The 287,144-nt window shown below is 43.3% G+C and overlaps 18 protein-coding genes and 1 long non-coding RNA gene across 30 annotated transcripts in view; 8 read left to right on the forward strand and 11 right to left on the reverse strand.

The window, feature by feature from the left end:
* Nucleotides 1-2,223, reverse strand: part of LOC121541845 (syntaxin-5) — a 5,373-nt gene extending 3,150 nt beyond the window's left edge. Inside the window, exons 1-5 of one of the 2 annotated variants that reach the window (XM_041851174.1) lie at nt 2,136-2,223; nt 661-898; nt 296-366; nt 111-166; nt 1-22 (exon numbers count right to left, since the gene is read on the reverse strand). The exon at nt 1-22 is cut by the window's left edge and continues 49 nt beyond it. In XM_041851174.1, the coding sequence (XP_041707108.1) occupies nt 1-22; nt 111-166; nt 296-366; nt 661-876 (365 nt within the window). In that variant the 5' untranslated portion in view covers nt 877-898; nt 2,136-2,223. The remainder of the gene's footprint in view (nt 23-110; nt 167-295; nt 367-660; nt 899-2,135) is intronic. The other variant, XM_041851175.1, reaches the window with a different exon arrangement.
* A 796-nt stretch (nt 2,224-3,019) lies between these two features.
* On the reverse strand, nt 3,020-9,416 carry LOC121541846 (adenylosuccinate synthetase isozyme 2). Its single transcript, XM_041851176.2, has 13 exons — nt 9,138-9,416; nt 8,240-8,342; nt 8,080-8,148; nt 7,916-7,966; nt 7,753-7,819; nt 7,387-7,494; nt 7,176-7,257; nt 5,244-5,370; nt 4,979-5,133; nt 4,691-4,815; nt 4,436-4,533; nt 4,160-4,309; nt 3,020-4,061 (listed from the first exon to the last, which is right to left on the reverse strand). The coding sequence occupies exons 1-13, from the start codon at nt 9,360-9,362 to the stop codon at nt 4,009-4,011; spliced, it is 1,413 nt and encodes a 470-aa protein (XP_041707110.1). The 5' UTR covers nt 9,363-9,416; the 3' UTR covers nt 3,020-4,008.
* A 56,030-nt stretch (nt 9,417-65,446) lies between these two features.
* LOC121541848 (EH domain-containing protein 1) lies at nt 65,447-106,905 on the reverse strand. Its single transcript, XM_041851177.2, has 5 exons — nt 105,995-106,905; nt 91,267-91,364; nt 68,068-68,480; nt 67,739-67,903; nt 65,447-67,576 (listed from the first exon to the last, which is right to left on the reverse strand). Exons 1-5 carry the CDS (start codon nt 106,381-106,383, stop codon nt 67,055-67,057), a joined length of 1,587 nt encoding a protein of 528 aa, XP_041707111.2. The 5' UTR covers nt 106,384-106,905; the 3' UTR covers nt 65,447-67,054.
* A 4,621-nt stretch (nt 106,906-111,526) lies between these two features.
* LOC121541211 lies at nt 111,527-114,889 on the reverse strand. The gene is made up of 2 exons (XR_005995727.2): nt 114,650-114,889; nt 111,527-112,309 (listed from the first exon to the last, which is right to left on the reverse strand). It is a non-coding gene; the product is annotated as an uncharacterized LOC121541211 (long non-coding RNA).
* Nucleotides 114,890-118,355: 3,466 nt separating this feature from the next.
* LOC121541849 (WD repeat-containing protein 74-like) lies at nt 118,356-124,691 on the reverse strand. 2 transcript variants are annotated; one of them, XM_041851179.2, is made up of 10 exons: nt 124,614-124,691; nt 121,775-121,881; nt 121,521-121,645; nt 121,053-121,116; nt 120,760-120,903; nt 120,559-120,660; nt 120,070-120,226; nt 119,581-119,723; nt 119,376-119,429; nt 118,356-118,966 (listed from the first exon to the last, which is right to left on the reverse strand). In XM_041851179.2, the coding sequence occupies exons 2-10, from the start codon at nt 121,838-121,840 to the stop codon at nt 118,793-118,795; spliced, it is 1,029 nt and encodes a 342-aa protein (XP_041707113.1). In that variant the 5' UTR covers nt 121,841-121,881; nt 124,614-124,691; the 3' UTR covers nt 118,356-118,792. The 2 variants fall into 2 exon arrangements, with proteins under 2 accessions (XP_041707113.1, XP_041707112.1); XM_041851178.2 differs by lacking the exon at nt 124,614-124,691 and adding an exon at nt 122,079-122,226.
* On the forward strand, nt 123,247-130,958 carry LOC121541850 (protein cornichon homolog 2). 4 transcript variants are annotated; one of them, XM_041851181.2, is made up of 7 exons: nt 123,247-123,969; nt 127,285-127,353; nt 127,902-127,949; nt 128,354-128,466; nt 128,814-128,957; nt 129,190-129,205; nt 129,343-130,958. In XM_041851181.2, exons 1-7 carry the CDS (start codon nt 123,883-123,885, stop codon nt 129,400-129,402), a joined length of 537 nt encoding a protein of 178 aa, XP_041707115.1. In that variant the 5' UTR covers nt 123,247-123,882; the 3' UTR covers nt 129,403-130,958. The 4 variants fall into 4 exon arrangements, with proteins under 4 accessions (XP_041707115.1, XP_041707118.1, XP_041707117.1 ...); XM_041851182.1 differs by lacking the exon at nt 123,247-123,969 and adding an exon at nt 125,220-125,305; XM_041851184.2 differs by having other exon boundaries at nt 128,814-128,974; nt 129,190-130,958.
* Nucleotides 130,959-137,135: 6,177 nt separating this feature from the next.
* On the forward strand, nt 137,136-139,304 carry LOC121541212 (ubiquinol-cytochrome-c reductase complex assembly factor 3). Of its 2 annotated transcripts, none has more exons than XM_041850183.2 (2): nt 137,136-137,399; nt 138,617-139,304. In XM_041850183.2, the coding sequence occupies exons 1-2, from the start codon at nt 137,283-137,285 to the stop codon at nt 138,752-138,754; spliced, it is 255 nt and encodes an 84-aa protein (XP_041706117.1). In that variant the 5' UTR covers nt 137,136-137,282; the 3' UTR covers nt 138,755-139,304. The 2 variants fall into 2 exon arrangements, 1 of the variants encoding a protein (XP_041706117.1); XR_005995728.1 differs by lacking the exon at nt 138,617-139,304 and adding an exon at nt 138,461-138,610 and having other exon boundaries at nt 137,310-137,399.
* Nucleotides 139,305-140,698: 1,394 nt separating this feature from the next.
* On the reverse strand, nt 140,699-142,169 carry faub (FAU ubiquitin like and ribosomal protein S30 fusion b). The gene is made up of 5 exons (XM_041851185.1): nt 142,068-142,169; nt 141,588-141,669; nt 141,331-141,472; nt 141,123-141,178; nt 140,699-140,970 (listed from the first exon to the last, which is right to left on the reverse strand). The coding sequence occupies exons 2-5, from the start codon at nt 141,660-141,662 to the stop codon at nt 140,845-140,847; spliced, it is 399 nt and encodes a 132-aa protein (XP_041707119.1). The 5' UTR covers nt 141,663-141,669; nt 142,068-142,169; the 3' UTR covers nt 140,699-140,844.
* Nucleotides 142,170-147,331: 5,162 nt separating this feature from the next.
* On the forward strand, nt 147,332-149,765 carry LOC121541852 (zinc finger HIT domain-containing protein 2). The gene is made up of 2 exons (XM_041851186.1): nt 147,332-147,511; nt 147,602-149,765. Exon 2 carries the CDS (start codon nt 147,686-147,688, stop codon nt 149,573-149,575), a length of 1,890 nt encoding a protein of 629 aa, XP_041707120.1. The 5' UTR covers nt 147,332-147,511; nt 147,602-147,685; the 3' UTR covers nt 149,576-149,765.
* Nucleotides 149,699-158,235, reverse strand: LOC121541853 (delta(14)-sterol reductase TM7SF2). Its single transcript, XM_041851187.2, has 11 exons — nt 158,159-158,235; nt 157,709-157,776; nt 157,359-157,555; nt 155,650-155,704; nt 153,860-154,054; nt 153,640-153,743; nt 153,419-153,538; nt 153,035-153,203; nt 152,808-152,888; nt 150,746-150,868; nt 149,699-150,578 (listed from the first exon to the last, which is right to left on the reverse strand). The coding sequence occupies exons 2-11, from the start codon at nt 157,764-157,766 to the stop codon at nt 150,418-150,420; spliced, it is 1,263 nt and encodes a 420-aa protein (XP_041707121.1). The 5' UTR covers nt 157,767-157,776; nt 158,159-158,235; the 3' UTR covers nt 149,699-150,417.
* Nucleotides 158,236-158,600: 365 nt separating this feature from the next.
* On the reverse strand, nt 158,601-170,919 carry LOC121541854 (vacuolar protein sorting-associated protein 51 homolog). The gene is made up of 11 exons (XM_041851188.2): nt 170,569-170,919; nt 169,820-169,949; nt 169,541-169,687; nt 166,142-166,361; nt 162,713-163,634; nt 162,196-162,411; nt 161,986-162,069; nt 161,742-161,876; nt 159,924-160,045; nt 159,664-159,751; nt 158,601-159,581 (listed from the first exon to the last, which is right to left on the reverse strand). Exons 1-11 carry the CDS (start codon nt 170,764-170,766, stop codon nt 159,321-159,323), a joined length of 2,523 nt encoding a protein of 840 aa, XP_041707122.1. The 5' UTR covers nt 170,767-170,919; the 3' UTR covers nt 158,601-159,320.
* Nucleotides 170,920-171,386: 467 nt separating this feature from the next.
* On the reverse strand, nt 171,387-179,141 carry LOC121541855 (FERM domain-containing protein 8). Its single transcript, XM_041851190.1, has 11 exons — nt 178,981-179,141; nt 178,542-178,629; nt 178,242-178,409; nt 177,629-177,730; nt 177,285-177,343; nt 175,547-175,713; nt 175,192-175,407; nt 174,943-175,066; nt 174,590-174,739; nt 174,244-174,457; nt 171,387-172,938 (listed from the first exon to the last, which is right to left on the reverse strand). The coding sequence occupies exons 2-11, from the start codon at nt 178,627-178,629 to the stop codon at nt 172,826-172,828; spliced, it is 1,401 nt and encodes a 466-aa protein (XP_041707124.1). The 5' UTR covers nt 178,981-179,141; the 3' UTR covers nt 171,387-172,825.
* Nucleotides 179,142-186,914: 7,773 nt separating this feature from the next.
* On the forward strand, nt 186,915-195,737 carry LOC121541856 (solute carrier family 25 member 45). 4 transcript variants are annotated; one of them, XM_041851191.1, is made up of 7 exons: nt 186,915-187,072; nt 189,680-189,745; nt 189,844-189,887; nt 189,998-190,069; nt 193,732-193,920; nt 193,998-194,250; nt 194,681-195,737. In XM_041851191.1, the coding sequence occupies exons 2-7, from the start codon at nt 189,709-189,711 to the stop codon at nt 194,962-194,964; spliced, it is 879 nt and encodes a 292-aa protein (XP_041707125.1). In that variant the 5' UTR covers nt 186,915-187,072; nt 189,680-189,708; the 3' UTR covers nt 194,965-195,737. The 4 variants fall into 4 exon arrangements, with proteins under 4 accessions (XP_041707125.1, XP_041707126.1, XP_041707128.1 ...); XM_041851192.1 differs by lacking the exon at nt 189,844-189,887; XM_041851194.1 differs by lacking the exons at nt 189,844-189,887; nt 189,998-190,069.
* Nucleotides 195,738-196,385: 648 nt separating this feature from the next.
* LOC121541857 (neutral alpha-glucosidase AB) lies at nt 196,386-207,608 on the reverse strand. Of its 3 annotated transcripts, XM_041851197.2 has the most exons (25): nt 207,389-207,607; nt 207,027-207,128; nt 206,657-206,765; nt 206,349-206,476; nt 206,016-206,195; nt 205,629-205,694; nt 204,821-204,887; nt 204,434-204,530; nt 204,184-204,280; nt 203,893-204,064; nt 203,664-203,784; nt 203,255-203,490; nt 202,998-203,124; nt 202,503-202,582; nt 202,148-202,288; nt 201,896-201,992; nt 201,670-201,771; nt 201,330-201,573; nt 198,194-198,258; nt 197,950-198,026; nt 197,748-197,822; nt 197,526-197,639; nt 197,311-197,423; nt 197,113-197,213; nt 196,386-196,888 (listed from the first exon to the last, which is right to left on the reverse strand). In XM_041851197.2, exons 1-25 carry the CDS (start codon nt 207,406-207,408, stop codon nt 196,779-196,781), a joined length of 2,841 nt encoding a protein of 946 aa, XP_041707131.1. In that variant the 5' UTR covers nt 207,409-207,607; the 3' UTR covers nt 196,386-196,778. The 3 variants fall into 3 exon arrangements, with proteins under 3 accessions (XP_041707131.1, XP_041707129.1, XP_041707130.1); XM_041851195.2 differs by having other exon boundaries at nt 203,664-204,064; nt 207,389-207,608; XM_041851196.2 differs by lacking the exon at nt 205,629-205,694 and having other exon boundaries at nt 203,664-204,064; nt 207,389-207,608.
* A 290-nt stretch (nt 207,609-207,898) lies between these two features.
* Nucleotides 207,899-211,096, forward strand: LOC121542226 (phospholipase A and acyltransferase 3-like). Its single transcript, XM_045207936.1, has 4 exons — nt 207,899-207,907; nt 209,798-209,939; nt 210,268-210,536; nt 210,983-211,096. Exons 1-4 carry the CDS (start codon nt 207,899-207,901, stop codon nt 211,094-211,096), a joined length of 534 nt encoding a protein of 177 aa, XP_045063871.1.
* A 4,356-nt stretch (nt 211,097-215,452) lies between these two features.
* On the reverse strand, nt 215,453-219,020 carry LOC121541859 (zinc finger protein-like 1). Its single transcript, XM_041851198.2, has 8 exons — nt 218,754-219,020; nt 218,370-218,486; nt 218,140-218,251; nt 217,814-218,007; nt 217,483-217,549; nt 217,039-217,263; nt 216,660-216,807; nt 215,453-216,445 (listed from the first exon to the last, which is right to left on the reverse strand). The coding sequence occupies exons 2-8, from the start codon at nt 218,469-218,471 to the stop codon at nt 216,259-216,261; spliced, it is 1,035 nt and encodes a 344-aa protein (XP_041707132.1). The 5' UTR covers nt 218,472-218,486; nt 218,754-219,020; the 3' UTR covers nt 215,453-216,258.
* Nucleotides 219,021-219,407: 387 nt separating this feature from the next.
* cdca5 (cell division cycle associated 5) lies at nt 219,408-222,630 on the forward strand. The gene is made up of 5 exons (XM_041851199.2): nt 219,408-219,745; nt 220,241-220,308; nt 220,465-220,533; nt 220,650-221,168; nt 221,556-222,630. Exons 1-5 carry the CDS (start codon nt 219,712-219,714, stop codon nt 221,634-221,636), a joined length of 771 nt encoding a protein of 256 aa, XP_041707133.1. The 5' UTR covers nt 219,408-219,711; the 3' UTR covers nt 221,637-222,630.
* A 15,203-nt stretch (nt 222,631-237,833) lies between these two features.
* On the forward strand, nt 237,834-241,153 carry rom1a (retinal outer segment membrane protein 1a). The gene is made up of 4 exons (XM_041850185.2): nt 237,834-238,551; nt 239,674-240,104; nt 240,286-240,532; nt 240,724-241,153. Exons 1-4 carry the CDS (start codon nt 238,402-238,404, stop codon nt 240,913-240,915), a joined length of 1,020 nt encoding a protein of 339 aa, XP_041706119.1. The 5' UTR covers nt 237,834-238,401; the 3' UTR covers nt 240,916-241,153.
* A 1,510-nt stretch (nt 241,154-242,663) lies between these two features.
* LOC121541862 (ribosomal protein S6 kinase alpha-4) lies at nt 242,664-256,628 on the forward strand. Its single transcript, XM_041851202.2, has 18 exons — nt 242,664-243,833; nt 244,428-244,499; nt 244,692-244,759; nt 244,872-245,022; nt 245,206-245,321; nt 245,531-245,638; nt 245,907-245,987; nt 246,119-246,222; nt 246,583-246,733; nt 246,857-247,018; nt 247,137-247,262; nt 248,134-248,267; nt 248,556-248,649; nt 250,316-250,486; nt 251,048-251,239; nt 251,334-251,502; nt 251,967-252,130; nt 254,464-256,628. Exons 1-18 carry the CDS (start codon nt 243,740-243,742, stop codon nt 254,686-254,688), a joined length of 2,382 nt encoding a protein of 793 aa, XP_041707136.1. The 5' UTR covers nt 242,664-243,739; the 3' UTR covers nt 254,689-256,628.
* Nucleotides 256,629-287,144: the final 30,516 nt, after the last annotated feature.

Here is a 287,144-nt window from a genome sequence, read left to right on the forward strand (position 1 = left end):
AAGAGGGATTTCCTTTTGGCAACTAGACAAGATAATAGTCAGTGAGTTCCATATCCACCAACACATTGTGGACACATAAAAACTAAAACTTTAAAAAGTTGCTTCCTTACGTATTGTGAGTTTTTCCAGTTTAGCGAAAGTGTTACTCAAGTCCTTCCCAATCCTCCTGTTAAATAGAAAGAAACATAACAAACAGTTCAGTATATGGATACCAATACAGGGCTATACATAAAATGTATCTGTTCTCATAATCATCTATTATTCTCATTCAATAACACAGTGTAATGCTACTAACTTTGCCATGAGGGTAAAGTCACTGTGCTGTCTGATTGCACTGAGGGCTGGCTTGCTGGACTGGACCCCATTCTGCAGAAAACAAAAAGAACAAGGAACATCAATCAACATTGATCAGTGTGCAACTGACAAGCACAACTATTTTGGTGAAGATAGAGAATGTTATGATTCGACAGTTGATGCTAGTTCAGAACATACATAATAATAATAATAATAATAATAAAAAAAATCAGAAATAATCATCTCTCCATGGTGCTAATCTGTCACATCTATTTTGGTGAAGCTAGTTGATACTAATTCAGAAATACATACATATTATTAAAAGACATATGGTCTCTCCATGTTGCTCATTTGTCTCTGACTCACCTGTCTCCCCTGTAGTGACCTGCAGACTGACTGGAACTCATTGGTGCGGTCCCTGCCCGACATGTTGCTTATGTCCACCAGTGGGGCAGGTGGCGGTGGACTGGGGCCTGTGAGTTGTGGGTCCTGCAGCTGGATCAGCGGTGACTGGGTCTGGGCAGGCCCTAGGTACACGCCTTCCTGGCTGCTCCTAGGACCGTGGCGACGACGCGTGTTCATGGATGCTCAGGAACATCACCTGCTGGAGGAAACACAGTCCCATTTCAGCCGTCTTTGCTTGACTCCAGTAAGAATACTGTTAAAGATCCATTAAAAATACTTGTAGAGCCAAGATGACAAGCTCCTCAAAAACTGTCCCGGGAAGCCCTAGGTCTGAAATGAGACAGTAGCTGTCAACAAGGAGGTCGTTTCACTTGAGTTCTTGAGGATAGGACAAAAGGATAGGATAGAGCCCCCAGACCAACTGGTGCAAATATATACAGACACTCTGCAAAGAAAGCAAAAGAGACACTTCCTCTTTAACAACTTTCTGGGTTTGAGTGTTGCAATCAATACACTGATAGACTAGTCTACTAGACTCTTCTCGAAGACTGACTTGTTTTCTCTTGTTTACCAAAGGATAAAAGAACAGAGTAGTCAATAAAAAATGTGATAACCAATGTGTGAGGTAAGTAACTGTTAGGTAAAACCGTTTTTCCTTAGCCACCACCAAATCCTGATTCCCAGAAAAAGCATAATGTACTGTGCCCAATTGTAAACATGCTAATAGCTAGAATGACCCATAGCTAAATTCAATCATTACAGTCAGTGGGTTTAATCACAAGTCAACCAAAAAAAGTGTGCTTGCTTAAAAAGATCTACAAAGCCCAGGTCTGCAAAATAGAATAATCCAACAAATCCAGATTACAATGTATTGATAGATTTTTGCTGGTTGAGGTAATTTACTAGCCGTTTATCCACTGAAGGCTGTGAACATGTTTGATTGTTAGTTCATCTGATTGGCCAAACAGTCCAAAACAGTTCAGGCTACTCTCAGAATCCAGTAAAGTATATTATCTAGGACAAGCGGCATCAATGTTTATAAATAATGTTAGACATATGTAGGTGAGTCTAGGTAACTAACTAGCACTAAAATAAGAAGGAATGGTTGTGTGGATTGTGAGTAAACGGCAAATGGCCCAGTTCGTTTCACATGGCCCGGTGCCCCGGGTGGGTGGAAGTTTCACTTAATAACCAATGGAATGGTCTAAAATGTTCCAACCTGCACACCCGGGGCAATCGGGCCATGCAAAACGAACTCGCCCAATATTGTCACAACAAGCCTGATGCTATTAGTAGCTAGCATTCTGGCTTCCAAAGCCTAACGTTTGTTGTAAAACATTGGCACGACAAAAACAGAGTGGATACATGACTAAGCAAGTGTTATCAGGATATATTTTCGAGACATAATCAAGTTTCAAATACCAACAATCTCTTACCGGTAAATAAATACTTTTTTATCTTTCTTATTTGATCACTCCACTGCTTACGAAGGATCCGGGTCCTTCCGCTAAACGCTGACGTCAGCGCCACGTATACGTCCACTTTAGCGCATTACGTTGTAAGGGTGCCCTGTTGGACCAGTCATTCATCATGCATGGTTTATCTGTAGATCCCAAACACATTTGCAGAGAATAGCCCTTATGAGAATTCAGCCTAAACTCATACATGTGAACATCTGCTAACCATGTGTATGTGACCAATACATTTGATTTCAATAATTCTGTACTGGCTTGGATATTTTATTTTCACATTATCAAATGGTGGATGTAACCAGGACCTTTGCTTTGTAGGTTGAATGGCTCAGATCAGTAGTGTGAAATGTCAGTGTGATGATGTTGTCAGTGTATGGACTGGTCACAGGTCATAGAGGTGATTAACACCAGAGAAAAAGGTGGAGAAATAGGGCTTGATCGACATTGCAGCCGACAGCCAATTGACTGGTCTACAAACCACCTTGCATCATAAATAACTACTTACTTTAATTTGTAGATCAGTCTGTCACAATTTACCCACAATGCATCATGTATTTGATGCTCTCGAACACAGCTAGTCTTGAAAATTGACTTGTTCGACATTGCAGACAACTGCCGACAGACTGATCTACAAAGAACCTTGTGTCATAAATAACTACTCATAATTTGATCAGTAAGTCAGTCACAATTTACCCATGAATCATTATACATTACAGTTTTGATCCTCTAGAACAGGGCCATTGACAAAGAAAGAGGGACAGGGAATGGACAGCAGACCAATTACTCCACATATTGAAAAGTAAGAATTTACACATGATACTATCAACAACAAAAAAACAGAACAGCAATGACATTTAGTATTTTATTGATAATTGTAGGGTTGTTGTAACAGGTGAGAAGAAGCATATTGTTTACTTTCTTCATTACACTAAATGAAATATTATGGAAAACATTTGTGTAGTTTGTATATACACTACCAGTCAAAAGTTTGGACACACCTACTCATTCAAGGGTTGTTTTTTTATTTTTTGTATATACTTTTTTTGGTTACTACATGATTCCATGTGTTATTTCATAGTTTTGATGTCTTCACTAGTATTCTACAATGTAGAAAATAGCAAAAATAAAGAAAAACCCTTGAATGAGTAGGTGTCCAAACTTGACTGTTACTGTACATTAACATGGAGTTCCACCCAGGTTCTAAACATCAGCCAGTGTGTTCGTGTGCAGTCACAGGTTCTTGATCTTAATGATCAATATGAAATTGAGGCTTTCAGACAGCATCCCTTTTGAATCTGAAATCCTGCCTATAATTCCTTCATACAACAGGCCAGCTCATCCAAAGACCTAATTATGAGGCTTCCTTAAACATTAGCCTAGTATCGCGACCTTTAAGCAAAAGATTGTGTAAAAAATAACTACAAGGTGAGGTCATTTTAAAATCTAGCTTTAAAAGAAACCAAACAAAAAAACAAACAGTTGTAAAAACTTGTATTACTAGTTCAACTAAATGAAAAAAGGTTGATGAAAGCCTGGGATGGCTACCACAGGTGTTAAAGGTTTAATCCCTGTCCATTACATACTGAGGATGAACATCATATTGGTCAATATATTGTGTTGTCATATCAAAAGAAAAGAAAGCTATGGAATGCAGGTTATACATTTCACTAATAACATTGCTGGTGATGTTTTTCCTTTTCTGCAGAACAGACTTTGGGACTTTAACCCAAAGTTTATAGTCATCTAAGTATTCATCAACAAAACATAATTGTTGTCCCAAGCAGCTGTTGTGATGGCGAGAAACCCAAAAGATATCAGTTCCCAAACCTCAAACTGATCAGAACAGCTTGATCATGCTTTCTCTGGATTTTCCAACTCCAATCCATTTCACTGCAAGTAAAACCAAATTCACAGTGAATATATGATCATCAATTATTAAAACAAGGTTGGTTTTAGTAATCACCATAAATACTTGTTTCTTGACTAACCTGGCACTTGCAAGAAGTCCTCGATGAAGCGGATGTAGCTCTGTGCCTGAGAAGGCAGCTCCTCAAAGCACCGCACATCCTCAGTGCTGCAGCACCATCCAGGTAGCGTCTCATACTTCACTGACACCCGCGTCAGCACGTCCATATTGGCTACAGCGGGAGACACAGGGAATAAGATGCGAGCCAGCGTGCAGGGCAAGCCAAATCAAGTGTGTAATGGTAAAGTTAAAGGAGGAACTGTATAAGATAATTCCTCCTAGACAGGGAGAAACTTACCAGGAAAACTGGGAAGGGGCTCGTCATCAACAGTGTAGGCCACACCCACTTTGATTTCTGGCAGCGTGTCGAGGATGTCAAGCTTGGTCAGAGCGATGCTGTCGGAGAGGAACAGTGGTGTCAAACACTTATGGAATAGGTGGACAGCCACTGAACATAGTGGAGGCACACACAAGTACAAGAGACTGTACACTGTGATCCAATAATTACAATGCATACAGTATGGAACACATCCAGAAAGGAGGAAAGACTTACGCTGTGAAGCCGTTGACCATGTGGGCGTATCTGACAAGGATCAGGTCCAGCCAGCCACAGCGGCGCCGCCGGCCCGTTGTCACACCAAACTCCCTCCCTCTGGACTGCAACAAGTTGCCAACCTCCTGTACCACAACCAACACAGCAGTCAGATCTAGGATTCACTATAAACAATGTAAATACGAAGTACTGGAAGAGACAGTTCCTAGACAGTAGGTTTACACCGCTACAAATTCATACTGTATGACGTAAGAACAATTATGCAAAACACAAACCCTATCCACTCACATTGTCCTGCTCAGTGGGGAAAGCGCCAACACCCACCCGGGTGGTGTAAGCCTTGACCACACCATACACCCTCCCCACATGGGACGGGGGCACACCCAGGCCAGTGCACACCCCCCCAGCAGTACAGTTAGAGGACGTCACAAACGGGTAGGTGCCTGAAAAGGACAAATTATTATTTGATTTCCTTCTAATTATATTCCAATGGCCATCACTAAATAGCAGAGTAGCATAATAATGTACCCCCCTCAACCCCTTCTGTTCTCACCAAAGTCAATATCCAGGAGGGCTGCATTGGCTCCCTCCACCAGAATCTTCTTGCTGGGCCCAGTGAGGGCCTTGTGCATGAAGTACACCCCATCGGTCACAAGGGGGCGCAACCTCTCAGCATACAGCTTGAAAAGAGCGAGAAAAAGAATCAGTGACCACCCACAGTACAGAGAAACATCTCAGCATCTTAGGTTTTCCAGCTCCCCCTGAAAGACTAACAAGAAATGTTCTGCATGGAATCAGCTCAATTGAGACAGTAATTACCCGTATAGAGAACAGGATCACATTCATTGGGCACAAACAAGAGATAACTGGACTAGCATCCCTGACTGCAATGTGGGCAAGTGATTATGGCTCAGAACAAAGATTTAAACAAATGAAGCAATTTATATATACACACACACACACATTTGATATACACTACCAGTCACACCTACTCATTCAAGGGTTAAGCTTTATTTTTTACTATTTTGTACATTGTAGAATAATAGTCTAGACATCAAAACAATTTTTCAAATTGCCTTGACAGCTTTGCACACCCTTGGCATTCTCTCAACCAGCTTCATGAGGTTGTCACCAGGAATGCATTTCAAGTAACAGGTGTGCCTTAAGTTAATTTGTTGATTGTATTTCCTTCTTAATGCATTTGAGCCAATCAGTTGTGTTGTGACAAGGTAGGGAGGGTATACAGAAGATAGCCCTATTTGGTAAAAGACCAAGTCCATATTATGGCAAGAACAGCTCAAATAAGCAAAGAGAAACGACAGTCCATCATTACTTTAAGACATGAAGGTCAGTCAATACGGAACATTTAAAGAACTTTGAAAGTTTCTTCAAGTGCAGTCGCAAAAACCATCAAGCGCTATGATGAAACTGGCTCTCATGAGGACCGCCACAGGAATGGAAGACCCAGAGTTACCTCTGCTGCAGAGGATAAGTTCATTAGAGTTACCAGCCTCAGAAATTGCAGCCCAAATAAATGCTTCAGAGTTCAAGTCACAGACACATCTCAACATCAACTGTTCAGAGGGGACTGTGTGAATCAGGCCTTCATGGTCGAATTGCTGCAAAGAAACCACTACTAAAGGTCACCAATAAGAAGAAGAGACCTGCTTGGGCTAAGAAACACAAGCAATGGACATTAGACCAGTGGAAATGTGTCCTTTGGTCTGGATTCCAAATTGGAGATTTTTGGTTCCAACTGCCATGTTTTTGTGAGACGCGGTGTGGGTGAACGGATTATCTCTGCATGTGTGGTTCCCACCGTAAAGCATGGAGGAGGAAGTGTTATGGTGTGGGGGTACTTTGCTGGTGACACTGTCTGATTTATTTAGAATTCAAGGCACACTGAACCAGCATGGCTACCACAGCATTCTGCAGCGATACGCCATCCCATCTGGTTTGGGCTTAGTGGGACTATCATTTGTTTTTCAACAGGACAATGACCCAACACACCTCCAGGCTGTGCAAGGGCTATTTTACCAAGAAGGAGAGTGATGAGTGCTGCATCAGATGACCTGGCCTCCACAAACCCCACGACCTCAACCCAATTGAGATGGTTTGGGATGAGTCAGATGGCAGAGTGAAGGAAAAGCAGCCAACAAGTGCTCAGCATATGTGGGAACTCCTTCAAGACAGTTGGAAAAGCATTCCAGGTGAAGCTGGTTGAGAGAATGCCAAGAGTGTGCAAAGCTGTCATCAAGTCAAAGGGTGGCTATTTGAAGAATCTCATAAAATATGTTTTGATCTGTTTAACACTTTTTTGGTTCCTACATGATTCCATGTGTTATTTCATAGTTTTGATGTCTTCACTATTATTCTACAATGTAGAAAATAGTTAAAAAATAAAGAAAAACCCTGGAATGAGTAGGTGTGTCCAAACTTTTGACTGGTACTGTATATTAGGACTTTAAAGCAGTATTATTTTCACCTTAAGTTGTTGCAGCTCACTGTCAATGTCAACATTGAGGTTGGGGTACATAGTAAGGAAATGCTCTGCCAACACACGGAACCTGTGGATGAAGAAAAGGACATCAGCTATCAATCAACATCAATGACTTTAATGATCAATAATAAAGTTAAGGATCGAAAGCATATTTCAGTTAACATGCATTCTTAAAAAACACAATTTTGGTACCAACTTCTCCTCAAAGACAGTAAAATCAGACACAAGGTCACAGACTCTCAGTCCATTGCGAGCAGCTTTGGAAGAATAGGCAGGTCCAATGCCCTTTTTGGTGGTTCCCAAACTGGAAAACAAAAAACAGAGAGTGGACATTCAGGAATGCCACAGCTAAAATTAAACACTGCCTTGGCAGTAGCCCTAAAAAGGCTACCATGACTTCAATTTTTGTTGTTGTTGCTGCATTCAACTTCACCATATTGTGAAATGAGGAACAGGGTGTTGTCTTCATAAAGATTCTCATAGATAAGCACTCCTACTCAGACGCTTCATGAACACGGACCCAGAGTCACCATCACTTCCTCATACAATAAAACCTACGCACTTCTTTCCCGCCTGTTGCTGTCTCTGTTGTTCCTGGATCCCATCAACAGCTTGGTGGAAGTTGAACACTAAGAGCAGATATGGCAAAAAAATTGAAAAACATAAATTCATAGAATTGCAAGACACTAAACCATAGATTTGTAAAACATACAACCGAGTCTTACCAATGTGTGCACGGTCAGATATCTTTAACCGCTTCTCCCATCCTTGCAGTCCTGGACAAAGACAAATAGCAGGTCAAGTGTTATCAGTAGAATCCACTTCATCGTCCTTTACCCTTTTATCGCCATCATATTTCCTGCAAGCCTCTTCTATTGCCAATAATCACCTTTGCCTTTCTGCAGGTTCTTTTCAGCCTCCTCGAAGAGGCCAGGCAGGTGTATCACAACCCCGTTCCCTGTGGATGAGCAGTTCAGTTATGGATGATTTGAATAGGAAACCAAACCAGTGAAAGCAGCATTGAGGCTGGAGTGAGAGGGTCAACCCACCAATAAATGAGACAGCCTTCTTGTTGAGCACTCCACTGGGCAGCAAGTGGAAGTCATACTCCACAGAGTCCACCACCACTGTGTGGCCTGCGTTGTTGCCTCCCTGAAAGAGACATTTACATAAACACCAAGAGAAGGAGCAGCAAGGGAGCCCAGCCTGCAGTGGTGTAGTGGAGGGTAAAAAAAATTTTTGCACCACCTTTTGAGGAAAAATGCATTTAAAGTACAGGGAGCATTCATTTGTTTTACTGCGACCAGTGATCAGAGTTGATTAACTTTTTTTTTTTACTACATCACTGAACACAGGCAAATTATTTTAATAAGTAACTACCAGTTAACTGGTAGAGCTTTGTTTCAACAATTATAAAACTCCAGTTTAGTACAAAATACGGACACGTGTTTGTGTAGTTCACAGGAGACAAAGGTTTATCACTCACCAGCAACGTTCTAATGCCTTGGGCTTCTCTGTGCTGCACTGAACTGAACTGCAAGCAGCCACTGACATTATCCAACTTGACTGCACATAGGGCATTGATCACAAGTTCAAAACTAGTCGAAAGAAACCAATGTAGGCAGTATTTTACCAGGGAGGCCGACAAAGGAAATCTAGCTAACTGCAATTGTTAGCTAGCTACATAACTCATTTGTTGTTGGTGGTCGTTACCAGCTACCACTAGATAGCATGCTTAACTAGCTTGCCATACTAACGTTAGCTAGTCTGTAGGCTCGCATGATAAGTTACTAAATAGCTAGCTAGTAAGCCAATTCCCGAAATATTTTATACACTAGTTAGTATTGGTTTTGCTTAGGCCTAGCCAACGCAGCCGAACAGCTGGCGTACTTTTGTTAAGTTCAAAATGCCTTGTTGGTTTGCTAGCTATTTAGCGTAGCTACGTACCTGACACCTGCATACTATGTCCGCGTCCATGGCTAGCAGGTCAACCACTTTCCCCTTTCCCTCGTCTCCCCATTGCGCACCGAGGACCACGGTTACTTTATTCCGAGGTTCCTTCGGAATCCGCAGGGACTCGACCTGTCCACTCTCCCGAGGTCGCTTGAAAGCTGGCTCTCCGTTCAAGGAGGCCGTTTCTTGGCCATTACACATTGTGCTATCTGCTGCCATGCTGCTGTGTGCTTTTCTTAAATTCCGGAAGTACAAATAGCGGGAAACGAGGTTGCCAGGGGGTGCTGACATTTCTTGCCTAACCCGCCCACAAGCCCTGGAAACTAGCCCTTTTTCTCGCAGCAAGAGAGGAGTTGACACATTAAACCCAATAAACCCTTTTCCCATAACATAATACAGATAATTAAGAATGAATATCTACTTAACGACGTAATGATCCAAATTCGTTTTTCCATCAAAATAATAATTATTGCGAGCTAGCGTGACGTAATACATTAATTTGAATATGTTGCAAGAGAAAATATTATTCACCCTTATTAAACTCACCAGATAATTTTCCATCAATGGAAGTCGATTTAACTCGTTTGAATGCTATGATTATAAATAGATCCCTTTTGGCATGTACGTAACTAAATCCGATTTAGAGGTACAATTGCTTTTGTTGTCCAATAGCCTGCAGGAATAGGCTACTGAGGATGGGGCCTTAATTTCAATCACTGAACAAATATTAATAATATGGATATGAACTGAATATTCTTGAAAACATAAGCCATTTTTTTTTTTTTACCTGTAGCCTAATCTTACTGATTTTTACCGTAAATCTAATGCGTTCTAACAACAGCTGGCAATTGCGATATAGCTGTGACCATGATCACAATTGATAACTTCCAATTGTATTAACTAAACAAACATGACCATTAATAATTGCATAATAGCACAAGGCTACAACAACATTATACTGAAGTTATAGGCTATTTATTGAATCCGTTTGCCAGCTCCACAAGTGGCACAAATTGATTTGCAATGACTCCAGAGATATCATAATTTCAACATATGTATTATATCAAATGGTAGGCTACAGTAGCCTACAATGGCATAGAAATGAATAGTCTACTTGTAGGCCAACATATGCACATGTACCATTCTCCACATTTAATGTCAGTTTCATTGTGGACTTTTCCCCATAACAGAAGCATGCGAGGGAGTTCAATAGATTCCATTTCAAATGTCCATTTGCGCAGCGCTCGAACAGAGCATGCGTAAAACCACTGCAGCACCCGCTGCTCGTTGAGAAGAGTTAGAACGATACGTGCTTTCACGTCAGAATCTCAAAAAGTCTCCAATAACACCAGGAAAAGTCGCTTGTAGCACCCGCTGCTCGTTGAGAAGAGTTAGAACGATACGTGCTTTCACGTCAGAATCTCAAAAAGTCTCCAATAACACCAGGAAAAGTCGCTAGATTTGTCGCTAGTCGCTTTTTTGAAAATGTGTCGCTAGAGGGGTCTGAAAACTTGCTAAATATAATGACAAAGTCGCTAAGTTGGCAACACCGTGAGCGTGCTTCTCTGTCTCCTCTCATTCACGTGACTCAGCAGCGCTCTCTTAACACCACACCCCTCCGGACCTCTCCCAACTCACTCACTCAGAAACAGCCTGTCAGCAGCAGATCACATTGAAATATATTTTTTTAAATGCCATGGTGGCCTCGGTGCAACATAGAAGTAGCCCAAAAACCCGCAACCAAAACATTTAAACCTGTGACATCGCTTCCAAATTAGCACAATTTTCTGGAATCCCGCATATCAGTTGAAGCAGGCACCAAACTAGTGGTGCGCGGGTCAGCTGTTTGTTCACCCGCACCCCCCTACAATTGGTAATAATAACCCATCCCCAACCGCCCGACTAGGCCTATATGTGATAAAGTGAACATTTGAGGCCCGACCCTACCCTGCAAATAGCCTATAGAAAATAGGCTGTAGGCTACACAGGTGTGTCATGCACCCCAAAAATCTGATGAGGCTCAAAGTATGTGAGTATGGCTGGGGGTGCATTTTTCAAACACCTGAAACAGCTTTTTACTGCAATCTAGAACCATCATCAGAATTTATTTTTCTGCATATCTAAGTACAGGCTCTTGAGCTGTATGTATCCTCCTGATTGGTGGTCATTTTTTAAAGAAACAAAATATGCTTCTCTGCATCTCTGCTAAAATCTTTGTAAACAATTGAAAGGAATGTGAGTGAGTCTTATTCAGTACATTTAGTAATTACTTGCTTTTCTAAAGTCTATCAAACTTGCCAGCAGGCAGGACAGCTAAGATAGCTAGACAAGTTAGCTACTCTAACTTGATTGATAGCCTGAAATGGTTTCTTGGTTGCAAGTTGAGGTTGGGAGATTGGGAACCTATCTGGGCTAGCTAAAGCCTACTTCATAAAATTGTAGCTGGCTAGTAGTACTACAGAGAAACAACAAAAAATGTAACAAAAAATATATATATATATATATATATATATATATATATATATATATATATATATATATATATATACACAGTGGGGAGAACAAGTATTTGATACACTGTCGATTTTGTAGGTTTTCCTACTTACAAAGCATGTAGAGGTCTGTAAATGTTATCATAGGTACACTTCAACTGTGAGAGATGAAAAAATCCAGAAAATCACATTGTATGATTTTTAAGTAATTAATTAGCATTTTATTGCATGACATAAGTATTTGATCACCTACCAACCAGTAAGAATTCCGGCTCTCACAGACCTGTTAGTTTTTCTTTAAGAAGCCCTCCTGTTCTCCACTCATTACCTGTATTAACTGCACCTGTTTGAACTCGTTACCTGTATAAAAGACACCTGTCCACACACTCAATCAAACAGACTCCAACCTCTCCACAATGGCCAAGACCAGAGAGCTGTGTAAGGACATCAGGGATAAAATTGTAGACCTGCACAAGGCTGGGATGGGCTACAGGACAATAGGCAAGCAGCTTGGTGAGAAGGCAACAACTGTTGGCGCAATTATTAGAAAATGGAAGAAGTTCAAGATGACGGTCAATCACCCTCGGTCTGGGGCTCCATGCAAGATCTCACCTCGTGGGGCATCAATGATCATGAGGAAGGTGAGGGATCAGCCCAGAACTACACGGCAGGACCTGGTCAATGACCTGAAGAGAGCTGGGACCACAGTCTCAAAGAAAACCATTAGTAACACACTACGCCGTCATGGATTAAAATCCTGCAGCACACGCAAGGTTCCCCTGCTCAAGCCAGCGCATGTCCAGGCCCGTCTGAAGTTTGCCAATGACCATCTGGATGATCCAGAGGAGGAATGGGAGAAGGTCATGTGGTCTGATGAGACAAAAATAGAGCTTTTTGGTCTAAACTTCACTCGCCGTGTTTGGAGGAAGAAGAAGGATGAGTACAACCCCAAGAACACCATCCCAACTGTGAAGCATGGAGGTGGAAACATCATTCTTCTGGGATGCTTTTCTGCAAAGGGGACAGGACGACTGCACCGTATTGAGGGGAGGATGGATGGGGCCATGTATCGCGAGATCTTGGCCAACAACCTCCTTCCCTCAGTAAGAGCATTGAAGATGGGTCGTGGTTGGGTCTTCCAGCATGACAACAACCCGAAACACACAGCCAGGGCAACTAAGGAGTGGCTCCGTAAGAAGCATCTCAAGGTCCTGGAGTGGCCTAGCCAGTCTCCAGACCTGAACCCAATAGAAAATCTTTGGAGGGAGCTGAAAATCCGTATTGCCCAGCGACAGCCCCGAAACCTGAAGGATCTGGAGAAGGTCTGTATGGAGGTGTGGGTCAAAATCCCTGCTGCAGTGTGTGCAAACATGTTCAAGACCTACAGGAAACGTATGACCTCTGTAATTGCAAACAAAGGTTTCTGTACCAAATATTAAGTTCTGCTTTTCTGATGTATCAAATACTTATGTCATGCAATAAAATGCAAATTAATTACTTAATCATACAATGTGATTTTTTGGATTTTTAGATTCCATCTCTCACAGTTGAAGTGTACCTATGATAAAAATTACAGACCTCTACATGCTTTGTAAGTAGGAAAACCTGCAAAATCGGCAGTGTATCAAATACTTGTTCTCCCCACTGTATATACGGTGCCTTTAGAAAGTGTTCATACCCATTGACTTATTCCACATTTTGTTGTGTTACAGCCTGAATTCAAAATTGATTAAATATACTTTTTTTCTTACCCATCTACACACAATACCCCATCATGTCAAAGTGAAAATATGTTTTTAGAAATGTTTGCAAATTTATTGAAAATGAAATACAGAAAAATCGAATTTACATAAGAAGCACCTTTGGCAGTGATTACAACCAAGTCTTTCTGAGTAAGTCTCTAAGAGCTTTCCACACCTGGATTGTGCAACATTTGTCCATTATTCTTTTCAAAATTCTTCAAACACTGTCAAATTGGTCGTTGATCATTGCTAGACAACCATTTTCAGGTCTTGCCATAGATTTTCAAGTAGATTTAAGTCAAAACTGTAACTCGGCCACTCAGGAACATTCACTGTCTTCTTGGTAAGAAACTCCAGTGTAGATTTGGCCTTGTGTTTTAGGTTATTGTCCTGCTGAAAGGTGAATTAATCTCCCAGTGTCTGGTGGAAAGCAGACTGAACCAGGTTTTCCGCTAGGATTTTGCCTGTGCTTAGCTCCAGTCTTTAACGATTACAAGCATACCCATAACATGATGCAGCCACCACTATGCTAGAAAATATGGCGAGTGGTACTCAGTAATGTGTTATATTGGATTTGCCCCAAACATAACACTGTATTCAGGACAAAAAGTGAATTGCTTTGCCACATTTTTTGCAGTATTACTTTAGTGCCTTGTTGCAAACAGGATGCATATTTTAGAATATTTTTATTCTGTACAGGCGTCTTTCTTTTCACTCTGTCAATTAGGTTAGTATTGTGGAGTAACAACAATGTTGTTGATCCATCCTCAGTTTTCTCCTATCACAGCTATTAAACTCTAACGGTTTTAATGTCACCATTCGCCTCATGGTGAAATTTCTGACCATTTTCCTTCTTCTCCGGCAACTGAGTTAGGAAGGACGCCTGTACCTTTGTAGTGACTGGGTGTATTGATCAGTGGTGATTTTAGCATGTAAATCTTGGTGGGGAAAACAGATATATATATTAGTTTTATGCATACCAGCAAAGCCACTACACAACACTAAACAATACATTAATTGCACTATAACGGTGACAAACGGTGTCCACAAACTGTTAGGGCCTACATAAAGCTGTCCCAACAGCAGAGCTTTCTTTTCAGCACCATGGAGTGAATCCTTACTACTTCTACACCTGGCTATCAGCGGAGCCTTGTCTGGCAGCGAAACAGTTTATTCAGCCTAATTTACTGCCTTTAAAAAAAACACAGCTGATATGGCTGACTTGCTTAAACTAATGTGGTATCTACAGACAATTGAGATGTACAAACTATGGCATAACGGGATGACGAGCGGATAAGAGGCAATCCGTAATTTTGATTAAGATATTAATGAGCGAGCTAGGACGGACGTAGTCAATATAACTATTTGTTCAGCACTTTTGAAATGTACAGCAACAGAATTCAGAACATGGGCCGTTCTTACAGTATTCTCCCTGTACACCAAGTCAGAACAGTAGGATAAATAAAGGGGGCATATAAGCAGACAATGAAAGCTCTTACAATATTCAGTGATTACATGCACCACCAACTCAGAACAGTAGGCTAAGTTATGAGGGGAAAGGGACCAAATTATTAGGGTGAGGCACATGGGCTACTAACAGATTACTACACAACATACACTTAGTATTACTTTCTTAGCTACAGTATACATATCCCCCTGGCATACTACATCCTTTATGCAGCAGCATACAATACATTTTTGGATTCACCTTGTTGTGCTGTGCTCACTTCGTGGGCAAATTCTGTCATCAAACTTTGTCATCAAAGTCTGGCATTCTCTGGATTTATGGTGCTTTCAAGACAACTGGGAACTCGGAAAAAAAACGAGGTCGAATCATGACGTCAGTGATCTTCAGGTCGGAGAGAGGCCAGAGTTCCCGACTTGGAATTCCGAGTTGGATGACCGTTCAAAACGTATTTTCCTGGTCAGAGCTCGTTTTTTTCCAGAGTTCCCAGTTGTCTTGATCTCAGTGAAGTCTGATTTCCCAGTTCCGCATTTCCAGTGGTTTTGAACGCGGCAGATGTCATGCTGGATTGACAGCATGGCCAATGTATTCAACCTTTTCTGGCCCATGGCATGTGCATGTTTATCCTTTTTAAGCTTGGAAAAGAGACCCTTAAACCCAGGCTTGGACCACACACCCACTCCACTGAATAGCAGGCTAGTGATTGCTTTGCAACGCTTGCAGTTAGCCTCTGATTCCTTCCAAACTACTCATTGTTGAATTTGCGATTTCCAACTTGTTGTATAATGTTTATGTCCAATGGCCGATGAACACCGATACGTTTATCTATAATTTCTCTTCATCATTTCTCTTCATATGACAAGGATTGAAAAGGATTTGCCAGCTGATTGTTGTCTTGATTCATGTTGATGACTGCTAGCTTGCTAGCTAAGATTTTGAAAGTATGATGTTGACATGATCAGTCCAATCAAAGCTACAGTAGATATAACATGATTTGACGTCATTTTATCTGCGCCCAATGACCTTGAGCCTTCTTGGATGGGCGCTTCTAATGTAACTCTATGGCAGCACCCAACAGGCTTGGATTTTTGACCCCTACGCTCCGTATTTTCCGCTGGCTGCTCCACCACCACAGACAGTGTTGCAAACTTAGCGACTTTGTCGCTATATTTAGCGAGTATTCAGACCCCTCTAGCGACACATTTTCAAAAAATTGACTAGCGACAAATCTAGCAACTTTTTCTGATGTTATTGGATACTTTTGGAGACTCTGACGTGAAAGCACATATCGTTCTTACTCTTCTCAACGAGCAGCGGGTGCTGCCATGGGCCCCACCCCCGTCCCAAAGCACTCACAGGTGGCCCGGTCCTCGCACAGCAGTCCCTCCCAGCTGCAGTCAGAGCAGGAGATGTTCACCCCTCCGCGTCCAGACTGCAAATGAATCGCGCATGCGGGAAGCCGGCACTGGCTGGAGTGTGTTAAGTTGCATCAATTCAAATCTGGTATTAGGAACAAAAGAGGTCAATACACGTCTTCTAAAATAGACTAGTATTTATCAAAGTCGCGTCAATTCAAATCTGGTATTAGGAACAAAAGAGGTCAACACGACTTCTAAGATATACTAGTTATTTTAATTAATGCAAAAACCTTCAATATGATGTTTCGTATATACGGGCTCTCTGAAATACCTCACAGGGCACTTCAGAGAACTAACAACATTGTTTTAGAAACAATACCCAAATACTCTGACAGAGAAAGTTTCCCACTTCTCTGCTGGCCAATTAAAGTAGAGGACTGAGTGTGGTTTAAACTTACTCAGCCAATCCATTGATTCAGGGGTTGGTCTCATCTCCTCGGCGCCATTTGTTGCACACTTCAGCCAGGCACAAGATTATCATAACAACCTATCATAGTGAGAAGAGCCAGCTCCCTTAGACATCATTCCTACGTCCAAGGAAGGATCACAGATCACAAAGAACCAGTATAGTCTAGCATTTGAAGACACATCCTTATCTCATTTTACCCCCTAAAACAGCTCTTCACATCAATCACAGCCTTGCCAGGTGTCACAGCCTACATTAGCCCAGTCAAGAATGCATTCTTTCTAAATTAGTCATCCCATCAATTTAGGAGAATGATAAATCCCCAATAATCCCCCTTTTCACACCTAATAAGGTGTGATTCAAAAAATAAGAAAACACAGATTGTCATTCATTATAATACAATACAAACAAAAAATCACACTTTTATTAATAGGCCATAATGATACTAAAAAATTCAAACCCTCAGTTCATCTACACCCCACTTGCAAATTGTTACCAGTCATCAAAGAACTTCAAACCATCACTTATAAGGAAAGACAAACATTCACATGATTAACTTGATTAATAAAGCATAAAACACAGGATTAATAGAACACAAAACATAAGACTATTAAAACATAAAACACAAACAGAGAAGTATATTTTGGCCCCCTTTAGACACCCTCTAGTGTCACTCCACCAAGCCTGGTAGGAAATATCCTCCATTCCTAGGTTGGAGTCCAGGATTGGGCCGTATCTCACCATCTGTTGGGAAGTCACCTTCCCCATCTCCTTTCTCACCAAACCTCAGACACAGGAAATAAGACAACATCCACAAAGAACAAGTATACCCATAGAGGCTATAACTTCACCCAGAATAGTTACAACAATAGTTTTCCATTTACCAAATATGTTATCAAACCAACCGTTTATGGAGCTATCAATACCAGAGTTCTCAGCCAGTTTGTTCGTCAGTGTAGTTACTCCCCTGAAGCTCTTTTGTCACTGACCCGTCCGGTGCTATATTGTTTGAGGATGAAAATACAGCACATAGATCCAAACAGAACACAAACTCCGCCCCACTCAGCCAAAAGCATATCTAAAGCTATTCTATTCTGCCTTGTCATTAAGATAGTTGCCGCTGTCTGCTCATCTAATCCCTTTATTGCATCACAAGTGTGGTTTATAAATCTTTGCTGGTTATAGTAAATATAATTTATCCAATCTACGTTTTTATTAATTGTTGACCACCAAATAATACTTAATTCAAACTCAGCTGCGATCTGATTCCTAGCTTTGAGTTTTTCTGGAACCTCTCGAGGTACTCCTATCCCATCAAAGGATCCTTTCATCAAAGGATCCCGGGAGGAGGTCCTACTTTCTACGTGACAACTCACCAGTCTCTGACACGTTTGATTGTTTGCGTATGTAGGTGAGTTCACAATCAGTTATCACCACACAACCATCAGATGTCAGCACGGGCCTGATTTTAGTTCCTAAAATCCTCTGGCTGCAACAAAGAGGAGAGATTAGTCATGGTCTCTTTCAGTTGTGATATTCTCTGTGTAGGAGCAGAGCTAAGATGCCCTACTCTGTATCCTATCTTACTAGTCCTAGAAAAACAATTAGAATCCCCTGAGACTTCAAACGTAGGCAACCTAGGTCGGAATGACTTTGTTATCGGGGGATACAGATAGTTCAAGTTACTACAAGACTCTTTCACCACATTCCCAGGTGGCTTGCATGGAGGATAAATCTGTTTTTGCGTACTTCAGACTTTCAGACAGTACCTACCCTTCTATGGGTCGCACTGCCATTTCTGGTAATTTCCTACCCTCACAACACTACACCTGTCCCCAAACTGTGCACGGAGACCTACACATCCCCCACGCTCTCGACATGAGCAACTACATTGTCCCAGGATGTACACGGCGACACACATACAGTGATGTCCTCCCTAAAGTCCCTAATCTTCCCCTTTCCCTACGTCTAGCTGTCTCCTATGCCTTCGTAGACTGTGCTCAGGTATTATTTTATCAACTTGTTTTAGGTTAACTACTACTTTCGGCTGATCAGAAGGGTTTGAGTGTGTTAGGAATATGGCCCCCACAATCAGACAGCTACCTACCGTCAGGAGACCTGTGAATCCCCACCCTCGCCCTGAGAACATGTCAGACGCCAACCCATTGCTTCACCTTCTACCAAACTCACACAGGGATGATCAGACAGGGTAAGGGAATCTTCGTTAAGGAGCCAACCCCCGAGCCCTAATGGTGATCGGATCTTTCTCCTAACTCTGTGTTTGTTCATCAGGTGTAACTGGGTTTACCTTTTTGCAGTGTGTGACATGCACCCAGATGGATCTAATAGGACTTGATAGGGCCCTTCCCAACAGGCCTGCTTCCAGTTTTTCTTCTTTTAGGGACTGGATCCACACCCAGTCTCCTGGTGAGATAGAGTGGGTCACCTTCTCCTTTAGTTCACCTGTGGGGCACAAAACCTCTGACATACGGGTGTGGTTAATAAACTATCTTCACACATACATGTTGAGCTCTCAATTTCTATTGTTGTTTTTTTATTTTTTATTTAATCCTATCATTATTATTTAATCCTATCACTATTATTTAATCCTATCACTATTATTTAATCCTATCACTCCCCCTTTTTTGACACATGATTTGCCCATGTGTCAATATTACCACCTTTCTAAACCATTCCTTATGCAATTTATCATCCAATTGCCATGCCTTTCATTTTTGGGATTATCTTTTGCTTCTTTATTGCTCCTCCCACTTCCTTTGTCTTTTATGGCAGCTAAATTCAACTTTCATCCAGTTCAGAATCAATTAGTAATCCAATCAATCAATCTCTTATCTTGTAAAAACACTTATGTTTAGTTCAAACTCTGTTCTACCCAGGCTCTCCCGGGCTTGACCTGAAGACTAATTGTTGGACATGACAAGTCTATTTTTTAGGTCACCTAAGTCTTCTGTCTAGCAACAAAGAATAAAAATATCTATGTTCATGATTAACCCAGTTATATCTAATTGCCAACCAAAAAACTTCATCATCTTTAACTCACTACCAATGTCATATCCCTCGTTACTCTCTATCATTTGGATAACATCCCTGATGTATGTATGCCTCCTTAGAGTTCCAAATGATTTTACCATGGGCTGCCATTGCCTTCCCATAGATAAGATCACTTAATTTACCCGTATGCAGTACATAATGGAGTATCCAAACTTTACAGCACTTTATCATTACCAAAAAGCTCATCATTTGTTTTTTGTTTTAACGGTTTTGGCGCTTCAAATATAGCAGTTTTCCTGGATGAGTTTACCATTCGCCCCTCCTGTGTTATAGTGTATCCTAGGTAAATGACCTCGCTCTGCCAAGGAAGGTTAACAATTGGATTGTATCCCTCTTACATCCCTCCTGAGTGGGATTAGCCAATAGAATAACATCTACATAAACTAACATTTGCTTCCTTCCCTATGTTCAAACTTTCCCAAATTCTTAGTTATAGCCTGGGCTAAGATTGTAAGACTTTCCGAGTAGCCTTGAGGCATCCTAGCCTAGTCCATTTCCTTCCCTGAAAAGTAAAGCCAAACCACCCCTGACTATCCGGATGAACTTGGATACTAAAGAAAGCATTAGCTAAATCTATCACTGTAAAATAGGAGTTCTCTGGTTTCAATTGGTTCAGCAATGTATGTGGATCTGGTACACATGGAACTCTGGGAATGATATTTCCATTAAACTAACTGTAAGTCCATGACCATCCTCCAGTCGGCGCTAGGTGTCTCCTTTCTAACAGGAAATACTGGAGAGTTGCAGTTTACCTCATCTCCAGGAATTATCACCCCTCCCTTAAGTAAATGCTCAAATGTAGGTGTTATCCCTTTTATTGCTTCTGGTTTCATAAGGTATTGCTTTTGTTATGGTCTATTATCGAATCGAGGAATCACTTGTACTGGAGCTACCCCCTTAATTAGTCCTACATCTGCTGTCCTTGTGACCATAATTTGAACGGAATTGCTTCTAACTCAGCCTCCTGTTCCTGAGTTAAGAAAATCTCTTCCTGTCATCCGTTAAAACTTATCTCCAGATGGACACTGGGCTGGGTTTTTTGCTCTCCAATTTAACTTTCTTCTATATCTCCCAGTGGAGTGGCCATACTGATCCCCATTTGGTGTATTCTGCCAGTCAGTAATGTTTTTCCCCTGTTTTATCCATTTACCTAGTGATAACCATTCCTCTGAATGTTCTTTCACTAGGGCAACATGGGGGCTCCACCTTTCTCTGTACAGCCTCTGGCTCTGCGAACCCATTTTAACCCAATTTGAAAAAACAACAATCACAAATAGCCAGGCCTCACTCAATTTGATAGCTCACTTTTATGACCTAAATATTGCCTAACTGAGATGAGCTAATCTCTTTCTCCTAGTTATAATCTAAAGATGGTAGTATACACAAAACATGATAGATATTCCCAGTCTTAACCCGTCAATAATTGTTTGTATCATTCTAATTCCTCATATCTAATTAATTAAACCACTCAAAATTCCTCAAGTATACAATGATTATTTAATTGATTACCCTAACTCTGCTACATGTGATCTCATCTCAAATTATCCATTTAGCAATTATTTGTTCAACGCCCTAGGAAAATCTGTCTCCCCTTCTATTGTTCCTGTCTCCCCTGTAAATGTCATATTTGAGTTATTAGCCAATACAATCACGGTTACATCAAATGTTCCCTCATTTAATGGTATTTTCTTCCTAATATAACTTCCCTAAATGAGATTAAATCCCCTGCCTTCCTCTACTATCCTTATATCATTACTGGATCAATGACAATAACTGTAATAACTATCAATAATAATTGTAATAACTATTTCACATTAAATTGTGTCTTTTTTCTGATAATGTTATAATTGTAGCCTATTCCATCACTTTAATTTAAAATATAAGTTTATGTAACAAATCCATAACCCACCACAGGCTGGCGCTATTCCCCAGCACAACAGCCAATGCATACTTGCATCCTAACCAAAATATATTATAGTTTTAAAATGGTCCATCTATCTTGTATTTCCCCGCTAACCCATTTCAGTTCGCTATTCAATTTATTTAACTGTTCTCTCTGATTAGGCCCTAATTAATAAAACAAATACTTGCTATCGTTGGTCAGCATACGCTTAATGACATTCCTACCATCTGAACTATACTGTCTCTCACCCTCCCCTTGCTCCTTCGGGGAGAGCGCATGGTAACCTTATAACATATTTTCATAGACTTTTCTAGAATACTTCTATTTAAGCTATCTAATTCAACCTTTCACATTTCTCAATCCACATAGTAATCTAGGTATATAGCCCCACTGCGAAAGCTTTGTCTACTGTCCCTACCTGTGTTCGAACCAGGGACATCGCCAGTCACTCCACACCATCTGCGATGCTCTCAAAGTAACTACTCCCAGTTCATAGAGCAAGTGACGTCACCAAATGAAAATCGCAGTAGCTTTCACCTCAGCAAAAAACTCTCTCTCCCTTTGATTCCCTATTGAATAGGTTAGTTTTTCTATTTAACCCCTATACACACTACAAATAGTCCATTCAACATTACCAAACCAAATACTCATCGTACCCATTCAATCAACACATCAGCCGTGGAATTTACACTCATAAATGCAGATTGTTACTCCATGCCTTGAAATGATAAATAGATTTCCACCAATAGTACCATTAATGATCTCATCTTACCCTCTGACACAAAATGAAGTTCCCTCACTGTACTACGTTAGCTCTACCATGATAATTAGTTCAATTTAACCCTCTATTTGTTTTGTACTATATTATACATTACGTCTAAAACAACATTTACTTAGTTTATTCCACCATCACATTATCCAACAACGCCACAATCTTAAACTCATATGGGGCGGCTGGCAGTTTAGTGACCAATAGCGCCGCGCCAACAACCGAGAGGTCGCCGGTTCCAATCCCCGAGCCGACCAGGCGAAAAATCTGCCGATGTGCCCTCGAGCAAGGCACTCAACCCCAATTGCTCCCATAAATCGCTCTGGACAAGAGCGTCTGCCAAATTACCAAAAATGCAAATGTAAATATTCTCTACTTTCTCACCCATGACGCACGTCTGCGTTCGGTGAGCAAGTTTAGAACATTCTCTCGTCAGATACCCACATGCGTTCCCAGCCAAATGCCAGTCTTTTCTGGCTCCAAAAGCCACACTTTCGCTCTCTCCAGCCCCTCCCCTCGCAACTCTACTTCTTTTTTGTCCAGGGGGAACAGGCTTTTTGAGGAGCTGTGAGGAGCTGTTTTCTCGTTTTAGCGCGTTTCTAATATTCTGCCATTATTCAAAGTACTTTAGTCTATTTATTTAAATCAAATAATTCCCACCTAATTAGTTAAAGTTGGTGCACATTTATAAACCGAATTATTTCGGTCTAATTGTTTAACCAGTATTTTGCACGGTCAAACATCAAACGTTAAATCAAATAATAAACCAAATAGCCCAAACCAAGCACCTAAAACCAGTATTATGCTATGTCAAACATCAAACCTCAAATCAAATACTAAACCGAATTGCTTCGACACAACTATTCAAAAGCAGTATTATGCTATGTCAAACACCAAATGTTATATTTCAAATATATCAGTTCAAACGTTTTAGTTCAGTCACACTCATTCATCACTTTTCATTTCATGTTTTCGATTGTCACTGACGGGTTATATGGTTTGAGTAACCACAAATCCAACATTTATTCCCAAATTATACCGTTTGAACAGCCACAAACGTCTTTTGATTCCCAATTTGTTTTCTATCAAGGTATACAGGTTTATCATTCACACTTTCATGCATACGACAACACTCGCACTGTCTAACTTTTTATAGTACCTCCTATGGGTGTCTTTTGTTAACGTTTGCACAATTTAAACCTTATTTCCTATTTGTAATTCTCATTATTTACTGTTTTAAAATATTTTTTGTATTCACAGCCAAAAATGGTACACAGTTAAGCGTAGTATACAGTTATCACACAGCAAAAATAGTACACAGTTATCGCCCTCACTCACAATACACAGTCATAATCCTATCATACAGTCAAATATGTCACACAGTCATCAATGACACCCATGTCACACAGTCATAAATGACACACTTATATTCCACACACAATCTATTTGGGCACACAGCCTCTTCTACTATCTTTAAAAAATACTTCGCTGAACCTAGCCATATCCTCGAAGTTATGGACCTTGCCAGTCGCTAGTATTTATCTAAAATTTCCCGAACCTAGCCGTATCTCAGTTACGGACCTTGCCGGTGTAATTCCTCGAACCTTAGTCGTACTGTCGTAGTTACGAACCTTGCCGATAGCAATTACTTAAACCAATTATTCCCTATATCTTCCGAACCTTAGCCGTATTATCGCAATTACGGACCTTGCCAGTAGATGTCAGTATTGTCTCCTGAACCTAGCCGTATCTTAACGGACCTTGCCGGTAAAACCAACACTCTCTGGTACCATGGTTTTAAACATCACATTTAGCAAAGGTCTGCATGTCACAATATTGTGCTTATCTACTCATAATAGTTTCATAATTTAGTTCACTTACATCAGACAGTTGTTTCACAAAATTAATTTGGATAAAGCCAATGTGCAGATCTTTGGTTATTTAACAATAGGTATCTGCTTACCTTTTTAGAAGCCCGGGCAGTTTGTGAAACATACGGTTCGATGAAAGAGGTGACCAAATGTGCCGGACATTACCCAGCAAAGTCCCTTCTACCAGATCACGTCGGGGTCACCAATTGTCAAAGTCGCGTCAATTCAAATCTGGTATTAGGAACAAAAGAGGTCAACACGACTTCTAAGATATACTAGTTATTTTAATTAATGCAAAAACCTTCAATGGTAAATATGATGTTTCGTATATACGGGCTCTCTGAAATACCTCACAGGGCGCTTCAGAGAACATAACAACATTGTTTTAGAAACAATACCCAAATACTCTGACAGAGAAAGTTTCCCACTTCTCTGCTGGCCAATTAGAGTAGAGGACTGAGTGTGGTTTAAACTTACTCAGCCAATCCATTGATTCAGGGGTTGGTCTCATCTCCTCGGCGCCATTTGTTGCACACTTCAGCCAGGCACAAGATTATCATAACAACCTATCATAGTGAGAAGAGCCAGCTCCCTTAGACATCATTCCTACGTCCAAGGAAGGCTCACAGATCACAAAGAACCAGTATAGTCTAGCATTTGAAGACACATCCTTATCTCATTTTACCCCCTAAAACAGCTCTTCACATCAATCACAGCCTTGCCAGGTGTCACAGCCTACATTAGCCCATTCAATAATGCATTCTTTCTAAGTTAGTCATCCCATCAATTTAGGAGAATGATAAATCCCCAATATATTTTAATTAATGCAAAACACTTCAATGGTAAATATGATGTTCGTATATACGGGTCCACTGAAATACCACGCAGGGCACTCAGAGAACTAAGCCATTGTTATGAGTTCTTCTTCAAATACTCTGACAGAGATAGTTCCCGCTCCCTGCTGGCCAATCAGAGTAGAGACTGAGCGTGGTTTAGACTTACTCAGCCTATCCGTTGGCGCACAGGCTGGTCCCAGCCCCTTGGCGCTCCACCGTTGCACACTGTTGCCAGGCATAAGTTTGTTATCATCACAACCTGTCCAGAGAGTCAGCACCTTTTTGCAGTACACGTCCTTGGATGGTTCACAGATCACAAAGAGGCAGTGTTCGTGTCTGTGAGAAATACAAGTCTTATCTCATCCTACCCCCTAACGTTCCTCACATGAATCACAGCTTGTTATGTGAAACAATTTATATCAGTACAGTACAAACCTTTTATGTTTAATCATTAATGCATTCTTTCTAAGCTAGTCATCACATCTAGATCCCCACAATCCCCCTTTTCACACCCACTGGGTGTGAACCCAAAATAAGAAAACACAGGGTGTCACTCATTAAAATACAATAAAAACTAAAAGAATCACACTTTTATTAATAGGCAATAATGATAATAAAAAGGCCTTCAGTCCTTCCATCTACACCCAACTGGTACTAGGTTGGCTACCAGCCACCCAGGAACTTCAAACCTTCACATAAGGAAAGACAAACATTCACAATGGTTAACTTGATTAATAAAGCATAAAACACAGGATTAATAGAACACAAAACACAAGATTATTAAAACATAAAACACAAACAGGGAAGTACATTTTGGCCCCCTCCACCAAGCCTGGTAGGTCATATCCTTCATTCCTTAGGTCGGAGTCCGGGATTGGGCCGTATCTCACCATCTGTTGGGAAACCGCCCTCTCCATCTCCTTTCTCACCAACCCAGAGAATAAGAGAATAAGACAACATCTACAAAGAACAAGTATACCCATAGAAGCTATAACTTCACCCAGAATAGTTACAACAATAGTTTTCCATTTACCAAATATGTTATCAAACCAACCGTTTAGGGAGCTATCAATACCAGAGTCTCAGCCAGTTCGTTCGCCAGCGTGGTGAGTCCCTGAAGCGCTTTGGTCACGGACCCGTCCGGTGCTGTATTGTTGGAGATGAAAGTACAGCACATAGATCCAAACAGAACACAAACTCCGCCCCGCTCAGCCAAAAGCATATCTAAAGCTATTCTATTCTGCCATGCCATTAAGCTAGTTGCCGCTGTCTGCTCAGCCAATCCCTTTATTGCATCACGAGTGTGGTTTATAAATCTTTGCTGGTTATAGTAAATATAATTTATCCAATCTACGTTTTTATTAATTGTTGACCACCAGAAAAGACTTGATTCAAACCCAGCTGCGATCTGATTCCTAGCTTTTAATTCTTCTGGAACCCCTCGAGGTACTCCTATCCCATCAATATATATCCTTTCATCAAAGGATCCCGGGAGCAGGTCCCACTTTCTATGTGACAACTCACCAGTCTCTGACACGTTTGATTGTTTGCGTATGTAGGTGAGTTCACAATCTGTTATCACCACACAACCATCAGATGTCAGCACGGGCCTGGTTTTGGTTCCTAAAATCCTCTGGCTGCAACAAAGAGGAGAGATTAGTCATGGTCTCTTTAGTTGTGACATTCTCTGTGTGGGAGCAGGAGCTAAGATGCCCTACCCTGTATCCTATCTTATTAGTCCTAGAAAAACAATAATAAGAATCCGCTGAGACTTCAAACGGAGGCAACCTAGGTCGGGGTGACTATGTTATCGGGGGATACAGATAGTGCAAGTTACTACAAGACTCCTTCACCACATTCCCAGGTGGCTTGAACAATTTAATCATGGAGGATAAACCTGACGGAGAGTTAAAGCCTGTCAAGGGGAACGGAGTAGTTGTTAACCTTGGTTTGGCTGTCCCACAGGCATAACAGTCCTCTTTAGACATAGTTCTTGCCGTATACTGAATCCATTCCAACCACAGGATAGGATCTCTATACCCCGTCTCCACCTGTACTACTTCCTTCAGGTCTATAGTTTGCACTATCTTCACCACAGCCCCGGTCTCACTACCTCCCTCAGAGAGGTTTACTCTATAGGGTGCCCCAGTTGAAGAGGATATCTCACTTGTCAGGTCTGTGTAACCCATTTCAGACAGTACCTACCCTTATATGGGTCGCACTGCCATTTCTGGTAATTCCCTACTTTCACAATACTACACCTGTCCTTAAACTGTGTATGGAGATTGACATATCCCCCCCCCCCCCCCGCTTGGTATGAGCAACTACATAGTCCCAGGATGTACATGGTGACATACATATATATCTCCCATCCTTTACGATACTACCAGCCAGTAGTCCCCAACTGGTCCGCAAAGACCTCAAAAGGTGATGTCCTTCCCTAAAGTCCCTAGTACTTCCCCTTTCCCTACGTCTAGCTGTCTCCTATGCCTTCGTAGACTGTGCTCAGGTATTATTTTATCAACTTGTGTTAGGTTAACTACTACTTCTGGTGGATCAGGAGGGTTTGAGTGTGTTAGGAATATGGCCCCCACAATCAGACAGCTACCTACCGTCAGGAGACCTGTGAATCCCCACCCTCGCCCTGAGAACATGTCAGACGCCGGAGGCCAACCCATTGCTTTACCTTCTATCGAACTCACACAGGGATGATCAGACAGGGTAAGGGAATCTTCGTTAAGGAGCCAACCCCCGAGCCCTAGTGGTGATCGGTTCTTTCTCCTAACTCTGTGTTTGTTCGTCAGGTTTAGCTGGGTTTACCATTTTGCAGTGTGTGACATGCACCCAGGTGGATCTCTCAGCTATTCTACTGGCAAAGGCATTGACCAATATAACCTGATAGGGCCCTTCCCAACAGGCCTGCTTCCAGTTTTTCTTCTTTAGGGACTGGATGCTCACCAGTCACCTGGTCAGATAGAGTGGGTCACCTTCTCCTTTAGTTCACCTGTGGGGCACAAAACCTCTGACATACGGGTGTGGTTAATAAACTATCTTCACACATACATGTTCAGCTCTCAATTTCTATTCTTGTTGGGTTTTTTAAAAAGTATTTTGTCCTCTCCTTCGTATATATTTATTATTTAATCCTACCATCCCCCTTTTGACACATGATTTGCCCATGTGTCAATATTACCACCTACCTAAACAATCACTTAGATTGTAAGTCGCTCTGGATAAGAGCGTCTGCTAAATGACGTAAATGTAAATGTAAAAATTGTGCCTTCCTCTGATTACTGCAGCTCATTGCATTAATTTAGTTTCAAATACCAACTTGTTGTTTATTAAAGCATACTAAAAAATGAAATTTAAATGACAACATTTGATAATACCTCAATTTACTTCTATCCCGTAAAAGTAATCCAAGATTAGTACAATTGACTAGCAACAGATATCCCTCATTCAGAGAAAGCTCTCTCTCTTCTGTTATTTTATGGTTCAAATCATATATATTATTACTAAATTATAATCTGCTTCACACTTTTCACAGTATTATAAATTACCCTCAACTTAGTAAAATAAACTATCGTAAAGTCCTCCTCTCATGCCTTTAGAATTTACTAGAGTGGATGATTAATTAACACCAGAAGGTTAAAACAGAGTTCAGAGGCAATTGAAATTATTCAACGAACTGTTCCATCCCATAGTATACCAAACATTACCATTATTCTAAATATTTCATAAATGTTACTTATCCCAAGTGTTCATTAAGTCCTCATGACATTCATTCTCATAAGAAATCATATATACCCCAAACTCAGCCAAAACCGAAAAACTCCATAAAATTCACTGTGTGTTCTCCTCTAAGACCTATCACCCTTGACCTGCTGAAAACCCCCCAAAATTGAAACAACAAGGCTTTATAAACATCATACTAGGTATGTTGTTTTTTGTTTGAAAAACCCAATTTGAAAAACAACAACCACAAATAGCCAGGCCTCACTTAATTTGGTAGCTCACTTTTATTACCTAAATACTGCCTAACTTCACTACTGCTCCCCCTAGCCCTGGGCAACATTCCAATGAGATAAGCTAATTCTCTTTCTCCTGGTTATAATCTAAAGATGGTAGTACACACAAAACATGATACAGATATCCCCAGTCTTAACCCATCAATAATTGTTTGTATCAATCTAATTCCTCATAACTAATCCATAAAACCACTCAAAATTCCTCGAGTATACAATGATTATTTAATTGATTACCCTAACTCTGCTACATGTGATCTCATCTCAAATGATCCATTATCAATTATTTGATCAACCCCCTAGGGAAATCTGTCTCTGTCATATTTCAGTTTTTAGCCAATACAATCACGGTTACATCAAAAGTAACACCACTGGCGTCAAGCAACCCATCGAATAAAGTAATAACAATTAGAATGTATCAAAGCACTTCCTTCCAGTCAAGCATTCAGACCTCCACTTGAAATCCCACAGCTCAACCCAACTCGCTTGACTGTCTCTATTATTATATTTTTTCTCCCGCTAACCAGAGCCATAAATTACTCTCCTTTGTCCTCAACTAAATTTTCACAGCTCTATCGCCATTTCAGTTTGCTATTCAATTTCTTTAACTGTTCTCTCTGATTAGGCCCTAATTAATAAAACAAATACTTGTTATCGTTGATAAGCATACATTTAATGATATTCCTAACATTTGAACTACGGGGAAGGCGCGGGGACCTTGTAACATATTTTCATAGACCTTTCTAGAATACTTCTACTTAAGCTATCTAATTCAACCTTTCACATTTCCCAATCCACATAGTAATATAGGTCTATAGCCCCAATGCGAAAGCTTTACCCACTGTCCCTACCTGTGTTCGAACCAGGGACCCTCTACATACATCGGCAGTCACTCCACACATTCCGCGATGCTTTCAAAGTAAATACTTCCAGTTCATAGAGCAAGTGACATCACCAAATGAAAACTGCACTAGCTTTCACCTCATTCATCAACACAAAGTAATGCTATCTCTCCCTTCACCCATTCTCTATTGAATAAGTGAGTCTTTCTATTTAACCCCAAAACACGCTACAAGTTGTCCATTCAACATCACCAAACCAAATACTTAGTAGCATCCGGTCACCACCTACACCAGCCGTTGAATTCACTCATACACACAGACTTCACCTCATGCCACCGAAATACCCAACAAAACATAATAGTTCAATGGAGCCCCCTATTGGCTCTCCACTGTTTATACATTACTTCCATACTCACATTAGTTATGGTCCGATTACCCATTAAACCTTATCACATGATCAAACAACGGCACAACCTTAAACTCATATGGGGCGGCAGGCAGCTTAGTGACCAATAGCGCCGCGCCAACAACCGAGGTGTCGCCTGTTCCAATCCCCGAGCCCACCAGGCGAAAAATCTGCCGATGTGCCCTTGAGCAAGGCACCCAACCACAATTGCTCCTGCAAGTCGCTCTGGAAAAGAGCGTCTGCTAAATTACCAAAAATGCAAATATAAATATTCTCTACTTTCTCACCCATGATGTACGTCTACGTTCGGGTGAGCAAGTTCATACGTATATATCGTCAGAAACCCACAGCTACCTCTCAAACAATCGCCCCGTGGTGTTCCCAGCCAACTCCCAGTCTTTCCTGACTCCAACAGCCACACTCTTGCTGTCTCCAGCCCCTCCCCTCGCGGCTCTCCCTTCTGTGTCCAGTGGGAACAGGCTTTGTCTGTTTTTCGTTTTAGCGTTTCCAATATTCTGCCGTTATTTAAAGTACGTTAGTCTATTTATTTAAATCAAATTATTCCCACCTAATTAGTTAAAGTCGGTGCATATTTATATTTCAACGATAAACCAAATTATTTCAGTCTAATTATTTAACCAATATTTTGCAGGGTCAAACATCAAACATTAAATCAAATAATAAACCAAATTGCCTCAACATAATTATTTAAAACCAGTATTATGCTATGTTAAACATCAAACGTTAAATCAAATACTAAACCAAATTGCTTCAACATAATTATTTAAAACCAGTATTATGCTATGTCAAACATCAAACATTACAGTTCAGTTATATCAGTTCAAACGTTTCAGTTTAGTCATACTAGTTATTCATTACTTTACCTTTATGTTTCCAATTGTTATTAACGGGTTATACGGTTTAAGCAACCACAAACCCAACAGTTATTCACAAATTATACAGTTTGGACAGCCACAGACGTCTTTAATTCCTAATTAGTTTTCTATCAAGGTATACAGGTTTATTAATTTTAGTAACCCGCATTCCCTCTTTTATTTCGTCTGCAAACACTATTACACTGGGATCATTCACACGCTCATGCATACGACACCCTATACTTTAAAGTGCTCCTCCGATCTGGGCGGTACCCCCAAGTACAGCTCCCTGCCGAAGCGCAACACTATAGTGTACTTTAAAGTGCTCCTATGATCATAGCTGTACTAGTTACGGACCTTGCCATAGCGCAACACTATCTAAAATTTCCCGAACCTAGCCGTACCCTCGAAGTTACGGACCTTGCCGGTGTAATTCTTCGAACCTAGCCGTACTCACGTAGTTACGAACCTTGCCGATAGCAATTACTTAAGTCAATTTTTCCCTGTATCTTCGAACCTAGCCGTACCCTCGCAGTTACGGACCTTGCCGATATATGTCAGTATTTTCTCCGAACCTAGCCATACCCCGCAGTTACGGACCTTGCCGGTAGAACAAATACTCTTTGGTACCATGGTTTAACATCACATTCACCAAAGGTTTGCATGTCACAATATTGTGCTTATCTACTCATAATAGTTTCATAATTTAGTTCACTTACATCAGACAGGTGTTTCACAAAATTTATTTGGATAAAGCCAATGTGCAGAACTTTAGTTATATAACAATAGGTGTCTGCTTACCTGTTTTTAGTAGTCCGGACTCTTTGTGAAATGACAGAGATGTCCAATGGGCCGGACAATACCCAGCGAAGTCCCTTCTACCAGATCACGTCGGGGTCACCAATTGTTAAGTTGCGTCAATTCAAATCTGGTATTAGGAACAAAAGAGGTCAATACACGTCTTCTAAAATAGACTAGTATTTTAATTAATGCAAAACACTTCAATGGTAAATATGATGTTCGTATATACGGGTCCACTGAAATACCACGCAGGGCACTCAGAGAACTAAGCCATTGCTATGAGTTCTTCTTCAAATACTCTGACAGAGATAGTTCCCGCTCCCTGCTGGCCAATCAGAGTAGAGACTGAGCGTGGTTTAGACTTACTCAGCCTATCCGTTGGCGCACAGGCTGGTCCCAGCCCCTTGGCGCTCCACCGTTGCACACTGTTGCCAGGCATAAGTTTGTTATCATCACAACCTGTCCAGAGAGTCAGCACCTTTTTGCAGTACACGTCCTAGGACGGTTCACAGATCACAAAGAGGCAGTGTTCGTGTCTGTGAGAAATACAAGTCTTATCTCATCCTACCCCCTAACGTTCCTCACATGAATCACAGCTTGTTATGTGAAACAATTTATATCAGTACAGTACAAACCTTTTATGTTTAATCATTAATGCATTCTTTCTAAGCTAGTCATCACATCTAGTTCCCCACAAGTGGGATGTAAATGTAAAATGTTCTTTGTCTAAAATAAATCACTGCACAAAAATAAATCACTGCATTTGACTCACACAGCCTCAGTCACTTACTCACCTCGTCCACTGTGTGTGTGCCTCTCTGTGACATAAGCTAAACATCTAGCTGGCTAGCTCGTCATGTCTCAGTCTAGACTGTACACTCAAAAATACAGAAAGGAGTGGGAATCAAACCCTAAATTCAAAGGCTGGTTGAAGCCGTTTATTGGAGATGATACACGGGCATACTGCCTGTATTGTAAAGCTGATTTCTACGCCAAACTTAGTGATGTAAAAAAACACATGACAACTTAAAACATACTCAAAAGGCAAAGCCTTATAACAGTTCCACCCAAAACAAGCTGCCATTTATGGTATAAAAAAATAACTCTGCAAAAAAGGCTGAGGCCACCATGGCATTAGCTATCATTGAACACTGTTCCATGCTGGCATGTGATCACATTGGAGAAGCATGTAGAGCTGCATTCTCAGACTCCACTGCTGCTACCCACTTCAAAATGCACAGGACAAAGTGCACAGAAATGATTAATGGTGTTCTAGCACCATACTTTCTGAAAAAGTTGGTCGCAGATGTGGGTGACCAGCGTTTCAGCCTCCTCCTCGATGAGTCCACGGATGTAAGTGTTTCTAAGTACCTGGGGGTTGTGATAAGGTACTTTAGTGACACCAAGCAGACAATTTTATCAACATTTCTGGGGCTTGTTGAGTTGGAGGGAGGAGATGCCAAATCTATAGCCCGTGCTGTTGTGGCTTTCCTTGAAGTGAGAAACTCCTGGGATAGGGACTAACAATGCCTCTGTTATGACGGGGATTAACAATGGGGTCCATAAAGTGCTGAAGGAGGAGTATGGCCTCAAAGATCTGGTTCTTATTCGCTGTGTGTGAAACTCTCTGCAGCTTGCTGTAAGTCATGCTTCCAATGACACCATCCCCCGTAGACGAAGATGGTGGACTTGCGACTAGCTCTTAGGAAACTTTGCAGTATTTTGTATTTTTATGTATGATTTTTTACATTATTAGCTCAGAAAGTGTTTTGCATCATTACATACAGCCAAGAAAAACGATTGGATATCAGAGCGGTGGAAACTCACCAGCATTACTACCAGGAATACGACTTTCTCGAAGCAGATCCTTTGTTTGCTCTCCCCAGGGCAACTGAACTGATTCCAGCAGCTGACCCAAAACGTTGCCGGCGGAGGAGAGGCAGTCGGAGCGGCCTGCTGGTCCGACGTAGGAGGCGCGCACACCACCCACCGCTTCCAAGTATTCTACTCGCTAATGTTAAATCTTTGGTTAACAAAGTCGACGAACTACGGGCAAGGATTTCTTTCCAGAGAGACATCAAGGCCTGTAACATACTCTGTTTCACGGAAACATGGCTCTCTTGGGATATTCTGTCGGAATCGGTCCAGCCAGATGGGTTCTCAGTTCATCGCGCAGACAGGAATAAATATCTCTCCGGGAAGCAGAAGGGCGGAGGTGTGTGTTTCATGATTAACGACTCGTGGTGTAATTGTAGTAACATAGAGGAACTCTGTTCACCCGACCTAGAATATCTCACAATCAAATGTATTATCTCCTAAGAACATTTTATTTGGTTATAGTCACGGCCGTGTATATCCCCCCTCAAGCCGATACCACGACGGCCCTCAAAGAACTTCACTGGACCTTATGCAAACTGGAAACCACATATCCTGAGGCTGCATTTATTGTAGCCGGGGATTTTAACAAAGCAAATTTGAGGACTAGGCTGCTGAAGTTCTATCAACATATCGACTGTTGTACTCGCGCTGTTAAAATCCTCGACCATTGCTATTCAAACTTCCGGGATGGTTATAAGGCCCTCCCCCGCCCTCCTTTTGGCAAATCTGACCACGACTCCATTTTGCTTCTCCCTTCCTATAGGCAGAAACTCAAACAGAAAGTACCCGTGCTAAGGACTATTCAACGCTGGTCTGACCAATCGGAATCCACGCTTCAAGATTGTTTTGATCACGCGGACTGGGATATGTTCCGGGTAGCTTCTGAAAATAATTTAGACATATACACTGAAACAGTGACTGAGTTTATCAGGAAGTGTAGAGTTGATGTTGTGCCCACTGTGACTATTAAAACCTACCCTAACCAGAAACCGTGGATAGACGGCAGCATTCACCCAAATCTGAAAGCGCGAACCACCGCATTCAACCATGGCAAGGTGACTGGGAATTTGGCAGAATACAAACAGTGTAGCTACTCACTCCGCAAGGCAATTAAACTGGCAAAACATCAGTATAGATACAAAGTGGAGTCGCAATTCAACGGCTCAGACACGAGACGTATCTGGCAGTGTCTACAGACAATCACAGACTACAAAAAGAAAACCAGCCACGTCGCCGACACCGACGTCTCGCTTCCAGACAAGCTAAACACCTTCTTCGCCCGCTTTGAGGATAACACAGTGCCACTGACGAGGCCCACTACCAAGGACTGTGGCCTCACCTTCTCCATGGCCGATGTGATTAAGACATTTAAGCATGTTAACCCCCGCAAGGCTCCTGGCCCAGACGGCATCCCTAGCCGCGTCCTCAGAGCATGCGCAGACCAGCTGGCTGGTGTGTTCATGGACATATTCAATCTCCCCCTTTCCCAGTCTGCTGTTCCCACATGCTTCAAGAGGGCCACCATTGTTCCTGTACCCAAGAAAGCAAAGGTAACTGAACTAAATGACTATCGCCCTGTAGCACTCACCTCTGTCATCATGAAGTGCTTTGAGAGACTAGTCAAGGATCATATCACCTCTAACTTACCTGTCACCCTAGACCCACTTCAATTTGCTTACCGCCCCAATAGATCCACAGACTATGCAATTGCCATCACACTGCCCTATCCCATCTGGACAAGAGGAATACCTATTTAAGAATGCTGTTCATTGACTATAGCACAACATTCAACACCATAGTACCCTCCAAGGTCATCATTAAGCTCGAGGCCCTGGGTCTGAACCCCGCCCTGTGCAACTGGGTCCTGGACTTCCTGACGGGCCGCCCCCAGGTGGTGAAGGTAGGAAACAACATCTACACTTTGCTGATCCTTAACACTGGGGCCCCACAAGGGTGCGTGCTCAGCCCCCTCCTGTACTCCCTGTTCACCCATGACTGCGTGGCCAAGCACGCTGTTAAGTTGCGTCAATTCAAATCTGGTATTAGGAACAAAAGAGGTCAATACACATCTTCTAAAATAGACTAGTATTTTAATTAATGCAAACCACTTCAATGGTAAATATGATGTTCGTATATACGGGTCCACTGAAATACCACGCAGGGCACTCAGAGAACTGATCCATTGTTACAGGCTGTTCTTTAAATACCCTGACAGTTTTAGTTCCCGCCCTCTGCTGGGCCTATCAGGGTAGAGGTTGGGCGTGGTTTAGACTTGCCCAACCTATCGCTGGCGCTCAGGCTGGTCCCAGCTCCTTGGCGCTCCACTGTTGCACACTGTTGCCAGGCATCTAGTTGTTTTGCAACTTATCCAGAAAGTCAGCACTTTTGCAGTACACGTCCTTGGACGGTTCATAGACAACAAAGAGGCAGTGTAGTCTAATATTTTGAGACACAAGTTCTTATCTCATCCTACCCCCTAACGTTCCTCACATGAATCACAGCTTGTTATGTGAAACAATTTATATCAGTACAGTACAAACCTTCTACGTTTAATCACCAATGCATTCCTTCCAAGGTAGTCATCACATCCAGCTATGAGAAAACAAATCCCCACAATGCCTCCAACTCAATCATCAAGTTTGCAGACGACACAACAGTAGTAGGCTTGATTACCAACAATGACGAGACCACCTACAGGGAGGAGGTGAGGGCTCTGGGAGTGTGGTGCCAGGAAAATAACCTCTCACTCAACATCAACAAAACAAAGGAGATGATGGTGGACTTCAGGAAACAGCAGAGGGTGCACCCCCACTATCCACATTGACGGGACCGCAGTGGAGAAGGTGGAAAGCTTCAAGTTCCTTGGCGTACACATCACCGACAAACTGAAATGGTCCACCCACGCAGACAGTTTGGTGAAGAAGGCGCAACAGAGCCTCTTCAACCTCAGGAGGCTGAAGAAATTTGGCTTATCACCTAAAACCCTCACAAACCTTTACAGATGCACAATTGAGAGCATCCTGTCGGGCTGTATCACTGCCTGGTACGGCAACTGCACCGCCCACAACCGCAGGGCTCTCCAGAGGGTGGTGCGGTCTGCCGAACGCATTACCGGGGGCAAACTACCCGCCCTCCAAGACACACACAGCACCTGATGTCACAGGAAGCCCAAAAAGATAATCAAGGACATCAACCACCCGAGCCACTGCCTGTTCTCCCCGCTATCATCCAGAAGGCGAGGTCAGTACAGGTGCTGTTGTGGAAAATAATCACTATACTTTATTAAAAATCAAAGTTCTTACAGAGTTTTTATAGAATCAAGATTTGACTTTATTTACAATTCAACAAAGCCAGGCTAGTCTGCAGAGTAGCTTCCCTCTCCCTCTCTGCTCCCCATCTATATAGTCCCATTCTCATCCCTTCTAGCTCAAAACCCCTCCCTCTTCAGTTTCCCGCTCTCTATCGCTCCGCCCACTTCCTTTCTCTATGATGGTGGCTAATTTAAACTTTTATTCAGTTCAGAATCAATAGTAATACAATCAATCAATCAATCCCTTATCTTGCAAAAACACTCATGTTTAGTTTAAACTCTGTTCAACTCCAGCTCTCCCGAGCTTGACCTGAAGATTGATTGTTGGACATGACAGGTTCACTGAGGAGAGATGCATTAGGCAACAGTCTGGTTTCAGTCTCTGATAAGGTAGGACAGCCATGGATTTTTTTTTTTTGAGAACTCTGTTTATTAAGTTTTACACACACACAGACAAGACAAAGCAATATAAATAATATACTCAACTAGACAAAAGTACAAATAATACATATATAAAAAAAAAATAAATAAAAAAATAAAATAATAATAATAATAATAATAATAATAATAACTTTAAAGATACCATACTTTAGACAAGTTAAACACACCAGGCAGAAGGCTACAAAAGGTTAAAGGGCAATCTATAGTATAGGGACAGAGCAAACACCTCACCATTGTTCCTGTAAACAGTTAAGGGATGGGGTGGAGAAATGCAACCACTCACAGACAGTCAAGGCCACAGACCAATCATCCACTGGACCAAAAATAAAAAGTTACAATGCTTTAAAATAAAAAATGAATATTGATAATTTTATGTAGGTGTGAACAGAATTAAAAAATAAAAATAACTGGGAAAAACAAGCTCACACCTTAGTCTCTGCCCGGGCGAGATGAACAAGGCATCCGCGAGGTCACAATCAATAAGCACATCAACCTTAATGCCCCCCACCCCCACCCCAGAAAAAAACACAGAGAAATGCTCATCCAACCCCTAAGTCACAGGGGGGTCAAATACAGACTTATTTTGGTTTTAATAGGAATGTTATCCGAGGATGGACTGTTTAAAGTAAGACCGGAATGGAGCCCAAGCCTCATTAAACAGTTTGGGGTTCCCACGTGAATTGAATTTAATTTTTTTCTAGTTTCAGAGAGCACAACACGTCTCTCACCCAATATTTATAAGATGGGGGAGCTGCCATCTTCCAGTTCTGTAGTATTAGCCGTCTAGCTAAAAGAGTTGTATAAGCAACAGTGTCCGACTGGATTCTTGACAGGGGGGTGCTTATGGGCAGTACTCCAAAAAGGGCTGTAAGGGGAGAGGGATCTATAACAGTGTTATATATATCAGAGAAACATTTAAATATTAATTCCCAGAAACCTGACAGTTTATGACAGCCCCAGAACATATGCAACAGTGTGGCCGGTTCAATTTTACATCTGACACAGGTAGGATCAAAATCAGAGAATATTCTTCCAAGTCTGGCCCCAGACCAGTGGATACGGTGAACCACCTTGAATTGAATGAGGCTGTGTCTAGTGCTAAAAGAGGACGAATGCACCCTGCGCAGCACAGATTCCCAGGTGTCTTCCCCAAGTTCCTCCCCCAAATCCTTTTCCCATCGAGTCTTTAAAGGCACCAAAGAAGGGTTCTGTAAGTCATGAATGATTGTATATACATCTGAAATTGCGCCCCTAGGAAGCTTGTTCAGCTCCAGGATGCTCTCTATAGCTGTATTCACAGGCCTATGGGGAAATTCAGGTGTGTTAGCTCTGACAAAGTTCCTAGTCTGGAGATAGCGGAAAAAGTGGGATTGGGGGAGGTTGAACCTTTCCTGTAGCTGAGCAAAAGAGGCAAATGTATCATCAAAGAATAATTGGGCTAGTGAGGAGAGGCCTAGTGAGTGCCAGATGTCAAAAGCCCCATCATTCAAAGATGGAGGAAATAAAATGTTCTGATTGATTGGGCCTGATAGAGAAAAGCCTCGGAGGCCAAAGGCTAAGCGGAACTGATTCCAAATTTTAAGAGACTGCTTTACAATTGGGTTGACACACCTTTTGCCTAGGGACACTGGGAGAGACGAGCACAACACAGAAGAAAGTGCAGCAGGTTTACACGATTCAGACTCCATCTGGACCCAGATTGGTCTAGGGCCAGTAGGATCAGTCTGCAGCCAGTACAGAAGGGCTCTGAAATTTGCAGCCCAATAGTATGTCTGAAAATTTGGTAGAGCTAAACCCCCAATGACTTAGGCTTCTGTAAATGTTTTCTACCAATCCGTGGTACCTTGCCATCCCAAATAAAATGCATGAATGTTTGATCCAGTGAAATAAAAAAAGATTTTGGAATAAAAATGGGTAGACATTGAAATAAATATAGAAATTTGGGCAACACACTCATTTTAATGACATTAATCCTTCCGATAAGAGAAAGAGGTAGCGCATTCCAAAAAGCAAAAGATTGTTTCAAACTGTCTGCTAGAGCAACCAAGTTTTCCTGAAACAGATTTGAATATTTCCTTGTCACTTTAACTCCCAAGTAGGTGAATTGATCCCGGACAATCCTAAACTGAGAGCTTGTAAAAGAGCACTTTAAAGCAGCCTTGTTTACAGGAAAAAGCTCACTCTTGCCTAGATTCAGCTTGTACCCTGAGATTGATCCAAACCTTTTAAGAACAGATAAGGCGCGTGGCAATGAGGTATCAGGGTTAGAGATAAACAAAAGGAGGTCATCCGCATATAGCGAGACTTTCTGCTCTGAGCCCGTCCGGATTATTCCTTGAATGGCATCATTAGAGCGTAATGCAATGGCGAGAGGTTCGATTGCCAAAGCAAACAACAAGGGGGAGAGTGGACAGCCCTGTCTGGATCCCGCGGTGCAAGGGAAAATAGTCAGAGGACAAGTTGTTAGTCCGTACCGAAGCCATGGGGGAAAAATAAAGAATCTTTATCCACGCAATGAATTTGGGGCCAAAGCCAAATCTATAAAGGGTGGCTGTTAGGTAATCCCACTCAACGCGGTCAAACGCTTTTTTCTGCATCAAGTGAGACCACCACCTCTGGGTCCTCCGACGCAGGGGAGTACAGTATATTCATAAGGCGCCTAATATTGAAAAATAAATGCCTATTTCTCACAAAGCCAGTCTGGTCAGAGTGTATTACTTGATGCAGCGAGCCTTCCATACGGATGGCTAAAAGCTTGGCTAGGATTTTGTAATCACAGTTTAAAAGCGAGATTGGGCGAAAGGATCCACATTCCAGAGGGTCTTTGTTTTTCTTTAATAGTAATGAAATTGAAGCTTGATAAAGACTAGGCGGTAGCTTTGAGGTATTAAGGCACTCTGCAAATAGTCGAGACAAGAACGGGCAAAGCAGACCAGAAAACGTCCCTGTAAAATTCGGTTGGAAAACCATCCGGACCCGGTGATTTACCTCTTTTCATTGCGGACACTGCTGTTGCAATCTCCTCAGGTGTAAATTCTTCTTCTAGATAGTCATGGGTGTCTGTATCAATTGAAGGCATATTCAGGCCATTAAAGAAGGAATCAATCAGCAAAGGGTCTTGAGGGGATTCAGAGGTGTATAGCGCAGAATAAAATTGTTTGAATTGATCATTGATCTCTTTATGTATAACTGTGGTGGCACCAGACGGGGTCCTTATTTGTGGGATTAAACGTGAGGCCTCAGATTTACGGATCTGATGTGCAAGGAGTTTACTGGCCTTGTCGCCTTGTTCATACACTCTGTACCGAGCTCGCAAGAGTAGCTGTTCAGCTTGCCTGGTAGAAAGCTCATCAAATTCAGATTGGAGTAGTTGGCGCTCTTTATGCAGATCAGAGGAAGGAACCGTGGCATACTTCTCATCCAATGTGGCTATGGATTCGCTCAGGTCCCGAAGTCGCTGAGAGCGAACTCTGTTTTGGTTGGCTGTATAAGAAATAATTTGGCCACGTAGGTATGCTTTGAGAGACTCCCATATGGTAGAGCAGGACATACCTGGTGTTGAATTAGTTTCTAGGAATAAGGTGATTTCAGAAGAAATGAAATTGACAAACTCCTTATCTGAGAGTAAAATGGGGTTAAGACGCCATTGATAACACATAGGAGGTCGCTGGGGAAACTCTAGTTCAAGCACTAATGGTGAATGGTCCGAAATAACAATACTCTTGTAAGTACACTGCCGAAGGTTAGGCAAAAGTTTTTTGTCCAAAAAGAAGTAATCAATCCGGGAGTATGTTTGATGAACATGAGAATAAAAGGAATACTGTCTATCTGTAGGATGTAGGAAACGCCAGGCCTCAAACATGGCATATTTCTGAAGAAAGGCTTGAATAAGTAGGGCACATTTAGATGGGCCTGTAGTTGTTCGTGAGGACTTGTCAAGAACTGGGGACATTTTGCAATTGAAATCCCCCCCTAAAATCAATAAATGAGAATCTAAATTGGGTATAGCAGACAAAAAGGAAGAAATGAAACTTGTGTCATCCCAATTGGGAGCATAAACACTAGCCAACACAAGAGGGGTAGAAAACAGTTTACCGGTTACTATGACGTATCGTCCCTTAGGATCAGCGATAACCTCAGAAGCTACAAAGGGAGTGACTTTATCAACCAAAATGGCAGCCCCTCTTGATTTACTATGAAAGTTAGAGTGGAACACTTGACCAACCCAGTCCCTACGCATCCTAAAGTGCTCACCAGTCCTCAAGTGAGTCTCTTGTAGAAATGCAACATTTGCATTCAAACCCTTTAAGTGTGTCAACACCCTCTTACGTTTCACTGGGTTATTAACCCCTTTGGTGTTCCACGAAATGTATTTGATCGCATTGTTTCGGCCCCTCTGGGCATTCCCGTTATACAACCCCGTCATTAGAGCATAGAATGGAAAAGCAATGAGCGCCCAGAAACCCCAGAATAACTTGTCTCAGAGTAATAATGTACGGTGGTAGATGTTGAGAAAAAGTACCGAAAAAAACCCAAAAAAGACAGAATGACAACATTAGAACTGAACAATTCAACCCCTCCCCCCACCCCCTCCCCCCATCCCAGACAGTACCTCCCCAAACGAGGTACAAGCCTAAATAGAGCATGTTCTCTTCGCACAGTATGTCTGTGAGAGTGCGGTCTTAAACCTAAACCCACAGTCCCGCTCTTTAAAGTCGTGTTTTGTTAGTGGATCAAACAGCAAAAAGAGATAATCATTTTTTAAATAAAAGAAATTAAGGTGAATCCCTTGTGCAGACGAAATTACAAAAGCACCACTTGTAGATGTATATAATTATAATTATATTCCCAGTCTTATAACAGGCATTTGAGAGAGAAAATAAAGAAAATAAATAGAATGTGTAACGGCTCTCAGCCGAAAACCTAATTTGAAGTAAGGAAATCGTAGTAAGACAATCAAAAAGATAATAATTATTATTATTATAATAGTTGTCTAGTTGAATGCTGAGACAACTTACAACCAAGACCAAAAAAACTACGTGTGCGCAACGTTTAACGCTTGCTGGGCATAAATGACGCTCTGAGCCTTAAAATTTAAGTGAAGACCCCAAAAAAACGTGTCGCCTCGGGAAGCATTTACTGTTTACTGGGTCAATGCAAACGGATGCAGTAAGCAAATAACCAAGAATATTTTGAGTCACTGAGACACTATGTAAACAAACTGAATAGGTGAGCAAGACAGCCTAGAAAACACAGGAGTATAGTAAAACCGCAATACAATGAGATTAAAATGACTGAATGCTTGTAAGGCAGGCACACTAGATGATCAAAACATTAGATCACATCAAATAAGCCTGAATGGGTACGCCAACCCCCCAACTATACAAAATTAGCATGTTGTAGCTAAACATAGTTGTACCACAGGTGGGTTACTTACTATCCACAGTTCGCTAGCAATGCTGAACTATGAGCAAGTTCAAGACTTCTTGATGTGACGTTGAATGTGAGAGAGAGCCTCATCCGGAGATTCAAATGTGTAGTCTTTACCATCATGAGATAGCCATAAACGGGCCGGGAATCGCAGTCCATACTTCACACCTGGATGGTCCCGAAGTAGTCGTTTGGCCTGTCCAAAGCTGCGCGCTGCCTGGAAACAGTGGGGGGAGTAGTCCTGGTAGATGGAGAAGCTCTGTCCTTGAAAGCTCAGAGTGGTATTGCGGGCTCGTCGGAGAATCTCCATCTTCTCATGGAAAAAGTGCACTCGAAGAATTATGTCACGGGGCCTCTCCCCATCCCGGGGCTTTGGGCGCAGCGACCGGTGGGCACGATCAATCAGGGGCTTTTCATCCAAGGCTAGAACATCCTTCAGCAGCCCAGAAACGAAATCCGTGGCGCGAGGCATTTCCGCTGACTCTGGGACTGATACCAGTCTCAGGTTATTGCGGCGAGAGAATCCCTCCAAACTTACACAGCTCTCCTTCACCTTTTTCAAGTCCGCAGCTAGGCGTTTCACGTCAGCCTCCAGGGATGTAGTTAAGTCGGAGACATTTGTAGCGAAGGTCTCCAGTGCTGCAATCGTTGTAGTGTGCGACTCCATTGTTGTTTTGAGTGATGCGATTGCCGGCACCGTCTCGTTCCGCAGGATGGTTAGATCTGCTTTTAAAGTATCAGAAACCTCCTTTATTCGGGCCTCAATCATAGCAACCACCTCCGTTTTCATTTCAACTATCTCAGAGCGTAGTAGTTTGATGGCCTCGAGAATGTTCACTTCAGCGCCGCCAGGCTAGCCGCCCCTCCGGGTAGAGTATCAGTCCCCGGGTCGTCAGGCTCAGGGGAGGGCGGTGATGAGAGTGTGTCTTGTAGGCCGGGTTTTCTCAAAGTCATGTTTTTGGCCTTATGTTTCGTCGACATGCTGATATTTGGAAGTAAAGTAGTCTTGGTTTTTACGGGAAGGGATCACCAAAATAATATATGAAAATAAATACGGTTTTGCTGCAAAATTCACATAAACTTTAAAAATACCACGGGAGCAAACGGAAAACACGTCAGTCGCACATGGCGTCCCTCCAATTCCCCCCTGACAGCCATGGATTTAAGTAAGAGCGAGCATTTCGACCCTAGGTCAGATTCCCACTTCACCCACACACACACACAGTGAAATGACCTAATTAAGTTATTGCCTAGCAACAGAGAATTCTAACTATATGTTCGTGATTAACTCAGTTTTATCTCAAAGTCCACTAAAAAATCTCCCTCATATCCCCCCATATGGGACTACTAGTTCCATAACCTTACAAAAGTATATTATTTTTATGCTATCAATCACAATCTTTGCATTCAAGGTTATACTCACAATGAACAATATCAATATTTCTACTCAAAACAATTTCAATATATGTGTTAGTATCCTAACACATCATACATTACATTTACATTTTAGTCATTTAGCAGACGCTCTTATCCAGAGCGACTTACATTATTATATATATTTTTTTCTTCCCCATACTGGCCCCCCGTGGGAATCGAACCCACAACCCTGGCGTTGCAAACGCCATGCTCTACCAACTGAGCTACATCCCTCATACCTAAAATAAATGCAACTTTGTTTCAACCATAATATCTAGGACATGTTGCGAATAGTGTCAACATCTTTAAATCACATAACTTCATTCAGATCAATCAGTCAGCTTACAATTCATAATCATAGTCAAATTAACTACCCAAAACAAATTTAGAATGACAATTCTTAGTTAGTCACCTTGGTTCCATCACTCAAAGTTAAAACGCTCACCTTGGCGCATATTGACACTGGCAGAATGTATATTTATATTAAAATACAGTATAATTATTAGCTTCCTCATAAGGAGAATAACTACAGATCAGTATCTCAATGCATTCTTAGTCTAAATTACTATAACATTTAGCAGTGTGTAATACCTCCTTAATCAACCTAATACCTTAAATAACAATCCCTTCCTCCCCCGGCACTCAATCTTCTGGCGTGTTTTCATTATGTTCTTCAGATAGCTTCATAGTTCAACTTGGATTGCCCATGACAATGTCCCAATTCCAATGTCACACCTGAGCTGCCCCACCTCTACCTCCATTATGTTTTGTCCATTTTGCCAACCAGTATACCCAAACTATGAGAAATGTTGTATTTGAATAGATCTCTCTTCCTTCCCACTCCACATGGACTCCTGTCACATTCTTGAGAGAAAAGGCATAAGAGAAAAGGCAGTTGATTGCTTCGATTGGATGCTGGTTCTGATTCAGGTCTCCTGGTAGAGGTGGCGCTGGACAGGAACGTCTTCAACGCCTTTGTTGCTCCTCTTCAGCCGGGTAGAGGGGTTTTTTGTTTTAATTGAGGTTCACACCGTTCTGGACCGAATTATCTCTGCTATGCATCAAGACACCATCCGCAGTAACCTCAAGAAAGGATAGATCATAACAGTTTAGTTGAGTTCATTTCCAATCCAAAACATCTCTATAAGCATTGACTATATGACAAATTATTATGTTTCACCACTCATTCTTAATACCAATTTCTAATACTTGATCCTGCTGCCTGATAGATTTTTATTTGAGGGGTCCCTGCATTCCAAAGGCTATCTGTATAAATGCCACATAGTTTCACATTCTCCCTTGAATTCTTCCAAATTCTATAACCCAATTGTTTTATTGTAACACTCCTATATTTGTTCATAGTCTATTTGATATTACTCTGGCGTTTCCCTTTTCCTTGTTCCGATTCTAACATCTAATTGCTTACACTTCTCTCCCCATCCTTGTTGATTATAACATTGTTTATATTTAGGATTTCGTAAATATGACAAACATTCTGCTGGGCAATATGGTCTTTCCGAATTCCTTAGATTACAGAAGTTGTGGTTGAATCATAGCACAGTCCTGGTAACTGTGGGGATTTGGAACTACTGTTAATTATTTTAACGGAGATGTGGTGCATATTAGACTATTTTCTTTATTTAATTTGAATGTAATATATTGTACTCATCTATACTAGTCATTGTTTAACGTCTCCTTCCATTCTCTTTCTCCTGCATTTGGTATGGCTCTAACATGTACATGGTTTAGTGCACTCTCCCAAGGAATAACTACTTCAACAACCTTGCCCCCTGGAAATGTAGCACTTATAAGTACTGCATTGAATTGTTTATCTAAGTATTGGGCTGTTATCCTTATGTCTATTATCCATCTGTCTTTTTCTTTTATTATCTTAAGGTCACACTACCCCATGTGATTTCCCCATTATCCTTGTGCTGGTTCCTCCCACACCAATAACCATTTAACCCTCTTACTTTAATAGCGATCCCTTTCTGTATTCTAGTTATGGTTCCTGCTTGTGCAGGAATATACATTTTAATCCTGTCTGTTTCTCTTCTCTGTTTTGTTATTTTTGCTCTTTACTATTGTCAGTATACCATTCCCCCTATTCTCAGGGGGACTAGTCAAGGGCAGAGAAATCAATGATGGGGATATCTGGTGCGTCTTGGATGTCTGAAATATCTTGAAGGTCTCGAAAGTCTCGAAGGTCTGCCCCTCCGCTGAGGGAATCAGCAAGAACACGTAGCTCATCAGTAATTGCCATCCTCCCCCATCTCCTGATTCTCGCCAGCTCCAGCATCCTCAGCTCCCTCATCTTTAAGTCATCGGTTCCCTCATGGTACTCTGGTACAATGGTTTAGATGATACCAAGTCGCGCTCCCCTCTATCCGTACAGCCGTTGGTGTAACCTGGATGACGATGTATGGTCACTTTAGCTGTTAACCTTCTTCCGTCACTAGGGTCTCCGGATCAGCCAGACTCCCTCTCAATCCATTGACATCGGTCTGCGAAGAGTGTCCTTCTACCAGCCTACCCATAGGGAAGCTCAGAGTTACTGCTGCAAAGACACACAAACACAGACAAACACAAAAGACAACAATGCTACCTTCCTCTCCTGGGGTTGGAACACTCCTATAGTGGGACACATGGATCTAAGTATCTGTCTCTGCCACTTTTACTGTCATTGAGGTAGCCAACAACACCTGGTACAGGCCCCCACCTAGGGTCTTTCCAGCTCTTTCTTCTGTAGTCTTTTACCGCCACATAGTCTCCAGGGCGCAGAAAATGCTAAAATTCTCCTGCTCAATTGGGCAGAGTTACCTTCACCCATGGGAAGAAAGTCTTAATAACATTGTTAGGTTAGGTGAGACACAGTATGCTACTTATGCTACTGTACCATGTCTTCTCATCAGTCAGGAGAAGCCTTGAGATTAGGAAGCGCACCTTCTTGCAGCTTGTTGCGGTCCACTCGTTTCATAGACATGCTTCCTCTACACCCTGTCTCCTATCACAAAAACATTTAACCTAACCCATTATTACTACTGCTCATATACTTACATTTTTACATTTACATTTTAGTCATTTAGCAGACGCTCTTATCCAGAGCGACTTACAGTTAGTGAGTGCATACATTATTTTTTAAATTTTTCATACCCCCTGTGGGAATCGAATCCACAACCCTGGCGTTGCAAACACAATGCTCTACCAACTGAGCTACAGCCAGCCATTCCTTCCCCTACCCTGGACGACGCTGGGCCAATTGTGCGCCACCCCATGGGTCTCCCGGTCGCGGCCGGCTACGACAGAGCCTGGATTCGAACCAGGATCTCTAGTAGCACAGCTAGCTCTGCAATGCAGTGCCTTAGACCACTGCGCCACTCGGTAGGCACTTAATACAACTTGCATATTTACCAAAAAAAAAACATGCGACCAGTACTTCCGACCAGTACTACTCCCCCCTTTGGACACATGATTTACATTGTGATTCATGTGTTCAAAAAAAAAAACATTGCCGGTTAAACCAAAATAATAAATGAAATTAAAATGACAACCTTTGAGAATATCTTAACTTAATTGTATCCCATAACATTATTCAAGGAATGTCCCTCATTCAGGACTAACTCTCTCACTTCATCCTTGTCCTGTTTGGAATGATATATAGGATTATTGCCGAATTATAAACTTCTTCATAATTATCAGTATTATAAATGACCCTTAACTTGGTATAATAAATTACCTTAAATTCATCATCCTATGTCACTCGGTTTTCCAGTGTGGGTGATCAAATCACACTAGAAAGTCAGGACAAAGGCAAGAGGTCATTCAAACCGTTCAAAGAAGTGTTTCATTCTATAGTAGACTAATCATTAACAACCGTCAAAACATTTCATAATTTTTGTATCCCAAGTGTACAGTAAGTCCTTAGTACAGCTCTTTTCAAAAGAAATCACATGTATTTACTTTAAACTCACTCAGTACATAAAACCTCAAATTACATGTGTTTGCCCCTTTAAGATATATCACTTCTATCCCGTGAAAATAACCCTAAAATATAAAAAAATCCTATACAGCTAACATTTCATACTTAGTGGGTTGTTTGTGGTTAGTTGAAAACCATATAGTAAAACAACAAACAAAAATGGCCAAGCCTTATTTATATTCTCTGAAAATATTTCAAAGAAAAGAGAAAATCACTCCCCCCCTTTTTCCTGGAAGAAAAAGTACACATTTAGTTAGTTTTCATTTTGATACCTCTTAACCAGTCCAAACAATTTAAATTCGAAATTCTCACTCTCTATTGCCACATTTCCTGATCCCCCCACTCAGAAAATCCTCAAGAACATCACTCGTGACTGCTCCCTTCCCCGGTGAATTCCACAATCAATAAAACAAAATAAAGTCTCATGAGATTTAAGCCCCTAGGCTTTTCCCTAGTCGCACTGCTCCCACTCGATCACGCTTTGTGACTTCGAAAACTCGAATGCCCAAATATGCTATCTCTTGCCTCGTTGGTTGCACCTTCCCACATGCCCTGTGGCCCCTCTTCTACCAAACCAGTTCACTAATGTGATGATGGTCTGGTCCATCATCTTCTGTGGACATACCCCTTCCTGAACTATTATTAGTCCCTCTGATATGCATTTAATTTGGACCCCCATTCTACACAGTGCATCTCTTCCTAATATATTAACTGGAGTTTATTCTGATACTAATATAGGTATACATGTAGCTTTTTCCTGCTTCTTATTTTACTGGAACTGTCATATGTATTAACTGCGTTTGTCATGAAAATTCTACTGTTTGTGCATCTTTGCCTGACATGGGGAGGTGAGAGGCATAATTTGGACTTACACATGAGTAAGTTGCTCCAGTATCTATCATCATTGGTGTGCCTCTATTATTCCCCTGAACCTGCAGCATAGGTTCTTCATCAGCCTGCATAGTTACTGCCACTAGCTGACCCTCCCCTTTAGGATTCCCTGGGCATCCCTAGTATCCCTGATTTGGTCCTCCCCACGGGTTCACTGGGCCCTGTGGAGCCTGTGTCTGAGACTGCTGCCATTCAGCTAAGCTGGGCCCATTTCCTTGCCAATTACCCTGTTGTGGTTCCCTATGCCACCACGGCTTGGTAGGACAATTCTTTCTTGTATGTCCTGATTACACCTCCAGCAGACACCTGGTCTTCTTGGTCCACCATTCTGGTGTGTCTGCTGCTGTGGTCGGTACCATTGATTCCTTGGTCTGTTTCCATTTCCTCTGTTTTGCCACTGCCCATGGGATTGTTGTGTGTACACGTTCACTACTGGTAAGGCAGGAGCTCTTTGGCCTTGCTGCTGAGGCGGTATTGGTTGACCCCCTTAGAGAACAGGTGCCATGGTGCCCTCCTCCGGCGATGCTGGAGTGATCACTGGGGATTGTGTTTTCTTTTTGTCCTTTCTTGTCAGCTCTTCCAACTGCAACTGTGCCAGTTTTCTTTGAATGTCTTTCCCTTGCTCTGTCAGTTTCTGCTCGTCCTTCCTGTATTTCTCCACTGCGTGGATAACATGGTCGCAGAACTCTTTGTGTGATTTTGACGTTAGTCCCACCACATCTTCTAGTCTGCTTCTGACAGTGCTGAACAGTGTTGTCACCAGTGGATCCCCCTCTGGATCTCTTTCTGTTTCTTGTCGCCACCTCTTGAGCTGGTCCTCCAGGTAACCTGACGGGTTTTCTTTATCCCCCAATGGCTCCCCTCTTAGTGCTTTAGGGTCTATTTTGGCTGGATACTCTATTCTCAGAGTGTCCCATAGTCCTGGCCTATAATTGTCAAAGGCCACTCCATCCAGTACCGTCCTCCGCACCGCCTGTATGAGGCCACCCTCCTGCAACAGGTCCTCCATTTTGGCCACTCCCACCACCCTGGCCAGCAATGCCTTCAAGTCTCCCACCGCCAGTAGCTTCCCCATCGTTTGTTCTTCAAATGTTCTAATCCATTTCCCTGCTCATTCATGCAGGTTAGGCAGTCTAGTCACCAGGCCTTCCAGGTCCTGCGATCGCCAGGGCACATAGTGAACCTGTGTCCCCTTTACCAAAATGGGATATTGGGCTCCATACTTTTCTGGCTTTCTTATTGTCCTTGTTTCTTAAATGTTATCCTTCTAGCTTTGGCTATGCTGTCCCTCCAACTCTTTCCTTCCTCCCAGAATATTTTCAAGATTTCTCTCTCTTTCTCTCTCTTCTTTATTTTCTCCTCTTTCTCTCCTGTTTTATAGTTCTTTATTAGGGTATCCATTTCCTCACACACTGTTACATCACACATTCCCTCCTTTGGCCATTTTGTTGCTATTGTCCTGGTTCTTTTTCCCCATTTATCAGAGATTTGACAAATCTCTTCACTATTTCCTGGGAACCTTCTCTTCATGATTACTACTGCTGTTCCTGCCATCCCTATGTTTGGTTCAGTGTCTAGGTTAGGATGCAAGGTCAATTATTTATGTTAGCTTCCTCAGTTAATGGTATTATTCTTCCTAATACATACTCTTCTTCTTTCCAAAAAATGAGATTTTATCCCTTGTCTTTCTTTTAATATTCTTCTTATCCTTTGTTCCCTTGTCTCATCTCCCATTAAGATAAGACACTCGCTGCCCTAACCTTTCGTATTATACTCTTATTTTCCTTTGTTCCCTTATCTTAACCCAAACCTATAAAATAGCCTCCTCACTTTACTGTCCCTAGGTATCTTCCCAGTAGTCTATTCATTGTAGGTCGCTAGACCACCCCTTATTCACCCCTAATCATATTCACATTTCTATTTTCTTTAATCTAGGTTTTTCGTATCTAACTTCCTATACAGTGGGGGAAAAAAGTATTTAGTCAGCCACCAATTGTGCAAGTTCTCCCAGTTCTCAAAAGATGAGAGAGGCCTGTAATTTTCATCATAGGTACACGTCAACTATGACAGACAAAAAGAGGAAAAAAAATCCAGAAAATCACATTGTAGGATTTTTAATGAATTTATTTGCAAATTATGGTGGAAAATAAGTATTTGGTCAATAACAAAAGTTTCTCAATACTTTGTTATATACCCTTTGTTGGCAATGACACAGGTCAAAAGTTTTCTGTAAGTCTTCACAAGGTTTTCACACACTGTTGCTGGTATTTTGGCCCATTCCTCCATGCAGATCTCCTCTAGAGCAGTGATGTTTTGGGGCTGTCGCTGGGCAACACAGACTTTCAACTCCCTCCAAAGATTTTTATGGGGTTGAGATCTGGAGACTGGCTAGGCCACTCCAGGACCTTGAAATGCTTCTTACGAAGCCACTCCTTCGTTGCCCGGGCGGTGTGTTTGGGATCATTGTCATGCTGAAAGACCCAGCCAAAATCTCACGATACATGGCCCCATTCATTCTTTCCTTTACACGGATCAGTCGTCCTGGTCCCTTTGCAGAAAAACAGCCCCAAAGCATGATGTTTCCACCCCCATGCTTCACAGTAGGTATGGTGTTATTTGGATGCAACTCAGCATTCTTTGTCCTCCAAACACGACGAGTTGAGTTTTTACCAAAAAGTTCTATTTTGGTTTCATCTGACCATATGACATTCTCTCAATCCTCTTCTGGATCATCCAAATGCACTCTAGCAAACTTCAGACGGGCCTGGACATGTACTGGCTTAAGCAGGGAGACACGTCTGGCACTGCAGGATTTTAGTCCCTGGCGGCGTAGTGTGTTACTGATGGTAGGCTTTGTTACTTTGGTCCCAAAAATAATAACGTATGATATAGATATACTGAAAGACAGTAAAAGAAGGTACAGTGGGGAAAAAAAGTATTTAGTCAGCCACCAATTGTGCAAGTTCTCCCACTTAAAAAGATGAGAGAGGCCTGTAATTTTCATCATAGGTACACGTCAACTATGACAGACAAATTGAGGAAAAGAAATCCAGAAAATCACATTGTAGGATTTTTTATGAATTTATTTGCAAATTATGGTGGAAAATAAGTATTTGGTCACCTACAAACAAGCAAGATTTCTGGCTCTCACAGACCTGTAACTTCTTCTTTAAGAGGCTCCTCTGTCCTCCACTCGTTACCTGTATTAATGGCACCTGTTTGAACTTGTTATCAGTATAAAAGACACCTGTCCACAACCTCAAACAGTCACACTCCAAACTCCACTATGGCCAAGACCAAAGAGCTGTCAAAGGACACCAGAAACAAAATTGTAGACCTGCACCAGGCTGGGAAGACTGAATCTGCAATAGGTAAGCAGCTTGACCTGTTCCTCCAACAAGATTTATCATACCCCTTCTGATTTTCTTCTAATCAAGACACACTTCTTTTCTACTAGCCTGCGTGTACGCTAACCTGCTCGTCCACTAGCCTGCTAAAACTTATTTACACTTACAGTGAGGGAAAAAAGTATTTGATCCCCTGCTGATTTTGTACGTTTGCCCACTGACAAAGACATGATCAGTCTATAATTTTATTGGTAGGTTTATTTGAACAGTGAGAGACAGATTAACAACAAAAAATTCTAGAAAAACACATGTCAAAAATGTTACAAATTGATTTGCATTTTCATGAGGGAAATAAGTATTTGACCCCTCTGCAAAACATGATTTAGTACTTGGTGGCAAAACCCTTGTTGGCAATCACAGAGGTCAGACGTTTCTTGTAGTTGGCCACAAGGTTTGCACACATCTCAGGAGGGATTTTGTCCCACTCCTCTTTTCAGATCTTCTCCAAGTCATTAAGGTTTCGGGGCTGAAGTTTGGCAACTCGAACCTTCAGCTCCCTCCACAGATATTATATGGGATTAAGGTCTGGACACTGGCTAGGCCACTCCAGGACCTTAATGTGCTTCTTCTGGAGCCACTCCTTTGTTGCCTTGGCCGTGTGTTTTGGGTCATTGTCATGCTGGAATACCCATCCACGACCCATTTTCAATGCCCTGGCTGACGGAAGGTTGTTCTCACCCAAGATTTAACGGTACGTGGCCCCGTCCATCGTCCCTTTGATGCGGTGAAGTTGTCCTGTCCCCTTAGCAGAAAAACACCCTCAAAGCATAATGTTTCCACCTCCACGTTTGATGGTGGGGATTGTATTCTTGGGGTCATAGGCAGCATTCCTCCTCCTCCAAACACGGCGAGTTGAGTTGATGCCAAAGAGCTCCATTTTGGTCTCATCTGACCACAACACTTTCACCCAGTTCTCCTCTGAATCATTCAGATGTTCACTGGCAAACTTCAGACGGCCCTGTATATGTGCTTTCTTGAGCAGGAGGACCTTGCGGGCGCTGCAGGATTTCAGTCCTTCACGGCGTAGTGTGTTACCAATTGTTTTGTTGGTGACTATGGTCCCAGCTGCCTTGAGATCATTGACAAGATCCTCCCGTATAGTTCTAGGCTGATTTCTCACCGTTCTCATGATCATTACAACTCCACGAGGTGAGATCTTACATGGAGCCCCAGGCCGAGGGAGATTGACAGTTATTTTGTGTTTCTTCCATTTGCGAATAATCTCACCAACTGTTGTCACCGTCTCATCAAGATGCTTGGCGATGGTCTTGTGGCCCATTCCAGCCTTGTGTAGGTCTACAATCTTGTCCCTGACATCCTTGGAGAGCTCTTTGGTCTTGGCCATGGTGGAGAGTTTGGAATCTGATTAATTGATTGCTTCTGTGGACAGGTGTCTTTTATACAGGTAACAAACTGAGATTAGGAGCACTCCCTTTAAGAGTGTGCTCCTAATCTCAGCTCGTTACTTCTATAAAAGACACCTGGGAGCTAGAAATCTTTCTGATTGAGAGGGGGTCAAATACTTATTTCCCTCATTAAAATGCAAATCAATTTATAACATTTTTGACATGCGTTTTTCTGGATTTTTTTGTTGTTATTCTGTCTCTCACTGTTCAAATAAACCTACCATTAAAATTATAGACTGATCATTTCTTTGTCAGTGGGCAAACGTACAAAATCAGCAGGGGATAAAATATTTTTTTCCCTCACTGTATAAACAATAACATTGCATGCATGCTTATTTCTTATTTCAACAAAAACTCTGTACTTTCCTAAATTTAGTCCTTAATGCTGGAGAGACCCCTTCCATACCCCACCATCGGATTCAGCTTGATCGAATCACACAGTTCCTATGCTAGAAGTGAGAACGTCCCTTACCTGTATTTAACAATGGCCATTGTATATGTGTGATTCGCTCAAACTTTCTCCGATGGTGAAGCACTCAAAGATCTCTTTCCAATCACGTCAGGGTCACCAATATGTTGTGGAAAATAATCACTATACTTTATTAAAAATCTAAGTTCTTCCAGAGTTTTTGTAGAATCAAGATTTGACTTTATTTACAATTCAACAAAGCCAGGCTAGTCTGCAGAGTAGCCTCCCTCTCTCTCTCTGCTCCCCATCTATATAGTCCCATTCTCATCCCTTCTAGCTCAAAATCCCTCCCTCTTCAGTTTCCCACTCTTTATCGCTCCGCCCACTTCCTTTGTCTATGATGGCGGCTAAATTAAACTTTTATTCAGTTCAGAATCAATAGTAATACAATCAATCAATCCCTTATCTTGCAAAAACACGTTTGGTTTAAACTCTGTTCAACCCCAGCTCTCCCGAGCTTGACCTGAAGATTGATTGTTGGACATGACAGGTTCACTGAGGAGAGATGCATTAGGCAACAGTCTGGTTTCAGTCTCTGATAAGGTAGGACAGCCATGGATTTAAGTAAGAGCGAGCAATTCGACCCTAGGTCAGATTCCCACTTCACCCACACACACACAGTGAAATGACCCAATTAAGTTATTGTCTAGCAACAGAGAATTTAAACTAAATGTTTGTGATTAACTCAGTTTTATCTCATAGTCCACTAACAAATCTCCCTCAGTGCATCAAAGCTGGGAACGAGAGAATGAAAAACAGCTTCTATCTCAAGGCCATCAGACTGTTAAATAGCCATCACTAGCACATTAGAGGCTGCTGCTACCTATTGAAATCACTGGCCACTTTAAGAAATGGAACACTAGTCACTTTAATAATGTTTACATACAGTGGGGGGAAAAAGTATTTAGTCAGCCACCAATTGTGCAAGTTCTCCCACTTAAAAAGATGAGAGAGGCCTGTAATTTTCATCATAGGTACACGTCAACTATGACAGACAAATTGAGAAAAAATTTTCCAGAAAATCACATTGTAGGATTTTTAGTGAATTTATTTGCAAATTATGGTGGAAAATAAGTATTTGGTCACCTACAAACAAGCAAGATTTCTGGCTCTCACAGACCTGTTGTCACGATCGTCTAATGAGGAGGACCAAGGCGCAGCGTTGAAAGTGAACATAGTATTTATTAGACTGATCACACGATCAAAATAACTGACGAAAACGTGATGTCTCTGGTTACATAAACAAACCAAAATGAGAACAAGAAACCACAACACAAAGTGGAAAGACCGATAGTTAAATATGGCTCCCAATCAGAGACAACCAGCTGACACTCGTTGCCTCTGATTGGGAGTCACTCAGGCCAACATAGATATACAAACATAGAATACACACCCTGGCTCAACATAACATAGTCCCCAGAGCCAGGGCGTGACAGTACCCCCCCCCAAAGGCGCGGACTCCGACCGCGCCAAACAACCACAACAGGGGAGGGACCGGGTGGGCACTCCGCCTCGGCGGCGGATCCGGCTCCGGACATGACCCAGGCACGGGTTGTGCTGGACTGATGACGCGCACCCCTGGCTTGGTGCATGGAGGAGGAACGGGCCTTACCAGGCTGACGACGCACACCGTAGTCTTGGTGCGTGGAGCAGGGACAGGCCGGACTGGGCTGGCGACGCGCACCACCGACTTGGTGCGGAGAGCAGGAACGGGCCGGACAGGGCTGACGAAACGCACCACAGACTTGGTGCGGGGAGCAGGAACGGGCCGGACAGGGCTGACGAAACGCACCACAGACTTCGGGAGCAGAAGCGGCAGGGCTGACGAAACGCACCACAGACTTGGTGCGGGGAGCAGGAATGGGCCGGACTGGGCTGGCGACGCGCACCACTGACTTGGTGCGGGGAGCTTGGATGGGCCGGACTGGGCTGGTGACGCGCACCACCGACTTGGTGCGGGGAGCAGGAATGAGCCGGACCGGGCTGACGACGCGCACCACTGACTTGGTGCGGGGAGCTTGGATGGGCCGGACTGGGCTGACGACGCGCACCACTGACTTGGTGCGGGGAGCTTGGATGGGCCGGACTGGGCTGACGACGCGCACCACTGACTTGGTGCGGGGAGCTTGGATGGGCCGGACTGGGCTGGCGACGCGCACCACAGACTTGGTGGGAGTGGCAGGAACAGGCCGGCCCGTACTGGGAACACACACCACTGGCCCTACGTGGGGATCAGGAACAGGCCGGACCGGACTGGCAACACACGCCAGTACCTCTCGCCGTGCCTCTACAACCTCCCTCCCCCTGGTGACCAGTGACTCCCGTAACCTGGCGGCCTCCTCTGCCAACCCGCTGGACCGCTCTATCGCGGCCTCCTGCTGCCCCGACGTCGTGAGCCCCCCCCTAAAAAATTTCTGGGGGTCTCTCCTCCCCGTGGGCCAGGCCTCCATTGTTCTCGCCAGACTCTCACCCCACTGCTCCAAAGTCCAACCTCTCTCCTCTTCTCTTGGCTTGGCCCAGTCGAGACTCCTACTCCACTGCTCCCAAGTCCACCCTCTCTGCTCCTCACTAGGCTGCTTGGTCCAGTTCTGGTGGTTTCTTCTGTCACGATCGTCTAATGAGGAGGACCAAGGCGCAGCGTTGAAAGTGAACATAGTATTTATTAGACTGATCACACGATCAAAATAACTGACGAAAACGTGATGTCTCTGGTTACATAAACAAACCAAAATGAGAACAAGAAACCACAACACAAAGTGGAAAGACCGATAGTTAAATATGGCTCCCAATCAGAGACAACCAGCTGACACTCGTTGCCTCTGATTGGGAGTCACTCAGGCCAACATAGATATACAAACATAGAATACACACCCTGGCTCAACATAACATAGTCCCCAGAGCCAGGGCGTGACACCTGTAACTTCTTCTTTAAGAGGCTCCTCTGTCCTCCACTCATTACCTGTATTAATGGCACCTGTTTGAACTTGTTATCAGTATAAAAGACACCTGTCCACAACCTCAAACAGTCACACTCCAAACTCCACTATGGCCAAGACCAAAGAGCTGTCAAAGGACACCAGAAACGAAATTGTAGACCTGCACCAGGCTGGGAAGACTGAATCTGCAATAGGTAAGCAGCTTGGTTTGAAGAAATCAACTGTGGGAGCAATTATTAGGAAATGGAAGACATACAAGACCACTGATAATCTCCCTCGATCTGGGGCTCCACGCAAGATCTCACCCCGTGGGGTCAAAATGATCACAAGAACGGTGAGCAAAAATCCCAGAACCACACGGGGGGACCTAGTGAATGACCTGCAGAGAGCTGGGACCAAAGTAACAAAGCCTACCATCAGTAACACACTACGCCACCAGGGACTCAAATCCTGCAGTGCCAGACGTGTCCCCCTGCTTAAGCCAGTACATGTCCAGGCCCGTCTGAAGTTTGCTAGAGTGCATTTGGATGATCCAGAAGAGGATTGGGAGAATGTCATATGGTCAGATGAAACCAAAATATAACTTTTTGGTAAAAACTCAACTCGTCGTGTTTGGAGGACAAAGAATGCTGAGTTGCATCCAAAGAACACCATACCTACTGTGAAGCATGGGGGTGGAAACATCATGCTTTGGGGCTGTTTTTCTGCAAAGGGACCTGGACGACTGATCCGTGTAAAGGAAAGAATGAATGGGGCCATGTATCGTGAGATTTTGAGTGAAAACCTCCTTCCATCAGCAAGGGCATTGAAGATGAAACGTGGCTGGGTCTTTCAGCATAACAATGATCCCAAACACACTGCCCGGGCAACAAAGGAGTGGCTTCGTAAGAAGCATTTCAAGGTCCTGGAGTGGCCTAGCCAGTCTCCAGATCTCAACCCCATAGAAAATCTTTGGAGGGAGTTGAAAGTCTGTGTTGCCCAGCGACAGCCCCAAAACATCGCTGCTCTAGAGGAGATCTGCATGGAGGAATGGGCCAAAATACCAGCAACAGTGTGTGAAAACCTTGTGAAGACTTACAGAAAACGTTTGACTTGTGTCATTGCCAACAAAGGGTATATAACAAAGTATTGAGAAACTTTTGTTATTGACCAAATACTTATTTTCCACCATAATTTGCAAATAAATTCATTAAAAATCCTACAATGTGATTTTCTGGATTTTTTTTCCTCATTTTGTCTGTCATAGTTGACGTGTACCTATGATGAAAATTACAGGCCTCTCTCATCTTTTTAAGTGGGAGAACTTGCACAATTGGTGGCTGACTAAATACTTTTTTTCCCCACTGTATCTTGCACTACTCATCTCATATGTATATACTGCATTCTATTCTATAATATTCTTCTGTATCTTAGTCCATGCCGCTCTTAGTCCATTCCTTACTTTTTTGTGTGTATTGGGTATATGTTGTGAAATTGTTAGATATTACTGCACTGTCGGAGCTAGAAGCACAAGCATTTCGCTACACCCGCTATAACATCTGCTGAACATGTGTATGTGACAAATAAAAATTGATTTGACTTGGTACGAGAGACTTATAACTCGTTTTCAGTGTCTCCAAAGCGCAGGGAGGCCTACAAGGCCATATATGAGACCATCAACTGTGGGGAGAAACCTTTACAGATAACCAAGGTGTGTGCCACACGTTGGCTCTCCATTGAACCCGCGGTTTCACGCATTTTGGACCAGTGGGAGGAGGCTACATTTCACAGTCACCAAGTCCAGTGAACACTGCTACATGGCTGAGGTTTTATACTCCATGTACAGTGATCCTCAAAACATATTGTATCTGACTTTTTTGTCAGTGCTGGGTGAGGTACAGTTGGCCATCAAGGCTTTTGAGGGAGAGCAAGTAGATCCTCTTAAGCTACTTGACAGCTTGGTTAGCCTGATCAAGTATGTGAGCAGCAGGGTGCTGAATCCACTGGCAAATGTTGATGTACTCAAAGGGCCAATAGATGGATACATCAGTCCCAAACCGTACCTTGGTTACCTTTTTGAGTCAAAGGCAGCTGGGCTCCACCTTGCGCCTGAGGATGAAAACAATGTCCAAAAGCGGTGTGTAGCCTTCACCATCTCCCTCACTAATGAGTTGAGGGTGAGACTGCCGGACAACATCAAAGCATTGCAGTACATGTCAGTTTTCAATGTGGAGGAAACTCTAAAGCACAATAAGAGCCCTGGAGAAATAGAAAAAATAGCCAAGCTCCTTGGCTACTCCCCTGCAGAGATAGACAAGATTGTCCAGCAATGGCGTGCCATCCATCTTAGTAAATGGAATGAGACAAAAAACACACTGGGCTTCTGGAGTGAGATTTGGAAGTTCAGGGATGCAGCTGATATCAACCTGTTTCAAGAACTTTCCACACTCGAATGCTGAAGTCGAGAGAGTATTCAGCCAGATGAGTGTACTAAAAAGCAAACTTTGAAATTGGATGTCCTTGCAGACTCTTAACTCCATCCTGTACATTCGATATGGACTGAAGCTGTCTGGTGAGGCTTACTATGAGCACCAGCTGCCTGATAATGTTTTGCAGCTTTTGGCACATCAGCTGCTTACTCATTTAAGTCAGCTCCCTCAGTTGCTGAACCTGCCATAGAGAGCCTTGACCAAAATGACGATGACCCACTCTTTCTGTGAGCCAGCACAGCCTGTGTGGCTCCTAAGTGGACCATAAGGTTAAAAACCAAACCAAACTTAAGAAAACTAAACGAAACATTTGTAAAAAATAAAATAAAAAAGTAACTCCGCCAGTGTCTCTTTTGGGTCACTTTTGCCGGTCCCAAGCCCGGATAAAGGAGGAGGGTTGGAATTGTGACATAAAAAAATACAAGAATCGACAGAAGAAAGTTCATTTGTAGTTCTAAACATATTTAGGGTGCTTTTTCCTCACTTATTGTCTCTCCCACGACGTTATTCCTCTCTCCTACAGCATCCGCCACAATTACATGCACATAGCCAATTATGCAAATTAGGTGATGACTTCATTTAGCGACTTTTAGGACAGCCAATAGCTACTTTCCTTACTGAGGAGTTGGCAACACTGCAAGTTGCCACAGAAAGCATTGAGCTAGGCTGAAACACCTGCATTTTGGAGCTGCCTTACTCAAGAAAGCAAAAAAAATACCATGTTTGTATGCGGCTTTATTAACTCCAAAACAAATTAAACATTGTTTGCAAACTGATATGTGACACATATTAATGCCAAAATACCATGCAAAACAGGCAACAAAAAATAAAGTTTTTTAGCTAAATAGGTGGGGCTCAAAACAGGTGGGGCTCTGTACGTTGCCTGATCCTTATGGTAAATGGACGAAAGGAGAAAATCCTATCGATACTATTGTTTGAGGAGACTACCTGAACGGAGAGCATTTGTGTCCAAACCACTACAGTGTGGGAATTGTAAAAGATATGGTCATGCATCAAATGTTTGCAGACGGCAGAAGTATGGTATTGAAGAATCTGTGAATGGAAAATGTTGCAACTGTGGTGGGGATCATACTCAGGACTTCCTTGAGTGCCCTGTTAGGGTGAAAGAGGTTGAGGTGTCAAGGATCAGGGCTATACAGCAGATCTCCTATGTGGAGGCGGTGAAGAGAGTTGGAGGGGCAAGAGGCCACAGTGTCGAAGAAGATATGGCGGTGGATGCATTGCAACCAGTTGCTAATGTTTTAAATCAATCAAGTGATCTCGATATACTCATTGTGAAGAAGTTGGATTTTGTAGCATTTATAGCCACAGTGATTAATTGTACAGCACAAGTGTCTAAGAAGTCCAAGAAGCTGGACATCATTATATCTGCAGCCGATACGTTTTTAGGTCTCCAAGACTTCACGGCAGAAGCACTGCAATGTCAGGTGCTGATGTGGATGTGGTGTAGGAGTCAGGCGCAGGACACAGAGGCTTAGTCCAACAGACTTTACTTGTCATAAAGTGACAAAATACAAAATACGGGCCTCGAACAAACAGAGGCGAGCGATTACGCAAACTGTGCGTAAAAACACCAAAACAAATAAACAGAGCAGAAACTCGCAGCTCCTACGGACAGGCGGACAATAACACACAACACAAGACTAACCAAACGAGAAACTTATAGGAGACATAATCAACCAAACAGGAAACAGGTGTACACAATCAGACAAAACCAAACAGATATCGAAAACATCAAACGGTGATAGCTAGTACTCCGGGGACGACGACCGCCGAAGCCTGCCCGAACAAGGAGGAGGAGCAGCCTCGGCCGAAACCGTGACAGTACGCCGACCCTGGCCTCGGGGACGACCAGGAGGACGCGGAGCAGGGCGCGTAGGATGTCCACGGTGGAACTCCATCAGGAGAGACGGGTCTAGGATGTCTCTCCTCGGCACCCAGCACCGTTCCTCCGGACCGTACCCCTCCCACTCCACGAGATATTGGAGACCCCCCATCCGACATCTCGAATCCAAGATGGACCGAACTGTGTACGCCGGAGCCCCCTCGAAGTCCAGTGGGGGCGGAGGAGTCTCTCTTATCTCATCGTCCTGGAGTGGACCAGCTACCACCGGCCTGAGAAGAGACACATGGAACGAGGGGTTAATATTCTTATAATCAATAGGCAGTTGTAACCTGTACACACCTCGTTCAATCTTCTCAGGACTTTAAAAGGCCCCACAAACCGCCAACCCAGTTTCCGGCAGGGCAGGCGGAGGGGTAGGTTTCTGGTAGAGAGCCAGACTCGATCACCAGGGGCGTACACCGGCCCCTCACTGCGGTGGAGATCGGCGCTCGCTTTCTGACGACGGATGGCCCGCTGCAAGTGGACGTGTGCAGCGTTCCACGTCTCCTCCGAGTGCCGCACCCACTCATCCACCGCAGGAGCCTCGATCGGGTTCTGCTGCCACGGTGCCAGAACCGGCTGGTAACCTAACACACATTGGAAAGGGGTTAGATTGGTTGAGGAGTGGCGGAGAGAGTTCTGGGCCATCTCTGCCCAGGGGACATACCTCGCCCACTCCTCCGGCCGGCCCTGGCAATACGATCTAAGAAACCTACCCACATCCTGGTTCACACGTTCCACCTGCCCATTACTCTCCGGGTGGTAACCCGAGGTCAGGCTCACCGAGACCCCCAAACGCTCCATAAACGCCCTCCAGACTCTGGAGGTAAACTGGGGACCTCGATCAGACACTATATCCTCGGGTACCCCGTAGTGCCGGAACACGTGGGTGAATAGTGCTTCGGCGGTCTGTAGGGCAGTAGGAAGACCCGGCATTGGGAGCAGACGACAGGCCTTAGAGAACCGATCCACAACGACCAGTATAGTAGTACTCCCCTGTGAGGGGGGAAGGTCTGTGACGAAATCCACTGAGAGGTGAGACCATGGTCGTTGTGGAACGGGCAGGGGTTGTAACTTTCCCCTGGGCAGGTGTCTAGGCGCCTTACACTGGGCGCACACCGAGCAGGAGGAGACATAAACCCTCACATCCCTGGCTAACGTTGGCCACCAGTACTTAGCGCTAAGGCAGTGCACAGTCCGGCCAATACCAGGATGTCCAGAGGAGGGTGACGTGTGAGCCCAATATATCAGTCGATCCCGAACCTCGAGCGGAGCGTACGTCCGACCCACCGGGCACTGTGGAGGACTAGGGTCGGTGCACAACGCCCGCTCGATTTCAGCATCGACCTCCCACACTACCGGTGCCACCAGACAAGACTCCGGCAGTATGGGAGTGGGCTCAACGGACCTCTCCTCCGTGTCATACCGCCGAGACAGTGCGTCTGCCTTACCGTTCTGGGACCCAGGGATGTACGTGATCTTAAATACGAACCGGGCTAAAAACATGTTCCACTGCGCCTGGCGAGGGTTCAATCTCCTAGCTGCCCGGATGTACTCCAGGTTACGGTGGTCAGTCAAAATGAGAAAAGGGTGTTGAGCCCCCTCAAGCCAATGCCTCCACACCTTTAGGGCCTGTACCACGGCTAACAGCTCCCTGTCCCCTACGTCATAATTTCGCTCCGCCGGGCTGAGCTTTTTGGAGTAAAAAGCACAGGGGCGGAGTTTAGGTGGCGTGCCGGACCGTTGCGAAAGTATGGCCCCAATACCGGCCTCTGACGTGTCAAATGGTAAAGTGGGATTCGGATGTGCCAGCACCGTAGCCGAAGTAAACAGGTCCTTCAGTCTCCCAAAAGCCCTGTCTGCCTCGGCTGACCACTGCAAACGCACCGGACCTCCCTTCAACAGAGACGTTATGGGAGCTGCCACCTGTCCAAAACCCCGGATAAACCTCCGGTAGTAATTTGCAAACCCCAAAAACCGCTGCACCTCTTTAACAGTGGTTGGAGTTTGCCAATTACGCACGGCTGACACTCGGTCAACCTCCATCTTCACCCCTGACGCAGACAACTGATAACCCAAAAAGGAGATCGACTCCTGGAAAAACAGACATTTCTCTGCCTTGACATACAGGTCGTGCTCCAACAGCCTCCTCAACACTCGGCGCACCAGGGCTACATGCTCGGCTCGGGTAGAAGAGTACACAAGAATGTCATCAATGTACACGACCACACCCTGCCCCTGCATGTCCCTGAAGATCTCATCTACGAAGGATTGGAAGACTGAAGGAGCGTTCATCAACCCGTATGGCATGACGAGATACTCGTAATGACCTGAGGTGGTACTAAATGCTGTCTTCCATTCATCGCCCCCTCTAATGCGCACCAAGTTGTATGCGCTCCTGAGATCTAGTTTTGTGAAGAAACGCGCCCCGTGCAATGACTCCGTCATAGTCGCAATCAGCGGGAGTGGATAACTGTATTTCACCGTGATCTGATTGAGACTACGGTAATCAATGCACGGGCGCAAACCTCCATCCTTCTTCACAAAAAAGAAGCTTGAGGACGCAGGGGAAGTGGATGGCCGTATGTATCCTTGTCTCAGAGATTATATCATGCAAGGACTATTGTTGCTAGGAAATGTCTCGCCCTCACAGGAGACTGTGTGGGACCTGATTAGAAATGTATTTGTTTGTTTACAGAAAAGCAGGTTGATTTTGTTTGGTAAAAATTTATTTTTTGATAGTTTGTATGATATATATTTTTTTCCCCCACATTATTTCCTTTTTGGGATCCTTATTATCCACCCGCACAGTAGGTTGCGGAATGCACATCCAATTGTTGCGAATGCCATTATACCATAGAAGAGGAAGAGACGACAGGTCTTCATGCAAATTTTTTCATTGAAAAATACGGCACCAAACATTTCCTTTAGATGTAAAATTGCACAACTAAGATCTCTTAGGCAAAAACGTCCAAATTAATGACAGATTTCTTGAGTTCTTAGATTCATTCTGACTATTTTGAGGAAGTGTATACTGGCGACGGCGTATCAAAATGGACAAACTGTACCATTGCCGTTTTGTTTTGTTTTTTAAGCGGCCTTAAGGGAGTATGCGAGCACATGTTTGTTTCGGCTAGCCGAGTTCGGCTTGGCACCAGCCGAACTGAAGCAGGCTGACGCTGTCAACCCCGCGCATCACTACAGCAAGCTAACAACATTGGTTGCATGAGCTAACATTTTCCCACTGTGAACATGTGGCAAAGGGTTAACATAGAATAATGCATATTTGTACTAATATAGAGTATTTTACTAATGCATTTGAACAGATAGTACATGTTCATATAGTTCATTATAAGGACTACTGCACTGGAATGAACAAGGACAATTATGGCAGTGTTATCCAGTCATATCAAAACAGACAAAAAGTCTATGAAAAACAAATGTATTATAATACAATTTTATTTCAAAATAGAGACTAAAAACAATGTACATATGAACATTTAAGAGGGCTGTAAAGTTGAGGCACTTCTACATAAACTTCTACAGCGACTGTCATTGAAGGCTAACCAAAGATGTGACTGCCAGGGATCAAACTGGGATTTTGAAGCTGGTACTCTCCCCTAAAATCAGTTAATTGGTTTTCCATAAATATATTTGATCAGACATCTTGCCAATGCATACTGTATGCCCAACTAAATCTGGACGATATTTAAAAAAAAATCATATCATGATAAATTGACTGAAAAAAACGGCATAAAATGTAGCTTAAATTTCACAAATTTAATAATTTTGGACAAAATATATGGTTTACAGGAGACTTATCAGACAGATGTTACAAAAGACACCAGGTAGCTAGGCAACGTTGTCCAAGACAAAAGTTTGTCTGTGAGCTAATAAATCTACAAGTCAGTGACAATATGAGGGACAACAATCTGAACTTATCATTCTCCCTTCATCCCCAATGTTACAATAACGTAAGGTTGATGATCCGTCTGCATGTCAGTTGAGTCTACACAAGAGAACAAAGCAGAAGTATTTGGCATGCTGGGAAGAATACACTGTAATACATTGTCTATTGTTATTATTCATTGTGGGGTGACCTATCTTTGCCCTGCCACCAGGTAGCCCTATATTTGTGCTTCTGCAACTCTTGTTTCAAGACTAAAAAGCCACATTTCCTTTGAGGATTCACCCCAGTGTTTTACCCAAAAGGCTCAGACTTTTCTCTTGCTTCTGCAACTCTTTCTCTTGCTTCTGCAACTCTTTCTCTGTGCTTCTGCAACTCTTGTTTTCAGACTCTAAGAACACTTTGCTTTATAATGGCTTTAGAAAAACATACACATTGTTTTGATTAGAAATTATATCATATTATGGTTAAACGTTTGTAAGTAGAATAAACAATTGACTAAACTCGGACACAAATCACATCGAATTTAATGGAAGACAAGGATTAAATAACATTTTCCCCAGCATATATTTGTTATGAGTTCCCCTTATTTCTTTGTAATCGTTTATTGATTTGTTGAGTGACCTGTATAAGTATACAAACCCTCTTATATGAGAAAAAAATAATGAAAAGGGATGGCCCTACAATACATTTAATTCACTTTTGAACATGGCCCAATGTGGAAATTGAAATGTGATTGTATTGAAGGAGTGTGCACAAATGACCTCAAACGTCTTATGATAAAGATGAGAACTATAAGTAATAATAAAGACAGGGATTCACAGGTGATTAATAAGTTAAATGTTTTTCTCTTTCTTTTCTATTTTTGAATGGACTATGCTAATTGTCATATAGATACAGTCTCTAACATTAATTTCACCCCAACACCACAATTTATGTCACATTCCCATACCCCACACCTCCAGAACACCTTATCTAGACGGTTTCCACTCAAACACCCACTAACGGTCATATTTACCTTGGCCAAAAATACTAACCCTTTCCCTTTTAACTCATCCCACCCACCCCTCTCTCCCAAAAACCTCTAAGCCCCATTCTACTTGTTCAGGCCTATCCCAATGCCATATATGACAGATTTCCAACTCTACAGTCCCCTTTTAGAGGGGGGGATAAGGTGTTCTGGCAGGTCAGTGGGAAGCTCGTGCCCCTCAAGCTTCACCTTGATCAAGTGATTGGCAAGGGCAAACTCTTCGTCGTCCAGGAAACCGTCCTTATCAACGTCAGCCAGCTTCCAGATCTTCCCCAGCACTGTGTTGGGCAGCTTGGACTTCACCATTTCCTTCTTGGCCATGGCGCCCGACACTTTGCCGTTGACAGGAGACAGGGTGTAGAAGATCTCGTCGTAGGTGGGTTTGTCTCGTGCCACCACCCACTCCAGCTCATCAATGCCCTCGCCTGCACCCTCGCCGTAGCCATGGCCGAAGGGCCCATTCATGGTGCCCTCGAAGGCGCCACCTTGGACTGACTGGCTGGGCATGGCTGCCTCCTCCTGGCGGACGAGGGTCATGAGTTTGGCGATGTCGTTGGATAGCATGTCCTCAACGGCCTCCAGCAGCTTGGGCTTCACCACCTGGAACTTACTGAAGTCCTGGTTTGCCAAGATCTCCTGTGTGTTCATAAAAGTGAAAGGAGGTCAGGGGAATTCTAGTCAAGTAAAGGTATCTGCAATGCTCATCACCACTACTACCGCTATCATTACTTACATGGCCACTTCGGTTAACATAATTACTAGCTCCACTGGAAAAATAAATAATATATATTTGTGTACCTGCATCTTAGCTAGTTTGGGGAAGTCTCCGGGTGAGATCTGGTGCTCTTTCTCAATCCTGGTGTAGATCTCCCCCAGGTTGGCGATCAGCTCCTTCTTCTTATTATCCTTCCCAAACATGTTGGGCATCTCCTTCTTTAGAGAGCTGATGATGTAGGCGTGGACCTGGAGGGAGGGAAGACTAAATAAATCACATCTGGACCTAAACAGCTAACCACTGATCAATTTTGATTTTGGCACGAGGGTGATACAATAATGCAGTATAGTAATTGCTTTCGGAGATTAATGTTACTGTTAACATGCCCCAACATTTGAGACCTAGGTCTCACCTTGGCGAGGCGAGCCCGCTTGATGAGGTCATTGAGCTTCCTCAGAGCAGCATTCCGAGGCAGCCCCTGGATGTCCTTGAAAAGGTCCTGTTCCTCGGCCTCAAAAAGCTTCCGGTTGTCTGGGACCAGGAGCGGCTGAGCCCAAAAAGAACCGATGTACACCCGGATCACCTCTGGAGTGCCGACAATTTTACCAAGAGACCACATGAGGGCACCATAGACCCTCATCAGCTGCTGCGTGCCAATCTGGTCAGCCTTGTTCAGAACCACCCGCATCTTGTCCTCATGGTTCTTCAGGGCGCGGATCACCTCAGAGAACTCGTCTGAGATGTCCAGTTTGTGGGCGTCGAAGAGCAGGATGATGCGGTCAACACGCTCGGCAAACCACTCCAGCACTGCAGCAAAGTCATAACCTGAAGAGAGGAAAGAGGAACATTTTATAAGGGATGTGAAATCTTCAAAACAAACATGTGAATTAAATCCTTTTATCAAAAGGTTAAGATTTAAATCATATGAAAATGGTGTGAGATGTAGTCAAACAAATTCCAGCCCAACACAAGTTAAGGCATCTGTGATCATGTAAGGAGTGTAAATATTCACATAAATCCACACCAACTTGATTTCAATTGTGTGAGCCGCTCCTGGTAGTCCATGGGCCACCCACCAAAAAAAGAAAAGGCATTCCGTTACCCAGGAAACAAAACTTTAAGTTTCAACATCATTACGTAGATACTTTTATGAATATGAACACTGTGGTTCAAAACTTGTAAGTTTAACATTAATTGTTTTATATCTTTAATCAAAGTTATGATTCGAGGAAATATATTTTAACCATGGAAATATGTTTTAACCATGTACAGTGGTTTTCTGAACAACATTTCTGGTGGGTGACCCTTAGACTATAGTAAGAGTGTTTGTTTCTCTATGCAAATCAATAAACTCAGATTCCAGCTAATCCTGTCTCTATGGTCCCTCTCCACACGGCAACAGACACACACCCACCCAGCTACAGATCCAAAAACAGGTATATTTTACAATGAGAGAGACAAAATGTGTTTTTCCTGTGCCAGGAAAACCAAACAACACCCTCCTCCATCTTCCTCCCTCTTCTCACAGTGTGACACCGACACTGACCCTTCACCCATGACCTCCAGAGCATAGAAATGGATAAAGCAGAATCCAGTTCATTGAACGTGACACATCTAGTAAAGCCTTATGAAATTGATGTGATGATGCAAGCGAGTTTGGGCCTCACATTTCACCCTCATGTTCTAAAAGATAAGCATCAGGTATTATTCATAGTTGTTTTCTGGAGCACAATTTGTTGAACCCTAGCCTATATAAACACAATGAACAAAAATATAAAACACAACATGCAAGAATTTCTAAGATTTTCCAGTTCATATAAGGAAATCATTACATTTAAATAAATAAATTAGGCCCTAATCTATGGATTTCACATGACTGGGAATACAGCTATGCATCGGTTGGTTGATTGTGGCCTGTGGAATGTGGTCCCACTCCTCTTCAATAGCTGTGTGAAGTTGCTGGATATTGGCGGGAACTGGAACACGCTATCGTACACGTCGATCCAGAGCATACCAAACATGCTCAATGGATGACATGTCTGGTGAGTATGCAGGCCATGGAAGAATTGGGACATTTTCAGCTTCCAGGAATTGTGTACAGATCCTTGCGACATGGGGCCATGTATTATCATGCTGAAACATGATGTGATGGCGGCGGATGAATGGCACGACAATGGGCCTCAGGACCTCGTCATAGTATCTCTGTGCATTCAAATTGCCATCGATAAAATGCAATTGTGTTCGATGTCCGTAGCTTATGCCTGCCCATACCATAACCCCACCGCCACCACAGGGCACTCTGTAAACAACGTTGACATCAGCAAACCGCTCGCCCACACAACGCCATACACGTGGTCTGTGGTTGTGAGGCCGGTTAGACTTACTGCCAAATTCTCTAAAACGACATTGGAGGCAGCTTATGGTACAGAAATTAACATTCAATTATCAACCAACAGCTCTGGTGGACATTCCTGCAGTCAGTATGCCAATTGCACGCTCCCTCAAAACTTGAGACATCTGTGGCATTGTGTTGTGTGACAAAACTGCACATGTTAGTGGCCTTTTATTGTCCCCAGCACAAGTTGCACCTGTGTAATGATCATGCGGTTTAATAAGCTGCTTGATATGCCACACCTGTCAGGTGGATGGATTATCTTGGCAAAGGAGAAATGCTCACTAACAGGGATGTAAACAAATTTGTCCACAAAATTTGAGAGAAATTAGCTTTTTGTGCGTATGGAAAATTGCTGTGATCTTTTATTTCAGCTCATGAAACATGGGACCAACACTTTACATGTTGCTTTTATATTTTGTTCAGTGTATATATTTCACTCCAGAATAGAAGAGGATTCAATGTTTTTAAGCGATTGTTTTTGATCAACATGCAAAGGAAACCGTAAGACAAATTCTTGGTTCTGAATGAGGACAGACACTTTATACATTGCATTTGTCCCATCAAACTAGACATTCACAGTGATCTTTTAAATGAATGAAAGTCCATTCTATCCACTCTATTTCTACGACAGGGATGGCTTCTCCCCACCTCCACACACACACACATATCCTCCCCTGAATGACAAACAGGAAAGAGCCTTTGGCGCATAAATTGTGCAGCGGGGAGACACTGGGCCCACGAAGAGACCTCTTCCTCGCCTCTGTTTAGAATGGTTATTTATTTGTTCATTCTGAATTGAACTAGAGGGCAGCAGGGCACTAACTCTGCCTTGGTACGCTGTGCTGGAGGTGGAGACTAAACATAGTAATTGTGGCCATTCCCTTAAAAAAAACTAGCAGCGTCCAGTTTCTAAAATCGGTTTGGGAAGTAAAATGCAGAGAACAGTCTGACTCAGCGTTCCATTTGAGCAGCGAAAAACAGATTTGTCTTCATCTGATCTCACCATCTCTCTCGCTCTCTCTTACACATACATTAAAATACCTCCATTGTAAATGGTGCAGAGCTTTTTGTTATATGCAATAACTAAGCTACTCATAGCCTTGAAAAAAGACATAAATAAAATCATATTTCTGCTGATTCAACCAGAAGAGAAGCCCTAAAGGCATCAACCTGTCTGTGTGTGTAAAGCCTGATCTTGCTCTTTTTTCCTGTCTGTCGAAGGATTAGTGCTCGACTAATCATTAGCAATTGGGAAAAGACGAGAGACAAGATCCAACACAGAGTCAATTAAACAGTACAGTAGTTTGTTAGAATTATGTTATTCACTAGGATAATAAGCACAGAGAGTACTAATAATGGTGGCTGTAGTGAATCACAGGAAAGTATTCTTCCGTCAGCCTGGGTTTTGTGTCGATGTCAGCAGGATGTGTGATCTCTGGACCGATCCAATGAGGGCGTCACCTGGCAAAGTCCACGAGAACAGCTCCTCTTATCTCTACTCCCTTTAAGGAGGGATGTGCTGGTAATAAAGTCAGGGATGTCAAATCTACACCGAGGAGATTAAAAAGAACAGTACTGCATGTCACAATTCTTCACATTTAACCTGAAGGTTAATTGTTGCCACACCACATTGTAATTGAACAATCAATCTCTGGTGAAATAAAGTTGAACACTTCAAGGTGAGCTCAATCACAAGAGAGAAGGGACATTCTGGATATCTTTGAGAATGTCCAACCTCACCTCGTACCAGCCAATCAACTATATGTCAGGCCCACCCAGTCTGTTTCAAACAATGGCATTATTCATCATCTTATTCACTGATCTGCCTGATACAGATACGGTCAGGGTCAATTCTGCACTTCTTGCATTAACTAAAGAGTTGAATTGCCCCCAACCCTGGAGTGAGACAATTATTGGTGGAAGGTATTTTTCAGTTGTGTTTTTCCAGCAGCACAGCTAGCTAACCCGTCTTCCTTATTACAAACTTTAGGTAACACACTACATGGCCAAATCAGTGGATTCGGCTATTTCAGTCACACCCGTTGCTGACAAGTATATAAAATCGAGCACACAGCCATGCAATCTCCGTAGACAACCATTGGCAGTAGAATGGCCCGTGCTGAAGAGCTCAGTGACTTTTTGTGGTCCTCTGTAGCTCAATTGGTAGAGCATGGCGCTTGTAACGCCAGGGTAGTGGGTTCAATCCCCGGGACCACCCATACGTAAAAATTTATGCACACATGTCTGTAAGTCGCTTTGGATAAAAGCGTCTGCTAAATGGCATATTATTATTACTTTCAACGCGGCACCGTCATAGGATTCCACCTTTGCAACAAGTCAGTTGGTAAACTTTTTGCCCTGCTAGTGCAGCTTCGGTCAACTGTAAGTGCTTTTATTGTGAAGTGGAAACGCCTAGGAGTGGTAGGCCACACAAAATCATAGAACGGGATTGCGGAGTGCTGAAGCACGTAGCGCGTAAAAATTGTCTGTCCTCGGTTGCAACACACTACCGAGTTCCAAACTGCCTCTGGAAGCAACGTTAGCACAAGAACTGTTCGCCGGGAGCTTCATGAAAAGGGGTTTCCATGGCTGAGCAGCCGCACACAAGTCCAAGATCACCATGCGCAATGCCAAGCGTTGGCTGCAGTGGTGTAAAGCTCGCCGCCATTGGACTCTGGTGCAGTGGAAACGTGTTCTCTGGAGTGATGAATCACGGTACACCATCTGGCAGTCCGACGGACGAATCTGGGTTTGGCGGATGCCAGGAGAACGCTACCTGCCCCAATGCATAGTGCCAACTGTAAAGTTTGGTGGAGGAGGAATAATGGTCTGGGGCTGTTTTCCATGGTTCGGGCTAAGCCCCTTAGTTCCAGTGAGGGGAAATCTAAGCGCTACAGCATACAATGACATTCTAGACGATTCTGTGTTCCAGCTTTGTGGCAACAGTTTGGGGAAGACCCTTTCCTGTTTCCGCATGACAATGCCCCCATGCACAAAGAGAGGTCCATACAGAAATGGTTTCTCGAGATCGGTGTGGAAGGACTTGATTTGCCTGCACAGAGCCCTGACCTCAACCCCATCGAACACCTTTGGGATGAATTGGAACGCCGACTGCGAGCCAGGCGTAATTGCCCAACATCAGTGCCCAACCTCAGTAATTCCCTTGTGGCTGAATGGAAGCAAGTACCCGCAGCAATGTTCCAACATCTAGTGGAAAGCCTAACCAGAAGAGCGGAGGCTGTTATAGCAGAAAAGGGGGGACCAACTCCATATTAATGCCCATGATTTTGGAATGAGAAGTTTGACGAGCATGTGTCCACATAGCTTTGGCCATGTAGTGTATCTGCTATCAGCAACTATCTGCTATGAATGCACGCATGGAGTTGAGAACGATACCAAACCAGGAGAGATCATTTCTCATTTCAAAATGATGCAATGATAGAGAATGTGGCACTGCCTAGGGTGAGAATGATCACTGTATGCCGAGCTGGTGGAGAATGTCAGTGTCATACTCAGATGCCTATATGAAGCATAGGTTAGAAATTTGAGACAATCCTTGCAGGGCTCAGAAATAGACATACTCAGCTGTCCGTCCGATAGCAGCACGCCTGTTTGTATGCGTCTAGGCACCTACACTGCAAGACAACCGGCACAGTCTACTCAACTCATCTCTAATAACTATCTCCTCTGTATCCCCTTGTGAAATGGCTAGCTTTTCACACTAATGGGGATCATTCGCCCTCTCCAGTTAATAGAAAGGCTTGGAACAGAGGAAGGATCTAGGAATGGAAATTTTAATTCCACAATACAATGGCTGATGACATATTTGTTGGAACATGTTGGAATCCTGTATGGCCGGAGGTCAAACGATTCATTGTGGGGTGTGTGAATGCATGCGTTCAATAAACTAAAACTGAACTTAATAAATTTCAGAAATATAAAAACAGGCATATGGTGGCGGACATGACCACTCTTTCTCCTTTAAGGTTAAGGAACCAGCCACGTTGCATAAGCTGTCTGTTGTCACCACGTGTTCAAATCTCTTCCAGTCAGCAGACACAGCAACCCCTTTATTACCAGCCTTAATTTGCCAAGAAATGTCTAAGCGTGAGAGAGAATGCCTGTGACACCCGAAACCTGACACCCGGGAGAAAACTTGGGAGTCACCGAGGAGGACCTTGAGCATGTATACAGTAAATAATGAACGGTCTGTCTAAGTGAACCTTGCAAGACACGCTAGAGTGACAAGGACATCGCCTCATTCAGCTGCCGTCCCTTCACAGATGAAGTAGTAACCTAGATTCACTACTGTAATCCTGACAAGGCAAAATAGCAGTGTCCTTATAAGGAAAAGTCCTCACTCTAGCACCCCAAAAGAAAGGTAGCTAAATAGCCTACTCTTTATTCCATATAGCCTAGTCAAGCAGGCCATAGTATTATGATTAACAGAATTGTAAAGCAGTCATGGAGCTGAGCGAATAGACAAATACAGAGTCAGAAGACTTGGATATTATTAACCGCCCTTGCAAGGTCTGAGCCAGGGCAAATGGAGATAAGTATCACTTTGAGGCAGATAACACAATACAATTAAAAACCAAAAACTACGTTTTAATTGAGATTTAGGCATTGGTATGAAGCCGAAAAAGGAAATTCACCAGCACCACAATGCCTACACTCAACCCATGCTCTACCAAGGTTTTCCAGCACACTGCTTTGACCTACTACAGTAGCTAAGCTTTGACCTACTACAGTAGAAATGTTGGTCTATTGTACTTCAAGCAATGTAGGTCAAGTGCAGGTTAAATTATATAAAAACAAGCTTTGCTTTTATACTTACAAGACCATCATGCTTGATTGAGCGAGCGGTTGTCTTGTAGTAATGTGGTACCTGCCTGTATTTTCTTAAATCTTTTAGCAATACATGTTGGAACGGGGTTGAGGTCAGGGCTCTGTGCAGGCCAGTCAAGTTCTTCCACACTGATCTCGACAAACCATTTCTGTATGGACCTCGCTTTGTGCACGGGGGCATTGTCATCCTGAAACAGGAAAGGGCCTTCCCCAATCTGTTACCACAAAGTTGGAAGCACATTATCGTCTAGAATGTCATTGTATGCTGTAGTGCTAAGATTTTCCTTCATTGGAACTAAGGGGCCTAGCCCGAACCATGGAAAACAGCCCCAGACCATTATTCCTCCTCCACCTAACTTTACAGTTGGCAGAAATCTGACAAACTGATTTGTTGGAAAGGTGGCATCCTATGACGGTGTCACGTTGAAAGTCACTGAGCTCTTCAGTAAGGCCATTCTACTGCCAATGTTTGTCTATGGAGATTGCATGGCTGTGTGCTCGATTGTATACACCTGTCAGCAACGGGTGTGGCTGAAATAGCCAAATCCACTAATTTGAAGGGGTGTCCACATACTTTTGTATATATAGTGTATATGCTCTCTTAGGTAAATAAATTAAACTAGCTCCAGTAGGCTAATCTTTTTGAGTGTGAACTGTATTACTGTACTGTACTGTATTATACGGACTGGAATTACGCACATAGTTCAAACCATGATAAAGCAGAAGAGAACATGCGATTCTAGTGCAGCACATGCGGCTTACAAAGTTACAATTATAGGCTAGCGAATTTGATTTTAAATATAATAGGGCCTATTTGTATAATTAGTAGGCTGACGCATATATACACACTTCATAATATTTCCCCTAATGTTGTTAGCCTACCTCCTCTTTTTCTCTCTATTGTTGCTTCATTCCTTCCTCGCTTTCAACAGTTAAATGAAATAAGTTTTGTTGTCCTTATCGTCATCATTCTAATGACATCCTTGAATAATATAGGACTAGAAATAGATGCAGAAGGCTTTCACTTCTCTTCACAAAGATTTTTATTTTTTTATTTTATTTCACCTTTATTTAACCAGGTAAGCCAGTTGAGAACAAGTTCTCATTTACAACTGCGACCTGGCCAAGATAAAGCAAAGCAGTGCGATAAAAACAACAACAGAGTTACATATGGGGTAAAAAAAAAACATAAGGTCATAAAATACAACAGAAAATATATATACAGTGTGTGCAAATGTAGCAAGTTATGGAGGTAAGGCAATAAATAGGCTATAGTGCAAAATAATTACAATTAGTATTAACACTGGAATGCTAGATGTGCAAGAGATTATGTGCAAATAGAGATACTGGGGTGCAAAAGAGCAAAATAAATAACAATATAGGGATGAGGTAGTTGGGTGGGCTAATTTCAGATGGGCTGTGTACAGGTGCAGTGATCGGTAAGGTGCTCTGACAACTGATGCTTAAAGTTAGTGAGGGAGAAAAGAGTCTCCAGCTTCAGAGATTTTTGCAATTCGTTCCAGTCATTGGCAGCAGAGAACTGGAAGGAATGGGGGCCAAAGGAGGTGTTGGCTTTGGGAATGACCAGTGAGATATACCTGCTGGAGCGCAGACTACGGGTGGGTGCTGCTATGGTGACCAATGAGCTAAGATAAGGCGGGGATTTGCCTAGCAGTGATTTATAGATGGCCTGGAGCCAGTGGGTTTGACTGACGAACATGTAGTGAGGACCAGCCAACAAGAGCGTACAGGTCACAGTGGTGGGTAGTGTATGGGGCTTTGGAGACAAAACGGATGGCACTGTGATAGACTACATCCAATTTGCTGAGTAGAGTGTTGGAGGCTATTTTGTAAATGACATCGCCGAAGTCAAGGATCGGTAGGATAGTCAGTTTTACGAGGGCATGTTTGGCAGCATGAGTGAAGGAGGCTTTGTTGCGAAATAGGAAGCCGATTCTAGATTTAACTTTGGATTGGAGATTCTTAATGTGAGTCTGGAAGGAGAGTTTACAGTCTAACCAGACACCTAGGTATTTGTAGTTGTCCACATACTCTAGGTCAGACCCGTCGAGAGTGGTGATTCTAGTCGGGTGGGCGGGTGCCAGCAGCGTTCGATTGAAGAGCATGCATTTAGTTTTACTAGTGTTTAAGAGCAGTTGGAGGCTACTGAAGGAGTGTTGTATGGCATTGAAGCTCGTTTGGAGGTTTGTTAACACAGTGTCCAATGAAGGGCCAGATGTATACAAAATGGTGTCGTCTGCTTAGAGGTGGATCTGAGAGTCACCAGCAGCAAGAGCGACATCATTGATATACACGGAGAAAAGAGTCGGCCCAAGAATTGAACCCTGTGGCACCCCCATAGAGACTGCCATAGGTCCAGACAACAGGCCCTCCGATTTCACACATTGAACTCTATCTGAGAAGTAGTTGGTGAACCAGGCGAGGCAGTCATTTGAGAAACCAAGGCTATTTAGTCTGCCAATAAGAATGCGGTGGTTGACAGAGTCGAAAGCCTTGGCCAGGTCGATGAAGACGGCTGCACTGTACTGTCTATTATCGATCGCGGTTATAATATCGTTTAGGACCTTGAGCGTGGCTGAAGTGCACCCATGACCAGCTCGGAAACCGGATTGCATAGCGGAGAAGGTACGGTGGGATTCGAAATGGTTGGTGATCTGTTTGTTAACTTGGCTTTCAAATACTTTCGAAAGGCAGGGCAGGATGGATATAGGTCTGTAACAGTTTGGATCTAGAGTGTCACCCCCTTTGAAGAGGGGGATGACCGCGGCAGCTTTCCAATCTCTGGGGATCTCAGACGTTACGAAAGAGAGGTTGAACAGGCTAGTAATAGGGGTTGTGACAATTTCTGCGGCTAGTTTTAGAAAGAAAGGGTCCAGATTGTCTAGCCCAGCTGATTTGTAGGGGTCCAGATTTTGCAGCTCTTTCAGAACATCAGCTGTCTGAATTTGTGTGAAGGAGAAGCGGGGGGGGGGCATGGGCAAGTTGCAGCGGAGGGTGCAGAGTTGGTGGCCGGGGTAGTGGTAGCCAGGTGGAAAGCATGGCCAGCCGTAGCAAAATTCTTCTTGAAATTCTCGATTATTGTAGATTTATCGGTGGTGATAGTGTTTCCTAGCCTCAGTGCAGTGGGCAGCTGGGAGGAAGTGCTCTTATTCTCCATGGACTTTACAGTGTCCCAAAACTTATTGGAGTTAGTGCTACAGGATGCAAATTTCTGTTTGAAAAAGTTAGCCTTTGCTTTCATGACTGCTTGTGTATATTGGTTCCTAACTTCCCTGAAAAGTTGCATATCGCGGGGGCTATTTGATGCTAATGCAGTACGCCACAGGATGTTTTTGTGCTGGTCAAGGGCAGTCAAGTCTGAGGAGAACCAGGGGCTATATCTGTTCTTAGTTCTGTATTTTTTGAATGGGGCATGTTTATTTAAGATTGAGAGGAAATTACTTTTAAAGAACAACCAGGCATCCTCTACTGACGGAATGAGATCTATATCCATCCAGGATACCTGGGCCAGGTCAATTAGGAAGGCCTGCTCGCTAAAGTGTTTTAGGGAGCGTTTGACAGTGATGAGGGGTGGTCGTTTGACCGCGGACCCGTTACGGACGCAGGCAATAAGGCAGTGATCGCTGAGATCCTGGTTGAAGACAGCGGAGGTGTATTTAGAGGGTAAGTTAGTCAGGATGATATCTATGAGGGTACCCATGTTTACGGATTTAGGGTTGTACCTGGTAGGTTCGTTGATAATTTGTGTGAGATTGAGGGCATCTAGTTTGGATTGTAGGATGGCCGGGGTGTTAAGCATATCCCAATTTAGGTCACCAAGCAGTACGAACTCTGAGGATAAATGGGGGGCAATCAATTCACATATGGTATCCAGGGCACAGCTGGGGGCTGAGGGGGGTCTGTACCAAGCGGCAACAGTGAGAGACTTATTTCTGGAAAGGTGGATTTTTAGAAGTAGAAGCTCAAACTGTTTGGGCACAGACCTGGATAGTATGATAGAGCTCTGCAGGCTCTCTCTACAGTAGATTGCAACTCCACCCCCTTTGGCAGTTCTATCTAGACGGAAAATGTTATAGTTGGGGATGGAAATTTCAGAATTTTTGGTGGCCTTCCTAAGCCAGGATTCAGACACTGCTAGAACATCAGGGTTGGTGGAGTGTGCTAACGCAGTGAATAACTCAAACTTAGGAAGTAGACTTCTGATATTTACGTGCAAGAAACCAAGACTTTTGCGTTTACAGAAGTCAGCAAATGATAGCGCCTGGGGAGTAGGAGTGATACTGAGGGCTGCAGGGCCTGGCTTAGCCTCTACATCACCAGAGGAACAGAGGAGGACTAGAATAAGGATACGGCTAAAGGCTTTAAGAACTGGTCTTCTAGTGCGTTCGGTACATAGAATAAAGGGGGCAGATTTCCGGGCGTTGTAGAAAAGATTCAGGGCATTATGTACAGACAAGGATATGGAAGGATATGAGTAAAGTGGAGGTAAACCTAAGCGTTGGGTAACAATGAAAGAGATAGCATCACTGGAGGCACCAATTGAGTCGGTCTCCGCATGTATGGGGGGTGGGACAAAGGAGCTATCTAAGGCAGGTTTAGCTGGGCTGGGGGATCTACAGTGAAATAGTACAATTAGAAATAACCCGAAACAACAATAAGCTAACCATATTGACAAGGGAGAGAGGCATAAAGCAATCAAGGTGTAATTTGAGAGAGCTAAGACAACAGCTGGTAATGACGACACAGTTTGGGCTGAGGCTAAACATAAACAGGATGCAGTACCGTAAAAAGGAACAGTCCAGCAGACATCAGCTGTATAGCTGAGTTATAAGGTCCGGTGAACAGCAATAGGATAGTTCGGAGGTAGTTCGGGGGCTGCTAAAGCACTAGCGAGCAAGAGGGCACGGCTAGCGTGTGCTAGCAGGCCGGGGCTAGCAGATGGAATCTTCGTGGTCAACGTCGTAACGGGAAGCCTGTTGTAAAATCTACCTCATCAGACGATTTCGTCGGGCAGACCAGTCGTGTAGGATCGGCTGGGCTCCGTGTCAACACTAGGTGGTCCCGTCCGGTTGACAGAGAGGTAGATAGCCGGGAGATGGGAGATGGGCCTAGCTCAGGATGATTAGCCAGACCTCAACGTCCATTTTGTTGCAGCTAGCTGGTAGCGATGAATCCGGAGTTAAAGGTCCAGTGATTCAGTGATTCCGGCAGAAAAACTGATATGTTCTGGGTCGATAACGCGCTGTGCAGACAGTGCAGACTGGCCGAATAATAGTCCAGACTAGAGCTGGCTGGTAGGTGGTGCAGGCCACGGACAATGGTGAAAAACCGCTAACAGTAGCTGATAGCAAGTAGCTAGTTAGCTGGCTACTCCCGTCCGGTAGACCTAGAGGTAGATAGCCGGGATATGAGCCTGGCTCTAGGCTAGCTCGAGGCTAACTGATCCTTGCATCGGGGGCAGTGGTGATTAGCCAAACAGCAACATCCATTCGGTTGCGGCTAGCTAGTTGCGATCCGGTGATTAATGTCCAGTGATTAAATTATTCCGGCAGAAAATCCAATGTTCTGGGTGAAATAGCAACTGTGGCTAATAGCAAGTAGCTAGTTAGCTGGCTAGCTAGTTTCAACTGGAGATTCTAGATAAAAGGTAAGTCAATAATAGAATCCGTTCCACATTGAGTGAGGCGGGTTGCAGGAAAGCATTCCTGGTGACTATCTCATGAAGCTGGTTGAGAGAATGCCAAGATTGTGCAAAGCTGTCATCAAGGCAAAGGGTGGCTATTTGAAGAATCTCAAATATAAAATATATTTTGATTTGTTTAACACTCTTTTGGTTACTACACGATTCCATATGTGTTATTACATAGTTTTGACATCTTCACTATTATTCTACAATGTAAAATTTTTTTAAAAATAAAGAAAAACCCTTGAATGAGTAGGTGTGTCCAAACGTTTTACTGGTAATGTATATTGAGATAGATATAGATATATATATATATATCAATATATATCTCTATATCTATCTAAAAGAGGATTATCTATTTTGGATGCAATTTGACTGGAGTTGATGGAGAGAGAGAGAGAAATACTGCGAGAGAGTGTTCGTGCGTGCACTGATTTAAAGCAACGATATTCAAGTGATTGGCTGTTTTAAAACTCTGCAGCTGCAAATAATATATATATTTTTTACAATCTTTACAATTAAAAAAACAAGGTGACCCACGAAAGCCAGTTGGAGATGGGTAAATTAGACGCGCATTCTGTCTTTATATTACTGTTGCATATGCTATGCTGCAGCAAGCGTAGGCCGACCTGTCACAAGAAAAAAAAGTTACCATGAGATGATAGGTCTACTACATGCATTGTGAACTGTGCTCCATACTGAGATGGGCTGTCTGTCCCCACCCTGAGCGTTGATTCATCATGCAGAGGCCATAGAGAAGCTATTTTACATTATGAAGCTTACCGTAGTTTTCCAGAACAGTTGAGCCAGTCACGTGTTTGTTTTGTAAATAGCACAACAGGAGAGAGTGGGAGCAGGTGAGTCCAGCTGTGTATTGACAGGGGTTGCGTTTTATATTGAAAGTCAGTGGGGGGTTTTTTGCTTCAAGAGAGTGATCAGGGACGTGCAACTATAGTTTTCCTTCACAGAAAATACATTAGTGCAACACAGTCGGCAGAAAATAGCTTCATTTTCATCAGATGACAACATAAGCGCAATGCTATTTGGCTGGCAGCAATACAAGTAAATTAGCTTACAATGAAAAAGCAAGGTCTTTTTTTGCAAAAACGATGCATGGACATCATATGTCTAATGTTTAGCATAGAAAGAATGTAGCCAGCTACATTTCCTAATGTTTTGCTTACAGTTGATCTTGCATTTTACCGGATTAAAGTAGGCTGGCTACACCAAGAAAAGTACTGGAGAAAAGTAGCTCCACATCAGTCAGAGCCCTGTCTGCTGATAGATGAGAATTCATGAACGGGCATTCTGAGTAGAGAAGTGCAACTGAACCACGAAATTAGCCTGATGCCGAGCAGAAATTACAATAAGAAGCATTTTACATCTGCGTTTACAAAACGCAGCAAGATATTTCTTATGTATTTTATATTTTTTCCTGAGTGAAAAACACAGAATTCTGCATTAACTCGACCCCTACATTTAACTTCCTAGTTAATCTAAGTAAGTGGCTGAATTAATAAGGTGACGGGGCAACATATTGCATCAACATTTTGTTCATTTGCACAAAGTCTCTCGTTCACATTTGCTTGTAAATGTCCAAACTCACCAAAAATGACATATGGTAGCGCCTACCTACAGTGCATTCGGAAAGTATTCAGACCCCTTGACTTTTTCCACATTTTGTTACGTTACAGCCTTATTCTAAAATGGATTAAATTGTTTCCCCCCCACTCAATCTACACACAATAACCTATAATGACAAAGCAAAAACAGGTTTAGAAATGTTTGCAAATTCATTAAAAAAAAGAACTGGGGGTGCAACTCAATATTAGGAACGTCTTCTTAATGTTTTGTACACAGCGTATAGTTAAACAATAAGGCACAAGGGGTTGTGGTATATGGCCAATATAACACAGCTAAGGGCTGTTCTTAAGCACGACACAATGCAGAATGCCTGGATACAGCCATTAGCCGTAGTATATTGGCCATATACCACAAACCCTCTAAGTGCCTTTTTGATTTTATAAACTGGTTACCAAGGTAATTAGAACAGTAAAAAGTAATTTTGTCATTCCCATGGTTTGATATACCACAGTCTGATATACCACAGCTTTCAGGGTTCAAACCACCCAATTTATAAACAGGACACTGTGAAGTCCATTATTCCACTGAAGAATTAGGCTGTTTGAGCAGGTTTGAATCCTAAACAACCTGCATACACATTGTTTGAAGGACAATACACCAATATAGCTACTGTAGTAGGTCAAAGCTGTGTGCTGGAAAACATTTACATTTTAGTCATTTAGCAGACGCTCTTATCCAGAGCGACTTACAGTTAGTGAGTGCATACATTTTCATACTTCAAAACCTTGGTAGAGCATGGGTGGAGTAGGCATTGTGGTGCTCATGGATTTCCTTTCTTTTTCAGTTTAAGACCGATGCCTACTTCTCACTTAAAACTTAAGTTTTTTGTTTAGAATTTCCATGGTTTATACACTGGAAGGTGATTACATTATAACACAACAATACATAAAGTAAAAATACACAATGACAAATGGCAACAGAAATAATGTAGTTATTAGTATTTAGTTAATATTAAAACAGCAGATTTTTCAGAGGGATGCAAAAAAACTAACCCATTTAAGCCAATATGGAGTAAACTGGAAAAAAGAATCAAGCAAGCTCCTGGAAAATACAAATAATCAACATGTAGCCTACCCATCAACTATTTACAGTGGGGAGAACAAGTATTTGATACACTGCCAATTTTGCAGGTTTTCGTACTTACAAAGCATGTAGAGGTCTGTCATTTTTATCATAGGTACACTTCAACTGTGAGAGACGGAATCTAAAATAAAAATCCAGAAAATCACATTGTATGATTTTTAAGTAATTAATTTTCATTTTATTGCATGACATAAGTATTTGATCACCTACCAACCAGTAAGAATTCCGGCTCTCACAGACCTGTTAGTTTTTCTTTAAGAAGCCCTCCTGTTCTCCACTCATTACCTGTATTAACTGCACCTGTTTGAACTCATTACCTGTATAAAAGACACCTGTCCACACACTCAATCAAACAGACTCCAACCTCTCCACAATGACCAAGACCAGAGAGCTGTGTAAGGACATCAGGGATAAAATTGTAGACCTGCACGAGGCTGGGATGGTCTACAGGACAATAGGCAAGCAGCTTGGTGAGAAGGCAACAACTGTTGGTGCAATTATTAGAAAATGGAAGAAGTTCAAGATGATGGTCAATCACCCTCGGTCTGGGGCTCCATGCAAGATCTCACCTCGTGGGGCATCAATGATCATGAGGAAGGTGAGGGATCAGCCCAGAACTACACGGCAGGACCTGGCCAATGACCTGAAGAGAGCTGGGGCCACAGTCTCAAAGAAAACCATTAGTAACACACTACGCCGTCATGGATTAAAATCCTGCAGCGCACGCAAGGTCCCCCTGCTCAAGCCAGCGCATGTCCAGGCCCGTCTGAAGTTTGCCAATGACCATCTGGATGATCCAGAGGAGGAATGGGAGAAGGTCATGTGGTCTGATGAGACAAAAATATAGCTTTTTGGTCTAAACTCCACTCGCTGTGTTTGGAGGAAGAAGAAGGATGAGTACAACCCCAAGAACACCATCCCAACCGTGAAGCATGGAGGTGGAAACATCATTCTTTGGGGATGCTTTTCTGCAAAGGGGACAGGACGACTGCACCGTATTGAGGGGAGGATGGATGGGGCCATGTATCGCGAGATCTTGGCCAACAACCTCCTTCCCTCAGTAAGAGCATTGAAGATGGGTCGTGGCTGGGTCTTCCAGCATGACAACGACCCAAAACACACAGCCAGGGCAACTAAGGAGTGGCTCCGTAAGAAGCATCTCAAGGTCCAGGAGTGGCCTAGCCAGTCTCCAGACCTGAACCCAATAGAAAATCTTTGGAGGGAGCTGAAAGTCCGTATTGCCCAGCGACAGCCCCGAAACCTGAAGGATCTGGCGGTCTGTATGGAGTAGTGGGCCAAAATCCCTGCTGCAGTGTGTGCAAACCTGGTCAAGACCTACAGGAAACGTATGATCTCTGTAATTGCAAACAAAGGTTTCTGTACCAAATATTAAGTTCTGCTTTTCTGATGTATCAAATACTTATGTCATGCAATAAAATGCAAATGAATTACTTAAAGATCATACAATGTGATTTTCTGGATTTTTGTTTTAGATTCCGTCTCTCACAGTTGAAGTGTACCTATGATAAAAATTACAGACCAAAATCGGCAGTGTATCAAATACTTGTTCTCCCCACTGTACATACATTATTGACATTAGGTGGCTTGGCGAGCAAGGCATTAAGTGACACGAACCGCTCGGTGTTCTGCGCCAGCAGAGGGCCTGTGCTACTTCTCTCATCCACCTAGGTGGAAACGACTTAGGAGGAGCTGGATGTTCCAGTGGGCCCAGAAGATAAAGAAGTGCATTGAGAGGGCCCAGCGCTCCGTCAGTCAGCTGGTGTACGCATTTCAGGGAACAAAATCCGCCACCCTGCCATTACTCCAGTACAGTAGATGATGTTGGATGCCAACCGCTGATAAACCCCACAGAAAAAGAGGCGGGGGCAACAACACTGGTAGCTAGCTAGCTCGGACAACAGTAGAGTGTCCTTCGGCCCCGCCTGTCGGGCACGGTTTTCCTGCAGTTCTGTTAACTACGGCGAGGGCAGGTGTTCGGCATGCGGGAGCAAAGGACGCTGTGCTAGCTAGTTAGCTAGTTAGCTAGCAGGAACCCAATAGAATGCTCGAGGGGTGGCCCGAATTGCAGGCCTCAATCACACACTATTGGCAAGACACGCGCAGTAGTACACGTACGTACACGTACACACACACACCACAGTCCCTGTCCATTGCCACTCAGCAATGCTCTTTGAAGAGCCACCTAATAATTGAAAATAAGCACACACCGTGCGTGTGCGGGCTGGTGTGTTGGGACTGGGGTGTCAACTATACACGAAAGAGAATGGTCAGAACTCTGCCTATTTCTACCATTTCTCTTCTTAATATCTGATTTTAAACCTAACCTTAACCACACAGCTAACCTTATGCCTAACCCTAACCGTAACCACACAGCTAACCTTATGCCTATCCCTAACCTTAAATTAAAACCAAAAAGCACATTTGTGTTTTTATGAATTTTTACAATAACCAATTTTGACTTTGTGGCAACTAGTGGAAACCCTTCAGATTCCATGCCGGTGACATTAACGCTTATGCTTCGGACACACCGACTGCTTCATTGCGTTTTGGTACACCAGAAGTATATTCATTTCCAATGGAACGCTGCGTTTGCCTTGCAGCATTGCGTTGCAGAGGCAGTTGCAGTGCGTTCTATGTGGTGCATACGTTGGATTTATCGAACGTCTGCGTCAAACTGTATGCGTAAACAGGTTGACAGAAATGGTAGCAGAAGGTGAATGTTGAACTTTTGTTGCACACATATCTAGATGATGCTGCATACTATTTTGCGCAATGACGCAGTCGGTGTGTTCAAAGCGTTTGCGTAACATTCACAATTTCTGTCAACCCGTTCACGCATACAGTTTGACGCATACGTTCGACGGCAAAAGTGGAAATATTTTAACTCTGGTGGCAAGTCCCGTCTACTGTGGCGGCTGAAGGCATTCACCACCAGTCTCAAAGGCATTTACCATCGTGCTTGCGCAAAGGTCGCGCAAGCAAGCAATAAAGTTGGTGTTTAACCTGGGAGCACCTGCACTCCCCTGGCTACTTTTTACTTGGATGGTGACTTCAGGTTTTGGGAATACATTGAAAAGTAACTTGACACTGTGTTAATCAGCCAGCGCACATTTGGATTATAAAGACAAGAAGAAAATTGCATTGATAGAGGGAGCATACTGAATGCTGTAACGTTAGCTAGCTACATTGCTAAGCAAGCAGGATTGACTAATGTATGGAGTAACGTTAGCTAATGTTAACGTTAGATGAGCAATACCAATTGCATGTATTATACATTAGCAGCATGGCAGTTTCCACAAAGTTTGGCATTGACTATGAACTTTACTTAGCTAGCTAGCTAGCTAGTTGTGCTTTGTTTGTGGAAGAATGTGGGATTGCTATATTGTGCCGGTGCATGATCCGTACATTCAGCTAACATTAAAGCCTTTAAATGACGTAAATGTAAATGTAAATGTTGTAACTAGCAATATCAGCCAAGAACGTTCGCCATCTTATTTGTGTTTATTACACCAAGTGTCAAAGCCAACAGTTTACACAGATGACTTCAGCCATGTAAAAAACCTTCCATAGCAAAATATAGTTAGATTCCTTTGCTTGTAGTTTGCCTCTCAACCGACTGGTGTTAGCTAGCTACTAGCACTTTTAATGCGCAACCCAACTGCTTTGGTCCAGTTTTAGAACTCAGATTCGCATTGTCAGAAATGCTACAACAATGTAGCACATAGTTGGTTCTTAATGGACATAAATGAGCACGTGAGAGTGATAAATTATACATTTAATAAAAACTGTTGCACCTACAAACGTATTCAGTCCGAAAGGTGGCAAGTCGAATGGTCACTTTATGGATGCTGTAGCCTCGTTTTAATCAGACATCTAGAATTTCAGTTAGGTTTGGGCAAATAAATAATGGCCAACAAAGACATTCTGTTAACAGAGCTATTAGATGAAAATGAAAACAAAAGAAGGGAAATTAGTTTGGAGTGGGATGAGAGAATTTGTGAGGGGAGATGGACTGACAGCATTCAGTTTGGACATGTGCCACAGGGACAATGGGGAAGTGTACTGCAGTGACCCTGCATTGACTATGGTGTGGGTTTCCTATGAGTGTGTGTGTGGGTTTCCTATGTGTGTTTCCTATGTGTGTTAGCCCCTGTGTCTGTGTGTAGTATGTTATAGAGAGATAAGAGCGCAGCTTGGGGAAAACACAACCAACAACCTCCTATTTTCCATCAGTGACTAATGATTGTAGCAAATGGCCCCACTATTGCTTAATAAAAAATGTATTCTGACCACAATAAGCACTACACAAACTGTTGTAACATCAGTACTGCAGCAGTATCATCAATCCTGGTTCAATATACTGTGTAGGAATGTAAATTCAAATTCATTCCAGCCTGCCCCAGTTCACTTCTCTATGGTGCTCATGTGACTCTTGGGTACTGAGAAGTGTTCAATACTCTCTCCAGTAAGCGCATGAAAGCCCTGTTGCGATGTCCCAGTCCCTGACTCCCCAACCTAAAGTCAAGGACAGTACAGCACACAGTCTCACCATTTCCCCTGGACTTCAAACACTAATTCGACCTCCTGCCTTCAGCACTCCAACATCAAAGAGTTCATTTAAAATGTGTCAAGTCTACTTTAATACCACCAAGGTTGTAGTAAAATACCAACAATAAAAGCCTCCCCGTTTTCTCACCATCTACCTACCATCGCATCTAATTTCTGTCCCCAGGAGGCTGTTTTACCCTGGGGTGACCCTGTGGTGGTTAGGCTAGCATCCTCACACTTAGCCTAACTATTCACCCAAGGTGACTAATCTGCTAAGGCGTAAGGACCAGGGTAGAACATGTGAAAGCGCTCGCACCACGGTGAAAGGTGAAGGGTGAACCGGTCAAGGTGTAGCTGGCCCTGGGTTAAAGATGTGCGGCCTGTAAACTGGGGCCTCTACGGGTCTATATGATTAGTGTAAACACCCTCTGTTCTGTTCTTCAGCTAGGCCTAACTCCATTTGTCTGGCTTGCTGTGACTCATCTTTATAGTCTCTGTGCAGGTGATGGTCTGGTGCACACACACACACACACGTCCTTTCGCCCTTTCTCATATGCAACCACACTGGGCTGAAGGGCAAAGAGTAAGCGTCACACTGACTTGGAAAGGCATTTTAAAGCACACAGCCTAAATGTCTCTTAGCTTTGCATTGTTAATTGTCCCTTCTTTAAGAGATTGGCGTACCTGAGTGCAGACAGACAGTCCTGGAGGCATATTTAAATGAGGGGCCGCAGTGGCTCGCGTGGCTACACACGCACACACTAATATGACCCCACCATCGAAAGGTGAGACTCTCACGAACATGTCGGTTGTTTTGCGCTAGGGCACCCACAAGCCTTACAAGACTCGTCTGAAGGTACGAGGGCATTCAAAGGGGGCGGGGGAGCGGGGGTTGTGCGGCCGTCAGTTGCCCATCCCTGAAATAGAGTGTAAAAACATATACCTAGAGCTCAATGTATGCTTTGGATGAAGTCAAAAGGTTCCAGGCTCAACATTGAGTTAAACTAGCAACTCTTCCCGTTATGTCTGTCCATCCTGCCTAGGAGTCAGGGTTTTGCCCTAACCCTCCATCCTCTAGCCCGGTCCCTCTCTGAGGCCCCCACTGTTTCCTGGCCCCTGGTGGCCTTCCTCTCTGTCAGGACATTTATCTTGGAGTGGGATGACACTCTGTCGTCACTGTGTACAACATGAGGGGGGCAGTGGCGTGGAGAGGTTCTGACATCCCCTCTTCCGCAGTACACACATACAGTTGAAGTCGGAAGTTTACATACACTTAGGTTGGAGTCATTAAAACTAGTTTTTCAACCACTCCACAAATTTCTTGTTAACAAACTATAGTTTTGGAAAGTCGATTAGGACATCTACTTTGTGCATGACACAAGTAATTTTTTCAACAATTGTTTACAGACAGCTTATTTCACTTATAATTCACTGTATCACAATTCCAGTGGGTCAGAAGTTTACATACACTAAGTTGACTGGGCCTTTAAGCAGCTTGGAAAATTCCAGGCTTTAGAAGCTTCTGATAGGCTAATTGACATAATTTGAGTCAATTGGAGGTGTACCTGTGGATGTATTTCAAGGCCTACCTTCAAACTCAGTGCCTCTTTGCTTGAAATCGTGGGAAAATCAAAAGAAATCAGCCAAGACCTCAGGAAAAAAATTGTAGACCTCCACAAGTCTGGTTCATCCTTGGGAGCAATTTCCAAATGCCTGAAGGTACCACGTTCATCTGTACAAACAATAGTGTTTATACTTGCGTACTGTGGAACCACGCAGCCGCCATACCGCTCAGGAAGGAGACGTGTTCTGTCTCCTAGAGATGAACGTACTTTGGTGCGAAAAGTGCAAATCAAGCCCAGAACAACAGCAAAGGACCTTGTGAAGATGCTGGAGGAAACAGGTACAAAAGTATCTATATCCACAGTAAAACGAGTCCTATATCGACATAACCTGAAACGCCACTCAGCAAGGAAGAAGCCACTACTCCAAAACCGCCATGAAAAAGCCAGACTACGGTTTGCAACTGCACATGAGGACAAAGATTGTACTATTTGGAGAAATGTCCTCTGGTCTGGTGAAACAAAAATATAACTGTTTGGCCATAATGACCATCGTTATGTTTGGAGGAAAAAGGGGGGCTCTTGCAAGCCGAAGAACACCATCCCAACCGTGAAGCACGGGGGAGGCAGCATCATGCTGTGGGGGTGCTTTGCTGCAGGAGGGACTGGTGCACTTCACAAAATAGATGGCATCATGAGGAAGGAAAATTATGTGGATATATTGAAGCAACATCTCAAGACATCAGTCAGGAAGTTAAAGCTTGGTCGCAAATGGGTCTTCCAAATGGACAATGACCCCAAGCATACTTCCAAAGTTGTGGCAAAATGGCTTAAGGACAACAAAGTCAAGGTATTGGAGTGGCCATCACAAAGCCCTGACCTCAATCCTATAGAAAATCTGTGGGCAGAACTGAAAAAGCGTGTGCGAGCAAGGAGGCCTACAAACCTGACTCAGTTACACTAGCTCTGTCAGGAGGAATGGGCCAAAATTCAGCCAACTTATTGTGGGACGCTTGAGGAAAGCTACCCGAAACGTTTGACTCAAGTTAAACAATTTAAAGGCAATGCTAACAAATACTAATTGAGTGTATGTAAACTTCTGACCCACTGGGAATGTGATGAAAGAAATAAAATATTCTCTCTACTATTATTCTGACATTTCACATTCTTAAAATAAAGTGGTGGTCCTAACTGACCTAAGACAGGGAATTTTTACTAGGATTAAATGTCATTAATTGTGAAAAACTGAGTTTAAATGTATTTGGCTAAGGTGTATGTAAACTTCCGACTTCAACTGTTCACTCCCAACAGGAAGGTACCACCGCTTAACACCCTTCACCTTAAACAAAAAGGTGAACAATTGTGTCCTGAACAAAAACACTAGGCTACATCTCCACCCAATACACTTGCCCTAAGACCATATATAGGAGGTAGTTGTTTTCTGACGCAGATCACACACACAGGAATTCAGCCTATAAATCAGAGAGTAGGCTGTTCTGCAGTAATATAAACAGGACGGCTAAAAATACAGGCCTTGTTATGTTCTGGTAATGCAACGAATTCAATTTCATTCCTCTGCTTCACTACGGATGTGTCCGAAATGCCTACAGCATGAATCTGCATTCTCAAGGGCACAAAGAAAAATAACTCTAATAATAAGACAGAACATGGAGGGAGAGAGCAGGAGGGGAAATGAACAAGGGAGAGGAATAAAGGGAAGAAGAGCTGAGAGAAGGATGCAGAAAGTGAAGAAAGATTGGGAAGTAAAAGAACGGTAGAATGAAAAATAGGAGGTAAAGCACCAACCTCTGCTGAGCCTCTGCTTCTCTCCAGACAGGATTCCTGGGGTGTCGATGATGCTGATGCTCTCCAATACAGCGTTGGGCATCTGTGCACACACAAACCTGGGAGAAAAAAAGAGACTGAGTGATGATACGTAGTAGTCGACTGGTCGACTGACATTTCTTTAGTCGAGCAGTTGCAAGTCATTATTATTTTTATTTTTTTACAAATCATGGTGTACAAGACACCTGTCTGATTGGCTCCTGTCTGAGTGGAATGATCCATTGTGCAGGCCGTGGGGCTGGCACTGCCCATTAGTCTAAGACGTGCTACTGAAATTGTATATGGTTATATTATGTAAGAACAATGGTGCAACACAAATAAAAATATATATTTTATAACAAATGCGCTTTCTCCTGCGTTGGATAGTGGTAGCTGTCCCTGGTTCTGAAACATAAGTGCGCTGTTGAATTGGCACCTTCCTAGACCATGTTGCTAGTTAACCAGCATATTGGTGTTGAGAACCATGCGGCGGAGGCAGAGAGAAAGGAGATGAGAAAACAGCTCTTCCCTTAATTGTCTAAGAAAAGTGAGAAAAGGAAACCAACTTGATTAGGCCTATAAATAGCATAAATGTTAAATGTGCCTGGCTTTATAAATCATCCATCAAGTATTCAGACCCCTTGACTTTTTCCACATTTTGTTAGGTTACAGCCTTATTCTAAAATTGATTGAATTGTTTTTTCATCAATCTACACATAATACCCCATAATGACAACGCAAAAACTGGTTTTTAGACATTTTTATACAAAGTTTAAAACCTGAAATATCACATTTACGTAAGTATTCAGACCCTCTACTCAGTACTTTGTTGAAACACCTTTGGCAGCGATTAAAGCCCTGAGTCTTCTTTGGTATGACCCTACAAGCTTGGCACATCTGTATTTGGGGAGTTTCTCTCATTCTTCTCTGCAGATCCTCTCAAGCTCTGTCAGGTTGGATGGGGAGCGTCGCTGCACAGCTACAGTGGGGAGAACAAGTATTTGATACACTGCCGATTTTGCAGGTTTTCCTACTTACAAAGCATGTAGACGTCTGTAATTTTTATCATAGGTACACTTCAACTGTGAGAGACGGAATCTAAAACAAAAATCCAGAAAATCACATTGTATGATTTTTAAGTAATTAATTTGCATTTTATTGCATGACATAAGTATTTGATACATCAGAAAAGCAGAACTTAATATTTGGTACAGAAACCTTTGTTTGCAATTACAGAGATCATACGTTTCCTGTAGGTCTTGACCAGGTTTGCACACACTGCAGCAGGGATTTTGGCCCACTCCTCCATACAGACCTTCTCCAGATCCTTCAGGTTTCGGGGGCTGTCGCTGGGCAATACGGACTTTCAGCTCCCTCCAAAGATTTTCTATTGGGTTCAGGTCTGGAGACTGGCTAGGCCACTCCAGGACCTTGAGATGCTTCTTACGGAGCCACTCCTTAGTTGCCCTGGCTGTGTGTTTTGGGTCGTTGTCATGCTGGAAGACCCAGCCACGACCCATCTTCAATGCTCTTACTGAGGGAAGGAGGTTGTTGGCCAAGATCTCGCGATACATGGCCCCATCCATCCTCCCCTCAATATGGTGCAGTCGTCCTGTCCCCTTTGCAGAAAAGCATCCCCAAAGAATGATGTTTCCACCTCCATGCTTCACGGCTGGGATGGTGTTCTTGGGGTTGTACTCATCCTTCTTCTTCCTCCAAACACGGTGAGTGGAGTTTAGACCAAAAAGCTATATTTTTGTCTCATCAGACCACATTACCTTCTCCCATTCCTCCTCTGGATCATCCAGATGGTCATTGGCAAACTTCAGACGGGCCTGGACATGCGCTGGCTTGAGCAGGGGGACCTTGCGTGCGCTGCAGGATTTTAATCCGTGACGGCGTAGTGTGTTACTAATGGTTTTCTTTGAGACTGTGGTCCCAGCTCTCTTCAGGTCATTGACCAGGTCCTGCCGTGTAGTTCTGGGCTGATCCCTCACCTTCCTCATGATCATTGATGCCCCACGAGGTGAGATCTTGCATGGAGCCCCAGACCGAGGGTGATTGACCGTCATCTTGAACTTCTTCAATTTTCTAATAATTGCGCCAACAGTTGTTGCCTTCTCACCAAGCTGCTTGCCTATTGTCCTGTAGACCATCCCAGCCTTGTGCAGGTCTACAATTTTATCCCTGATGTCCTTACACAGCTCTCTGGTCTTGGCCATTGTGGAGAGGTTGGAGTCGGTTTGGTTGAGTGTGTGGACAGGTGTCTTTTATACAGGTAATGAGTTCAAACAGGTGCAGTTAATACAGGTAATGAGTGGAGAACAGGAGGGCTTCTTAAAGAAAAACTAACAGGTCTGTGAGAGCCGGAATTCTTACTGGTTGGTAGGTGATCAAATACTTGAAAATACTACAATGCAAATTAATGACTTAAAAATCATACAATGTGATTTTCTGGATTTTTGTTTTAGATTCCGTCTCTCACAGTTGAAGTGTACCTATGATAAAAATTACAGACATCTACATACTTTGTAAGTAGGAAAACCTGCAAAATCTGCAGTGTATCAAATACTTGTTCTCCCCACTGTATTTTCAGGTCTCTCCAGAGATGTTCGATCAGGTTCAAATCCAGGATCTGCCTGGGTCACTCAAGGACATTCAGAGACTTGTCCTGAAGCCACTCCTGCGTTGTCTTGGCTGTGTGCTTATGGTCATTGTCCTGTTGGAAGGTGAACCTTCACCCCAGTCTGAGGTCCTGAGTGCTCTGGAGCAGGTTTTCATCAAAGATCTCTCTGTACTTTGCTCCATTAATCTTTCCCTCGATCCTGACTAGTCTCCCAGTCCCTGCCGCTGAAAAACATCCCCACAGCATGATGCTGCCACCACGCTTCCACCGTAGGGATGGTGCCAGATTTCCTCCAGACGTGACACTTGGCATTCAGGCCAAAGAGTTCAATCTTGGTTTCATCAGACCAGAGAATCTTGTTTCTCATGGTCGGAGTCCTTTAGGTGCCTTTTGGCAAACTCCAAGCGGGCTGTCATGTGCCTTTTACTGAGGAGTGGCCTCAGTCTGGCCACTCTACCATAAAGGCCTGACTGGTGGAGTGCTGCAGAGATGGTTGTCCTTCTGGAAGGTTCTCCCATCTCCACAGAGGAACTCTGGAGCTCTATCAGCGTGACCATCGGGTTCTTGGTCACCTCCCTGATCAAGGCCCTTCTCCCCCGATTGCTCAGTTTGGTCGAGCGACCTGCTCTAGGAAGAGTCTTGGTGGTACCATTTAAGAATGATGGAGGCCACTGTGTTCTTGGGGACCTTCAATGCTGCAGAAATGTTTTGCTACCCTTCACCAGATCTGTGCCTCGACACAATCCTGTCTCGGCGCTCTACGGCAATTCCTTTGACCTCATGACTTGGTTTTTGCTCTGACATGCACTGTCAACTGTGGGACCTTATATAGACAGGTGTGTGCCTTTCCAAATCATGTCCAATCAATTGACTTTACCACAGGTGGACTCCAATCAAGTTGCAGAAACATCTCAAGGATGATCAATGGAAACATGATGTCCCTGAGCTCAATTTTGAGTCTCATAGCAAAGGGTCTGGAAAAATAATTTTATCCATTTTAGAATAAGGTTGTAATGTAACAAAATGTGGAAAAAGTCAAGGGGTCTGAATACTTTTCGAATGCACTGCATCTACAGAAATGCATATCAGTTCCGGCAGGTGAGGTGAGTAGTCATGCTGTACTTCGCTCCGCAGGTAATATGACACATTACATTACAATGGAACGATTTGATTAGTGTAATGTTGGCTAGCTACATAGTTGTATTTGTATCAAAGATAAAGGTGTAGTATAGAGTAACTATCGAGGTTAGCTAGCCAGCTACATTCGTTCGCAGCGACGCCGTTTTTCAAACAAAGTCAACACCGCAGCCATTGCTAGCTAGCCAACACTACCAGCTAGCAGTACTGTAGCAACTAAATGCAATATCCTTTTAGCCAGCTACATTCGTTCGCAGCGACGCCGTTTTTCAAACAAAGTCAACACAGCAGCCATTGCGAGCTAGCCAACACTACCAGCTAGCAGTACTGTAGCAGCTAAATACAATATCTTTGTGCTAGCTAGCCAACGTTTAATTATTGCTGCGTTATGAAAGGAACTAGACACGGACACGAATTATCTGTTTAGTGTGTTAACACACTATTGGTAGTTTGTTGTAACCAAGTATTGGTGCTAAACCGTGTGTTATTGGATGCTAGCATGCTAGTTAGCTATGGCGTCATAGTTAGCTAGCTGAATAAAGTAAGTTGAGTCTATTCCTTGAAACATTGAACCGCTGTAGTTTACAACAATTCTAATTTCTAAAGTGGAAGTTGGGAGAGTTATATTTGGGAGTTGTGGTGAGGGAGGCCCCGCTCTCTCCTTTCCCAGATGTTTAGTTCATTTCATTCCGATCTCCTCTGCATTATTGTAGCCATTTGCTACAGCCTGTCAACTATGCCTCTGCCTATCCCTGTTCTCTCCTCTCCGCACAGGCTACACAAACGCCTCACACCGCGTGGCTGCTGCCTCTCTAACCTGGTGGTCCCTGCACGCACCACACACCTGGAGTTCCAGGTCTCAGGCAGCCTCTGGAACTGCCGTTCTGCTGCCAACAAGGCTGACTTCATCCCAGCCTATGCTACCCTCCAGTCCCTCGACTTCCTGGCGCTGACGGAAACATGGATTACCACTGAAAACACTGCTACTCCTACTGCGCTCTCCTCGTCTGACCATGTGTTCTCGCATACCCCGAGAGCATCTGGTCAGAGGGGTGGTGGCACAGGAATCCTCATCTCTCCCAAGTGGACATTCTCAATTTTTCCCCTAACCCATCTGTCTATCTCCTCATTTTGAATTCCATGCTGTCACAGTCACTAGCCCATTTAAGCTTAATATCCTTGTCATCTTTCGCCCTCCAGGTTCCCTTGGAGAGTTCATCAATGAGCTTGACGCCTTGATAAGTTCCTTTCCTGAGGATGGCTCACCCCTCACAGTTTTGGGGGATTTCAACCTCCCTACGTCTACATTTGACTCATTTCTCTCTGCCTCCTTCTTTCCACTCCTCTCCTCTTTTGACCTCACCCTCTCACCGTCCCCCCTACTCACAAGGCAGGCAATACGCTTGACCTCATCTTTACTAGATGCTGCTCTTCTACTAATCTCACTGCAACTCCCCCTCCATGTCTCCGACCACTACTTTGTATCCTTTTCTCTCTCGCTCTCCTCCAACACTACTCACTCTGCCCCTACACAGATGGTAATGCGCCGCCGCAACCTTCGCCTCCACTCTCTCTCCTCTTCCATCCTATCATCTCTTCCCTCTGCTCAATCCTTCTCCCTCCAATCTCCTGATTCTGCCTCCTCAACCCTCCTCTCCTCCCCTTTCTGCATCCTTTGACTCTCTGTGTCCCCTATCCTCCCGGCCGGCTCGGTCCTCCCCTCCAGCTCCATGGCTTGATGACTCATTGCGAGCTCACAGAACAGAGCTCCGGGCAGCTGAGCGGAAATGGAAGAAAACTAGACTCCCTGCGGACCTGGCATCTTTTCCTCCCTCCTCTCTACATTTTCTTCATCTGTTTCTGCTGCTAAGGCCACTTTCTACCACTCTAAATTCCAAGCATCTGCCTCTAACCCTAGGAAGCTCTTTGCCACATTCTCCTCCCTGCTGAACCCCCCCTCCTCCCTCTGTGGATGACTTCGTCAACCACTTTGAAAAGAAGGTTGACGACATCCGATCCTCGTTTGTTAAGTCTAATGACACTGCTGGTCCTGCTCACACTGCCCTACCCTATGCTTTGACTTCTTTCTCCCCTTTCTCTCCAGATAAAATCTCGCGACTTGTGACTGCAGGCCGCCCAACAATCTGCCCGCTTGACCCCATCCCCTCCTCTCTTCTCCAGACCATCTCCGGTGACCTTCTCCCCTACCTCACCTCGCTGATCAACTCATCCTTGACCGCTGGCTATGTCCCTTCCGTCTTCAAGAGAGCGAGAGTTGCACCCCTTCTCAAAAAACCAACACTCGATCCCTCTGATGTCAACAACTACAGACCAGTATCCCTTCTTTCTTTTCTTTCCAAAACTATTGAGCGTGCCGTCTTTAGCCAACTCTCTTGCTATCTCTCTCAGAATGACCTTCTTGATCCAAACCAGTCAGGTTTCAGGACTGGTCATTCAACTGAGACTGCTCTTCTCTGTGTCACGGAGGCTCTCCGCACTGCTAAAGCTAACTCTCTCTCCTCTGCTCTTGTCCTTCTAGACCTGTCTGCTGCCTTTGATACTGTGAACCATCAGATCCTCCTCTCCACCCTCTCCGAGCTGGGCATCTCCGGCGCGGCTCACTCTTGGATTGCGTCCTACCTGACCGGTCGCTCCTACCAAGTGGCGTGGCGAGAAGCTGTCTCCGCACCACGTGTTCTCACCACTGGTGTCCCCCAGGGCTCAGTTCTAGGCCCTCTCCTATTCTCGCTATACACCAAGTCACTTGGCTCTGTCATATCCTCACATGGCCTCTCCTATCATTGCTACGCTGACGATACACAACTAATCTTCTCATTTCCCCCTTCTGATAACCAGGTGGCGAATCGCATCTCTGCATGTCTGGCAGACATATCAGTATGGATGACGGATCACCACCTCAAGCTGAACCTTGGCAAGACGGAGCTGCTCTTCCTCCCGGGGAAGGACTGCCTGTTCCATGATCTCGCCATCACGGTTGACAACTCCGTTGTGTCCTCCTCCCAGAGTGCGAAGAGCCTTGGCGTGACCCTGGACAACACCCTGTCGTTCTCCGCTAACATCAAGGCGGTGACCCGATCCTGCAGGTTCATGCTCTACAACATTCGGAGAGTACGACCCTGCCTTACACAGGTCCTGCCTTACACAGGTCCTAATCCAGGCACTTGTCATCTCCCGTCTGGATTACTGCAACTCGCTGTTGGCTGGGCTCCCTGCCTGTACCATTAAACCCCTACAACTCATCCAGAATGCCGCAGCCCGTCTGGTGTTCAACCTTCCCAAGTTCTCTCACGTCACCCCGCTCCTCCGCACACTCCACTGGCTTCCAGTTGAAGCTTGCATCTGTTACAAGACCATGGTGCTTGCCTATGGAGCTGTGAGGGGAACGGCACCTCCGTACCTTCAGGCTCTGATCAGTCCCTACACCCAAACGAGGGCATTGCGTTCATCCACCTCTGGCCTGCTGGCTCCCCTTCCTCTGCGGAAGCATAGTTCCCGCTCAGCCCAGTCAAAACTGTTCGCTGCTCTGGCACCCCAATGGTGGAACAACCTCCCTCACGGCGCCAGGACAGCGGAGTCACTCACCACCTTCCGGAGACATTTGAAACCCCACCTCTTTAAGGAATACCTGGGATAGGATAAAGTAATCCTTCTATAACAATAACCACCATCGAGCTGTAGGCCTAAGAGCGCATCCTGTTTAATTTGAATACCGTAACTTACTTAGGCCTATATTTCAATACTTATAAGCTACTGTATCAATCCATTTATTCGTTCATGTCATCCCACAGCATACGAGTCATTCATGATTTGAAATGCAATCAAGCATTTTAGTTTAAAATAAACAAAGCGACCATTGAATAATTAGCGTAAACAATAAATAGGCCTAAACCGTTCTATTTCGGAAATTGCATTCACGAATGAATGCAACTGTTTATAGTCTTTTCTGTAATAAAGGCTTTACAAAAAAACGTTAGAACAGATTCTCTGGTACGCTTATAATTTATTTAGTGTCGTTTACATTGTTCCAATTGGTCAGAAAAATGATATTGTAATCTAACAGCACCTGTTTGGCACACATAATATGCATGCAGCGCTTGCTCCTTACCTTCTTTTCTTGATCTCCAGTATTTTCCACAACTAGTGACATTTATTTCACACATTCCACACTGACATACCCGTTTCGAGTTTATTGGTCACGTCTTTTGCATCCATTTTGCTGTCAGGTGTTACCGTGTTAAGAGTTTGTTAACCAATTTATTGATGTGATTATGATATGCTATAGGTTAGGCCCTATTGGTCACGTGCATGCGATGTATACATGTCACGTAAAGAGAGCAAGGGTTGAGGGAATAGGGAATGTTTTTCCTAAAGAAATTAGGGATTTCGTTAACATAACTTTTCAGTCAGAAATGGCTGTAATTATGTTGCAGCTTCAGCAACACGGACAGCGCGATACACACTGTTGATGTTATGTGGTGGTCGGTGCAGCAGGGAGGAGACAGAGACAATGGGTGCTAGTCACACGGTCAATCGCTGTCTTTTTTTTTTTAACACAGCAAGTCTGAGCCAGGCCCGGCACAATCAAATCAATTGCGGTCAGACTCCCTCTAGTCATTTGTGTCTTAATTATTTCAAACAGTTTGCTTAAAGCATCAGACAAGCTCAGTGCATATAGTTTATTTGATTAAAACACATAGGATGTGTCTATATATGGCAAATTTTCTTTTTTTACAATCGACTGGTTGAAAGAACAGACGACTTTTGATCGACTAAGATATTTTTTTTGTCGGGGACAGCCCATCTACACAATAATAACTGCAGTAATGAACCATGAAAGACATTCAGAAGATGGAACACACTGATCCTGTTTTTCCATTCACATTTTAACAAACACATTTGATCTAATTGATGCTTATTTATTATAAGTTTGGATGACAAATAAATTACTGGAACTGAGCTTTGATGCAAACCAACATCCTCATACGCCTTCCAAGACAATAGATGAGAAGCTGTATCTGATCTGTCCAGCTCCTCTATAAATAGACTGACTTTGTTTTTGGAGACCCTCCAATCAAGGCACAAAACCATATGCTACACAACGCAACGAGCACACCCACACACTTTCTTTCCACTCTGTTATAAAACTATTTAGAGAAAGAGCTCAACAAAAATCACTTGTAGAAATGTAGGGCAGCTAGCTAGTCCTTAACACCGGAGAACAATAAGACACTGAACATATGATTCCTCCATGATCATTTGAACACCATGTACGTGAAGTAGCTTTCATTTTCCATCCACCCTCAGAGGCAGTCAGTACATTTAGTTGTCAATCTAGACACTGACGAGACAAGACAGACTTATGTATTCGCTGTCAGGCAATTCAAACGTAGCGGTCTTGTGTGAAGGGCCTTCAGTGGAGTGATATAGTAAACCTGTACATGAGCTCACTTAGATAGAAATGAGAGCAATGGCAAAAAGCAGAGCGTACTGGAAAAAAGGCTATTTCCTCTCCCCTCAATGTGACGGAGTGGCAGGAATTCCCTTATTTTGTGACAGAGCTCTTATCTTTCTAACCCCTTACCTCACCTTTTCCATGATCATATTTCCTCAGCGTATCTGGATGCATGTGCATAACTCATGACTAAACCACTCAGTGTTGCTCACACAGCCAGAGTCACCCAATCCTGAAACATACAGTTGAAGTCGGAAGTTTACATACACCTTAGACAAATACATTTAAACTCAGTTTTTCCACAATTCCTGACATTTAATCCTTGTAAAAGTTCCCTGTTAGGATCACCACTTTATTTTAAGAATGTGAAATGTCAGAATAATAGTAGTGATTTTTTTCAGCTTTTATTTATTTAAATCACATTCCCAGTGGTGTCATTAGTTTACATACACTCAATTAGTATTTGGTAGCATTGCCTGTAAATTGTTTAACTTGGGTCAACCGTTTCGGGTAACCTTCCACAAGCTTCCCACACTAAGTTGGCAGAATTTTGGCCCATTCCTCCTGACAGAGCTGGTGTAACCGAGTCAGGTTTGTAGGCCTCCTTGCCCGGACACACTTTTTCAGTTCTGCCCGCAGATTTTCTATTGGATTGAGGTCAGGGCTTTGTGATGGCCACTCCAATACCTTGACTTTGTTGTCCTTAAGCCATTTTGCCACAACTTTGGAAGTATGCTTGGGGTCATTGTCCATTTGGAAGACCCATTTGCGACCAAGCTTTAACTTCCTGACTGATGTCTTGAGATGTTACTTCAATATATCCACATAATTTTCTTTCCTCAAGATGCCATCTATTTTGTGAAGTGCACCAGTCCCTCCTGCAGCAAAGCTGCCACCCCCGTGCTTCATGGTTGGGATGGTGTTCTTCGGCTTGCAAGCTGCCCCCTTTTTCCTCCAAACATAACAATGGTCAATATGGCCAAACAGTTCTATTTTTGTTTCATCAGACCAGAGGATATTTCTCCAAAAAGTACAATCTTTGTCCCCATGTGCAGTTGCAAACCGTAGTCTGGCTTTTTTTAATGGCGGTTTTGGAGCAGTGGCTTCTTCCTTGCTTTGCGGTCTTTCAGGTTATGTCGATATAGGACTCGTTTTACTGTGGATATAGATACTTTTGTACCCGTTTCCTCCAGCATCTTCACAAGGTCCTTTGCTGTTGTTCTGGGATTTATTTGCACTTTTCGCACCAAAGTACGTTCATCTCTAGGAGACAGAACGCATCTCCTTCCTGAGCAGTATGACGGCTGCGTGGTCCCATGGTGTTTATACTTACATACTATTGTTTGTACAGATGAACGTGGTACCTTCAGGCGTTTGGAAATTGCTCCCAAGTATGAACCAGACTTGTGGAGGTCTACAAAAATATTTCTGAGGTCTTGGCTGATTTCTTTTGATTTTCCCATGATGTCAAGCAAAGAGGCAGAGTTTGAAGGTAGGCCTCAAAATATGTCAATTAGCCTATCAGAAGCTTCTAAAGCCATGACATAATTTTCTGGAATTTTCCAAGCTGCTTAAAGGCACAGTCAACTTAGTGTATGTAAACTTCTGACCCACTGGAATTGTGATACAGTGAATTATAAGTGAAATAATCTGTCTGTAAATAATTGTTGGAAAAATTACTTGTGTCATGCACAAAGTAGATGTCCTAACCGACTTGCCAAAACTATCGTTTGTTAAAAAGACATTTGTGGAGTGGTTGAAAAACAAGTTTGAATGACTCCAACCTAAGTGTATGTAAACGTCCGACTTCAACTGTACTTGCCGGTTGCAGTCATACAAAAACATGCTAACCCCTCAATTTCAACCCTCCATATCACTCAGCCAGAGGCAGCCCGTAACTTCATGACCCCCCCCCCCCTTCCTGGACGTTTCACTTAGATTCTCCCCAGCCCCATCTATGTAGGGCCTCTTCCTCAAGAGTCTCCGCTCTCTCAATTTTTCCCCCACATCTACTCTCATTCCTGGCGTTCCCTTGGCTCAGTTGCCAACAGACATGTGTTCTATGTGTGAGCTGCAAACTCAAAACAGAGAGGGGGCTCTGGGAGGTATTAACACAGCAGCATACACCATACATCTGGAGTAATGTAAGGAGGTTTAGGGGTTGAGAGATGCAGCAGAGTTGGGGCTGGATAGAATGGGAAGGTTATGGATGACAGTGCTGTGCATGATTGCCAAGAGTGAAAGGAAACACGTTACGGGTCAGAATGAGCTGCCTATTGTTTGAAGGAGAAACAGCTGATTCAGTACCCAAGTTATTTCTGCCAAGGCAGAGCTGAAGTAAAGAACTGACTCCGGCCTTTCCACTCTGAAAGCCTGACCAGTCCACAGACGACAAATAAAGAGTTTAGAGCAGAAAGAGTTTAAAAACCCCCTGCACTAAAATATTGTGAATGAACCGGGCAAATGTTTCAGGGCAGGGTGTAACAGCCAAGTATAAACTCAGCTGGTAAGCACTGCTATTGTAGCTTTTCATCAGTGCTTCCCCAGGAGAGCATCACCACTCCCTCTTACTGTTAAAACCCCAGTCCCCACTCCCTCCACACTAAGTCAGGCATGATGACATTCAATACAGAGGATCCCATTCCTCAAGTGGCAGCTAGTGTCAACTTGGGTCACACCCAAGGAAAAAGCACAACTGATTGAAAATAGAGGTGTGCAGAACACAGTGCTACAAACGCTGACATGTGACATGACACATCATCCTCAAATTTCAATCGCAATTTTAAGAAAGAAAATCATTGGGCCCCGACAAATGTTTGACTTAACCTGATCCCCATTCATACAATATGTGGCGAGCCTTTCTTTTACATAGTGTTACTAGTATATTTTAGCAAGCAGTCATGTCTGTTCTAGTGACCATATAATTGTGCAAATAGCACTCAACTATAATTATGATACCGTTTTTTCCCCCATTTTTTTTGTTTTTGTTTCTATTGTCTATTTTTTGTCTTATTTCATTTACTTTTCAGTGATATCCTTGTATGATGCCTTGGTGGGGTGGGTGGGTGGATGGGGTTGTACTGTTTTTCTTTCTGTTCTCATATTTGAAAATCCATAAATAAAGAAAATCATAAAATTTTATACTAAGCAAAAGATAAGCATACATGTCAAATACAGAATCCGCTTTTCAACTGCCACCCAAACACTTTATTTTCCATATGCACTACTGGAATGCAGGATAAAGTGATTGCAAAATGTAGCTACAGTAGCACAGCTCAATGTGTAGCCTAACTAGTAAAATTAATTATGCGAGAAATGGAGGTAGAAACACCTTTATGCTCAAATATTGATATTATAACAATCATATCGAGGGTCTTATTCTGGAGACATGATGATCGATGCTTGACTGCCCTTTGACAGATACAAATATTCTCGCTCTTATCCATAATAATCTCATCATGTAGACTAACCTACCCACTCTGTATCTACGAGCTGTTGGCTAGAGCACACGTGCCAAGACCAGTCCAGAGTAGGCACATTTTCCATTTAACGCAACAGTTTGTGACAAAACTATCGGTAGAGTTGAAAATGCGATGGAAACACATTGAACTTTAGATTTTTATTCAGTACATGAAAACATAAGCGAAAAAGTACATTGTGTGCACTACGTCATCACATTTTTACATTTGAGTCATTTAGCAGACACTCTTATCCACAGCGACTTACAGTTAGTGCATTCATCTGAAGATATCTAGGTGGGACAACCACATAATCACAGGGGGATTTAGAATAATCGCCTGAAAATCTGTCACCAATTGGATGGAAACCTACCAACAAACCATTTTTGAGTTGACATTCTTATAAATATTTGTAATGTTGAATAAATGCGAAAATGTGTATTTCATAATCTAGACGTACTCCATATGTTAGTACACTATAAGTAGTATGACACCAAGATGTTGTCTGTATCATGTACGGTCCACATATCATAGGGTCTTACAGGAGGCATGTATAGGTCTAAAAATAACCTAAAATGGCCACTTCCATCATGATTTTCTCAAAAATTGTTTATGATACAAATATAAAAAGCATGTCAAACATTGTTCCTCCCAATGAGGTTTCTATGTGCGAATTGCCAGAACAATCTGAGATTCCAAAAAAAATTCCGCTTCCGCTGGCATGGAATCGCCATAGACTGTTACAAGTGAAATGATTCACAGAGCAATGGTCCAACGGTCATGATTGAGCATAGTTTTAGTGAAGCAAAGGTCCATACCACAGACAATCCAAATGTAAAAAGTATATGAGTGTATGTTTCTGACATCAGTTATACATTAAATAAAACAATAGTTGGTCAGGATACAACATTGTAAATCAGGTGTGTAAATTACAAATGTATGATGCCTTTTTAATGACTGTTGTTGCAGTTTCCCAGGAGGATAGACAACATTATTTCTTACCCATCTTTTATGGCTATTAACGTGCAGGTTTCTTATGTGTTTTATTATGTGTTTGTCACTGATACGGGTCCGGTCTTTGTAATTTTACTGATTGATGCTGAAGTGATAAAATAATGTCCCAAGATGGGATTAATAAAGTACTACTCTACTCTTCCTCTCTCTACTCCCGTCTGTCCGGGTATTCTGCATTTCTGTGGGAATCAATGTAGCAATGAAAGCAATGCCAGTTAATAATTGATTGAACCCGACAGTCGCTTCTGCAGCTTGTACCAGGACAGAGGCTGTATCGATGGGACCTCTGAGGGGAGGAGACATTCCGCAATACAATTCTCCTATTTTCTCTCATTCATTTTCTGTGGGTCAGAATAAGGGTAACAGGCTAGCTACTATCAGAGTAGATTCTTACTTCTTACATAGGCTATGACAGCTCTTGCATTCATGTACAGAAGTTGATTGCAAGTCGATGTCAAAACAGGATGGACCTATTGCCCACACCCCATTCCACTTAAGAGACATTACATGAATAATATTCTTGATTCTCCCATGACAGCTCTGTGTGGGAGCATTATGAAAGTATAGACAGGAGGGAAAAAAGTGTATTTTGTTCAGGCAGTAAACTTGTTAACTAGATCAGTCTCAGTCAAAGGACATGGGCTGCGCGAAGAGGTGGCTCTTCAACGTTCAACACAAACAGACAGCCACTCCCCTCCATACTGTCACACACTGAACATCTGAACCGAGGATGAGACAATTAATGAATAAAATATCAAATATGAATATATGGAGTAGAAGAAAATAAAAAAAGTGGTGCATGGATCTCCGATAATCCTCGGACAAATAAGAGAATCATCATGGCTTTATTAGAGAAGAACTAGCTAACGTTAGCTATCCACCAACAGTGCTAGCTCAGGCCATCCTTTTAATTCCCTGGCTGGGACATTCATAAAATACTCCCAGTTAGCTCTCCAAATTAGCTAGTATTTAGCTAGCTAGTTACACTGGACTGGGACTCACCTGTTAAGAAAAGCGTTGCCAAAAGCGTTGAGTTTTCTGAAGGGTTTCTTGGGGTCAACTACTAGAGCGTTGCCTGGGATCAACCCCTCCTGCTCTCCATGCATGACCGCTATGAAGGAGTCGGTGGTCGGTTCGGGCCCTATCCGCATGCCGGGGAAATCTTGCTCCATTAGATGCCGGATAAATGTGGTTTTACCTGTAGAGTATTGGCCAACCAAGAGCACCATAGGCTTGTTGTCAAAGTCGGCATCTTCCAAAGCCGGTGATTGGAAATCGTGGAAGCGGTAGGTGTCTTCCAATGGAAAGAGTTTGGTCCTGTACAGTTTTTTCAGCCCTTCCGACACATTTTGGAATAGTTCTGGGTCCTTCTTGCCATCCCTTTTAAACATGGTGCCCGAATTCACAAATATTGTAGATGTACTTGTTGTCTCAATGTAACGTTAGTTGTTCAATGAAGTAAAGTTGTTGATATCGCTGGCTAACGGGCCTGTGTCTGTCCCCGATGAGGTATAACGTTTGAATGAGTAAATTTGCTAGCCAGCCAGCCAGGTTAGCTTTCTACGTGTGTTAAGTAGCTAGCTAGCTGTGTCTCTCGTCTTCACTCAAAATAATGGGATAACGGTCTGTGAGGGTTTCGGCTAACTAGCTAGCTACCCCAGATTGTGTAAATTAACAGCCTGTTTATCTGTTGAAAACTTAATTTCTGAAGCTATCAACTTTTACAATAGATGAATGAAACTATCAAATACGTTCTCTAACCCTGGAACTCAAACTGCAAGGTAATACACAGCTCTGGCTAGCAGCAGACCAAGAAACACTCTCTTGTCAGACAACCTCGCGTCTCCTCCTCCGTGCTTCTCCAGTCCAGTCTCGAGCCCTCGCTAGTGGAACGTCAGAAAGCGTGTAACAGTGAGGGGATTCGATGAATATTGCCCGGGTGCCAGGGTAGGCGTGTTTAGCAAAGGGTGAAAGTTGATGGCATTCGTTTTGGGAACCGGGCTGCCTCCCGGGCGTGAGCCAGGTGCCCGGTTCAAAGCCCACGGCGAAGTCGGATCAAAACAAAAGTGATGTAATTAAGCACGATGAGTAATGAGTAGGATTCTGTGTTTTAACATGCAAAGTGATTGCTTTTGATAAAAACGCGTTATCTGCCTTCCCAATGAAAACTAGTTTTAAAATTCAAACATATTTTATGTAAAAGAATGTTGTATGTTTCTGGGCGATTTACTATGCTGCCTTGTTGACAACATGGCCGAGCGGCGCAGAGTGCACTCCTCCCCCACCACTTTTGCATGTTCACCTCACGGGCCATAGACCAGTGTCTCGCGGCTCAGCATAATTGAATCCGCCCAGTTCGACGCCTATATAGCCTGAGAGGAAAAGGCAAAGCGAGGTATAATTGGGCCCAAAATATGTCTTCTCCAGCAGGTGGCGTTTTTTCCGCTCACCAACCGAGGAGTTTTTGTATGGAGGTCAATGAGAGAGCGTCGAATTTGGTTAACAAAAAATGGAATGGTTTATTTGCTCGAATATAAGTTGCGTAATGCTTAATGTTACGAGTGTATTGATATAAGTAGGACGGACACGTGACATCCCGGCAATTTTGAGAAAAAACACTTTATATCGGAGTTGTGAATGTTGTTCAGACGCGTATCTGCCCTCTCATTGGCTAGAATGGGGCCACCTGATCTTGCTTCCTCCCAACTGCCTTCCATTTTTGAAGACATTTATTTTCATCGTTAGAGCGCCACTAGAGTATGTGTTCAATATAATGGATAATCTGTGATAGGGCTCGCCAGTCCTAAAAAACGGAAATGAGTTACCTCTGGTTTGTTCATCCATTCCTATGGGGAAAATCTCAAAACCATTACTGACGCCCCTCTCGACCCACTGCAGTTTGCCTACAGAACTAAGAGGTCTGAGGAAGACGCTGTCTACATGCCTACACTACATTCTAAAACACCTCGAAAACCCAAAGACATATGCAAGGATATTGTTTGTGGACTTTAGCTCTGCGTTTAATACCATCATCCCAGAACTGCTACAAGACAAACTCTCCCAGCTGAACGTGTCCAGCTCCATCTGTCAGTGGATCACTGACTTCCTGTCCCAACAGGACACAACACTTGATGCTGGGAAAACACCTTTCATAGTCTTTATCCCTCAGCACCAGAGCACCACAAGGATGTGTGCTCTCACCTCTACTCACTCAACACCAATGACTGCACCTCCAACAATGCATCTGTCAAACAATTGGACACCACTCTGGTCGGTCTCATCACCTATGGCGATGAGTCCTTGTACCGTAGAGAGGTCGACCGGTTAGTGGCCTGGTCGCAATAACCTGGAACTCAAAACAGACAAAACCATGGAAATGGTGGTTGACTTCAGAAAACGCCAGCCACCATCTCTCCCCCTCGAAATTGATGGCTCAGCTGTTAGCAAGGCTGAATCATTCAAATTCCTGGGGACCATCATCTCCCTCAACTTCAAGTGGGAGGACAACATCACAGCTTCACCAAGAAGGCACACCAGCGGATGTACTACTTGCGGCAGCTGAAAAAACTCTATATCCCAGTCAATCCTGATCTGTTTTTACTCATCAATCGTTGAGTCATCCTCACCTCGTCCATCACCATCTGGTTTGGGTCTACGTTTGGCCGCTGCAAGGGAAAACTGCAACGCATTGTCCGGTCTGCAGAGAGGGTCATCGGCTGCCACCTGCCCTCCATCGAAGTCCTGCACGACTCCAGGGCAGGAAGCGTGCAGGAAACATAATCGCCGACCCATTCCACCCCGGTCACCCCCTCCTCCAGGCGGTTCAGGTCACTCATGACCAAAACCTCCCGCCACCTGAAAAGTTTCTTCCCTCAGGCTGTGGCCCTCACCAACCGGCCATCTGGCCCATAGAGACTAAATAACTATGAACTCTATTCAAGCCATTTCTGAATTGTACACAAAATAACTGCACTATACTGCATTGTACTCTGTTCATCTCTCTGCATTTAGATATATTCATACTGATACTGTACATTTGTACATCCACTGTATATCAACCGTATACCCACTGTACATTTGTATATCTGGTCTCTCTCTTTATAGCTCTATGCTCACTCTACCTAGTTGTATATAATGTATGTAAACTTTGTTTAAACTCCGTTGTCTGTATTCTGTCTGTAAATGTTGTCTGTCACTAGCAGCACCATATCACCAAGTAAACTTCTGAGTAAGTGTAAATGTACTTGGCGAATAAAGGTGATTCTGAAATGAATGGGGAAAGAATAGCGTTTTGGGATAAATGCCGAAAATAAGTTCTGAGGTTAACACAGGCATAGGTGATTTTTACATTTTAGTCGACGCTCTTATCCAGAGCGACTTACAGTTAGTGAGTGCATACATTTCATACTGGCCCCCGTGGGAATCGAACCCACAACCCTGGTGTTGCAAGCACCATGCTCTACCAACTGAGCTACACGGGGCCACGTTTTGTTCTATGAGATAATATCAGTCAGTTAACATGACCTTTATGAATTATAAAGCCTTTATGTACTTTTAAAAAATTAAATACATGCTTCAAATTTCACAAAACGTGATGTTAGCTGATGAACATGATCTAATAGAACAAAACGTATAAGATCTCATAAGCCTGTGTTTACCACAGACCTTATTTTCGGTATTTATCCAAAAACCATACAAAAACATGATTCATTTTCCTCATAGGCTTTGTCCAATGAGCCATGGCGGAGTTAGTGCCTACAAAAAGACGCCATTACTAATTCTCTCTGTTAGCATTACGTCACTACATGCATTACGTCCTTACATGCACACTAGCTAGCTAGTTCACACTAATTAAATAAAAAGCCCCCTCTCTATAAGTCTGATGAGTACATGCTTTATGAATTTGCAAGGGAAACCCCAACCATTCTGGCCTGACAACAGGGCAGATAATAATAGATTGTTTGCATTCACATTTATTACAACCTTGAGCAAATTAAATGGAAGCAGTATGGCCTAAAACAAGGAAGGAGGTATATAATGACAAACCCTGAATTAAACATTTATTATATTTTGTTTTCCCAGGAGAAAAAGGCATATTTAGGGAATTATTTAGGCTAATTTGGAGTGTTACATTTCCCCAAAGATCATGTGTATTTCTTTATTATCCAAGACTTATGTTATTGTGTGCTTATGCTTTAGCAACATTTTAATGTGGATTGGCCCCGACTGGTCGATACACAAACACTCCCTAGATAAATGTGTATGTACTTTTTGTAACAATGGTTCCATTGAAACTGAAGCTCATGCCTTGCTTTACTGTGGGTTATACAACAAAATTAGGGATGTTCTTTTTTGTCAGCTGTCAAGCCAAAATAACAATTTGAATGGTAACAATAATGTAAAGGCCTGCCATTTTATCCTCCAACGGCGACGTTTCTTTATAAGTGCCTAATTGTTATTTTATCCACTGTACTTTGTTTTGTTTTTGTTTATGCTTACATGTGTATAAATTATGTAATGCATTATAGATGACACCTGTACCATGACGACTATGATTGTTTTTAGTGTCTCAAAACTCAATTTGAGTGGTCCACAATGTGGTTTAAAAAAATCTAGATTTTGTATTATTGTATAATTGTGACAGTGACACTTACATTTTTCTAACTCTACTTAGTCAGTCCTCTTTCTTCATGGAGTTTACTGTTGAGGTCAAAATATTGACACTGTTGACATATCACCCCCCCCACACACACACACACACACACACACACACACTCACTCACACTCTCTCACACACACACACACACACTAGTGGACTGTGATAAACATGAAGTTTGAGGTGGAAAACTTGAGACAGCTGATATGAAAATATATGTTTCTTATTAAGTACACTGTGAAACTCCTCTGACTGGTAATATCACTGTGAGATTCCTGCAGTGAAAAGGAGGGGGCTGATTCATGAAGGTGACTCGTCCATGGCATTTTTGGGTGTTTCCCCAGCACAACAGTGATTTCATATAAACTGAAGAGACCTTAGGAAGATTAGTAGAGCTAAGAGATAGGGTAAGATTGGATAAAAGGTGTGGGAGGGGAGAGTGATATAATAGTACATCTGGGAATATTTTTGCTTTCACTTTTATTAGCCCCTCCCTGGCAGGTTTATGTCTCAACACCTCCACCCTGTGGCAACACTCAGGAATACTAAGCGTCTACCAGACTAGACAACGTCTGTCAAATTCTTGAATTTATAGAGATTTGTTTCCCATTAACAGTCATGCACTTATATCAGCTATTATAAACTGGGTGGTTCGAGCCCTGAATACTGATTGGCTGACAGCCGTGGTATACCACGGGTATGACAAAACATGTATTATTTTACTGGTAATCAGTTTATAATAGTAATAAGGCACCTCGGGGGTTGGTGGTATATGGCCAATATACCACGGCTAAGGGCTGTATCCAGACACTCCGCGTTGCATCGTGCTTAAGAACAGCCCTTAGCTGCTTAATTATATTATTTAAATAATCAGAGAGTGGTGTTTTCAATCTTTATTTCCAAGGTTGGCAACAAAACAATTGTATTGTCTTCAAATAACTTTCAAATGTGAACTATACAGGATATTATCAGTGGTTTCATAAATGCATCATAGGTTTCTGATGATTTATTAAACATATCAATGAGTTCCTTTGCTCCATCTAAACCCCTGTGTGTGCTCAGTAGGACAGACACAGCAGTGGCCTACAGAACTGACAGGCAGTCATGTTGCAAACACTGGCTGTCAATTCATAGGTCATCCCCATGCGTCCCATTCTTCTTTTAGCCCTACTCTGCATTCAAACCAACGTTTTGAGTGCATGAATATCTTCACATGATGTTGTCAATGGAAAACAAGGAGCTCATATCTGTTTAGTTGATCTAGAGACTGTTCTTAATAATACAACATTTCTCATTTAAAAAAAATATGACAATGTGGTGTAAGCAGATATAACTGAGTTCAACTGAAAGAGGAGAAACATCATAACAGCCATAATAAACAAGGACTGTGATATGCTCAACATTGATCCAATGTCAGAGCTGGCTGGGGGGTGACTCTCTGCAGGTAACAGCATCTCCACTGGAACACAGACCACTTCCACATGGAGTTGCTGTTACAGCCAGCAAGCACCAGATTTGTCCACAAGCTGTTCATAGCACACTGCCTCCTACAGGATAGCGATAATACTGCATTCATGCAATGTTAATGTAGTTAGGCCCATATATTGAGGTCACACCTTCAGTTGTTTCTGGTGGGCGTATGATGTCTCACTTTGAAATATCTGAAACAGAAGTACATATAAGGTCAATTACAGACTTAGTAATTTGGTACCGGTACATGTGAGGAGCCTCCAATAGCAACTGACTTTGACCCATCCTTTCCCCTCTACAATCTTTATGACCGGCTATAGATGACATCATAGCACACAATCCTCCGATAGAATGGTCAAAGGGCCAAGGCCTGTCTAGATAACAGGGTTTTTATGGTGGCTGTCAACATAAGGGTGCATTGAGGATTGTGAACACAAGCTGAACATAATGGGTGTGTCTGGCTTCTCAATAACTATGTTCCTTTTTTTAATCCTACTTTTATTTCGCCATCAAATGTATTTAGTGTTTGGTACACTGATAATTTATTCCTGATGGAATATTGTTACTCATTTCTTCCTCTCCCCTATCATGCTCAGCAGTCCCTCTCCTGCTCTGATATCTCTGTAGACTTTGCCTCGTAGTAAACCACTTTATCTTGGGAAAAACAAAACAATAAAGCAATTAAAAAACTGTGACACTGACCCTGTCACCCCCGGTCTGACTCATCGCCCTTGTTGTCAGGCACACTCTCAAACACTACCTTTTTCATACTTTCTATCTCTCATCCATTCATTGTTGTGTGTTGGCCGTGTGGCTCAGTCGGCAGAGCATGTTTCTTGCAACGCTAAAGGTCATGGGTTTGGTTCCTGCTGGGGCCACCCCTATGTAAAAGGTAGCCTAGAGTGATGGGCCAGTAACTGAACGGTTGCTGGTTCGAACCTCTGAGCTGACTAGGTGAAAAATCTGTCAATGTGCCCTTGAGCAAGGCACTTAACCCTAATTGCTCTGGATAAGAGCGTCTGCTAAATGACTCAAATGTAAAAATTACTGTAGGTCGCGTTGGATAAAAGTATCTGCTAAACGGCATATATTCTTATTCTTACATATGAACAACTTAGGCAATTGGTCTTCCTGTTTTAACTCTGGCCGCTATGAAACAGCACACTATATCAACAGTGACAAACACAATGAGCCTGGCCTTCTCATCCTAAATATAACCCTTTCCCTAATAATGAATAACCATATTCCATGTCCATGTTTCTCATGGGTTTGTACAGCAGAAGAAAGTAGAATTCTTTGGAAGGATATCCCACTAGGCACCCACTGGTGGAATCAACACTGTAACCACTTAATTTCAATGAAATTACATTGAACTAATGTGGAATAGAAGTTAAATAGGCAGCTGCGCCCAGTGGGATGTTAAGGTTTTCACAGTACCCAAGCATGTTTATTTGAATTCAAACACTGCTGATCTACTTCTTTTGCCTTGGTTAACAAAAACGCTAAGCAAAAAGCCTTACATACTTGTCTTAGGGTTAGTTCAAATGCTTTAAAATACATATCATGTATTACATGCCATTCTCCTGCACTCTCTGTCACACACATACAGACATTGAATGACAGAAATCAAATTAAATCTGTTAAATATATATCTCGAAATACTCTCTGTTTGAAGGGAACTGATTTTAAACCATCTGTTTTCCCTGAAACTCTGCTCTACTCCAGCTGTCACTGTATAATACAGTGGAATGTCAAATTGTGTTTATTGTGTTTGTAGGCCTATGTGGAGAAACTTGTCCCCTCATTCAAACAGCCTCTTGTTAGGACAGCCTTTTAGCTTTTGAAACTGTAAACAGAAAAATCAAGTATTGAGGTTTGTAAGATAATATGTTTTCCATTTTAAGGCAAAGACTGATGTTGAGAGTTTTTCTTAGGAACAAAGGTTGGCATGGGATGGGTTGACACCTTTTGTGGATGTATACATAAGAATCTCAGTTTCATGTCTTTAAAGGTCCAATGCAGTCATTTTTATCTCAATATCAAATCATTTCTGGGGAACAATTAAGTACCTTACTGTGATTGTTCTCAATTAAAATGGTCAAAAAGAAACAAAAATAGCTTCTTAGCAAAGAGACATTTCTCAAGCAAGAATTTTGCTAGGACTGTCTGGGAGTGGTCTGAGTGGGGAGAGGAAAAATAACTTTTATTGGCAGAGAGGTTTGGAACTCTCTTTCTTATTGGTCTATTAACTAATTGGCCAAAACGCCATCCCTCCAAAACAGGCTGAAATTTCAGCTGATCTTTTCAAACAGCTCTTACATTAAAAGGGCATTAACATAATTCCACAGTATTATTCCAACATCATAATGTGGAAATATATATAAAACACAGGAAAATCACGTTTTTGACTGAACTAGGCCTTAAGATTATTCTTATCCTAACTAACAGGTCTTGTTAGTGTAGGAAATGTAAGTCCTGAATATGTGCTAACACATTCACACAGACAAACATCACACAAGCGCAGTACTCACCTTCAAATGCAGCCGAGTCTGGCCCGATGGCTTTTACAGGAGGAGGCCAAAGGTTTGGGAGCGGCTGCTTTTGGGGGGTGCAAGAATAGAAAGACAGAAATAAGGGAAGAGCGGTCTGATGTGGTGGAAATTTCTGAAAAGATAGATGGCAAAACAGTGAGGAACGTAGACAAAGTCAGCCTCACTAAGAGGAGAGGTAGAAAGGAGAAGGAGTTTAGGGTGCATTTGTCAGCAATGCAATGGCAGAGAGAGTGGCCAGTTTAAGAGAGATCAGGAGTTGGAGACAAGTTAATTATTACACTCCCAGTCAATATTTAACAGTCTCAACGCCCTGCCCCTCAATCCAACATCCTGATTCCACAGACTCACACTCAAGGTAGGGCTACAGTGAAACACACTCGTAATTCTCGTTTGTTCCATTTACAAACACACAGTCAACACACAAAAACTGTGCCAATGACAGCATAGCACACATTGTAAAACGCATTTGTAAATCCACCACTCTATTTGTCATTACCACTGATTGTATGATGATTTGACCTCACCGTGACTTCCCATGAATGCACTTGATCTCATTGGCTCATCAGTGTGAGCTCCATGTTATGTGGCAGCACTGATTTATCATTAAACCCGTACTAAAGTATACAAGTGAGTGGAACTCTGCACCTTGATCAATGTCAGATTTCTCCACCAACTCTAAATCAGTGCTCTGAGCCAAAATATAAAATGTTTAAATGAAAAACCACTGGTATGGTTGGCTAACATGGTGGGGATTGTGTTGTTGGATAAACTTTTCTCTAGTTTGTGTTTTTTGGAGTTACTAGACTGGAGTCAAAAACATCACAAACTACACAGTGGGTGACAAACTAGCGGCTTTTTGTCACTTTTTGTCAAAGATGATTGTTACATACTGTGAAAGAAAGGCAGAAGGGGTGAAACAAATTCATGCACACACACACACAACACACACACACGTTTGTTTTACTTTTCTTGTGGGGACCAAACAATTGATTCCTATTCAGAATCCTATTTTCGCTAACCCCTAACCCTAAACCTAACCCTAACCCAAAACCTAATCCTTAGCCTAACCCTAACCTTAACCCTAAAACTAACTCCTAACCCTAATTCTAACCCTAAACCTAACCACTAAAATAGCCTTTTTCCGTGTGGGGACCGGCGAAATGTCCCCACTTCTGGTCCCCACAAGAATAGTAAAACCAAAAATACACACACACACACACACACACACACACACACACACACACACACACACACACACACACACACACACACACACACAGTCACTGGCTCTTAATTACTGGAGTAAGCAAAGATGAAACTCAATGAGATCATGAGGCAATAGTGCAGGAGGAAGCACAAGACTCTGGACTCCAAACACTGAACAAGGGAAATAGATTTTATAATAGCATAATAAAAATGCCTTTGAAGAGTGTTAATGATTGCTAAAAACAGGGTTAAAGGGTACAAATGTGTTTATCAGTGGGGAGATATAAAACATATTTAAAGTTAAGAATATATTTTATTTCATTTCTAAGAGCATAGACCTTTTACAATTCAATTCAGCAACATCCTCTGGTTTCTCAGCTCCAATTTAGTCCCTTGCAACTTAATCCAACAGGCCATTGCTGTAAATGATCATCTCTTCTCATAAAGTCTAAATGTCTACTGAAAACTGAGAGATGGTTGTAATGAAAACTTCCCACAGCATTGTTTTTTCATCATGTTTAAAAAAGATGAATCCCTGCTTAGACGAGCAGAAAGAAAATACTAAATAAGCTCTACACCATATATATGAGGCAACTGAAAACCATAGTGAGAACATGACCTCTGCCAACATGCATCTCACAAGCACACGGTCTGTGTTGAGGCCCCCTCCCCTCCAATAGGTTTTGTAATACTAAAACATTCCTTCCTCCACCCTATGAGGTCTTAGGATCAAGTACATCATTTTGCAAGTTTGGCAACAATCTTTTCCCTTTTGTGCCCTTTGCGCCTAAACTCCTTACCCTTTCTAATTTTTCCTTATTGCGGTCTATCGACAATCAGGTGACAAACATAATTCACGTTTTATTAGACACATGTTGCAAAAGCCTGTGTGGATGTGTTATTTCCCTGAGAGAACATGACACCTCTTCAGGGTATAATTTATTGGGACCAACAAACGTTTATTTGACAAGTATTTATCCTTGAATGTCATTTTTGAACTGAAAGTAAATGCTGAGCAGCAATAGGACTTTCAATTTGCAACTGACAAATTAAGAGAAAACTCGTCTTTCTTTTCAATTGTTTCCTTCTTTATTCGGACTGGTCTTATCTTATCGGGAGTTAAGGAATGGGTGTGTCTGTGTGCAGAGTCCAGTCTCAGAAAGAGCCAAACACAGGTATCTTATCTGATACACAGTGCTCTCCATGAAACTAGAGAAACGTGGTGCTGTCTTCAATACACCCACAAGGTCACATGCAGGTCAATTTAAAGAATTAAAACCTAATGAAACTCACATTGCAATAAATGTACTTTGTCAACCACAGTGATAGGTTGCACAAGTGAGTGTGCAATCATGGTTATAACTAATCCATTCAACCAACACTTGTCGTTACACCAAGGTTTGTTATACCTTGATTCCCTAAATGTAAGATGGGCCTATCTCTTGAATAAGGTAGAAATTATCTCTAATCATTCATTAGACCCTTACCCCCTAGGCTTACAAACATACATTTTCACAGAACACACCACTGTTGTCTAAAATCTAAATAATTAACAGAGACATATTTACTCAAACTGACAAACACAAATTATAAAACACTTCTGGGCTAACTTCACAGCTTTAAAGAGCGACTGCCCCTAAAAAGCAACTTCTCATTTTGAAAATGGCATATGTGGAATTGATATGAGTCAGAAACATTTATTCTAGTGTAAAAATGTACTACAGTGTAAATACGATCATTTTGGTCATAAAGTCAGTCTCTTCCAAAACAGAGATTTGCAAGATGATAGGAAAAGATGGTATGTCACAGAATTAAGTGTACCGTAGTCTATTTGGTTTGATATTCGATATACCTATGGGGCTAATTAAGGACCATCCGTAAATTACACAATGTTCATGGGACAATATTTTTTAAATGTCAATAGCTCTTAGACTTAAAAACCTCAAACCAACTATAAATTGTAGAAATTAATATACAAATATTTAAACCATTTAATGTGACAACTAAAATATGTGCAACATGAAAACATTGTCCCATTTACATTGTGTAATTTATTGACCGTCCCCAACTACCCCCAGAGACAGGCTATCCAATGTCAAACCAAGTTTGTCATGGTCACACACCAGGCGGCTGAAGCTAATTGGCGAAGTTGGCTAGCATTAGCTAGCCTAGGCGACTTCAAGACAAGACCTGGTTAGACTGTCTCAAGTTAACTAGAAGGGTGAGTGACTGTAACTATGTTCTTGGCAGATTGAATGTACAAACGCTCAACATGTACGAACACACACACACGACACCCACATTAAACCACACCCCCAAGACAACTCGTTTGGCTTCAGTCACGGCCACTGCATTTCTTAATGACCAAGCCAAAAAACGAGGTCAAATCAGGAAGTTCAGCACCCCTTTAAAAGACACCCATCATGCCGAGTGATTTTCCTAATCAGTACCCTCTACTCCATTCCAGCAGACACCAAAACAGAAGCAAGCCAACCAATGGTACCAGATACCACCAGTCTTTTTATTAGGGTTGTTCCAATTTGTAAGTCGCTCTGGATAAGAGCGTCTGCTAAATGACTTAAATGTTGCACTCTCTCTGTCACACACTTACAAGAACCAATCATGTTCAGAGTTCATATGAGATATTGTAATAGCACTGGGGATATTGTACATTCAATACACTTTCTTTTTGTGAGTTGTTGCCAAAATAATAAATATATTTATTAGCTACATTTCAAGGAAGTTGGTATAGAAGGGCATGCAAACAACTCCAGAGCCAGTTTAGTTTTAATAGGAAAACTATGGCTATTGCAGTAGACTCAACAGGAAAACAGTCTGTACATCCGCAACAGACCTCTAGAGCTTCTGCGTTTCTCATAGAGAGCACAGTCCTTTCCTTAAGCTCTCCACTGGGAGTCATTTTACCACTTTTCTTTTCTTCGTAGTCTTCTCTACAGCTGTAACTACGGCTTCCTCTGTTGCTCTCTTCTTAGCCTTGTCTTTGATCATCTCCATAGTGTCCCACACCTCATCCAGTTCTCCCTCTTCTTTCACTTCCTCCACATCTCCGGTTACTGCTGAACTGCTCAGCTGAAATGGAGGACAGAGAGAGACTGTAAACATACGACAGTATAATGTTGCAGCAATATCACATTTTCACAAATATTCACAGCAAAAGTACATTTTGTTGTTTGATATACCAATCATGTCAACTTGATACAAAGATGGTTAAATCAACAATTTTCTGTAGTGTATAATAAATGAGAAAATATATGCATGACAGGTGTCATGTCAGGTTCATGTCAGGTCATCACAGGTGTCATGTCATCACGACGTGTCATGTCAGGTGTCATATGTGTAGGTTTGATGAAAATCCTCTAATAGCTCTGTAATATCACAACAAATATTAGTGTTGGTAAAAAAAATTGCATTGAAAGTCAACTCGATGAGTATGGTACTTCATAAAGTCTGATTCATAGCACTTTAAATTCTCCCCTACCTCTAGATCTCTGCTGGACAGAAGCACACAGTTGAGTCGTGATTTCAGATACACCTGCAAGGGAGACAGAGAGAACATCTTGAACTTTAACTGAACACAATTATTTTAAAAACTGTACTAAACAACAATTGTAGGAGGCTTCCCTAATGACGGTTTGTGTAGCTGACTTCAAGTGTACTAAGAGTGTAAGAGAGTGTTAGTGTACCTTGTGCTGTAGGGAGCGGTCCTCCAGGCTGTGTACCCTCAGAAAACGATCCAAACCACAGGAAGCCACCAGAGGGAGAGAAGGGTGGCACTGCAGCCCCCGCACCCCTCCTGCCAGCCCCTTCAAACACCCACGCACCAGACCTGCAGCGGATGGAGGAGAGGAGGAGGGAGGGTTAGACAACCAACACACTCTGTAGTCAAGGAGAGAAGCTCTCACGCAACATGCACTCGCACACACAAAAAAGCTCCCTCTTTCCATGACTATCAGAATATAATAATTATGATCGCTACAGGCATAACAATAAAGCTAAACAGATGCTTCAAAGAGCACATTTAGCAAATGCCTCTCTAATGTAGTACAATGACAATTACGGCAAATAAATACATGGACAAAAAGATAGAGGCTGACATGGAAAAGTTCTGAAGCAGATCGCTAAGCAACTGCACAATCATTTAACAAGTTAACATGATCCTCTGCCTCATTCACCTTTACGCAAATCTAAGATGGCGAGTTCTCCATGCGTGTTGCCCACTACAACACTGTCTTGGTTGGAAGGGAGGGAGAGGGCTGTGAGGGGGTACTCCCCAAACTGAGCCTCCAGAACCGGACGCCTCTGGGGAGAGGCTGGGTCATACACTCGCACCTAACAGAGAGAGAACAAACAGATGAGTAAAAATAGATGGCTTTTGTTACGTCATTAGATATAGGAGGCAAAGAGATGTGATGTTTACTTGTTTGCTTATGTAGCAATGATCGAAGTCATTCATCCTGGTACCTGAACTTGATCAATATTAATTAAAATCTTAAAAGGGACTTTTAAAACCTTTAAGAGTCCATTTTCACACTACTGACCAAACTGCTGCTGAATGTATCATTTGAGTATTGTGCGCCAGGTCTGGGTCAGTGGCTGAGAAGACCAGCAGACCCAGTCTAAGAGCAGGGCTTGTACAGGAAGAGGCAGACATTCAGACAGACCTGGTGGTGGCCTGTGCAGGTGACGATCTTGTCGGAGTCTGGGATGAAGGCCATGTCTCTGACCCACTCTGGCACTCGCAAGTCCAGCCAGTCATTACGCACCTGCAACATCACTGTGTTAATGCAACATCACCTAAAAATAATAACATACTATGTAGACAATCCCACTGTAATTCCTTGACATGTAGTTGTTACTCTTACATTCTTGGAGGTGAAGATGGGTGTTTCAGGCCTCTCCAGATCCCAGACCTTCAGGCCGTTCTCCTTCCCTCCTGTGGCCACTTGGTTGCGCTGCGAGGGATTCTGACGCATCCGACAAACATTCGTCCCAGCATTTATCTCAACCTGGATATAGGGACAGGGGTTATGTTCAAGGAACTGGCAGTGCACAAAAAGGCAGACAGTGAACCTTATTCATTAATAAGTATCTAGTATCCATCAGCAATGTAACAACCCCTAGGGGGCCTGAGTGGTATTCTGGCAAAGTGACTCACTGTGTCTGTGCTGCCCTCCTTCCAGACCCTCAGCAGTCCCGTCTCCACACATGTGATCAGAGCACTGCAGAGACACACAGGGAGTGAGTAGTCCAGTGTCAACATCAGGGGTGTATTCATTAGTCTCAGAATGTTGCAAAACATTTGGCTTGTTGCAAAACGTTTTGCAATGGAAACAGTTTACTGTAGGAACCAAACAGAAGCAAACGGAACGAAACGGGAAGGGACCTAGCAGGATTTGTCCAATAGAAAATAGTTTTAGTTGCAAAACGTTTTCTGTTTAGAGTAAATAGTTTGTTACAAAACGTTGAAACAGCCCAAACGTTTTACTACGACCTGCGACTAATGAATACACCCCAGTATCCTCAACACATGACCCCTGAGCTGCTGGTGTGTAATGACAGTGTGCATGAACAAGAACTCCTGTGTGGTGTTATTATGAGCATGTTTTCATCTACATGACTATACCTGTCTGTGACGGCAAGTCCTGTGAACCTGCCCTGGGTGCTCTCCCCACACTGTCTGGTCTCAGTGAAGATACCCTTCTCTGTGCTAAACGTCTTCACTGTGCCATTCACAGACCCCACCAGCACCTAGAACAAACACACACTCAGGTAAATAACACAATGGCACACCACTCATGATGCCAACATTCAGACCTATGTGCACTCTTAGCCAACACAAAAAATAAACAAAACTCTCTAGAGCCCCCACACACACACCTCAGTCTCATGTTGATCTCCCCAGCCCAGGACACAGACTTCCTGGTCCCTGCTCAGGCAGCTCATCTCACAGAAGTTGAAAGCCTGTTTTTTGGATAGGCTCACTCCTAATGAAACAGACAGACAGAGTAAGTGATAGACATTTAAATATCCTGATGGTCATCATTCCCAAAGCAATCTGTGTCGCATTGGGGAAAAGTCCTGTCAAGCTAGATACAGCTAGCTAACAAACACGTGGGGTGGCTAGCTAGCTCTAACAAACAAGGACAACATGGCTAAGTTTACTGAGATACATAATTTTTACCTTTTAATATCCCTGTTTCCGATCCCACCCATACTGAACACACTTGACTTTTGTCTGCCATGAAAAATAACTAAAAGATTGTCAAGAAAACAAAACAAAAATTCTAACACGTTATGGTGTGTCCAAATTGTCCTCCGTAGTGATACACTAGTCACCGAACTTCTGTTCCGACCAAAATGTTCTTATATACAATTTCCAGGAGATGGTGCTCTTGAGCTTTACATTTTACATTAGTGTATCTATCCTAAATCCACAGCCACTATTGCACACAAAGTATAATATTTACAGCATCAGTCAGACTGATAGATAAGGGCCATACACATAACCAACCCACAAGACACCACAGGAGAACACATTCATTTTGCTATTGTTTTTACATTATGTAACATTAATTGAAATCATTTTCAAAATGGTGTTTTTGTTTCATACCCTTGTTGTATGAGTTTTTTCAGATGCTATTGATGTTTATCAAATGTTCAAGTTTGTAATCATTAGAGGGGCACTCAGGAGTGAGGTAGAGCAGGGGACAGGCAGAGAAGAAGGTGATTAATCAGTCAGAGGAGAGAAAATGGGACTTCAGGTCACCCTGGGGGATTTACCAGAGATGAGCTATTGGGATGGATTTAGTGGGTGACAAAAGAGGGGACAGGGAGAGGGATTAGGGGAAAACAGCATTGGCACTTTAATATCAAAAGCTAAAGAACTGTGGGAATTAAAAAGTTGTGGAAATCCTCCCAAGAGAAGAAGAGGGCCAGAGAGACTGGCAATAGCAGGGGAGAAAGGGATGAGAGTGAAAACAGCAGGACCACAGAAAGAGAGAGGTAGCTTAGAGAGAACAGAGAAGGGGAGGGAAAGAAATTAAGAGAAAGAATCCTATACTTAAAAGAAAAGAGAGAGAGCCTTTTCACCTTTCTGGAAATTACAGAAGAACAGGAGACACAGCATCATGACACAATGAGAGGGGAAGAGGGAGATACAAAGAGAGAGAGAGAGAGAGAGAGAGAGAGAGAGAGAAAGAGAGAGAGAAAGAGAGAGAGAAAGAGAGAGAGAGAGAGAGAGAGAGAGAGAGAGAGAGAGAGAGAGAGAGAGAGCGAGAGCGATAGAGAGAGAGAGAAAAAGGGAGCAGAGGGAGGGGTAGATAGAGACAAACAAGGGAAGCCGACAAAAAATTTATTGATTTGGAGCTTCCCCTGCCCCCTCAACCATCTCTGGGGAACAAGGGAGTACGGCAACGGATCAAAGCCAGGGAGAGAGGGACCGAGAGAGAAAGGGAGAGAGCGAGAGCGAGAGCGAGAGAGAGAGAGAGAGAGAGAGAGAGAGAGAGAGAGAGAGAGAGAGAGAGAGAGAGAGAGAGAGGGAGAGAGAGACTGTTAAATGCACTTGGCCGGTATATTCTAGGGTGATCCAAATATTGCTTAATCAGACCGTCTGAGAGAGAGAAGAAGAAGAGACTGAGGAGGACAGAACATGAGGGAGAGTGTTTCTTGGTCTGTTTTAGAGAAAGAGAAGAGAAAACATAAGGGGGAGCTTTGGAGAGAGAAAAGCGAAAGATGAGGGAGGGGGACAAGAGAAAGAGGGGAATTAATTAACTTAGAGACTTCTAAGGGCTGTGGATATGTTTTTCCTTTCTTGAGAAAAAGACTTGTACCAAAATAAGAAAAAACAATTCTTAACATCTAAATATTGTTGATTCTCTAAATGTTGTTTTTCCACCCTGCAAGTGAGCACTGAAAAGCATATGCGTGAAGAAATCAGATGGACGCGACTGAGATAGATAGAGAAAGGCAAGGCAGAGAATTCTGACATGGTGTCGACCCAAATTGACAGAGACAGAGTGGGAAGAGGAAGGAGTTGGATATTCAGTGATAGATGCATCTACCACCAAACACAGGTACACTCTGATCAATGTTAAGATCAATCAAAATATCCATCGTCATCATCACAGATGATCATTCTCCTGATACATCGTTCATCAGTGTGGAGTGCCTAAGTATTCTATCATATTGCTGTTTGTTTATATTCTACTCTATACATTACAGCACCATTTATCAAATCATTGCAAGCTATTATTATCAAATTGATCATTTGATTGTAAGCTAGTGATCTTTGCTCATTTTGTTATTATAAATGATCACTAATAACTGTCATTGTAAGAATATTTATGGGGCACATGTATGAATTGCTGTTATTGTATGAAAAGCAATATCCTTTCTCTTTACATTAGTGGACAATTATTATATGCCTACAAAACAGTCCTCTCTTTCTTGACAGCATATCTGCTCCGTTTAAAAACATTGAAATATCAGAATATACCAAAAACAATGTATTTTGAATAATACCATTTACAACTATAAATGTTTATAGTTAAAATGTAAATACATTTGCCTATTACAGATGTGCGCTAACAATTATATTGTTCTTGAAATATGTGCCATCATGATTTTTTTCTAAGCAACTGAATAATAATAATAATAATAATAAGCCATAACACTGCAAACTACTGCTATAATAACCACAAGCCATACCGTCTCTCACCTCACAATAATCATTCATCTCTTTCCTTTACATGCAGTCCAGTGTGTCAGGGAGTCACTTACTAGCTGTGTCACTGTGAGCAAGGTGTGGGGATATTGTGCAAAGTGGATGTTACTGGAAGGGGGAGGGGACAGACATGTAAAGTGCACAAAACCCCCTGTCTGTCAGAATCAGAGGAGGCTGGGACCAGAGGAGAGAGCAATACTCAGCTGTAGCTGTTCTCCATGAACAACTGTGCCCGTCGACCGCTTTACAAATTGTATGTGTGACAGAGAAGAAAATATTTTGCCCAGACTCATGAAAAGGAAAGAGGAACTCAAGAAGAAGGAACAATTGTACAACCTAGATAAGCAGAAATAGAGAGACCACAGCTGATAGACTGGAGAGTGTAGCAGGGATTTTTTCTTCCAATACAGAACTTCAGCTCCTCACCTGGACAATACGGGCTCTCAATACAACGTGAGAGTGAGGGGAGTCAGAGAGTCAAGGGGAGGGAGGGGAAGAACAGACAATAACCTCCTGAGGAAGGAGGGATACTCATCAATAGAGAGAGAGAGGAGGGGAAATCCCCTCTCTCGACCCAACTCGTTGTCAGGCTGGCTGACACAGCCATGGCATTCACCTTCGCGGCCTTCTGCTACATGCTCACCTTGGTGTTGTGTGCCGCACTCATCTTCTTCGTCATCTGGCAGGTGAGCTGAGCTCACACACACTCACTCACCTTAACCATGTTTAGAAACTCTGGGTGATGGCAGTTAAACCATGTTTCAGCTTTGTGACTCATACCTGAAATAAAGAAGTGGTTGATCTGTAACTCAAGGCCAGACACTAAGGAAGACTCTAAGAAATACCTATAATTCTGGGTGAAGACTACTTAACGCTAACTGTCGTCTAGCCATTGGTTGGTGTGAATGTGTGCCCACGTGCCCATCTGTGACTCACTATTTATTTTATTCATTTCAGTACTGTAAGTGTCTCTCTCTCTCTATCTCTCACTCTCTGTTGTTATAATAAGCGCATGTATGGCACCACAAACTGGAAGTTTACTATTAATATGAGATAGTGAAATTTAAATTTGTGTAGGAATGGGGAGACAATTAGATGGAGAGAGAGAGATATGTGCATTAATGCAACCCTCATCATAAGGACCAGCCTACTGACCGCAGAATTATGATAGGAATTTGTACAGGCGTCACTGGAGACCTCTGCACAATCAGTATTCTACATGTCTAAAGCCTCAGACACAGACTGCACAAAGGCCAGAGCCCATCTCTCTCACCTATAGCCTTCTGTCTAGGGAGACATTGTTCATTTGAAATTCAACACACCATTATCAGATCATTACAAAAGACTGGTTTGAAATGACTAAAGTATTGACTACTAAATTGACTAGCGGGTGAGACTGCGCTGCATGTGAGTCAGTCAATGTGTGAGTATGTGTCTGTGTCTGTGGGAGAGAAGAGGAAGGGAAAAGGAGAGAGTGTCTGTGTCTGTGGGAGAAAGTGTATGTATGTGTCAGCAACAAACCATGTTATTGAGAATGCTTATCAAACTATCATTTTGTTCCACCCCTTACCCCCATCTGCCTCCATCCATGGTTCGCGCCCCCCCCATCTCTGTGTGGCTTTCAACCAATGAGACGGCTTGTTCACTTCTATAGTAACCATGGTGCCCGCTAAGGGGCTCATCAGATCACTATGGAAACTGCATCTGTTTACTACAAAGAGGAGCGTGAAACAGAGAATAGGGGGTTAGTGCTATCTGGAATCCTTGGGACGTCCCTACCCTAAACCCTAAACCCTAACCTTAACCCCTAGCCTAACCATAACCCTTACTTAACCCTAACGCTTACCTTAACCATTTTACATTTCAACTTCAATGGAGGGTAGGGGCGTTCCAAGGATTCCGGATAGCACGGACCGAGAAGAGCGAATGATGTAGATCTATATAAGGGGGAATGGTGTTGTTGAGAGTAAAAGACAGATGTGGAGAGTTAGATTGGTCTCTGAAAGGGAAAGATGGATGTCACAGGGAAGGATTCTTAGATGGAGATCTAAGAAACAGAGAGAAACAGAGAAAGACTAAGGATTTGAAAGATATAAAAGGATGAATGGAGGTATGGGAATGGCAAACTTAAAGCGGCAATCAGCAGTTGAAACAATAACAAAGCGAACTCCCTGCCCCTCGTTCGGTAAAAAGCTGAGGGATGGGGCTGGAGAAATGTAGCCACTCTCAAATTCAAAAACAGAGCTATGGATGCAAGGACTGACCAAAATTATAGCTTTAACTATGTTTTGAGGCTATATAGTGTTGGTTTACATTTACTTTGTTTACAAACATTGGAGTAAAACAAGCGTATATTTTGGGTTCTGAAGGGGTAGGACAGTTGAACTAAGCTCATGAGGCATTATACATTATATTCTTCAAGAATCAATGGGTACATATCATTAATTTATAAGTCCAAAAATGGATGTAGAAACTTCAGATTGCCTCTTTAAGATGATAAGAAATCTTGTGAAAAGAGGCTAAAAGGGATATGATTGGAATTTAATGAGAATAACACATTGTGGATGTGAAAGAACACACGATCCATTTACGTTCAATATTAATTTAGCTATATCCAATGCAAATGACAGAAAGTTTAACCATATACTTGTACATGTGTTTTTAGATTATTGCGTTTGACGAGCTGTGCACAGACTTCAAGAACCCAATCGATCAGAGCAACCCCACCAGAGCGGTAAGGCCCCCTGCCTTATGAAAGGGAGTGGAGTTATGTGAAGTGTGACCCAGTTCTATGTGCCCACCTACAGTCATGGCCACTCAGCTGTGAAGAGTAGAGCACTGTAGACAGACAGACAGACAGACAGACAGACAGACAGACAGACAGACAGACAGACAGACAGACAGACAGACAGACAGACAGACAGACAGACATAGACCATGGACACTTAGTCAAATAGAAAAACCTTTTTGAATGGTTTATTTATCATGTTTGATCTATTTATTTATCATGTTTGAAGCATTTACTCAATGTAACGTACCTTCTATTTTGCCAGTGATATCTTTGCTGGGGGTTCCTTCCTTTCATATAGCTACACAAGAACATTCTGTATCTGACTCTCCATATCTGACTCTCCATATTTGACTCTCCATATTTGACTCTCCATATTTGACTATCCATATCTGACTCTCCATTTCTGACTCTCCATATCTGACTCTTCATATCTGACTCTCCATATCTGACTCTCCATATCTGACTCTCCTTTGTCTCTGTTCACTTTTCAGAGGGAAAGAATTCTGAATATTGAAAGAATATGCAACTTGCTGCGGAAGGTCAGTAAGTTGCTCCCAGGCATACACACACACACACAAACACTACACACCTTGTGGGAGAGAGGATCTACGCATCTATTTACAGGACTGAGACGGATTGATTCATATCTTCCCCTCCTGCCTGTAGGACACACACACACACACACACACACACACACACACACACACTATATAATTACCTGGCTTTCTATACTGCCACCACTCCCTCATTTTCTCTGTCAGTGTTAATGGGCAAGCTGTAGAGCCAAATAGGGGAGATTGAAGGAGGGAACACCTGGAGGCCAGCAGGCTTTTATGAAAATCATAACTGATCCCTGCGACTCTCATTCCATATGAAAATTGCAGCTTTTTCAAAGCTTTTGCATTTGTGTGGTGTGCACCATATTTGTCTGTTTCATTTCTAGCTGGTGGTGCCAGAGTACTCCATCCATGGGCTTTTCTGCCTGATGTTCATGTGTGCTGGGGAGTGGGTCACCCTGGGCCTAAACATCCCCCTGCTCTTCTACCATCTCTGGAGGTACACAACACGACACAAGACGACACAAGACGACACAACACAACACGAACAACACGACACAACACACCATGAACAACACAACACAACACGAACGGCACAACACAACACAACACGAACAACATGACACAACACAACACAACACAAACAACACGACACAACACGACACAATACGACACAACACGAACAACATGACACAACACAACACAACACGACACAATACGACACAACACGGACAACACGACCCAACACAACGCGACACAACACGACACAACCAACTCCCAGCACTCTCTCAAGCAGGATGCTTTTTAGTTGTTTCTGTTGTAAGAATGCTCTCTCACTCTCGTCAGGTTTTTCCATCGGCCGGCAGATGGGTCAGAGGTCATGTATGACCCTGTCAGTGTGATGAATGCAGACATCCTGAACTACTGTCAGAAGGAGTCCTGGTGTAAACTGGGCTTCTACCTGCTCTCCTTCTTCTACTACCTGTACAGGTGAGGTCATATTACAGGTGAGGTCATATTAATCAAGCTATTTATTATCAGTCCGGCCGGTTCATTGGTGAATGGTGATCTGTACTGCACAATAACTTACTGCACAATAACTGCTGTCACTCAGACCTAAAGAAAAGAGTGACAGGGGACATGTTATTGCTTGGCAACATCACATTCCTTCTAACATTGCTGTCCTTCTTTCCTCTTTTCCGCCTCTCTCTGTCCTTGACAGTATGGTCTATGCCTTGGTGAGTTTCTAAACACAGAATAGAAGACAAAGCAACAAAGAGGAGATTTAAAGACAGTAAAAGAGAAAGTGCATGCAAGACTAAGACTGGGTGATGTCACTCACCCTTCTTTCTCACCACCCATTACTCCATCACAGACCATGTTTTGCTCTCCTCAAATCTTTGGATGGAGGGACGAACATCGGAGGACATTGTGAGGAAATTAGGCAAAGCAAAGAGACTTTGTTGAGCCTGCTCAGACACTGCCAAGACATATAGAAGAGGAGGAGCAGACAGAGAGGAGCCACTGAAATAATGAAGAGAAAGAGAGAACACATCTTAGCCAGTGTACGGGATGCCTTGATCTGACCACATCACGTCTTAAGGGCTGCGGGTCTCCTCTGCTATTCTTAGTGATACTGTCACTCAACTGTGAATTTATCAACTTTGTGTTGCCTAAGTCCTAGTGTAGATGTTGCAGATTCATACATCAATATCCTTCCATCCCAATAAACCTCATCATTTTAGAAAATAAACACGTATTTAGTTATTCTCCTAATTTGGTTATTATTTATTAGTTCAATAATTCAGTAGTTGTGGTAGATCATATTCTGAGGATATGAATAGCTAGTTGTTTAAGCAGATAAATACACCATTCAATTCTACTATTTTGATCTAGAGTGATAGCAATTGTGTTATTCACAAATATCTAATTTATGTAGTTTATGAAGTCAACAACACAAACACATAATATGAACTGAACATATGAACACAACATGAACCAATGGAGCAAGCCTAGTGGAGAAATAACAAGCTGTAACACTGTTTTGATTACGATACAATGGGCATAAGATTCTGCGAAGGATCGCGGACACCCTGGAGCAATGTTTGAGTCTAGGTCCATCCCAATCAAAGCACTATCTCCCAGCCCCCGTTCCTGCCCAGGGCAAACAGGCGGATTTCTTTCCAACAAACAATTATTCAGGCTTGAAGGGGATGTTTTAGCTCTGGCTGAGATGGTACTTGGGTGTTTAAGTATTCTGTGTTTGTCTGTTCTGTTCTAGCCTGGAAGGGATGATTTCACCTGGACATTCCAAGCTCTGTGCTCAGTGATTCTAGATTCTAGAAATCTCATTCAAGAAAAGCAATAGCTAGGAGTGATTACTGTACATGGGATCGTATTTCCTCTGTGGACTAATACTGTGTGACACAAGTAACTGATAAGGCTGCTAAAGATGATGATGTTGATAGGGTTGCAATGATGACTGTGTCAAGCGCAGAAAAGCGTCTCACATAGAACATTATGGTGGGACTTACATACTGTAACTGTTTTCACTCATAGGTGTCACAGTGAATATTGTCGGACACTTTAGTTTTTGGTTCATTTCAAAGCCGTGACTTAGCTGGTGCTGCCCTCATCGTCAGGAATCCATAGCGCTATGTGTAGATAATTGATAATGATCGGTCTGTGTGATGTTAAAATCATTAGAGAAATGGGTAATACTGGAACTTGAAAAATACATGTAAACTGTGTGATTATTTATTATAAACTGACCATAATTGTAGTAATTAATTGTTTACAACAGTTCTGATAGGGTTCACATTGGCATCTGAACACACACAGAGCCCTGCATTATAATGGAGTCACTCACATTTTAGTAACGTGTCAATATTGTTCAGCTAGGTTTCTTGTGCCAAGACACATACAGTATGTTTACAGTGGCTTGCGAAAGTATTCACCCCCTTGGCATTTTTCCTATTTTGTTGCCCTACAACCTGGAATTAAAATTGATTTTTGGGGGGTTTGTATCATTTGATTTACACAACATGCCTACCACTTTGAAGATGCAAAATATTTTTTATTGTGAAACATACAAGAAATAAGACAAAAAAACAGAAAACTTGAGCGTGCATAACTATTCACCCCCCCCAAAGTCAATACTTTGTAGAGCCACCTTTTGCAGCAATTACAGCTGCAAGTCTCCTGGGGTATGTCTCTATAAGCTTGGCACATCTAGCCACTGGGATTTTTTCCCATTCTTCAAGGCAAAACTGCTCCAGCTCCTTCAAGTTGGATGGGTTCAACTGGTATACAGCAATCTTTAAGTCATACCACAGATTCTCAATTGGATTGAGGTCTGGGCTTTGACTAGGCCCTTCCAAGACATTTAAATGTTTCCCCTTAAACCACTCAAGTGTTGCTTTAGCAGTATGCTTAGGGTCATTGTCCTGTTGGAAGATGAACCTCTGTCCCAGTCTCAAATCTCTGGAAGACTGAAACAGGTTTCCCGGGTGATGAGAGGTGTTTGGTTTGCGCCAGACATAGCGTTTTCCTTGATGGCCAAAAAGCTCAATTTTAGTCTCATCTGACCAGAGTACCTTCTTCCATATATTTGGGGAGTCTCCCACATGCCTTTTGGCAAACACCAAACGTGTTTACTTATTTTTTTCTTGAAGCAATGGCTTTTTTCTGGCCACTCTTCCGTAAAGCCCAGCTCTGTGGAATGTACGGCTTAAAGTGGTCCTATAGACAGATAATCCAATCTCCGCTGTGGAGCTTTGCAGCTCCTTCAGGGTTATCTTTGGTCTCTTTGTTGCCTCTCTGATTAATGCCCTCCTTGCCTGGTCCGTGAGTTTTGGTGGGCGGCCCTCTCTTGGCAGGTTTGTTGTGGTGCTATATTCTTTCTATTTTTTAATAATGGATTTAATGGTGCTCTGTGGGATTTTCAAAGTTTCTGATATTATTTTATAACCCAACTCTGATCTGTACTTCTTCACAACTTTGTCCCTGACCTGTTTGGAGAGCTCCTTGGTCTTCATGGTGCTGCTTGCTTGGTGGTGCCCCTTGCTTAGTGGTGTTGCAGACTCTAGGGCCTTTCAGAACAGGTGTATATATACTGAGATCATGTGACAGATCATGTGACACTTAGATTGCACACAGGTGGACTTTATTTAACTAATTATGTGACTTCTGAAGGTAATTGGTTGCACCAGATCTTATTTAGGGGCTTCATAGCAAAGGGGGTGAATACATATGCACGCACCACTTTTCCATTATTTATTTTTTAGAATTTTTTGAAACAAGTTATTTTTTGAATTTCACTTCACCAATTTTGACTATTTTGTGTATCTCCATTACATGAAATCCAAATAAAAATCATTTAAAATTACAGATTGTAATGCAACAAAATAGGAAAAACGCCAAGGGGGATGAATACTTTTGCAAGGCACTGTATCATGACAGTTCCCTCTAAAACTCTAAAAAACAGGACAACAACTCCTCAACCCCTGCCAACAATGTGAGTCAATCACAGACAATTGCTAAAGCACAAAATGGCGGGTCACAGAGGAGGGGAAATATAGCTAGTTTTTATTTTTTATTTTTTTATTTTTAGTCATTTAGCATTCGCTCTTATCCAGAGCGACTTACAGTTAGTGCATACATTTTCATACTGGCCCCCTGTGGGAATCGAACCCACAACCCTGGCGTTGCAAGCGTCATGCTCTACTAACTGAGCTACATGGGGCCCCTGGTTGACCATCAATGAATGTAATAATGCAGTTGATCAGAATGAATGAATGAATATATATTTAAGAATAACTATTTGTACCTGTCTTCTAGACATCTCTCATCACTGTATGCTATATTTGTTGGTGCGTTAGTTTGTATTCATTAGAATACAATATGATATACAGTTCACAAACAGCAATTCACATATTCTAATAAAATAGCAATGTGTTCAAATATTATGTAGTTCAACTACTGTGTTTTCTCTTGTCTAAATCTATATTTTCTTGAACATACCATTCAAAAGCCTATTTTGTTAAGAATTGGATTCATTAGTCCAGTTGTGGTGCACTGGGTGTTCATAGTTAAAAATGCAAATGAAATCAATTCAATGCATGATTGGGAGGTGACGGATCTGTCTCAATAGCTGTAAGTAACAGGTGATCAAAAGAACATTGGAAGGTCAAAAGGGGGAAGTATTCTGAAGGTCATACCTTTGCTATGTCTCTATTCCAATATATTCTTAGGGTGCTGGGCATACACCATGAGAATACAATAAACAAGAGCTCAGGATTGTAGATCTACAAGAGAGCAAGTATGATGGAGGAAGTGAGTGTGTTAATTATGGGGGGTTGGAGGGGAGAGTGGGTGAGTGGGTGAGGGAGAGTTGGAGGGGGGAGAGGTAGAGACAGGCAACCTGACATAGACTGCATCTCATTATACGGTGTCACCATGGCAACATAATTGTGTTAGATTCCTATTGACTCACCCGGTCTCTGCCTCACTCTCTTGCTCTCACTCAAAACTCAGAATCAAATCCAAAATAGGCTTTACACACATGGCAGCACTGAAGTATAGGTAGATGCATGATACAGCAAATACATTATCATCACTTATCCTTATTCAACTCAGATGCACAGCAAACCATCTCTCTACATTACTCACATAAACCCACAAACACAAACACACACACAAATACACGTACGCACACACACACACACACACACACAACACACAACACACAACACACATGTCATATTATATACACACCACACGTTTATGTAAGCATGCACATTGTCACGGACCCCCCCAGTACTGCTGCTCAATCCATTCACCAGTTCCGGAGGTCTATGTCACCGGCTTTCTAGGCGTCACTGACATGGATCATTACCACCAACCCCAGACTGTCTTGTCTCATTACGCACACCTGGTTCCCATTCCCCCTGATTAGTATGTGTATATATGTGCCCTCTGTTCCTTATTGACCCATGTCCGTTGGTCTCGTGAGTACCGTGTATTGTGCTCTGGTTGTTTACGGGTCTCGTCCCGTGTATTGTGTAGAGGTTACACCTTGCTCTTTGTTTGGGTTACATCCCCTGTGTATATATATACGTGTTGGTGTTGGGTGGAGTAATAATACCCCTAATACGTATTCCTGCGCCTGTCTTCTAATCATTATACAACGTGACACACATAAATGCCCTCTCTCTCTCTCTCTCCCTCCCTCCCCTCTCTCAGATACTTGACAGTCCATACCATATCTTTCATTCATTCTAGGGCTCTTCCTTTTTGCCCCCCCCGCCCCCGTCCATAATAATAATTTTCTCAACTCCGTCCCTGCACTCTCTCCCTCCTCTCTGCCTCAAGAGAGATGTTGCCATGGAAACAGGTTACAATTGATAAGTTTGAAACATAAAGTACAGCATATGCAAAAGCACACATTCTCTCCCTCTCTTTCTCACACACACACATACGTGCACACACACATGCACGTACGCAGACGCACGCACAAACTCACACAAACACACATACACACAAATTAAAATACACTAGGATTTCTACTTGGTGCATATACTCTACTCACCTCCTTATAAAGTGTAAGCAAAGCAAGACATCAGCCAATGTTATGACTCAGACATAGTGTCCACACATACAGGGAATAGTAAAAGTCATTGGTTGTATGTAACGCCGATTGATGTACAGTTGGCAAAGAGGCTGATTAACAATTTGCTCAATTATTGGGTTTCTATAAGTGAACCCATCACCTATATTTGGAATTAATTACACAGGAGTAGTCAGAGAGAAAGTGGGAGGCAATTGGGGGGAGATATGAATGATACATTAGAGAAGATTTCTGATAGTTATACCTGGCCAGAAATAAGAAAAGACCTTAACTGGAAGGGAAGGAGAGATGGGGAAGTGGATAGAGGAAAGGGGGATGAATTACTGGGGGTTAGAAAAAAGAGGGTGATGTGGAGATAGCTGGGTGAGAGAGACAGGGGAGTCTGGATGGGCTTATTAAACAACTGGCCATGGACTGCAAAGACAAATGAGGGCATTAAATACTCTCCATTTGGGCTGTGTCAGTTGAGGATCTGTCACGATGCGACAGCCTAGTTTAAATATGCAGGTTACATGTAATCTATGAGCAATGCATGTCTGAGATGAATGGACTGAACTGGTTGATACCAGACTCAGTAAACTGAATATGTACTGTATGTGTGTCATGTAGTATGTTCCCAGTGAGTCAATATGTCTGGAGACAAGCTTGGTTCCCTGAATAAGCAACGCAGCCTATGCATAACATCTGCATATCATCACTTTTTTATCAGTGGTAAATGCTATGGCTAACTCGCAAATAGATTTCCCCAATCTGCAACCAAATCTGCAACATGCAACTGAAGAAGCAAGACTTCTTCACTGGGGCTTATTTTCTACAAAATGTCACAGTAAAAGGCACATGCTCACTAATATGTCAATAGAGGTACATTAGGCAAATGAACACATAATGTATTCCCTCCCACCTTCTCTCTCTCTAACACACACACACACGCATGCACAAACACACCACTGCTTCCCATTTGTACCCAAAAATGCAAACTGAAGAGAGCCCAGATCCATCAATGAACAGGTTGTATGTGTCTCAGATTATAGCAAACATACAGCAGTAAACAACAATAGGCATGTCTGTCCTCTCTCTCAGTCTCATCTGTTTGCTGCTGTGAAATATAACACTGAAACAGCTGGGGAAAGGGGACTACATGTTGGTGTGAAGAATGCTACCGGTTCTGTTTCTGAGCTATTCACAAACACACATGCATTAATATTCAAGAATACTAGAATACACTCAGACAAAAATGTACTAGGACAAAACTAAACATGCAAACAGAGTGGTACAGGATTTAAACCGTAATCAGACAAATAATGTACACATGGATGTTGACTCTTGTGCACATAGCACCTTCGGGAAACACGGGTGTCATGGCAACGGAAACTGGCATTCGCAAGCGTTACTGTTGCAATCAGAGAGGAAAGGAATGGAAGATGATATGAGGGTGGGGTGTGGGGTGTGGGGGTGGGATGGAGGATGGGATGGGGTGGGGGTGGGATGGAGGATGGGATGGGGTGGGGGTGGGGGAGTTAAAAGTCTTATTATTGACTCAGCTATCAAGGAGGAAGGGAGGGAGGGAAAAATAGTGAGGGGGAAAATGTAATGTGCTGTTATGTATTTTGTGCAAAATGTTACACATAGTTCTAAAGGGTCAGAGTGTTACAGTATGCATATGGCTAAGAGATATTTAGGAAATGAAAGACAAAGTACAAAGTACTGAGTCTAAAAAACTTGGAGGAAAAAACGATGTCTCTTAGAAAGCAATAAAGCACATTGCCTCACTTACAGCAACATGTACTTCTAATAACATTTAAGAAGATATTAAATATATTTTACACAATCAAGAAAATAGCAGATTCGGTAAGATATTATATATCTTATATTGTTAAATTGTATATAAAATGGTAGACATATTTTATTATCAGTGATGCACCTTTAAACAGTACAAAAAAATGTTTCAGGGAGGTGATTTTTTTTTTGAAAATGATAATTGCTCACAATGTCACACACTCCTGAAGAGTTAGGTGTCCATTTTAGTGCATAATATCACAGTAGAACTGCGAGTTCCATTATATATTTTTAGCAAGTTACATTAGCTGGCACTGAACCTTAACAATGCTTTCTCTTTCCACCCTACCTGACACTGATGAATGCATATTATCAGCACTTATCAACACTCAATACACCCCCACACACTATGACTCACACATGCACACACACACACACACTTTCTGCCAATGTGCACACAGCGACACAGCTGATTTTCTGAAGAGAAAGTGAACCGAACAGTACTGTATTTGGCAAGGAAGACGCTACTTGACTGACACCTGCTGGTTTTGAGTGAAAACTGCACAATTAAGCTTATCGTCAGTGGTCCCTACGCATTTACAAAATGTTGTTAATAATGCACCGTCTTACATTTACATTAAAATATTGGTCAACACAAACAGAAATATGGTCCACTTCTTGAATTAAAAAAGAAAAACGTGGTTTGACATGACATCACATAACTCACCTAAAAAAATGTTTTATAAGGGTAGGCTATCCCATAATGCACTGCATATGCCTGTCAGCGGACATTGAGCACCTCTTAATGAACTTACTAGCTAACAGTCACAACAAAAACATAACAGTGGATTGCTAATCAAAAACATACTCTCAATTCGTCTTCCAAGGAGGATACCAACTAGCCTAACATAATGAGTGGTCTACGCACTGTCCTGATATCTACTGGGTTTGTCGGTGTGGTTGGCATTGGATATGGAATGTGGTCAGTGATTACCCCAGGAGAGGAAAGGAAGAGGGAAATGCTCAAGGTAGGCTGCTATCAAAGTACTTGACTTGCACAGCACTGACTTTTTAAACCGAGCAAAGGACTGCTTGACCTTTTAATCAAATGTGTATGATTTGTGCATTACATTTTGTTTTTGCAAATGGAAAATGGCTTGCCAGTAGTTTCACCTATCGGATATAGATAGGGACATGACGCTATGGTTGTCTCTCTTTGCCCACTTAGGTTTTCCTCCTAGTGGTGCTTAAGTAGTTCCCAAACTGGGGGGTGCGAGGGGTCGGTGTAAGAACAATTTCGAAATTGGGTAGTACATCAGCAGTTTTCCTCTCATGTCAGTCATTGCAGACCTTGGAGAGCTATTTATAACTTGTCAGAAATGTCCAGATCAACTAGCCCATGTCAACTAGGTTTTTTTTGCTAGGTTTTTTAGCCCATTGATTTTGTTGTAATGTTTGAATCACTGGGATATCACATGAACACACATAAGACATGGCAAAATGTGTAGAATTGCAGGAAATAAGCTTTAAACTTGCAAAATGATGGAAGGGAGGCCTGAGAGAAAAAGATTTGGGAACCACTGGAATTGACCAGCCATAGAATGGCATAGTCTGTCACTAACACTCACCAGAGACATAAGAGAAAGTGCAGATAGAAATGTGTCATGTGGATTGGAACATGGAATCATGTCTGTTCTATATATTTAATTTCTATCTGCAACCATCTGCAATTACCTCCCACTGAAACAGGCCTCCTGATGGTTTCCTGGTCATATTTATACCATCTATGAGACGTGATGTGTAAATCAGTCAGCCAACTGATCAAAAGGGGAAAGGAATAAGAACCAGCAGAGCAGACAGTCTTCAAGAACATTATACCCTGCTTTGTTTTGGTGTCAACTTCTGTGAAAGAATACATGTTGCATTATTACATTTACATTACATTTTCGTCATTTAGCAGACGCTCTTATCCAGAGCGACTTACAAATTGGTGCATTCACCTTATGATAGCCAGTGGGACAACCACTTTACAATATATATTTTTTTGTTTGTGTGTGCATTATCAGCCTTTTTCCAATTTGACCATCAGAATCTACCGGAGGCTAACCCACTGAGAATGGAGGAGACAAGGAAGACTTACAAATTGGTGCATTCACCTTATGATAGCCAGTGGGACAACCACTTTACAATATATATTTTTTTGTTTGTGTGTGCATTATCAGCCTTTTTCCAATTTGACCATCAGAATCTACCGGAGGCTAACCCACTGAGAATGGAGGAGACAAGGAAGAGGAATGCCCTCATGATGCAGGTGCTGAAGGAAGCTGCAGAGACCGATGACAACATTGCGAGAGGATTGGGCCCTATGAGATCCCAGAAATAGTCATGCTCACATGCTGGTCGTGTTCCCCTGCTCAGACGTCACATTCATCAACCAATGGTTGCGTGCCACGTCATCAACTTTGCCGTCGGGCACCAGATTGCTATAACATATGATGTGATTAGCTGATACGTAAGAAAAACTATCCAGATCTGACATGCGTCAGCAATGTCTGAGCAGGGGAACACGACCTTTGTCTTCACATTGATTTGAAAGTGAAGGGGAAGAGACCATACAATGACAGATGACACACCAGTAGACTTGAGCTTCACCACCTCCTCTAAAGAGACAAGATTATGTTCGCATTTATGTTGAGTATGAATGAGTTTAAGGGTCGTTAAGTGCTTTGTTTCACTGAATGAGAAATTGTTGAAAATAAGAGGCAATGATTCCCAGACTTCACAACTTGCACATGCTCTGTTACATTGGAACAAAGCATATTTACTACAAGAATATTGTTGTTGTATATAATTAATTAACAGTATTGGCTAGCCGAAAGCGCTTGTTGTGATGGTCACAACACTGTATGGCTAATAAAATGTAAACAACACAATCCTGCCTAGTTTTTTATATTGGATATCTTCTGTTATTACATTTTGTAAGATCAATTCGATTTCATGGACAGAGTAACGTTTTTAAATGATAATGTAGTTTATATGATCATGAATATAATGATGTTGTCACATGGCGGCGGACCGGTGTTGGGGACCCTTTTACCGGTTGCACCCATTTCCGGCATGAGAAAAGGACGTCATTAATTTAATCTGATGTTGAAGGTTGCGGTCAGATTCATGCACAACACATGCAGTCGTAATCGTTCTTTTCATACCTCAGTGGTCGTAACGGGGATCGGGATCACATTTTTAACTGTCGGATGTACGTTTTAATAAGCAATTATAGTAATTTGTCAAGTAAACTGCTTGGTTGTTATCATCACATCGAGCACAGCTAACTAGCTAGTTAGCATAAATCCATAGATTTTTGGCAATGTCAACACCAGAGTCCGTGCCCGCACCACAGGGCTCAGTATCACCCGCAGCGGGTCAAATGTTTGGGAGCTGCTGGAGTTGTCGGATTCTTTCAGGTGGAGGTCTGCTGTTAGGAGCTGGATATGTCTTCCTAGCCGCCCGAAAAGTAATGCGGCAAGGTGGGACAACCTCAATAGGAACTGTCGCACAAATCGCGTTTGCAGCAAGTGAGTATTGTGATTTATGACGGGCAGCATGTCTAAATGTATCTCCTGCATTGTAGTGACAGCAACTGATCCAACATTACTGAGCAGGTGAAATCAAAGGCTTCCCTACATGGATAGCTTTCAAACGCTATATGAGTTGACGCTATTCAAAGTATTCTAGCAGGGCCTCTGAGGTGCAGTCAACTCAATATTTCTGTTTCAGGTTTGGCTGCTTGGGGAATCGTGGTCATAGCTGACCCTGTGGGGAAATCACACAGGAAGACGTGAAGATGCTCTGTCAGATGGAATTATTTGAAGCTGCTGAAGTATAAGCCATGGTCATATCCAAGATCACTTTGGCAGATAGTGATCTTGGCATACTGGATGAGAACATGCCAAAGACTATTCTCATATCATCTGTCAGTGTGACTTGTCTATAATACATTAAATAAATTGAGAACGTGCACTTGGACCTACCTTGTGCAAGTAAGCATTTCGTTGGATGATGTATACCATGCGTATCCTGAACATACGACTAATACATCTTGAACTACCTTGTGTTCATGCCACCTTAGCTGTATTTAAACAGGCAGCCCAATTCTGATTTTTTCAAAAGACCAATTAGTGGAAAAAATATCAGAATTGGGCTGCCTCTAAACGCAGCCCTCGAGTCCATTTCATCTGCTTCTTAACCATCAGAAAGACAGCCAATCATTCAACTGCTCAATTCACCCAATGTAATGGAACCATCAAATTAGTGCAGAGTACCACTCTTTCCTCACCGAGTTTTATTGTATTTCATCACAGTGACCATCAGCCCAATGACAAATGTAATCACAAATGACAGAACTTGCGTGAATGGTCATGTCAATGTTGAACTGTGATGAGACAGCAGACACAAGGCTTTGGGCAAATAGTTTTATGAGTTGGCATTGGGTCCCTTCTTCTTGCCAAATGTTGGTACCACATTCACAAAGCGCCTGTTATATTGGATCCTCCTTTTAGCCCTACCTGTCTTCTTTTTCTTCTTCTCCTGCTTGTCCACCTGTGAGAATGGTTATAAACAAAGGGTCAGAGGTGTGACGTCTTGACGTGCACACTACAGGCAAAGCAAACTTGCCAGAAGAGCAAGTAATGCTGAATATGCCACATTAATTTGAGTAGTTCATTTAATTTATATTAAACACACAAGCCCACCTTGGGAGTCTGTCCCCTGACTTTCCCCGCTCTGGCCAAGGAGCCATGGACTTTGCCTGGGATAGGAAGAGGAAATGGAAATGATTAATCAAAGCAAGCCCCTCCAAATAATCTTTTCAAATAATGGTACAGAAACAAATGTCTCAGACCTTAATAATTTCACATATTTACAGTAATGTTCAAGAATGTTTAATTATTGATCACTTGCCTCCCAACAGTCGGGGGGTAACCTCGACAGTGCTGAACTCCAGTGCCGACTGGCCAATCACAGCATCGTCCTGTAGGGGTTCCCCACACAGCATAACCACCTGGTCATCACAGGAGAGTCCCTCCAATGCCTCAATATGAGCCTTGTGGAGAAGGGAAGAGAACAAAGAGCTGAATGCGGTAAACCTTTCATGGTCATCAATTAACTTTTAAACCAAAAACGTTGGCAGACCAAGGGAAAGTAGTGCTATACTTTACCTTGATGTGGGCGACAGTTTCTAACCCAGACACCTCAAAGGTGTGGAGAGTCTGAGCACGCACAAACAGCTGCATGGTCAACCTGTTCAAAATAAGATGGATGATGTTATGTCAGTGTGTTCTACAATCCTGAAAGACCCAAAGGGTGTGCAGGGTTTTGTTCCAGCCCATGCACTAAAACACCTGATTCAACCATGGTCACCAACAGCGCTTGATTTATTAGTTTGTTTGTTCAGACTTATGCCGGAATAAACGGTGAATCAAATGTCCAACAACTAGTGCAATTATTCGTACAGTTTGTGGTTAATCATTAGCAACTGACATTATTGCTAGACTAGCCAGAGCAGTAGAAAACTTTATATTTCCTGTCGACATCAACAACGACCACTTTTTAAGAGACAATATTTAAAATGTCATGAAACTTTTGAGTTCCTTTGTTATGAGTTACAACACAGAATGTAAACTTATTTTATAGCTCACCAAAGTCTCGCAGTGTACTGATCGTGTGTTTCGCCAATGGTGTTTGGTCTGGAGAATGAAAATAGGAAGTATTCTTCTTCTTCTTCTTCAGTGGGGTTTATCGGCGGTTGGCATCCAACGTTATGATGCATTACTGCCACCTACCGTACTGGAGTGTGGGCCAGAGACCGGGATAAACTAAATCCTACCTGCCAACCCCGTTTCTCTTAAAAAGATAACAAAACATTTGAGACTATATCTAATGACGCTCTACTCAATATACTCTTTAATCTAATTTCCTGTATCCCCTTCTCCCTCATACTAAATCTCATCCTCTCTCTTTCCCTCTGATACTGCCCACACTGTAGCAATACATGCTCCACAGTCTCTATTTCCTGACAATAATCACACTTTCCTGATGGATGCTTTCCTATCACGTTTAATGTCTTATTCAACTGGCTGTGTCTCACCCTTAATCTTGTAAAAATAGCCTCCTCTCTTCTGTCCCTTACTGCCATCCTCCCCTCCCCAACTTTCCTCTGTACTTGAAATAAATGCCTTCCCTTATTATTTCTATTCCACTGCTCCTGCCATCTCTTCACCATCACTGTATATATCACATTTGCCTATGCCTTGCTCATTGACACTTCAACATCAACATCCCCACTACTAAGTGCTTGTTTAGCCTGTTCATCTACCGCCTCTTTCCCCTCCACCCCCACATGGGCTGGGACCCAAGTAAATCTTATCGGAATACCCATCTGTTTAATCCTGCCATAGGTTTGTAGCACCTCATAAATCAGGTATTGTCTGCTACGTGAGCTAAAGGACTGGAGACTCATTAACACTGCACATGAATCAGAGCAAATAACTACTCTGTCTGGCTTAACTTCCTCCACCCACTGCAAGGCCAACTGTATGGCCATCAGCTCCGCCGTATATACAGACAGATGATCTGTAATACGTTTCCTGACTTCCACCCCACATTCCTGCACTACAAATGCTGACCCAGTACGTCCTGTCCTTGGATCTTTTGAACCATCTGTGTAAATGGCCACAAAATCCTGATACACAGTTTCCAGACGTCTCTTAAAGAAATCAGCTGGATCAACACCCTCCCTATCTTTCTGTAGTCTCTCCAACACTTCTAGATCAACTACTGGAGACGGGAGTAGCCATGGTGGATTTACAGAAATAACTACCGTTGGACTAAACTCCACAGGAAGTATTTCATTGTGCAGTCCCGTGTAGCTCAGTTGATAGTGCATGGCGCTTGCAACACCAGGGTTGTGGGTTCGTTTCCCACGGGGGACGAGTATGAAAATATGTATGCATTCACTAACTGTAAGTCGCTCTGCATAAGAGCGTCTGCTAAATGACTCAAATGTCATAGGCATACCTATGATGTGGTATTCTCTGATCCCGCCCATGTGTGGTGGTCGATAAAAAAAACATGTAACTCTCATTCATGCACAGGACCACAATGTTATGCATATGATTTAGGGCAAATTTCAAGCTGTACGACCACACGGCAAGAATACCAAATACTACGATATGGTTACGCGTGAGTTGGCTATTTAAAAATCGAAGACACAAACGTTAGCTTGCTATAAAATATGCTAGTTAGCTAGTGTCAAAGCCAAGCAATATGTAAATGCAGGGCTGGCCCTGGGCATAAACGACATAGGCTATCACCTAGGGCCCCTCCACCCCCTATTTGTTTTTTTTATTACTTATTATAAGTATTAGAGTAGTAAAACACACAAGGTGAAATTTCAAAATGTGGTTGTGCCTCAGCAGTTGTCATCTTGTTGTCAGTCACTGACTGTCCGTAAATTAGTCTATGTCAGCAACAAACAAAAAAAAGATTGGTAAATTGGCCTACCCAGCTATCTACATTTATAATAATCCTGGCAGAATAGAGTACCATCACAGTATGAGTAATAATACCAATAAAACCTTGCGGTCAAACAGGGAAATGGTTCCAATCATTTTTCCACCATTCATTTTTCCAATAGGGCAATTAGAAATACTTCAAATAAGGCTGTGTTTCGTGTAGGCTTACCCTGGCTTGACGTTTTGATAACTGTGTAAATCTCTCTTGGACAAGGTGACTTATCAATATATTAACCTGTATTTCCCCCCCCCCAAAAAAAAAAAATACAAAAAAAATGAAATGCTAATTAGGTGCTAATGTGGTTATCATAAAAAACTACAAATGCCACGATGATCTGGATGAGACTGCTGAATCGAGGCAAAGTTAGCTTTAAAACTGCAAAAAAATCTCTAAACCCCATGGCAAAATGTGTAGAATTGCAGGAAATTAACTTTAAAACTTAACATTTTTCTCTCTGCCGTCAAGAGGGGTGGGGCCCCCCCCCAACCAAATCACGGCCCTGCATAAATGTGTAGAATTGGATGGTTTGAATGACAGACACTACTAATTTTCAGTTTCAATGCATTTGTCAATTAGTTTTTTCATGAATGAGTTATCAGGAGCACACAAGAATACATTTCTGCCTGTCACTTCCCCTTCAAAAACAGACATTGTGCAGCCCAGCTGGAGAAGCCAAGAGTGGGATATTAGCATCTACAGAAGAATACACATTTGTGGAATGACTGATACCACCTTCACGAGTGCCCATTCCCCCTAAACATGATGGTCCTTCCCCATCTGGCTGGACTCTTCCATCAGGTGAAGCTTGACACCTTACCTCCTCCTTTGTTTGAAGGCAAATGGAGAGTTATGGTTTGGTTTCTCACACTGATTCAACTTCTGCTTCAAATACCTTACTACATTTAAATGTGATGTTCTAGTTTTTTTGCGCTACTAATGTCCTGTACATTATTTATCTGCCAACACGTTTATAGTCCCATATACACATCTCTCATAGGCCCTTTCTCAATTGGATTTGCTGAACTCCTGTGTCCTCTCTCCTCTGTCCTCTCTCGCCCCCTTTTGAAAAAAGTAAAAGGTAATCAAGGAGATGCCAAGAGTGTGCAAAGCTGTCATCAAGGCAAAGGGTGGCTATTTGAAGAATCTCAAATATAAAATATATTTTGATTTGTTTAACACTTTTTTGGTTACTACATGATTCCATATGTGTTATTTCATAGTTTTGATGTCTTCACTGTTATTCTACAATGTAAAAATAAAGACAACCCCTTGAATGAGTAGGTGTGTCCAAACTTTTGACTGGTACTGTATATCCACAGGAACAATATCAGTTGTAAGTTTGATATGTGATTCATGTATTCATTGCTGTAAAATAATACCACAGCATGACCTGTGCTTATCAGTGGAGGTTTCTCAGAGGAGGAAGGGGAGGACCATCCTCAGTGAATTTCATAGAAATATAAATTATAAAATATTTAAAGTTATCCTTTTTAGATAAAACTATACTAAGTATATTCACGTCACCAAATAATTGATTAAAACACACTGTTTTGCAATGGTCTACAGTAGCCTCAACAGCACTCTCTGGGGTAGCACCATGGTGTAGCCGGAGGACAGCTAGCTTCCGTCCTACTTTGGGTACATTGACTTCAATACAAAACCTAGGACACTCATGGTTCTCACCCCCTTCCATTACATTATAGTCATTTAGCAGACGCTCTTATCTAGAGCGACTTACAGTTAGTGAGTGTATACATTTTTTTCTCATACTGGTCCCCCGTGGGAATCGAACCCACAACCCTGGCATTGCAAGTGCCATGCTCTACCAACTGAGCTACAGGGGACTACATAGATTTACACAGTAATTATGACAACTTCCAGAAGACCTCCTCCAACCTATCAGAGCTCTTGCAGCATGAACTGACATGTACATGTTGTCCACCCAATCAAAGGGTCAAATAATTAATTTAGTACTGGAAGCATAAGATACAGCTAGCTAGCACTTCAGTGCATCAAATGTGGTGAGTAGTTGAAAAGTCTCCTGAGTGGCGCAGTGGTCTAAGGCACTGCATCGCAGTGCTAACTGTGCTACTAGAGATCCTGGTTCAAATCCAGGCTCTGTCGCAGCCGGCCGCGACCGGGAGACTCATGGGCGGCGCACAATTCGTCCAGGGTAGGGGAGGGAATGGCCGGCAGGGATGTAGCTCAGTTGATAGAGCATGGCGTTTGCAACGCCAGGGTTGTGGGTTCGATTCCCACGGGGGGCCAGTATAAAAAAATATGTATTCACTAACTGTAAGTCGCTCTGGATAAGAGTGTCTGGTAAATGTTGAAAGAGAGAAAGACAATATTTGGACAAATTCATTTCTTACAAAATGAAGTAGACGCAAGAGAGAGAGATTGTTTTTTTTCTCCACTTTCAGTTTCACATACTTAGCTAGCAAATGCAGCTAGCTAGTTTAGCCTACTCAAACACCATGATCAAACAGAGGGATGCTATGGTAGCTAGCGGGCTATGACTATCCAACACAACACTGGAACTCTTCCAAGTCAAGGTAATCTTTTGGCTTTACTAATTTATTGCCACCAAGGCCTGTCGGTGTAAGTGCTAAACTGCTTACTGACTGTGCACTAATGTTACTGCATGATTGTAGCGGGTTTACTAACTCCTTAGTTCTATTAGCTATGTTGACTATGAAGTTACTTTAGCTAATATGGTGACAACGGTGTAGGCTGTGTGTAGCAGTTAAGATATGGTCTGGCTTGGAAAGTTTTTTTTGCCTGGCCACATACAGCTGATGTGTTGTGCATTGAAGTCCACAAGCTTAGGGAAAAGGTGAGAGGAGGAGAGCGCATAGATGCTAGAAGGAATACAAAGTGGCTGCTATGAAAGTGAACTGTGGTCATGGGTGTATTCACTGGTGTTGATTGTTTAGTGGTGTAGTCAATACTGGCAAGTTAATTTAGGATTGAGTGTTTTACACATTTTTCATAGCTGTTGATCGATTTTTTCATAGGAATTTAAACGTGAGGGAAGTATTCCGAAAGATCCTGATATGCAGACCATTTCATAATCCAGTTTCTATGGCTGTCACTAGTTACCACAGCCACAAAGTCATACACCCCGCCTATTTCTACAATTTATCGTCTTAAAATGTGATTTTAAACCTAACCCTAGCCTTAACTACATTGCTAACCTTATGCCTAACCCTAACATTAAATTAAGACCAAAAAGCACATTTTTGTTTTCATGAATTTTTACGATATATATTATATATTTTTTTACTTTGTGGCTGTGGTATCTAATGGAAACTATCTTCCATGTCTGGCAGTTATTTGTTTTTGCGACCGTCTTACGACGGGGAGGCGTCATCCAATAGCGACAAGCTTAGACACCATTTACGGCAGGAGTTTCACCAACGTTTAGTCCAAAATAGTTAGTCTCACATGTTGAATTCTTTGACAGTTTTAGGTTGATTAAACGCCGAACAAGTTGTAATTACTGTACTACATATTGAAGTATTGGGATTTGCATGTGTCTGACGACGTACTGAGAAGACTTCTAAAGGTACGGCCATGGTAGTGAAACAAGTTATAATATATCTTAAATTCAATGCTGTGAGTGGCCTCGAGTTGTAAAATCTGTCTTTCCTTTCAGGCAAATTGGACGTTCATCGTTTCACTCAACAGTATTACATCTGCATGCAATGAGAAGTAGGAACTAATTTGCCCACCCAAAATCATGAATCCAATACTTAGACAGAGAATCCCTCCATCTGTGCGGAAGTTGCTGACTGACATTGGACCAAGGGAAGAGCACCACTGCAGTGAATGGACTGACACAGAGCCAGAGACTGTCACTAGAGATGGAATTGAGCTTCCTGCCAGAGGAACCACCAATAACAGTGAATTTCTGACACCAGCTACTGGGAAAGAGGATGGAGATGCGGACCATACAGATGCCACAACACAAAGCAAAGTGTGCGGGCTGTGCTTATGCCAACCCTCTTACTATACCTGTCCACGATGCAATGTACCTTACTGTGGCCTGGAATGCTACCGGAGTACAAATCATTCCGTGTGCTCAGAGGAATTTTATAAGGAGTCTGTGTTACAGGAGCTGAAAGACATGGGAGAAACAGAGAGTGGGGGGAGGAAGAAGATGCAGGATATTCTGCTAAGGCTGAGACATATGGCAGATGGGGCAGAGGGAGGGATGGAGAGTGTTTTAAAGACCGACGAGGAGGAGATGGGAGGTAGTGAGGAGACAAAGGAAAGAGCTCAGGTTTTAGAGCTCCTCTCCAGGTTAGCAGAGATTCAGTCATCTGGGGAAGGGAGTGTGGAGGAGATTGAGGACATTTTAAACAAACTCAAAGAGTTAGGAGACGATGAAGAAGCAGGGCAGGTGGTTTCTGCAAATGTTGGAGACATCGATGAGGGGGTAGAAAACGCTGAGGAGCTGGACTTGGCTGACAGGCTCTCGGGGCTGGATATCGATGCTCTCTCTGAGGAGGCATTGTGGGACCTGTTGAGCAGCCAGGAGAAGGAGAAGTTTATGAGTCTGGTGAAGGGTGGGGCTGTAGGAGCTCTGGTCCCCCTGTGGAGACCCTGGTGGGAGCAGCACGAGGAGGGGGGAAAAGCCCTGATGGAGCTACTGGAGGAGGAGATGGGCAAACCAGAGGGAGATGATGCAGCAGGACAGGGAGGCAGCAGGACCAGAGAAGCAATGAAGACAGATAAAGGAGGACAGAAGGGGAGTCTGCGAAATAAAGAAGGGTCAGGTTTATCCAGTTGTGAAAAAAGAGAGGCAGAAAGTCAAATTGTGGTTATTGCAGATAATGAAGTCAAGGATTCTGGGAAAATTATTGAGAGTGTGGGGAAATCAGTGAAGGAGCAGGGACAAAGAAAGGGTAAGGGAAAACACAGAAAAGAGGCGCGTAAGGCCAAGGGACCAAAATCAACCCCCGGTGTGCCTCCAATCAATGTCAAAATCCCACCTCTGAGCTCCTTGTCTTCCCAACCATCCCCTCTTGTTCGCAATGGCTTGGTCAATGCGCTGTTTGGCTACACCTTTGCCCTACGCCTGTTCAATGGTGACATCGAGTCAGACCTGACTCAGGAGTTTTGCCAGATGGTTCTCACTGTGTCCGAGGCCCTAGGCTCAGGCAGGGTGTTCAGCTCCTTTCAGGAGGCCCTTGAGGGAGGGGAGGCAGCCATTTTGGCCGGGGGCTACTTTGACCGAGAGGACCCCAGTGCACCGGCCAGGGCTGTGGAGGCTGTAGCTCATATTCTGACTGGGAGAAGTAAGCAGGATGTCATTGGATACTCCTTGGCAGCTTTGAGCCAACTCCGTACGGTGCTATCCCAAGCTAGGGCAGCTCTGCACAAAGAGGGAGATGAAGGGGATGTGAGAAACAAGTATTTCCTGGCGGGGAAGAAATGTGAATTCTTTCAAGCTTGGGTGTCTGATAATGCCCAGGAGGTGAGAAGACTGGCCGCTGGGTTATGGGGCGAGCATGTGAAGAGGGAGGATGAGAGGAGTGCTTTGCAGAAGGAGAAGAAAAGAGTTGAAGAAAGCTGGAAGAAGGGAAGAGGAAAAGCGAAGGGTGTGTTGATTGAAGAAATAGATTGAGAACATTTTGGTATTCTATGACAGTTAATAAAGAGACTGATATTTACTTGTTTTCAATTCAAATTCAGGGCAAGACTGATATTTGTTTGTATACCATTTTGTAAAAATGAATTCTGACTGCAATTACCATTGACATGTTTATTGTTTTTTAATTAAAATTCAATTATGCAATAAAGGTCATGTAAACTAATAAGGCTTACATTTCAGTTGTGAATATTAAAGAAATAGGCTTACACTCTGTCGTTCTAAAAAAATTGTACAACATGACCTTAATTTCAATACATGCATAAATTGTCATGATAATTTGAATAGCCTTCAGATTAGTTACTGAAATGTGACTAATCTATTCATTTGAAATTAAGTTTAGGGCTGGTGTCCCGGACAGCGATTAACCCTAATCCTGGACTAAAAAGCACTTTCAATGGAGATTCTCTGTTGGGCATGCTTTTTAGTCCAGGGCTAGACTTAATCTGTCTGGGAAACCGGCCCATAGTGTCCAGTCTTGAGGAAGTATGGCTAGATCAGTACAAAAGGTGATGGTCAAGATTGATCGTGTTAGAGACTCACTGGACAGACATCACTAATGTGAACAACTCAAAGCTGCTGGGCTGATGTGTCAGCTTGTCTGGTCTGTTCATCCAGTTAGGAGTGTCATTTTCTCCACAGTGTTCACTTTTATAAAGTACATATTCTTTATGACGGAGAATTGACAGCATTTCAGTAGTATTTGTTCAGTCCAGTCTGTTGAGGTTCAGAACGTGCACTTTATACAACAAAACTGGCTATCCTATCGCATGCCCCCGGGGCCCGGCTCTGCCCTGACCACTCCGGTCCAGCTCAGCTCAGTAGACATAGGGGAAGATCCTGTAGGGCACACGGCTGCAGTAGGCATCCCAGGCCAGGCCATACTTGGCCCTGCAGTGCCTTTCGTCACGGGCCTCTCTGTGAATCAGCAGGACAGTGAAGTACACAACATAGAAGTAAGGTAGAAGATGGTTGAATCCTGGGGAAAGACAAACAGTACATGGGGATCAGAATACTGTTAGTAGCAGGAGGGATAGTGTATCACTGACATTCAATTCTGTTATCTATTCCGGAAACAGCCACTGGTTATGGACACACGTGCAGGGTGGCTACAGAGAGGATCTTATGTATTTTCTCTCTACTTACCACATGGCAGGGACCATGCCAGGGCCATGAGAAGGTCTCCTAGGTAGTTAGGATGGCGGACGAGGCCCCACCAGCCTGACACCAAAAGGCGCTTCCCTGTTGCTGTGGCAATAGTCTCCAGGTCTACAGTAAGGCACGGGGGAAGATAGTATTTTTTTCAGTTTTGGCAGTCATTTGAGAGAGCTCAGATTACAAATTATTCATACTCCATCTGCTCTTTCTGTTGGGCCCAGATTCTACTCTGTGGTGCTTCCTACCATCCAATGTTTTCATATACAGTACCTTGCAAAAGTATTCATCCCCCTTGGCGTTTTTCCTATTTTGTTGCATTACTACCTGTAATTTTAAATGATTTTTATTTGGATTTCATGTAATGGACATACACAACAAAATAGTCCAAATTAGTGAAGTGAAATTAAAAAGATAACTTGTTTCAAAAATAAATAATGGAAAAGTGGTGCGTGCATATGTATTCACCCCCTTTGCTATGAAGCCCCTAAATAAGATCTGGTGCAACCAATTACCTTCAGAAGTCACATAATTAGTTAAATAAAGTCCACCTGTAAAGTGTCATATGATCTGTCACATGATTTCAGTATATATACACCTGTTCTGAAAGGTCCCAGAGTCTGCAACACCACTAAGCAAGGGGCACCACCAAGCAAACGGCACCATGAAGACCAAGGAGCTCTCCAAACAGGTCAGGGACAAAGTTGTGGAGAAGTACAGATCAGGGTTGGGTTATAAAAAAATATCAGAAACTTTGAACATCCCACGGAGCACCATTAAATCCATTCTTAAAAAATTGAAATAATATGGCACCACAACAAACCTGCCAAGAGAGGGCCGCCCACCAAAAGTCATGGACCAGGCAAGGAGGGCATTAATCAGAGAGGCAACAAAGAGACCAAAGATAACCCTGAAGGAGCTGCAAAGCTCCACAGCGGAGATAGGAGTATCTGTCTATAGGACCACTTTAAGTCGTACACTCCACAGAGCTGGGCTTTACGGAAGAGTGGCCAGAAAAAAGCTATTGCTTAAAGAAAAAAATAGCAAACACGTTTGGTGTTCGCCAAAAGGCATGTGGGAGACTCCCCAAACATATGGAAGAAGGTACTCTGGTCAGATGAGACTAAAATTGAGCTTTTTGGCCATCAAGGAAAACGCTATGTCTGGCGCAAACCCAACACCTCTCATCACCCCGAGAACACCATCCACACAGTGAAGCATGGTGGTGGCAGCATCATGCTGTGGGGATGTTTTTCATCGGCAGGGACTGGGAAACTGGTCAGAATTGAAGGAATGATGGATGGCACTAAATACAGGGAAATTCTTGAGGGAAACCTGTTTCAGTCTTCCAGATTTGAGAGTGGGACGGAGGTTCACCTTCCAGCAGGACAACGACCCTAAGCATACTGCTGAAGCAACACTCGAGTGGTTTAAGGGGAAACATTTAAATGTCTTGGAATGGCCTAGTCAAAGCCCAGACCTCAATCCAATTGAGAATCTGTGGTATGACTTAAAGATTGCTGTACACCAGCGGAACCCATCCAACTTGAAGGAGCTGGAGCAGTTTTGCCTTGAAGAATGGGCAAAAATCCTGGTGGCTAGATGTGCCAAGCTTATAGAGACATACCCCAAGAGACTTGCAGCTGTAATTGCTGCAAAAGGTGGCTCTACAAAGTATTGACTTTGGGGGGGTGAATAGTTATGCACGCTCAAGTTTTCTGTTTTTTTGTCTTCAAAGTGGTAGGCATGTTGTGTAAATCAAATGATACAAACCCCCCAAAAATCCATTTTAATTCCAGGTTGTAAGGCAACAAAATAGGAAAAATGCCAAGGGGGGTGAATACTTTCGCAAGCCACTGTATACACTTTGATCCATTATGGAAAATACTATTTGAAACAGACAGCGATAAAGCTGTCGCCAGAGACAAGACTCAATTCTATCTATCCTCTCAAAACTGTTAAACTGATTTAAGAAAAGTTTATTAACAAAAAATTTGTGGATGTTGCCATGCCAGGAGACACCAGAAGTCTAATCAAGAAGTTGACTACTGACTTGCAACACTGGGATGCGTAGGGTCCCGTCTGAACTGGTTCTTCTGGGAGTTGGATTTTCTGAAGATATAATACCCAACACCTAATGACAGGGAAACAGGAAGAGAAAACAGGAAGAAAAAAAAATAATACAATCCCCTAATAAGGGTACATACAATATACAAAATATTCAAATGATTAAAATAAGAAGAATGCACACTGCCCCCCCCACCTTGAAACTTGATTTACCATTCAATGTGACTATAGCTGTGGCTCCCAGAGGACTGAGGGACTGTGGGTGCACCACCAGGAAGGCAGCCTGCATGCCGTATGTGAAAGGAACCCAGGCCAGGTCCCCAAAGGCTAACATAAACCCAAAGCCATCATGCACTATGTCCATGGTGGTCAGCACAGCCTCCTGCAACATCACATATTCTACTGTCAAATGAAACACTATACAGCACTGCAGAAATGTAATGAATTCATTCAGGGCTCAATGATACATCCGTAGTGTACCACCACAATAAATTAAATTGGCATCCTCATTGGAGATCACTTTGCTACCACTGTTATTTCACTGTTATACCCCTGTTATTTTCTGTGGACTGTTCCTGTGGACCGTCCTCCTCTCACCTCATTCCACAGCGCATCCGCCACGTAGAGCAGCTGGAAGCTGTTGACCAGTATCATGGCCAGGGAGGCGGAGTCCCGTAGCTCCACCTCTTTCATCAGCATCCCAAGGTTAATCACCACCTAATTGGAAGAGAGTATGTTAGATCAGATTTTTTTAATATATCAACACAATTATATTTAACTTGATAAAATCTAGTCCTCCTTGCTTCATTTCCACTCACCCAGCCAATCAGACCTGGTCTCAACTCACAAAAATATTTCAGATCGAAGCTTCCAATCCGTGGGTTCAGCTCTCGTCCCATAAAGAAATCATACAGAGGGTTTCCTGTGTGAGATATAGCAGGCTTGAGCCTATACAGGAAAATCTCTAATGCATGTTTTTGTATAATTTTGTTAACTATATATTTTCTATGTATTATTTCCCTAATCCTCCACCCTTACCTGTGTTTCCCCCCTGGGCGAGGGCATGGTGAGGGGCCCAGAAGGAGCGTATGTAGAGGTAGAGGGAGAGGAGGAATGACACCCCAATAGCACACACTGCCAGGGGCAACAACAGCTCAAAGAGATATCCCAGAGGCATCCCCAGCCATAGTGACAATGTCAACAGCACAGCTGTGACGCACAGGGCATGAAAACCTGTAGAGGAAGATAGAAAGATAGAAACAGAACTAGAAAGGGTGGGGGAGCAGAGAGAGAAAGAGATACAAAAAAATAGAATTAGTTGGGAGAGAGAATCATTCAAAAAAGAGGTAGAGTTTGGCCTGAGTTGCTTACAACAAGATAAATGGCATGCAGAGCTCAAGGAGGGGACACAGGCAGTAGATAAAAGGAAAACATAACCAGTTAACTCTGCCTGAAATTGAAACTATACACACACACACACACAGGGGTAACTGAGGATTGACATTGGAACCCACTGCTTAAAAAGCATTACTATAGAGAGCAATAGTAAGGGCGTCATTTTGTAGGCACTAACTCCGCCATGGTTCATTAGGCAAAGCCTATGGGAAAATGAATAAAGTTTTTGTAGGGTTTTTCAATAAATGACGAAAATAAGGTCTGTGGTAAACACAGGTTTAGGAGATCTTATACGTTTTTTTCCTATGAGATAATCTTCATCAGCTAACGTCACTTTTTGTGAATAGCGGAGGTGCATAAAGATGGTGGCCCCCATGGACGTGTTTAACTATACTTGTGGGGACCAGAAGTCCCCACAAGAATAGTAAACAAACAAACATTTGACCAACAGGGCACATTTTGTTAGTCCCCACAATGTCAAATGCTATTTCCAGGGGGTTTAGCGTTAAGGTTAGAATTTGTGTTAGGGTTAGAATTAGGTTTAAGGTTAGGGTTTGGAGCTAGGGTGAGTTTTAGGGTTAGGAGCTAGGGTTAGGTTTAGGGTTAAGGTTAGGTTTTCAGGTTAATGTTAGGGTTAAGGTTAGGGATAGGGTAAGGGTTAGGGGTTAGGGAAAATAAGATTTTGAATGGGACTGAATTGTGTCCCCACAAGGTCAGTTATACAAGACTTTGTGCACTTACCACAAATTCCTTGTTTTGCTACGTTCGCCGTATTGTACATCGCTCTCCGTTACTCATTTTTTGTATGGTCATTAGCAGAGTATACATTATCCCAATTTTAGCTCCAAGACGGCAACAATTTGAAAAATCAAAAAAAGTAGATTGTGCTGATTTGTTGGCACATTGAACCATATCGCACTCCGTAGTTTAAACTTAGTGGATAGTGCTAACACAATGACGTCATATCTGAATTCCGCCATCTTTATGCATGTTCGCCATTTTGAAGCATTTATGTAATAATAAAAAACACATAAAGCGTTCATAATTCATAAAGGTCATGTCTACTTACATTTTAGTCATTTAGCAGATGCTCTTATCCAGAGCGATTTACAGTTAGTGAGTGCATACATTTTTCATACTTTTTTTTTTCATACTGGCCCTCCGTGGGAATCGAACCCACAACACTGGCGTTGCAAGCGCCATGCTCTACCAACTGAGCTACAGGAGGCCTACTGACTGATATTATCTCATAGAACAAAACGTATGAGATCTCCCAAGCCTGTGTTAACCTCAGACCTTATTTTCAGCATTTATCACAAAAACCTATTCTTTCTCCATTAATTTTCCCCATAGGAATGGCTGAACGAACCAGAGGTAACTCATTTAGGACTACAAGCTGGCGAGCTCTATTGCACCCGCCAACCCTACAATACCGTTTATGGGGTACTTGAGTCTCGATCCATCTTTCAGCACCATCCCCTCAGACAGCTGCAGGTAAGACAGAGACATGTACAGTGGGGAAAAAAAGTATTTAGTCAGCCACCAATTGTGCAAGTTCTCCCACTTAAAAAGATGAGAGAGGCCTGTAATTTTCATCATAGGTACACGTCAACTATGACAGACAAATTGAGGAAAAAAAATCCAGAAAATCACATTGTAGGATTTTTTATGAATTTATTTGCAAATTATGGTGGAAAATAAGTATTTGGTCACCTACAAACAAGCAAGATTTCTGGCTCTCACAGACCTGTAACTTCTTCTTTAAGAGGCTCCTCTGTCCTCCACTCGTTACCTGTATTAATGGCACCTGTTTGAACTTGTTATCAGTATAAAAGACACCTGTCCACAACCTCAAACAGTCACACTCCAAACTCCACTATGGCCAAGACCAAAGAGCTGTCAAAGGACTCCAAAAACAAAATTGTAGACCTGCACCAGGCTGGGAAGACTGAATCTGCAATAGGTAAGCAGCTTGGTTTGAAGAAATCAACTGTGGGAGCAATTATTAGGAAATGGAAGACATACAAGACCACTGATAATCTCCCTCGATCTGGGGCTCCACGCAAGATCTCACCCCGTGGGGTCAAAATGATCACAAGAACGGTGAGCAAAAATCCCAGAACCACACGGGGGGACCTAGTGAATGACCTGCAGAGAGCTGGGACCAAAGTAACAAAGCCTACCATCAGTAACACACTACGCCGCCAGGGACTCAAATCCTGCAGTGCGAGACGTGTCCCCCTGCTTAAGCCAGTACATGTCCAGGCCCGTCTGAAGTTTGCTAGAGTGCATTTGGATGATCCAGAAGAGGATTGGGAGAATGTCATATGGTCAGATGAAACCAAAATATAACTTTTTGGTAAAAACTCAACTCGTCATGTTTGGAGGACAAAGAATGCTGATTTGCATCCAAACCATACCTACTGTGAAGCATGGGGGTGGAAACATCATGCTTTGGGGCTGTTTTTCTGCAAAGGGACCAGGACGACTGATCCGTGTAAAGGAAAGAATGAATGGGGCCATGTATCGTGAGATTTTGGCTGGGTCTTTCAGCATGACAATGATCCCAAACACACCGCCTGGGCAACAAAGGAGTGGCTTCGTAAGAAGCATTTCAAGGTCCTGGAGTGGCCTAGCCAGTCTCCAGATCTCAACCCCATAGAAAATCTTTGGAGGGAGTTGAAAGTCCGTGTTGCCCAGCGACAGCCCCAAAACATCACTGCTCTAGAGGAGATCTGCATGGAGGAATGGGCCAAAATACCAGCAACAGTGTGTGAAAACCTTGTGAAGACTTACAGAAAACGTTTGACCTGTGTCATTGCCAACAAAGGGTATATAACAAAGTATTGAGCAACTTTTGTTATTGACCAAATACTTATTTTCCACCATAATTTGCAAATAAATGTATTTAAAATCCTACAATGTGATTTTCTGGATTTTTTTCCCTCATTTTGTCTGTCATAGTTGACGTGTACCTATGATGAAAATTACAGGCCTCTCTCATCTTTTTAAGTGGGAGAACTTGCACAATTGGTGGCTGACTAAATACTTTTTTCCCCACTGTATATCAGCCAAACCTCACATGACAACACAGTCAATCGACAAGAACTCAAAGGTATTCATAATTAACAGCTGGTCTCACCTTCCCCATAGGCAGCAGGTAAAGGAAGCTCTGGAGGGCCATCCAGCCCAGTATGAGAACAGGGGCCAACGGGTCCCATAGCTGGGCTGTGGGGGGCAGGACAGGGGGCCACTGGAGCACGCTGGCCGCAGGGGAGCGACATACACACAGCAGGTAAAGCACCGTCAGGGGCAGGAAGACAGGGATGCAGGTGGCACCTTCAGGGGAGAAGAGGAAGAGAGACCAAATAAGTGAGGTGAGTTGAGGAGACTGACTGAGTGGGGGCGAGATGGGATTGCACAATATCCCTTTTTAAAATTAACATTCAAAATTAGTATTATTTTTAATAAAACACACACTATTTTACTCACCCAAAGTCCCTCCGAATTCCCTTTCTGCTTGTGAGGATTTTTGTTTGTTGAGCTTCATGATCTGTCTCCTGTGAGCATTTTAAAAGGAGGACACTGGTAGAGAGCATGCTAAAGAGAAATGTGTATAGGCGGCTCCATTTCGGAGCCTCTGAATGCATCTGGACTAGTATAGACTATAGTGACAGACTATAATGTCATACTGTATTGTTTATGTTGAGAAATAAAAACATAACTCAGAGCCTAAATAGTTATTCTCTAGCGTAATAAGGACACAATTCGATTGAATTACCATAGTCATAGACAGGTTATACAACATAGACAGTTTATATTACAGAAAAACTATTACATGCGCTTTAATAGATACCAGCAACAGTAAACCGTTTTGCGTTGGACGTAAACCAACAATATTTAAGGATTTTTCATCGTAGCATAATTTCTAGCGTCACTCACCTGAATTCCTCATGTATGCGTACTCCAAACAATAAGCACAGTGCGACGATAAGAACGCGCGCATCGAACCACCCCAAAATAGCCCATCTGAACATGTCCCATCTCTAAACCAATGAGATTAAGCCATGGTCATCAGAAGAGCGTGGAGAGGAGAGTGTTAAACCAATCAAATTTACGCTAGGGCGGTGACCACCTTTATCATACGGCAGAGAAAAGTGATGGTCAAATTTCTACTGTACACCTTTTAACTCTACTGCGCGCTTATTGGTTGCTAGAGACGGGACTCTTGCTTATGAAATTTGAGGAAGTACTTACGCTACACCTCCGCAAACATTATTCCCAATGATTCCAGTCATTGATTCAAACTAGGATCAATCAATCAATCATGATTCAAAAATAAATTTTAACACAAATACTACTTGGAATACAGACACTTTATATTGCATACTTTACAGAGATTAATAATTGTAACACAATCATTATAATTTAGTCCGCAGAATTAAGTGTGCAAAAGGGAGAACAAGAGAAAGAATAGAGATCATGTCCTTGAAGGCAGGAGAGGCAACTCAGTACTACATCTGTTTATGAATGGAACTTTTTTTTATTACACCATATTACCATGTTACAATTTTAGTAATTAACAAACAAATGATTATAGATGCACTCCACCCAAACATCATCATCATCATTTAGACAGGCGGACCAATTCAGATATTTTTTTCCACTAATTGGTCTTTTGACCAATCACATCAGATATTTTCACATCCACAGGGTAGGTACAAAGTGGATTTTTCCCGTTTTTCAGGGATACAATATTTGTAACCAAAACTGAAAAACGGATGTGGGAACTCCGCTCAGGCGTCTTTTTACACCTGCCACATTAGGTTATTTCACATCAGATCTTTTTCAGAGATGATCTGATTGGTAAAAAGACCAATTAAAGATCAGAATTGGTCTGGCTGTCTAAACGCAGCAATAGTAAGTAACCTCCTGATCCCACATTTACATAATGGGAATCCAGTGTATCCAGCAAAATACCTATTTGTTCAATCTTCCAGTTCAGTTGACTTCAAGGTATTTTTTCGGTTTTAAACTCTGTTACACACTATTCAATTTCACCATCACATTTCACCAGTTCCTCAACCAATGTGACCTCTAGCCTTTAACCTCTCTCACAGATGACCTCGATGACGCTCTGCTCCATGGGAGCGGGGTCCAGGCAGCGGTGGGCAGTGCTGCCCACTATCTCGTCGAGCAGGAAGTGGACCAGGTTCTCATCGGAGACGAAGCGCCACAGGTACATCTGCAGGTAGTGGCAGTCCACCTGGATCTGCTGCAGGCCGTAACGACCAAAGGTACGCAGGCGGACACACTCCAGGAAAGTCTTCAGACTGATCTTTATGATCCCCGTCAACACAGAGACCTGAGAGAAGAGATCAAGACAGAAAGAGTTGAGGAAATAAAAAGGCAACCAGAGCTCTGTGTCCAAAACACTCACTACCCACCTTGTTAAACTCCACAGGACTGAATATTTCGACCCGCTCAGAGAAGAGCTTGTGTATGTTACTCAGGAGATTGGTATCCATAGGAGCACTGCAGAGAGACAAAACCATTCTTAATCTTTATCCATTGGGGAAGATAGCAACAATACTAACATTAGACTGACCCTGCCTCTGCCAAACCTCCACACATTGTGATGCAGTTATTATGTGTATATTATGTTATTATAAACATCTTGTGTGTTAGGCAACTGTAGTTCTGGTACCTAGGTGTGTAGCTAGGGGCGTAGCGGGTTTGCTGCCTCGAACTGCTATAGACGGAGAAGGTCCTTTTGCTGGAGTCACTGCTGTGGGCTTTCCTCACCCCCTCCTCGTAGAGAAGACCCACCTGTAGGGCAACACAGGGAAGGAAGGACATATCACTGATGTTGCTTTTGTCCACTCACAATTATACAGTAATTACAGTTTTCCCACATTGTAAAGCATGATTACCAAAGGGTTTTATATACAATGCCTTTGGAAAGTATTCAGACCCCTTGACATTTTCCACTTTGTTACGTTACAGCCTTATTCTAAAATGGATTTAAAAAAAATATATCCTCAGCATTCTACACACAATACCCCATAATGACAAAGCAAAAACTGGTTTTTCGAAATTTTTGCAAATGTATTAAAAATAAAAAACAGAAAACCCTTATTTACATAAGTATTCAGACCCTTCGCTATGAGACTCGAAATTGAGCTCAGGTGCATCCTGTTTCCATTGATCATCCTTGAGATGTTTCTACAACTTGATTTGAGTCCACCTGTGGTAAATTCAATTGACTGGACATGATTTGGAAAGGCACACACCTGTCTATATAAGGTCCCACAGTTGACAGTGCATGTCAGAGCAAAAACCAAGGAATTGTCCTTAGAGCTCAGAGACAGGATTGTGTTGAGGCACAGATCTGGGGAAGGGTACCAAAAAATGTCTGCAGCATTGAAGGTCCCCAAGAACACAGTGGCCTCCATCATTCTTAAATGGAAGAAGTTTGGAACCACCAAGACTCTTCCTAGAGCTGGCCGCCCGGCCAAACTGAGCAATCGGGGGAGAAGGGCCTTGGTCAGGGAGGTGATCAAGAACCTGATGGACACTCTGACAGAGCTCTAGAGTTCCTCTGTGGAGATGGGAGAACCTTACAGAAGGACAACCATCTTTAGAGCACTCCACCAATCAGGCCTTTATGGTAGAGTGGCCAGACGGAAGCCACTCCTCAGTAAAAGGCACATGACAGCCCGCTTGGAATTTGCCAAAAGGCACCTAAAGACTCTCAGACCATGAGAAACAAGATTCTCTGGTCTAATGAAACCAAGATTGAACTCTTTGGCCTGAATGCCAAGCGTCACGTCTGGAGGAAACCTGGCACCATCCCTACAGTGAAGCATGGTGGTGGCAGCATCATGCTGTGGGGATGTTTTTCAGTGGCAGGGACTGGGAGACTAGTCAGGATCGAGGCAAAGATGAATGGAGCAAAGTACAGAGAGATCCTTGATGAAAACCTGCTCCAGAGCGCTCAGGACCTCAGACTGGGGTAAAGGTTTACCTTCCAACAGGACAACGACCCTAAGCACACAGCCAAGACAACGCAGGAGTGGCTTCGGAACAAGTCTCTGAATGTCTTTGAGTGGCCCAACCGGAGCCTGGACTTGAACCCGATTGAACATCTCTGGAGAGACCTGAAAATAGCTGTGCAGCAACGCTCCCCATCCAACCTGACAGAGCTTGAGAGGATATGCAGAGAAGAATGGGATAAACTCCCCAAATACAGGTGTGCCAAGCTTGTAGCGTCATACCCAAGAAGACTCGAGGCTGTAATCGCTGCCAAAGGTGCTTCAACAAAGTACTGAGTAAAGGGTCTGAATACTTATGTAAATGTAATATTTCCGTATTTTTGCTTTGTCATTATGGGGTATTGTATGTAGATTGATGAGGGGAAAAAACAATTTAATCCATTTTAGAATAAGGCTGTAACGTAACAAAATGTGGAAAAATTCAAGGGGTCTGAATACTTTCAGAATGCACTGTAGATAACGGACGTTACCTGCACATCGATAGAGGTGGTGTCCTCCACCACTCTCTTCATCACAGCACGGACGTTCCGTGGCTCGATGGTGTTGACCCAGTCTCGTGTCTCCACACTCTTTCTCAGCATCTGTGATATGATTAGGCCCTGAACCTGTCCACAGCAACAGAGAAGGGGTCAGCAGAGAAATAGAAGGAATAGGCCTGAAATGGCCATTTGCAGCAATAGTAATTTGTTGGTAAGAAGGTTGGAAAATGTGTACCTTGACATAATGATTCAGTAGCTTCTGTGCTGCCTCTCTGGCCTCTCCACATAAAGCTGTGACTGCAGTTACAGGAGAGTGATGCTGTGAACACGAGAGAAACCAGAGGCTGTGTAGTAGCATGTGATACACATTTCTCATGACAAAAGAGGACTTATCATTTGCACATTATTTTCTAACAAGTCTTCACAGGTTCATTGGCACATTTACCTGCACAAGGAACTGTTCGTCTGTAAGGGTGAGGATGTAGGAGATGGTGGAGGTTTCATAGTCCAGGCAGAGGCGTGACAGCAGCAGTAGGAGAGCAGGGGGTGTAGAGCCGCCCCGGTCTCCTGCACTCTCACAGAACTGACGTGAGGACTGGCACACAAACTTAATGAAGTTAACCACCAGGCTCTCACGCACACCGTGGCTACAAAACTCCCCCTGAAGAAAGAGAGCGAGGAGAAAAAGATCCAACAGGGCTGTCGATGTTAACATACAGTTAGTTACATAAATGGCATTAAAAAACATCTATGGGGCCAACTAATAATAATAATAATAATATGCCATTTAGCAGACGCTTTTATCCAAAGCGACTTACAGTCGTGCGTGCATACATTTTTGTGTATGGGTGGTCCCGGGGATCGAACCCACTACCTTGGCGTTACAAGCGCCGTGCTCTACCAGCTGAGCTACAGAGGACCACCAACTAACCACCAATAGCATGAATATTCATCTAGCTCACCTTGAAGTAAGGCTTGTTGGAGAAGGTGATGTCCTTTGCAGTAAAGAGGTGCACGGATGCCAGGACTGACTTGATCTGATTGAGAATGGAGGCAGACAGAGAGGAGAGGAGCTCTGGCAAGCTGGCCGGAGCATCTTTCCCAGTGGCTGGTCCCCCTAGGTGAGACCCACCTCCGGCTGAGCTTCCACCCAGCCGAGGGGCTGCTAGGGCCTGCCTCACGTCTGTCAGGCTGTTCAGGTAGAAGCTCTGCAGGGCTGCCAGGTACTGCTTGATCCTCTCCCTGGCTGCTCGCACCACGATCTCAGTCCCCTGGCTGGGCACAGCAGACCCAGGCAGCAGTTTGGCCACAGCCTGGAGCCTGCGGTGGAAACGGTCCAGAGCCCGGACCAAGAGAGAGTTGTCTCCAACACTTTTCTCCTCCTGTATCCTCCTCTCAACCAGGGAGAAGTAACGGGTGGCCAGGGCATCCACAAAAGCATGCAGCTTGCCAACAGCCATCTGGGGGATGTTTTTGGAGGCCAGCTCACCCTCTTGTGGACGGTTGACAAACAACTCTTGATACGAGGCAATGACCAAGCAAAGGCTGCTGACGAATTCATTGCAACCTCTGTCTATGAATTCCAGAATATCAGTCCTTGAGCTGGGAGAGAGGAAGGGATTGTTTAGAGAGGTGGGGTCAGTGGGAGATCCAGCAGTGGGTTCAGCTGACAGTATACGGGTGGGGCCAGTGTAGGGAGCCGTCACTGCTGTGGGTCCAGAGGACAATGGTGGTCTCAGCTCCGCCTCCAGTCCTAGGAGGTCTGCTTCCAGTCGTGACTGGGCGTGACTCAGGAACTTGTCACAGAGTTCCTCTGCCGGCTCATCCAGCTGCAGCAGAAGCTCCACACACTCTGAAAGGTCTTTCGCACTCGAACCTCCATCTCTGCAAACACATACAACACCAAACAAAGATAAGGCATTCATGCAAAGTTATAGTGTATTATTAACCACGTTTCCATCCACAGTTATTATGCGAATAAAGTCATACCGTACAAAAAAAAATAAAGACAGCTGTGATGGAAACAGGAAGTTTCGGTTACATTTTATAAATGGCGACAGATAATTTGTTTGTTCGACATGGTGGGATCTTTTTGTTAATTAAAATTAATTATGTGAGAAATGGCGGTGGAAACGCCTTTATGCGCAAATATTGATATAATAACCATCATATCGAAGTAAATTTGGAGTCACGCGATGATATGGTGTGTGTGGTCCTCCCACTACGACTCGGGAAACCATGCAGTTTATTAGGCTACAGATTAAATAAGTTTTGATGAACTTCACAGGGTGGTGAAAGTGCACGGTGACAAGCTTGATGCTCCTTTCCAATAAATATCGAGGGTCTTCTTGACATGATGATCGATGCTTGACTGCCGTTTGACAAATACAAATATTCTCACTCGTATCCATAAATCTCATCAACCGCACTGTATCTGTGAGCTGTTGGCTAGAGCGCATGTGCCAAGACCAGAGAAGGCACATTTGCTATTTAACGAAACAGTTTTTGTGACAAAACTATCGGTAGAGCTGGAAATACGATAGAAACGCATATTTTTTTTTGGTACATGAAAACTACAGTGAAAAATCAAGCACTGAGTTTTTATCCGCAACAAGTCAGTTTGGTGGAAACACACCACTGGTGGGAAAATGCGAATTTTTTCTTTAAGTGGATGGAAACCTAGCTACTGATACAGTGGGGAGAACAAGTATTTGATACACTGCCGATTTTGCAGGTTTTCCTACTTACAAAGCATGTAGAGGTCTGTAATTTTTATCATAGGTACACTTCAACTGTGAAAGACGGAATCTAAAACAAAAATCCAGAAAATCACATTGTATGATTTTTAAGTAATTAATTTGCATTTTATTGCATGACATAAGTATTTGATCACCTACCAACCAGTAAGAATTCCGGCTCTCACAGACCTGTTAGTTTTTCTTTAAGAAGCCCACCTGTTCTCCACTCATACCTGTATTAACTGCACCTGTTTGAACTCGTTACCTGTATAAAAGACACCTGTCCACACACTCAATCAAACAGACTCCAACCTCTCCACAATGGCCAAGACCAGAGAGCTGTGTAAGGACATCAGGGATAAAATTGTAGAACTGCACAAGGCTGGGATGGGCTACAGGACAATAGGCAAGCAGCTTGGTGAGAAGGCAACAACTGTTGGCGCAATTATTTGAAAATGGAAGAAGTTCAAGATGACGGTCAATCACCCTCGGTCTGGGGCTCCATGCAAGATCTCACCTCGTGGGGCATCAATGATCATGAGGAAGGTGAGGGATCAGCCCAGAACTACACGACAGGACCTGGTCAATGACCTAAAGAGAGCTGGGACCACAGTCTCAAAGAAAACCATTAGTAACACACTACGCCATCATGGATTAAAATCCTGCAGCGCACGCAAGGTCCCCCTGCTCAAGCCAGCGCATGTCCAGGCCCGTCTGAAGTTTGCCAATGACCATCTGGATGATCCAGAGGAGGAATGGGAGATGGTCATGTGGTCTGATGAGACAAAAATAGATATTTTTGGTCTAAACTCCACTCGCCGTGTTTGGAGGAAGAAGAAGGATGAGTACAACCCCAAGAACACCATCCCAACCGTGAAGCATGGAGGTGGAAACATCATTCTTTGGGGATGCTTTTCTGCAAAGGGGACAGGACGACTGCACCATATTGAGGAGAGGATGGATGGGGCCATGTATCGCGAGATCTTGGCCAACAACCTCCTTCCCTCAGTAAGAGCATTGAAGATGGGTCGTGGCTGGGTCTTCCAGCATGACAACGACCCGAAACACACAGCCAGGGCAACTAAGGAGTGGCTCCGTAAGAAGCATCTCAAGGTCCTGGAGTGGCCTAGCCAGTCTCCAGACCTGAACCCAATAGAAAATCTTTGGAGGGAGCTGAAAGTCCGTATTGCCCAGCGACAGCCCCGAAACCTGAAGGATCTGGAGAAGGTCTGTATGGAGGAGTGGGCCAAAATCCCTGCTGCAGTGTGTGCAAACCTAGTCAAGACCTCCAGGAAACTTATGATCTCTGTAATTGCAAACAAAGGTTTCTGTACCAAATATTAAGTTCTGCTTTTCTGATGTATCAAATACTTATGTCATGCAATAAAATGCAAATTAATTACTTAAAAATCATACAATGTGATTTTCTGGATTTTTGTTTTAGATTCCGTCTCTCACAGTTGAAGTGTACCTATGATAAAAATTACAGACCTCTACATGCTTTGTAAGTAGGAAAACCTGTAAAATCGGCAGTGTATCAAATACTTGTTCTCCCCACTGTATATAATATGAACCAGAAATGAAAATGAAAATACCATTGTTTTGCAACCATACCAAAGTGAATACCAACTGAACGTTTCCTGAGACTCCTACCTGAATTTCTGCCTAAGCTCCTGTGCCAACTTGTCCATGATGTCATGACAGTCATCCTGGATGCCCCTGAAGGAGGGCATGTGGCTGTACTGCTGCAGCACGCAGCGGGCACGGCGATGGGAGCTCACTGCCTGGGCATAGGCCTGCAGCTCCAGGCACTTATTCAGCCTGGCAGGCAGCTCAAACAGGAACTGCAGCTTCCTCAGGAGAGTGTGGACTCCTGGGTGGGTGGAGGGAGAGAAAGGAAAAGCTATAAGTAGGCTGCATTTAGACAGGCCGCCCAATTCTCATATTTTTTCCACTAATTGGTCTTTTGACCAATCACATTTTTTTCAGAGCTGATCTGATTGGTCAAAGGGCCAATTAGTGGAAAACATATCTGAATTGGCTAACACCATAGTAGCCAATAATGTGAATAAACCCTAGATGACTGACAGGGGGCGCTGTATTGAAGACACTGCGCAGCCATCTTGGTACACCTCCTCCATAGTAAAAAACATTTTGGAAGCTATATAAATGAATGTATTAATGTCTACATTCGTTATTGACACATTTATTATATTACTGACACCTAAATGCATACTTATAAATTATATGTGATCGTGCTACTAGACCTTAGTGCTGCCTTTGACACTATCGATCACCACATTCTTTTGGAGAGACTGGAAACCCAAATTGGTCTACACGGACAAGTTCTGGCCTGGTTTAGATCTTACCTGTCGGAAAGATATCAGTTTGTCTCTGTGAATGGTCTGTCCTCCGACAAATCAACTGTACATTTCGGTGTTCCTCAAGGTTCCGTTTTAGGACCACTATTGTTTTCACTATATATTTTACCTCTTGGGGATGTTATTCGAAAACATAATGTTAACTTTCACTGCTATGCGGATGACACACAGCTGTACATTTCAATGAAACATGGTGAAGCCCCAAAATTGCCCTCGCTAGAAGCCTGTGTTTCAGACATAAGGAAGTGGATGGCTGAAAACTTTCTACTTTTAAACTCGGACAAAACAGAGATGCTTGTTCTAGGTCCCAAGAAACAAAGAGATCTTCTGTTAAATCTGACAATTCATCTTGATGGTTGTAAAGTCGTCTCAAATAAAACTGTGAAGGACCTCGGCGTTACTCTTGACCCTGATCTCTCTTTTGACGAACATATCAAGACTGTTTCAAGGACAGCTTTTTTCCATCTACGTAACATTGCAAAAATCAGAAATTTTCTGTCCAAAAATGATGCAGAAAAATTAATCCATGCATTTGTTACTTCTAGGTTAGACTACTGCAATGCTCTACTTTCCGGCTACCCGGATAAAGCACTAAATAAACTTCAGTTAGTGCTAAATACGGCTGCTAGAATCCTGACTAGAACCAAGAAATTTGATCATATTACTCCAGTGCTAGCTTCCCTACACTGGCTTCCTGTTAAGGCAAGGGCTGATTTCAAGGTTTTACTGTTAACCTATAAAGCGTTACATGGGCTTGCTCCTACCTATCTTTCCGAGTTGGTCCTGCCGTACATACCAATACGTACGCTACGGTCACAAGACGCAGGCCTCCTAATTGTCCCTAGAATTTCTAAGCAAACAGCGGGAGGCAGGGCTTTCTCCTATAGATCTCCATTTTTATGGAACAGTTTGCCTACCCATGTGAGAGACGCAGACTCGGTCTCAACCTTTAAGTCTTTACTGAAGACTTATCTCTTCAGTAGGTCATATGATTGAGTGTAGTCTGGCCCAGGAGTGTGAAGGTGAACGGAAAGGCTCTGGAGCAACGAACAGCCCTTGCTGTCTCTGCCAGGCCGGTTCCCCTCTCTCCACTGGGGTTCTCTGCCTCTAACCCTGTTACAGGGGCTGAGTCACTGGCTTGCTGGTGCTCTTTCATGCCGTCCCTAGGAGGGGTGCGTCACTTGAGTGGGTTGAGTTACTGACGTGATCTTCCTGTCTGGGTTGGCGCCCCCCCTTGGTTTGTGCTGTGGTGGAGACCTCTGTGGGCTATACTCGGCCTTGTCTCAGGATTGTAAGTTGGTGGTTGAGGATATCCCTCTGGTGGTGCGGGGGCTGTGCTTTGGCAGAGTGGGTGGGGTTATATCCTTCCTGTTTGGCCCTGTCCGGGGTTTCTTCGGATGGGGCCACAGTGTCTCCGGACCGCTCCTGTCTCAGCCTCCAGTATTTATGCTGCAGTAGTTTATGTGTCGGGGGGCTGGGGTTAGTTGGTTATACCTGGAGTACTTCTCCTGTCTTATCCAGTGTCCTGTGTGAATTTAAGTATGCTCTCTCTAATTCTCTCGTTCTCTCTTTCTCTCTGAGAACCTGAGCCCTAGGACCATACGTCAGGACTACCGGGCATGCTGACACCTTGCTGTCCCCAGTCCGCCTGGCCTTGCTGCTATTCCAGTTTCAACTGTTCTGCCTGCGGTTACGAAACCCCTACCTGTCCCAGACCTGCTGTTTTCAACTCTTAATGATCGGCTATGAAAAGCCAACTGAGAGACCTGAGCCCTAGGACCATACGTCGGGACTACCGGCCGTGGTGACTCCTTGCTGTCCCCAGTCCGCCTGGCCTTGCTGCTATTCCAGTTTCAACTGTTCTGCCTGCGGTTATGGAACCCCTACCTGTCCCAGACCTGCTGTTTTCAACTCTTAATGATCGGCTATGAAAAGCCAACTGAGATTTATTCCTGATTATTATTTGACCATGCTTGTCACTTATGAACATTTTTGAACATCTTGGCATGGTTCTGTTATAATCTCCACCCGGCACAGCCAGAAGAGGACTGGCCACCCCTCATAGCCTGGTTCCTCTCTAGGTTTCTTCCTAGGTTTTGGCCTTTCTAGGGAGTTTTTCCTAGCCACCGTGCTTCTACACCTGCATTACTAGCTGTTTGGGGTTTTAGGCTGGGTTTCTGTACAGCACTTCGAGATATTAGCTGATGTAAGAAGGGCTATATAAAATAAAATTGATTGATTGATATTATGTGAGCGAAACTTTTTTTTTTTATGAATAAATGTATATCAAAACTTTTTCCTTAAAGTATATTTTTTTTAGAGTACTATTATTCCCGTCCCCACTACAACAAAAAATACTTAAATACATGTACTTTTGTCATTTAAACATTTAATTAAAATACTGTAGAATTCCATTAATTCCTATGGAGGACTGCTCCAACTGAGGAGTACCATTATGGCCAACTGGTCACTTCAAAGTCTCTCAATGGCCAATACATAGCGTCGGCAATCTAGGGTTTATATACATCATTGGTAGTAGCATATTATGAAGTGGTTCACAGTCCACACAAGTAATCTTACAATGATAGATATATGACCAACAAATGCGATTTGTTTATCTGGTTTTCATTTCAGGCGGTGGAGGCATGTCAACACGGGTTTCATTACCAACCTGACAGTTTGGTGATCTGTGCATGCTGGTCCTGAAGAGTCCCACTGATGCGTGCACTGAAATCTGTGATAGAAGCCATGTTGGTAGAGAGACAGTCCATTTCATCCTCCATCTTCTTAAAATCGTTCTTCATTTTTCTTATTGTGTCTAGTAGGAGAAGATGAGGACATTCATTCATCACATGGTACTGTATGTGCACAGAACAGAGTGATACCAACATGATCCAATTTAATGAAATGATATCCAATGCATTGCATACACTATCACCTATTGTATTACCTGTGGCAGAGATGAACTTGTTGTAGTTCTCATACACCAATGTCTGCATGTCACTGTCCAAGGAGCGGATCTGCTTGACCATGCAGCTCTCCTGGTCCATCAGCTCTCCAAGGGAACATTCTCTCCTGAGCTGCAGACATCAATAGGACTCAAAGGTCAGTTTTCAAGACAACAGACTGCTACTGTACTACCTGGGTGACACCAATAATTTATATATACACTAGATGACAGGTGTTTTGAAACCACCACACCACTATCCTCCACCATTGTAAAACATATTTTGGAAGTTATATAAATGCATTTATTTATACATTTGTTTTTGCCACGTTTATTCTACTACAGACACCTTAATGCATACTTTTAAATTATATTATGGATTAATATATACAAACATTTTCCTTAAAGTATAATTTTTGGAAAGTTATAATCTTACTTAAATACATGTCATTTTTTAAATAAAACGTTTAATTGAAATACTGTAGAATTATATTTTTTCCTATGGAGGACTGCTCCTGCTGGGGAGTGCCAATATGGCCGACCAGTGGCTTCAAAGCCTCTCATTGGCCAATACATAACATCAGCAATCCTGGGTTTGGTTTATATACACCACTGGGTGACACCAATGACAGACAAGAAGTTGGCATTGGCTCTCTCGTACTGTAAAATAATAACAATCCTTTGCCACTGTCTTATGTTCAGATAATAGCGAACTATATATGTCGCATCCAGACACAGAAATTTGATTTTACCTTATTGAGATAAATCTCAGGATCGAAATGCGGCCCGTTTATATCGCAAGGATCCATTGACTCTGCTTGATCCACGGTCTTTCCTTCCTCGTTCAGCCCATAGTACAGCTTCAACATACCGTGCACTCTGCGCTTCCGCGCTGGGTCGGAGTCAGGTGGGGTGGTGGCCGGAGCCGTAGCATTAATATCCCCGTCCATTTCGACCGAATACCGGCGAAATTACTGTGAATTGCAAAACAGACCAAAGAATAGTTAGCTAAATACAACTGACAGCCACCTAAACAGACAACCAGCTATGCACCCCGTCACTAACAAACCTGCAAGATAAATTACCGTACTGTCACGATGAGAAGCTCGTGAACACGAGCCAGTAGGTGGCAGCAAGTAATAATAATAATAATAATAAATAATAATATGCCATTTAGCAGACGCTTTTATCCAAAGCGACTTACAGTCATGCGTGCATACATTTTTGTGTATGGGTGGTCCCGGGGATCGAACCCACTACCTTGGCGTTACAAGCGCCGTGCTCTACCAGTTGAGCTACAGAGGACCACAGAGGACCACCACTCAAGGAACACAAAATCAAGACACTAAGACTCTTATATGGACAAATGTTTTTATTGTAAAAAGAAAATGCAAAAACTTTGATAGTTGTTTCAAATAAAAACAATATAAAAATCTCATTAGTTTTCCCTCACTGTTTTGTCAAAACAGTACAAAGCTGAATAAAAAGGTTTTATGGGTTTGACTAAACCTACAGCCACTGGTTTAGTTTGGTAGTGCACATTATATAAATGACAAAGGAACGAAAACAGTGAAGTTAAAGGGTTTGATATATTTGACAGTCTCAATGTGTACACACAACAAGAAGTTGTGTAAATGTATAGCAACCAGAGCAGATAAAATGAATACAGCAACATTCTGCTGATCATGTTTAACAGACAAACAAGCCCACATAAATACCAGGTTAGTCTCAATGGCCAAATTATTACTGAAACAAAAGGCACTTGGTCTTTTTATACAGCAACTGCATTGAAAAATAATAAGGTTTCAAATGACCTATTGTCTAATTTGTGTGAGAAAGACAGAGATAGGTGTATGAGAGTCAAAAGATAAGGTATTACTCCAATAATAATAATACAAAATAATTACCAAATGTAAAAACGCTACAGTATTTCAGATATAAACAGTGCAGTCTTAAGATATTGAGTCACGTGCACATAAAGCAAGTGAGTACACTACAATCGTTTTAAAATAATACAACATGAATACATAGCTTGACTTAGGAACAATGAATTCGACCATTTTGTTTTTTGATTCCATTTGCATAATTGACAATATCAGTTCTAACAGTGGAAACCACATTCTTCAGTTTGATGCAATTTAGTGTTCATACAAAGATATACAGTAGAATCGCTCCTCTCATACTGACACACTGAGGAGAGGCCAGCAGGAGAAGTGTCATCAGGAAACTCTTCTTGAATGGACAGCTCCTAAGTCAAGCTGCTCTTGCATGTTGTACAATATAACAATAACAAAACATGGAATCTGAAACCACTTGGATAAGGGTGCAGTCTGGAATATGGAGAATGGTTGACCTTGTCATTTCTGGGAGGAGGACGCAGATACAGTCCATGATGACCATGAGAGACTGAGTGTTTAGCACAGAGCAGCATAGACTACCACAAGATAAATGTTTGTTTTGGAACAAAGACTGAGGTTTGAACAAGATATAGTTGCAGAGCCTTCAATATCGCCCTCCTGTTAGACAATACAATGCCCTGTGTTGTTTGGTTTCCAAGAGTGTTGCATACATCTCAATGGATGATACTGTATGTAGTCATAGTACATACATTCCATCTGAGGGAGAACAGTAATAAAGGTCCCCTATCACAAGGGTAAAGATACAAGGTGGTGCTACTGTGAATGTTACCACTACTCAACAGTTTCATATTAAACTACAACTTCTACCAATAGGTAGCCGGTTCAACTTGACCTGTGAAGCAACGACACTCAACGTCACTTTGCAGCACCTAAAGAATGCCAATATTCTCATGTAACTTCATATACACAACAATTATGCATAAATATTTATTCACACTTAAATCCCACTCTTGGTCCATTGTATTTTCACAAACAACAAGATAAACTCTCCAACTCCTTGCATATCTTTTTCTCTCTCTCAATCTCAATGTGCATGTTCAGTTTTGGTCTCCAGTTAGCATAGAGCAGTGCCTATACCGGAGATGGAGGCTCACCCTTGCTCCAAACTCTCTTCCACCTGTACTGCAGAATATGTGGGTGGTTGTGCCTGCCTGGTGAAGAAGGAAGCAGCTCTCTTTGGCTTCAGACGTTTGATTTCTTTACCTGCCCGGAGGACAACAAATACATTTAACAGTTAGTTTTACAACCTTACCTGATATCAAACAAGTGAAACTTACACTTCATGGCTAAAGGTATGTGGACACCTCATTCCAAAATCATGGGCATTAATATGGAGTTGGTCCCCCCTTTGCTGCTATAACAGCCTCCACTCTTCTGGGAAGGCCTTCCACTAGATGTTGGAACATTGCTGCGGGGACTTGCTTCCATTCAGCCATAAGAGCGCTAGTGAGGTTGGGCACTGATGTTGGGCGATTAGGCCTGGCTCGCAGTCGGCGTTCCAATTCATCCCAAAGGTGTTCGATGGCGTTGAGGTCAGGGCTCTGTGCAGGCCAGTCAAGTTCTTCGACACCAATCTTGACAAACCATTTCTGTATGGATCTCCCTTTGTGCACAAAGGCATTGTCATGCTGAAACAGGAAAGGGCCTTCCCCAAACTGTTGCCACAAAGTTGGAAGCACAGAATCGTCTAGAATATCATAGCGTTAAGATTTCCCTTCACTGGAACTAAGGGGCCTAGCCCGAACCACGGAAAACAGCCCCAGACCATTATTCCACATCCAAACTTTACAGTTGGGGCAGGTAGCGTTCTCCTGGCATCCGCCAAACCCAGATTCATCCGTCGGACTGCCAGATGGTGAAGCGTGATTCATCACTCCAGAGAACGCGTTTCCACTGCTCCAGAGTTCAATGGCGGTGAGCTTTACACCACTCTAGCCGACGCTTGGCATTGTGCATGGTGATCTTAGGCTTGTGTGCGGCTCCTCGGCCATGGAAACCCATTTCATGAAGCCGACGAACAGTTCTTGTGCTGACGTTGCTTCCAGAGGCAGTTTGGAACTCGGTAGTGAGTGTTGCAACTGAGGACAGACGCGCTACATGCTTCAGCACTCGGCGGTCCCGTTCTGTGAGCTTGTGTGGCCTACCACTTTGCGGCTGAGCCGTTGTTGCTCCTAGACGTTTCCACTTCACAATAACAGCACTTATAGTTGACAGGGGCAGCTCTAGTAGGGCAGAAATTTGACGAGCTGACTTGTTGGAAAGGTGGCATCCTATGACGGTGCCACGTTGAAAGTCACTGAGCTCTTCAGTACGGGCCATTCTACTACCAATGTTTGTCTATGAAGATTGCATGGCTGTGTGCTCAATTTTATACACCTGTCAGCAATGGGTGTGGCTGAAATAGCCGAATCCACTAATTTGAAGGGGTGTCCACATACTTTTGGTGTATATGGATGCTTAATACTGACTAAATGAATGGCATGCATGATTCCCCCTCCCCAGACTCACCGTTGTCCACGTAGCTGATGGTGTTCAGTGTATGGACCCGACTGCACACCACACTGCTCTGCCTGTGCAGTTTCCCACGGCGACCGTCCCTTTCTCCGTCACTGCCCCCCGCCTGTCCAGCAGTGACATCACCGTCTGTTTCCGTGGCCGCCCCTCCGTCGGCTGCAGAATGTAGCTCCACACAGAACTCGATAAGGCCGCTCATAAGCTCTGCCTAGAGGTACAAGGAGGGAATAAAGAATAGAATGAACTCTGGTCACTTCAAGGACATCTATGACCACCTACTAAGGAAAAGTACAATGAACTTATTTTTTTTAATAGAGAAATTATGTTTAGGTTTCATTACTTGTTTTGAGTAGATCTTCAGTAACTTGTTGACAGGGGTGCCGGCCTCCTCTCCATCGAATTCGAGCCACAGGATGTGTGAGTCACCCTCCCCTTCAGGGTAGCTGTGGTCCCAAGACAGCTCACTGAAGCGCAGGCCCAGGAGCACGTGCTGTCATGGAGTAGGGATGCATCAGAGAGAATGAGAGGCAGAAAGGGAGAGGGTTGGATCATTCAGTGAAGAGTCTTTCTGGATTGATAAAGGATACCTCTGGTTCATGCCAATTCTTAAATCACACACAGTAAAATAGGTAATATTCTGCTTGTTATGTAGAGGCGTTATCATTCATTTTAACTTGACATTCCAGGTCTCACCTTCTCTTTGATGTCCATTACATACACCCCCTCCAGACTGATCCCCACATTGACAGCTTTCCGTCCTGCTCTATGAAGAATCCCCTGGGCTGGCTTTTCGATCTCCCCCGAGAAGAAAGCACACCTGCACAGACAAAAATCGAACTCACACCAGTGAGACATGATGCAAGTGGCACATGAAGAAGATACAACTGTGAACGTGTTCCATGCACCATACAGTTGAGGCCATTTGTCCAGCTTGTTCCTTACCCGTAGTAAGGCAGAGAGTGGCATGTGCTGAGGTACTGGCGTAGACGCTGAGTGGGCTCCAGGGGGGTGCTGCCCGAGGTGCTGAGCTTGCGATATTCCTCCAAAAGGTTGTGCTCCAGCCCTGCCTGACGGCCCCCTTTCCCCCTCAGCGTAGAGAACAGCCCCCCACCTCCCCCTGAAACATGTGCAGGCAGGAAGGATATCAGCTTCTTCTCCCTGAGTGAGTTGGGAGAAGAAGGGCAATAATCAGGGTATGCAGCCAGGTATTATTATTTTTTTTTAATTAAATTTAAAAAAAAACACTACACAATAACTTCAGCAAGAGGCAGATGTTCAAATGCCTGGCATAGTTTACCTTAAAGCAGCAGTGGCTTTCTGGTCGTCCAGACCGACCCCCAGCTCCAGAGCAAAAGACAGTGCTCCCAAACCTGTCCAGGTCTCAGGGTCACAGGGGAAGCGGCCCGCGAGGATGTTAACCCGTGCCTCATCGTAAAGGAGTCTCAACACCCCCTCGTCTTCAATCTAGAGGGAAAGACCATGCAATGACGTGGAATATAGGAGGATCCAAACAGAAATAGGGGAGTTCGGGTCATTTCCATGTAAAAGGACCCATGAGCACCAACATGTGAAGTTCATAAGAGCATTTCAAATTGGGTGTCAAATGAACGCTAAGAGTGTATATTTGAGAAATTAAGGCATATACATACTTTTAAACCATTTTCCATCCTAAAATTAAGAATAAGCAATGGCTTTGATTTCTGGTCAAACAAATGGAAAAGGGGTCTTACAAAACATCTACCAGAAAAAGGCATATTAAATTAATCTAAAACACAATGTTGAAGTAAAGACCCCTGCCAACGAATAAACACATATTTAGTTTTGGATACATTTTTCAGCCTTCTGTAAGTTTATGAAACACTGCCTTGTGCCTTAAAATTCCATTACCAAAACCCCACATATCTTTAAGATATTTTCTAATTTCTCTCCCTCATGAGGAGGGAGGATAATGAAAGTTCCCAGAAGTAACAACTTAAGGTAGACCTATCAATTAGTTAGTGTTTTTACTGATATCAATTTTGTTTATGAATTATTAAGTGATTAAATCAAAAAATTCCATTACCAATTTGTTAATGGAATTTCTGCAATTTAATTGGCTATAATGGAAAATCATTAGTAGTCAAACCAGAGTTGTGTTCACAAGCTTGGACAGCACAGTAAAGAAAAGTAGAGAAGAGTTCAGTACACCGTAGAGCACACTAGAGTTGAGTACACTATAACGTACTGTAATTTACTTTGATGTACAAACTTTTGGTTCAGATTTGGTCCAGTCCAACCAAATTTGGTCTTGTTTAGGGACAGATCTCATTAAAATAGTCTTCAGTGTGTAGAATAATACCCAAATATGCAAAGGAGGATATTACATATGTATACCTTTGTGTACCTATTTAAGATACATCACTATGAAGAGAATTACATTCATAACCATAATTATGCATTTATGTATAGTACAGATCAGGGACTCATTGTGAAATTCAGTTTACTACAATTCTGTTACCGGGTGTAAATCCACTTTACTTAGGCTACTGTAGTTCAATAACCAAAATAGATTTTTTCAAAGTCAATGTTTCATGTCATAGCTGACACCCCATTTGTTCTGCAGACATCGTTGAATCTTAATTTAGAGCAGATATTTAACACAATTATTTGGAAAACATGGACACATAAAAAAACAAGAGGGAGATTTTACAGAAATTCTGTTACCAAACTTAGCATTTGCACAGTTCTTCCAGTAAAAGTTTTGTAAAATGTTCAGTGTAAATTGTTAAAAGTAGTCCTTGTGCCTAGAGTTGTATGGTTTGCATGATTGTTTAGCATACATTTTAAGTGTCTCAGCGCAATTCTGTTACCGTGGAATTCTTGTAACAAACGTAACCTTTTGTCTGAGGGTCGGTGCTAGAGTGCTCAGGGTATGTGTCTACGACCAGGAAAGTATAATGTATCCATTTGACAGTACAACCTTACTGATATTATTAAGGACAATGTTTTCCAACAGCTTCATGTTAAGTTTAAGGAGAAAATGGAACAAGCAGTACCTGCAGCTCTTTAGACTTGGGATAAAACACATTCCTTCTGTACTGCAGGCTTGGCTCATCTGGAGAAAAAAGGAAAGAATACAGCATGTGGAGGGTTTCCAGAACATTTCTATATGATGGCAGATGTACAGTTTAGGATTAGCGATGTTGGGTCAGAGTTAACAGGAGGTCAGGTTGACAAAGCAATATGAATTCAGCAGTGGGGATGAAAAAATAAAACATTTGGGGGAAAAATAACATGGATGGGAGACAAAATATTAATCTGCTAAAAATACAGAAACAAATACAAAAGCTTACAAAAAAAACAGGCTCATCCCTACACACAGAGACACAGGCAGTCTCACCTTGAGATATGTCCTCCTCCGAGGCCTCAGTGAAGCGATACAGCAGGTCCTGCCACTGGCGGCACAGTTTGTAAGGCTGATGCTTCGGCTTTAACTGCAGTTCTGAGAGAGGAGGAAAAGGCAGGATGTAGACAACCAAATGTCATTATTTATGAAAGTATGAATAAACATTCTCATGGCATAACAAAGATCAAATAATTTTGGCATGACAAAGCATGCTAATCTTTCACACTATATCCACAAGCTGTAGACTTGGCCTACACTCATTTTGCTGTAGTGATCTCTTTCATATTTTACAAACAATGCCAGTCTTCCAGCAAGACAGCAGTTCAAGAGAGAAGCATACAAATGGGCAGTGTTCCGCTTATGGCCCAAGGGCTCTCTACAATCTTCACCAATACATGATACAATGAACCAGACCAGCCTCAGACAACAACATTCCTTTGTAATACAAATCAGCCCTCCTGCCCCTGATCAAATCAACAAAATGTCAAATGAATGAAGAATTACCCAGTTGTTTATTTTATAACAACAGCATGTACAGCACAGCTGTTTGAGGGCTAGGGGAGGAGGATGAGGAAGGGAGGTGCATTACAGAGAGAGCTGTCATTACCGAGCAGAGGAGAGCAGAGCCAGAAGGCAAAGGCATCCATTGACGAATCAGGAATGTGGAGAGCCTCTCGGACACTGTGGCCTAGCTCCTGGACACTCACACAGCCAACCCCCTCCACACACAGGTGTACAGCACTGTCACCCACCAGGTACACAAGCACATCTTGAGCTGTAGGAGAAAACACACAGGGAGGGAAGTTGACGCAAAACACCATCTTGCATCTTCCAAATAAGAAACACACAGAGGGACAAAATAATATTATATTGTAAACACCAGACTGAAAGAAAAAAGGTTACTGACCGCGGGTGACAGAGGAGGCCACACTTCCCCTCTGTGATTTACCCTCCGATGGTTCTGGAGGAAACTTCCCACACTCATCTCCTTCCATCTGTGTGGGACACAAAAATCTTTTTTTATAAAAAAAATTAACAAAAAAACAACGTTATCCAGCAAATTCACTGTGACATACTTAACTTTAGCCATCTCAGAAGCTAAGTTGGTTGCTAGCTGCTAATTATATTCAATATCAAGGCTTTGATTTTACTCGTCGTTGTTTAGTCGTAAGAAAATAGTTACAGCTACCGTTAGCCAGTCAGCTAGTTTTGACTGGCAGGATAGCGACATTTCACATCTAGCACCCTGCGCGAAGTCAGAGATAACTCACGTACGAAGGGCTAACATGTTAGCTAGCTACCTAGCAAGAAGTCAGCGGTGCGCTAAACCAGTGAGATTCAATTACCTTATTTTACTGAAGAGGTGGTATTGACAGTGCACAAAATAGTATAAAAACTCAGTATTTTGTCACAACAACTTCAACAGTTTACCAGCAAACTGACAACTCTGGAAAACTGCGCCCACCGCGGTCCAAACCCCAATCCGGAAGTGTCGAGACAGTAAAAACAAATGTTTTATAAGTAAACCAAGATAGACCACAGCCTGTCGTTTCTAATGGAAACAAATTAGTCATAGTGGGCAGAACAAGCAAGGAGGTGGGCAGAGCCAAGCAGGAGCTAGCGAGATCCTATTGGTGTGTTCTACTAGCTACATCTGCATATGTCCGTAAGGAAACCCCTCCTCTGTGCAGTGCGCGTGTGCAATAACTCAATTCTCCTTTGCGCACCTTCTAAACAAGGCGATTTTTTTTTTTTTTTTGCAAAGGGTAAAGTCTACAAAACTTAGTCCACTCTTTTCATAACAGATTCTAGTTTTGGGAACAGAAAACTGTATTGAGATCAAATGATTAATCGATGAGAACATTTGCAGAATGTCGGCCCAAATCCATCTCGTTCCATCTTCTCCCACTGCCCGCCATCGGGCTTCCTCTCACTACCATATTTGGTAGTGAGTGGAAACGCCAAGCGGATGCTTCACATTTATACATCCAGTGAAATATCTGTCTCATTGTTCTGTGGTAAAAATGTTCATATTAATTGTTGTTGTGCAGCTCAACTATTATGGTACATTACCGCCATCTATCGTTCTGGAATTGTAGTATGTTGCTTAACTATTATACTGTGTTTAGATATAAGTGAGCAATTATGCTAAAATGAAAAGGCACTGTGTCTGGAGCAGAAGCAATACCATTGAACTCACCTTATAGGCCGAATGGGATAGGGGAATCTCTGTCTAGCCTATTGGAAATAAATCAGGGCTATTTCTCTACTAGATAGAAATATATACATTATGTATATTAGGTGCCAGCAGTGTTCGATTGAAGAGCATGCATTTAGTTTTACTAGTGTTTAAGAGCAGTTGGAGGCTACTGAAGGAGTGTTGTATGGCATTGAAGCTCGTTTGGAGGTTTGTTAACACAGTGTCCAATGAAGGGCCAGATGTATACAAAATGGTGTCGTCGGCGTAGAGGTGGATCTGAGAGTCACCAGCAGCAAGAGCGACATCATTGATATACACAGAGAAAAGAGTCGGCCCAAGAATTGAACCCTGTGGCACCCCCATAGAGAGCGCCATAGGTCCAGACAACAGGCCCTCCGATTTGACACATTGAACTCTATCTGAGAAGTAGTTGGTGAACCTGGCGAGGCAGTCATTTGAGAAACCAAGGCTATTTAGTCTGCCAATAAGAATGCGGTGGTTGACAGAGTCGAAAGCCTTGGCCAGGTCGATGAAGACGGCTGCACAGTACTGTCTATTATCGATCGCGGTTATAATATTGTTTAGGACCTTGAGCGTGGCTGAGGTGCACCCATGACCAGCTCGGAAACCGGATTGCATAGCGGAGAAGGTACGGTGGGATTCGAAATGGTCGGTGATCTGTTTGTTAACTTGGCTTTCAAAATCTTTCGAAAGGCAGGGTAGGATGGATATAGGTCTGTAACAGTTTGGATCTAGAGTGTCACCCCCTTTGAAGAGGGGGATGACCGCGGCAGCTTTCCAATCTCTGGGGATCTCAGACGTTACGAAAGAGAGGTTGAACAGGCTAGTAATAGGGGTTGCGACAATTTCGGCGGCTAGTTTTACAAAGAAAGGGTCCAGATTGTCTAGCCCAGATGATTTGTAGGGGTCCAGATTTTGCAGCTCTTTCAGAACATCAGCTGTCTGAATTTGTGTGAAGGAGAAGCGGGGGGGGCATGGGCAAGTTGCAGCAGAGGGTGCAGAGCTGGTGGCCGGGTAGTGGTAGCCAGGTGGAAAGCATGGCCAGCCGTAGCAAAATGCTTGTTGAAATTCTCGATTATTGTAGATTTATCGGTGGTGATAGTGTTTCCTAGCCTCAGTGCAGTGGGCAGCTGGGAGGAAGTGCTCTTATTCTCCATGGACTTTACAGTGTCCCAAAACGTTTTGGAGTTAGTGCTACAGGATGCACATTTCTGTTTGAAAAAGTTAGCCTTTGCTTTCCTAACTGCTTGTGTATATTGGTTCCTAACTTCCCTGAAAAGTTGCATATCGCGGGGGCTATTTGATGCTAATGCAGTACGCCACAGGATGTTTTTGTGCTGGTCAAGGGCAGTCAAGTCTGAGGAGAACCAGGGGCTATATCTGTTCTTAGTTCTGTATTTTTTGAATGGGGCATGTTTATTTAAAGATTGAGAGGAAATTACTTTTAAAGAACAACCAGGCATCCTCTACTGACGGAATGAGATCTATATCCATCCAGGATACCTGGGCCAGGTCAATTAGGAAGGCCTGCTCGCTAAAGTGTTTTAGGGAGCGTTTGACAGTGATGAGGGGTGGTTGTTTAACCGCGGACCTGTTACGGACGCAGGCAATAAGGCAGTGATCGCTGAGATCCTGGTTGAAGACAACGGAGGTGTATTTAGAGGGTAAGTTAGTCAGGATGATATCTATGAGGGTGCCCATGTTTACGGATTTAGGGTTGTATCTGGTAGGTTAGTTGATAATTTGTGTGAGATTGAGGGCATCTAGTTTGGATTGTAGGATGGCCGGGGTGTTAAGCATATCCCAATTTAGGTCACCAAGCAGTACAAACTCTGAGGATAAATGGGGGGCAATCAATTCACATATGGTGTCCAGGGCACAGCTGGGGGCTGATGGGGGTCTGTAGCAAGCGGCAACAGTGAGAGACTTATTTCTGGAAAGGTGGATTTTTAGAAGTAGAAGCTCAAACTGTTTGGGCACAGATCTGGATAGTATGATAGAGCTCTGCAGGCTCTCTCTACAGTAGATTGCAACTCCACCCCCTTTGGCAGTTCTATCTAGATGGAAAATGTTGTAGTTGGGGATGGAAATTTCAGAATTTTTGGTGGCCTTCCTAAACCAGGATTCAGACACTGCTAGAACATCAGGGTTGGCGGAGTGTGCTAACGCAGTGAGTAACTCAAACTTAGGAAGGAGGCTTCTGATATTAACGTGCAGAAAACCAAGGCTTTTATGGTTACAGAAGTCAACAAATGATAGCTCCTGGGGAGTAGGAGTGATACTGGGGGCTGCAGGGCCTGGGTTAGCCTCTACATCACCAGAGGAACAGAGGAGGACTAGAATAAGGATACGGCTAAAGGCTTTAAGAACTGGTCTTCTAGTGCGTTGGGTACAGAGAATAAAGGGGGCAGATTTCCAGGCGTTGTAGAAAAGATTCAGGGCATTATGTACAGACAAGGATATGGAAGGATATGAGTACAGTGGAGGTAAACCTAAGCGTTGGGTAACAATGAAAGAGATAGCATCACTGGAGGCACCCGATTGAGCCGGTCTCGGCGTGTATGGGGGTGGAACAAAGGAACTATTTGAGGCAGTTTGAGAGGGACTTGGGGTTCTACAGTGAAATTGTATAATAAGAACTAACTGGAACAGCAATAGGCAAGGCATATTGACATGGGAGAGAGGCATAAAGCAATCACAGGTGTTATTAGAGAGAGCCAAGACAACAACTGGTAATGGCGATAAAGTTTGGGCTCAGGCTAAACAGAATAAACAGGACAGGGTACCGTGTAAAGGAACAGTCCAACAGGCATCAGCTGTGCAGCTGAGTGATCATAAGGTCCAGTGAACAGCAATACGTGAGTCCGAGAGCAGTTCAAATTGGTGCTTCAGCACAGCGAGCAGGAAGCACGGTTGTAGTTTGCGTGTGCTAGCGGGCCGGGGCTAGCAGATGGATCTTCGTGGTCGTCGCAACGGGAAGCCTGTTGAAACCACAGACGATTACGTCGGCAGACCAGTCGTGATGGATCTGCAGGGCTCCGTGTCAACTCTAGGAGGTCCCGTCCGGTTGACAGAGAGGTAGATAGCCGGGAGATGTGCCTAACTCAAGACTAGCTCAAGGCTGATTAGCCAACAACAACGTTAATTTGGTTGCAGCTAGCTAGTTGCGATTATCCAGTGTTAATGGTCCAGTGACTTTGAAGAATCTCAAATATAAAATATATTTTGATTTGTTTAACACTTTTTTGGTTACTACATGATTCCATATGTGTTATTTCATAGTTTTGATGTATTCACTATTATTCTACAATGTAGAAAATAGTAAAAAATATAGAAAAACCCTTGAATGAGTAGGTGTGTCCAAACTTTTGACTGGTACTGTATATATATATATGTGCATGTTATTTTGGCATTAATACGTGTTGCATATCAGTTTGCAAACAATGTAAAAAATAAATAATAATAATAATAATTGAGTTAATAAAGCTGCATACAAACATGGTCTATTTCTTGCTTTATTGAGTAAGGCAGCTCCAAAATGCAAGTGTTTCAGCCTAGTTCAGTGCTTTCTGTGGTGGTGGGGCAGCCAGCGGAAAATATGGAGCATAGGTGTTGGTAATGTTCTCTAGTTGCGCCGTGATTGGCTCAGTGTTCTGTCACTCATGGAGACACTACATCACCACCAAGTCTAAGGGTAGAGCTTGAAAATTCAAGCCCCTTCAAATAAAATCTAATCAAATTTTATTAGCCACATGTGCCGAATACAACAGACCTTACAATGAAATGCTTAACCAACAATGCAGTTTTAAGGAAAATAAGTGTTAAGTAAAAAATAGATAAGTAAAAAAAATTAAAAAACATAATTAAAGAGCAGCAGTAAAATAAAATAACAGTAGGGAGGCTATATACAGGGGGTACCGGTACAGAGTCAATGTGCGGGGGCACCGGTTAGTCAAGGTAATTGAGGTAATATGTACATGTGGGTAGAGTTAAAGTGACTATGCATCGATAATAAACAGAGTAGCAGCAGCGTAAAAGAGGGGGTGGGGTGGGGTGTAGGGGACAATGCAAATAGTTCGGGTAGCCATGATTAGCTGTTCAGGAGTCTTATGGCTTGGGGGTAGAATCTGTTAAGAAGACTTTTGGACCTAGACTTGGCTCTCCGGTGAGTTCAAGACAACTGGGAACTCTGGAAAAACAAGCTCCGACTGGGAAAATAAGTTTTGAACGGTCATTCAACTCGGAATTGTAAATCCGGAACTCGGCCTCTTTCTAGAGCTACGACCTGAAGATCACTGATGTCCTTATGATTCGACCTTATTTTTTTCAGAGTTCCCAGTTGTCTTGAAAGCACCATAAATCCAGAGAATGCCAGACTTTGATGAAAGTTTGATGACAAAATTTGCCCACTAAGGACCGCCGCGCCACCTTCCTGTTCAAGTGAGCACAACAAGGTGAGTCCAAAAATGTATTGTATGCTGCTGCATAAATTATGTAATATTCCAGGGAGATATGTATACCGTAGCTAAGAAAGTAATACTATGTGTATGTTGTGTAGTAAGCTGTTAGTAGTCCATGTGCCTTACCCTAATAATTTGGTATATGTTCCCCTCTTAATTTCGCCTACTGTTCTGACTTGGTGGTGCACATGTAGCCTATAACCTGTTTTAGAGAAATGTAATCATCGAAAATTGTAAGAGCTTTCATTGTCTGCTTATATGCCCCCTTTATTTATCCTACAGTTCTGACTTGGTGTACAGGGAGAACACTGTAAGAACGGCCCATGTTCTGAATTCTGTCGCTGTACATTTCAAAAGTGCTTAACAAATAGTTATATTGACTACGTCCGTCCTAGCTCGCTCATTAATGTCTTAATTGAAATTACGGATTGCCTCTTATCCGCTTGTCTTCCCCTTATGCCATAGTTTGTACATCTGAATTGTCAGTAGAAACCACATTTGTTTAAGCAAGTCAGCCATATCAGCTATGTTTTTTTTAAAGGCAGTAAATGAGGCTGAATTAACTGTTTCGCTGCCAGACAATGCTCTGCTGATAGGCAGGTGTGGCAGTGGTAAGGTGTTGGGACTGCTGTTGGGACTCTGCTGTTGGGACAGCTTTATGTAGGGCCTAACAGTTTGTGGGCACCGTTTGTCACCATTATAGTGCAATTAATGTATTGTTTAGGGATGTGTTGTGTAGTGGCTTAGCTGGCATGCATCCCACATACAGTGGGGCAAAAAAGTATTTAGTCAGCCACCAATTGTGCAAGTTCTCCCACTTAAAAAGATGAGAGAGGCCTGTAATTTTCATCATAGGTACACGTCAACTATGACAGACAAATTGAGAAAAGAAAATCCAGAAAATCACATTGTAGGATTTTTAATGAATTTATTTGCAAATTATGGTGGAAAATAAGTATTTGGTCACCTACAAACAAGCAAGATTTCTGGCTCTCACAGACCTGTAACTTCTTCTTTAAGAGGCTCCTCTGTCCTCCACTCGTTACCTGTATTAATGGCACCTGTTTGAACTTGTTATCAGTATAAAAGACACCTGTCCACAACCTCAAACAGTCACACTCCAAACTCCACTATGGCCAAGACCAAAGAGCTGTCAAAGGACACCAGAAACAAAAGTGTAGACCTGCACCAGGCTGGGAAGACTGAATCTGCAATAGGTAAGCAGCTTGGTTTGAAGAAATCAACTGTGGGAGCAATTATTAGGAAATGGAAGACATACAAGACCACTGATAATCTCCCTCGATCTGGGGCTCCACGCAAGATCTCACCCCGTGGGGTCAAAATGATCACAAGAACGGTGAGCAAAAATCCCAGAACCACACGGGGGGACCTAGTGAATGACCTGCAGAGAGCTGGGACCAAAGTACAAAGCCTACCATCAGTAACACACTACGCCGCCAGGGACTCAAATCCTGCAGTGCTAGACGTGTCCCACTGCTTAAGCCAGTACATGTCCAGGCCCGTCTGAAGTTTGCTAGAGTGCATCCAGAAGAGGATTGGGAGAATGTCATATGGTCAGATGAAACCAAAATATAACTTTTTGGTAAAAACTCAACTCGTTGTGTTTGGAGGACAAAGAATGCTGAGTTGCATCCAAAGAACACCATACCTACTGTGAAGCATGGGAGTGAAAACATCATACTTTGGGGCTGTTTTTCTGCAAAGGGACCAGGACGACTGATCCGTGTAAAGGAAAGAATGAATGGGGCCATGTATCGTGAGATTTTGAGTGAAAACCTCCTTCCATCAGCAAGGGCATTGAAGATGAAACGTGGCTGGGTCTTTCAGCATGACAATGATCCCAAACACACCGCCCGGGCAACGAAGGAGTGGCTTCGTAAGAAGCATTTCAAGGTCCTGGAGTCTCCAGATCTCAACCCCATAGAAAATCTTTGGAGGGGAGTTGAAAGTCCGTGTTGCCCAGCGACAGCCCCAAAACATCACTGCTCTAGAGGAGATCTGCATGGAGGAATGGGCCAAAATACCAGCAACAGTGTGTGAAAACCTTGTGAAGACTTACAGAAAACGTTTGACCTGTGTCATTGCCAACAAAGGGTATATAACAAAGTATTGAGAAACTTTTGTTATTGACCAAATACTTATTTTCCACCATAATTTGCAAATAAATTCATTAAAAATCCTACAATGTGATTTTCTGGATTTTTTTCTCTCATTTTGTCTGTCATAGTTGACGTGTACCTATGATGAAAATTACAGGCCTCTCTCATCTTTTTAAGTGGGAGAACTTGCACAATTGGTGGCTGACTAAATACTTTTTTTCCCCACTGTATATATATATTTTTTGCCCCACCAAGATTTACATGCTAAAATCGCCACTGGTTGGTAACCAGTTTATAATAGCAATAAGGCACCTCGGGCGTTTGTGGTATATGGCCAATATACCACGGCTAAGGGCTGTATTCAGGCACTCCGGGTTGCGTCGTCTCCCCCCGTCCGCACATATATAAAAAAAAAATATGGTGGACTACTTTTATTTTTTTTATAGTGGACAGTGCGCATTTTTTACGCTAAAGGGCAGCAAAACCCTACCCTAAAAAAATGAATCAAAGACGATTTGCCTTTAGATATGGTATGTTGTAGGCAGTCACATAATAGTGCGGGTCGATCAAGAAAGTATAATACTCCGATAGAACTTGTTTTGGTGTGTATTCTGCGATGAGGTAACGCTCAAATCAGGTAAATCTTTCTCTGGTGTAGGTCACCGACCAAACTTTCTAGTCAACCCTACTCTTCAAAAGCTTTGCTTTCATTCTTTTAAGCGCAAAACGCAACGGGGATGTTCGCCCCAATTCATTTTGTATATTTTGAACTGGTTTACTGCTCCAGACTAATGGGTGCGTTTATTAACTTTGCACAATGGTTGAATAGCAGCATATCACTAGCTATATACACGCTATATATAAGCTATGCTATATGCTTTAGCGACCTATATTTTCTATCAATGATTTAGAATGGGACTCCAATAAATATCTTAACATTGAACAGTCAGCCCTGTGCAGACTCTGCCCCGAGGAAACAGAATCAATAGATTATCTATTTTGGTACTGTCCTTCTGTGGCTTGCTTTTGGAGACAGGTACACTACCGTTCAGAAGTTTGCGGTCACTTAGAAATGTCCTTGTTTTTGAAAGAAAACCAATAGTTTTGTCCATTAAAATAACATCAAATTGATCAGAAATACAGTGTAGACATTGTTAATGTTGTAAATGACTATTGTAGCTGGAAACGGCAGATTTTTAATGGAATATCTACATAGGTGTACAGAGGCCCATTATCAGCAACCATCAGTCCTGTGTTCCAGTGGCATATTGTGCTTGCTAATCCAAGTTTATCATTTTAAAAGGCTAATTGATCATTAGAAAACCCTTTTACAATTATGTTAGCACAGCTGAAAACTGTTGTGCTGATTAAAGAATCAATAAAACTGTCCTTCTTGAGACTAGTTGAGTATCTGGAGCATCAGCAATTGTGGGTTCGATTACAGGCTCAAAATGGCCAGAAACAAATAACTTTCTTCTGAAACTCGTCAGTCTATTCTTGTTCTGAGAAATGACCTTCTAGGCAGAGTTGCAAAGAAAAAGCCATATCTCAGACTGGCCAATAAAAATAAAAGATTAAGATGGGCAGTCTGAGATATGGCTTTTTCTTTGCAACTCTGCCTAGAAGGTCAGCATCCCGGAGTCGCCTCGTCACTGTTGACGTTGAGACTGGTGTTTTGCGGGGACTATTTAATGAAGCTGCCAGTTGAGGACCTGTGAGGCGCCTGTTTCTCAAACTAGACACTCTAATGTATTTGTCCTCTTGCTCAGTTGTGCACCGGGGCCTCCCACTCCTCTTTCTATTCTGGTTAGAGTCAGTTTGCGCTGTTCTGTGAAGGGAGTAGTACACAGCGTTGTACGAGATCTTCAGTTTCTTGGCAATTTCTCGCATGGAATAGCCTTCATTTCTCAGAACAAGAATAGACTGACGAGTTTCAGAAGAAAGTTATTTGTTTCTGGTCATTTTGAGCCTGTAATCGAACCCACAATTGCTGATGCTCCAAATACTCAACTAGTCTCAAGAAGGACAGTTTTATTGATTATTTAATCAGCACAACAGTTTTCAGCTGTGCTAACATAATTGCAAAAGGGTTTTCTAATTATCAATTAGCCTTTTAAAATGATAAACTTGGAATAGCAAACACAACTTGTCATTGGAACACAGGACTGATGGTTGCTGACAATGGGCCTCTGTACGCCTATGTAAATATTCCATTAAAAATCAACAGTTTCCAGCTACAATAGCCATTTACAACATGAACAATGTCTACACTGTATTTCTGATCAATTTGATGTTATTTTAATGGACAAAAAATGTGCTTTTCTTTTGAAAACAAGGACATTTCTAAGTGACCCCAAACTTTTGAACTGTTGTGTAAGTGATAATGTCTGTGTTCAGATGGACCTACAAACAGTAGGCCTACTGTTAGGAGATCTGAAAAACCAAGATCAATCAATGGGAAATATGATTACACTCTTAGGTAAAGTATTTATTTTTAGGGCAATCTCGGTAGAAACGGTACAATTACAGAGGTTCAAGAACCTCATAAGACATCACAGTAAAATAGAAGGATGTTTTGCAAAAGGAAACAGTAAAATGGTAGTGTACTGGGGAAAATGGGTTAGTTTGTGGACATCTGAGGGTTGGAATTAAGATGAAAGTGTACTGTATGTGAGCGAAAATAGCTGTAAGTAGCAGTAAAGACTTATTGTTGTCCGTTAGTTTACTCCAATCAAGGAAGGGGTGGTAGGGTTGAATTATTATTATTATTATTATTATTAAATTGGGGAATTAGAAATATTGCAAACAATTAGTTTGATAGAACCCAAAATCTATCTATCTATCTATCTACATGCACACCATTGCCATGATTGCACTATCAGGCTCAAAGATCACTATTGGAGATCCAGAACCATGTGCTGTGAAATCTGTATTAAAGTCTAGTGAGTCTACCTACTGGGCACACACTGGTTGAATCAACGTTGTTTACACATCATTTCAATATAATTACGTTGAACCAACGTGGAGACGTTGAATTGACATCTGTGCCCAGTGGGTAATGTCATCAGGGAAAATTATTAATAATTTTATATTTTCCCCTACTCCTAAACTGTAATGGCTATTCAGGTATCATCATAAATGCAATGCTGACTTCTGACTAGATGGTTACAAGGTGAGAGACTGTAATACCAACTACCTTGATTAACTTGGGACTGATAGTTGCACTGCAATTGATCTGTTTTAGTGTGAGCAAGCAACTGAGCAAGCCTACCAATGCCATTTGTGGAATTCATAGCAGGATGCATCTCAGGTAATGTATAGGGGGAACATATATTTTTGTGTATCAAAACATTTTTGGGCATGAATATGGAGGTTGAACTTGACTAGGGGTATATGAATATGTTCTAGGAGCAGTAGGGTTGGCTTTTGGTCACCCAATGGACACAGTGAAGGTACAAGTATTGGACTCATTCAAACTTGATGATTAGATCCACTAATTTAGACCAAGGAATCAAAACTTGTTGACAAGTCACATAATATGTATATTATACTCCATCTGTAGGTGCGTCTGCAGACCCAGGTTAAATACAAGGGGATTTTTGACTGTGTGGCTAGGACATACACTCGCGAAGGGGTACGTTTTTGAATAGTTTGGTATTATGTGACTCATCCCACTGTGCACAGCACGTCATTTCAATGTGGATAATAGAGTAATATTTGGTTGAGACAATCAATGAGATTACAACCTATATTCACCCACTCAAAAAGACAGCCAAAAGTTAGTTGAATTTCCAATGTGTTATCACTATGCTTTCAACCATCTAAAAGCACAACCAAATTCCAATGAAAAAACAATGTCTTATTTTTGGTTAAGTTTTCACTCAAATGTCTATCACTGTGCTTTCAACCATGTAAAAGCACAGCAAAGTTCAAGTGGGAATACAATGTCAGATATTTAGTTTATTTATACAACATGTGTTACTTATCGCTGTGCTTCATCTAATAGCAGAACCAAATGACCTGGATTGCTGTTGAGATTACATTAAAAGTACATAGTGCAAGTGATCAATGCCATTCGAGATTCTGCACAGATTATTACACAAATGTGAAGATCTCCACAGACCTGTGATGACCTATGCATGCTATCTTGAACATGCACACTGTATATGATTACATAAAAATACATGTATAGTTACAGTAACCTCAAAATGTGGCCATGGATGTGTTACTCAATTTGAAGTAAAATGTTAAATTAGTTTGTAAGATAGCCTTAACATTAGGCTATTTACTGTATTACAAAAGTAATATTGAATTGTATTTGGTTGACAACACAACCAAATATGAACATTTAAAGGAGATCTACTGCTTGGTTATTTTCCATCTGAGCAACTGGCTTATGCCCATTCTTTAACTTTTATTTTTGGTTGAGTTGGAGACGTCAATCCAACATATAATTTGTTAACTTTCCGACAAGTTAATAGGCTATTTATTGTATTTCAAATATGGAATTGTGTTTGGTTACATTTAAAATGTTTACATTTTAGTCATTTAGCAGAGGCTCTTATCCAGAGCAACTTACAATTAGTGCATTCATCTTAAGATAGCTAGGTGAGACAACAACATCACAATCGTATCAAGTACATTTTCCCTAAACAAAGTATTTATCATCAAAGTCAGTGCTAGTGGGAAAAGAGAAGTGCCTTTTTTAAATAGTAAACATTTTTGGGAGGGGGGCGTAGGGGGCGCCGTGAGAGTTATTTAAGATACTCTTCAAAGAGGTAGGGTTTCAGACGTTTTCCCAAAAAATAAGAAGGGACTCCGCTGTCCTGACTTTAGGGGGAAACTTGTTCCACCATTGGGGTGCCAGGATAGAGAAGAGCTTGGACTGGGCTGAGCGGGAGCTGTCCTCCCGTAGGGGTGGGAGGGCCAAGAACCAGAGGTGGCGGAACGGAGTGCTTGGTTTGGGATGTAGGGTTTGAGCATAGCCTGAAGGTAAGGAGGTGTAGTTCCCCTTGCTGCTCCGTAGGCAAGCACCAGGGTCTTGAATGTGATGCAAGCTTCGACTGGAAGCCAGTGGAGTGTGTGGAGGAACGGGTGACATGGGAGAACATTGGAAGGTTGAACACCAGGTGGGCTGCGGCATTCTGGATAAGTTGTAGGGGTTTGATGGCACAAGCGTAGAGCCCAGCCAACAGAGAGTTGCAGTAGTCTAGACGGGAGATGACAAGTACCTGGATTAGGACCTGCGCCGCTTCCTGTGTGAGGAAAGGTCGGACTCTACGGATGTTGTAGAGCATGAACCTGCAGAAGTGAGTCACTGCTTTGCAGAGAACGACAGGTTGTAGTCCAGTGTCACACCAAGCTTCTTTGCACTCCTGGAGTGGGACACCGTGGAGTTGTCAACCGTGATGGAGAGGTCTTGGAGCGGGCAGGTCATCCCCTGGAGGAAGAGCAGCTCCGTTTTGTCGAGTTTGAGCTTGAGGTGGTGGGCCGATATCCAAGCTGAGATGTCTGCCAGGCACGCAGAAATGCATGTCGCCACCTGTGTGTCAGAAGGAGAAAAGTTTCCCAGGGTTGGCGGCAGAAGCTTGACATTTAGAGTGATAGAAAGCGGCTTTAGCAGTGAATACAGAGGAAGAGAAGGTAGAGAGGAGGGTATGGAAGGATGATAGGTCCACCAGAAGTTTAGTGTTCCACCATTTCCGCTCAGCTGCCCGCAGCCCTGTTCTGTTAGCATGCAGTGAGTCACTCAGCCACGGAGCGGGAGGGGAAGGTTGGGCCGGCTGGGAGGAAAGGGGACAGTGAGAGTCAAAGGATGCGGAAAGGGAAGAGAGTAGGGTCGAAGAGGCAGAGTCAGGAGAAAAGTGGGAGAAAGATTTATTAGATGGAAGAGAGGATAGGATAGAAGAGGAGAGTAGCGGGAGAGAGAGAGAGCAAAGATTGCGGTGGCGCATGACCATCTGGGTAGGGGCTGAGTGGGTAGAGTTGGAGGAGAGATGGAGAGAAAAGAAAACAAAGTAGTGATCAGAGACCTGGAGGGGGGTTGCAGTGAGATCAGCAGGCAAACAGCCTCTAGTAAAGATTAAGTGCGTATTTCCTGCCTTGTGAGTGGGAGGTAACTGGGAAAGGGTGAGGTCACAAGAGGAAAGGAGTGGATTTAACGTATAAAAAACATACTGATGAGCTAGTTTAAAAGCTACGTAAGCTTACATATCTTCGTTGTTGAAGTATAAAAACAAAGTATTGGTTAACTCTTGAGGTTCCTCGGGTCTCCACCGAAATAGGTAAATCCGCTTTTAGTTTGAATGCACCTCACTGAGTATAGAAAACATTACGAACACCTGCTCTTTTTATGACATAGACTGACCAGGGGAATCCAGGTGAAAGCTATGATCCCTTATTGATGTCACTTGTTAAATCCACTTCAATCAGTATAGATGAAGGGGAGGAGACAGGTTAAAGAAAGATTTTTAAGCCTCGAGACAATTGAGACATGGATTGTGTATGTGTGCCATTCAGAGGGTGAATGGGCAAGACAAAAGATTTAAGTGCCTTTTAACGGGATATGGTAGTAGGTGCCAGCCCAGGCGCACCGGTTTGTGTCAAGAACTACAGCGCTGCTGGGTTTTTCACGTTCAACAGTCTCCCGTGTGTATCAAGAATGGTCCACCACCCAAAGGACATCCAGCCAACTTGACACAACTGTGGGAAGCATTGGAGTCAACATGGGCCAGCATCCTTGTGGAACGCTTTCAACACCTTGTAGAGTCCAGTAAGTCTATTAGTTCCACAACAATAATTCTCATGATAGCACATTGGTAATAGTCAGTGGCAAATATCATAGCTAAGCAGGGATGGGCTTGGTTAAGACCCTGGATGGGGAGATCAAAGGGTAGCTGTCAATAGGTCAATTCTCCAGTAGGAGGTGCTGCCCAGCCTATAGTTTAGTTTTTTTCTGATAGTGGATTTTATCATTGAAGATCTTAAGTTCTTTTAAAGGTACAAATTCAACATATTTTATTCAAGGTTTGTCTATGTTGAAATTTGGTTATCGTGATGACATAATCCTGTGGTTGAAATTTTACCCTCAAAACAACAGTTGATTACTTTTTTCAAATCTAATGTATTTTCCTCGTAGATTCCACATCAGAATACGTTGACAAATTATGTTGAAACAATGTTGATTAAACCAGTTTGTGCCCAGTGGGATTTGTCAATGTGTGTTTTATATTTTCGCTACAATGTTGTACCATCAGCAATACTTGAACAATACTATTTTTGCATTTGTCGGATCAGATCCCTGGGTTCTTCAAGGGCATGGCATTTCCTGTCCTGACTACTGGCATCACCAACGCTGTGGTCTTTGGTTCCTATAGCAATGCTTTAGACTACCTCACTCAGTCCCAACGGAACGACCGTAGCCAAGGCAACCCTGCCTCTGCATCAGCAGTCTTCGCAGCTGGCTGTTTCTCAGGTCTGGCACAGGTAATATGGAACGTGCTTTAAATGGCCCTGAAATTGTTATGTGTACTTTTTAACACCAAGCTTTTCTTTGCTGCCAGGTGGTGGTTACTGCGCCTGTTGACCTGGTGAAGGTACGCCTGCAGTCCCAGACCAAGGGCTGGGCTGGGGTCGGTGGTGACGGGTATCGAGGTCCCATTCACTGTGTGACTGTCATCCTGAGGGAGGAGGGGCCAAGGGGATTGTTTCGAGGGGGGTTGGCTCTTACCCTGAGAGATGTGCCCTGCTATGGAATCTACTTCCTGCCTTACGAGATCACCTGCAGGTTTCTGACTGAAGAAGGCAAACGGCCAGGTCAGTTGGAGAAAGAGGTTGTGTTCCAGGCCATCTTTTTTTGCAATTGCGCTGCACATCTGAAAAGATTGTTATATTATAATATATGAATGTGGTTCCTGAGATGTTACGCTCTTCTCCAGGCGTTCTGAGATCTGATCATCTGTGCAACGCCACTGCAATAGAGACGACTTGGAGCGTGTGTCGTTAACAGTTCAAAAGCCATGCGAGTCTGTGAGAAGAGAGCATGCGAGTCTGTGAGAAGAGAGCGAGCATGCGAGGCTGTGAGAAGAGAGAGAGCATGCTAGTCTGTGAGAAGAGAGAGAGCATGCTAGTCTGTGAGAAGAGAGAGCATGCGAGTCTGTGTCTAGTTTGACCATTTATTGCTGATGGTTTGAGTGCTAGTGCAATTACATAGATTTTCATGTAATAATTTGGTTTGTATCTTCAGGCACATTTGCGGTATTAATGGCGGGTGGGGTGGCAGGCGTGGTGACGTGGGCCTTTGCCACACCCATGGATGTGGTGAAGGTGCGGCTGCAGATGTCCGGTGCTGGGGGCCGGGTGTACCAGGGGGTCCTGCACTGCATGAGTATGAGTCTGAAGGAGGAGGGGGTGAGGGTGTTCTTTAAGGGGCTCCTCCTGAACAGCCTGAGGGCCTTCCCTGTCAACGCCATCACCTTCCTCAGCTATGAGAGCCTGATGAGTTTCCTCACCCGGCCATCTGCAGACTGACCATAAGACTATATACATCTCCTGGATACACTCCGGTCTGACCAAATGATGGAAAGAATACCAACATTGGATGGGCAAACCACCATTATGTGAAATTAACTGGTATATACAGTGTACCTTAGCATGCTATACTCAGAATTGTATCTGCTATACTGGAGTTACACACACTTTTGTGATATCCTCAATGTGGGCACTGTGACAGGGCTCATGATCCTGTTATAGTAGGGCACAGTGCTGTGATATCATAAGGTATGACAATACTTATGGATGCAAACTGTCATACAGCATCACCTCTCAAAGAGCTATGATACTATCAGTATTTTTTGTCATGACAGACTACAACAAAACCTTGAATATAAAAACCCTTGGAAACCAAATACCAAATGTTTATGCCAAGACATGATGCATTTATGTACTGTATAAACTTCATAGCCTACATTTATAATAACTTTGTAATAAAGAAAATGTGAAGCAAATGGGAATGTAGTTGGTTTATTGCTGACAACCAATCCTCAATTCAAATCATTCTGACTTTAGTTAAATCAACCCCCTTCAACATGTAAACATTTAGTAAAATTATGCATATTTAACTTCTTGCATAAGTCAATGTATTCACCCCCTTGGATTTATTCACATTTTGTTGTGTGACAAAGTGGGATTGAAATGGATTTAGTTGGGATTTTTTGTTATTGAGTATCACAAAATACTCCATAATGTCAAAGTGAAAAGAAAATTCTACTTAATAACTAAAATATAGTTGTTGCAAAAGTATTCAGCCCTTTTGTTTAGGCAAGCCTAAATTCGTTCAGGAGTAAAATGTGGCTTAACAAATCACAAGTTACTTGGACTCATTGTGTGAAATAATAGGGGTTGACATGATTTTTTAATGACTACCTCTTCCTCTGTCCCCAATACATACAACATCTTTAAGCTCCCTCAGTCAATAGAATACAAATATACAGAATAAGAATATTCCAACACATGCCTCCTTATTTTCAAGCATGGTGGTGGCTGCCTCATGGTATGGGTATGCTTGACGTCTGCAAAGAGTTTTTCATGAGCTAAGCACAGGCATAATCTTGGAGGAAAACCTGTTTCAGTCTGCTTTACACTAGACACAGAGAGGAATTCACCTTTCAGCAGGACAATAACCTACAACAAGGCCAAATCTACACTGTAGACAGTGAATGTTCCAAGTGGCCAAGTTACAGTTTTGAATTAAATCTGCTTGGAAATCTATGGCAAGACTTGAACATTTGTAACGCAACAAAATGTGAAAGAATCCAAGGTGGGTGAATACCATAATACCCAATGTAATTCATAATGTCTGATAGAAGGCAATCTCTTCTTCATACTTGTCTATTCACATTGCTGACCCATTTAAAAGTTAATTCATTAATGGAAAGGAAAAAATACAAACATTACATTGTCATAATTTTTTATTTAACCTTTATTTTAAACAGCTAGTCATATAGGGTCATATAGGGTCTTATAGGGAGTCATTGTCATCATTTCAACCCCCCCCAAAAATATTTATAAAATTAAGATAAGTATCAAAGCCTCCTTTTGTTAGTGGTGCAGAATTTCTCCTGACTAACACCATTTGTGGTCCTGAGTTTCATACTCTTTCAACAACCCTGATCAATTTCTCCTGCGTTTTCTTTCTCAAGGTTCAGGTAACTGCTCCAAATCCTAGCCACACTTTTGAATCTGGGTGCATGTGTGCCCTTTTGTAGTTGTATGTTTACTTGTTTGTCCAAAAGTCTGTGCGTGACATTTCGTGTGTCTCTTGACTTCTATACGTGTGTCCTGTGCTACCGCAGATGTAATGTCCAGTTGACCCCTGCGTTCACGCCTGGCTTACGTAGAGTTAAGACTGCCGTGTCCGGGTCAAACTCAAACTCCACAGAAGACTCCCCACCATCTGTGGAGGATGGGTGAAGAACATCAGGCACATTGTAACAAACTCTAATGTTCTATGTTCACAACCCTTACCACTTTCTGCACTAGCCTGCCAACACAAAAATAACTTAACTGCAACAAGTATTATTTTTCCATTACATTACCTGACCAGAAGAAAGTTCTGGGGAAACTCCTGGCTCTACACGTGACATTATGTTGCCTGGTTATTGACGGTACATGACTAACCTGTCGTTGTGAGGGTGACAGCATCAGGCTTCTGAACTCCCAGGATGATCACTTTCTCAACCCAAGAGGCCGTGGGAAACTGGGAGTCAGGAGACAGGTCACTGCAGCATCAGAGAAAGAGACAGGTTACACTCGATACAGAAACAGGGAGAACATGGCCTGGTTGGAATGAGGACGTTAGTTAGAGGAGGGACAGACCTGGATGAGAGGCTGTTTGCAGTGAAACTCAGGTGTCTGTGAATGAACTGCTTGTCTGTTTCATGTTTAAAGGTGTGACCATCATCTATGTAAAGCTCTCCTTCTGCATTGCCCTGGAACAAAGAGAAACATTTAAATGATGACAAAGCCCCTGCAAGTAAAATGGTGCAACAACAATGGTAGTGATATCATAGTGGTGTAAAGTAAGGTTATACCTGTGAGTCAAGGGCCACGTAGAGGGTGTAGGGATCGTTCTCCATGCAGGATGAGGACCTGCGAACACGGTTCTTCCGGCAGATAATGGACCCTCCTCGCTGGAACACTGGAATCTGTGAAAGGAAGAGGTGAAAAGAGAGAGAGTTATTTGTGGGAAAGGTGCTGAGAGATGGGTGATGGCAGCAGATCCATGTTAACACTGACGGCAACAGAGAACCTACTGAGCTCATGGTGACAGGGATATAGAGGTTCTGAGCTCCGTCATGTCTCTGGAACGTGTGGACGTCATACCAGACCTGTAACGGGGAGAGAAGCGTGAGGTCGTCAGAGGACGAGAAAGGATCAGGTTGATTGAACATGTGGTACATTCCAACAGGCAAAACTCCAGGTCAGCCTTCCCCCTCTCTCCATCCTCACACTCACCTCTCCATTCCCAGGTAAGTAGGCTGTGACCCCACTAGACCCTTCATCTGTTACAGGGTGGACCAAAAGATCTCTGCCTGATGAACACACAGGGGGAGAGGTAGTCTGGGGTAATGTATCATCCTCACCAGGTTGAAGAGGTCAAGTGCATCCAAACATTTAAGTACTCAAAAGTATTGTACCATAATATAAAAGGTTAAGAACTACATACCGGTCTAAAGGCCACTCTCCCTAACCTACTTACCAATCAGGAACTCATCGTCAATGGAGAACGTGGCAATATCCTCTGGATACTCCACCCACAGGGGCCTATAGTACGGAGAGAGAGAGGGGGGAGGGAATACAACCCAAGGTGAATCAAAATACAAGAATTTTCTCTAATATCACCTTAAAGACTAGTGCCAGCTATAGACCTTTGAAACATAGACATGGCAGGGCTCGACATTAACGCTTGTCCGCTTGCCCGGGGCAAGTAAAACAAATTGTCAGACAAGCAGATTTAAATTGTCCAAATGGACAAGTTTTTTTAAAAAGCCTATTCCGATCAGAATTGGATCAGAGTGTCCTCCGGATGCGATGTGTGGCGCACTGTCCTCCCAGAGTGCATTGCAGCAGAATTACTGTAGGCCTGCATTGAGCGGTCTTTCAATCATGCAGTCCCAAGATGCGTTTTTTTAGATCAAATCGAGCCTAGCCACGTGTGCACATTTGTTGATATTCATTGCTTATTTACCCAGTTATAGCTCATTTTTGGTCAGCAATGAAAATCCTGGAAAACTCATGGTGTGTGCATCAACTGCGTGTGTGCCAGTGCGAGTGGGCCGTTGCCAGAGGAGAGACTGCAGCAGCAGGTAAAATAATGATATACAACAGACTAACTAGACAGCCAATTCAGAACATAGTGTACATGTAGATATACACGTCTTAGTTACAGTGAGGGAAAAAAGTATTTGATCCCCTGCTGATTTTGTATGTTTGCCCACTGACAAAGAAATTATCAGTCTATAATTTTAATGGTAGGTTTATTTGAACAGTGAGAGACAGAATAACAACAAACATAAAATGTTAAATTGATTTGCATTTTAATGAGGGAAATAAGTATTTGACCCCCTCTCAATCAGAAAGATTTCTGGCTCCCAGGTGTCTTTTATACAGGTAACGAGCTGAGATTAGGAGCACACTCTTAAAGGGAGTGCTCCTAATCTCAGCTTGTTACCTGTATAAAAGACACCTGTCCACAGAAGCAATCAATCAATCAGATTCCAAACTCTCCACCATGGCCAAGACCAAAGAGCTCTCCAATGATGTCAGGGACAAGATTGTAGACCTACACAAGGCTGGAATGGGCTAAAAGACCATCGCCAAGCAGCTTGGTGAGGAGGTGACAACAGTTGGTGCGATTATTTGCAAATGGAAGAAACACAAAAGAACTGTCAATCTCCCTCGGCCTGGGGCTCTATGCAAGATCTCACCTCGTGGAGTTGCAATGATCATGAGAACGGTGAAGAATCAGCCCAGAACTACATGGGAGGATCTTGTCAATGATCTCAAGGCAGCTGGGACCATAGTCACCAAGAAAACAATTGGTAACACACTATGCCGTGAAGGACTGAAATCCTGCAGCGCCCGCAAGGTCCCCCTGCTCAAGAAAGCACATATACATGCCCGTCTGAAGTTTGCCAATGAACATCTGAATGATTCAGAGGAGAACTGGGTGAAAGTGTTGTGGTCAGATGAGACCAAAAATTGAGGTCTTTGGCATCAACTCAACTTGCCGTGTTTGGAGGAGGAGGAATGCTGCCTATGACCCCAAGAACACCATCCCCACCGTCAAACATGGAGGTGGAAACATTATGCTTTGGGGGTGTTTTTCTGCTAAAGGGACAGGACAACTTCACCGCATCAAAGGGACGATGGACGGGGCCATGTACCGTCAAATCTTGGGTGAGAACATCCTTCCCTCAGCCAGGGCATTGAAAATGGGTCATGGATGGGTATTCCAACATGACAATGACCCAAAACACACGGCCAAGGCAACAAAGGAGTGGCTCAAGAAGAGGCACATTAAGGTCCTGGAGTGGCCTAACCAGTCTCCAGACCTTAATCCCATAGAAAATCTGTGGAGGGAGCTGAAGGTTTGAGTTGCCAAATATCAGCCTCGAAACCTTAATGACTTGGAGAAGATCTGCAAAGAGGAGTGGGACAAAATCCTTCCTGAGATGTGTGCAAACCTGGTGGCCAACTACAAGAAATGTCTGACCTCTGTGATTGCCAACAAGGGTTTTGCCACCAAGTACTAAGTCATGTTTTGCAGAGGGGTCAAATACTTATTTCCCTCATTAAAATGCAAATCAATTTATAACATTTTTGACATGCGTTTTTCTGGATTTTGTTGTTGTTATTCTGTCGCTCACTGTTCAAATAAACATATCATTAAAATTATAGACTGATCATGTCTTTGGCAGTGGGCAAACGTACAAAATCAGCAGGGGATCAAATACTTTTTTCCCCTCACTGTATCTACCTTGCGATGAAGTCGCCCACCTTAGCCATTTTATCCCTGGTTTATTGAATGAGGTAATACTTTTTTAAGACCTATCAAGTATTTGGTTTTAATTGTAATGTTGCAGGGTCGCCAACCATTCTCCAGGAGAGTCCTGGAGCGCTACTGTGTTTGCAGGCTTTTGCTCCAGCCCTGCTCTAACACATTGTGAAGAAGAAAAAACTGCTTCTCAGCAGTCCCTTGATAAACTGACTCGGGTGTGTTTGAGCAGGACTGGATCAAAAGCCTGCACACCCAGTAGTTCTCCAGATGGAGGGTTGATGGACCACATCTGTGTTTTATACAGTAGCCTATCAGTACAGTATTGTACTTTGTGGGGGGTTAAGTGCCTTGCTCAAGGCCACAACGGCAGGAGGCATAATACATGGGATCAGAGACCAGCAGCCTTCCATTGTCAATACCAGTGATAATAATACCAGTGATAATAATACCAGTGATAATAATACCAGTGATAATAATACCAGTGATAATAATACCAGTGATAATAATACCAGTGATAATAATACCAGTGATAATAATACCAGTGATAATAATACCAGTGATAATAATACCAGTGATAATAATACCAGTGATAATAATACCAGTGATAATAATACCAGTGATAATAATACCAGTGATAATAATGAAGGGTATTTTGTGAAGTGGTTCCTTGCATCATACAACACAATACTCAGTCACCGTTGTGGCCCATGGTGTTACAGAACATTGTTTATTTTTGGACTAGTGACTTGAGCTTTCTGACAAGTAAAACAAATTTAAAATCCTAAGTGGCTAAAAAAGTTAATGTCAAGCCCTGAATGGGGCTTGATGAGCCTACCTCATGACAGGCTGGCCAGTGCGTTGGGCATGGTAGAACTGCAGGTACCAGTAGGGCAGGAGGGTGTAGCGCTGACGCACAGCCTCCCGGATCAGATCCGTGTTGTCAGGGCCAAAAAGCCAGGGCTCCCTCCGCGGGGTGTCCAGGTGGGCGTGGGCACGGAAGAAAGGCTGGTAGGCCCCCGCCTGGTACCAACGCACCAGCAGCTCCGCACTGGGAGTCTTAAAGAAACCCCCCACGTCAGCTGGGATGAGAGAAGATGGAGGATTAGGATCCTTTAAGAATTACCATCCGACTAGGACAGACCAATCTGTGCAGCACCAATCCCTGCCAGCCTCACCTCCACAGAAGGAGATGCCAACCAGGCCCAGGCTGAGACACATGGGGATGGACATCTTCAGGTGGCCCCACTCTGCTGCATTATCACCCGTCCACACTGCACCTGGAGGAGAGTGGGTGAACGCGCGCGCGAGAGAGAACACTTCAAGAGTGGGTTGGGGTCGGTGAAGACATACAGTATACAACATTTCTGGGAACCAGAGGGAGGCGTTATTGAAGGGTCTAACCATAGCGCTGAGACCCAGCGAAGAAGGCCCTGGTCAGGACAAAAGGCCTCTCCAACCCCCCGGAGCGCTGGATCTGACCCTCTGCTGTCGCCATTTGCTGAGAGAGGGAAAGAAGGGAAGACAGAGAGTAGATGGCGACAGTAAATGAGTGAGAGAGGATGCTGTAACTAATCCAAAACAATCCCAACAGTGTGGACAGTGGACACCCCCAGGCTATCTACTCCTAGTAATGCCCTTCCTTCCCTGCCTCACCACGTAGAAGCCATAGAGGTTGTGGACGTCTCTGTGCTCCCAGGTCCCATGGAGGGCGTCCTTGTGCATGGTGACCTCTGGCCCATTGAACACAGATGGCTCGTTCATGTCGTTCCACGTGTACAGGTTCTCCATTGAGCCCTGGAGAAGAGAGACGGGAGGTAAAGACATGTCAGTACATCTGGGGTCGTATAGGTAAATCAGTAGCTCAAGACTCCAGTAGCTTTACTGCTTAACCAGTGACATCAATGCTAACTGACTCAGTGAAGAGGACAAAGTTTCCTGAGGAAGGAAAGAAAGTAACTGGGTTTAAATGTGGAGGGGAGACGAGACGAACTGATTAGGGTTTACTCACCTCATACTGGTCATAAGCAAACATGCTGGCCCACCACCTCCTCATCTCAGGGTTGGTAAAATCTGGGTAACCTGCGTTCCCTTTTACAAGAAAATATAGAGTACATGTACATAACAGTTCTAAATAATTACCAGCCTTTGGGTGACTGAATCAGTATAAAACAGTCAATCTTACACTGTGTTGACATTTATTGTCAAAATCTTGCCCTGGAGTTAGAACTGAGTGATTTCCGTTAGATGGGACATAAAAAAAGTCATGAATTAGGTTTTTGGTCTTAATTTAAAAGGTTAGTGTTAGGCATTAGGGTTAGCAGTGTGGTTAGGGTTAGGTTTAAATCAGATTGTATGACTTTGTGGCTGTGCCAGCTAGTGACCACTCTGCAGAGCTGCTTCCAGGGCAAGATTCATGACAATAAATGCCAACCTGCACTGTGTTGTCTGGTAGGTTTCAGAATTTGTCAAGCCATAAATACACTACATATTGACATCTTCCTACCTGGCCAGCACCAGCCCTCATAGTCTCCGCCATCTTCGTTTTTTATGTAGTAGCCTCTAGAGCGAATCTCAGTGTGGATCTTATAGCTGCTGTCCACCTTAATGTGAGGGTCCACTATGGTCACCATCTGTGGACAGCCAGGACAGGAGAGAGGGCGCAGTGAGTGAAGGAGGGAGAGAGAAGAGTGCCAAAAACGTACATTATTTTCTCATTACCACACACACCATTTCAAAATCTGTTTCCATCATTAAGTTCACCTTGCGTCTCTTATCCAGGAGGCCCTGCAGCATGTCTTTGGGCTGTGGGAACTTGTTGTTGTCCCAGGTGAAGTAGCGCTTGCCATCCGTGTGCTCAATATCCAGCCAGATGAAGTCATAGGGGATGTCGTGTTCATCAAAGCCTTGGTCCACCGCACTCACATCCTCCTGGTCGTTGTAGTTCCAGCGGCACTGGTGGTAGGCCAGCGAAGAGAGAGGGGGGAAGGACTGAGTGCCTACAACAGCCACAGAACACAAGGGTCATTTCTAAAGTGAAGGTACCACTTCTGGGATAGTGTGCAGTGGAGCTATAAACCGACGATGTATTGAACATGCAAATGTACTTGGCGTGAATGTGTACAATATACCGTGAGTGACGTGTACCTGGTAGTGTATCAGACCTGTGTACCTGTTAATGAAGCGTACTGTGTGAACACATCATTAGGTTGTGGTCCCAGCATGATGAAGACGTCAATGATGCCACTCTCAGAGATCCATCGGACGTCTGTCTGAAGGACCTCACCGGAGCCCTGAACGCAATCCAACATGTACAAACAGGATTTAGATATCAAACCAAGTGAATCCAAGGAAAGAATGAAAGGAAAGACAGTGTGTGAGATCCATTCACACACACCCACCTGTCCAGAGCTGATGTCCACCCATGTCTCTGCTGCGTTGAGCCAGAAGAGACCCATAGTCCTGTGGGTGTTGTGTGAGAGGAGGACAGGCACTGCTCCGTACAGAGCCATGGGGTTAAAGAGCTCATACTGGAACACATCCAGGTTATAAAGCCTGTAGGGGTCTCCTCCACTGGGGAGAGGAACAGGAATCACTGCGTTAGCACTGGATGACCAACACAGAATTTCAAAACTACACGTTGATGAGCTGAGTGCAAATGACATTGGGGCAAAGACAGTTTATAGTCTCACTCTGTGTTTTTCAGTCTGAGGCTGTCTGCGTGTTCAGGGATGCCATAGACATGTTCTACTCCAGGCAGGGAGAAGTCCAGACTGATGGAGGAGGGACCTGGGGGACAGGAGGCAGGTTACACCACAGCAGTGTTTTATTTTTTTGATTCACATGATGTCAATGTAAGTAAACAGGTGAAAACAAATAAATTGACTTGAGTAACAGTTTATTTTACTGTATGGAATTGTAGTGTACAGTACAATGATGTACCATTAGGCTTGGTGTCGGCATGGGACTTGAACGTCTCCTCCCACATTCCTGGCTGATCCACCTCTTCTTCCACCTCCTCCTCCTCTCCTTCTGACGCCTGGGAAGTGAGAGGGGTTTTGTGGAGAACCGGAAAAGAGAAAAGGAGTCCAAAGGTGTAGCTCAAGTGTCTCAGAAAGGTGGTACTCATACACACCCTAGTTCAAAGTTCACATCAAACTGATACCAGAAGTTGGAGCTCGTCTCTCACCCTATGAGGCTACTACTAACGACCTGTTATCTCTACACACTTTGAACACAAAATGGACAGAATGGGGTCTATAAATGCTCCAATAAATCCATGCAGTGTTTGTATCAGAACAATAAGGACTTTAGAATAGAACAACACACCTTTTCCTCGTCATGCTTCTCTGTGTCCTCTTTCTCCCCAGCTTCCTCTGTATCTGTTTGGCTTTTGCTGCATCACACAATAATACATAATGTCAAAGGAGTGGTTGATTGCTTTAGAAACCACATGGAGAAATGTGAAGGACAAGTAAAGCAATACAAACTGGATCTCATCACCTGGATTGACATGTTGTTAGTGATAGATTAAGTACAAACTCTTCCAATTGGATAATTGTCATTGAGTTAAACATGCATTATGTACTGACATCTTGTTGACATAGGGGTTCATTTTAACTTATGTTTGCATTGATGTTAATGTGGGGTTAATGTGGGGTTTGCACAAACATTTGCAGATGATTTTAAGTTATGATTCAGCCCATAGAAAATTACTTGGTAATGGGTACAGATACGCCCACATTTCTAAACTTTGCAGGACATTGATTCAGAAGATTTTTTTGTTTGTTAATAATAATTATCAACGGCAAACCAATCAAATCAATTCACTGAACAATAAAATATGACATGCAATAATCTTTGTTTAGTTTAGACCCTCTGGGGAGCTTGGTAGATATATGTACACTACACTGAGCAGTAGAGGCTGTACAGACTTATGGAGAAACTGCACACAGCAACATGTTTACAGATATTTGTTGATGCTCTGGTAAAGTTCAGATCAAAAGTAAAAATCTGTTGACTTAATTTCTGACCTGTGGCATTTCTACTATAAGACAATACAGCCTTAAGCTATTTCAGTTGTTCAACTCAGGTGTCACACAAACATAACATCAAGAGGCAAGCTAAGACCAGTTACCTAGAGAAAACGCTCTTGATCTTATCCCATATGCTACCGACTGTGCTACTTATTTTGTGGGAAATACTGGAGGATATGGTGAGAAACAGTAGAGAGGAGAGGGAAAGGAAAGAAACAGAATAGGACAGGAAAACAGATCAGTACAGTACACCTAAGTGCATTTTAGAAAACCTTTGAGACAATTATCAAATTCAGCAGGAGAGTACAAGTGGAAGCCTTCAATAAAAGCCTTCCATGAAATTACACAACATGTGCACACATTTTATTTGAGGCAATATTCCGTCAAAAGTCCATCACAGGTCTAGTATACGCATTCAATTGCATTGCTCCATGTGATATAAATGCAAGGTTTCGTCCTGTGCATGCAAGACTGCATGAGCGACTCACGTGTCCTTGCGTATGCGGAGCTGCTCGAAGGCTAGCAGGCCCCGGGAGTTGAGGGACAGCAGCACCTGTGGGCCCTCCATGATGTCCAGGCGGAAGGGCTGGGCACTGAGGATGAGCCTCCGGTCCTCCCCACCCAGAGACAGCACCACCCCATGCTCATCCTGGACCACCACTGACATACTGCAGAGGAGAGAAGCAGCCATCACACCCATGCCAACACACCCACTATGGACCTTCTCTATACTTTACATTCGTTACAAAACCACCCTAGAATGTGAGACATCAATAGTGGGCTGATATTGACATGTATAAAATAAAAATGGACAAACTCACGGTTCAGTGGGAGGGTCAGTGATGAGAACATCAGGCACCTCATATCGAGGCTTGACGGGCTTCAGCTCGTTGATCTTCACTCTGGTCATGTTCCCCTGAAGGCGATACAGCTCTAGCAGCAAGCGCACCTGAACACAGGCAATGAAATGATCATACGTCAACACACGGTTTGCACAATGTGGAAGAACAAAAAGTGTATGGTGGATTTCCATTGTGTACCATCCAAGTAATCCATTATCAAAGCAAAGCTATTTCACCCAACCGGTCATTCAATATTTACGTGTGTAACAGGTCTTGTTCATTCTGACCTTATTATTGTTATTCTGGAGCTGCAGTGTGAGATGGGAGTCACTGAGTTCCAGGGTCTCCAGTAAGGCTCTGTATGATGACTGGCCTGGCTTCATCGCCCTTTGACGACTGCATTCAGTCACACACACACACACACACACACACACACACACACACACACACACACACACACACACACACACACACACACACACACACACACACACACACACACACACACACACACACACACGTTACAGATTATATACTTTTATGAACTGATACACAAATGACATTACACAGTATATCGTTTTGGTCTCAAAATGTCCATCTAGGTAACGTTGTTGTTACACATTTTTCTACAAGTGAATTGATGAAGGGAGGCATCACCTGCAGAAGGCACTCTGGTCACATGTTTTGAAGTTACTGCGATCCACAGCTTGAGTGATGCTCAGGAAAACAGACAGCACGAGCACAATATGCAGGCACATCCTAGGGAAGAATGGAAATGAACAGTGATGTAACTACGTTTGCAATTATCATATTCCAGCTAGCTAGTCATGTTGCTGCTGAACTGATTAACGTTAGTTAGGTAGGTCGTTTTCCTCTAGCTAGCAAGCTATCCGTTACAAAAGACAACTGACCAAATGTGGCATTTATAGATAATATCCACAAAGACTGACACAACAGAAAACATGCATACTATTGAATTAGCTAGCAGGCTAACTGAACTTGAATTCTGGAATAGCTACCGTTCAATGAAGCTCGCCATCTTGATTCAGCTTGCTTACGCTCTCAACTAAGCCTCGCCCCTTCAAATGATGTGCACGCAGATGATACCCCAACCAAGTATAGATGCCCGTAAGCAACAAAATGTGTTTTTTGAGGGACAGTCAGAGCCAACCCTGTCCACCTTATAGACGTATTAGCACATTTTCGTATCAGACGGACTCCTGTTATTGCCTTAATTTGAAATGGTAATGGTTTGGTATAATAATAAACTGCTTAACGTTTCGATATTGAATGCGCTCCACTTTGCCGCGAGTCATTCATTGATTGGTCAGTTCATTTTGACTAGGGAGGCGCTTGTTCATAGCAGAGGCGCGTTCAACACATTGGGTTTTTGAACGTTCAAATATAAATATTCTATGTAGAACAGGAAGCACGTCGGCTCTATTCGTTCATGTCATTTCTATTTGCAACGTTCGGCAAAGTTTGGCGACTGAAAGTAGCCAGGAGTCCATCCCAAATGAATGGAAAAGATGGGTATGGTACTGTCTAAAAATGAAATGAGAAAGATGCCACGCAACATGGACTCAACATTATAATATTCTGAAGTTTGACAAACTTTGGAGTGTGTTATCTTGTTTTATAATTGTATTTTATTGAAGTTAATTGAAGTTCTTATACTATTGGATAGCCATTAGCAACATTATGAGCACACATTGCATAGAAAGGCTTTTAGGTTTAAAACTCGTTGTGAGGATAACTATAGTTGATATAACTGTATTTGCTTTCCAAATTTAGGTCTGAACATTTTCATTATATATTTTAAAAATCCTTGTATTGTTGTGAATTTCTATGTACGTTTGTAATTTGTATTGCAGTGCTTAAATTGTTGCTGCTTCCTTCTTGCCTGCTATTTAGCCCGTGTAGCTCAGTTGGTAGAGTATGGCGCTTGCAACGCCAGGGTTGTGGGTTCGATTCCCACTGGGGACCAGTATGAAAAAAAAAGTATGCACTCACTAACTGTAAGTCGTTCTGGTTAAGAGCGTCTACTAAATGACTAAAATGTAAATGTATGGATTGTTGTAACTTTTTATGATCACTTTATAAACAATCCATACCAGGCAAGAAGAAAGTTTCATAAAAGAAGCCGGCCATAATACACCAGACATGTTACATCATTTCAATGCCAAAAAGGAAAGGCCAAAAAATTGTCAAAGACTCCAGTCACCCAAGTCATAGACTGTTTTCTCTGCTACCGCACGGCAAGCGGTACCCGGAGCGCCAAGTCTAGGACCAAAAGGCTCCTCTGTAGCTCAACTGGTAGACCACGGCGCTTGTAACGCCAAGGTAGTGGGTTCGATCCCCGGGACCACCCGTACACAAAAAAATTTATGCACGCATGACTGTAAGTCGCTTTGGATAAAAGCGTCTGCTAAATGGCATATTATATTATTATTATTAACAGCTTCTACCCCCAAGCCATAAGACTGCTGAACAATTAATAAAATGGCCACCCAGACTATTTACATAGACACACCCCCCCTCCCTGTGTTTTTACACTGCTGCTACCCGCTGTTTATTATCTATGCATAGTCACTTTACCCCTACCTACATGTACAAATTACCTCGACTAACCTGCACATTGACTCGGTACAGGTACCCCCTGTATATAGCCTCGTTATTGTTATTTGATTGTGTTATTAAAAAAAAAAAACGTTTACTTTAGTTTATTTAGTAAATATTTTCTTAACTCTTTCTTGAACTGCATTGTTGGTTAAGGGCTTGTAAGTAAGCATTTCACGGTAAGGTCTACACCTGCTGTATTTGGCGCATGTAACAAATAACATTTGATTTGATTTGATTTGATCTAACAGTGGAATCTGACTGTCCCAAGAAGGCACCAATCACTCATTACTATTACAGTTTACATAAGTTATTGCAGTATCTCATTGACCAAGGAAACCCTAGTTGAAGGCCATTTATATTTTGATAGGTCAGCTCAACACAACTCAGAAGTATTACTCCAACAGTCAGAGATCAGTGTTTACTACCCAAAATAGACTGTGAAAATCCAATTAATGGCTTGATCAACTGTAGCGGCAGTGGCCTAAGCAACATGCAGTAGCCTTTAGGTTTGCATGTCTGTTTTAATCAACAGGGGAGCATATTGCAAGTATGAACTTTTTTCACATGCTGGATAAATACAGTATATGCAAGAACAAATCAAAACCTGGAAATGTTATGTTTTTGCCACAATCTGATCAAAAGGAATGACATTGTCCCAATAATGGTAAGTCAGTAACAACGTGCAGTCTATTTGACTTGTTGACAGACTTGCTTTGGCTTTTTTGTTGTACTTGTGGGGTAATCTTTAGTCAAAGACTGAATTAACATTGAATATAGACTTGATTACGTAGTGTATTACTTGCCAGTTGTTATGTAAAAGTCTGCTATTGTGTTGTCAATATCAAACAAAGCCTCAACCTGGGGACCTGATTGAGATATTCCGTGGGACCTATCAGCACTGGGCCTTGTATGTTGGAGAAGGTTACATCGTCCACCTCTGTCCCCCCAGTAAGTACAATTTGCTCCTGATCTTTAATACTGGACGTCATGGCGCAGAGAAGCCTACAAAGTACATTTCCTTATTTACAATGACGGCCTACCAAAAGGCAAAAGGCCTCCAACGGGGACGGGGGCTGGATTCATGGACCTAGAAAAAATATGCTTATGATCATGTTTATAAAATAGTGTATAAACTCTATAATGTACCCATGCATTAAGAAAAACATAGTAAACGTCACTGATCTGACCCCCTCCTAAGAGTTTCCTTTCTGCTGTTTCCTCCACTCTCACTATGTGGCCCTGCCTCACCTCACTGATCCTACCTCTCCTACCTAAGCTGAGGCAGCTGGGGCTGGTGCCTACAGCCTGGTGTCTGTGCTGTGTGACACAGCCGTTGTGACCAAGGAGAGGCTGGAGGAGATAGTGGGGAAGGACAGGTTCCTTGTCAACAACCTGCTGGATGGCAAACACAAACCCCGGAGTGTTTATGACATACTGAGGGATGCCCGCAGCCTGCTGGGCCTGGAGATGCCTTACTGCATCCTGAGGGGAAACTGTGAACACTTTGTCACCGAGCTGAGATATGGGAAGGGAGAGTCCCAGCAGGTGTGTGTGCTGACAATCATGATATCCTTTTAAGGATATCATGACATATCCTGTGATGTTGGTAAAGCAATACTTTTGGTCTATGCCTTGGTTTATTATTTGTGTCAGTTGACCAGCAGAATTAATTCAGTTTAGGAACAGTTGACCTGACCAAGGAGGCTAGTTGGAAAATCAGACACTACCTTGTAAAATGGGAGATGCATGTTACTTATTAAAGCCAACATGGCTGCGTTTAGACAGGCAGCCCAATTCTGATATTTTTTCCACTAATCACATCAGATATTTTCCCATCAGAGCTGATCTATTAGTGAGAAAAAAAAACAGAATTGGGCTGCCTGTCTAAACAGCCCATGAGGCCTCTATTTGCATTTGAAAACAAGTTTATTTGGGGATAGGTGTTTCTCATTAGTTAGTGGTTACTGTTATGATCTAATCTCTTTTTGCAGGTATATTATGCTCTGGGCGTAGGTGTTAGAGCAGTGGCGATTGGCATGAAGGCCCTGAATGCAGCGTCAAGCATCTCTTGTGTGAAGTCAAAACAAAAGAGGATACTCCTTTGAACCTTTGAGTCACCCCCCCCCCGGTGCATGTTTTGGTTTTTGCCCTAGCACTACACAGCTGATTCAAATAATCAAAGCTTGATTATGAGTTGATTATTTGAATCAGCTGTGTAGTGCTAGGGAAAAAACCAAAATGTGCACCCGGGGGGGGCACCAGGACCGACTTTGACAAACCCTGCCCAACAAGACTAAATAAAGCCCTGCTCACCAGAATAATGTCATAAATCGATAGAATGAATGCATACATTTCTAGTTGACAATGTGCCTCTTGTCGAAGATACAATATTGTCCTTGCTAATCTTATTGATTGGCCCTCTTTAGGGAAAACTACAGCTTTTCAGAACAATAAGGAGATTGAGTGCCTATCCTGTTGGCCTAAATATTGTTACACAGACCTAGGCCTAAATATGTGGTGTGATTCCATGCATGATTGTTGACAGATTGTACATGATGAATTTCTTAATGTTTTGTTTTATTGACACATGAAAAGGTAGCTTTTTGTCTAATCACATTAAACTGCATGATGGTGAATCAAATGTCATTTTCCATTCATTTGTCATTTTCATTCTTCTGATTGGCAAAAACTATACCCTTGGTATGACTACAGTACATATTTCTAATTTAGATGACCCTTCACTTCACACAGCATAGCCATGTCCAGAGCCTTCTTTTTATTTGTAAATAGGCTTGTGTTCATTACAATGAAAAGATTCAAGACAAAGATGTTTCTCTTGGTCCAATATTTAGAATCTTGATTCTTGATGTTTCTGTGATGTCATAGCTGGAGAATATGAACATTCTATTACCTTCAGATAGATCCACACTTCATCACAGTCGATGTGCTGCCAAATCACAAGTAGGGACAATTTTACAAAGAGTAGCTCTTATCCAGTCTAAGAAAGTGTATCATTGTGCAAGTGTCGGTCTAGGTCTCTCAAGAGTGGGCCACCAGGAGTCTGTGACATGGCGGAAAGTGGTGACCTCTTCAAGAATGTAAACTATCTTCTGTTTCACCTTTTACACGCAAATCAATGCACACATACATAAATTGTAAATGTCTCAGAATCTGCTGGATAAAGACAACGCTTTACAAATCTAATCATATAATATTTATCATAGATCCAGTTACTCATGATCCTTATTTTATATTCAAATACAGAAAATGCTTGTACTGATCTCATCCATTTTGTGAGCAGGGCAACACCTCTGCTTTGATGGCATGGCTGTTTTCCCTGTCTGTGTCAAAGAGAGGGCTGTACACAACCATGTCACTGCTCCTCTGCACCTTCCAGCTAGGCCTACTGGTCGCTGATGTCATCCTGCACTTTGTTATCAAGGACAACAGCTTTCCAAGCCAACACCACACAGAGGCCATACTGGTGGGCTACTTCTCACTTGATTATTGTCGTTGATAGAGGTTATATGGGTATTGATATCAGGTTAATATTAAGACGATCCGTGATATTTCTTCTTTACTCAGTTGTTTCAGGTGGTGAGTTTCTACTGGTCACTGATGGGCTCAGTGTATTCACTCCAAGCAGGAAATCGCAAGATGGGCTTCATTGCCCTACTGTCAGTCTGTGAGTCAATCAATGTCTGCATGTTCATCACTCCTAATTTAAGAGATCCAGAGCTCATTTGTTTTGCATGTCCCAATTACTGTTTGACATGAGCACCTTTATGTTTCTCTTTTTTCTAGTTTTGAACTTCGTCATTTTCATCACTCGCTTCTGTTATGAGTTACTCATGATCCAGTACAGAAGAGAGCAGTTCTGAGATAACAATAAATGAATCCCCTTAACCTCAGGAAACAGAGACCACTTGCAAGGGTCATCATTATTCTCAGAGGACAAACTGTTGCCATGTGAAAATGATCAATATGACATGATATAAGGCCTACAAGTGTGTGTTCAAAATAACAATTCCAAACAGTTAAGTATTTACAGAGCATATTTTCACTTAGAAATAATGTGAACCGTACAGAAAAATGTAATGGGTGTTTTTTTGTATGTCTGCTTTATCAAAAGCACATACAGTGGGGGAAAAAAAGTATTTAGTCAGCCACCAATTGTGCAAGTTCTCCCACTTAAAAAGATGAGAGAGGCCTGTAATTTTCATCATAGGTACACGTCAACTATGACAGACAAAATGAGAAAAAAAATCCAGAAAATCACATTGTAGAATTTTTTATGAATTTATTTGCAAATTATGGTGGAAAATAAGTATTTGGTCACCTACAAACAAGTAAGATTTCTGGCTCTCACAGACCTGTAACTTATTTTTTAAGAGGCTCCTCTGTCCTCCACTCGTTACCTGTATTAATGGCACCTGTTTGAACTTGTTATCAGTATAAAAGACACCTGTCCACAACCTCAAACAGTCACACTCCAAACTCCACTATAGCCAAGACCAAAGAGCTGTCAAAGGACACCAGAAACAAAATTGTAGACCTGCACCAGGCTGGGAAGACTGAATCTGCAATAGGTAAGCAGCTTGGTTTGAAGAAGTCAACTGTGGGAGCAATTATTAGGAAATGGAAGACATACAAGACCACTGATAATCTCCCTCGATCTGGGGCTCCACGCAAGATCTCACCCCGTGGGGTCAAAATGATCACAAGAACGGTGAGCAAAAATCCCAGAAACACACGGGGGGACCTAGTGAATGACCTGCAGAGAGCTGGGACCAAAGTAACAAAGCCTACCATCAGTAACACACTACGCCGCCAGGGACTCAAATCCTGCAGTGCCAGACATGTCCCCCTGCTTAAGCCAGTACATGTCCAGGCCCGTCTGAAGTTTGCTAGAGTGCATTTGAATGATCCAGAAGAATGTCATATGGTCAGATGAAACCAAAATAGAACTTTTTGGTAAAAACTCAACTCGTTGTGTTTGGAGGACAAAGAATGCTGAGTTGCATCCAAAGAACACCATACCTACTGTGAAGCATGGGGGTGGAAACATCATGCTTTGGGGCTGTTTTTCTGCAAAGGGACCAGGACGACTGATCCGTGTAAAGGAAAGAATGAATGGGGCCATGTATCGTGAGATTTTGAGTGAAAACCTCCTTCCATCAGCAAGGGCATTGAAGATGAAACGTGGCTGGGTCTTTCAGCATGACAATGATCCCAAACACACCGCCCGGGCAACGAAGGAGTGGTTTCGTAAGAAGCATTTTAAGGTCCTGGAGTAGCCTAGCCAGTCTCCAGATCTCAACCCCATAGAAAATATTTGGAGGGAGTTGAAAGTCCGTGTTGCCCAGCGACAGCCCCAAAACATCACTGCTCTAGAGGAGATCTGCATGGAGGAATGGGCCAAAATACCAGCAACAGTGTGTGAAAACCTTGTGAAGACTTACAGAAAACGTTTGACCTGTGTCATTGCCAACAAAGGGTATATAACAAAGTATTGAGAAACTTTTGTTATTGACCAAATACTTATTTTCCACCATAATTTGCAAATAAATTCATAAAAAATCCTACAATGTGATTTTCTGGAGAAAAAAATTATCATTTAGTCTGTCATAGTTGACGTGTACCTATGATGAAAATTACAGGCCTCTCATCTTTTTAAGTGGGAGAACTTGCACAATTGGTGGCTGACTAAATACTTTTCCCCCCCACTTTTTTCCTAAAAAAGAAATGATATTGATACATTGACCGAATTGCCTTCTGCAGAGTAAGCATCAGCAAGAGATGTTTGTTCCTCAAATATTTTAACATGTTTAATGTCACTTGGAGAAAATTAAGACGATCCTGTTTAACACTTTTTTTTGTTACTACATGATTCCATGTGTTATTTCATAGCTTCCTGAGTGGTGCAGTGGTCTAAGGCATCGCAGTGCTAGCTGTGCCACTAGAGATCCTGGTTCGAATCCAGGCTCTGTCGTAGCCGGCCGCGACCGGGAGACCCATGGGGCGGCGCACAATTGGCCCAGCGTCGTCCAGGGTAGGGGAGGGAATGGCCGGCAGGGATGTAGCTCAGTTGGTAGAGCATGGCGTTTGCAACGCCAGGGTTGTGGGTTCGATAAAATAATGTATGTGCTAACTGTAAGTCGCTCTGGATAAGAGCGTCTGCTAAATGACTAAAATGTAAAAAAAATGTTAATAGTTTTGATGTCTTCACTTGTTCTACAATGTAGAACACAGTAAAAATAAAGAAAAACCCTTGAATGAGTAGGTGTCCAAACTTTTGACTGGTACTGTATGTGACTTCTCAAACATATATAATTATTTTAAATAGAGGTCCCATCAACACACCTACCCACTAACACCTTTAGTAACACTTCAAACTCTGGAGAAAGTAGATCACTATCAAACATACAGTGTCTGAACACAGGGCACTTGTGGATTTAAAAGACTGTATTTGCTATTTTAATGCTAAACCAAGACCAATGTGTTAACAACCACTATTTGAATATCCTGACAGTATCTGTTGTACATTGTTTGTTTATCCACAAAATATTAAAACGTATATTGCATACAGAATGAGAAAATTGGTTACAAACATTTAGTCCAGTTCAACACAAAACACACACACCATCTTTCATTCAATTTCTATATTTACAGACTTGAATATTTAATCACCATACAAGTAATACAGTATGTGAATGTCAGACGTAGCATTCTTCCAGTTCAACACAAATCTCACACTCACTCAAGTAACTTGAACAACTGTTATTGATGCCCCCGTCAAAAATACCTTTGTTTTTAGCAGATGTTGCAACAAGCCATATTTGTGTCATATAGAATACAGTATTTCTGTTGTGAAAATGTGTTTTCCCATTACCATTAATTCCAACATTGCAATCTCATTTGATGTGCAGTGGGTCAAAATATATATACACATTCATTTTACATATAGCTCTAAAAGCAAATGTAAATAATAATAGTTTGAAAGTGTGTACATACACACACAAGCCGGTTATATAGCCTATTAGTTCTGAGAAGTAGATGCTTAGGAAATCTGCACCTGCCTATCCCAAAGAGGGAAGAAGGGTGTAAGGTTGCTATCATTTCCAGGTCAAAATGCACCATCCCATCCTCTTCTTTCATGTCCGAGAGAGAAGGCATCTCTCTGCCTTTACTGGTCGCACCATCTTAGATGGTCTTATAAAATCAGCCCCATGTTCAACACTCACTAGTACTTGGAGGTGGGTGCTGGTCAGTTGTTGCCCACTCGGATGTTGGGGTTTAGTAGGGGGTCTAAGTTGGGGTCAGAGTCGGCTGAAGCACGGCCCAGTTTAGCCATAATGATGATTAAGGTAAAGAATCCCAGAACTCCAACCAGAAGGAGCATGAAGACCCTCTGCTTCCAGGACAGGCCTGTCCTCTTGGAACCTGCCCGGTTTCTGAGAACACAAATTAATTGACATTTTCAACAGAGTTAAGAGAAATTGAAGAAAGGACTCTACCTTTGGAGACAGAGTAATAGATAATCTGATCTATAAAATGTAGATTAAGTACTGTTTTCCATATGTAATGAGGTTTGATAGGAAAGGTGTACTTGCTGTCTAATAACAAAATGAAGAGCAGTTACTTTAAATAACTAGTAACATTACTGACTTGAGAATCCGTGCAAACCAGCTGAGTGCTGGTCGTCGCCGGTACTTGTCATCATCAAAGTCAATCTGTGTCACAGAGCTGTGTCCAGAGCTGTGTCCAGAGCTGTGTCCAGAGTCCCTTGTATCATAGATCTTCCTTGGGGATGATGCTGGAAGCAATAATTCACATGAAATGAATAACCAAATATGAGGATACAGCATACATTATACACATGCATCTACGTGAGGAATATCAGATGTGTCATCAAAAATTACAGGAACTAGGATTAGAGTTGAAGCTAAGGTTTCACCTAGCCTGTATGGCATGACAACACTGTGGTTGGAAATGGTTAGGATTAGGATAGTTCCACTAAACCTGGGTATCATTCATAGTCCTTTACCTGTGTGTACGGTGATGGTGTCAGTGGTGGTTGCAGTAATCATGTTGACCACAGAGTGTTGTTCATGAGCCACCATCTCCCCGTTGTTGTGGAGATTTCCATGATCTTCCTGTACTGTGGATGGAACTGGAGTAGGGGCGAGGCTAGGGTTGGGGCTGCTGGCGTAGGAGTGGGTGGGGTAAGCTTTGTGGGTGGGGTAAGCTTCAGTCGGCTCCAATGCTGGTGCTAGCACAGTGGGGGAGAAGGGAAGGCAAATGTTACAGTAAACTCCCTGATTCAAACAAACAAATCCAACATTTAGCTTAGCATATGTCATGATGCCCTGGATTAAAAAAAAAAAAGCATCTGATAAATGGCATATATTATATTATGCCTTCAGTTGCAATACAGGCTTCCTTACTTTGGACCAATAAGGCAGTAACAAGAGCAGAAACAATGACTTACCATCAAACGTGGACCAGTCAGCATAATTAGTGACATCCTGTGTGCTGTCTTTTACAGGTTCTTCAATCTTGCAGTGGAGAAAGTATGTACATGTTAGAGTTAGATTGTCACAGAACACCTATTTCACAATATGTGTCTTCTCTCTGAAAGAAACACTTCATTTACAGGGTCCTAAAAAGTTAATTCTGTTTATGCTCTAACATACAGTATTTTACACTAATATAATACACAATTTAATGTCAGCCAGCATTTGAACCAGTATCCCCCTTGTCACTATCACTATTCAATGTCCCTGACTGCTAGTGTGAATCAGCCCATCCCTATTCCTCACCAGAGGTAGGCCTAGTCCAGCTCTGGCCCAGTTGACTAAGGACAACTGTTCCCTCAGCATGTCAGCTATTGGGCTGGCCAGGTTGGAGGGGGGAAACACTGGACCCTGGCAGCTGGGGCACTGGTATCCCGCAGGAGCAGTGTGTAGGGGCAACCGGGCTGCCAGGTCATGAAGACAGGCCCAGTGGAATACATCTTGGATAGAGAGAAAGAAAGAGCAATGAACCAGAGGGTTTGTGCAAATTCCATACAGCAGTAATATCAAGCAACAGCAATAAGGAGGAGAGTTCCATTAAAAAAAAGAATCCAATATGTTGATATTCTTACCATAGCAGACCAATCTGACAGTATCCTGGGAGATCAGTGGGTTATTACACAGTCGACAGTTAGGGTTGTAATCACTATCCTGAAGCCACTGGAGGTAGGACTGCACTATACACTGGGGATCAGAAAGGTAGAGAAAAATACTTCTTAGTTTAGTGGCAAACACAACTACTATGTGGTCTATATTTCATTTAACATGACACATTGGGTACTTAGAGCTCCCATCCACTGACCTTGTTGTGGTTGGAGACAAGACAATGCTCACACACATTCACCCGATGTTCAAAGCAGAACAAGTTGGTCACCTTCCTCTTAGGACACTTGCACAGACCCATGGTCTGTCTGTTGTGCTGTAGACAAGTGACCACCAAAACAAGCTTCAGCAACGACATAACTAGTTAACATTATAGCTATTAACTAAGTAATAGTCTGATATCCAAGGCATATCTACTCATGGCTCAAATGTGGTTTGATGATTACATATGGCATAGGTGCAAGACACTTGTATGTGTTGATACTGTAGATATATAGCTAAAGCTAACGTTAGCTAAACTAGCTAGTTCTCTAGCATCAGATGCGTTTCGGGTGGCTTTAGTTGTAGGTTAACTGAACCTTACCTGTCACACAAGCTTTATCCTCGATGATTTATCGTTTGAAGGAAAGGGTTGTACAAATAACTAAAGCTAGAAAATGCGAATGTTTTCAGATGCGGACATTTTGCCACGTCTCTTCCGGCAGTCGCAGAATAATGATGTCACATAAGCGTGGAACATCTACGGTAATGGTTAGAAGGAATCCAGCTTTTATACAAATGAAAGTCAAAAGTTGATTTATTTTTTGCATTTTAGCTAACCCTAGCCTTTACCTAAGTATCCTAACCTGCTACGTTAATTCTCCAAACCTGCTGCGTAAATTCTCCTAACCTGCTTCGAAAAGTCAAATCTGACGTTATTTTGACAAAAGCTGTATCCCTTCTAGCCAGGGACCCACATTTTCTAGAGCTGCTCCAGGATCTGTTTTTACAGTTTGAACTCGGGTTGTCAGTTAACGATTCGTTTGGCGAGAGCTGATCATCAGTCAGATTTTATTTTAGATTAAAAAGAAACGTTGGCGCACTCAATGGGAGTCAGCCTCACCCACATTAAATGTTCGATTTATTCACTAATTCATTTGCGTCTTTATTGTAATTTATTTATTTAGATATAATCGCATATTTATCGTTTATTTAGTACCTGCTGAAGTAAAAGGTTATGAAGAAAGATAAAATAATGGACAGGAAGTGCACTTAAATGTCACTTCCGGTACTTCAAGGCGGGCAATTTTGAAACTAGCTACTCTTAAGTTATCCAGTCGTAATTTTGCATTACATCGATTTTGCATTAGTTATTAGTTGCCTAGTTAACTTGTGTGATATATTTATTTGCTAACTAAATAATTGTTTTTTTTCTCATTTCGTAAGTTAGCTAGCTTGTTGTCGTTAGCTACTAGCCAGCTAACGTTAATGTGCAGTCTTGCTAGCTAGCTAACCAGCCACCGAATTAATGTATTAGTAAATAAGTTGGACAAACGGCAAGGATGAGCAACGAGACACCTCAAACATTTTTGTCTGGTCAGTATGTTCGCTATTTTGTTCTTTATTTCTTAATTTAGAGAAGTGCTTCTGTTTCGTGCTTGCCTGTAACTAGCAGATGTGTGGTTCACTCCAAAATCAAATGTTTTAATGGCGAGATGATTCTCACTGTCAGTCAAATTGTCAAATGTTATCTATTGTGTAGACTCAGTTAGACAGCTATGCCCCAATCTCAAATCAATGGGGAAGATGGGCATAATTTATTTCCATAATTTTAATGTATATCTTGCCCATGTCTTTTCATATTGAGGCATACAGCTGGATCTTCACAACGGATGGCTTTGAAGATGGACTCCTCTCGACATTAGGCCAAGCTTTTAGATACAAAAAAAATATAGAAAAAAAAATACTGTAACTTTACCAGTCAAGGGACCAGTGAAGTCATGTTGCTAACTAAAGATCTCACATCATTGTTAGCTGTATAAAGGGATGCTGGTGTTGATGGTTGGGCCATTCTTTGTCTTATCATACCAGATTCTACCAGCCAACCACGAAGGAGGTCAGCGCGGTTGACCTCTCCAAATCAAAATGTCCCCAACTCGGTAAGTAGTACCTTTGTCAGCAGCTAGACACCACCAGTCTTTCTGAACCAGTAACATTTCAATTGACCTATTGACATAGTCAAACTGCCTCCTGCAAACATCTTCAGTATTGTCAGTGCTTTGTCTAAGGATATATAATGTTACTGTAATCCACAGGCTCCTACAAACGCCATGAAACGCAGCATCACTGTGAGGAAGATTGCACCCAGGAAAACACAATTCAATGTAAGTTGAAAGAACACAGCTAATTATTTTCCAGAATAAGCTGCATAGTTTTAAAATGTTTGGTCCTGCTATTTCTTATCAGCCCAGTCATATGTGCACAATTGCTTTTGTTTCAGGTACTCTCAAATGACAACAAAGAAAATGAACAAAGATTGTCTGAAGGCAGTCAGAAGAAGACCAAAATTTCTACCCCAGGACCTGCCCAGGTTCCTCCACCAAAAGCCACCATGCTCTCCCCGATCTTGGCTCCCTCACCACCCTGTCCCCAGGCTGCAGCGGACCCTGAGGACTCGGCATGGTCACAGAAGGTGCGTCGGTCCTACAGCCGCCTAAGCCTAGGGGATAGTTCGTTTGAGCATCCGCAAGGCCAGGCCGTGTCCTCCCCATCTCCTCTGCGTCGGGAGACCATGTTTGGGTTTGAGAAGCTTCAGACACCCCAGGTTATCCGCAAAGTGGAGCAGTCCAGGGTGGGCCCTGAGGCCTCCAGGTCTCTCAGTGGGGTCAGCTCCTTCACCCTGCTAGAAGGGGACGACAGTGCTGCCACTGCTCCCGACCCTGAGCCAGATGTCAACATCCCTGGAGTCGCTATGGTAAAGGAGAAGAGGAGGAGGAGGAAGAAGGTTCCTCAACTAAAAGTAAGTGAGATCATAACTGTAATTAGCGGATACTCACTGCTCTCAGGGCAGGTCTGCCAGGTTTTGACTAGCAGAAATGACTACGCAGCTGGTTAGGAGAATTATGAATAGGGTTAGCTAAAATACTAAAATTGTCCGCAACTCCAACATATCTAGCTACAACTACCCTGAAAACAGTATTGGTTTCCAATAATGAGATTCTGTGAGAAAAGAGGGCATATGGATAGTCAACTTAACCGTAGTAGACTACAGTGTACATTACCACCATCAAGATATGATAAGTAACACTTATTGCTCGCTTAAACTATTTTCAAGATGGAGATGTGCAAGAACCTATACCATATGTATCTTTGTGTTGATCTAATTTTCAATTCCCTTCCTACCCAGCTGGCAGAGCTTGATGACCTTGCGGCAAAGATGAATGCAGAGTTTGAGGAGGCGGAAGGATTTGATTTGGTGGTGGAATAAACTCATAGGTCATCCACAAAGACTTCGACATGTAACTACAAAGCCTTTTTGCCAAGATTGGAGAAAGTACACGTTTGTAATTTCTATGATTGAATTTCAAAGGCAATGAGGCGTTAAAGTAGTTGATATTTGCATGAATATGGCACCTATGGGAACAACAAACATAGGATTACCTTACAATACAGAGATGTAGATAGGCTTTTTCACCGTTCTAAATGTGAGATTGGTTTCAAAACTGACCTAATGCGAGTTGTGTAATCTTAAAACCGGATTCTATCTTCACTGATGTTCCTGTCACTTTGATAGGTTTAATGATATTTCTTTTCTTTTTGAGACTACAACTTCATTAGGTCACAGGGACATCATCTTGTGTTGATGAGCACCCTTTATATTTTAAATGATTGTTAAATCATTGTAAATTGGATTACAGACAGCGGGTGTGTTTTAACCTGTAAGACGTATTTACAAAGCATATTCTGTGATGTTGAGATTACAGCTGTTTGTTTTTTGTTTTTTACTTTGTTAGTTTCCTAAGTGTTAGAATTTGGGACAGAAGATGTCCAAACTAATAATCTTTATCATGGCAGCTTGTCATGTCCTACAATGATTTCAGAACTTGTGCTTTTGGATTTGATTGAACCTGCATGTCATGCATCCACCAATCACATTTGTTCCCTAGAGGGTGCTCTCACCCTCTCATTGTGGCTTCTTCATCACTGTTTTAACATTTAAAAAAAAAAATGTAATTATCTTTATTCCTCTCATATGATTGTTTTGATATTAGTGATTAAGACTTTATCTGATCACATGTATTATCTGATCTAAAACACTTCTTCTTATTGGCTGACTTCTTCTCCGTGACCGACTCCAGTATATCCTATGGTTGAAGAGGTCTCTTCCTGCATTTTTTTGTTGTTGTTGTAAGGACTAGCATATAGTTGTGTTGCTTTTTGCGAATTTCTGTTTCATGAATATAATAAATAGTTTGAGCTAATTTCTGTCTAATACTTCTAATAATAATGGTTGTATGAAACAAACTGAGTTTTAGATGTTTTTTCCTTTGTATGCATTTGGTATTACAAATGTGCTACATGGTACCATCCTTAAGGTAATACATTTTTCTTTACCAGGCCAGTGATACAGAATGTCCATTTGTTTATATTGAGTATCAATGTTCTAGGTCTCCGAAATAAGATTATCCTTAGAATTTAAGGAGTCACTTTATTTCTGAGTTATATAACCTATATTTGGGTTGGGTCTCACATTAGCCCCACACTGCTTTGACCTTCCGTTCTCTTTGCTGGAGGGTCTCAGTGCAGTGCTGCCATTGATTGCGAGGGCTGTACTGTATCACATAATTGGCAATCGATTCGAGAAAAGGGGCTGCGGGCGATGGACAACTACAGACAATAGGATTGTATTGCTATAACCTCAGCGCTAGAAATTAATTAAAATGAATGTCTAGATAACTGGTGTCAAACATCCCAGAAGCACTTGTGTCCCTCTGTACTTACCAACTGTCAGGGTCTAGTGATATGGTAATTGCATGTGATCATTCATTGCAAGCAATCGTGTTTCTTGGTATGTGGTTGCTTGTATCATGCTATTGGAATTCAATGGAGTTCTCAATGCCTTCCTTACTTTTAGTTGTCATGGTGACTATTCCAGTGATACAATAGGGCCAGGCAGGTCAATAGCAAGCTGGGCATTAATAACCAGTCAGTCTCCTAAACACTGAAATCCAAACAGTTGAATTGTATACATAACTTAAGGGCAACTTTATTTGAGAAAATGCACAGACAACATATTGGTTTCAGTCTAAACTTCATATAGTGCTTTGACATGAAAATAACAATAGTGAGTTCTTGAATATTATGATTGAGTTATTGAATAAACTACATCCCCTAAGATTGTTGGACAAATAAGTATTTTAAAAAGTAACATTGACCGTGTTTCTTTAATAAATTAGCTGACCAATGTTTTATTTTATTGGGCATGCCAAAAATAGAAAATAGCGCATGTTTTGTCTATGAAGTAGTTTTCACATGAGATTTGAAATCGCTTGGGGCTAATGGATGGGTGCAAAGGATTTATTGATGTTTCTGTGGTTGTTTCATGCACGCTCCACCGCAATTGGAAAATTGTTTCATCAGATGGAGGGTGCCAGCAGAATCCAAGTACAAAACATCAATGAGCACCTCAGCCTGTGTCATTCTTTATGGGTCCTCTGACAGAGTATGTGCTGGCGCTCGCTGCTTTTGTGGTTTAGGATCATATCTGAATTCATTATTAAGATCAAGTTAATTGAGTTAAGTTGATTTTATGTTTCTTTACTTAGACTGATAAGGATACTTGAATTACTGGCACATCAAAATAAAAAAAATCATACCATGTTTTAGGTAAGTCTGACCGTGATTTGAGACTGATGGAATTTGCTGATATGTTATGTTTGTGTTTACTTCAAATATTTCAATAAAAACTTAACAGATGTTAGTAGTTTTGTAACAGCTGCATTTAGAAAAAAGTGCTCAGTTTGAATTAGCTCACAAAAAATATGTATTCAACATGAAGTAATTTCCTAGCTTTGCTTTAATTCTATGTTATTTTTCCGAATAGTTGAGCTCTGGTCCAGAAAATATATTTGAATCATCAGAAAGTATCAAAGAAATAACACAGGAAGAGGAATAGTTGCAGATTGTCCCTGCACCCAGGGACTACCACACGGAAGCAGTGGAGGACTTGGGTTTGGGGAAGCAGCAGGTGATGGAGAGGTACTTCACTCCGGTGCAGCTTAAGCAGGGGACCAGGAGCCATAGGCACAGCAAGCCCCACCTCCATGACCATCAAGAGAGGGACCACAAGCACTGCAAGATGGCTGACCAAAAAACGGATCGCCACAAACACCATCTCCACCATCACCACAACCATGATTATCATCACCATCCTCATCACCAGCACCAACAAGAGCTAGATTGGTCAGAGGACCACAATGATCATGGGTATGTTTGATTACATTAGTTTATTAGTGCACCAATTTCTGAAATCTGCCTGGATGGAATTTCTTGTTTTTATATTAAACATTTTGGAAATTGGACATATTTTGAGAAATATTATGCAGATGTGACAAAATGATCTTGTCCTAGTTAATTTAACCAGCGCTGCATTATTGTAAAACATGTAACTCACAGGAGGTTGGTGGCACCTTAATTGGGGAGGATGGGCTTGTGGTAATGGCTGGAGCGGAATAAGTGAAATGGTATCAAATACATCAAACACATGATTTCCATGTGTTTGATGCCATTCCATTCACTCCGTTCCAGCCATTATTATGAGCTGTCCTCCTCTCAGCAGCCTCCACTGGTGTAACTGAGCCCTAAGAGTATGGTCTCTGCCTCAGTGAAATACTGAACACTGCTGTCATCCTGTTCTCCTCTTGCAGTAGCAACCATTCAACATCAGAGGGCAACATTGTCCGCCACCATCACCATGGCCACAACAATCACCCTCACCACCACAATGAGAAATCTCACCACTCTCCCCCTGACCATCCTCATCACCACCATCAACCACATCACCATGCCACAGATGTGACCTCCCACCCTCAGGTTGCAGCAACTTCCTCCAGCTCCTCCTCTGGTTCCTCATCATCATCTTTCTCATCTTACTCCTCTTCTTTAACATCATCCTCTTCCTCCTCGTCATCCTATGGCTCTTCATCCACCTGGTCCTCTCAGACCAATATAAATGAGTCCGTGAAGGATTACAAACATCCACTGCAGAAGCCCAAGTACTCACAGTCCTGCACTGACATCTCTAGGGGGAGGAAGGCCTATGATGATGAGGAAGATGACACCTCTCCTTTAATAGATGATGAAGGCCATCGCCACAAGTCCCCCAGCCAGGAAAGGAGCCTGAAAGAGAAAAAGAAAGCCGTGTCCTCTCATCTGACCCCTGCCAAGATCACCCTGAAGAAGCAGGACAGTGCTAAATTGGCAGGAATGGCTGGCAAAGTCCGCAAGGCAAAGTCAATGGAGGCGCTGTCCCATTGTGAGGACAGGGATAGAGATGCAGATACCATTGTAGATCAGGAGGAGTTGGAGAAAAGGAAGGAGGTAGCCAAGAAGAACTTAGTGAAGGACAAACTGAAGTTCTCTGCCTTTCTGAACGAGATCACCAGGCAGGTGCTCAGCCCGTACAGACTCACCTCTCTTGGAGTCACAGCTGCTAACAGGCCCAGCAGCCCAGGACAAGCCTCCCTGAGGTTCCCCAAGGTGGAGCGCACAGGGAAGCAGAGGCAAAGGCAGAAGAGTAGTCGGCCTGGCAGTGCAAGCTCTACGACAGTTAGTGTCCACTCCCATATCAGCAGGCAGTCCCGCTCCCATCTCAGCAAACACCAGCATCACCAACACCATCGCCACCATCAGCCTGCAAGAGACATGCACCACAGTCCTAGCAGCCACACCGATGACAGCACTAGCCCAGAAAATAGCCCCTCCTCATTAAGACATCACTCCCGTTCTTCAACACCACACCACCATCATAACCAGCATCTCTCCCATTCTCCATCTCACCACCATCCCCATCACAATCACAGAGTTCTTCACAGTCCATCTCATCACCATGGAGACCACCACAGCCCAAAGCATCATCATGGAGACCACCACAGCCCACCTCATCAACGTAGAGACCACCACAGCCCAAGCCATCCCCATCGCCATGGAGACCAACACAGGCCAACCCATCACCATGGAGACCACCACAGCCCAACTCATCCCCATCCCCATGGAGACCACCACAGCCAAACTCATCCCCATGGAGACCACCGCAGTCCAACTCATCCCCATCACCATGGAGACCTCCACAGCCCAACTCATCCCCATCACCATGGAGTCCACCATAACCCAACTCATCCCCATCATCATGGAGACCACCACAGCCCAACTCATCCCCATCACCATGGAGACCACCACAACCCAACTCACCCCCATCACCATCACCATGGAGATCACCACAGCCCCACTCCTCCCCACCACCATGGAGACCACCACAGCCAAATGCATCCCCATGGAGACCACCACAGCCCAAGCCACTCCCATGATCATGGGGACCTCCACAGCCCCAGTCATCCCCATCCCCATGGAGACCAACACAGCCCAACTCATTCCCATGGAGACCTCCACAGCCCAACTCATCCCCATCACCATGGAGTCCACCATAACCCAACTCATCCCCATCATCATGGAGACCACCACAGCCCAACTCATCCCCATCACCATGGAGACCACCACAACCCAACTCACCCCCATCACCATCACCATGGAGATCACCACAGCCCCACTCCTCCCCACCACCATGGAGACCACCACAGCCAAATGCATCCCCATGGAGACCACCACAGCCCAAGCCACTCCCATCATCATGGGGACCTCCACAGCCCCAGTCATCCCCATCCCCATGGAGACCAACACAGCCCAACTCATTCCCATGGAGACCTTCACAGCCCCAGTCATCCAAATCGCCATGGGGACCTCCACAGCTCCAGTCATCCCCATCACCATGGAGACCACCACAGCCCAACCAATCACTATCCCCATGGAGACCACCACAGCAAAACTCATCCCCATGGAGACCTCCAGAGCCCAACTCATCCCCATCACCATGGAGTCCACCACAGCCAAACTAATCCCGATCACCGTGGATACCACCACAGCCCAACTCATCCCCATCGTCATGGAGACCACCACAGCCCAACTCATCCCCATCATCATGGAGACCACCACAGCCCAACTCATCCCCATCATCATGGACACCACCACAGCCCAACTCATCCCCATCACCATGGAGACCACCACAGCCCAACTCATCCCCACCACCATGGAGACCACCACAGCCCCCCCCAACCCCCTCACCATGGAGACCACCAAAGCCAAATTCATCCCCATGGAGACCACCACAGCCTCAGTCATCCCCATCACCATGGAGACCAACACAGCCCAACTCATCCCCATGGAGACCACCACAGCCCCAGTCATCCCCATCACCATGGGGACCTCCACAGCTCCAGTCACCCCCATCACCATGGAGACCACCACAGCCCAACCCATCACCATTCCCATGGAGACCACCACAGCCAAACTCATCCCCATGGAGACCTCCACAGCCCAAGCCACCCCCATCACCATGGAGACCTCCACAGTCCAAGCCAACCCCATCACCATGGAGACCATCACAGCCCAACTCACAGCCCAACTCACCCCCATCACTATGGAGACCTCCACAGCTCAACTCATCCCCATCACCATGGAGACCACCACAGCCCAACTCATCCCCAACACCATGGAGACCACCAAAACCCAACTCATCCTCATCACCATGGAGACCATCACAGCCCAACTCACCCCCATCACCATGGAGATCACCACAGCCAAACTCATCCCCATGGAGACCTCCACAGCCCAAGCCACCCCCATCACCATGGAGACCTCCACAGTCCAAGCCAACCCCATCACCATGGAGACCATCACAGCCCAAGTCATTCCGATCACCATGTAGGTCTCCACAGCCCAACTCGTCCTCGTCACCATGGAGACCATCACAGCCCAACTGATCCCCATCACCATGGAGACCACCACAGCCCAAGTCATTCCGATCACCATGGAGGTCACCACAGCCCAACTCATCCTCGTCACCATGGAGACCATCACAGCCCAACTCATCCCCATCACCATGGAGACCACCACAGCCCAACTCATCACCATGGACACCACCACAGCTCAACCCATCACCATGGAGACCACCACAGCCCAACTCAGCCCCATCACCATGGACACCACCACAGCCCAACTCATACCCATCACCATGGACACCACCACAGCTCAACCTATCACCATGGAGACCACCACAGCCCAACTCATCCCCATCACCATGGACACCACCACCATCCTCTCCACCCAGATTTACACCATCACCACGGCGCCCATGCAGAATCTCTCCATCACCACAGCTCCCATCCAGAATCTCTCCATCACCGCGGCTCCCATCCAGAATCACTCCATCACCACGGCTCCCATTCAGAATCTCATGATCACCACAGCGCCCATGCAGAATCTCTCCATCCCCATGGCTCCCATCCAGAATCTCTCCATCACCGCGGCTCCCAGCCAGAATCTTTCCATCACCACGGCTCCCAATCAGAATCTCACGATCACCATGGCTCCCATTCAGAATCTCTTCATCACCAAGGCTCCCATTTAGAATCTCTCCATCACCACGGCTCTCATCCAGAATCTCTCCATTACCGCGGATCCCATCCAGAATCTCTACATCACCATGGCTCCCATCAAGAATCTCACGATCACCAGGGCTCCCATCCAGAATCTCTCCATCACCGAGGCTCCCATCCAGAATCTCACGATCCCCATGGCTCCCATCCAGAATCTCTCCATCACCATGGCTCCCATCCAGAATCTCACAATCCCCATGGCTCCCATCTAGAATCTCACGATCCCCATGGCTCCCATCCAGAATCTCATGATCCCCATGGCTCTCATACAGAATCTCTCCAACACCATGGCTCCCATACAGATTCTCTCCATCACCACCATAGTTCCCACCAAGATTCCCACCACCACCACCACTCCCATTCTGAACCCCATCACATTTCTACCAATCCAGAATCTCATAATCACCACCATCCTTCCCATTCTGAATCTCACCAACATCCCTCACATGCAGACACACACCACCATGACGGTCACCACAGCCCATCAAGCCATTCTAAGGAGCACTCTCCTGTCAGTGCATCGGCTACAGAGCTGGAGTCATTGTCCCATTCCAGCAAGTCTGGTTCTTCCAGGAATACCAGCAGCCCCACAAGTCAGGACGAGCGGCAGACGGGCTACAGCGGCTCAACTACCTCTCTACATAAAGTATGACATCGCTCCGGGGGTTGGGTTTATCACTATCGCTAGTTATGTCAAGCATTATCTACAGTCTACTGTAAATGTATTGACCATTTTGTACCGTTGCACGTGTTTTACATTCTTAATTAAGCAATTATGTAAGAATGTTCCACTCATTTGCTTTCCATTGATTTGGATATTAAACATGCAAGCTCCTTCCTACCTACGTAATCATGGATGACACATGGAAAAAGTGATCGCATGCAAACTCATGCACATCAAATTACCACACAATGTGTCGCTATTGATTATCAATGTCTATTAACTGGAAGCTGCAGAATCTATTTCTATTTCTGAAATGCACATTGTGGACGACTGTAAATAAATGTTTGTTTTGTCCTTCCCATACAGGAAGCATCCGAGGTTAATCGAATAATGTGAGTTTGATTTTGTTTAATTTGATCTCTGTCTTGTTGTTTATTGGGGGAATAATTTTTATTGGGAAAGTAAAGTTTTAAAAAATGTCCTCTCTTCCATATGTGTGTTGTTTAACAATAAATACATTTTTCATGAAGATACACATTATTATCTAACTGAGCACTAACCCCCCTCCTCTCTCCTACTCCCTTCAGGATGCTTCAGGAGCAAAATGAGGATCTGCACCACAGTTTGCGCCAGACTGCCGTGCGAATGGAGTGCATGGGGACCGAGTTTAAGAGCAGTCACCAGCTCCTTGAGTCAGAACTACAGAACACTCGTGTGGAACTGAGCAACCTCCTGGACAAATTCAAAAGGTCAGGGGTGTGATGAGACGTTGGGATGGGTACCTCTAGAATTAAGAGGGGGTTCAGAGAGGAGTGGCAGTTCCAATCTATTTTATTTGCCTTTTACAGGAATTCAATCAAAAGTTTAGCAAAACTCAATCAGCATTAATTTTGAGTTAATATGCATGACATTGTCAAGCTTAGATAGTGCTATTACTGTACCTCTCACAGTCCTTATGTATCTTTCTCTCCCTCCCATTTCAGACTTATGGATAACAACTCCTACACTCAACAGACCAATAATCTCCTGGAGCAGAAGCTTCATTCAGTGGTGAGGCACCAGAAGATCAACAGCTCATTTTGCATACAAGTATACATTAGATAAGTCAAGAGAAGGGATTTTTTCACATATCTGGAAAATTGTATCACCATTTTCGTCATGTTTATGTTTGTTCTGTCTTATGTGTGTGGTCTGTCATGCTCAGAGTATGGACGGGGTGCATGAGCATCTGAACCAGCGGATCACATCCCTGACAGATCAGCTGTCCTCAGCCAAGAACACCATCCACAGCATGGAGACTATTAACGTGAGAACTCCTCCTGATGAACAGATCTAGCCGAGACAAAAAGACAACCTAAAACGTGCGCAAAACCAGACCAGAGTGGCCAAGTACAGAAAAATACTACTAGTACAGGCCTTGAATCAAATTCGCCTGACCTCTATGATCCCCTGACCCCTCAAGCCCCAACCTAGGAATGCATTGCAATAAGAATCAGCTGTAGTGCATGGTATGCACTTACACAATGTAGCAAATTGTAACTATGTTCCTCTTTGTATAGTATAAAATGTCTCCTACCTTTCACCACCCACATCTCCCTTTAGCTTTACCTTTTGTGTATTCATCATTCCCATTTTAGTTGAGAGTAAAACCACCAATAGAGACCATAGTTTTTGCTTTGAGCTGCATGTAGCTAGTAAATGTTGTTTTACATAACCCATTGTTTCTAAAGCCCATTGTTATGAAGCTATGAGTTGTCTTTTAGTCTTGACTCAGCTTTTTTCTTGATGTACAATTGTGCGTTGTTCTTTGTCATAACAACATGCCTGTATTCTGTTCTGTGTTCTGTATTTTTGACCATGATTGATGAATCGATTGATTACTCCTTCACCCCTTAGGTAACATCATTGCTGCAGGAAGCCCTCGACCAACATTTCCACCGAGATGATTCTGTCAATCAATTCCTTCTCCCTGTTGCTCCACCACCGGTCCAGTTCATGGATAGTCATCATTATGGAAAGGTCACCATCACAGGGGAGGACCTATCGCTGGGAACATTGCCAGAAGAGGAGGAATCTGATTGGTCGGAGATGGGGGATGAGGCTCCAAAATGTGTTCTGAGGTCAGGGGGAGGTCATCATGGTGGCACAGCGTTTCAACCGTGGAGACAGGAGCGTATTCACTGGGCAGGGCAGGGAGAGGGAGACACAGAGAGTGAGTCGGGGGGTGAGGAGATTGTCAGACAACACCCTCCCCGCTCCCAGCAGATCCCCCATCTCCATGTCACCATTCACTCTGAGACCTTACCAGCCCCCAGAGATGGTGTCACCTTCACCACCATCTTCAAGAGCTCAGCTGATGGCCCAACAGAGGACGGGTACAGGGCCACTGCAAGCCGAAAACTAGGCTCTCCCATCCGCATCCTGTCAGCCAGTCTGGATGAGATCCCCTCCTCTAGGGGGAAGAATCACAGACAGGAGGAGCAGCATGGCCAGCTGAAGGGCACAGAAGCCATGATGGACCTCCACCAACCAGAGGATGGTACCATGGATGACTCAGAAGATGAGATCATCCGTAACTGGAGGACAAGGAGCGGGGACATGGGTGGTGATGGAGGTGTGGATACCACAGAGGCAGATCCTGGCAGCAGCCTGGATAACCTACAGTCGGCCCAAAATATGCTCAACCACTTCATCTGCCAGCTGCAGCCCAGCGAGGGGGAGGTCAAGGGGTACTTGACAAAGTGCTGAATGGGGAAAGAACACAGCTGTGACACCTGATCTCTTCACAGAGACACAGATGTTGACTGGGTTGGTACATGGTTGTTGAAGTAATTAAACTCAAGAGTGATTTTGATAACATTGGATATTCATAATTCATCTATGAGTATGTTGTATTTTGAACATAAAGCAACAGAATTTGACTTTTGACCAATTTAATTATTAATTATAATTCAATTATTTAAATCTGATTTGAAACTTTCCATGCCTAAATAAGAGGCCCAAATTGTATTCTTCATTTTTTAAAAACAGCCAGCAACAAGTAAGATAAAGAAACTTTTAATCGTTTTTTTTTTTTGCATCTGAAGCTAATAAGTAAGGCAAGCGGCCCAAGTTGGAGATCGACGATCCCCAGCTCCACGTTTTGATATGTGATATTTTTCTCAATTCATAGTCAAAAACATGTCCTGAGGTGTTTTTTTTGTTGCACTATGCAGGGAATGGCTTTGATGTCCTCCAGAGGTAACATCAAACAAAAAGCGCTTTGATTTCTCCTGTTCCCGGGTGCGATCTCTCCGGGAAACACTGTCCAGGCTTCACTCCCGTCTCATCATAGCAGAGCACGGCCGAATCTCACACTTTTCACTGACTTGTAGAAAATAGATCCTTTCAGAACCTCTTGCGCATAATTCATTATACTGGTGTGTGTTTTTCCCTCGGTGCATGTTAGATAAGACGACAAGTGTTTCATAGAATGTAGGTCCTTAGGTAAGATGTGTAGAGAGATAAACTTAGTTTGCCCTCATAAATTAATTCATCTGCAGACATAGATTAATACATAGACATAATACAAGGTCTAATTTGAACAGTGTATACCATCAAATATTTACAAATATACCGTATAAATAGTATCCGTTGGACATTCACGGTGGGTCAGAAACAAGCTTTCTTAAGACAGGTTTGAGTTAATGGAGATAAAATGAAAACAGAAACGTTGGATGCATTTTTATGAATTGGGGATGGATCGATGTGGTCTGGTGTGTATGGTTCCAACTGCTAGAATGTATAAAAGTCTCCTCCCTAAAGTAATAGTTAAGAATCCATGGGGGAAACAAATAAACATATTTATTCTTCTTGCATGCAAACTATGTTTTATCTTATATGTATGTTTATGTACATGCAAACTATGTTTTATCTTATAATATTGATGTTTATGTCTCCATGTTGATATGTTGGCAAAAGCCACATGACATAATGTAAAACTGAATCACCATTTCTTATTGTGGTCACCAGAGGCATGCAACAGTCCAGTGAGACACAGTTGAAGTCGGAAGTTTACTTACACTTAGGTTGGAGTCATTAAAACTCATTTTTCAACCACTCCACAAATGTCTTGTTAACAAACTATAGTTTTGGCATGTCGGTTAGGACATCTACTTTGAGCATGACACAAGCAATATTTCCAACAATTGTTTACATACAGATTATTTCACTTATAATTCACTGTATCACAATTCCAGTGGGTCAGAAGTTTACATACACTAAGTTGACTGTGCCTTTAAACAGCTTGGAAAATTCCAGAAAATGATGTCATGGCTTTAGAAGCTTCTGATAGGCTAATTGACATCATTTGAGTCAATTGGAGGTGTACCTGTGGATGTATTTCAAGGCCTACCTTCAAAATCAGTGCCTCTTTGCTTGACATCATGGGAAAATCAAAAGAAATCAGCCAAGACCTCAGAAAATAAATTGTAGACCTCCACAAGTCTGGTTCATCCTTGGGAGCAATTTCCAAATGCCTGAAGGTACCACGTTCATCTGTACAAACAATAGTATGCAAGTATAAACACCATGGGACCATGCAGCCGTCATACCGCTCAGGAAGGAGACACGTTCTGTCTCCTAGAGATAAACGTACTTTGGTGCGAAAAGTGCAAATCAATCCCAGAACAACAGCAAAGGACCTTGTGAAGATGCTGGAGGAAACGGGTACAAAAGTATCTATATCCACAGTAAAACGAGTCCTATATCGACATAACCTGAAAGGCCGCTCAGCAAGGAAGAAGCCACTGCTCCAAAACCGCCATAAAAAAGCCAGACTACGGTTTGCAACTGCACATGGGGACAAAGATTGTACTTTTTTGAGAAATGTCCTCTGGTCTGATGAAACAAAAATAGAACTGTTTGGCCATAATGACCATCGTTATGTTTGGAGGAAAAAGGGGGTGCTTGCAAGCCGAAGAACACCATCCCAACCGTGAAGCACGGGGGCGGCAGCATCATGCTGTGGGGGTGCTTTGCTGCAGGAGGGACTGGTGCAGTTCACAAAATAGATGGCATCATGAGGAAGGAAAATTACGTGGATATTTTGAAGCAACATCTCAAGACATGGGGTCATTGTCCATTTGGGTCTTCCAAATGGACAATGACCCCAAGCATACTTCCAAAGTTGTGGCAAAATGGCTTAAGGACAACAAAGTCAAGGTATTGGAGTGGCCATCACAAAGCCCTGACCTCAACCCTATAGAAAATGTGTGGGCAGGACTGAAAAGGCGTGTGCGAGCAAGGAGGCCTACAAACCTGACTCAGTTACACCAGCTCTGTCAGGGGGAATGGGCCAAAATTCACCCAACTTATTGTGGGAAGCTTGTGGAAGGCTACCCAAAACGTTTGACCCAAGTTAAACAATTTAAAGGCAATGCTACCAAATACTAATTAAGTGTATGTAAACTTCTGACCCACTGGGAATATGATGAAATAAATAAAAGCTGAAATAAATAATTATCTCTACTATTATTCTGGCATTTCACATTCTTAAAATAAAGTGGTGATCATAACTGACCTAAGACAGGGGCATTTTTACTAGGATTACATTTCAGGAATTGTGAAAAACTGAGTTTAAATGTATTTGGCTATGGTGTATGTAAACTTCCGACTTCAACTGTATGTATGATACAGTATAAGCAATGTTATTATGCCACATGACATTTGTTTTGTTCTGTAGGGATATCCCCCTGGTGACCATAGTAAAGATAGTTGGATGGATTGGAAGAAGCATATAGGCAAGGTGGAAAAAATACTATAAAATAAATATTGTTATCTTCAACCTAGCATATGTTGGTGACATATATCTCTATTTTCAACCAAAATCATAGTCACTGTGTCACATGTCAAAATGTGAGGAAAGCACAGTGTGTTGTGATGACTATGCCACAATGCCCTCTGCTGCTTCCCCCTCCAATCCATACCTCTATCCTCCATGGTGTATTACAGGACCAGTGATAGATAGATTTCCACTATTTACAGCATATATTACATATTTATTATTTAGAAATGGCGGTTGCTATCACCATATTTCACCTTGTTCTAATTCCCTAGGTTGAACTTAATTAGAATAAACCATGTGTGATATGGCTTAGCGCTGTACAGCTGCTACTGTCTGTATTTTTATCCTCGTGTTGTGTACTATAAATGTGTCTGAATGTTCTCAATAAATATAGTCATCTATAATTTTCTCATTTATTAACATCAAATAATTACATAAAACATCTAGCATAATTGATTCAGTTGAATATGTTCGAAGGTGACAGCGTTAGATTGAGGGGGAGGAGAGTCAGTCAGTCAGTTATCACAAAGGAGAGCCTCTCTTTGATTTATGGTTTCTCTGCTTGCAGCAGTTTTACTGAGATATGAGTAAATGTATTTTCTACCCATTTTTCATGGCACTTTAGTGGGGTCGGAAATTAAGCGGATGTTTCCGGTTTCCAGGGATACAGTATTTTCAACCTAACTTCCATTTCCCCTGAAAAACGGATGTGGGGACTCCCACACCCGTCGCTATGGGCGGGCCATAGAGGGCCGGGCCCGCCCCCAAAAATGCTTGTGCCCCCCCCCCCCACTTGAGGGAATTTTTTATTAAATATACATTTTGTAGACGCTCTTATCCAGAGCGACTTACAGTTAGTGAATACATATTTTTTTTATACTGGCCCCCCGTGGGAATCGAACCCACAACCCTGGCGTTGCAAACGCCATGCTCTATCAACTGAGCTACATCCCTGCCGGCCATTCCCTCCCCTACCCTGGACGACGCTGGGCCAATTGTGCACCGCCCATGAGTCTCCCGGTCGCGGTCGGCGGCGACAGAGCCTGGATTCGAACCAGGATCTCTAGTGGCACAGTTAGCACTGCGATGCAGTGCCTTAGACCACTGCGCCACTCAGGAGTACGTATACGTACTGTAGGCTAATAATAATTGTGCCCTGCCCTCCCATGCATTTCATATGCCCCCCTTAAGACTGAGGTCTGGCGACGGGTCTGGGGACTTTTTACGCTTGCTATCTTAACTTAGGGGTTGGCTTGTCCTTAAGGTTTTATTAACACTGATGTACTTTCATAAGGTCATGTCAGTCCACCTTCTTTATGGTCGTCACTAGTTACCACAGCCACAAAGTGAAGATTGGCTATATTGTAAAAATTCATGAAAACAAAAATTTGCTTTTTGGTCTTAATTTAAGGTTAGGGATAGGCATAAGGTTAGCTGTGTGGTTAAGGTTAGGGATAGTCATAAGGTTAGCTGTGTGGTTAAGGTTAGGTTTAAAATCAGATATTAAGAAGGGAAATGGTAGAAATAGGCAGGGTTTAGCCATTGTTGTGGCTGTGGTAACTAGTGACAACACATAGTGTGTGTCACATGAATGACTAAAAGTAGATTAATTCTGGGTTGTCAAGAGCAAGCCACATCATGGCAGTTTAAAATGGGTGTTACTGTCACAAAACCACTGAGGAAACAGAGAAGTCCATGTCCTCTATCTATCTTAGGTTTTTAGGCTGTAAATGGTTTTCCATGTTAGAGTTTAAACTCATCCTGCTGAGGCTGTTACAGGAGCTTTAGACAGGATTATCCTCACTTTCTCTCCCTCTCTCTCTCTCTCTCTCTCTCTCTCTCTCTCTCTCTCTCTCTCTCTCTCTCTCTCTCTCTCTCTCTCTCTCTCTCTCTCTCTCTCTCTCTCTCTCTCTCTCTCTCTCTCTCTCTCTCTCTCTCTCTTTCTTCCCTCTCTCAATTCCATTAAAGAAGAGTAACCTGATACAGTATATCCTTGTACATCATTTTCACTAGTGCTTACCTGCATCCTTTTCAGGCTTTACAGTATATTCCTGATAACCAGATGTGTTAGTAAAACATATGGATTTAGGGTCTTCAGATATTTATTTGACTATATCAATGTAATCAAAATTGATATCAATCACCAATAAATGTTGACCACAGTGCTTGAGAGCAAGCCAATACACATTATTTAAAAAAAAGTTGTTATTAGCTTCATGCTAACATTTCAGAGAGGTTACAGGTTATAGAGTGGCAGACGTATCAGTGCCCATGCTTATATCTATCGCCCCGTCATTTTCAATTTGGTTAGTCAGAGCTCATCCATGTCTCCACCGCTGGTTCAAAGGAGGTTAGCTTTGCTGACCAGACAGTGGCCTGGATTCCAATTGGAAAGGCCTGTTTAATAGGACAGGTGCGAGATTAGTGCTAAGACTCTCCAGACGTCCAACATTGTCCAAATCTATTGTGTCTCAGCTACCTAAGCATGGGCACACAGGTGCTAAAACAGGACTGAAGGGGCACCTTCACTTTCTTTCATCACTTTTTGGGGGGATCAAGTAGGTGAACTTTGACACACCGCCACTAACAAATCCAGGAGATACCAATTAAGATACAACGTTCAGTATTTTGTGGCTTTTATTTCTTCCCACCATTTTGGTCGGATTATTCCTTATTTGCTTTTGGATTACAAACCCATCTTTCTCCTACAATAATCATTTTACCGTCTCTCCTTTGAGAAACACTCATCGGAATCAGTTAACTCCATCTCAAATTCTGAATTCTACCTGTTGCACTTCAAGTTTTTCCAGACTTACTCTTCTTCACCTTTGACCTTACCGACCCTTTCCAGGTCGCCTCTCTCAGATCATTCCAGCAGTCAGTCACTGCACTCTCCTCCTTCCCCTCTGATCCAACTCATCATCCCTTCATCACCACATTCCTCATTTATTTCTCCCAGTGACCCTCGGAGCCTCCGTGGGCTCCCACCACCACCATGGTGCTGATGAAGATGAAGTTCCCTTTCGAGAAGAGGGTGAAGCTGGCCCAGGGTCTGTGGCTGCTCTCCTGGATGGCCACACTGGCCGGAGCGTTCACCTTCACCCTGGGCTGCTTCCTCAAGACCGAGCTCCGCAGGAGGGCAGAGGTAGGCTAAACACGTACAGCTTTACACTGTACACTCTTAGAAAAAAAGGTGCTATCTAGAACCTAAAAGGGTTATTCGGCTGTCCCCATAGGAAAACCCTTTGAAAACCATTTTTGGTTCCAGGTAGAAGCCTATTAGGTTCTATGTAGAACCCTTTCCCCAGAGGGTTCCACATGAAACCCAAAATAGTTCTACCTGGAACCAGAAAGGGTTCTATCTGGATGCAAAAAGGTTTCTCCTATGGGGACAGCCGAATAACCCTTTTGGAACCCTTTTTTCTAAGAGCGTACAACGCCACTGGGGTGTTTCCAATACAATACATATGACTTATCCATAAGCTTCACTTTCTCAGGGTCTTCCTCTGATGTTTAGGGCTGTATTCAGTGAAGTTCTACAGTATGACTGAATCAAAGAGTGATACTAGTAAACTTCTGGTCATAAACTGCACGAAAAGCATGAGGGTGAAAAGGGGGGAAATTCATTACAGCTTATTTGAGTGTATTGGAGCTTAAATTAAGAGTTTATTTTTTGAGTGTTTCAAGATGACACAATGAAATGCATTGGAGTGTTGAAGATAACATCTCATGCAGAATTCAGGAGCCTTTGATAATGCTTTTATGAGTGAGATTGGGATGAGGTATCTATAGATCTGTTGGATAGGTGGTTAGGTGTGAACGTTATGAACAGGGGGCAGCTGTCTATGGTCTGAGCATACCAGTGATAAGCTGATAATAGGGATAAGATGAGTGACTGAGTGATTGACAGTTTTATTATGATCCTATTCATCATCTGTCTCTTGAGATTACAGTATTTGGAATAATATACTATCAACTATTGCACTTGTTGAATACATCAACAGAAACAAAATTACTCTCAATACAGCCTTTTTGCAGCAAATACTTATGTTCAATTTCAGTGAAAATATAAACAACCTAATTGATTTCCTCCAATATACAATATAACCTTTAGTTATGTTCCCCACTGTAAACCATGAGATTATTCACTGACCTCTACATGTTCACTATTACTTAAATATGGGATCAATGGGTTGAGAGCCTAATATATCAGTTTATACTGTATAGTTTCCTGTATCACTTATGCATGAGGTCTTTCTGCCTACAGGTAATGGACAACACAGAGATCCATGCTGTGCCCAACACCCTGATGATAGTGGGTCTGGCCTCTCTGGGTATCAACTACTTCGCAGGGCGTATGTGCCAGGATGCGTTGGACGCCGGGCGCTTCCCCCGCTGGAAGACCTTCATGCAACCCTACTGGGGTGTCTCCCTCCTCTTCACCCTCCTCATGCTGACGGCCGTGATCATGAGCTACGCAATGAAGGGGAACCTGGAGTCCTCCCTGAAGATCGGTCTGAAGAACGGCATCCGCTTCTACAAGGACACAGACACCCCTGGCCGCTGCTTCCAGAAACAGACCATTGACCGCCTGCAGATGGAGTTCCGTTGCTGCGGAAACACCGACTTCAAGGACTGGTTCGAGGTCCAGTGGATCAGCAACCGCTACCTAGACTTCAGCTCTAAGGAAGTGAAGGAGTGAGTATTAGAGGACTGGGAGCAGTCTGACAGTCTTTGGTAAAGGAAGAATCCTATGTCAGATTATAACTTAAATAAATCATTAAGGTTATAGGAAATGAGGCAGTTGAGGTGATACAAAGGCATGATGTAGACCGTTAATTGTCTATATACCTCCCTTCCCCCCTCTCTTCTTCTTTAGCCGTGTTAAGAGCAATGTGGACGGGCGTTACCTGTTTGACGGGGTCCCTTTCAGCTGCTGCAACCCCAGCTCCCCAAGACCCTGCATCCAGGACCGCCTCACCAACAACTCAGCCCACTACAGCTATGAGCACCAGACCGAGGAGCTCAACATCTACATCCGCGGCTGCAGGGAAGCTCTGGTCAACTACTACATGGGCCTGATGAACACTATTGGTGCTGCGGTGCTGTCCGTCTTCCTGGTCCAGGTACTGTAAAGATATAAAGTATATATCAACCTATACACCTAAAAGTCAGCTAATGTCCTGTGTGGCAATCAGAAGGCCCACGGACTCCTGTCAGATATACTTGTAGCTCGCTGTTGAGTGATACATTATATCCACCATCCTCCTGTATAACCTTTCTCCCTTCTCTCCCTTCTCCTATCCTTACCCTCCAGTCATCTGTGCTGGTAAGTCTGCGGTACCTGCAGACAGCCATGGAGGCGGTGGCAGGGCAGGAGAACACTGAGATTGAGACCGAGGGGTACCTGCTGGAGAAAGGGGTGAAGGAGACGATCATGGAGTATGTGACTCCTGTGCTGGTTTTTCTTCAGCTGAACCAGGTGGGCAGTGAGGACGCTGAAGCTTAGGCGACCCCCGCCAGATAAAGTGGAGAAATCTAAATGTTTCAGACTGGGTGTTGTAGGGGACAAACTTGGCATTTTATTGGGTGATAAATAATCTAACTAGACACTGATCAATTAATCTGGTATTTCTTTGACATCACAATCCATTTTAATGCTGATGTATTTCTATGTTTAATGTTTTAACCCTAAATGCAGTGTTTGCCAAACTCGGTCCTGGGGACCCCAAGGGGTGCACATTTTGGTTTTTGCCCTAGCACTACACAGCTGATTCAAATAATGAACTCATCATCAAGCTTTGATTATTTGAATCAGCTGTGTAGTGCTAGGGCAAAAACCAAAACGTGCACCCCTTGGGGTTCCCAGGACCGAGTTTGTGAAATTCTGTCTAAACAAGTGACATGAATGTTGTAATCTATTTCAGTCACTTGAGGGCAAATATATTTTTGTATCAGTTGTCCGGGGACAACGCACCCCAGTCTTAGGTACCCATGGCTACGCTAACACACACAAATAAACACACACACACACAGTACAGGCACACATTAAACACATTAACCTCACCCCAAACCCCTCCAAAATCCTCCATGATTAAAGAAGCTATTCGATGTTTAATCAATTACATATACTCCCCAAAGGAGAAATAAAAAACACATTATTGTAATTTTGTCTTTTATAACTGGGGGTTGCCAGGCACGGTTATTTCCACCTCACCATTGCAGTGTTCAACAGTTAATACCACAACAATATTATGGTTGACACTTAACAATGCAAAGATATATCCAGTTACTAAGGGATAGAATTATATGAAATTGATGAAGACGCTAATCAACATTAAAACATTTTAGGAATATTTTAAAAAGCACTATATAACCATTTTACATTTTGCGTAAAGACTAACAGCAATGTAAAGCTGACTGTAGAAAGATTCAATGCTCTGCTAAGTAACCCTCAGCAATATGACATACACAGCACTTTATTACAGAATTATTATGTCAGAGAATTATTAAAGGTTAAAGTTTTTAATTAATTTGTGGAGTTCTGTCATTTTGTCTGTGTCTTTGTTTTGACCAGCTTCCCTTTAACTACCATTTCCACCTTTTGACCCGCCACCCACCCACACTTTGCTCACACACTTTATTTTTCTCATATTCTCTCATTCGACCTGTAACCCTCACTTCCTTCATCCTCTCTCTAAGGGTGCGTTTGTAAATTAATCAGTTATTCTGCGCTCCTTAAGTGTCAGTCAGCGGGAGGAATAGGATTATGAAGATGATGATTGATGTCAGTAATGCAATGAAAGCTGTGAGTAGGGCTATGTCTTTGTCCTCTGTCCTGACACCTTTCACAACTCTGCTAATCCCGGGGATAATACTCCAACTGCTGCCCCAGCAGTCATCGTACAGAAGGGCCATGCAGTGGAGAAGAGATACATACAGACGTGGTTTATTAATCAAACCAGCAATACAACCAAGGAACATTATATGGAATAAGATTAAACAACTGGTGGTTTATTATGCAAACCAGAAATACAACCAAGGAACATTATATGGAGTAATATTAAATAACTGGTGGTTTATTATGCAAGCCAGAAATACAAGGAGCATTATATGGAATAAGATTAAACAACTGGGAATAATTATGTGTAGGCCTACTAGATAATATTACTGAATGATTATTAAAGCTGATAATTAATCAATATCATAACAATAATCATCATCATCCCCATCACCGTCATCCCCATCATCATCACCACAGTCAAATAACTTAGCTAGCTATTCTCATTATTATCAGCACAATTTCCAGTAGTTAGTAGAGCTGAAAGTATTACCTGTAGGCTGTAGCAGCCCACTTCTAAGCGGTCTAACCAACAGGTCTCTCTCCAAAAAGTTCCTAAAGCTCTGACATTGCGGCTTCCGTACTATGGACTACTCCAGCAATAACATCAACTAGCCAGCTAACCTACTTTTACAATCATCGTTGTCAAATAACTTCAAAAGGGGTATATCTTCAGCGTGTGTCACATCCTATCCGGACGAAATAGCATAAAATAACTATTCGCAACATGCTATCTATTAACAGTACGCTTGCTATTAAATTAAAATTAACCGATAGTCAGCAAGCTAGCTAACGTTAGCTAGCTCTGTCCGGGATAGCTAGCTTTGTAATTACCTAACGTTAACAGTTAGGTTGTGAAGTTACCGAGGTTTTACATAGTTTCGTGGTATTACTGAAGGTTAGCTAACTAGTTGTAATTGTCTCTAACCGGCTAGCATAGCTACAAATGAGTAGCTAGCTAGTTGCTAATTTCATTTGGTCAAAAATATTGTTGCAAAACGTAGCTAGCTAGCAAGAGATAGGCCACTCGCTACTATGTAGCCAGCTAAACGCTGTCTGGTCAGTTCGGCGCTATATTGTAACCAAGTCCGTGCTAGAGAGATCCTCCTATGGTGGACACAGTTATCTAGCTAGCTACATATTTACGATTTTGTTTGAATATTAGTACAGTGTTAGCTAGTATTTGCGTTTTAGTACTAGTCAAGCCTTGCTTTGTGATTCCTGATTCGGACGATTATTATTGGCCGGCGTGTTGTGAAAATCAATGTGCGCCTTTAGATTAGGCGGAACAGCAGAATGTATAGGGGATTAAGTGTACCAATGATATTGTTTAGAAAATAAAACAACAAAACCATGTTTACAATGCATGCAACGGCTCTCAAATTAATTCTTACATTAAGGCTAAACTTTTTCTGATGCGTCTGAGGTTATTATAGAAAACACAAGAAAATCGGTTTATTTATTTTGAAGAGTAGCCACATAAACATTTGAAATGTCTGGATACAGCTCGGATAGTAGTAGTAGCGAGGACTCCGATACTGGGATCCGGAGGAAAGCCTGTACTGTCAAACATGAGATCACCAATGGTAAGTAACCATCAAATTAAACTGTACTGTTTCATAATTTATTATTTGAATCTGCCAAAGGATGTAAAGATGCTATACACTTTGGGTAAATGTTGCCCCTCAGTATTTTAATGAATGATAGAACAGGCTTCCCCAATTCAAGTCAATGATGGCATAATGGGCGGACATTGCGAGTGTACCCAGAGGAGCAAAGCAGGAAGTAAAAGCAGGAAGTAAAAGCAGGAAGTAAAAGCAGGAAGTGTACCCATCAATATGTGCTGTGATTTGTTGATTCAGTTCTACTGATGTTACAAAAAATACATTCCATTGCATGAACCACATCTGTTAATATCATTTGAATGAACATTATATATTAGTTTACCAGTCAAATTGCCAGGGTTAGAGGTTCCAAGCCCGTTCTATTCATTCTAGTTCTATGACCGACACCTGGGACCACAGCAATGGATGAATGCAAGCAGACCATCAATCATGTTTGTTGTGGTGTCACAAAATAATCACAGTTTACAGTGCTCAGATGTTTCCTCAGTGTGTGTGTGCATGAGCGTGTGTTGTGTGCGTGCAAGCACTTATACTGTACTCTCTCCCCGATGCCAGCAAACCTCACAGGCCATACTGAGAGAGTGGGCATGGAGAACTTTGAGCTTCTCAAAGTCTTGGGCACAGGAGGTGAGTCTCACTGCACCGATCTGGGGTTCATAGCATAGGGTCATGGTGTTATTGGAGACCTGGATAACTTAATTTTATTGTCAATTTTTTGTGGAACATTCTAAATGTAGTGGAGGCTCCTGGGTGGGTGGTAGGGGCTACAATCAAATGTGATGCAACATTTTCCAATCTGTCCTGTGTGTCTCTGTCTAGCCTATGGGAAAGTGTTTCTGGTCAGAAAGAACAGTGGTCATGATGAAGGGAAGCTGTATGCGATGAAGGTGAGTCTGTATCATCTGTGACATTGGACCAAAGACGACCCAAGCATTGACATTGTCAGATGTAGGGAGAATGTATGGGCGGGTTGACTGACTGTTGATGATAATGTCTCAGGTGCTGAAGAAAGCAGCCATTGTTCAGAAGGCAAAGACTGCAGAGCACACGCGCACAGAGAGACAGGTGCTAGAGCACATCCGCCAGTCCCCGTTCCTGGTCACCCTGCACTACGCCTTCCAGACACAGACCAAGCTCCATCTCATCCTGGGTGAGCGCGGGGTCAAACAGACCCATACATGGAACTCTCCGCCTATGACCTTGAAGTGCTGAAAGTGTGTCCCTCTGTGTGTATACTGTATGTTTCTGTCTATATGCCTGTGTATGTGTGTGGTTTGTGTTTGTCTATTCAAGTCTTATATGTATCTGTCTGTATCTGTGCACGTGTGTATAGACTATGTGAGCGGAGGGGAGATGTTCACACACTTGTACCAGCGGGATCACTTCTCTGAGGAAGAGGTGCGGATTTACATCGGGGAGATTATCCTGGCCCTGGAGCACCTCCACAAGGTATGTTGTTAAGCATTTCTGTCCTTTACATTACCTTGCAGGTATTCCATTCTATTTACTTCCTACATGTTAGTCTTACATTATTATTATTATTATTATTATTATTATTATTATTATTATTATTATTATGTGTAGGCTAGATTCTATCCTCTCTGTTAATCGTATGTTATCCTGTGTATGTAACTTCCTGCTCGGTGTGTCTCGTACAGCTGGGCATCGTGTACCGGGACATCAAGTTAGAGAACATCCTCTTGGACAGCGAGGGACATTTAGTGCTGACAGATTTTGGGCTCAGCAAAGAGTTCCTGGAGGAGGAGGTGCGTAAAAAAAGAAACCCTTTTTCATTGATGCCTCTCTTTGTGTGGACGCAATCTGTGCATGTATGTATCCATGCATGCATATATTTTTGTCACTACAGACTAGTCTTAGCGGAGTTGCCAACATCCGATTTTTAGGGATACAACTAATTCAACCTAGCTTCCTTTTCCGCTGAAAACCGGATGTGGGAACTCCGCTCAGACGTTTTCTTTTACGCCTGCTACGTTAGGTTACTACAGACTGAGACGTTTATTTTCCTCACTACAGAAGGAAAGGACGTATTCATTTTGTGGCACCATAGAGTACATGGCTCCAGAGATCATCAGGGGGAAGTCTGGTCATGGAAAGGTAAGAGTTAACCCATCACTCAGGGAGAGAACTTTGGAGGTGCTGTGAGCTACAGTGTTTCATTAGCCATCAATTACTGTAGAACACAAATAGTCATCTTTCTTTTATTTTGTCATCCTACCTTTCTCCAGTCAGTAGATTGGTGGAGTCTGGGGATCCTGATGTTTGAGTTGCTGACTGGGGCGTCACCATTCACCCTGGAGGGGGAGAGGAACTCCCAGAGTGAGGTGTCCAAGTGAGTGCTGTGTGCCATCCACCCCTCCTCACATACACTGGTTCCATCCCACTCTGTCATCATTGTCTGTAGCCCTCTGCAACTTATCAAAATAATGACATCGATTGTAAAGGTGCCTCTTTTCAACCTCTCTTTTATCTTGCTGTCTGAGTACAATAACAAAGAAATTAGTTGTGCTTCGTCCTTTGTGAAACAAAGGCTGAAGCTTAATTAGAAAATATGTTAATGTGTTGCTTTGCAATCGTGTTCTTTATGGCCATAATGGTTGGCTTATAATTAGGGCTGTGTTTACACAGTGTATACAGTGATTGTTATTCACTCTTTAAATTTTTCGGTCTGCCCCTCCTGCCCTCCTTTCAGGCGCATCTTACATTGCGAGCCGCCGTTCCCCTCTATGATCGGCGCCGTGGCTCAGGACCTGTTGAGGAAGCTGTTGGTCAAAGACCCCCACAAGAGACTGGGCTCTGGGCCACGAGGGGCCGACGACATCAAGAGTCATGCCTTCTTCAAGGTGCTCGTCTTCCCTCCTGCCTCTCGCTCTGTCTCTAGGCCCATCTCACTCCCTCTCTCTCTCCCAACGCGCGCACACACACTCTCCTTTCACCATTCTCCTCCCATTGCTCTATATTCATAGGGTCTCAGTTGGTCAGACCTGGCTGAGAAGAAGGTAGTCAGCCCGTTCAAACCAGAGATCCGGAGTGAGCTGGATACAGGGAACTTTGCTGAGGAGTTCACTGGTATGAATCCTCTCTACTCTCCAGCCAGCACCCCACCAAGCACAGATCGACTGTTCCAGGTATCCCTTACACCCTACCCTCTGCAATACGCTAAATACATACTCTGTGCCTACATTGTCACAGAAAGAAACCTTTTGATAGTCCCTCCACATATAAGACTCTTCTCTTCCATTTCAGGGCTACTCTTTCGTTGCTCCCTCCATTCTGTTCAACAAGAACGTGGTGATGGGGGACTTCATGGAGGGCCAGATGGGAGCAGAGCGGCCGGGCTCAGCCACTGTCCGTCGCAGTGCTATGTTAGCGGTATGGATCTAGTCCTGACATGGCTGTAGGAAAGATAGTGCTATGTTAGCGGTATGGATCTAGTCCTCACAAGGCTGTAGGAAAGACAGTGCTATGATAGAGATATGGAACTAGTCCTGACATGGCTGTAGGAAAGACAGTGCTATGATAGAGATATGGAACTAGTCCTGACATGGCTGTAGGAAAGACAGTGCTATGTTAGAGATATGGAACTAGCCCTGACATGGCTGTAGGAAAGACAGTGCTATGTTAGAGATATGGAACTAGCCCTGACATGGCTGTAGGAAAGACAGTGCTATGTTAGAGATATGGAACTAGCCCTGACATGGCTGTAGGAAAGACAGTGCTATGTTAGAGATATGGAACTAGCCCTGACATGGCTGTAGGAAAGACAGTGCTATGTTAGAGATATGGAACTAGCCCTGACATGGCTGTAGGAAAGACAGTGCTATGTTAGAGATATGGAACTAGCCCTGACATGGCTGTAGGAAAGACAGTGCTATGATAGAGATATGGAACTAGTCCTGATATGGCTGTAGGAAAGACAGTGCTATGATAGAGATATGGAACTAGTCCTGATATGGCTGTAGGAAAGACAGTGCTATGATAGAGATACGGAACTAGTCCTGATATGGCTGTAGGAAAGACAGTGCTATGTTAGAGATATGGAACTAGTCTTCACATGGCTGTAGGATAGTTGTTAGGTGAATGTATTACGTCAGGTCTTGCTGGTTGGCCTGAGCTCAATCTGAGCTGCTTTAGTAAATATCCATCCAGGCAATAATTTAAAGATTGAACAAGGGTAAGATTTGGACACATTCTGCGGTTTCCTGTGCAGTTGTATTTGACTTCCCTCTTTTGTCCTCTGCAGGACTCTACGTTCTTCCAGCTGTATGAGCTGTGCCTGCAGGGGGCGCCCCTGGGCGAGGGAAGCTTCTCTGTGTGCAGGAAGTGTCGACACCGCCAGAGCGGCCATGAGTACGCCGTCAAGATCATCAGCCGCAGGTGAGTCAGCCGAGGCGTGGTGCTGGCTGAGACTCTGTCACGCACTAATGCAATGTGTCATTGCTACACCTGCATGATGAATTACACACTTCACGCTGCTGTGTTTTAATGTCTATTCCAAGGCATTTTTTATTTTATTTTTTATTATTATATATTTTTTAAGGGGGTAGAGCCAATGCATTACCATAGCTGTTTCATAGGCTGTTTGGCGCACTGAGGTGCTTTGTGTTGTTGACCTTTAATGTATGAATGCCTTTGAACCCTCTCTCTCTCTCTCTTGCTTGTTAGAATGGAAGTGAACACTCAGAGGGAGATTGCTGCCCTCAGGCAGTGTGAGGCTCACCCCAACATTGTCAAACTGCACGAGGTCTACACTGATCAGGTACACAATGATGATAGAAATGCACAGGCACGCACGTTCAAGCACTGACAACTACAGGCACGCACGTTCAAGCACTGACAACTACAGGCACGCACGTTCAAGCACTGACAACTACAGGCAAGCACGTTCAAGCACTGACAACTACAGGCAAGCACGTTCAAGCACTGACAACTACAGGCACGCACGTTCAAGCACTGACAACTACAGGCAAGCACGTTCAAGCACTGACAACTACAGGCACGCACGTTCAAGCACTGACAACTACAGGCACGCACGTTCAAGCACTGACAACTACAGGCACGCACGTTCAAGCACTGACAACTACAGGCAAGCACGTTCAAGCACTGACAACTACAGGCAAGCACGTTCAAGCACTGACAACGACAGGCACGCACGTTCAAGCACTGACAACTACAGGCAAGCACGTTCAAGCACTGACAACTATAGGCAAGCACGTTCAAGCACTGACAACGACAGGCACGCACGTTCAAGCACTGACAACTACAGGCACGCACGTTCAAGCACTGACAACTACAGGCACGCACGTTCAAGCACTGACAACGACAGGCACGTTCTTTCTCTTCTCCTGTGTTTACTTGCAAGGTGTCAGGTCTTGAATCACAATAATGTTAGACATTTGGGGAATTTATTGGGGAACTTAATCAATCATGCAGCAATAAACTATTTTCTCATCATACAACCTCATTATTTTCTCTCTCCCCCTCACCCCGCTCTTTCCCCATCCTCCCTCCCCACCCCTCTCTTTCCCCATCCTCCCTCCCCACCCCGCTCTTTCCCCATCCTCCCTCCCTCCCCACCCCGCTCTTTCCCCATCCTCCCTCCCTCCCCACCCCGCTCTTTCCCCATCCTCCCTCCCCACCCGCTCTTTTCCCATCCTCCCTCCCCACCCCGCTCTTTCCCCATCCTCCTTCCCTCCCCACCCCGCTCTTTCCCCATCCTCCCTCCCTCCCTCCCCACCCCGCTCTTTCCCATCCTCCCTCCCTCCCCACCCCGCTCTTTCCCATCCTCCCTCTCTCCCCCACCCCGCTCTTTCCCATCCTCCCTCCCTCCCCACCCCCCTCTTTCCCCATCCTCCCTCCCTCCCCCACCCCGCTCTTTCCCCATCCTCCCTCCCCCACCCCGCTCTTTCCCCATCCTCCCTCCCTCCCCATCCTCCCTCCCTCCCCCACCCCGCTCTTTCCCCATCCTCCCTCCCCACCCCGCTCTTTCCCCATCCTCCCTCCCCACCCCGCTCTTTCCCCATCCTCCCTCCCTCCCCACCCCGCTCTTCCCCATCCTCCCTCCCCTCCCCTCCCCACCCCACTCTTTCCCCATCCTCCCTCCCCTCCCCACCCCACTCTTTCCCTATCCTCCCTCCCCTCCCCACCCCACTCTTTCCCCATCCTCCCTCCCATCCTCCCTCCCTCCCTCCCCACCCCACTCTTTCCCCATCCTCCCTCCCTCCCTCCCCACCCCACTCTTTCCCCATCCTCCCTCCCCTCCCCACCCCACTCTTTCCCCATCCTCCCTCCCCTCCCCACCCCACTCTTTCCCCATCCTCCCTCCCTCCCTCCCCACCCCACTCTTTCCCCATCCTCCCTCCCTCCCCACCCCATTCTTGCCCTATCCTCCCTCCCTCTCTCTCCCTCCCCCTCCCCTCTATCAGTTCCATACATACCTGGTGATGGAGCTGCTGCGTGGGGGGGAGCTGCTGGAGAGGATCAAGAGGAAGAAGCTGTTTGGGGAATCAGAGGCCAGTCAGCTGCTCAGGAGCCTGGTGTCAGCTGTCGGCTTCATGCACGAGGCTGGAGTGGTGCACAGAGACCTCAAACCAGAGGTGGGCCAACAGACACACTGACAGAGAGAGAGAGAGGGAGTCTAAATATATTCTATAGCAATGTATGGCCAGGAAAAAGTAACACATTGAGATTGCTTCAATAGTACTCTGCACCAACCAAAGCCTGCAGCCAGTGAGTATGATGAGATCAAAGTCTTTAGCAATGCTGTAAAAACCACTAAGCATGGCCTATCAGGTTTATGATTTTATTTTGTTGGTTCAGGCTAAAATAAATTGACATTTGTTGCTCCATTACATCAGCCAGTGACTGTAACCTTCTGTTGACTGTGTTGTTCCTGCACGGCCCACTCACTTTCTCTCTCTCTCTCTCTCTCTCTCTCTCTCTGTCTCTCTCTCTCTCTCTCTCTCTCTCTCTCTCTCTCTCTCTCTCTCTGTCTCTCTCTGTCTCTCTCTCTCTCTCTCTCTCTCTGTCTCTCTCTGTCTCTCTCTCTCTCTCTCTCTCTCTGTCTCTCTCTCTCTCTGTCTCTGTCTCTCTCTCTCTCTGTCTCTCTCTCTCTCTCTCTCTCTCTCTCGCTCTCTCTTTCCTTTTCTCTTTTTCAGAATGTTCTGTTTGCAGACGAGGGGGAGGACTCGGTGCTGAAGGTGATAGATTTTGGTTTTGCGCGGCTGTGCCCTGCGGGCAGCGCCCCCCTGCAGACTCCCTGCTTCACACTGCAGTACGCTGCTCCTGAGCTCTTCCACAGCACCGGCTACGACCAGGCCTGTGACCTCTGGAGCCTTGGGGTCATCCTGGTACTTACACTCCTAACTGACTCGGTAATGTGTCATTAGTAAAACAAATTATTATGATGTTATTAATGACTGTGTGTGTCCATCTGTCCGGCAGTACACCATGCTGTCAGGACAGGTGCCCTTCCAGAGTAAGCAGCAGCAGCGGGCAGGGATGACCTCATCTTATGCTGCTGACATCATGCATAAAATTAAAGAGGGAGACTTCTCATTGACCGGAGAAGCCTGGAAGGGTGTGTCAGAGGAGGCTAAAGAGCTTGTGAAAGGTATGTTCTGCATCCCTTACAGTATCCTTATTCACTCATTGACATGATGCAATTATTCATTTTCCATTCACTCGATCTTTTAAACATTCCCCCCTTTATCTGTCCCTACCCTCGCTCACTTTCCTCCTTTCTGTCATGCTTTCTCTGCCCCTTTCTTTCCCCTCGCTCTGCAACCCCCCTCCCCGCCCAACCTCTCATATTTTTCATTTTGGCTTTCCCTTCCTCCCTCCTTTCCTCCCTAACTCTTCTAAACCTCCCTCCTTTCCTCCCTAACTCTTCTAAACCTCCCTCCTTTCCTCCCTAACTCTTCTAACCCTTCCTCCTTTCCTCCCTAACTCTTCTAAACCTCCCTCCTTTCCTCCCTAACTCTTCTAAACCTCCCTCCTTTCCTCCCTAACTCTTCTAACCCTTCCTCCTTTCCACCCTAACTCTTCTAAACCTCCCTCCTCCCTGTTTGTGTTCAGGGCTGCTGACAGTGGATCCAGAGAGGCGTCTCAAGTTGTCTGCTCTGAGAGAGAACAGCTGGCTGCAGGGTGGGGCCATCCTATCCTCCACCCCCCTCTGCACCCCAGATGTGCTCGAGTCCAGCGGCCCCATCGTCCGCTCCTATGTCAACGCCACCTACAAGGTAATGGAAGTCTTAACCTCATATTTCTTTTCAAGTCCAGTGGGAAAAAAGTATACGTTTCTATAACCAATAGATTGCATTCCTTGTGTTCTTTTTTTATTATATATTTTTTATTGTCTTTTTCTACTCTCCCAATCAAATCAAAGTTTATTTGTCAAATGCAGAGTAAAGCGTATTGTACGCATTACAATGAAATGCTTACTTACTCGCTCTCAAGCTCTCCTCTCCAACAGTGCAACATCTACAGTGGGGGAAAAAAAGTATTTAGTCAGCCACCAATTGTGCAAGTTCTCCCACTTAAAAAGATGAGAGAGGCCTGTAATTTTCATCATAGGTACACGTCAACTATGACAGACAAAATGAGAAAACAAAATCCAGAAAATCACATTGTAGGATTTTTTATGAATTTATTTGCAAATTATGGTGGAAAATAAGTATTTGGTCAATAACAAAAGTTTCTCAATACTTTGTTAAATACCCTTTGTTGGCAATGACACAGGTCAAACGTTTTCTGTAAGTCTTCACAAGGTTTTCACACACTGTTGCTGGTATTTTGGCCCATTCCTCCATGCAGATCTCCTCTAGAGCAGTGATGTTTTGGGGCTGTCGCTGGGCAACACAGACTTTCAACTCCCCTCCAAAGATTTTCTATGGGGTTGAGATCTGGAGACTGGCTAGGCCACTCCAGGACCTTGAAATGCTTCTTACGAAGCCACTCCTTCGTTGCCCGGGCGGTGTGTTTGGGATCATTGTCATGCTGAAAGACCCAGCCACGTTTCATCTTCAATGCCCTTGCTGATGGAAGGAGGTTTTCACTCAAAATCTCACGATACATGGCCCCATTCATTCTTCCCCTTTACACGGATCAGTCGTCCTGGTCCATTTGCAGAAAAACAGCCCCAAAGCATGATGTTTCCACCCCCATGCTTCACAGTAGGTATGGTGTTCTTTGGATGCAACTCAGCATTCTTTGTCCTCCAAACACGACGAGTTGAGTTTTTACCAAAAAAGTTATATTTTGGTTTCATCTGACATTCTCCCAATCCTCTTCTGGATCATCCAAATGCACTCTAGCAAACTTCAGACGGGCCTGGACATGTACTGGCTTAAGCAGGGGGACACGTCTGGCGCTGCAGGATTTGAGTCCCTGGCGGCGTAGTGTGTTACTGATGGTAGGCTTTGTTACTTTGGTCCCAGCTCTCTGCAGGTCATTCACTAGGTCCCCCCGTGTGGTTCTGGGATTTTTGCTCACCGTTCTTGTGATCATTTTGACCCCCTGGGGTGAGATCTTGCGTGGAGCCCCAGATCGAGGGAGATTATCAGTGGTCTTGTATGTCTTCCATTTCCTAATAATTGCTCCAACAGTTGATTTCTTCAAACCAAGCTGCTTACCTATTGCAGATTCAGTCTTCCCAGCCTGGTGCAGGTCTACAATTTTGTTTCTGGTGTCCTTTGACAGCTCTTTGGTCTTGGCCATAGTGGAGTTTGGAGTGTGACTGTTTGAGGTTGTGGACAGGTGTCTTTTATACTGATAACAAGTTCAAATAGGTGCCATTAATACAGGTAACGAGTGGAGGACAGAGGAGCCTCTTAAAGAATAAGTTACAGGTCTGTGAGAGCCAGAAATCTTGCTTGTTTGTAGGTGACCAAATACTTATTTTCCACCATAATTTGCAAATAAATTCATAAAAAATCCTACAATGTGATTTTCTGGAGATAAAAAAATCTCATTTTGTCTGTCATAGTTGACGTGTACCTATGATGAAAATTACAGGCCTCTCTCATCTTTTTAAGTGGGAGAACTTGCACAATTGGTGGCTGACTAAATACTTTTTTTCCCCACTGTATAAAAAAGTATTCAATCAAAAATTAAGTCAAATGTAGTAGTAAAACAAATAGAGAACACAATATTTAAAAAAAACACTATAATAAAGGAATATAATAAAGGGTATGTGCAATATAATGACAATAGAGAAATATAACGGAGGTGTATGTGCAATGTAATAGAATAGGTAGGTTATATTTAAGCAATAAGGCCAGAGGAGGTGTGGTATATGGCCAATATACCACGGCCATGGGCTGTTCTTAGGCACAATGCAACGTGGAGTGACTGGACACAGCCCTTAGCCGTGGTATATTGGCCATATACCAGAAACTCCAGAGGTGCCATATTGCTATTATAAACTGGTTACCAACATAATTAGAGCAGTATAAATAAATGTTTTGTTGTACCCGTGGTATACGGTCTGATATACCACGGCTGTCAGCCAATCAGCATTCAGGGCTCGAACCACCCAGTTTATAATATTGTATGTACATCCTCTCTCCATTAGGCGTTCAACAAGGGGAAGAGGGAGGGCTTCTTTCTGAAGAGTGTCGACAACGCCCCCCTTGCAAAGCGACGCAAGCTCAAGATGACAAGTACAGGTGTGGAGACTCGACGGAGCTCCTCTTGCTCATCCTCTTCCTCATCTTCCTCAGCTGCCTCTGCCGCTGCAACAAACTCAAAAGCACAGCCACCACACCAAACACTGCCCCCGAAGCTAGAAAAGCGCTAGAAGGGGAGGAGGGGGAAGAGTGGGAGGAATAGAGTTAGGAGAAGGAAGCACATTAATTCAACTATGACAGATTGGGATAGTCTCTGAAAGATCAGAGATGACTTGATTTGAATTCCAAAGTCATCTAGAATCTCAAAATTCTAAGTCTAAGAGCTTATTTATGAACCAACTAAGAGACTAGTTAAATATTTAAGGGTTCACCTCCCTGTTTTCTTTGAAAGACGATGCTGAATGGCATTTTGCGTTATCGTAATGATGCAATGACTTTATCTTCATGTATTTATACCATCTGCAGTACACTGCAGTAGCTTGTACCATCTCATTCATTTTCTCAAGAAATTAACTAACATGTAATTTCTTGAATGGAAATAAGCTTTAGACCAGTGTTTTCATAACTCAGGTCTAGAGGCTATACTGTTGGCTTTAAGGTCATACTAATGACGGTTTCAGTCGCCTTAGCAGGGTGACGATGATGAGCGTGCAGTTGGAGATTATCCTGATGTTAGCATGTTCTCAGTATATATACAGGGAGGCAGGAAGGAAGGAAGGGAGGGAGGGGTAAAGGGAAATGAGGAGCCATAATGAGCACAAGCCATATACATAGGGAGGTCATGACCTCTACACCGGAGCACTTGTAGATAGATACACAGCACTCATCGCATGGCAAACAGAGGCAGTGGTTGGGAGTCTGTTGGAAGTCTCTCACTGTATCTAATGGTGTGGTTGAGATTGAGAAAAAATGGTGCTACTGTACTATATAAAATAACATATATTATTATTACTGCGGACAGCTGTTCAAGTGAACTTTGACCCTGCGTGATGATCCCAGTCCATGGGACGCAGTCTTCGTGACCCAGTGGTTCTTGTCCCATACTGCCAATTTACAGGAACCTTAGTATCATTCCTTTTGGCTTGAGATTTCAGCGTGCTATTGACATTGGTCTCTCTATTTGTGTACACTTAGCTGGTTCATTGAAGTTCACCTGAGAATCAAATAACGGCATCCATTGTCCTGTATGTGTATATGTGTGCTTCATTAACAACCATCATGATTCTGAGTAAATCAGAAAAGGCGGGGAAATAAAACACTGGGTTATGATAAACATTCTGATTTTATATTATAGCCTCATACACAGATAAGCTCATGGTGTTGAGTTATTATGACCAGAGCAACTTTTCGGTATATTTCTTAAAGGGACAAATCAAAATATTAATACTTTTTTTACTGTGAGTAAGAATTGTCACCCTGATTAAAGAAGTTAGTGGTTTTGGAGACATTTAGGTATTTGATCATTGAATGTCAGTTACACTGATCATTTACCAATCACTTTTTTACCCAAATATATTGACTGTTGATTTGATTTGTACCTGGATATCGCACAAATGTAGTCATTTAATCAGTGATACACATTTCAGCTTTAAACACAGTGCTTATTTGAGTATTTATTACATTTCATGGGTTTTGATGTGTTTTTATAATGCTGTGGTAATGGTTTTCAGACTGATTTACCTTTGGTTTGTTTGAGTGTATGTACTGTATGCATGTTGATTGGTTTGCGTGTGTGCGCAGCTTGATTGGTTCTGGGTTTTGGATGTGCTCTTGTTCTTATTGGTTTCCAGATAAAGCATTATTGCAAGTTACTGTAGTAAATTGAATTTTTATTAGTTATTTCTTATAAACATTATTTTGTGTCGGGAACTGTGCTTTTGTTCTATGCTATTGTTTGTATTTTCATTTGGCTGTTGATATTGTCTTTTTAATGTTATGAATTTGAGATACTATTTTTAATGAGCTACTGCCCATGCCATGTATTATTGTCCTTTTTGCCAAAAGATATGACATGTTCTTCAAAGCATATCATGATATTGAGATTCACTATGTCACAATAACTTGTAATGCTTTGTTTTGTGTCCAACACTTAAATCTGGAGAAAAATGAATACGGTTTTACTCAATATTTATTCATTTTCTTCTGTTCTTAGTCTCCTACATCAATTTGCCATGAGTCGTTTTGCTTTAGAGATAATGACCGATATTAGTTTTTTAAAATTCAACTTTGTCTTGGAATGAGTTTTAAGCATCCAGGAAATATTTGTTACATCCAGTACAGTATCAGTTGTGACATTGACAGTTGACAGAAATTGACTTTTGTGTTAATGTTACCAGCAGGGGACAGTAGGGTGCTTACCAGTAGCAGGCCAACAGGCACAATGAGCCAATTAAAACCAATAGATAACATGGCTATAATGTGATTATCATTGTGCCATTAATCAAAACGATCCTTGAGTGGATCATTTGAATAGGAAATTGTGATATATCGAGCGTGACACAGATGGATATGGAGGAAACTGTAAATCAAAACCATTCCGTCAATTACAATCTGCGGTCTTGGAAGTGACCCAAGGCCTGAGCCTGCCTTTGGTGAGAGAGCACGCACACACATTGGGATGGATAAAATGTATACGTGAGCAGATACACCCAGCCCTTTCACACAAATCCACGCAAATTGCTTTGGCAGACCCGAGAGCCCTGAAAACACCACACATAGACTTTGTCTTACATTCCTCCACCAAGCTTTTAAACAATTAAAACAGTAGAGAAGTGTAGTTCTACCCGCGTCAATGCGTCAAGGTTGATTTCATGGCAGTTCTACCACTCTCTATTCTCTGCCATCAAATTGAATTATTTATTTCCAAAAACTCCTTCCATTATTAAGTACCGGTACCGAAACATGACTTCTGTGCACCATATAACCCGAGGAGGAAACATTCCATCACCAGCATGTTCCACACTGAACCCAAACAGTTCCAGTGCTATCAGGTAGAAAAGGAAAAGCCAGCAATCGTGACTGTGGAGGCCAAGAGGGTGTCCGCATGCAAGGTCACTGGTGGTGAGTGCTCATTTGTAACCCCAAGCACTAGAGTCACATTGACTGATGTGTTGCTGGCGCAGGGGAAAACATGGAAGGAATATGCGTAAGCAAGGCTAACATACAGTGCCTATAGAAAGTCTACACCCCCTTTGGATTTCTTCACATTTTATTGTGTTACAAAGTGGGATTAAAATGGATTGAATTGTTATTTTTTTAAAATCAACGATCGATACAAAATACTCTAATGTCAAAGTGGAAGAAAAATTCTAACATTTTTTAAAGATTAATGAAAAATATAACACTCCGATTACCTTGATTAGATTCGTATTCACCCCCCTGAGTCAATACATGTTAGAAACACCTTTGGCAGCGATTACAGTTGTGAGTCTTCTTCAGGCAAAATCCTAGAGGAAAACCTACTTCAGTCTGCTTTACACCAGACACCGGGAGAGAAATGTACCTTTAAGCAGGACAATAACCTACAACACAAAGCCAAATCTACCCTGGAGTTGCTTACAAAGAAGACAGTAAATGTTCCCGAGTGGCCAAGTTACAGTTTTGACTTAAATATTCTTGAAAATCTGTGGCAAGACTTGAAAATGGCTGTCCAGCAATGATCAACAACCAACTTGACAGAGCTTGAAAAGAATAATGGGCAAATATTGCACAATCCAAGTGTGCAAAGCTTTTAGAGACTTACCCAGAAAGACTCACAGCTGTAATTGCTGCCAAACATGTATTGACTCAGGGATGTGAATACTTATGTAAATTAGATATTTCTGTATTTCATTTTCAAGAAATGTGCTAAAATGCCTAAAAACATGTTTTTACTTTGTCATTATGGGGTATTGTGTGTAGATGGGTGAGAAAAATATATTTAATCAATTTTGAATTCAGGCTGTAACACAACAAAATGTGGAATAAGTCAAGGGCTATGAATACTTTCTGATGGCACTTTACATACTATTATTTCATACAGATTGAGTCCATATAACTTCTTACGTGATTTGTTAAGACAAAGGGGGTGAATACTTATGCAACGACTATAGTTTAGTTATTCAAAAAAAATGTCTTTTCACTTTGATATTATGGAGTATTTTGTGTAGATCAATGACAAAACATTACAATTAAATCTATTTCAATCCCACTTTGTAACACAACAAAATTTGAAAAAAGTTCAAGGGGTGTAAACTTTCTATAGGCACTGAATAAGCTAAATAATGTATTCACTTGTATGCCAATACAAGTGAATGGTCCTCTGTAGCTCAGCTGGTAGAGCACGGCGCTTGTAACGCCAAGGTAGTGGGTTCGATCCCCGGGACCACCCATTCACAAAAAAAAAATGTATGCACGCATGACTGTAAGTCGCTTTGGATAAAAGCGTCTGCTAAATGGCATATTATTATTATATTATAATATCTACACATAGGCTGTTGATCCATAGTGTGTGTGTGCGTGTGTCCATACAGCATGTGTGGGTGGCAGTGTTAGTGTCCTTATGCTTTGGGAGATGTCTTGCTGAATACTGCATTAGCCATCTGTCATAAGGAGAAGAGGAGGTAAGAGTGATCCTCGGTGTCTGTCCTCTTCCCCTTCCCCTTTTTCTGCCTCTCACTCAATGACATTTACACAAGACACTTTAATATTGCAACAGTCAACATCTGTGAGTAGATCTGAGACATCTGACTTAGAGTGGGGCGGCAGGTAGCTTAGTGGTTAAGAGCGTTGTGCCAGTAACCGAAAGGTCGCTGGTTCTAATCCCCGAGCCGACTAGGTGAAAAATCTGTCGATGTGCCCTTGAGCAAGGCACTTAACCCTAATTGCTCCTGTAAATCGCTCTGGATAAGAGCGTCTGCTAAATGACTTAAATGTTATGTACACGCACACATTATTGCACATTGACTCTCTCTCCTTTTCCTGTCAGTGCAGTGAGCATCCACTTTACCACTGGCAGTTAAATAGCCAGTGGTAGCACAATTATCTTTCATTGTTTCATGCCAATATTTTTTAAACATTAATGCACGTTTCAATTGAATAGCTTTGCTGTTGAGAGCCTTGGGTTATCGTGATCATTGATCAATATTGAGGATTATATTTAGGGACAGATTTAAATTTAGGGGAGGGTTGTAAAACTGTTTGTTTTGCTTTGGGGAGGGGTTGTGTTTTTTTAATTTATTGGGGACAGGGAAGTGCGTTTTTTTCCCTGGTTTACATTCGCTCTGCGAATATAATTTATTCCATCCTAGCCACATTTCCTTATCTGCATGCAGGTGCATCCCCTATATCAAGGTGTTTTGGTACTACCCTTATGCACTACGCTTTTCCGCGCGCTAACTTTTACTATACCATGGGTCAATATAGTCTACCAGTGTAACTGTATATCCTGCCCTCTATCCACCATTCATAGTGACAATAGTGGTACTTGGATCGTTTGTCCGGATCTGCAATAGGCTAACTAGCAATCATACCCATAAAAGCATTTAAAGCTGCATCCATTTTCAATATGAATCCACAAGAACAAATAGGAATAGCTCATAGGCAGCGGACCATAGAGGCCAGGTGCATCATTGCGCATGAAAGAACAGTGAAGACATGAGGCATGCAGCTCATAAAGCCCCCATATTGATCGGGACAATACAATTATCCTACCTAGACTAGCCTACAACAACACCACAATGCAATGAATAATTGCATTATTGTTTTAAAGTGAGTGCAACATTCTACACTAGGCTGCAGTGAAAATGTCATTTGAATAACGGCGCAAAAGACCTGTGATTTAAACGTTTCATTCCATTTGGATCAGTTGTGGGCCTTATCTCGACAATTTATAAGGTCTAGAAAAGCACAGTAGCAGGCCAGTCTGTCTGTATTTTTACTTCTGACACTGAATGCGCTGTCTGTTGCAGATTATCATTCTCCCAAGTCATCCTATAATAATGTGGCCACATAGCTCCTGCCAGCCCCAGGTTTTCAGGAAAGCTTAATAAATGCTCTGCCTCCTCCAATCCGAGCGGCTATTATGTGATAACCATCTTGTGGGTTGACATAAATACTTTCCCCAAAATCTTCTCAATTAAATGTTAACTGCAAAGTAGGCTTACCTGGCAGAAGTATATCATGAGTAAGTATATCATGAGTAAGTACTGTATATCATTTGTATCTAGCAAACTTTGCCATGAAATGAGCAGCAGTATTACAGAACCATCGCGAGACCTGCACATTAGATGCACATTCCTCATTTGCTAGATTAAAAGGCCAGATGCGCAATTAAAGGGAAATTACACTCAAAAATCCAAACGTGTTAGTTTTCTCCCAGACCCCCCCCCCAAAATAGTTTTGTCTTCTGATGTAATTTAAACATTGACATGGACTCAGAGCATCCAATTTCGTTGTTTCTCTGTGAAGAATTGTACTTATTTTTCTCCATATTTTGGGAAAATATAAAACATAATTTTGGGGGAAAAATCACTGATTTCATAGGGCCCCCCTTAGAGTTGTTTATTAACCATTATTTTACCAGGTATTTTGACAGAAAACAGTGCACTACTTTCTCTTGCACACTAAGGACCCCGGGAAGAGTTGCAGGGGAGAGCAGAGAAGAATGTGCACATTTGAAAGCAAGAAAAAAAATGAGTAGCTTGTGACATGTTTCATTTTTTAAAGTAGCTCTCATGAAAAGGTTGGAGACCCCTGACATAGAATGACCAGGTGAATCCAGGTGAAAGCTAGGGTATGATCCCTTATTAATGTCACTTGTTAAATCCACTTCAATCAGTGTAGATGAAGGGGGGGGGGCAGGTTAAATAATGATTTTTAAGCCTTGAGACAATTGAGACATGGACTGGGTATTTGTGCCATTCAGAGGGTGAATGGGCAAGACAAAATATTTAAGTTCCTTTTAACGGGATATAGTAATAGGTGCCAGGCGCACCATTTTGTGTCAAGAACTGCAATGCTGCTGGGTTTTTCACACTCAACAGTTTCTCGTGTGTATCAGGAATGGTCCACCACTCAAAGGACATCTAGCCGACTTGACACAACCATGGGAAGCATTGGAGTCAACATGGGCAAGCATCTCTGTGGAATAGTTTTCACACCTTGTAGAGTCCATGCCCTGACGAATTAAAGCTGTTCTGAGGGCAAAGGGGGGGGGGGGGCAACTCAATCATGGCCGCGGGAAGATGTTTTGTGGTGGGGGGTGGGGGTGCTGCAATTACGGGGTGCTGCGGGGGGCATTTCTCCCCGCTCTGCTGACGAGTATTTTGCCCCGCTCATACACGATTAATAAAGGCTTTGTGAACTAATTTATTCATTATTTTTTCACTGTGATTTATCAGGGGGTAACGTAACACCCTCAGCACCCCTATTTCCCACGGCTGTGAACTCAATATTAGGAAGGGGTTCTTAATGTTTTGTACACTCAGTGTATGTAATTGTATATGTATTTATGTTTTTAAAAAAGGGACCACAATGGAAATAAGTCCCCGACTTTACTGTGCAATCTTTACTTTAAAAAATCTTTGTACTGTGTGTATATACAGTACCAGTCAAACGTTTGGACACACCTACTCATTCAAGGGTTTTTCTTTATTTTTTATTATTTTCTACATTGTAGAATAATAGTGAAGACATCAAAACTATGAAATAACATAGATTTTAGATTTTAGATTCTTCAAAGTAGCCACCCTTTGCTTTGATGACAGCTTTGCACACTTTTGGCATTCTCTCAACCAGCTTTATGAGAAATACTTTTCCAACAGTCTTGAATGAGTTCCCTCATATGCTGAGCACTTGTTGGCAGCTTTTCATTCACTCTGCAGTCCAACTCATCCCAAACCATCTCAATTGGGTTGAGGTCGGGTGATTGTGGAGGCCAGGTCATCTGATACAGCACTCCATCACTCTCCTTGGTCAAATAGCCCTTACACAGCGTGGAGGTGTGTTGGGTCATTGTCCTGTTGAAAAACAAATTATAGTCCCACTAAGCGCAAACCAGATGGGATGGCGTATCGCTGCAGAATGCTGTGGTAGCCATGCTGGTTAAGTGTGCCTTGAATTCTAAATTAATCACCAACAGTGTCACCAGCAAAGCACCCCCTCCTCCATGCTTCATGGTGGGAACCACACATGCTGAGATTATTCTTTCACCTACTCTGCGTCTCACAAAGACACGGCGGATGGAACAAAAAATCTCAAATTTGGACTCCTCAGACCAAAGGACATATTTCCACTGATCTAATATCCATTGCTCATGTTTCTTGTTATTGGTGTCCTTTAGTAGTGGTTTCTTTGCAGCAATTTGACCATGAAGGCCTGATTCACGCAGTCTCCTCTGAACAGTTGATGTTGAGATGTGTCTGTTACTTGAACTCTGTGAAGCATTTATTTGGGCTGCAATCTGAGGTGCAGTTAGCTCTAATTAACCTATCCTCTGCAGCAGAGGTAACTCTGGGTCTTCCTTTCCTGTGGCAGTCCTCATGAGAGCCAGTTTCATCGTAGCACTTGTGTCACACCCTGGCTCTGGGACTCTATATGTTGAGCCAGGGTGTGTTCATTCTATGTGTTTATTTCTATGTTGGTAATTCTGTTGTGTTTATTTCTATGTTGGCTAGAGTGACTCCCAATCAGAGGCAACGAGTGTCAGCTGTCGTTGGTTGTCTCTGATTGGGAGCCACATTTATACTGTCTATTTTCCCTTTGTGGTTGTGAGTTCTTGTTCCGTGTTCGGTCATTGTTACCGTGGACTTCACGAGTCGTTTCTTGTTTTGTTTATTGTGGGCTATTATCACTAAAGATAATAAAGTTGAACCATGTTCGTTCATCACGCTGCGCCTTGGTCTGTTCATTACGACGATCGTGACAGAAGAACCCACCATGCAACGACCAAGCAGCGTATCCAGGGGCAGCTCTTGGGCTGGACATGGGAGGAAGCGTCGGGAGAAGAGACGGTGGAGGCGCGCCGTAGAGAGGAGCAGCGGCGCCAAACGGGTCAACGTCGGACAGGCGAGAGGCAACCCCAGACATTTTTTAGGGGGGGGCACACGGCATGGACGACGGGGCTGACGGAGGCAGAAAAGGGGCGGATTCAGAAGGCCACCAGGTTACGGATACACCGCCCTGTACGTCCTGTGCGGATGCCTCACACAGAGTGTGTGAGGGTAGGCATTCAGCCAGGACGGGTTGTGGCCGCTCTTCACTCCAGGTCTCCTATCCGTCTCCACAGCCCGGTTCGGCCTGTCCCTGCTCCACGCACCAAGCCTACGGTGTGCGTCGCCAGCCCGGTCCGGCCTGTCCCTGCTCCACGCACCAAGCCTACGGTGTGCGTCGCCAGCCCAGCCCGGCCTGTCCCTGCTCTACGCACCAAGCCTACGGTGTGCGTCGCCAGCCCAGTCCGGCCTGTCCCTGCTCTACGCACCAAGCCTACGGTGTGCGTCGCCAGCCCAGTCCGGCCTGTCCCTGCCACTCGCACCAAGTCTACGGTGCGCGTCGCCAGCCCGGCCCGGCCTGTTCCTGCCACTCGCACCAAGTATACGGTGCGCGTCGCCAGCCCGGCCCGGCCTGTTCCTGCCACTCGCACCAAGTATACGGTGCGCGTCGCCAGCCCGGCCCGGCCTGTTCCTGCCACTCGCACCAAGTATACGGTGCGCGTCGCCAGCCCGGCCCGGCCTGTTCCTGCCACTCGCACCAAGTATACGGTGCGCGTCGCCAGCCCGGCCCGGCCTGTTCCTGCCACTCGCACCAAGTCTACGGTGCGCGTCGCCAGCCCGGCCCGGCCTGTTCCTGCCACTCGCACTAAGCCAGGGGTGCGAGACGTCAGCCTGGTAAGGCCCGTTCCTCCTCCACGCACTAAGCCAGGGGTGCGAGTCGTCAGCCTGGTAAGGCCCGTTCCTCCTCCACACACCAAGCCAGGGGTGCGCGTCGTCAGCCTGGTAAGGCCCGTTCCTCCTCCACGCACCAAGCCAGGGGTGCGAGTCGTCAGCCTGGTAAGGCCCGTCCCTCCTCCACGCACCAAGCCAGGGGTGCGAGTCGTCAGCCTGGTAAGGCCCGTTCCTCCTCCACGCACTAAGCCAGGGGTGCGAGTCGTCAGCCTGGTAAGGCCCGTTCCTCCTCCACGCACTCAAGCCAGGGGTGCGCGTCGTCAGCCTGGTAAGGCCCGTTCCTCCTCCACGCACCAAGCCAGGGGTGCGCGTCGTCAGTCCAGCACAACCCGTGCCTGGGTCACCGGTGCCTGGTAAGGTACCGGTCAACTGCTCCACTATGGAGCTGAAGCTAACCGCTCCTGCTAAGTCCAGTTCAGCTCCAGCCGGCGGGGCCAGACTGGACCAGGGGCGCTATGGGGGGTGTATTGGAGGGTGGTGGTCAAGGCCGGAGCCAGAACCGCCGCCGAGGAGGTATGCCCGCCCAGCCCTCCCCTGTTTTATTCAAGTTGAGGCGCGGTCGCAGTCCGCGCCTTTAGGGGGGGGGGTACTGTCACACCCTGGCTCTGGGACTCTATATGTTGAGCCAGGGTGTGTTCATTCTATGTGTTTATTTCTATGTTGGTAATTCTGTTGTGTTTATTACTATGTTGGCTAGAGTGACTCCCAATCAGAGGCAACGAGTGTCAGCTGTCGTTGGTTGTCTCTGATTGGGAGCCATATTTATACTGTCTATTTTCCCTTTGTGGTTGTGGGTTCTTGTTCCGTGTTCGGTCATTGTTACCGTGGACTTCACGAGTCGTTTCTTGTTTTGTTTATTGTGGGCTATTATCACTAAAGATAATAAAGTTGAACCATGTTCGTTCATCACGCTGCGCCTTGGTCTGTTCATTACGACGATCGTGACAACACCTGTTAATTGAAATGCATTCCAGGTGACTACCTCATGAAGCTGGTTGAGAGAATACCAAGAGTGTGCAAAGCTGTCATCAAGGCAAAGGGTGGCTACTTTGAAGAATCTCAAATATAAAATATATTTTGATTTGTTTAACACTTTTTTGCTTACTACATGATTCCATATGAGTTATTTCATAGTTTTGACATCTTCACTATTATTCTAAAATATAGAACATAGTAAAAATAAAGAAAAACCCTTGAATGAGTAGGTGTGTCCAAACTTTTGACTGGTACTGTATGTATTTTCTTTTACTGACAAATAAAATCAATCAATCAATCCAAACTGTGCAGCGGCCATTTGATGAATGGAAAGAGACATCTGTTACAAAACACCAAAAGTTGAATGACATTCAGAGATTGTCAAGCCAAGCCTTCAATACTGGGTAAGCCTACAAGTTAGGGAGGGATATCTTTTCTGTTTGTCGAGACTGACAGTCGATTTATTGTGGTGATGAAAACACAAACTATGATACTGAAGTGCCCGAAGTCGGTATGCTTTGTTTATTGGTTGTGTGGTGCATTGGCACAGAAACCTGTTGGTGGAGAATTCGTAGCATATATTTTATATAATTATAAATATGACATCAAAATGTTGAAAATATGATTTCCCCTATCTGATCATTGTCTGCAGCCGGTTATGATCGTAGTGTAATGAAACAGGCAGGGAGAGTGAGCTCGTCCTTGGTGGTCAGAGAACCCTCCACCTTCTGACCCGTAGCCCTGCGTGGCATCAATTGTGCTACAAAAGCATGCTGAAGTAGCAAAGTCAATATCCACATTTATAAACACAGGGTTGCTACAGTTATTGTTATTTGTGGTTGTAAACATTATTTTGAGTTAATTCTAGGAGGGGGGAGGGTGTGCAATTTATTTTGCAGTACAAGGGAAGGGTCAGGTAGGCAAAATACGTTTTTATTTTTATGACACCTTGAGTTGGGCCACCCCACACCCAGTAAATTTCGAACTGTCCCTTATATCATATTTATACCTGCCTTAGGCTATGCTAGGGATCCACTCTGTTCTTTCTACAGTAATTAGAATGTCCATCTGGTTTGTGACTCTTTTTGGTATTTTTGTGCTAATGAAAAGCTGTTGTGTTTCCTTTTAAACAAATGAAAACCATTCCCATAATAATAAATAAGAGGACAAATTCATCTTTAGTTGGCTGCCCTATGTCCTCTGCATATGCTTTCATTGCATGCTGATGAAAGTGATTCGAAGTATGCCTAGTCTTTGCATAACCTTTCACAGATATATATGAAATGATTAATCGGTTGTTTGTTTATTGGTTAAAAAAAAACTCATTTCGTAAAACCAATTAATTTCTAGCTCAGTATTAATTTGTCTGAGATGTGCATCGGAAACCTAGGCAACTACAGCAGTGCATTGGTCTCGGGGCTGAAAGAAATGAGATTGTTGACATTTCATTTCTAATTCCTTGAACGTAAACAGCAGTTTACCGCAGTTTCTCCTCACTCAGTCTGCACCCATTCACCCCTATACCACGAGTCATCACTAACCCCATCCCCAACTATGACAGGCTCTCAGACAGCGAAGCAATGCATCGATTCAGCTGCTAAAATGGCATTTTCAATTCACATGCCATTTCACCCCCCCCTCACTCACTTTACTCCTGCAATTCCATTAACCTCGCCCTCCCCTCTGGCCAATCCCCCTCTTCCATCTCCCTCTCTTTTCAACCCGTCCCCTTTATTCTCATCCCTTCATTTCTGGTTCATTTGAGAGAGAAAGGGTAAGAGTGAGGGATGACCCCCACACTGACCCCCACACTGACCCCCACCCCTAACACCAATTATCATCATCCTGCCCAGCTCTGCCCTGACCGACCACCCACCAGCCCCCTCTCTCTCTCTCTCTCTCTCTCTCTCTCTCTCTCTCTCTCTCTCTCTCTCTCTCTCTCTCTCTCTCTCTCTCTCTCTTTCTCTCTCAGTGCCGAGCAGAGGATGAGACGGCTGCTGAAGGTGTCAAACATGTCAAATTAGAGGAGGAGAGGTGAAGAAGGAGCACACAGAAGAGAGGGTTTCAGGCGGATGCCCTTTGGTTGGTATAATTTCCTAAGAAATAACGACTCATCTTTCTCTCTGTCATTGTTAAGTGCACCTCCCTCAGTATCTGATCTACAGGGCTGTGAGCAGTTTATTAAAAAGAGAAAGTCATTCTAAATGAGCTTATAATGCTCACCCCTCTCTGGAAACAGCAGACAGACCCTAATGGGACACTACAGCGTATCTCTGACAAGGTTAAACACAATGGAACGGACAGAGGGGGAGATGGGGGATGTAGGACCACAGGCATTGGGATTAACTAACCAACACAAGCATATTTCTGTCCTCAAATAAACAAGCTGACCCACCCATTAGTACCTTCTAAGTAGCCTACTGTCACTTGTAAGTGGGGGGACCGTTCAGAGGAACTCATAATGCAGGCCTCAGGGTATCAGACACTGAGGCTGTGAAATGGACAGCCTTGTCTATTGAGATGTGGAGCATTCAAAAGGACAAACTGTCATGAATTGTTGTGTCCATCTGTGATCTAGGTCAAGGCCTTCTCTCTCTTGTGTGTGTGCAATTACGGGTTCGGTCAGGAATGCACAGAGACAACGCGTGCAGCGCCACCATTTGAAAGGCAGCACAATCGACTGCATTGTGGAGACGCCACTGCTCTTATTAGCCTCTCTCTCCATCTCTCTCTATTGAACTGCTGAATCTCAGTGTGGCGTTCACAGTGCGTACAGTCACTGAGTCCTCACAGGCCTGATGCCTTTAATAGGTTCCTTGTGTGCTGGAGCTAGCTCAAACCACTGAGGGATGCACTGTTGACTACATTCTCGCCCTTGTGCACAAACAGAGTGTCAGTGTAGCATAATGATTACAATTGAGGTGATTCATACCAGGATTGCGAGGCAGGAAGTAGTGGGAGATAAGGGGGGGCAAGGTGACAAGTAGAGTAGAGAGGAACCACACCAAGCAAACAGGAGGAGTGAAGTACAAACTCATCCTTCACAACCAGTCAGTCCCCCCCCATCCCTCCCCTCATCATCATCATCATTAGGCTTGATCTAATACAATCTAGTGTATGTGTCAGGATAAAACAGTTTGGGGCAGTCATCATTACAGTTGTGCCCAGCAGGAAGAGCTCAGAGGGATTTTAAAGTAGACACTCCCTCACTCTGCCAGCTGGACTGAAACCTTTAGAGCTGTTGTGTCATCTTCTCAATGGAAGCCTGTCAAGTGCTTTCTCTGTCAGTCAGCCACTCTGACAAGCCCACCAGTTTAGTGGGTGTTTGTCCAACATGTGATCTGAACAAGGGAGAGGATACTGAAATAGAAACTCTACAATTTTGTATTTTTGAATAATTGTATGATTGTATTATATGGTAGTAATATACTGGTAATTTGCTGTAAAATAAATACTATGAATGGATTACAGTACTGGATTGCCCATTAAGGATTGTATTCTGGGGTTCCAAAAGTGTTCTCCGGCTGTCCCCATAGGAGAACCCTTTGGTTTCCAGGTAGAACCCTTTTTGGTTCCAGGTAGAACTCTGGAAAGGGTTTTACATGGAACCCAAATGGGTTCTACCTGGAACCAAAAGGGTTCAACCTGGAACCAAAAAGGGTTCTTCAAAGGGTTCTCCTATGGGGACAGTGTAGGATAAGCACACTGAACCTTTTTGTATACACATGTTGATAGCCAAAATGTGGCCTTAGATGCTGGTCTTTGATATGTAACCCTGTCATGCTATAGTAGAATTAGATTGAGTTGAGTGACAGGGATTAATCCAGAGATGTCTGATGCAGTAAAGCGAATCCAGTTAAGACAAATTCTGGACTACATATCAGAAAGCATTCTATCAAATTCTCAACAGACACACACCCCTTCTAACCATATGCATCTATGGCAACTCCTCCAACCTTCTCCACCTCCCATATTTCCGTCCCCTACTGACCCAGTGATGTGGAAAATTAGATCTCTAATTGGGAATCTTCAAGAAGGAATCCTTAACTAGTGATTTCACATGTCTTTGGAGTCTGTGGGGGGGTGAGCCCTGTGTTGAGAATAACTCACCCCCCAGACAGGCGAGGGGTTCCACAGACAGACAGGGTGTGGTGTTGCTGAGACACTCCTCTTTCTGCTCCCCCACTGTTCCCTGTCTCTCTCTCTCTCCACACCCTGCTGTGTGTGCTTGTACCAACCTCAGGCCCTTCTCTCTCTCTTTGTGTCTGCACTGAATGGCTATGTGGGTGCTGCATGCACACTTTTGATATATCTGTGATTTATGTTAGCCTCTGTGTGATGATTGGCTTGTTCGTATAAAAAGGTCAGGCAAGACGTGTGCGCTGACTCAACACAACTCCCCGTTCCCCACACCCCCTTGTCCTCAACCTTACTATAGCAGTCCCAGTGTGACGCCTTTTACTCTCCCCCCAGCAACAACAACAGCAGGAACAAGGAACCCAGGTGGCGCTACAGAGATGAGAATGTGAAAACAGCCACAATAGACCTGCTGGGATGAATGATATCAACATATTAATCATATGTTGGTTGATTACGTCATATAATATTGCACAACAATGATAACACGGATGACATCATCAAGGCCGCATAACAAACAGCCGATCAGCATTCAGGGCTCGAACCACCCAGTTTATAATAAACAGTATAAAATACTTTGAACGGCTTACTAGTTATCTGTTCATCTCAGTTCTGTGTAGCTCATTGGAGTATTTCCTGTCAAGTCAAATGTTCATTTGATTTGATAAGAGTGGTTGAGTGAGATTTCGCAGTCCACCCCTGGTCCTCTGAAAGGTTTGCGGCGTAACAGAATGGTTGTGAAAGGGGGAAGCGTTTATCATATGCCGTGTGATTTTATTGATTGCATTGACAGGCAAATTAGATATTAAAGCAGGAAATGAAAAATGAACGCCTCCTCTCCTCCTCCGCCCCTTTTTAGCTGTCCTGTTCCTCTGCCATGATGGCTTATTTACAACCTCGTTCCATTCCTGTTTACAGCATCGATTGGCCCTGTGTTTGTTTTACCAGTCACCTAGGCCATACATCAACAGAAAGAGGGAGTAAGGGAGAGAGAGAGAGGGCGGAGAGAGGAGTGGGAGGGAGAGAAAGTGTGTGTGCATGAGAGAGGGTGTGAAAAGGAGAGGGAGTGAGAGAGAGCATTAGCCAATGAAGCAATATAATCTTGTTTGCTCATCAATTTGATCAAAAGAGTGCAATGTGTACAGCACATTCAGTCAATGGAACCCATCAGTAGTTCTGTTTAGTTGTCAGTTATGTCTCAGTACCAGTTAAAATTTAAACATCTCATGTGTGGGCCTCGGATTTACTTGCAGAAAGCCGGTTTATTTAGAAGTGGTTTTACTGTTGTCAGTGGTGATATGGGACAGCGAGATGGCTCACCAGTATCGGCCATCCCCATTGGTGCTCAGCGGAGCAGACACTCTGACCATACAGTGCCACAAAAGCCTCCCTGGCCTCATTCCCTGGGGTTATGTGCTCATTTTACCCCTGTCGTTCTCTCTCACTGTCCTGTCTCCTCTCAGCCCTGTCTCCTCTCAGCCCTGTCTCCACTCAGCCCTGTCTCCTCTCAGCCATGGCCCTCTCCCAACCTGCTCTCTCAGGTGACCGTCAATGAAAATAGAAATCTATAAAGACGAAAAAAGGCACTTGAGTTGAGACCAGATAATAAAATAGATCAATAATTACATTAATAAAAGGAGGGATTTGGTGGCATTTCTGTCTGCCTGTCTGTGAACTTAAATACCTGCAATGCTTTTCTGGGGGGGTTTTCCCTCAAAGCCATACTTAACAATTAAGAAATGTAATATCAAAATGCAGTCAACAATAGAGAAGGCATATTTCAATGTAAAACACGCTCCCTACAGGTGTAGGATCTTAATTTGAGCCAGTTTGCTACAGCAGGAAAATAATCCTGCAGCAACAGGAAAAGTGAATTATTATGTAGATTATAATTAATGGAAATTTTTGTAGTTGTTGATACATTTTTTGTAAGAGAAAATCAAGTCTGAAATTTCAAAGTGGAAATTACAAACTTCAGAAGCCTTTTTAAACCTGAAATACTCTGCAAGTTTTACTGCAACAGGGTGATCAAATTAAGATCCTACATCTGTATATGAAGTGTTGCCGCAAGGTTAGTTAGCTATATATAGCTTTTAGCTACTGTATATGTATATATACAAAAGTATGTGGACACCCCTTCAAATGAGTGGATTCTGCTATTTCAGCCATACCCATTGCTGACAGGTGTATAGAATCGAGCACACAGCCATGCAATCTTCATAGACAAACATTGGCAGTAGAATGGCCTTACTGAAGAGCTCAGTGACTTTCAACGTGGCACCGTCATAGGATGCCACCTTTCCAACAAGTCAGTTTGTCAAATTTCTGCCCTGCTAGAGCTGCCCCGGTCAACTGTAAGTGCTATTATTGTGAAGTGGAAATGTCTAGGAGCAACAACAGCTCAGCCGCGAAGTGGTAGGGCACACAAGCTGACAGAAGCGCTGAAGCACGTAGTGCGTAAAAATCGTCTGTCCTCGGTTGCAACACTCACTACCGAGTTCTAAACTGCCTCTGGAAGTAATGTCAGCACAAGAACTGTTCGTCAAAGCTTCATGAAATGGGTTTCCATGGCAGAGGAGCCGCACACAAGCCTAAGATCACCATGCGCAATGCCAAGCGTCGGCTAGAGTGGTGTAAAGCTCGCCGCCATTTGACTCTGGAGCAGTGGAAACGCGTTCTCTGGAGTGATGAATCACGCTTCACCATCTGGCAATCTGACTGTCGAATCTGGGTTTGGCGGACGCCAGGAGAACACTACCTGCCCGAATGCATGGTGCCAACTGTAAAGTTTGGTGGAGGAGGAATAATGGTCTGGGGCTGTTTTTCATGGTTCGGGCTAGGCCCTTTAGTTCCAGTGAAGGGAAATCTTAACGCTACAGCATACAATGCCATTCTAGACGATTCTGTGTTCCAACTTCGTGGCAACAGTTTGGGGAAGGCCATTTCCTGTTTCAGCATGACAATGCCCCCCGTCGAGATTGGTGTGGAAGAACTTGACTGGCCTGCACAGAGCCCTGACCTCAACCCCATCGAACACCTTTGAGATTAATTGGAACGCGGACTGCAAGCCAGGCCTTATCGCCCAACATCAGTGCTCGACCTCACTAATGCTCTTGTGGCTGAATGGAAGTAAGTCCCCGCAGCAATGTTCCAACATCTAGTGGAAAGCCTTTCCAGAAGGGTGGAGGCTGTTTTAGCAGCAAAGGGGGGACCAACTCCATATTAATGCCCATGATTTTGGAATGAGATGTTCGACGTGCAGGTGTCCACATACCTTTGATCATGTAGTGTGTATATATATATATAATCATTCAAGGGTTATTGTTTATTTTTACTGTTTTCTACATTGTAGAATAATAGTGAAGACATCAAAACTATGAAATAACACATATGGAATCATGTAGTATTTTAGGTTATTCAAAGTAGCCATCCTTTGCCTTGATGACATCTTTGCACACTCTTGGCATTCTCTCAACCAGCTTCATGAGGTAGTCACCTGGAATGCATTTCAATTAAAAGGTGTGCCTTGTTCAAAGTTAATTTGTGGAATTTCTTTCCTTCTTAATGCGTTTGAGCCAATCAGTTGTGTTGTGACAAGGTAGCGGTGGTATACAGAAGATAGCCCAATTTGGTAAAGTCCATATTATGGCAAGAACAGCTCGAATAAGCAAAGAGAAATGACAGTCCATCATTACTTTAAGACATGAATGTCAGTCAATCTGGAAAATGTCAAGAACTTTGAATGTTTCTTCAAGTGCAGTCGCAAAAACCATCAAGCGCTATGATGAAACTGGCTCTCATGAGGACCGCCACAGGAATGGAAGACCCAGAGTTACCTCTGCTAGAGAGGATAAGTTCATTAGCGTTAACTGCACCTCAGATTGCAGCCCAAATAAATGCTTCACAGAGTTCAAGTAACAGACACATCTCAACATCAACTGTTCAGAGGAGACTGCGTGAATCAGGCCTTCATGGTCAAATTGCTGCAAAGAAACCAGTGCTAAAGGACACCAATAAGAAGAAGAGACTTGCTTGGGCCAATAAACATGAGCAATGGACATTATACCGGTGGAAATCTGTCCTTTGATCTGATGAGTCCAAATGTGAGATTTTTGGTTCCAACTGCCGTGTCTTTGTGAGACGCAGAGTATACGCATGTGTGGTTCCCACCATGAAGCATGGAGGAGGAGGTGTGATGGTGTAGGGGGGCTTTGCTGGTGACAATGTCTGTGATGTATTTAGAATACAAGGCACACTTAACCAGCATGGCTACCACAGCATTCTGCAGCGATACGCCATCCCATCTGGTTTGCTCTTAGTGGGACTATCATTTGTTTTTCAACAGGACAATGACCCAAAACACACCTCCAGGCTGTGTAAGGGCTATTTGACCAAGAAGGAGAGTGATGGAGTGCTGCATCTGATGTCCTGGCCTCCACAATCACCCGACCTCAACCCAATTGAGATGGTTTGGGATGAGTTGGACTGCAGAGTGAAGGAAATGCAGCCAACAAGTGCTCAGCATATGTGGGAACTCCTTAAAGACTGTTGGAAAAGCATTCCTCATGAAGCTGGTTGAGAGAATGCCAAGAGTGTGCAAAGCTGTCATCAAGGCAAAGGGTGGCTACTTTGAAGAATCTAAAATCTAAAATATATGTTGATGTGTTTAACACTTTTTTGGTTACTACATGATTCCATATGTGTTATTTCATAGTTTGATGTCTTCACTAATATTCTACAATGAATAGGTGTGTCCAAACCTTTGACTGGTACTATATATATATACATATACACTCACTGGGCAGTTTATAAGGTGCAGCACTCCGTTCACGAAAATGGATTGATCCTGCAGACAGTGTAGCTGTGGCTTGCTATATAAATCAGGCAGACAGGCATCGAGGCATTCAGTTACTGTTCGATTTAACATTATAATGGGCAAAACAAGTGACCTAAGCGACTTTGAGCGTGGTATGATCGTCGGGTCCAGACGTGCCGGATCCAGTATCTCAGAAACGGCCACCCTCTTGGGTTTTTCACGCACGGCAGTTTCTGGGGTTTACAGAGAATGGTACGACAAACAAAAAACGTCCAGTCAGCGGCAGTCCAGTAGGCAAAAACAGCTAGTTGATAATAGAGGTCGAAGGAGAATGGCAAGATTTGTGCAATCTAACAGGTGGGCCACAAACAGACAAATAACGGCGCAGTACAATAGTGGTGTGCAGAATGTCATTTTGGAATGCACAACTCGTTGGTCCTTGTCATGGATGGGCTATTGCAGCAGATGACCACACCAGGTTCCACTCCTATTAGCTAAAAACAAGAAGAAGCGGTTCCACTGCACACGCGATCACAAACACTGGACAATTGAGGAGTGGAAAAACATCGCCTGGAACATGACAGCGAGTTCAGTTTACTTGAGTGGGCCTGAACAGTCCCCAGACCTCAACCCAATAGAGCATCTTTAGAAGGAGATAGAGCGGGCTGTTTGCAGCTTGAATGTACCACCGTCCAATCTGCAGCAACTGCGTGATGCCATCGCGTCAGCATGGACCAACATCCTTGTGGAACGTGTGGTGTCGAGAAAACGTTGCTAATTATGCTGTGAAAATCCAAGGATTCCAGCGTCACTTTACAGATATCTGCCGATATCTGGAGAATAACCGGCTCCAATCTGTAATATGTTATTCTCCCCGTCCTCTGTTTTAACCGTGGTATTTATCCTATGCCCTATGTAACATAATATGGGTGTTTTCCCCTACAGACCAATCCCAGGACTCCACCTAATAGACTTCCTCGGCTTTAGGGTGCCCCTATAGAACTACTCTCCAGATGCTCCCCTTAAGCTGAGTCAACATCCTCTAAAACCATTTGAAACCATTAGCAAAGTCATAAATTCCTCAGATACCACAAACGTTTGCGACACCTTGTAGAATTCCTCAAAGAATTCAGGCTGTTCTGGAGGAAAAGGGGGGTCCGACCCGGTAGTGTATATTTTATACAAACATGGTATTTATGTTGGCATTATAAAAAACTATTTTCATGCAGATTACAATAGATAAAAGGAAGGAGAAAGTACTGTTAAAAAAACACTCTAGACTAGACTGACAGGAGGAGCACAGTTGACATGACTCATTGTAACCAAAAATTGTGTGACAATGACAGACAACAAAATAACAGCACCAAATATGGGATCTGAATTTTATAAATGCTTTAAACCTCGTTCTCTTTTTAAAATGTAAATGTGTAACATCATTGATGTTGCCTGCCTAAGAAAGGGTTTCATTCGAGTTAAGTGTTGCATTCATCAATTGTCTTCATGCTTTGATACATGCTGAATATCTTGCATGTCATTAACAGTGAACATAATTCAGAGAGAGTGAGAGTGAGAGAGAGAGAGAGAGAGAGAGAGCAAGAGAGAGAGAGAGAGAGAGAGAGAGAGAGAGCATGTATGATGCATCTGTACACCAGCAACTTCCTTTGTGAGAAACAGAGATGAAAGGTTGGGGATGTGCATGTGTAAGGACACGTGGGCGTTCACTGATGTTAATTAGCCACATAGGGCAGAGAGATCAGACGCTGAGTCCCCATGATGATGCTGCTGTTTGTTCCTCTCTCTCTCTCGGCTCCATTGGGGTGAGCCTTCCGGTGGTACACAGGTTGGCTCAGGGACCCCTATCACCAACAACAAATCCCCAAAACACCCGAACAGTCTCAAACACAAGACCAGACCCCTCATGTATTTTACTACCTTTCAACTCTAAACTAAACAACCTGCTGCACATACAGTATCCCTCCTGCCGCCCCACCGCCCCTTTCCCTCACTAGGAGCAGCCCCATACACTGGTACAACACCCTCCAGAGGCCACCGGGCCAGCTAACAGACCAGCAACTCCCACTCCCTCTCCCCATGCTCAGCTAGCTACCTCCCTCTCCCCATGCTCAGCCCAGGCTATCCCCATGCTCAGCCCAGGCTCTCCCCATGCTCAGCCCAGGCTCTACCCATGCTCAGCCCCTCCCCATGCTCAGCCCAGGCTCTCCCCATGCTCAGCCCAGGCTCTCCCCATGCTCAGCCCAGGCTCTACCCATGCTCAGCCCCTCCCCATGCTCAGCCCAGGCTCTCCCCATGCTCAGCCCAGGCTCTACCCATGCTCAGCCCAGGCTCTACCCATGCTCAGCCCAGGCTCTACCCATGCTCAGCCCAGGCTCTACCCATGCTCAGCCCAGGCTCTACCCATGCTCAGCCCAGGCTCTACCCATGCTCAGCCCAGGCTCTACCCATGCTTACACCAGAATAGCGAACTTCTACTTTACTGCCACATCCATGTCTGACACATGATGTCTTGGGACCGGTTCCCTGGACCCAGATAAATAAGCTTACTCTCAGGCTTAAAAGTATGCTGACCTGAATGGAGAACCTTCTCCCTTCTTCCTTAAAGTAACAGGATGGTTAGGATGTTAACCCCCATCTGGTGGTACACCATGCATCTCCCACTCAAAAGTGTAACCCAATTCTAATAAATACAAACACTTTGGAAGCCCATGGAAAACACACACATGAGCACATAACACACTCTGGCTTCCCCCCTGGAGACAGAGACTCTCTGTAAATATGAAGACCAAACACTAAAAAGCTTGACGGACGACACCACTTAATGCCCAGACAGAGTGCCTCTTTCTCATGTGCACCCATGCTGTTTGATCTGGCCTCCGTGGTGAATGGGGGGTCCTCTGACTGTAAATAAATGTATGAAGTGCTAATGCCCACAGCAAGACTGACATTAGCCACACTGACTAATGGCCACAAAGTCATTGATCGTTTTGGAACCACATTGATAAACGTGGCGTTTGACGTCATCGAACACAGTATCTGAAATGTCATTGCAGGCCGTCCAGCTTGTTACACTGGATATTAATATTAATAGCTGATATTAATAAAGCTTCAACAGTCAGCACACAAACACCACATATAGTGCCTTGCAAAAGTATTCATTCCCCTTGGCGTTTTTCCTATTTTGTTGCATTACAACCTGTAATTTAAATTGATTTTTATTTGGATTTCATGTAACGGACATACACAAAATAGTCCAAATTGATGAAGTGAAATGAAAAAAATTACTTTTTTCAAAAACGTCTAAAACATAAATAAAGGAAAAGTGGTGCGTGCTTATGTATTCACCCCCTTTGCTATGAAGCCCCTAAATAAGATCTGGTGCAACCAATTACCTTCAGAAGTCACATAATTAGTTAAATAAAGTCCACCTGTGTGCAATCTAAGTGTCACATGATCTCAGTATATATACACCTGTTCTGAAAGGCCCCAGAGTCTGCAACACCTCTAAGCAAGGGGCAACACCAAGCAAGCAGCACCATGAAGACCAATGAGCTCTCCAAACAGGTCAGGGACAAAGTTGTGGAAAAGTACAGATCAGGGTTGGGTTATAAAAAAATATCCGAAACTTTGAACATCCCACAGAGCACCATTAAATCCATTATAAAAAAAATTGAAAGAATATGGCACCACAACAAACCTGCCAAGAGAGGGCCACCCACCAAAACTCACGGACCAGGCAAGGAGGGCATTAATCAGAGAGGCAACAAAGAGACCAAAGATAACCCTGAAGGAGCTGCAAAGCTCCACAGTGGAGATTGGAGTATCTGTCCATAGGACCACTTTAAGCCGTACACTCCACAGAGCTGGGCTTTACGGAAGAGTGGCCAGAAAAAAGCCATTGCTTAAAGAAAAAAATAAGCAAACACATTTGGTGTTCGCCAAAAGGCATGTGGGAAACTCCCCAAACATATGGAAGAAGGTACTCTGGTCAGATGAGACTAAAATTGAGCTTTTTGGACATCAAGGAAAACGCTATGTCTGGTACAAACCCAACACCTCTCATCACCCCGAGAACACCATCCACACAGTGAAGCATGGTGGTGGCAGCATCATGCTGTGGGGATGTTTTTCATCGGCAGGGACTGGGAAACTGGTCAGAATTGAAGGAATGATGGATGGCGCTAAATACAGGGAAATTCTTGAGGGAAACCTGTTTCAGTCTTCCAGAGATTTGAGACTGTGACGGAGGTTCACCTTCCAGCAGGACAATGACCCTAAGCATACTGCTAAAGCAACACTTGAGTGGTTTAAGGGGAAACATTTAAATGTCTTGGAATGGCCTAGTCAAAGCCCAGACCTCAATCCCATTGAGAATCTGTGGGATGACTTAAAGATTGCTGTACACCAGCGGAACCCATCCAACTTGAAGGAGCTGGAGCAGTGTTGTCTTGAAGAATGGGCAAAAATCCCAGTGTCTAGATGTGCCTAGCTTATAGAGACATACCCCAAGAGACTTGCAGCTGTAATTGCTGCAAAAGGTGGCTCTAGGTTCCAGGTTGTAATGTAACAAAATAGGAAAAATGCCAAGGGGGGTGAATACTTTCGCAAGCCACTGTACCTTCCAGGGACATGAATGAATGGCCAGATTTATGGTTCATTTTAAAGTAGATCATTGGGGTTATTTTCCTTTCTTATGGTTTGTTCTTCATGGAATTGAAAACATTCCACACCATTGTCTGTCTCTGGAGGAATCCACTATTGAACAGATTATATTCCCTTTCGGTTTGAGGGCATTCCAATTGGTTTCAACAGAAAAGGGTCACATCCCTTCCAATTTCCTGTCGGTCAAAGTATTTCAATAGAACTGAGACATTCAATGAAAAGGCCTAGTAAATCGGAAAAATATTGTTAAATCTCTTAAAGAGGCAATCTGCAGTTGCTACATACGTTTTTTGACTTATAAATTAATGATATGTACTCATTGATTCTTGAAGAATATAACTTAGAAATGCCTCATAAGGTTAGTTCAACTGTCATAACCCATCAGAACCCATAATATAAGCTTCTTATACTCCAATGTTTGTAAAAAAAAAAAAAATGTAAATGTAAACAAACACTATATAGCATTAAAACATGGTTAAAACTATAATTTTGATATCATGGATGGTCAGTCCTTGCATCCATAGCTCTGTCTATGAATTTGAGAGTGGTTACATTTCTCCAATCCCATCCCCTAGCTTTTTACCGAAACAGGGGTGGGGAGTGGCTTTGTTATTGTTTCAACTACTGATTGGCACTTTAAAGCATGGTATGGTAAGCAGGGTAGTGTACAGTGTGTAGGGTCAATACTATAATACTGTATATGCTCTCTCTCTCTCTCTCTCTCTCTCTCTCTCTCTCTCTCTCTCTCTCTCTCTCTCTCTCTCTCTCTCTACTCACTCACTCACTCACTCACTCACTCACTCACTCACTCACTCACTCACTCACTCACTCACTCACTCTCTCTCTCTCTCTCTATCTCCATCTCTCTCCCTATGGGGTGAGGGAGCTATAAATTAAAGTGGGGAATTACTGCTAACTGTTGGAATAAATTAAAGTGCTTTTGCATCTGTAAACACAGTCTGACTATGTAATTACTGCACACTCCCACTGAGAGCGTCGGAGGAGAGAGAGAGAGAGGGATGAAGGAAGAAATGTGATAGGAAAGCGAGAGAGGGTGGCGTTTGGAGAACATGGAGGGGGAACTGACTTGGGCCTCGTGAGTGGAGGATTGATAGTAGATTTATGTACTAATTTTGTTTATCTTGTTGTTAAGTGTAAACGAGAGTGATCTGAATAATTGTGTTAATTTATTTGAGCATGTATCCGAGGCTTCTGTGCAGATGTGTACTCTGCTAAAAGTTAATTAATTCCATCTTCATTTATATGAGTTATGTCAGATGTGTGAGGTCATAATAAAGGCAGAGATTAATAATATAATTATGACACACATTAACAATAGCTGCATCCTCATGCTTTTGAAAGACAGGGCTGCTACCTTGTGTGTGGGCTTAGCCAGGCATTCATGGGATTCAAACAGAGGTAACTGAGCCAATTGTCATTAAGTGTAACATTTTATAACGTATTTTGTTTCACTGTGATTGGCCATGTGAAAAAAAAACATTTGATTTTGGTTCAATTTATCTTTACTGCCCAGCAGGTAGAATAAGAGTTTGAGTTAATCAAGCAGGAACCAAAGGGCTTGAGAATGCTCAATCAGTAATCAAAGAGAGAAGGATTCTTCACATCACTCAAACTCCAAGGAAAATGATGACAGCCACTTAAATAAGATATAGGAACATCAGGCTGACAGGAGGGGGAGATATCATGAAGGCTCGAGGGAGAGATAAGATGAGGATGAGTTGATGTAGTATGTGAACAAAAACACAGTGGTATAACATGGTGAGGATGAGGAAACATGGATACTGCAGTAAGAAAAACCATAGAACTGGATGAGAACAACGTAAACACAACTGGTGATGTTAACAGGGGAGCTGGGGGGTGTAGAGGACGGAGGGGGAGCTGGGGGGGTGTAGAGGACGGAGGGGGAGCTGGGGGGTGTAGAGGACGGAGGGGGAGCTGGGGGTGTAGAGGACGGAGGGGGGGAGCTGGAGGGGGAGCTGGGGGTGTAGAGGACGGAGGGGGAGCTGGGGGGTGTAGAGGACGGAGGGGGAGCTGGGGGGTGTAGAGGACGGAGGGGGAGCTGGGGGGTGTAGACGACGGAGGGGGAGCTGGGGGGTGTAGAGGACGGAGGGGGAGCTGGGGGGTGTAGAGGACGGAGGGGGAGCTGGGGGGTGTAGAGGACGGAGGGGGGAGCTGGGGGGGTGTAGAGGACGGAGGGGGAGCTGGGGGGTGTAGAGGACGGAGGGGGAGCTGGGGGGTGTAGACGACGGAGGGGGGAGCTGGGGGGTGTAGACGACGGAGGGGGGAGCTGGGGGGTGTAGAGGACGGAGGGGAGCTGGGGGGTGTAGAGGACGGAGGGGGAGCTGGGGGGTGTAGAGGACGGAGGGGGAGCTGGGGGGTGTAGAGGACGGAGGGGGAGCTGGGAGGGAGAGAAAGACTAAACATGTTGGAGCTCTTATCAGTGCCGAGTTGATTGAGGGGCTGTGCAGAGTGCGTCAGATAGTGAGAGTGCAGCAGTTGCCTTGGGGATCATTGGCTTCTCCGTGTCACATACACGCCACACCTCCTCTTCACACGCACACGCACACGCACAACGCACGCACACACACACACACACGTATACTCACACACTCGCACAGACACAGGCTCCTTAGCAGGTGCAAACAGGCCCAGCACTAACCAGGTAACAAGGCCCGGAGCCTGTTAATTTCAAAACGCTATAGATCCATTTTCAGAAATGTTGGTAAATTAGCTTTTCTTGTTTAAAGAACTTATGAAAGAGATTGGTGTGTTTTTTCTCTATCTAATCATGGCATGGGGTTGTTCAAGGTATCACCCTTTCCCTCTCCCTTTCAATGACAGACGTATTTGTTTGAAATCTATCATTTGATGGTTTCATTTCAGAGAGACAAATATCATGTTTATTTGCAAAATGCTATATATCCTTGTCACTCTCAAAGAAATAAGTATTTAAGTGGTAATATGTAACTTTTTGGGCGACCTGACTAAATTCACATAGAAATGTGAGTTATACTGTAGATCTATCATTCTACTTGAAAGCAAGTCTAAGAAGCAGTAGATCTGTTCTATGTGTGCTATTTCTATGCTTCCCATTGTTTTTGTGTCTTTTACTTTTGGTTTTGTACACCAGCTTCAAACAGCTGAAACAACAATATTTTTGGTTATGGAAAATATATTTCACAGCGGTTTAGACGGTACAATGATTCTCTATACTATACTAGCTTATTTTGTCACATAAACTGAAATTAGGCAAACTATTAGAGTTTTAGCATCCAGGAAATGGCGGCGTGATTTCTGCATAATGCAACTTTAAGAGAGAGTGGGGTAAATTTAGCAATTTTTTACATTCAGCATCACTTCGTCAAGGGAAATATAATATTATTTTCTAACAAAGATCTACATAGTGTATATTTCAGGACGGTGTTTATCCCTGGAAATAATCCGCATTTTTAAAACATAGCTTGTCCAAAAACAGTGGTCTCTTGGCATGGGTATGGGGTAAGTCGAGCCGCGGAACTGGGTAAGTTAAGCCGCATACACAATTTTTTGACTTCCTTTCAATGAGAATGACAGATCTATAACTCACATTTCTATTTGAATTTGGTCGGGTCGCATAAAAAGTTACATATTGCAGCTTTAACAACTAACAAAAACGTACTTTTTAAAACACTTTTAACATAGGCCAGGCCCTGTTGTTACCTCATATCGTTGCATTACGCCTGGGAAGAAAACACTTCAATTTGCTCAACTTGCCATTGGTTCAACCATGGGCTCATCTTACCCCATGGCCATTGGCTCAACTTACCCCAAGGCAAACATTTTGACTATATTAGCCCACACAGGTACAAGGATGCACTTTCATGCTAGGTTTAGGGCCTCATATTGAAGCTTATAGAGACCCCAACTGATGTATTGATCAATCTTAAAATGAACTACTTTGGTTTAGAAACCTCACATTTTGGGCAAAATCCGTTTTTTAGACCTAACTTGTTTACCACTTTTTCCATGTGGTTTCTTTCTTCACAGACTCCATGAAATGATGACCTGTTCCTAAATATTTGCTCAAATTATAAATGTTTTGTATGGTTTCCTAGAAACAAGGGTGGCTCAACTTACCCCTTTGCAGTGGTGTAAAGTACTTAAGTAAAAATACTTTAAAGTACTATTTAAGTCATTTTTTGGGGTATCTGTACTTTCCTTTACTATTTATATTTTAGCGAACTTTTACTTTTACTTTACTACATTCCTAAAGAAAAGAATGTACTTTTTACTCCATACATTTCCCCTGACACCCAAAAGTACTCGTTACATTTTGACAGGAAACTGGTCCAAAATTGGTCTCCTGAGTGGCGCAGTGGTCTAAGGCACTGCATCGCAGTGCTAACTGTGCCACTAGAGATCCTGGTTCGAATCCAGGCTCTGTCGCAGCCGGCTGCGACCGGGAGACTCATGGGCGGCGCACAATTGGCCCAGCGTCGTCCAGGGTAGGGGAGGGAATGGCCGGCAGGGATGTAGCTCAGTTGATAGAGCATGGCGTTTGCAACGCCAGTGTTGTGGGTTCGTTTCCCACGGGGGGCCAGTATAAAAAAAATATATATATGTATTCACTAACTGTAAGTCGCTCTGGATAAGAGTGTCTGCTAAATGACTAAAATGTAAATGTAATTAATATTCAAGAGAACATCCCTGGTCATCCCTACTGCCTCTGATCTGGCAGACTCACTAAACACAAATGCTTTGTTTGTAAATTATGTCTGAGTGTTGGAGTGTGCCCCTGGCTCTCCATTTTATTTTTAATTGTGCCGTCTGGTTTGCCTAAAATAAGGAATTTGAAATGGTTTATACTTTTACTTTTACTTTTGATACTTAAGTACATTTTAGCAATTCCATTTACTTTTAATACTTCAGTATATTTAAAACCAAATACTTTTAGAGTTTTACTCAAGTAGTATTTTATTGGTTGACTTTCACTTTTACTTGAGTCATTTTCTATTAAGGTATCTTTACTTTTACTCAAGTAAGACAATTTAGTACTTTTTCCACCACTGCCCCTTTGGCTCAACTTACCCCATTCTCCCCTACTGCTAGATTTTACACAGTCAAATGTGACAAATAACTACATTTTTAAGAAAGAACTGAGAACAGTCATATTTTACACACACATGAAGGTACCCATAAGCAATAATTTCTAGTGAAAAAAGAAATGTGAAAAATGTGTGGATACAGCGTTTTGGAAATAAACTCTTCATGTACATGTAACCGGTGTAATGGCTAGCTAGTTAGCGGTGCGCACTAGTAGCGTTTCAATCGGTGACGTCACTCGCTCTGACCTTGAAGTAGTTGTTTCCCTTGCTCTGCGAGGGCCGCGGCTTTTGTAGAGCGACGGGTAACGGTGCTTCGAGGGTGACTGTTGTCGAAGTGTGCAGAGGGTCCCTGGTTCAAGCCCAGGTAGGGGCGAGGAGAGGGACGGAAGCAAGACTGTTACATTGGTGCCGTGACCCGGATCACTGGTTGCTGCGGAAAAGGAGGAGGTCAAAAGGGGGGTGAGTGTAACCGGTGTGAAATGGCTAGCTAGTTAGCGGTGCGCGCTAGTAGCGTTTCAATCGGTGACGTCACTTGCTCTGAGACCTTGAAGTAGTTGTTTCCCTTGCTCTGCAAGGGCTGTGGCTTTTGTGGAGCGACGGGTAACGGTGCTTCGAGGGTGACTGTTGTCAATGTGTGCAGAGGGTCCCTGGTTCAAGCCCAGGTAGGGGCGAGGAGAGGGACGGAAGCGAGACTGTTACATACAGATATATTACGCATCTTTCTACATTTCCATTGGCTGAATAGTTCTAGGTGCTGACATGTCTTACTGACTTTTCCTGATGTTTTATCACAACTTCACTTTGGCTCTCTGACACACTCTCTCTCTTTCCTCGCACTCTACCTTTCATTCCCCATCCCCTGTCTCTCGCTCCATCAGGCAAACTGTATCCCCTTGGAAATGATCTCTCTTCTCTCTCAGTCCCTCAATAATTAACACCAAGGTTCTATGCTTGTCTGCTCTCAGCAAACCTCAGGAGGACATGAGAGAGAGAAGGAACGAGAGAGAGAGAGAGAGAGAGAGAGGGGGGGAGACAAGGAAAGAGAGATGTAGGGATGATGTACTTTTCACTCCTACTCTAAAAGCACAGGTACATGACCAGCAACCATCAAGGCATTACTGAAACTAGTATTGTTGATAAAGTACATGCTCCATCAATAGAAACATCAGTTTAAATTCTGATCACTTTCCCTCTGAACAGAGAATACTCATTCTGTCTCCATCAGTGAGTTAGCTTGAAAAATATATACGGTCGGAATTGAATGTGTATGGGTTGGTAAAACTGCATGTTACTAGAAAGCCTGTACTGCCTGTGAATGTGACATAATTATGACATTTCTGAGGCACTTCAAGAGTCTGGGTCACAAATGGAAACAGAAATCTATACTTACTTGTATTCTATATTCAATTGGCCACAGTAACGCCAGGAACTGAAACAGAACTCGCTATGAAAAATATGGTCACAGCCACTGACAATGACCATCGCAAACATTGAAATAATGTCACTGTACTGTGTTCACAGGCGGGTGATAAACTGAGCCTGCAGTGCAAAATCGCATAGGTACTGCCTCCTAGATATCAGTCCTGAAAAAGAGCAGCATGCTCTTAGATGCCTCTTCAATGAGTTGACCTACTATCTTACTGGCACATTACAGAGCACCACACAGCTCTCCCCAGAGAGACCACCATGCCAGTGTACACTATTCCCACCACTGGGCTCCAAAGATAAACTCCCAGCAGGGAAATCAAACAAATGCATCTGCCAATGCAACAGTGTATCTGCTGTAGCAAAATATAGCATGATGAAAGGCAAGCACAATCAATCTTGAAAAAGTGGAAATCTTATTTTGTCTAGAGGCAGTTTGTTTGAAATTGTTTGTTGATCTATCGGCAAAATTAAGTTGACAGGCTAAGAGAAGTATAAGCGAGAAGGTCAAAGAGAAACAGAAGCGTGGGAGGGGGTGGAGGAGGAGGAGGAGGAGGAAGAGGAGGAGGAGGAGGAGGAGGAGGAGGAGGAGGAGGAGAGTGATGGTTTTGATGATTAGGAATTAGTAGTGCAGATATATCACTGGTATTGATCAGTGCACAGCTAGGCACTTAACAGCCCCCCCACCCCACACACACACATTCACACACCAGCACAACACCCCAAAGAGAACTGAGTCAACACTCAGATATAAATGAATATTTAAATACGGGACACTTCACACCATAAATTACACTTGCATGACACACAAAGGAAGTTGCTGACGCACAGATGCATCACACATACTATATTTCTCTCTCTCTCTCTCTCGCTCTCTCTCTCTCTCGCGCTCTCTCTCGCGCTCGCTCTCTCTCTCTCTCTCTCTCTCTCTCTCTCTCTTTATCTCTCTCTCTCTTTATTTCTCTCTCTCTTTCTCTCTCTCTTTCTCTTTTATCTCTCTCATACATACAAATATTGTGAAACCACAAAACACAGCTACAAATAGAGCTGTTGTTGAAAGAGGGCCCACTCCCAGTATATGTTTTCATTCATCGCTAATGCACATTTATATGACGGTGTGCCCTATCAGACACACCATCACCATTGCACCTCCGGCAGAGCCATTTGTAGATACCACCAGTATGCATGCTAAAAGGACAGGATAACATGAAAGAGCAAAGGGGGGGGGGGGAGCAGAGCAAACCACACAGTAACTGTGGCGTACATGAAGACAGCTCATGCATCATTGATCACACTTGCACTAATTTACACTATTCATGCAGAGGTTGATATTCACTATCATCAACCCTGGTTGTACAACTGACTAGGTATCCCCCTTTCCCTTTCCTTTCCTGCTGTCTTTACAGCGTGTCCTTTAGGAACGTCACCACAGTGTCCTAACCACGGTCATTAAAGGTCCCTGGACAGGGAGGAAGGGTGTTACAGTAATCAAGAACCCCTGGCCATCCACATAATTGCAGTACCTTTGCCAGCCAATCAGCGACTAGTGTATCTGGTGCTCTGATTGGATG

The sequence above is a fragment of the Coregonus clupeaformis genome, chromosome 27 (genome assembly GCF_020615455.1).
Source record: "Coregonus clupeaformis isolate EN_2021a chromosome 27, ASM2061545v1, whole genome shotgun sequence".
Taxonomy (NCBI): Eukaryota; Metazoa; Chordata; class Actinopteri; order Salmoniformes; family Salmonidae; genus Coregonus; species Coregonus clupeaformis.

Coding starts and splice junctions, on each gene's coding strand:
- LOC121541846 (XM_041851176.2), bottom strand. CDS start 9,362: ATGGCAGCAGATAGCACAATGTGTAATGGCCAAGAAACGGCCTCCTTG. Junction 5,134..5,243: donor CCTCCTGGATATTGACTTTG/GTGAGAACAGAA, acceptor TGTCCTTTTCAG/GCACCTACCCGTTTGTGACG. Junction 4,062..4,159: donor GGACTTCTTGCAAGTGCCAG/GTTAGTCAAGAA, acceptor TTTTACTTGCAG/TGAAATGGATTGGAGTTGGA.
- LOC121541848 (XM_041851177.2), bottom strand. CDS start 106,383: ATGTTTAAAAGGGATGGCAAGAAGGACCCAGAACTATTCCAAAATGTG. Junction 91,365..105,994: donor GGCAACGCTTTTCTTAACAG/GTGAGTCCCAGT, acceptor TTTTTCTCCCAG/GTTTGTGTGTGCACAGATGC. Junction 67,577..67,738: donor CCAAACTAGCTAAGATGCAG/GTACACAAATAT, acceptor ATGAACACACAG/GAGATCTTGGCAAACCAGGA.
- LOC121541849 (XM_041851178.2), bottom strand. CDS start 122,139: ATGGCAGACAAAAGTCAAGTGTGTTCAGTATGGGTGGGATCGGAAACA. Junction 119,724..120,069: donor CATCTTAGATTTGCGTAAAG/GTGAATGAGGCA, acceptor CATCCGCTGCAG/GTCTGGTGCGTGGGTGTTTG. Junction 119,430..119,580: donor ACCGCTCCCTACAGCACAAG/GTACACTAACAC, acceptor TCTCCCTTGCAG/GTGTATCTGAAATCACGACT.
- LOC121541850 (XM_041851181.2), top strand. CDS start 123,883: ATGGTGTCGACCCAAATTGACAGAGACAGAGTGGGAAGAGGAAGGAGT. Junction 127,950..128,353: donor TATGCAACTTGCTGCGGAAG/GTCAGTAAGTTG, acceptor TTTCATTTCTAG/CTGGTGGTGCCAGAGTACTC. Junction 128,467..128,813: donor CTCTTCTACCATCTCTGGAG/GTACACAACACG, acceptor CACTCTCGTCAG/GTTTTTCCATCGGCCGGCAG.
- LOC121541212 (XM_041850183.2), top strand. CDS start 137,283: ATGAGTGGTCTACGCACTGTCCTGATATCTACTGGGTTTGTCGGTGTG. Junction 137,400..138,616: donor GGAAGAGGGAAATGCTCAAG/GTAGGCTGCTAT, acceptor TTTGACCATCAG/AATCTACCGGAGGCTAACCC.
- faub (XM_041851185.1), bottom strand. CDS start 141,662: ATGCAGCTGTTTGTGCGTGCTCAGACTCTCCACACCTTTGAGGTGTCT. Junction 141,473..141,587: donor AAACTGTCGCCCACATCAAG/GTAAAGTATAGC, acceptor CTTCTCCACAAG/GCTCATATTGAGGCATTGGA. Junction 140,971..141,122: donor TCAGGGGACAGACTCCCAAG/GTGGGCTTGTGT, acceptor CCATTCTCACAG/GTGGACAAGCAGGAGAAGAA.
- LOC121541852 (XM_041851186.1), top strand. CDS start 147,686: ATGAATCCAATACTTAGACAGAGAATCCCTCCATCTGTGCGGAAGTTG.
- LOC121541853 (XM_041851187.2), bottom strand. CDS start 157,766: ATGAAGCTCAACAAACAAAAATCCTCACAAGCAGAAAGGGAATTCGGA. Junction 154,055..155,649: donor ACTCAAGTACCCCATAAACG/GTATTGTAGGGT, acceptor CTTCCTCTACAG/GTTTTCATGCCCTGTGCGTC. Junction 150,579..150,745: donor GGCATGGTCCCTGCCATGTG/GTAAGTAGAGAG, acceptor GTCTTTCCCCAG/GATTCAACCATCTTCTACCT.
- LOC121541854 (XM_041851188.2), bottom strand. CDS start 170,766: ATGGACGGGGATATTAATGCTACGGCTCCGGCCACCACCCCACCTGAC. Junction 166,362..169,540: donor ACAGATCACCAAACTGTCAG/GTTGGTAATGAA, acceptor CCACCCACCCAG/GAGTCCACACTCTCCTGAGG. Junction 163,635..166,141: donor GAGCTTAGGCAGAAATTCAG/GTAGGAGTCTCA, acceptor ATGTGTTTGCAG/AGATGGAGGTTCGAGTGCGA.
- LOC121541855 (XM_041851190.1), bottom strand. CDS start 178,629: ATGGAAGGAGATGAGTGTGGGAAGTTTCCTCCAGAACCATCGGAGGGT. Junction 177,731..178,241: donor GCTCTGCTCTCCTCTGCTCG/GTAATGACAGCT, acceptor CTCCTCTCTCAG/AACTGCAGTTAAAGCCGAAG. Junction 175,408..175,546: donor AAAGCCACTGCTGCTTTAAG/GTAAACTATGCC, acceptor CAACTCACTCAG/GGAGAAGAAGCTGATATCCT.
- LOC121541856 (XM_041851191.1), top strand. CDS start 189,709: ATGCCATTTGTGGAATTCATAGCAGGATGCATCTCAG. Junction 189,888..189,997: donor ACCCAATGGACACAGTGAAG/GTACAAGTATTG, acceptor CTCCATCTGTAG/GTGCGTCTGCAGACCCAGGT. Junction 190,070..193,731: donor GGACATACACTCGCGAAGGG/GTACGTTTTTGA, acceptor TTGTCGGATCAG/ATCCCTGGGTTCTTCAAGGG.
- LOC121541857 (XM_041851195.2), bottom strand. CDS start 207,408: ATGGCGAGCTTCATTGAACG. Junction 207,129..207,388: donor ATGGCGAGCTTCATTGAACG/GTAGCTATTCCA, acceptor ATTCTTCCCTAG/GATGTGCCTGCATATTGTGC. Junction 197,424..197,525: donor ACGTGGCCCTTGACTCACAG/GTATAACCTTAC, acceptor TCTTTGTTCCAG/GGCAATGCAGAAGGAGAGCT.
- LOC121542226 (XM_045207936.1), top strand. Junction 209,940..210,267: donor CGTCCACCTCTGTCCCCCCA/GTAAGTACAATT, acceptor CTCCTACCTAAG/CTGAGGCAGCTGGGGCTGGT. Junction 210,537..210,982: donor GGAAGGGAGAGTCCCAGCAG/GTGTGTGTGCTG, acceptor CTCTTTTTGCAG/GTATATTATGCTCTGGGCGT.
- LOC121541859 (XM_041851198.2), bottom strand. CDS start 218,471: ATGGGTCTGTGCAAGTGTCCTAAGAGGAAGGTGACCAACTTGTTCTGC. Junction 216,808..217,038: donor CACCATCACCGTACACACAG/GTAAAGGACTAT, acceptor TATTGCTTCCAG/CATCATCCCCAAGGAAGATC. Junction 216,446..216,659: donor TGGTTTGCACGGATTCTCAA/GTCAGTAATGTT, acceptor TTGTGTTCTCAG/AAACCGGGCAGGTTCCAAGA.
- cdca5 (XM_041851199.2), top strand. CDS start 219,712: ATGAGCAACGAGACACCTCAAACATTTTTGTCTG. Junction 219,746..220,240: donor ACCTCAAACATTTTTGTCTG/GTCAGTATGTTC, acceptor TTATCATACCAG/ATTCTACCAGCCAACCACGA. Junction 220,309..220,464: donor ATCAAAATGTCCCCAACTCG/GTAAGTAGTACC, acceptor TGTAATCCACAG/GCTCCTACAAACGCCATGAA.
- rom1a (XM_041850185.2), top strand. CDS start 238,402: ATGGTGCTGATGAAGATGAAGTTCCCTTTCGAGAAGAGGGTGAAGCTG. Junction 238,552..239,673: donor AGCTCCGCAGGAGGGCAGAG/GTAGGCTAAACA, acceptor TTCTGCCTACAG/GTAATGGACAACACAGAGAT. Junction 240,533..240,723: donor TGTCCGTCTTCCTGGTCCAG/GTACTGTAAAGA, acceptor CTTACCCTCCAG/TCATCTGTGCTGGTAAGTCT.
- LOC121541862 (XM_041851202.2), top strand. CDS start 243,740: ATGTCTGGATACAGCTCGGATAGTAGTAGTAGCGAGGACTCCGATACT. Junction 246,734..246,856: donor AGAGTCATGCCTTCTTCAAG/GTGCTCGTCTTC, acceptor CTATATTCATAG/GGTCTCAGTTGGTCAGACCT. Junction 252,131..254,463: donor ATGTCAACGCCACCTACAAG/GTAATGGAAGTC, acceptor TCTCTCCATTAG/GCGTTCAACAAGGGGAAGAG.